Genomic DNA, 288358 nt, shown 5'->3' with positions numbered 1-288358 from the left:
CAGAATTATTGAGGCTGGAAAAGACCTCTGAGATCAAGTCCAGCCTATGGTCTAACACCACCACATCACTAAACCATGCCACCAAGTGCCACCACATCCAATCTTTTCTTGAAAGACCCCCAGTGATGGTGACTCCACCACCTCCCTGGGCAGTCAATTCCAGTGCCTAATCAGCCTTTCTGTGAGGAAGTGCTTCCTAATATCCAGCCTAAACCTCCCCTGGTGCAGCTTCATTCCATGCCCTCTTGTCCTGTCACTAGTTGCAGGGGAGAAGAGCCTGACCCCCACCTGACTACAACTTCCTTTAAGGTGTTTGTAGAGAGTGATAAGGTCCCCTCCAAGGTGAACAACCACAGCTCCCTCAGCCTTTCCTCATAAGACCTTCCCTCCAGTTCCCTCACCAGTCTTGTCACTCTCCTCTGGACCTGCTTCAGCACCTCAATATCCTTCCTGAAGTGAGTGACCCAGAACTGCAAGCAGCACTTGAGGTGAGGCCTCACCAGTGCCCAGTACAGGGGCAGAATTACATCCCTAGTCCTGCTGGTGAAGCCTGCATAAGGGCTGCATCACTCATTTTCTCCTGTGGAGTATGGGGAGCTCTGGCCTTGCTTCTGCCTTGGAGCAGCCCTCAGCTCACCATGCTGTGCTGCATCGCTGCTTTTGCCCTGGGTGCAGCGAGCAGACAGCTACCGCTTGCACATCTCACCCACAGACAGGCAAAGGCAAGACTAGCAGTGCCCACACCAGCAAATCTGCTCTCCCTGCTGAAGCTGGTCCAAGGGTGCCAGTGGTGTGGGTACACTCAGCCAGGGAGGGTTCAGCCTCCTGCTGCTTTTACTAGCAGCTGAGCAGCTGCCCTGGCCCAGGCCCTTTGGTATCTGCAGAGTCATTTCTACCCTGTGTGATAAGCAGGACACCTCTTGTCTCCTGCCTAACTGCTCATACCATGCTTTTTGCAGGCTGCTTCCTAAGACAGTAGTTCCTGTAGTTCATTGTGATAGAATGGGAATCACAGAATGTTAGGGGCTGGAAGGGACCTTGAGAGATCATCCAGCCCAACCACCCTGCCAGAGCAGGATCACCTATACCAGATCACACAGGAACTCATACAGGAAGAAGGCTGCAGGATACACACATGAACACAAGGACACATGGCAGTGAGCCCCCCCTAATTCCCCCTTGGTGGCCAGAGAGCCCATTAACCCCAGTAACAGGCATGTATGGCCACTGCACAGCAAACTTAAAACACAGCACTGTGAACACCTTTTGAAACAGCCTGTCTGCAATAAATGCACAACACACAATAGGTTATCAAAGCCAACAGCCCTCCCAGGGCTCACCAGAAAGTTTATTTACCTTTCCTCTGCATGACTAGATTGGTGCCACCTTCTCTCCACTGCATAGTGTCAACATTTGAGGCAGGTTTATCACTTACCTGTCTCCACTTAACTCAGCCACTTCTGTGAGGAGCCTGCTCCATAGCCAGGTGAGATATTCGGGGAGAATGCACCAGAAGCCCTGGTACTGGGAGGCTTGGCTGATATGCCTGAAGGCTGTGCAGCCATTCAAGTGGGACCTGGACAGACTGGAGACCTGGGCGGAGAGGAACCTAAGGAGGTTCAACGAGGATGAGTGCAGAGTCCTGCACCTGGGAAGGAATAATAAACTGCACCAGTACAGGTTAGGAGGTGATCTGCTAGAGAGCAGCCCTGTGGAGAAGGACCTGGGAATCCTGGTGGACAAGAAGTTATCTATGAGACAGCAATGTGCCCTTGTGGCCAAGAAGGGCAATGGGATGCTGGGGTGCATTAAGAGGAGCATGTCCACCAGATCGAGGAAGGTTCTCCTCCCCCTCTACTCTGCCCTGGTGAGGGCACACTTGGAATACTGCACCCAGTTCTGGGCTCCCCAGTTCAAGAGGGACAAGGATCTACTGGAGAGAGTCCAATGGAGAGCTACAAGGATAATTAAGGGTCTGGAGCACTGCCTTATGAGGAGAGTCTGAGAGCCCTGGGGCTGTTTAGTCTGGAGAAGACTGAAAAGGGATTTAATAAATGTCTATAAATGTCTGAGGGCTGAGTGTCAAGAGGGAGGGCACAGGCTCTGCTCACTTGCACCCTGTGATTGGACAAAGGGTGATGGATATAAAGTACAGCACAGGAGGTTCCACATCAACATGAGGAGGAATTTCCTCACTGTGAGGGCCACAGAGCACTGGAACAGGCTGCCCAGAGAGGTTGTGGAATCTCCTTCCCTGGAGACTTTCAAGCCCCATCTGGATGCATTCCTGTGTGACCTGTGCTAGATTCTATGGTCCTGCTCTGGCAAGGGGGTTGGATTCAATCATCAGAGGTCCCTTCCACCCCCTAACATCCTGTGACCCTATGATCCTACTCTTGGACTGAGGGCCTCAGAGGGCTGCAACAGCACTGCACTGTGATTTTCACTGTGTTATCACAGGACTTCCCCCTGCCTGACTAACACTTCTGAACGCCAAGTAAAAAGGAGCACTCCCTCATGCCAAACACCTGGTAAGAGATCTAAAAGGATAAATCTGTTGGCTGTCAAAGATGCTGGAAGATAGGAAAGGAGCCAAACATCAAATCAAGATCAGCCTTTACAGTAACATAATAATCAGCACACTAAACAGGTTAGAACGGTAAGCATTTACTGATGACCTGAAAGATTTGTTAAATGAACTTCTCATGCCTTCCTCAGCAGGTTATGGCAATGTATTCAGTGCATAATCAAGCCCAGCTCAGTTAAAGGATTAGGCTGCAAGCACAGCAAGAGAACTTAGTAAAACCTGTTAATAAGAAAAACAACAAACTGATCCAGAACAATCCTCACTATCAATGCAGGCTGGGGGAGGAGATGATAGAAAGCAGCCCTGAGGAAAACAGCTTGGGGGTGCTGGTGGATGAGAAGCTGGACATGGGCAGACAGTGTGCACTTGCAGCCCAGAAGGCAAATCACCTCCTGGGCTGCATCAAAAGCAGCGTTGCCAGCAGATCCAGAGAGGTGATTCTGCCACTTTGCTCTGCTCTGGTGAGACCTCACTTGGAGTAGTGTGTACAGGTCTGGAGCCCTCAGTATAGGAAGGACATGGACCTGATGGAGAGGGTCCAGAGGAAGGCAAATAAAATGATCAGAGGGTTGGAGCATCTCTGCTACTTAGACAGGCTGAGGGAGCTGGGGTTGTTCAGCCTGGAGAAAAGGAGGCTCCAGGGAGATCTAATAGCAGCCTTCCAGTACCTGAAGGGGGCCTACAGGAAGGATGAGAGAGACTGTTTACAAAGGCCTGCAGTGATAGGAAAAGGGGCAATGGTTTTAAATTAGAGAAGAGCAGATTTAGATTGGATGTTAGTAACAAGTTCTTCACTATGAGGGTGGTTGAGCACTGGAACAGGTTGCCCAGAGAGGTGCCCCATCCCTGGAGATATTCAAAGTGAGTCTCAACAGGGCTCTGGGCAACCTGATCTAGTTGAGGATGTCATTGCTCATTGCAAGAGGGTTGGACTAGATGACCTTTAGAGGTCCCTTCCAACCTGGATGCTTCTATGATTCTATAATTATGGTTGAGTCCTCCTTCAAGCTAACATTACAGTACAAATAGCCACAAACACATCTTTCACCCATGCCCTCTGCTAGCAAAGGAAAGGGGCATAAGAAGGTCTCCAGTGCTCCTTCTAATAGCTGTGTGAGTAAAAGCTTCCTCACACGGTGCAGTGCACCTGAATAGCATGATTTGGACCACTAAGAATGGATGTGTCATGGGTAAATGGCAAAGAAGCCCAAGAAGTCCAAACATGGAGTGCATGAAACCCTGGCCTGGTAAGAAACTTCCTTCCAGGGTGCACTGCAGAGCAGCCACTGGGGCTGGGAGCTGTCCTGGGAGCAACCAGTGCAGCTAACAGCAGCCATCTGCCACACTGCTTTCTCCAAGCCCCAGCCAAGTTCATTTGCAAGGGGGACAGATCCTGAAGCTAGAGAGTTACACAGTTACTCAAACACCTGACATATGCAGAGGTTTTGCACCAGTATAAGATGATTAAAGCTAATAGCTTGGGAGTGGAAGGGGAGCAGCTACTGCTGATACTGCTGAAGATAAGCACACATTTACAGAGGCATATTCTGCTTCCTCCTTGTTCCCTACCTGTGATTTTATGGGCTGCTTACACCTCTTCCCCTATACAAACTCTGGGCATCCCCAAAAAAGCCCCCATGGCCATGCTACAGGCAAATACCCCACACTGGGGTGTATTTATGGATCACAGAAGCCTTGCACTTCTGCTCATGCAAAAGGCTTTGTTTCCTGCCAGCTGCGGGAGACCACAGTACCTGAGGGAGAAGGGGCACAACAGCTTTTTCTGAGACTTCAAATCAACAGCAACAGAGGAAATAAATCCTCTGCAGCAGAGCAAATGGCATGCTCTTGGACAGGACTGGTGCTGAGTCCCAAGCCCAGTCCCAACTGTGAAGAGAAAAGCTCTGCTCCTGCTAGTCTGACAGCCTGCAAATCACTTGGCCTTTTCTAGGGATGCTGTGGAGGTTGCGTGGGGGTCACAGGAGCCTGCAGACAGGTAGGGAAAAACTCTCTTTGCACTGGCCAGAAAAGCTCTGCCACAAGAGCTGAGCTTTAGCAACAAGTGTGTTGCAACAAGTTGTTTGAGCTACCATGGTCGAGCTGAATTCTAAGAGAGCTGAGAACATCCACTCTCTGTGTGTGGTGGGAAAGAGAAAATAACACCATACAGGAGGTAGAGGGTGAGAGACGCTGCAGAAGTGCATTGACCAAGCCAAGCTGTGGGCAATGTGGAGGACTAGACATTCAGCATTAAAAATAAACACCACCAGGGCTCTGCAAGACACCACAGCCCTCAAACCCCCCCTGCCTTCTACCTAGAATTTCTCACTGTGGTTATTATTTCCGTTTGATTGAGGCAGTGCTTTCAGGCTTCTCCTTTGAGACTCACCAGGTTGTGCTGAAGGGACACATTTGGTTCATGAGAGTGTGGGATAGGGAAGGGGCAGCATGCCTGGTCACACAGGGCTGCTTCTCCCTTCATCCCATTGCCTGGATGCCAAGGTCTTTCTCCATGGAGCTGATTTCCAGCAGGGCAGCCCCTAACCTGTACTGGTGCCTGTTTGATCCAGCAAGGTATTTTAAGAGGCTTGAGGCTTAAGCATCAACTGAGGGAGATCTAAACACTGCTTTTATTCAAGCATTGAACATGCCTGCCTTTCCATTAAAAAAACCTGCTTGGAATTTGCCTTCCCTCTGTCATGCCTGTGCATGACCAATCAGCCCAGTCCAAATACACTCCATCAGGTGTCGCTGGGGCACCGCTCCCAGACCTTCCACTCCTCCACCTTATTTGATGTACAGAGCCCAGCCCTGCAGCTTGCTCTACAAGGAGGGCGCAGCTCCCCTGGCAAGCGCTCTGACCTCTGTCCCCAGGCAAGGCAGAGGAAGGAGGGCATTTGCCACCACTGCCCTGGGAGCGTGCAGGGACAAACTGTGCTCTGTGGCACACAGCTACAGTTAGCACAAGCAACATCACCCAAGGCTTTTGAGCATTCACCTGACAACCTAAGTTTTCTGCTTTCTACCATATGGGCAGAGCCAGTTCCATGCTACCCTATCCCCTAGCAACAGAAGCAATGGGCCAGCATGGATCTCAAAGGCACTATCCCCACCTCCTGTCCAGACCACGACACTGTGCAGCAAAATGAATCACACCAGCAGGCTTCTGTCTGGCGGAAACACTGCAAGCAGACCAGGATTTGCAAACACATCCGGGGGGGGTGGTGGAGGGGGAAGCATTGCCTTCTGTTTCCTGGACAGCTTCTGCATTTTGCACTGAACCAACCTGTAGATAAAGTGCAGAAGACCAGATCCCAAGAAAATTCCCCCATCTACAGTGAAAGCCCTCACAGATAGCCCTCCCTACTGCAACTCCTTTTCAAGGACACTCCGCCCTGGCCCTGTGCCTGACACACACTCATGCAGATAAAAAAATACAAGGCCCAGAGACTTTGGGCACAGCGGAGCAGAAGCTGTAAAGGTCAAAGTTTTGCATTGTAATTAATTTTGGAGTAGCTTTTTGGTGTGTTTCCTCTCTCCCAGACACATGGGAAGTCCACAGTGGAAAGGGGGAGGGAACCAGCTCTCCAGGAGGCCCCTTGGTGTTACCAGACCCCTGCCTTGACTACAGGACAGCCTGGTTTCCTGTATTTCCCATCCCTGAAATGGGAAATGGCAAGATTTTGAACAGATCTGACATGAGGCAAGAAAGCTTGACTGGGGCTTAGAAGAGCACTAATTATCAAATGGAAAATTAGCAAGTAATTTGGCTCTAATGTGAGCTAATCATTTCTAGAGGAGGAATTAACTAAATGGGGTAATTAAATCACCAAGAATTTGCAGAGTAGCCAGTTCTGATGGGATTCAGTTAATGACCTATCTGATAATCAAGTCAGTTTCATTTTCTTCTCTTCTGGATACAAGAAGAGGAGACAAGAGCTGATTAGTGCGTGCCTTCCCCTCCCAGGCTGCAGCCTGAGTTTACCTTACTTAGCCTCAGCCCTTTTTTTGTTGACAAAACTTGAGTGAATGAAAAGCAAAAGCCAAAAGTAGACCACTGACAAAATGTAGTTGTTTACAAAAATAATAAAATAAATCAAAACTTCCTAGGTGAGAGAGAAGGCTTTACAGAAATAGCTCACAGGGCCATGACGTACCCTCCTGCCCAAGCTCAGTGCCAAACAGGCAAAGTCCAGTGCCAGCAAAGAATGGTTGTAAAAGGTGAGTGTCTTTCCCTTGGACACAGGCAAGGCATGTGGAAAAAGGGGGTGGGTGTATAATTTTGCTTGTGATTTTAGCTGTGTTCAAACTTTTACTCAGTCCTGAGCAACGGATGGGAGGGTGAGGGTCTTCCGTGGCCATTAACAAAACCCAGCCTGCATGACCTGTGGGTGCAGGCACACAGCCTCATTTCTAATTAGCCAGAGCAGTGTTTATGTCAGTATCATACTTTCACGACAGCTCCATGCCAGCTGCAGGAAGAGAAATGATCCCCAGCCCTGTAGGAATGCAGAACTGCATGGGCAGACATCACCTGATCGCTCATAAAGCCTGCCAGCACAAAAATAACTTCTCAGAAACACTTGAACATGTCTGCACAGGCAGAGCAGAGACAATATGGGATCAGCACTTTGCATCAAAGGGCTGCAGCATTTTCAGTCCAGCCTTCAAAGCCCTAAATTTGGATTTGCTCGGATTTGCTACATCTTCAAACCAACGCCTGAGATCACTTGCTTTCAGCTCTGCCATCTCCTTACAACATTATGTGCCATTATGTACCCTCCTGGATGGAAAAACAAGCATTTACACTCCAGGGTAGTGACTAATTTGTGGCACCTGTGGGTGAGGCTCTGCGAGTGAAAAGAGTATGGCCAGATGTGGGTGGAACTGAGGTGGATAGTTATGTTACCTCCCTCGTACACAGGCTGTGGTTTTCTACATATGACCAGAGAGTGAAGGAGGCAAACTAAAATCTTACAGCTTTCTCAGGAAATGAAATGCACTGTTGCTGATTTGCCCAATGACTCTCTGAGTGCTAGGATTTTCCCTTACACTGCAGGCACACAGCCTGACAGCACTGAGACATTTTGCAGTTTATTCCTGAACGACAGTAATAAAAAAGCAAAACATGAGAGCTGTCAGAGTCTGTTAGTGAGTTCACATTACAGAACAAAATATTCTCTCCTGGAACATGCTGGGTCTTATGCAGATTCTACTTTTCTGGGTGACGCAAATGCTGCAAAAACAACTCTGAGTCACAGAATAAAATCACATAAATCCCTGAAGCCAAGTAAGGACAGAACTCAGCCCACGCAGCTATGACTTCCTAGCTCCTTGGTAGTAACAATTTCATCTTCTCTTCTAAACTATACCATTTGCCTCGCTTTCGCTGCAAGTCTTGCGTTTCCTATCACCCAAGCCCATAGCTGGTGTAAATACTGGTACTGTAAAAGACAAAGCCTTGTCCCAGCAGGGCTCAGCATCAAGCCTGTTCTCTGGGGCTAGCTTTGCCAGTTGGTATGAAGCCTTGACAAGGAACCTGGAAGGCATTGTCTCAGGCTGTCTGTAGTTTCATCTATTTCTCAAGATGAGTTTATTTACAGCCCATCAGAGCCAGACTGGGTATTTAATGAATGTAACTCAGCAGCATGCAAAAAGCACTTAATGCCTTAAGTCTTGAGCTGTGTTACAAAATTACAAAGCGTTCTAAATTGTTTCATCACCAGATTTCCCATGCACCAAATTGAGCAAAGGCTTGTGCAAACAGCCTTGCAGCATGTGAATAAAGCCTTCAGATTTGATCTGTGGGTGGTGTAAATCATCACCCTGCTGCTGTCATTTTTGCATCAGAAACTGCTGAGCTTTCCACTTCGAAATCATAAGGACATTTTATCAATAGGGAGGAGCTGCCTAAGAAGAGATGTATGTAATAAGCAAGCTGTGATATACTTGCAGTACATGCAAGTGTACTGCTTGATTTATTTTTGGCATTGTTGATTTTCCTTCTCCATGGCTTGACAGCATGAGAGCTGAGTGACTGTGCTGGAAATACAGGTCACAACGTTTGCATGGTAATGCAGCATAAGCTTCATCTAACTGTAAAGCAAGTAAGAGCTATTTGTGTCCTGACTGGTTACTAATGCCTCTAGGGCCCAGTTCAGAATATAACCCTGGCTTTACATTTTGCAAAGCAAAAGCCCCTTCAGGTGCTGAGAAGGCAGCAGCGTGTTTGCATATTGTTGCTGTCTGATGACTTAGACAATATCCTGATGCCTGGTTAAGATACACACACACTGTGAGGCCATTAACACAATGAAGCAAAAACATATTCAAAGCGTGGGATTCATAAAGAAGAAAGAACAAACTGTGCTGTGACCTACCAGAGCTTTAACTCAGAATCACACTCACCCCTCAACTGCTGCACCACAGCTTCAGCCAGCCAATGCACGCTTGCAAAGCTGCATCCTCTAGTCAGGTTGATGTTTTGCCACCCGCTCCTTCTCTTCCATGCACTGAAGTGTCTTCCAAGTTACCACTAGTAACTGAACATATTTACCAAATACAACTGAGGTCTCCAAGAACAGAAGACACTTCATGCACATTTGACGTTTGTGTGTTTAGTAGCAACATTTATGTATTCGAGGCGTGTTTTCCCACTGCGCCTTTTTAAACACAGTAAATTCAATCTGGTTTTAATCTGTTATTTCCTGAAAAGTCTACAAGATCTCTCACAGAGGCTCTATCACCAGTGTGTCACTTGAGGAAAAGCAAATGATTTATTCATCCCCTGTAAAACTCCTGTATTGCTAATTCCAATGTTGCTCAAATGTTTGAGAACTGTTGAGAAGGAAATATGTCTCTATTAAAGCTCCAAGACTCTTGTCTGTCTTATTAAGGAAAAGCAATTTTATACTCTTGAGACCTCCCACACCATACTCTTAAGAGAGGAAAGGCAGGAAATAGTCCATCTGACATTCCACATTTGGAGAGGAAAAGAATCACTTCAGAGTTTCTTTATATACCATAAGCTAGCTAAAAAGAAATGACTGGGGTTTGGCTTTCTTGCCAAATTTAATCCACTGATAAGCCTAGAAACCACAATGCTTTCACCTGGGACATACATGTCCAAATGAAAGGATAAGTGAACCTTGCAGGTAGACATCTCTAAAGAAGAGGAGAGACATCATTAGTACCCAATCATCCTGGCACACTATTTGCAGTGCTGTACATGAGCCTAAACTGGAGGCACAGCAGAGACTTCCTCCTGGACAAATGATACAGCTAATTCTACAGCACAGTATTGTCTACAGTAACCAGCAAGAAGCTTACAGAAGTTTCCTCCAAACACCTATTATTCATGTGACTAACTTCTACTGTCATAGATACACTATCATGTGATTTGTTCTAAGTGCTGGCCTTTCTCTTCCATCAAAAGGAATGTCTTGCTTTGAGATTTATACAAATGGGCTGCATGGCTGGAGACTTTCAAGACCCATCTGGACACACTTCTGTGTCACCTGTGCTAGATTCTATGGCAGGGGGGTTGGACTAGATGATTTTAAGAGGTCCCTTCCAACCTGTAATATCCTGTGATCCTATGAACTACTTGGTTCTTTACTGTAAGTAGACACCACGATGAAATACGAAGTTTACAGCCTAAGAAGGTCACTGGAGCACTCTGCCCCTATACAGCTACGCACAGACATATCCTATTTCAGCCTTGCACATAGAAGATTGTAATGCAAACCCCAGTGCATTCCCAGGCTGCTGATGGCTTTTATGACCTTTGGTTTTTTGCCTTGCATCTCCTGCTTCTCTAACTCATGGCAAAAGCTGTACCTCCACCTCTCAGCTGTGAAAGGAGAGGGGCAATGTGCTCACACAGCTGCAGGGCTGGAGGTGTCAGGGCTGAGGCAAGCATTGGCTGTGTCACTCTGCAGAGGGCACTTCTGACTTGTTCGGTCAATCATCAGACCACAGGGTGCACAGTTTCACAGCTGTCACACTGAATGTTTTAAACAGTTGGGGGTTTTGCCAAGTCAGAACACATTCACAAACTGAGAGATCATCTCAGGACAAAGCCTGTCCAGGAAAAAGCCTGTTTCTATTTTGGCACTGCAGCTTAGAGCAAGAGGGTACCGATCCCAGGACTCTCACAGCTGGAGTCCATTTAGGGAGGGGGTTTAAAACACAGCCTTAGCTAATCTCTGAATTTCCTAAAACAAAACATACAACACTGCTTGTTTATCCCCCTCAGACAGCAATTTCATCAGATGAGGTCTCTAACATCTGACTACAGTTTGCCAACCATACTCTCAAAGCCCATAAGTTGGCTCTCTTTAAGGAGATCAGAAGAAAAGTAGACCTAAGAGACTGCTACAAGGCATCCTCCCTGAGAAGCTTTCATTAGCATCAATATGTGTGAATTATGGAGTTAATCCTCTCTGCTCTCATGAGTAATCCTATGTATTTGCACAGCAATTCAGAAGAGACATTGCTCTGTTAGAAGCTGTACAAACGTGGAACAAAAGGCTGCAGGACATCACAGATGGGATCTGTGTTCCCACGCAGGTTTTCTGTTATCCCACAAGTCCATTGCTAGAGGTGGCTGGCATGTGCACTGCCATACTGTGCCACCCCCTGGAGGAATGATCCCATTTGGATAAAGGAAATAAACAATGGAGTCATACCCTACAAGTAACAAGGTGGGACAAGGTGTAAATCATGGTCCAGAAAGAGTTCAGGCAGGAGTTGTGCGCTGTTAAATCAAAGCAGAACAAAGCAAGTGAAAGAAGATGAAACAGATGGAAGAAGTTTGGAGCCTGACCTGTGCAGTCCTGTGTCTTACATCTCTGTGTTCAGAGGCCTCAGATTTCCTCTGACCTTGCTTCAGTCCATTAAACACATGAGCAGCTGTAAAAGACATGACACAGGACTACATGCTCAAAACATGAAAGCTGGAACAGAAGTGCAAAAGGTTGTATCTGAACATATAAAATCCTTGTCCAAGGTAAATTGAATTATCACCAGTTAAAAAAGAAAACCTCCTATACTGTTTATGTACCAAGTTTCAAAACTAACAGCATAGGCAGTCTCTCATCCACAGGTTGTCAAGATGGAACAGGATCAGTTCTCCAAGAGTATGCTGAACAGCAGCCCCAACCACAGTCAGGGGTTCTGCAGAGAAGTTTTTGTGACCAGCAGCAGGTGCTGCCCAAGGGACTAGACTGCATCTGTAAGCCAAGTGCCTAAAAGGGAGAGCAGGTAAATGCTTCCCAAACACCCTGTACACATTCCCTGCCTTTAAAAGGAAAAAGGGCTGCTTACAGCAAGTCTCTTTACTAGCAGGCCTGCTCATGTAAATAAGCACAAGTCTGTATCTGGGACTGCTACACTAGATTGTGGGGCAGGGAGCTTTACAGCACTTGAAGACCAGCATCTTTGGTCAAACCAGCAGAGTCAAGGGATATGGAGCTCTCTGAGCTAGATGAGGAGGCATTGAGATAAATTAATGTTAGAACTTGAAGTATAAATTCATCTCACTATTGGCTATACTGGGTTAGAAATTGACTTACTTTTTCATCACATAAAAGGGGTTTGAACACTATCTCTGGGACTCTTAGTGTTCCCCACTAAATGACAGTAGTTTTACATTATTTAAGCCAGCTAAGCTAGGCCTGGCTCTTTCCTGTCCTGGTTTACTGGCACTGCACAATGCAAACATGCATCACATACCTGTTAGGCTACAGAAACTTGAAGCAACATGGGATGGAAATATTCTGACATTAATGTATTCCATTTTAGCCAACAAACAATTGCCATGCTAAGCCTGACAGCCTTCTCTACTGCACTGAAATCACTATTTCCTTACTACTTACCTGATTCTTTTCCAGTTTGATCTGGAAAAATCTGAATATTTTTCCCTTCCTCCCTGCTCCTTTATTAATACTCTATTACACTGCAGGCAAGCTGCCCAACACACTTGAAAATGTGCTGTGGAAGTCATTGGTGACACAATATACAAACCCAACAGAAATCAAACCATCAACACCTTCATTTTAGCTGGTGCTTTGCTTGTTCTCCCACGCCCAATACCATTCCAGGACTGCACTTCAAGGACCTCTCAGCATTCCCTATGGAACAGTGACTTGGTGGGAGCTTCATACTGGAAGAAAGAGAAAAGCACAGCCTGCTCCAGATGTGTTACCACAGGTTAAATCCAGCTGGGTGGGAGGCGTCACCTCACAGCCACAAGCCTTCCCTTGTCTCCCAGTGGAAGGGAACACAAATCTGACATTTAGCAGGGACAACAGGAATGAAGGGTAGCACAAGTGACCCACAAGTTAAACAGCTAAATAACCCCCTTAATGGAAAGCAAACATATCTCTGTAGCGAGAGAGGATCTATTCAGTGATATATAAACATGTTCAAAGGAAAAATGTAGTATGCAGCTTGTGAGTGGTGAGGACTCTGGGAACCTCTGCATGGAAAGCCTAGGACAGATTCACATCCACCACTCCAGCCTCACAGTATTTTCCTCACTTTGGCTCTTGCCAGCACTACCTAATCCAAGCCATTTTGTCTACCCACAATGATGATGAAGCATATCCTGCAGCCAGCCTGCGAGCGTCAGCAGCCAGTTTGCACTGGTGCCAACACACAGAGTTGCCATCTCTCCTACCTCCCTCACAAGCCACTGTCTCCTCTGTTCCCAGCCTCACCCCCTAACACCACACAGTCTCACAGATTCAGGATGCAGACTGTGATCTGTTATGCTTCTTCCACATCTTTAAAGCATGAAGATCCAAAGCTTTGATCCCATTTGCACTTTGCTATTGACCTCAGAGGACAAAGCCTATGACACAGCTTACTGCAGCAAGGCTGAGTTTCTCTGTTTTTCAGTCAATGAAACATAGTCCCCTCCCTAACTGGTGGTAGACCCATTAAAGGCCTCATTTACAGTAGCAAGTAACAAGACTACTACTAACTACCTGCTACCTTCAAGGCTTGAAAGAGACCCACCCTTCAGCTAAGGAAGGACTGTCCTCAACTGCCCAACAGGAACACCAAATCAGAAGTGGTAAGAGCTGCTGACCTAACTTTCTTCCCACTTAGCATCAGCAGGAAACTTTCCTTTCAATAAAACAGCAGTAAAATACGCCAAGAGCCAGGATGCTTTGGAAATACTGCTTCAACTGTCTCCTCTGTGCTTGGAAAAGTGTTTTGCAAGAGTATTAATCAAGATGATGTAACTCTGGTGTAGGCCTCAACAGAATTAGCCCTGCATAGTACACAAGAGGAGACAAACCAGCCTTGAGTTTAAATGTCCAGTTTTGTTCTCAAAAATTCAATAGGTATTTTCTCTACATTTCTGAGAGCATTACAGCACTATTAATTAGATATAAATTAGACATAGAACACAAAGGCTGCTGGGATACTTTGTAAATTGTGCCAACCTCATCAAGTGAACATACACAATAGCAGAGTAAATCACAAGGCAAAACCACTGGCAGCCCAGGTGCCCCTGCTGCTTTCTGGAATGAAGCAGCTCAGCCCCAAGTTTTTGTTGTCAGATGACACCCACACACATGCCCCAAATCTACAGCACCCAAGGCTGAATTGGTGACACAAGGTACAAATCCTGAGTCATGCTACAACAAAGAAAATGGTGTCACACGCCAATAGGAAATGACAACAGAGCCGGTCAGGAACACTGCAACAAACTGGTTTGCAGCTACAGAGAATACTGATACTTCAAAAAATGGTTGTAAGGTGGGACCATTGTGAGTAGTGGTTCACTCTTGGGCATTTTAGGAACAAGCTCTTTACTATGAGGGTGGTGGAACACTGGAACAGGCTGTCCAGGGAGGTGGTTGAGGCCCCTTCCCTGGAGATATTCAAGGTGAGCCTTGATGAAGTCCTGGGCAACCTGATCTAGGTGGGGATGTCCCTGCTGTCTGCAGAGAGGTCAGACTGGATGGCCTTTGGAGCTCCCTTCCAGCCTGGGCCATTCTATGATTCCTGCAAAACAGATTTTGAGAACTGGATTTACAAATGAAAGCCATTTTAATGTTCCTTTAAATAAAAGGAACAATACAACAAGTGATCAAAGTGATCAAACAATGCAGAGTTAATGTTGCATGAAAGACAATGCTGGCTTGATTGTATGCTCTGTATTGGTATGGAGGAAAAAATTGTAAAGTTTTAAGATTCCTTGGAAAAGGAGAAAAAAAAAGTCCTATCCAGGTCTAATTTTCATAATGCAGCATGCTCCAGCAAAAACAATTCAACATAATGTGAAAATATCAACTAGCTTCTTTCTCATTTTGGAGGTTCTTCAGTCACTGCATTCTGGTGACTTGAAAAATACCACTGAAAAAAGAAGTTAAAAAAAAAAAGCCTTCTCAACATATAGCTACATCAATCATCTCCTGAACTGATGAGAAATCAGATAATGAGTAGTTCATAAAGCAGTCTTTGAGGCCTTACATGCAAATTTGACAGCCATATCCATTTACAGTTCCACCAGCTACTGTTCTGGGTTAAAAGAGTTCAACAACCTGAAGGAGCTATGTTTAAATAGCCTACAGTAATAATTCTGCTGAGAAAAACCTTGAACAGCCATCTTTCTGCAGCTCAGACAGGAGCTATTACTTATAAGGTCCTGCCTGAGCAGCCCTGCAAATTCTTCATCTGGAGGCATGGATTTGCCATCCTGAAGAGCACTGCAGCCATAGTCAAACCCAGCCCTACAGGAAAGCATCACAATATGAAAAGTCTACTCCAGGCAAGAGTTACACAGTAGAAACAGGCCCCTGGGAGCAGGGACATCAAAGCAAACAACAGCAGGAATCTTCTGACTTTGGGGAAAACGGCCAAGCCAATTAGGGGTTGCACATGGTGCCCAAAGAGCTCGGGGGACAAAGGAAGAATGAGGGCAGGTCTTTGGGACTCAGAGGAAGATAAACACTTCTGGGCTTAGCAGAAAGAGTAAGGGAAGAGAGAAGAAACAGGATGGTTTTAAGTCAGTGGAACAAATGGCACAAACACAAGGCAATGGTCACCAGCCCCATGGCTGGCAATTTAACACCTTGCTTAAACACTGAGGGATGCAAAACCTAGCACAGAAATGACCTGTACTCACAAAGCACCTGGTGCAGAAGGACAACCACTTAACAGCCAGGGTAACTAGGAAACTCTGCACCACCAAAAAAAAGGATTCCAAATTGAATCATCCATGTGGAAACTTATTCCTTGTCCCTAAGCACTGACTATGATATTAATGCAATTCTTGACAAGTCTTCATCTAACCTGCTCTCAACCATTACCATTGCTGCAAGTTCCACTTCTGGTTCAATGCCTTCAGCTGATGAACTGAAACTGAGGAAGCAATGAACCTGTATGTGACATCTACAGCCTGCCTATTTGGGCTTGAATTAAGAAATCATCTGATTTCTAAACCAAAGCTGTACTCTAAATATTAAAATAATTGGTCAAAGCAGTATGATCCTTTGCATATGTGGGAGTGAGACTCTGGTATCAGAACTAAAAGCATTATATGACCCCTAGTGTATCCTAGGGAGGGTGTTCACTTAGTAAAAGCCCTAAGAGTGACTGGTGCTGTGATTATCGGGTAGACATTCTTTGTGTACATTTGCTCAAGCAGACACAAGCAAAGACCCACAGATGTCCTGACACTCCCATGTTGTTAATACATTCATAATCCATGGCACAGCCCATGCCAGAAAGGGCAGCAGTGCACTGCAGGATTCCTCGTTAACAGGAATGCTGTGTTGCACTGCAGTACACACTGAAACTTCCCTTCATTCCCTGAGTGGTTCCTGTCAAGCATATTCCAAAATCATGATTAACTCCTTGAAGAATACCTGTTTAACAGCAAGAAAAGCAAGGGTGCATCATCTCCAGTGCTAAACTGAAGACCAGAACAGTAGTAGCAGCAAACACTTCCTAAAAACCCTGATGACCACTTGCATGGAGAACTTTGATTCCCAGGGAGCTATTAGAGTAATGACTTCCAAGGCAAGTGCAATGGCTGCGAGCCAAGTGTTAGTTCCCACATCACTCCCAGCTTCCCAGCTTATCAGGAAAGGAAGTTGAAGTTTGCACTACAAGAGCAACATGGGATCAACTCTCTTAGAGGAGAGCTGGGCTTCTGGATTCCTAGTTGGCCACTGGCCTCTTGCTTGACTGCTTTGTATTCTCAGTTTCCCTATAAGGCTGACCTTAAAGCATGCTGAGCCTTACTCATGAGAAATACTGCAGCAGAAGCACCAGCAGTTGCAGGGGGCCTATCATATTGATTTCTCCACATAAAATAGGCAAGTACTTGAGTACCTCTGAGAATTAATCAATTTTGCCCATAAAGTACATTGTGATTCAACAGTGATCTAATTATCAGGTTCCTTGGCTATTTCAGGAGCAGAGAGGAGAAGATGTATCCTTCTTCAGATCAGCTGATAATTCAGGCAAGCTTTCAATTACACAATCTCATTATATTCTTGGACCAACCCACACACTTAAATAGCAGAATCATCTGCATGTAGAGTCTTTTCACCCAGAGAGTCCTTAGTGTATATTCTCCTTACAGAGATGAAGGAGTTGGTCAAGATCAACAAGGCACTCTGCTTCCGTAAGTCAGTTCTCAGCTTTCAGGTGGTTTTAGATTTCTTCAGAAAATACTTCCCAGAACCTGAATGTAATCTCTGACTAAGCTCAGCACACAAGTGGTATTTAGCAAACAGCTTCCCTTATGACTCCTGGTCCAGTTAATTTCTGTCTGTTCCTTGTTTGCATATAGCCTTGTTTGTATATAGTTTGTATCTGTTTCCCTTGCTTCACAAAAGATGCTTTCAATCACATGTACCTCTGAGATCTGAAGCACCATCAGAAGCAATGTTTGACTGCAAGAACAAGCATGTACCAAAAAAAAAAAAAAAGAGAAAGAACACTGTGATCAATGCAAGCTGGATTAGAAAACAAAAGTCACTATTTAAGAAACGCTATCAGAAGTCTCATTTACTGGTCTCATTATAGCAGAATCATCCAGGACTACGAAAAGGTGTCCCATGCTCCTATTGGGCAGCAAATGTTTTTAAAAAGAGAGTCTACCTGCAAATTATTGGTTTTGAGCAGAAACTAGAAGTCCCAGGTGACAACAGATTAGATAGGACAGGGCACTATGGTCCTTGCTTGAAAACTTGACATCTTCTACTAGCAGAATGAACGTCAAGACTCAAGGACAGTTGCAGCATGATAATGTGACTGGCCCCATTTAACCCAGATCAGCAGCACAGCTGCAAACAGATGCCTCCTGTCTTTGCTAAGCCTATTTCCTCTTCAAATTAACTTCTACTTCTTTCTCACTGAGTCATTGACTGAAGATGAGATAAATTCCTTGGCTACTTAAAGAACTCTGATACTAAAGTCCCTCCTTGAAGCAACACCACTGCACTTTCTGCACTGAATCATCTAAGTACATAATACCAACAGATTTCTATGCATTTACTCCAGACTCTACTTCAGCCTTCCCTGCAAAGCTCAAGCCCTATCCTGTCAGAGAATGCCCCTTGATGATAAACACTGGACCTGAGAAATCCAGTTTGTATGAAACATCAGCAGGAACAAAGTTTTCATCACACTAAGTATGTTATTTAGCCCTATCACATTCCTTTAGCAGCCTTATTTTTCACTAACAAGCCAGATGACACACACAGCTAACTTCCCCTGAAGTGGCAGGATTAAGAGTGAACCTACTGACAAAATGCCATTTGGAGCAGGATTACAGTTGTTTACAGAAGCCCTTTGCAGATAAGGACTAAACACACTAGAATTTTCTTCCACCCTTATCCTAAATAGACTTAAGAGGTCCATAGCACTAGCAGCCTTTCCAGACCTCCATAAATAATGCCTAGGAAAAACTAAGGGTAGCAGTACAGGACATTATGGTGGAGCAGTGAGTGAACTAAGGCCCTACCTCCACTCAGGCTTTTCCTACTCTTGGCTCAGGTCCAGGCCTGCTTTGCTAAGTTACTTTAGCTCAGTAAGTAATGTGAACGAGGTATAATTAACCAGACCACTTTCCAGGAACTACTTAGGCAAGTGCTACGTATAAGCAATTCTGCGCACAAGGCAAATGATTCAACAAAGTAACCAGTCACCTAGCAGGCCATCAGAACCACAGACAGTATCTGCACTGGTTAAATTTTCTGACAGAAAGTGGCAACCATGCAGTATCTTATGTCAGCTCTGGAGGCTTGGCAATCCTCTTCTCCTCAAAAATAATCCAGTTACAACTGTGGTGTGAGGTTGACTTGCGCGCTAGTGCAACAAATCTAGCCAAGTTCACTCAAGTAGAAGAGCTGAGAACAAAGTAGGAGTGAAAACTACAACTTCTCCTTTGCTCCCCTTCTCCAAAGCATGAGAGTTAACAGCTTTCTAATCAGAGAGTCACAGAATTATCAGGATTGGAAGGGACATCAAAGATCATCGTTCCAACTCCCCTGCCGTGGGCAGGAACATCTCACACTACATCAGGTTGCCCAGAGCCACATCCAGCCTGGCCTTAAAAAATTTCAGGGATGGGGCTTCTACCACCTCCCTGAGCAACCTGTTCATGTCTCACCACCCTCATAATGAGAGCTTTTTCCCAATATTCAATCTGAATCTAGCCACTTGTAGTTCTGAATCTACACACTTCTAGCTTTGCTCCATTCCCCCTAGTCCTATCATTACCTGGCACTCTAAGAAGTCCCTCCCTGGCTTCCTTGTAGGCCTCCTTAAGATACTGGAAGGCCACAATAAGGTCTGAGCCTTCACTTCTCCAGACTGAACAACCCCAACTCTCATCTCCACAGGACAGGTGCTCCAGTCCATATTGGAGATCTTAACCACAGGTTACTTTCATGAAGATGTTAAATAATACAAGCAACAGTAAACACCACACTTGATGAAGATCCACAAACTCAGGCGGCTACAGACACACAGTTTTAATGAGTGCAACTCAAGCTTGATTGCCATGGTGAAAGTCTCAGCAGTATCCTAGTTGTCCAAGTTATCTTTCCTGCAAGATTTCATGCTTGCATCTAAGCAAAACAGCAGCCACATCCCTCTGGTAACCCCACTAGTCTCAACATTTATGAAAGTCCCCAAATAGGACATAGTTTAAATTCTCTCACCCTGTATCACCAAAGGGATGTGGTTTCAAGACCACTGCTTATCTGTACAGGTCACGGTGATCTCACTGGTAGAAACAAAAGGAGGTTTTAGTACAGCCCTTTTACTGTAACCTCTGCCACTACTGGCACATGCAGCCACTTACTGCATCAGGGCTAACTTTGCTGCAGGTTTTGAAGGCTTCACACAAGACAGCTTCACAAAGAAATCAAAGTAATTTTCACCATTTAACTTCACATCCCCTTTCTTTACCTTACCATTTATGATTAGTTTTTTCCGCCCACTCCCAAGTCTTCTCCCATTTATCATGGGAAAAAATTATGCTGCCCAGTACACCAAAAGCTAAGTACAAACTCTCACCAACACGCTGTGCTTACCACTGTACATTAGGTATCCCAACACTCCTTGTACCCCCAGCTTCCCCAGTAGCCTGCTGTCTATCTCGTACCGCCAGAGGCAAACCGCTTCCTCCAGCCTCCTTTTCCTCAATGAATCTCCTTGAGCGTATCTGCCATGCATTAGCAGACTACCTCCTTCAGTTGGAGCTCTCCTGGCTTCACACTAACCACTCCACTACTTTCACAACCCCTAGTATGGAAAGAACTACTTACAAGTCCAGCTGCTTCACTGTGCTCCTGTTGTCCCAGTTGCCCAATGACTTCTGCTATGCCTGCATTACCTTCACCAGGAACAAGCGTCACACTCAAGGCTTGACTTTCAGATTCTACAGGCCACCCTCACAGCACACACTTCATGAGTTTATGTGCAACTGTGGTTCTGTAATTTCTATTACTTCAGCTACAGCATATATACACAGGGTTAAAACCACCAACTTGGAAGATACTTAAGTGCATGCTACACATCCAGGAACATAGCATGACAACACAAAGCCCTGCATGATGAGGCTGATAATCAGTGCAGATCTAAAGCAGGTATATTTAGTGTGGTCCAGCGTGTTCAAAGCAGATCCTCCAGCAAGCTATCCTAGCAAGCATGCTAATTCCAGTTTTTCAAATCCCATACATATCAAGTGGTAGTATACCAAGCAGGGAAGATTCCAAAGATGTGCACTACATGGATCCACATCACACCTTTACTGTCTTCAACCCATACCATGCATATGCAGCACTTCTGTGGATGAGAGCTCCCAGAACAGAACTTTAAACCCAGGCTCCTCTTAATTCATGTTGTTCTAAATGAAACATGACTTTCATCTAGCTTCAGAGATAGACTGGAAACATCTGAACATTCCTTCAACTTTTCCTCTGTGGATATTCCAATACTTCATTCCAGCTCAAGTCCCATAGTTTTCCAAGTTGAACTGGAGTGCAAGTACACATTTTCTAACTGGGGAGGGGGATGCACATATTGTAATGCACTTTTCCCACACATCTACACATGCTTGTTCTCTCACAGGCTGCCCAGCCCCAATCAACAGGGAAGATGTTAAAATTAAAGCTGTCTACTATAAGGGACTTCTGCCAAGTTTGGAAACAGCTGTGAGATGAGGTCCTTCACATTATTACAAGGATGAGAAATGAAGTGCAAATGCAGTGAATTTTGATTATACTGTTAGTCAAACTTGGTACCCCTATTGGGATTGAAATGCATTAAAAAAAAAAAAAGAGTCTTCCTCCTCTGTCCCACATCTGTTAGCTTCTCTAGAAGACCTTCACAGATTTCCAAGACTGTGGGGCACAAGTTACAGTTTAAGTCCTAAGCCTAGCTGATAAGCATGCTGCTGTGTACACCACACTAGATGGACCTGCTTCCAGAGCTGCATGCAGATGAGGCCGTTTGTGCTAACAATCTTGTGTAAACCAGAAGAGTGACGCTTCACAAATGAGCAGACCATGCAGTTCCAACTTTATTATTTTAATAAAATCAAGAATATGCACAGCACATGCAGTGCTAGCATCTAAACTAATACAATAAGCAATTCTAAACCTACAGTGACTTGAAATTTGTATTTCACATTCAGCAAGTTTAAGTCCATTCTTGCATATTGTTTTGAATCCTTGTATCTGAACTGAAAATATTGCTGGCTGAAAAAACTTGCTAAAATGCACAAGTCACTGATTATGCCAATACAACAAAGATAACCACATGTTTGAGGATTGCAATGTGCCAGACATTCACTGAAAAAAAAACAAAAACCAAACCAAAAAACCACACAACTAAACAAAACTCACGCAACAAACATCTGAGAATCTGGACACTTCACATCAGTGTTTAGAAGTGTTTCATTAATATCTTAAGACAAGTGTATCAAAACCTTGGCATGTTTTAATTTTAAGTTGCCAATTTTTGTTTCACTATCAGAAAGTTATGGCTACACTGCCAATGCCGGGTCTGCTTAATTTGACTTAAGAGTTTAATATGACTTAAACATTAAAAGCTCACACTACCCCGAAATATATAATTTCACGCATACGGTGACATTCAACATTCAAGTGCCAGTGTTTTTGTACTGTCTTTTGGTCAAGTTTCTTTAAACTTTCAAAGAATCACTTTTAGGCTTACAAAAATAAATATTTGTCAAAAATGTTCAATAAATATTACACAAAACTAGCAGCAAAAAGTATCTAGAAATCTGTCGTGTGCAAATAGTTTTCTTCCCAGCTATCATTCCCGTGGTCCCAAGTTAAGTTTTAGAATCTATTTCCTTCTCCTTAAACAAGCTGCGTTCAATCTCCAAGAGACAAAATAAGATTGGAAGTTAAGGACACGCACACAAGACATATATAAAATTCTCTGAATGTGCAATAAAAGAAGTATTTTGTAAAAAGTTATGGGCAAAATGTACAAGGGCCTAAACCTAGACTTGAAATAGCACCATAACAAATGACCTCAATACTGTCAAGTGCACCTACTTAATAAAAGTTTTAGAACAAGGCACAATACACTTGAAAAAATCTATTGCACTTTAGGAGATTTTTGCCGTTTCCCAATGCCACTGTAGACTAGCTGTTAACTGCTCTGGCCGCAAAGTTAGCGCAGAAATTCCAAGTGGCAGAGGCATTTTTCTGGTGGACAATACTTATCTTTGGCCAGATTTAGCATAAACAGACTATAAATACAATGGAAACCTATGCAACTAAAACTGACTAAAACTGCACTTTAATAGCAGAATTGAAACCTTGTGCAGTTTATGTACATTTCCAACCTCTGTGATCTCAGGTTTGTTTGTTACTCTTCTGGAGCCATTTTACAAAGTCTACAGTAAGCCAGTTTAACATCTCCACGCAGCTTGAACAGAGTAATGTGAATCTGCATTAAAATAAAGCCTGCTGCATAATTCTTCCTGTTCATACCCTCTTGACCAAAAAACATCAACACTAGCATGCGTTATTAGACCAAAAATTCAGTCAGGCCCTTAAGGAGGACCAATCACTGCCATGGTCAGCCATTCTACCATTTCAATTTTATATGGCAGGCATTTTAAAAAGTCTAAATAGATGAATTCTCCTAAAATCTATTTCAAGTTATCAGACCTTTAAACGTTCCCTGTAATGTTCTGCCCACATTTGGCTAGCTCACATTAATGATCTGCCTAAATATTGAAAAAGGAATTGCTGTATTTACTTGCATTAACTTCAAAAACAGTGCTTTTAATGTATGCATGTATCCATACATCATCTCATCATGACTGGAATGGCTTATTAAAGGCTATCAGGTTCTAAGTACCTATCCAGGATAGAGTGAGCAAATCAGAACTTTAACTTAGTACAGTTTTGCCACATTAGAAACTAATTGCATTGATATGCTTCAAGATGTTTTGTTTTTCAAATCTGTAGATACCAAAAGCCCTAATGCAGGCTACCGCATAAGTTTTTCTTTGTAGTATTATGGATGAATCAGTGATTCCTGTTTAAGTTGTATCACACCTGTGTGCCAAGGTTTGATTTTAGCCCAAGTTCAGTAATTTTTATTTTGTCAAAACAATTGATATCTTGAGCATTACTGAGCCAACAGGACATCAAAATAAAAGTTGTCTAAAGTTAAAGGCACAGTACATTAACAAACAAATGATCCTCAGTCACAAAATCATAAATGCAGTTTCTGGGAAGGGATGGGTGGGAGGGGAGTTAATCCTGACTACAGCAATAGAGTCTTCAAAACCACCTTCAAGATAGGGCTACTTGTTCCTTTATTTCCATCTTGTGACCTTGAGCTCCCTTAAAAAAAATTTCAGTGGAGAATCACAGCTGGTAATGTACTGCGAGTTCTTGAAGCTACACAAGGTATAGTCTGGCTAAGTTACATGTGGTTTCCATATTAGCTTGTTTGGTAAGATATCTGCTGCAAGCAGATTCAGTTGCCCCACCAGTCAACCCCCTGGGAGTTATAGTTTCCTCCATATCCATCACTGTTGTAGAAGCCTCCATAACCACCACCTATGAAAGGCAAGAGAAAACGTTGCTTAATTAACCCGCCACAGACTGCACCTTCAAAACAAGACAACAGCCCAGGGCACAGACAAGGTATCAGTTATCTGTTAAAAGGAAACCCACCCAGGAGTAGTGTCAAATGCATACATTATGATGCTGGAAAGACAGGCAGCAATAAATTAAACCTAAGAACTTGCACTAGCCTAAACCCAGGAAGGATGCTGAGACCTTGCCTAACAAGCATCAGCTGACCTCCTACTTAAACTTTGCCTCCAGAAGTTTTTTCCACAAGACAACAAAATTCTGAGTGTGCCGTGAAAGGAGTGTTTTGTAAAAGGTTGTGGGCAACAATATGTGAGGACATAAATCCACACACTTCTATCTGCCTGCCTAGCTTTTCTTACCTCCAAATCCTCTGCTGCCACTTCCTCCAGTGCGGCTGATGGCTGATCGACTGCCACTGAAGTTATTGCTGGCAGAACCGCTACTTGTTCGGTAGTCTCTGGCACCAAATCCTCCACTGAATCTATTGCTGTGTAAAGGAAGAAAATAAAACACTTCTGTAAAGTTGTGGATACTGTAAGCACCACAGAAACAGACTGAAACACCACGTTTCTACAGCTCTAGCTACTAACTTTAGCTGGCCAGAAAGTTCAGTATACTTTATAAGCATCCTTATACTATTTGGAAAGGGCATTCAAGATGGTAAAGGAAAATGCACTGTTTGAACAAGGTCCTGCTGAACTTGGTATGTTACAACAAGAACTGCTTTCTTAGGTCCTGCTAAGACTCGATTCAGTGGCACCTATGCTCCACAGAATTTCCAAATGTATCTCAGTGTTTTAAGCGATGCATTTATGATCACTGTTCATACTGTAGAAAGGACAATTACTTTGTAAGTATATTTCTGAAGGGAAAAAAGGCAACTAGAATTCATGTGGCTGTACAACGTTAACTACATTAAGAAGGACGAGTGGTTTCTCCTCCCACACTGCTAAAACATCGAACAGAACTCTGTATTACCAGCTTACAAAGCATGTTATGTTTCCACAGCAGAAATATTTTACAATTAGCCTCACACTTGCAGTCTAACTCATACCTTTCCCAAATTTATGTCAGGGGGCAGGCATTGCCTTTTCCTAAACACCAGAACAGCTGCTTAAGGTACATCCCTGGCACATGCAGGTATGCATTTCTACTAAGCATTTTGCAAGTGCTCCTCAGTTCTGAAGACAGTTTTGCTAGACCTCATTCTACCTCACCTGTATCTAGCTGTCTGCTTAGGAGGAGAAAAGTCATATGGGTTAACTGCCTTACAATAGCACAGGATAAAAACAGACATCACACCTTCTCATATGCTTAAATCATCGTTCAACTCACTCCTATCTCTTCCTCTGTTTTTTGGTTTGTTTTTTTAATGAAAGCAAGTCACAGAACTGCATGCCTCTCAGGATGGATTAAGCATACTTTTACCCAAAGCTGTGACCATTACCTCTTAGATCGCCCACGGCTACCACCTCCTTTGTGATGCTGTTCATAAGCCATGTTTTCCAGCCAAGATGGTACTTCTTGCTTAGCCTCAACAAGAAGATCAAGCAAGTCCTTGGTGATGTTTACGTTCCTCTCATTGAAGAACGATGTGGCAAGACCTAAAGTAGACATTTGCGATTAGTCTTACACAAACCAAGTACACTACCACACTCCACTTGCAGCTCTGACAAATACCATATCAGATTCCTTCTGGACAAGCTGGAGAACGCTGGAATTACCTGAAGAGAAAGCTGTTTAAGACTGCTATACTGGCACAGCAAGTCACAAAACCCCTGGCTACTTACTGACAGCAGATGTCAAGCTTCCATGTGGTATCACCACAAGCTTTTTAGTAGTTACAAAAGTACTAGCTAAAGGAACTGGTTAGTTTCCACACTGGACAGACAGCAGCAACCAGTTTCTGATCACAGAAGGCAGCACACAGGCTCTTAAGTATTTAGCTGGAATCTGCTACACAATGAATGCTACATCTATCAACTCAGGTATTAAGTGCTATGAAAATGCTACATCATACTTACCAAGGTTTCCTACACGTCCTGTACGGCCAATACGATGTACATATTCCTCAATGTCACTCGGCAAGTCAAAGTTTATGACATGCTTTACATTTGAGATATCCAGTCCTCTTGCTGCTACCTAGGGGTTGAAGGATTACATAAATTCTAAGTAAAATTCTACAGACCAAGTAACATGCTTATTGGCTCAGGCTTCAGAGATTTCACTTACCGCTGTAGCAACAAGAATTGGGCTCTTGCCCGAACGGAACTGGTGCAGTGCTTCCTCTCTGTCTCTTTGAGAGCGATCTCCATGTATACTTGTACAGGCATATCCTTCATGGAACAAGAAGTCCTCAAGAGCATCTGCCCCCTTTTTAGTTTCCACAAACACCAGAGTCAAGGAATCTTTGCCTAAAGAGAATTAAAACACAAGTCAGCAGAAAAGCAGCACAGAACAATAGTTGGTTCCCACGCCTGGTAAAAGGCAGTTTCAGTTCTCTGCTCCTCTTTAGACACTGTAGACCTCCCTCCCCAGAAGAGTTTACATAACAAACCTGACATTTAGCCACTGCAATACATTCACTGCATGTTAAGGAAGTAATTCTCTCATTCACCTACTCCAAGTTCTTATTACTCAAGTCATTTGCCTTATTTATCTGAAACTGGCCTTTTACCTGTGGCACTTAGCAGGTCAAGCAGAAATGATCGTTTGTCTACCTCTTCCACCCATACTACTTTCTGTGTGATATTCTCAGATGTAGAACCTACTCTGCCAACAGCCAGAAAGATATATTCATCAAGGAAGTCACGAGCAAGCATCTAAAAAAACAAACAAACAGAAAAGGAAGAAAGAGACATCACTGTTTTACTCCTTTCAGAAATTCTATTTGGCCTTATGAGCTGTTAAAATATTTGTACTTTTGTAAAGTACCTGGATTTCCTTGGGGAAAGTAGCACTGAACATCATGGTATGGCGAACCCCCTTTGGTGGCATAGTATCTTGTTCAACAATTCGACGAATTTGAGGTTCAAACCCCATATCAAGCATTCTGTCAGCTTCATCAAGCACCAGGTACCTACACAGTAACAGACAAGGTTACTCTTCAGGCATGCAAGATGTGGTCCAGTGCCTGCAGTGGGTTACAAGCTCCCAACTAGATGCTTACACCGTTTGAAAACTTGGAACTTGAAGTGAGATCAGAGAGTTAATGGCACTTAAGAAGTTAGTTTCTAGTTGTCCAGTCATTCACATATGAACAGGAACATTTTACTTACTTGCAGAAATCCAGTCCAATCTTTCCCCTCTCCATCATATCAACCAGTCGTCCTGGAGTTGCTACAAGCAAGTGACATCCACGTTCCAAGTCACGTATCTGCTGACCAATGTCTGCCCCACCGTATACAACACAAGGACGAACTCTGGAACGGTATGCAAACTACAAAGCAAAGTAAGTTAACAACAAGGAAAAAAAAAATTATTTAAGCTATTTTATGTCAATGAACTCCTAGATATACCTTTCTGGCTTCCTCATAGATTTGCACAGCCAGTTCTCTAGTGGGAGCCAAGACCAGTGAGATTGGATATTGTTTACGGCGCCCATATCTTCCATTCTCCTGAAGGAAGAAAAAATAAACAGTTAGAGTAACCATCCCCTGTCAAGAACAAGGGAAATAGAAACAGCTACTGTAAGCTAAATTTTGAAGACAGGTCACCAAATTTACCTTAGTAAGAAATCAAGCTAACCTGAGAGCCAACCTGTTTTAAGCATTGCATCTGAAGACTGCCCAACTACAGTACCAAACATTCAGCTGTTGGTTAGTATGTTCAGAAGTTGCCAAGTAGCTTTATAGCAAGGAAAGGGTCTTTATGACTTATGCAGCAAACAAATATTCAAATAATCTTTTCTCTAAGCTTAGCAACCTTTTGGATAGGACAAAGAAAAGAGATTGTTCCACAGCCTGCATTTTTCAAATTAATGAGAAGTTTGCCTACCAAACCCAAAATAATGACAATGTTAAGCCCAGCTATTGTGTTCAATAACAGATACCAGCATATAGGACAAAAATATGCATTGGTCATAGCTTTTTCAAGACTGGGTATTTAAACACTTGCCTTCATAGCTCTCAAGGCATCACCAGGGCCATCTGCATAGATTTGGCTCAATATTGGTAGAAGAAACGCAGCTGTTTTCCCAGATCCTATTAGGACACAATTTGGTATTATTAATAGTTAATACTGCAGTAGCTGCAAAAATAACTACCATATGTGTATCACTAGCATATTCCCTTTAACATCTGCACTAGAATATGAATACTACCAGCAGGGGTTATCTATAGAAGACCTGCCACTCAGCACCACAAAACTCAGGTGAGAAGTATTTAAGCATTTTTGTCAGAAAGAATATAGTAAACCCAATCAAGTCACACTTAGAGCAGTTGCAAGACACTGCAAGTATTTCAACATACTTTAAACAGAAAGTTGTCCACAAATTGACAAATACAAAACCCTCATCCTACTGAAACAAAGCAGTAAAAAAAAAAAAAGTGTTACTAACTTACCTGTCTGAGCACAGGCCATCAAGTCTCTCTTTTCTTTAATAATAGGTATTGCATGTTTCTGGACTGGAGTAGGACGGGTGTAGCGTGTAAGCTCAATGTTTCCCATAATAATTTCCCCCATGTCAACATCACTGAACTGCAAGATATTTAAAATGAGTAAGATGGGGATCCTTCTCTTCAGCCACAAGGGAACAACATCATTCAATTTAAGTCATGTGTAAATAGCTTTTGTTTCATCTCTTACGTAACTTGAAGCTCGGGAGCAGCTAATTAGAGAGTCTGGCAACTACTTAGTCCAGTCATGTCAGTGAACCTTTTAAGCTAGCCAAGCCTGAAGCACATGCTACACTAGCATCCAACACAATGCCTATGCTTAAGCAACAAACCAGCACCCCTAAGCACCTCTACTTCTGTGTAGGTTTATTGTTTAAGGACAAGTGATACAAAGCGAGCTACCAAGTATTAGCTGAGCAAGCACAAACAACTTCTCACATTTTAGTACACCATATGCAACCTTCCTCTGCAAAACAGTTCAGCTGCAGAAAACCAAAACAGAATTTCCTTTTCTCCCTGAACTTCAAGGCAGCATGGCATGAAGTTTCATGTGCAAAATAGTCACTCAAAAAAAGAAAACCACCACCACCCACACAACAATAAAAACCACCAGAAAACAAAACTTACACTTTCAATATGTGGAGGACAGTTGCTGCCTGTTGCTTCAACAGGAATGTCATCATATTTCTCAAAGTTAATGCCAGTATTGCTTCCTGAAAAGAGCTCTCTAAAAAACAGAGAGAGGTATTTAGTTGCTACACATTATCAGTCGATCAGGTCATGTGAATTTATGCTATTCCATTACTTACTGTTCCAGGCGTTCACTTGGGGGAAGAGGCTTTGACCAGTCATCTTCATCTGATTTGTCAGACCAGCGGCTACCCCCACCACGGTCAAATCTACCAAAGCCACTCCGATCGTAGTCACCACCTCTTCCACGCTCTTCATACCTAAACACAGTAAGGGTATCAGGCCACCATTCCTCAGCAACGGGGTTTTTAGGCATAGAAACACATGCCCAGTGTATTTTATATACACTGTAAACCAATTTGAAATTAGAGTGTATGTACTTGCTTCTTGACCTATGCACTGAAATTAGTCCCATCCATCAGACTAGGTCTTATCATTCCATGTAATAGGTAACTTGTCATGATTTCACAGCTCATGTTTAGCTTGCCCCATTGAACATCATACCAGAATTTTTATCTGGTTAAGTGAAACAAGTGTAAAGTAATCAGTCATCTGCCAGTAAAGCTGCATTTCAAGATGCTTATGCTTTACCATTTTTTATAAGGCAATCCACTTAAAGCTCTTGGAGACCTTGTTCAGTACTTCCCCCCCTTTCTCTGTGCCTCACTTTACATAGGTCTCCCACCAACAAGACAAAACCCTCAAGTGCTGCAGTATGTTCCTTTATTCCCCCACCACCTGACAAAACTGAGTATCTCAATTACATGTCACATTATTTTATAAAGAGGGAGCTCACCTGTATTACTGACTTGGAAAGAAGGTGGAAGAAGTCCTTACCTCAACTGTTTAGTTTTTGGTCTGGTAAATCATGTTTGAGAAAAGTCTGGATACAGGACTAGCGTCAGCTTTACTAGTCGATAAAGGTGACTCTCACCACACTTGTGCATACAACGCATGATGTGTGTAAGACTGATCAAGTAAGGTAGAGAACCTGCAAGAGTCTCACCCAGTTTTATTAACTACACTTTTTAAACAAGGAAAAAAATACTGAAATTAAAAAAAAAAAATTTAAGGAAAAAAAATCCGTTTTGATGTATTCTGTGCTCCCAACAGCTCTTAATGATTGTTCTGAAAGTAGCCATCCTTCTAGCAGTCTTTTTGATGGCTGGTGCTGGCCTACATAGCACGGTTTTTTGAACACATGCAACATTCCCATCCTTGAACTCATGTAGCTTTAAATGCAAGGCATTCTAACACTCTCCTCCCCTCCCAGGTTCCTCCTACCTTATCCTGTTGTTCAGGCTTAGAACTCCAAATTTAACATCAAAATTACAGGTGCACTACTAGAATCAAGACAAACTTTGTATGTACCACCCAGACAAATGAGTACTTGCCTTCCTCCTCTTGATCCATTTCCACGGTCAAAGAAGCTTGGTTTTGCTCCACGGTCAGATCGTGCTCCAAAGCTGATGTAGGCATCCTTGTCCCTACTGGCACTCCAGCCACCACTATCAAAACCTAATAGAGAAAGGCATTTCAGCCATACATTGCATAGTCTAGGCTTTTACAAGAACAACAAAAATATCTGGCCACTACAACTTCACTAGTTTGAAAGGCAGGAAGCCCTCCAAGAATGGAAGATGTACAAGTGTGAAGATTTATTCATCAAGGGACTAAGCATGTCTCATTGTTTATTAGAACTTTCTGAAACCACTCCACTCATGTCCAAGGCATACACTTAATTTTTTAATATTCTGCACCTGCCTCTGCACTAATATGAAAGTTGCCTATTCTGGAAATAGACCTATCACCAGAAACGTTCAGACAGTAAGCCTTGCCAAGCCTAATATACATTCTTAAACTTCCATCACAAATCTTTGATGATGCATTTGAATTTACTTTGAGGTTAACAATGCTTCTGGAGGAGATCAATAAATGGTATTAGTCCTAACACTAGAAATCCTTATAAATGCTAGAATGCTTTGTCATACTGCCAAGTACACAGAGCAAATCTACAGAGACACTAAAACAAATTAACAGCAAGATGCAAAAATAAGGAATACAGGGTTAACAATGAATTACATCCCCAGCACTCTCGCACTCAGCTATAGTAGATACCTACTGAAGTATGTTAAAGAAAAGGACCACGTAGCATACAGGAAGTACATCAGCTTGCCAACACAACAAAGTAGGAAATCTTGGTTTTCCTGATTTTTCAAGGGTTGTGATATAAGCAGGAACACAGAATATAAAGCAGTATTTAACTAAGAACTTAAGAATTCTGATCCAGAGTTCTAACCTTCACAGGTCTGAAAACATGACCCCCAGTCTCAGCTATTGAATTCTGACAGAGAAAGTGAAATAAACAGATAACCAGTGTCACTCCAATTAGTAAACAAGCTTTTGCCAATTCCACAGCACAAACTCAACTCAAGGTCTATGTACTAGATAATAAAAAGGGTTGCTGTAAGCCCTATCGCTCAGAAAAAAACTCCGCTACAATTACCCAGCCTTATTAATATGTTCTCTGCAAGGCATCATTTCCCTTGCTCCACACTTTTATTCAGAAAGAAATTCTACTCCCCAGAATCCAGACATGTGTTAGTCACGAGGGAACTTCAAAAACAAGTGTGACAGCTGTAACTGAAGCAGACAGCAAAAAATTATTCACACATGAAGTTTATTAGCACACAGCATCATGGAATGTTTCAAGATCTCCAAAGTACTTTAAAAAGTATCAGATTTATTTCTCTGACATGAACAGAATGATCATAAGACCACACGAGAATTATCACAAAATTCCTTAAAACATTTTGGCTGGGTTTGGTTTTGGTTGCTTTTGGTTCAGGTTGTTCTTATTTTCCTCTTTCCTTAAGGGAAAGCCCATATAGACTCCATTCAGCATGTGTTTTTCACCAAGGGGTTAAATATGAAGAGTGGTAGAATTATCAGTGCTTTGCCTCAATCTGAATTTGCATTTTATAATGCTCTAACATCAATCATTGTCAGCTTACAGCAAGTTAAGACTCACAGAATTCTGTAAGCTGAAAAAGGCTCCAACATCTACTGCTTCATCTACTACAGATTAAATATCCGGAAGCTGCTTTCAGGAAGTTTGACAACAAAATTACATGGCAACAAGCTTTAGTGTTATCAAGATCATGGAAGCAGAACACTTCAGACCAGGGAGTTCTGCACACTGAGTTCCATACACTGTAGCTTCAAGAGTTGAAAAACAGAACTGCCATTAAGCAACCCTAAGGACCTATTTTTAGGCATGCTTCCGTACTTCGACCAGTTCTGTAATGTCCAGTATACAGGCTAAGATATTAACACTACAATAAGGACAGACCTGCAGGTGTATAGAAAGAATAAGCTGAACGAAGCACTGCAGAGTTTAAGCAGAAACAGTCTAGATCCCTTAGCAGGCTTCCCATCAATACCTACTGGAATCAAGATGCTCAGGCCTTCAGGGAACTAAGAGACTAGCTGTTTTTTTTAAGCGTCAAGCACAATGCCTTAAGCAATTTCTTACTTAGATGCAAATAAGCCTATTGTGCAACTTTAATATGCCTGATACACCATCATCAGCTTCAGAAGAAAGTTGAGAGCCCCAAGCTAAAAACCATAAACCATTCTTTTTCTAAAGAAACAGAAGAGGGAAGTAATTATTTTTCCAAGTTTTTAAATGCAGTTATAGTTCATTAGCACTTTCACAGAAGTCCTTACGGTTTTGACATGTGAACAAGACAATTCTACTGGATTACTGAAATAGTTGTACCAAGTACAGTTTAACTGATGTTTACATAAATAAAAACTATTGGGTTACTACACTTGCAAGTCTGCATGAAGAGTTTTGTTACATGGTCAAATGTCACTACTATCTATTTTGCCAGTTCTGTGATAATGTCTACACTTTGAAACATCTATCTGTTGCTAAAGACTGCAAGGACTGTCAATATACAGTACAGCTTCAACACAGCCAAAGAAGCAATCCTTAATTAACAGAAGCAAACACTACTGTTGTGAAATTACAACTGTACAGGCTTCAAATCAAATCCTATAAAAATAGTGCATCTTGTTACAAGAAGCCATAGGGAGTCTAGCTGTACAGCACTTGAGCATCTTTAGAGCTCTGAAGTTCTGAAATGTTACATCTACCAAGGGAAATCAGCAAACTGTATTCATTCAACAAGCCATGCATAAAACTTCAGTTTCATGATTTGTTTACCTTTTTGCAAGGCAAAGCCTGAAGGCCCAGAAGAACTAGACATGACCACATGTACACTGCAATGTTTGAACTCGGGTCTTGCACAGAAGAAAAAGTGACAGTTCTAGCTATACATAACAGATCATGTAAACTCAAGGTTAGCACTGAAGTACCCCTTTGGTTTAGTATCTTCAAAAATTAAGCTGGAGTTCGGTACAAAAACCCATGTAGAGAAAAAGAAATCTACGAAGAGCAAACATCCACCAGCCAGCTCTGTTTCCCGCTTTTTTGAAACCTGCACATTCCTCGTAGGGCCAGTCAGTCAATTTATTGAAAGAGTGCTCCCATCTGAGGTTAAAGTGATCTGAAACCTCAAGAGCACCCAGTTGCCAAACAGACTTCTACTTTCTCCAAGACATTCAGCTCTGGCAATAGGCTGATCATTTGGTGCTTCAGGGCATGATTTTTTAGGTTAAAAAACAGAACAAAGACCAACCAACCCACACCACACTAGCTTGGACATATGCAAAGGCAAGACAGATTGATCTGTTTCTTCAAATATCATAAACCTGCAGTGGAGCATTTCTGATCCAGACAAATTTAAAAATCACACAGCTCCAGAAGTACTATGAGATCTATCAGCATATACTTCAATATTCTCCTCCCACCCACTCCTAATGGAAAATTCCTTGCAGTATTGAGAAGAAAACCTGTCCAAGTCCACTGCTTTAGAAACATTAAAAAAAACCACAACTTCTCTAAGTTGTAGTTTATCAGAAATTATTTCAGTTCCTTCATTCCAGTAGGTGTGAGAAGTGTTTCTCTATTTACACAAGTCACTAGATATGATAATGCACGCTTAGTATCTGCCATCTCTACAGCTTACAAATTAAACTCAAGATTTACTTCACTGAACTCCACAAATAACAGTTTTCACCATGTCTCACTTAGAAATTTGAGTACAAGATATGAAGGCAATTCCTCAGCACCTGGTCATGTGTTTCATGCACCAGCAGCATCCCACAATTTCCTTCTGCAAGTACTCTTGTGGACTTCCACAAAAACTCCTAAGAAACTAAGTTTTACCTCTTTTATCATGCTCCCTAGTTAACAAAAAGTTGGGTAAAACATCCATTTGCAGTGAAACTGTTCTGTGTGTTCATATAGAAGAGCTGGATACTACAATTCAGTCACTAGCAGAAAAACTGGTACTCCCAAAATGTATTATAATTGATTACAATGCTACTCAAAATGGAAGAGTCCACTTTGCTTCAGTTACATAATGAGATACAGCAAGTATTTTACCAGATTCTGAACTTAAGAGCTTACAAACATAACCTGGTGAAGGAACTAAGAATACCACACTGCAAATGGAAGATTAAGTTGCAGTGCTTTGCACACAACAGTCTTGTATAATCACCTTTTACAATACTGTCAAAGCCTCTGAAACATGATCCTAGAGGTGCAAAAGTAGACCAAAACAAGCATTGCCAGAATCTCCCATACATACCCTGTTTTGAAGCTTCCCTGTTCCGCAAGTGAGGAGGAATGTATCGGCCTTCTGTAGGACACAGAAATGTCACAAGGTTAGTGTCAGCATCTGTTCAAATACTAGTCTTTCCAACAACAGCTTTTCCTCACAGAAAAAAAATATCTGCCTGCCTCACTCTTTAAGGCCTCTTCAAATATGAGTCCTTCACTACAGCATTTAGTATCCTCTCAGAGGACCAACACAGTGAAAATTAAGCTCTTACATGCTCATTTAAGCGTACGTCTTGCTACTTCTTTGACCAAGTCATGCATGCCCTTTATGGATATTACATTGTCTGTGAAAAGAAACTGTCTTCCTAGAATTCACTAACCTTGTGCCAGGTGTTCGAGCAGCGTAAGATTTTCACTGTCATTCAAGCACTGCCACTCATAGCCAGTTGCCTTTCCCCTTGAATTCAACCATTCCTATCAGTTCAGCTCAGATCTAACCAGAAGCCACATACAATTGCCTCTGAATATCATTCTTCATTTACAATCCAGAAGCATCTGTCTCCTACACAACATGAATCATAACGTACCAGGCAAGCTGAATCTGAATTCCTCATATTCCCCCTTCTTGAGGTATATAAGCCTTATGTGTTGAGTTTTATTTAACGAGTTCAACTGTAGCTGGATGTTTGAGAAGACATCAGATTACTACCACCATCAACAGCCTCAGTTGTTTTGACTACAGGCAACAGAAAACCAGACAGTACTGCAACACTAAGGTACCCGAATTTACACAGGCCATACCAACTTAAGTACTCCTATCCTGAAAATACAATGTTTTCAGAGCAGACATAACAAGCAGCCTTTTTCATTTCCACACTGTATACATGTTGGATTCAATTAAGACTTTTCAAAGCATGTACTTACTGTTTGAAGAGCTTCCTTCACCCTGAGAGTCTGAAGAATTCAAGTCTAGACCAGAGAACTAGATAAAAATAAAAGTAACATGTTACAGTGCGAATTTATGACACAGTACAAAAACCCCTATTTAATACCCAGCGCCAAGGGACATGGTTTAGTATCAGTCTTAGTAGAGTTAAGCAATGGTTGGATTCATGACCTTACGTATCTTTTCCAACTGAAACAATTCTAAGAGCAAGCAGTGTTCCCAGAAATTCTGATGCCATGAAGTCTGTTTATAATGCTCACTCTATTTGTTGTGAAGAGAACCAAACCGATAGCTAGCATTCAAGGCTATACCATCTTCAAGCAGTTTTTACACATCAATAAACATGCACCACACAGGCAGTGAGATCAAAAGAGTATCCTACAGGAACCAAATCAAGTATCACAGACTTCTGGTTTGCACACTATATGCAGGCTGAACAGCCATTTAAAACTGCCTTTCAAGTCCACTCGAGTACATTTTGATTGAATTCAATGGATTGAATTCAATTTAATTTCTCTTTCAAGTCTACAGAGACTAGATACAGCCCAAGTAATACCAATTAAATTAGACGCTACCAATATATGACCCAAATGTTTTAGGTCTAACACAACACGGACTCATTTCAGCAGGAAGTCAGTGGCAATTCACAAATCTTAAGCACAACTCATTTCAGGTGTTTGTGTGGCAAAATTCAAAACCGATTTGGCGAAATTATGTTACCTTTAAATATAATTAAATTTCTATGTGAGACCAATTGCATAGAAGTGTATTCCAAGATGACCTAGGTCAACCCAAAGCAAAGATCCCAAGCACTATCCTTGTAGATGTGCTGTCACTTAGAATACTTGAATTCTTGAAAAACTCTCCCATGGCAACCTTCATATCATCCTTTTTAAGGGTACTGCACAAAATACGGTATGTTTTTAGTTAATCCGAGCAGCAACATGGGGCTAAAGGAGGATTTTGATTTGAACTGTCAACATAACCGAAAACCCTATACAAGGTAAGAGTGGCTCTCCAAAGGCAGTCAACAGCAGCGCTGCACAGGTCTCGCACTATACGCCCCCCACTGACTCCACCGTGGCGGCAACAGTTGCCAAAATCTGATCTGGGATGTGGCGCAGCAACGAAGCCCGGCGCGGCCGCCATCTCAGTGCGGCGGTGCAGCCAGCACTGCGGGTTGGGATTTTCGGCGCAGCAGGGAGCAGCCGCAGCCTTCCAGCTAATCCGGCAGCCGGCACCCGTCACGTGCTACCTCGGGGGAGGGGGGGAAGTGGGGGAGGTGGGGTGTGGGTGAGAAAGCTGAGAAGCAGCAGGGGGGTAGGGGAGGACCGGCTCCCTGACCTACTTTGCCTAAGACTCCAAAGCAGTGCCCACTCGAAGCCTAGAAGCTGCTGAAGACTATCACTACGCTGCCACGCCAGCTGCCCGCCGCGGCCTCGCTACAACGGAGAAGCTTCTTCCCGCCTCCCCAGCCCCCTTTTCCAGGGATTAGATAACCATCTATCCCCCCCCCCCACATTGGGCAGCGGCATGCGCCCGACTCCGCCCAGAGGTGGCCAAGGGGAAGGGGGGGGGGGGGCGGGGTGGAAGACGTAGGTAGCAGGAAGAAAGACGAAAAATATAACATGGAGGAACCAAAAAAAAAAAAAAAATCCACCAGAAAAACAAACAACAACCCACAAACAGCCAAAAAAACACCCACAAACTGGGGAGGTAGGGGAAAGGTAACAACATCGCGGGCCCGTCCGCCGCCCGGACAGATGCCGTCTAAGGCGCTGCTCGCCCAGGCCCAACTGCGTCACGGGGGCCCACTTGCACATTGCAGGAAAGAGCGGGAAAGGCTGCGGCCGGGCCCTGCTGACGCAGCTCGAACAAAGGCAGCCGCCAGCGCCCCCTTCCCCGGGGATGGGGGCGCCAACACAAAGCGCTGTCCTTCCCCACCCCCTGCCTCGCCCCATCACAGGCACAATGGCCGCCATTATCGTGTCTTTCTCCCCGTCCCCCCTCCTCCACACACCCCCACTCCCCCCCCACCCCGCGCGCTGCCGTTCCTAGCCGCCGCCGCCAGGGGTCCTAGCGGCCAACACTACCATCGCCGCTCGACGCCACACAAAAGCCGGGCCTGGAGCGTGGCGAGGAGGCCGTGGGGGCAGGCGCAAATTCCGGCTTGGGCGCCTGGGCGGCAGTTGGTTTTCCCGTTCTTCCCCGTGCCCCTCACCCCCCTCCCTGCCACGGCAGTAGGAAGCCCCCGCGAGAGGAAACCGGACGCAAGACCATCGCACATTGTAAACTGCGCAACAACTGCATACGCCACAAACGGGACGCGTCGGGGGACGGAGAGGGACCACAAAGCTGTGCGAAGGGTGGAGTTGCTGCGGGGGAAAAAAAAGAAAACACGCGGGGGGAGGGGGGGGGGAAGAGGAAGGAGGTGGTAGAAGTCATGGGGCAACAGCCGAGAACTGAGAAGCGAAGCAAGTCCTACACCAGGAACCTCGACCGTTCATCCCGCAATCTCTACCCGACGCACTCAGGAGACTACTCGGCGCCCCTCCCCACCCGCCGCTACACTCCGATTAACGGAGCGGCCTATTCTCTCCCCTCCCCCCCGCCCGCATTCCAGAGCTAGCTCCTCACCTGCTGGTCTAGACTGAGGGCATTTTCTACCGCCACATGACTCATAACGAGAGATCGTATCGGGCTGTCCCGCTCTGCCTCGAGAAATTCGGATTCGCTTGGTTGGGACCTTGCCGCTACTGCCGCCTGTCCACCGCAAATCGCTTTCCTGACTGAGCACCCCCCGCCTCGGCCCCGGCCTTTATATAGTCCCCGCCCCCCGCCTGCCCGGCGGCGCACGCTGACTTCAGCGCGCACGCTACCGCCCTTGCCCGAGTGTTCCCTTCCCCCCGCCTCCTGCTGCCAGGCGCTATCGCGAGAAGAACCGACTGCGCTGTGCCGTCGAGGAAGGACTATCGCGAGACTGGTACTGGCTTCCGCAGCTCAACCCGCGGTGAAGGACGGTCTGGAGGTGTCGCGAGACTTCGTACGCCTGCCCCACGCAGCACCCACTAGGCCTCCCGGGCTTTGCTGGCAGTACCGCGAGGTTTCCCCTTTTCCAGCGGCCTGCTTTCTGCCGGGAAAAAGGGGCCTCAAGGTCTCGCGAGATTACGCCCCCACCGCCCTCACCTATTGTTCGGCGTGCTCGCGAGAGTGCCCGATCTGGCGCGCGACTGAGGGGTCTCTAGAAGGAGTCGGATTCTAGGTCACGTGGGCGGATCGGCCGGTGCCTGCCGCCATCTTGTGCGCTTCCGCCAGCACAGTGGCGTAGGTTCTAATGGAGGTGCGGCGAGCCCCGCAGTGCGGGTCTACAGCTCAGCGAGGGAATCGGGGGGATGCTAGTAGTGGGGCGCTCTGTGAGCCGCCCGGCTTCGGTGTCATCTGGAGTGGAAACTGGAACTATGGTCAACGAGGGAGGTGCTGGGGGCCGCTTCAGCCACAAATAAGCTTCCTGCTTGGGCACACCCCCACCCCGTCACTCCAAAGTTCCCTTCACGGTGCTTTTGCAGGGAAGGGACTCGGGCTTCTTCCCTTTACAGGCCCCACTTTATCCTAGTACAAGTTCTACATGCTTCCTGAGAGCTGCTGTCATCCAGTTTGGACCACCACAGCTCAGCTGCTCTCAACATAGATGGTTCTGGATGGATTTAGGGGGCTATTAAATGGTACACTGTGCCTACTGTCCATTGGCACATCACTGTGGGCCACTCATTGCAACATAACTGGAACTGATGGTCAACACTAGACACTTACTGCAGATACTCATCATCTTATTCCCAAAGCCATCTTTAGCCATGAAATTTCAGATGCCAAAGGTCATCCCTATTTTCCCTGACAGTTTTACAAAGCTATTACATCCACAAAAAGCCTCACCTTGGACTCATTTAAGAACTTATGTTTACTACTGGACTGGGAAATACCCATCAAATAATATGCATTAAGCTACCTGTCACTTGTCAAAAAAGAGAACCACCTTCATACCCTTACATCACATCACAGCCTGCTGACACAGAAAATACTAGAGCCATTTCCTTGAATTTGGGTCAGTAAAAGTACTGACAACCTACAGGATCAGGATACCTCCAAGACTATTAAGCCACAAAAAAAGGATATGGGGTTTAGTGGTCCTTGATGGACACATTCCTTCATTTCCCTCCTTGGGTTCCTGCCTCTTCCAACAAGTATAAGGAAGATTTGTACTCCAGAAGGAGGGGTAGATTGTGTGATTCAAAAGCACAACAAATCTTTGTTACAGTAGTCACACATAAAGCCGTAATGCTTCCATAATGCTCCTTCAGACAGCTGCAGCTCTGGAGTCAAAGGTTTATACTTGTATTTCTTCCCCAGGTGCACCTATTTATATTAAATGCATGCAGGTATTTCCAGTAAGGCTGCCTGGACAGACATTTTGGGGTTTTGAAAGCAAATTTCAAATAAATCTTTTAATTCCTTTTCTTCTTAAAACTTTGTGGATAATTCTAAGTTGTAAACAATTCTGCAATGTTTAGATCCCTACAATGTCTACAACGCTTTTGTAAAGAAGAGCATTGTTTGGTATAATTCATATGCTCTAGGAAATTACATTAATGACTGCTTTTTCACTCTACAGCATTTAAAAGTATCACAGTCATTTATTTCCTTGTCCTACAGTTAGGAAAGCCAGTGGGCCCTCATGCCTCCCTGGCAGATGAGTAGGGAGTCATACTGTGTCACACTGGCAGCATGCTTCAGGGTAGTGCACCCATGGGAGAGCAAATTACAAAGTTGGAGTCTTCTGCTGCAGGCACAGAAGTAGTCTCATTGTTTGGGGAACTCAGTTTTCCCTTTGTTATTAAGTTGCCATTTGCATTAGCAGAACTATGTATTCTCAGTTTCACTTTTTATTCTGTTGACTCAGAGACAATTTGCTGGAGGAAGTTGGGAAGCTAATGAGTACTTGAGTCAAGCATTAACTAACACTGGAGTCCTGTGGCAGCTCAGGCTGGGTGCCTCCTGTTCCTCCCACATCAGTTACACCTCCAGTGTCCCGAGTGCCCAACCCAGCACGGTGGACACAGGAAACAGAGTATTTCATACCCATAAATCCTGCTCCCTATAAATCCATCTGCAAAGTCATTCTCTTCCTCTTCCTTCCCCCTCTGCTCCCGAGGGAGATGCTCCCTATTGGGTAAGGGTGGGGGAGTATCTCAAGGCCTCTTAGGCCTGGCTGGGCCTAATGCCAGGAGGAGAAGTGGGGGGGAGGAGGGGGAGGGAAGAAAGATCCTGGGGGGGTTTGGGTATACCCTCAGGTGGGGAGAAGGGAAGTGTTGGGAGGCTTTTGGGTGTGCTACAGGGGACTCTGTATGCTTTGGGATTCTTTTGTCACTGTGCTTGTAGCTTCTGTAAAACACTTAACTGCTTTCCATGTAAACTTTCCATCACTTTTCAATCCATTTGTATCATTCTTTTGCCCCTCTCAGGGGCAAGAGAGGATCTGCCTGTCCCCAAACCAGGACAAGTCCTCACAAATCCTGGTCATGGTCACAGTCAGTAAGTTTTTACTGATGGACTCAAAATCTGACACTTCTGGGTGCTTGGATGCTCAGTTCTTAAATCCTATCACAATTACCAAATTTGACTCATCTGGTAGGCTTTCTGAAAGGCTGCGATCTTAGCCTCAAAATAGCTAGAGACACAGCATTCTGAGTATTGACAAGAGAGCTGCTGTGCATTAGGAAACTGCCAGCAAGCAGTAAAATTCAACACTGTTTAGGAAGTTGTAGCTGCCTTTTAGAATACTTTTATCCAAAGCTGATAGATGCTGGCCTTGTGTATTCAAGTTTCCTTATCTGTTTTGAACCTATCAACAGGTCATACGATACTAGCCATCTTAACAAGCACAACTATGGGCTTACTTCTAAGGGAAAGGAAGTAAGGCAACTCTGACTTGGGCCCTGAAATCCAAAGTGTGATAAAAAAATAAATCCTAGCAGGGATGGAATTCTCAGGTTGTAGTAGTGAAAACTACAGAGCTAGCTATGAGACTTGATACCATATTTTCGTGATCCTTTCATATTGCAAGCTGGCAAGACAATTAGAAAAAAAAAATACAAAGCTAATGTCCAGCCACAAATTAGACTTGAAAAAGTGGTGGTGTTTATCTCTCAGTAAAATTGGATATCTGCCTTTAACAGCAGAAATTTTAAATGCTGCATCTAATCAGTTCCCAAATTTCTGGGGATATTTTTAGGCATCAAAAGGCAGAGCCTTGCTGATCAGGATGAATAACATGAAAAGAACAACCATCTGCAAACATTGATATACTGTTACTGAAGCCTGAGCTACAAGGTCTGCATTTCCTTACAGCAGCACTCTTTGGACCAATGAATAACATTTTATTAATGTAAATTAAAGCAATTTATGTGGCAGGGTAAATTTATTTTTTTTAAAGGGCATTTTTAATGCTGGCACCCTGCTTTCAACTTCCAAACAAAACCAAGCTTGTTGCATTGGATTGTCTTCCCAGGTTCCTCACAGCTGGGAGGCTGTCGTTCTTCAGACCTTTCTCTCAGCAGCCGTACTGGTGTAGTCATTTCCCAGAACTTGTCATTTGTTCCTGTCCTCAAGGTGTCCCCTTGGCTGTCACAGTCTAGCTGTTAGTGATGCCAGTCCATGCAGTGAATGAAGGAACTGCTCTGAGTTTAAAATAACTCTCTCTGTTTGTAGGGATAAGGGGAAACAAACAACCAACAAAAAAACAAACCCCTGCCTAAGTGAACTCTCTGCCCAGGCTGTCTGTGGGATACTGGTTCATAGTCAATGAGGTTCTTCAATTTAGTGAGTATTTCCCACCATACATGCCTTAGTGTGCAGGGGTGAAGCCAGTGCACTTAAACCAGGCATTTCTTTCACTGGCATGGCCAGGTTACATAGTACCTACCTCACACTGCATCCCCTACTCATTTCAGCCTCTCAAATAAACTGGTGGGGAGAGGATGTTTTTCACCTGGATAAGCCCTTCAGTCTGGTTTGGGTGGCTACTGAAATGACTGTGCCAGTCCAACAAGGGCTGAGCAGCTGGCCCCAGGCAAGGGAGACAGAGCCTGCAGCTGCTGCAGCCAGCATTGCTGTTGAAAGAGCTTCTACAGAGCTGCAGGCCTCCTTTTCCAGGTGGACAGGGGCAGAAGAGGAGAGCAGAGGATGCACACCCACATTTTCTCAGGGCAGCAGTGCGCTGGGGTGCTCATTACAGAAATGCTGGAACTCAATGAGGAATCTCAGGAAAATCTGGGCAAAGTTTTCTGCCACCTGTAGAATCACATTAGTTATTTTAGCTAAAACATGCACATGTCTCTGTTCTGGTACTAAATCTTAATCTAAGGATTAAATTGTACCTAGACAACATTTGAAAGAATATTTACAGAATTTTCCACTATGCTGCAACATGTTGTTCTATTACTGCCTATACTGACTACACCTCTACCCTAAGTCTTAGAGAGGACGTTATGCCTTTAACTTACATGAAGAATTAAAAGGCAATCTTCTTAAGAGCTCCTCTGTTCTTTGTCTAGGGTATTGCCACCCAAGACTTGCTGGCTCCCCTTCCCTTATCTCTGCATGCTCCCAGACTGGTAGAGGTTGTGTGCTTGAAATCTGCAGCTAAATTTTAAAGGCATAGCCTGAAACTACCACAGGCTGCTAGAAGGTACATCATTGATTGTGGGGGTCTTGATGAAGAGCAGATTCATGACGATTCTCTGAAAAGGTGTCTGGAGCATGTTTGAAGACTTCAAAGACATTCACAGCTTGTCCTGAAAAGCCACAAAAGACTGTTTACAGAAAGCAGAGACTCTTTACAGAAAGGGGAGACAGAATCAGAAACATTTATAAGCTGTGACTCTGGAATAGGGATACACAGAGAGGATTTGACCATTTCAAACATGTTCACTCAAGTCCTTCTCTTTTTTGTTTTTCTTTTTTTCTTGTCTCTTTTCTTTTTTAATTAAATTTAGGCTTGGGTTTTGTTTTGTTTTGTTTTTTCTCTGTAATGATTTAGTGACAACAGCAAGTAGTCACCTGCTTCTGTGGAAACTGAGGAAGAGCAAACATATTTTTGTCCTTTTTCTATTAAACTAGGATCAGACCCAGGGAAGAGTGAGACAATGAATTTTACATAGGAGATAATTGTTAAGCTGGGGTCAGGGCCCAGAAGCTAGTGACCTGAGTGCCACCCAAAGGTGACACTGAAATGGCAGCAGAGGGGAGCAAGAATATGGGTAAAGGGGTGAGAGACAAACAAAAGGAAGTTCCCTTTTGAGGTAAGAGTAAGCAGACTAGCAAAGATACACCCATGCTGCTTGCTGTGAGCCTACAATGTTATGTGCTTGACCCAAGAAAGGACTGGCTTAGTGTCTTATAAAGGCTGCCTCGCTCACCTGGGTCCAGAGCAACTGTAGTACTGCAGCCTTACCTGCCCTCTCTCCTAGCTCAGCCCCTGTATGTACAGCTGCTGAAGTCACTGACCTGTGGTCTGAAGAGAGCTATGCTGAGTCCAGTCTAGCAGGGACTGCTGCTGCTACTAGATAATACCCAGACCAGATCCAGATGAAATATTCACCCCTTCACTTCCAGCTTCTGGACCATGTCAGAGCTAAACATCCCTGCTATGCCACTCTACTGTTCACCTCTCTTGGCTGTGGAGGATTTTCCCTGGACACACTGCAGATATGGGATGGGGCAGATAGGTCCTGTGGTTTCAAGGAATGGCCTTGGCAGCCCTCTACCCTCTTGTGTCAATGGGTTTGACTTCTGCTGTCAGGTGTGGACACCTGGCAAGCTTTGACTTTTGCAGACCATGGTTGTGCAATGTGGTATGGCTGCCAGGAGTGTTTGGGTTAAGCAGCAGTGGCCTCAGCTATCTGAGGAATGCCCATGGTTGCTAGTACCCCTTACTAAGTGAGAGAGATATTTTTAAGTATTAAATATTGTTACTGAGAAGCAGCACTAACTGAGTGCTCCAGCTTGCGCACTGTCAGACCATATTGTTTTTTTTTCTTTGGCTTGGATTTGTGGAGGATAAAAGGAGAGCAGGTTTTGAACAAAATGGCAAGGGTTGTTGTCCTGAGTGGAAGAACAAACAGAAAAAAAGATGGAAGTTCTTTGAACATTGAAAAGTTCTGAGTTGGGCTCTTTTTTTTTTCTTTTCCCCCCATCCTTAGATTCCTTACTAGCTTGTATTAGAAAAACCTTAGTCACTTTTCTCTCTCTGCATTCAGATCTCTCCTTCATCGCCGCTGGACTCCAAATTACACTGCCTCCTTCTCTCACTCTCCCAGTTTATGCACTGCCTCTGTCTTCCCAAATACTCTTTTCTATGTTTGAATTAGATTAAGGGCTTGCCTGCACAGGAAAGTTGCACTACAATTAATTTGCAGTTTGCTTTAAAGAAATTGTGTTAAAGCTGGGCAGAAGGTGATGTGGATACCCTGGTATTCCTCTGCAGGAATACAAATGGCTTCTTTCAGGTTAGAGCAGGTCAATCAGGAAAAGGAAGAACTTACAAAGTAATTAATTTCCTACAGCAGAACAAAGAGCGGCCAGCAGCTTCTACATATTGTGTTCTCCAAATGGGAAGAAAGGTTGGGGGGTATGGTCTTGACCTCAGCAGAAGCCACAATCTGCAGGACAGAGGTAACAAAGCACGAGCTAGCTAGTCCCACTTCTGCCACCATTACTTTCTGGCAAGTGCTGCGAAGCAGGCTGTTGCATGCTGTAGCAGCTGCCTTTTTCTTACGCAAAGCAGCCTGGGTCCACACACTCACAGAGCAGGAGTAGAGACTGCTGCCTCTCTGCATGGTATTGGCTTCCACTGCATTCCTACAGGTATTAAAAATTAGCCCTTTGTCAAAAAGTTACAGTATGACCTAGCTCGATAGGGAAAAGTCATGTCTGTCTGTCTGCTGCCCCTCGTTGGACACTGCATGCATGCCCGGCACTAACTGCATTGGTTTACAAGCAGATTGTCATTTGATGAGTGTGCATTTCTCTTGTAGGCAAGCTCAGGGTAACAAAAAGTGAAGACAGAAGAATAGAGACGTATAGCAGCAAGAAGAAATCTTGGGTGCTGTGCATTCTGGTTGCGAACTGGTTTGAACTGGTAAGCTCGTAATTACGTAAATCCAAAGAGGCACCCAGACAAGATGGCTCCTATATTAAGCAGCATTAGTATTAGACTTTGAAGAAGGCACTAATGCATCTTACTTTGTTCTGTAAACCTTTTGCAGTTACCATTTCTAAACACCAAATGTCACTTTCATGTCACGTTAGAATCTGTTCTGAAAAACCTCTTTAGATAGTTACTGACCAAACACTAGGGAGATGACAGCTCAAAAATGCCTGTGGGATTGTCAGGGTCCTGAAGGCACCACCATCCCTGAATGCCCCATGTCAGCCCCACAGCCCAGGTGTGGGAATGCCAGTTATGAACGGTGTGAGCAATCTGGCAGTTCAGGCCTAAGAGCCTGACATGGTGGTAGGCCATGCTCAGCACAAGGGCAGAGCCAGCTACCAGTATGCCAAAACAGTGCTGTGCCTGCAGCACTGTGACTAAAACAAGAGGCTCGTAGCTAGAAACATAGTGAGTTATCTCGGGACAACAGGACATGCACCTGCATCAGCAAACCTCATGTGTCATCCATAGTTGGACCAATAATCTACAATAGTGTGATGTGTGGTCACTCATAGGGGACCAATGAGTCCATGCCAACAAGGCACACCAAGGTTATATCAATTGTAGCAGTTTCCTTGCTACGCACTTCTTTTTCTGCCTGTCCTGTCTCCTCTCCTTCCATGCTTTACTGTGCCATGCTTTCACCACAGGCCTGAGCCATAGGCCTGCAATACTGGAACAATGAAGGATCAGTACCAATCATATTGGTCAGCTGTATTGATTCCAAGAACCTCCGTCATAGCCATATCTGGCTAAACCCAGGACCCTGTATCACCTCCCTGCAGCTATCAGCCCCTGCCCCAGTGATGCCACAGCAGAGCTCATCTCCAGCTCCCTGCAGCTCTGCCTTGCCTGGCCATGGGCCCTGCTCAGCCTTGGCTGTCCCCAAGCTGAGGAGGTGTCTGGTGCCCAGTGCTTGGGACTGAGGTCTTGTACCCCCAGCTGTTCCTGCCTGGGGAATGAGACAAGCCTAGGCTCCCAGGCTCTGCTCTGATGTCCTGGAACAAAGGAATGGAAGCAGTGTAGAGACTTGTAATACAAAGGTTCATATAGTTGTGAATGGAGGAAGGGGAAGCCCTGTGTGTGGAGGCACCAGCCAGGAGCATTAGACTGAGGAAAGACTCTCTGAATAGCCTGTGTTAAAGACACCCAGATTAGCAGGTCATCAAGACAACAGGGCATCTACTTGCTGTTTTACAAGAGGTGACTCTCAGAGTTGGGAGAGGATGGAGATACTGCCAGTTCCAAAAAGATATCCAAGCCCTGTGCATGGTCACCATTCCAAGAGACATGAGGAGGATTTGATAGTTGGCATCCCTTGTTCTCCATGGCATCTCAACAGATTCTGGACCTGTTATCTGAGTATAATCTTCATGTTGATTTTGAATGGATGGCTCCAATATACTGACCTGGTGCCTGGTGGTTGCACTTTTGAGTGTGAGAGTGTGGCTAAGTGAAACCTGGTTTATTTTAAATGCAACCACTGTATCTCTGATACAGTGTTAGAACAGGGTTTCCTACAGAGGAACAAGGAGTAGTAAATAGGAGCACCTAGCTGCCTAATCTTCCAGTCATATCTGGAAACACCAAACAAACAAAGAAGTCAGAAGAAAAGAGAATTTTTTGTCTAGATGGATTCTTCAAAGACCATCCTGTCCCTTTTGCTCATTTTGGTCAGCAATGTAGCTGGAGCTCTGGCTCACTTCGTTGTAAAAGGGTTAGCTCAGTTTCAGTTGGCACATTGCAACCTTTCCACTTAACAAATCATAAAAGGTAAAGGGGTTTTGAGGCATCTAGTCCATCACACTGCTCTAAGGCTAAATATACTCTTGGGGGATGATCATCAGACTGGATCTGCAGCACACTGACTGCATCCCAAAACTGAGGAAGTGCTCCCAACTTAGGTGGCAACTGGCCTCTCCTATGAGGCAGAGCACCAAGTTCTCTTCCTGTCACCACAGCCACTGCTCCTCAGCTGTGAGGGAGGAACCCCTGCTTCCCGCTGAGACTGAGAATCTGCTTATCAAGGCAAGTGCTCCCAGCTCCTTTCAGACAACCAAGGACACAGTGAGGTTGTAACCCTCCCAGCCCTTTCAGAGGCAGCTGGCTGAGTGCCTGCAAGGAAGCAGGTTCTCTGTGAGACAGCATGTCCTGCTGACATCCCTGTTGTCTAAAAGACGTCATGCTGCTGCTGTTTGGCTCCCAAGTGGCTGCATGGCTTGTAGCTGCATGCCACCTCACTTTGGAGTAACTTAAGTCACCTTGTATTTTAAGCTCATTGCTTTTTAGGCTATTCATAATAAGCAGGAAAAGTAGTTGATTTCCTTCCTCTTTGCACTTGTTTTTTGTATATTTATGTGCTGCTATTTTGCCTCTCCTCAGACTTCACTTCTTGAGACTAATTATTTTTCATTATGCCTTATAGTTCAACATATAACATTAAATGAATAGAGTTCATGACATGATCTGGACTAACAGGCATGAAAATGGAGACTTCTGTCTTCACAGATTAAATACCACAGTGGTAGGAGCAGTGAGAACTCCATACCTAACTTGTGATCTGGAACATCTCTAGAGGCAAGAAGATAATGGCATGATGAAATTTAGCTAAGTGTTTCAGATTTCCTCTTCTATCAGTAGCCTCTCAGCTGTTTCAGGCTGCTAGAATTCACTTGTGCCAGTGTACACTTGTGTAGTGTTTTTGTGATACAAACAAAACACTGCAATAACAACCAACTCATTTCACATAAATTACCAGCCTTGTGGAGGCAGAGCATTCAGGTAGGTTTCCTCTGATCAGCTGTAGATGGTTACATGGAAGGCTCCCCAGCTAAGCTCATCACCTCAGGCCTCTGCTGCAGAGGAGAAAAAGATGTTCTGAGGTCATGAATCATCACATCCTAAGGTAAATATTTTAGAAAGATCAGATAAGACATATCTTTAAAGTGCCTATGGGGTAACAGGCTTAGACAAAGAGAAGCTGTAGACATCTAAAATTAGGCGATCTGAATCTCGCCTGTGGAGTCCATCAAGCTGGTCATGCACAGGTCAAAAGCCCTACTTCCTGTGGCACGTTTTCAAAGGACACTTGCTGCCTTTTTGAATGTACAGCCACCTCAAAACAGCCAGATGTGATGGCTGCAGAGTGTCATATGAGGGTCTTCCACCAAATGGCTAAATAGCATTAATGCTTTTCAAAATAATAAAAAAAGAGAATTCCTTCTTTTTTAGTTTAGTGTTTATTTTTTTTTCCCCCAGAACAGGAATAGTTGTTTTTCTAATTCTGCTTATACCAGCATCTGGAGTTGGAAAAGCAAATGCTTGGCTTAGGAAGCACTGATGTCCATCTTGGCCAAAATAATTACATTCTGCAGAGGGGCAATTTTAGGTTGATTCATCTGGTACAGATGATCTGTAAAGATTTACCTTGCAGAATCTTTGGAAAATACTTACTTCAAAAATACTACTACCATAGAATTTTCTACTCCTCTCCTCCTCCACTCATTCTTTAGCTAATAGTTTGTAATTAAGGAAGAAGGTTCTCTTGATACCACAGCCCATCTCTGACCCACTTCAGTGCAAATGCATACATAACCACTTGTTTGTTTGTACTTCTACAGGTGTTGGTGCTGGGCTGTGGTTAAAGTTTCATAATGGAAAAGCTGACAGGCAGTTAATTAATCCATGAGTCATATTTCGTAATAGCCTAAAGGTCTCTGATGTTCAACCTTCATTTGATACCCTTGCCATCAGGGAGTTATGCATAACCCATCTTAAGAACATTCTTTATATAGATGACTGCATGCTGCCCTTTTATACCTGCAAGAATGGGCATTGCATTTCCTGAACCAGCAAAGTTTTCTGTTGCCATTTCCACCCCTCTCTCACTGTGAGTCTTTTTGCAGGGCTGCAGAGGTGCACCGCAGGAAACTCACCCAAGGAATGAGAACAGTGCAAATCTCTTTGCTTAGTTTAAGTCCCCTGAAGGGCCTAGCTGAAAGGTGCAGTGGTGGGCAGCTTCTTTTTTGATTCTACTCACCCTAAACCTTCTAAAGAGATTACTGATTTCAGTTCCAGGAATAAAAATACTAGTGGAACTACCAGTACTAACAGAGCTCTGCTGATTTCACCTGTGCATGGCTCACTTCTGCTTAAGGCAAGCCAGACACACAGAGTAAGACATCCTTTTGTCAGACCATCCCAATCAGAAATCACAGCATTGCTGACACCAGCAGAGTTGAGGCAGCATTAGCAATGCCAAGGAGGACTTTACATGGAGAGTGTTCATCTCGAGTATCTACTCTAGCCAAAGGATGAAAAATCAACACACTGCTTATCGGGATGTCATAACATTGTTGTCTTTTGGGAGTTTTCCTCCCTCAGAGGCAGCAAAGGATGTTGGCATTGCTGCTGTTTCCAAAGCAAAAATAGGGCAGATGAGTGACTTCAGTGACTGCATGTGAAGTTTACATACCATGACTCATAAAGAAACCTAAACAAAATCCCAGCATGTCATTAAAGCTGGAATATGTTTTCCATAACAAACTCTTCTAGGTTTAGTTTGGCTTCTTTTTCACAGCTGTAGAGTATCTCGGGGATATGAACTCTTTGACATTATGGGTTAGAAAGTTCTGGTATTCATGAGGGGGCTGAGTGTAAAACACAGCAGAATGTTATCTTGAACTAGAACTAGGTGATCCTTGAGGTCCTTTCCAAACCTCACAATTCTATGATTCTATGATCTTATTTTTTGAACACACTGTGGCACAACTTTTACAGCAGTGCCAAATGCTAAAGAACGATGAGAGCAGCTGAGGAGACGAAAGAAGAAACTTGAGAAGAGTTGTTTCCCAAACTTTAGGCTGTCTTTTTAAGAAACTCTGCCATTGCCAAATTACTATTTTATAACTGTGTCTTAAGATCCCAGCAGACACCATGAGTAATGTACATGTAGCATGTGAGTTGCCTGCTGTATATGGGAAAATGCACAGTGAGAGTCTGGCACAGCAGGAGAGAGAAGATGCCCAGTCTGACTGTAGGCACCAGTGAGGAGGTTAGTCATCCTGCTGAGTCAACAGGACATACATGCACCTCCAAAAGGTTCTTCTGCCTACTTGTCATCTAACTTTAGACAGCTAGTTATGTGGTATGAGCCTCTAATGATAGGTTCATATGCATGCTCACTTATATTTATGCATGAAATTCATCTTGCAGGGCTGATCTGGATTACTGATCCAAGTCTCATCTGGAGTAAATTTGGTGTTATACTGGGTTGGTTTTTAGGGCTCTCCTTGCAGCCCTTCTCAAGCAAATGCAGAAGGTGAGAAAAGGCCAAACAAAGGTCTCAACCAGATTGATGTTTGTAAAAATCTAGCATCAGAAGCAAGGCAGAAGTGTGTGAATTCTGGAAAGGAGGTTCCTGAAAAGGGTCTGGGAGAAGGAAAAGGATTATGAAGCAGATGTATCCACCCCTCTGTCAGCAGTTCTACCTCTTCACTCACCTCTGACTTCCACTCACATAGGAGCTGATTCTTTGGTGGTAGTTTAATAGTGATAGTTAATGCTCCTGTATTTATACAGGTCTGTCTCTAAAATTTTCTATCTAGTCACTCACAAATTTCCATGCATCTAGATAGTTCCAATGAACAGGAAGAGCTAGAGTTTTTCCACCTTCATAACCAGCTTTCCAAAAAGCCATCACCCAAAGTTGGATAAACATGCAGCTATCATTCTCACACTCCAGGCAAAATGACAATATAGCTAGAATCAGAAATTTCATCAGAGCGTTTGTTCTGATGTGGTACTAATTATATGACTAGTACTGAGGTAAGCCTGTCAGCGTAGCTTAGACTCTAGCAGCTTTAGCTTTGGAGGACTTTTCAATTGTTCAACTGCTACTTTGCTCCACCATTTCAAGCCACAACCTTGTAGTGTCATCTTCACTAAAAGATTTTTGTGGCCGTCATTTAGGGTCCCTGAAAGAAGGGCTCAGCTACCCAAATCCTACTGGCAGAGTAAGGCTGTTCAAATAAATGTGAGATAATAAAATGTGTTACAGAAATATACAATTCTTGTCTGATGATCTGAGGCATTATTGTCTGTAATTAAATGTTAAATTACAGGGATATCATTACCTGACATGTTTCTCTCTTTCCCACAGAATGGCTGGAACTGAAAATGAATAAAAGAAGATAGACTTTTCCAGTTCTTTGTTTAGTTCCCCTGACTTATTTTCAGCTTTGACAGTGCTTCTCACGCTCTCAGTTTCACTGCTTCCTCTCTCTTTTCTGGTTCCTTAAATTTGCACAGAGCCTTTGATGCTTCATCAGGGCAAGGTAGAGCACAGGGAAGAAACCCTGAAGAGCTGTGACAAAAGGGCAGGCGTTGCCCCAGGGATTCATGTACTGAAACATCTTTAAAATTCTTCTGCAAAACTGACTAGTTGGGAGTTGACATTATCCTTTTAAGAACAGTTTATGTTAAGAAATCCTGGTTAGTCTCATGAGCAAGTTTTGGCTAAGCACAAGTGCTAATGACTTCTTTGAAATGAAAAACAACTCTAAAGACAAAAATAGCTAGTACTGAAATCTCTCACAGTCAGTATTTACAATTTCTGTGATCTCTTATCCAGAATTACAATGATTACTGCTATGCCAGCAGAACTTACCACTTTGTGGGTTTGTCTTTAATGCTGTAATTAAACCCAAGATGATTTTCATGGGCCCAGAATGATTTGTAATTCTTGTGACATTGCTGTCTTTTAAGTGGCCTTACATAAGTTGTAATCTTCACTGACCTAAGTTTGCAGACACTTTTTATATCATAGAGTCATACAATGGCTTAGGTTGGAAGGGACGTTAGAGATCATCCACTCCAACCTCCTCACCATGGGCAGGGATGCATCACTAGATTGGGCTGCTCGAGGCCTCATCCAATCTGTCCTTGAACACCCCCAGGAAGAAGGGATCCACAACCTCTCTGGGCAGCCTATTCCAGAGTTTTACCACCCTCATACTGAAAAACTTAGTCCTAAGATCCAGTCTAAACCTACTCTCCCTCAGCTGAAAACTATTCCCCCTTGTCCTATTGCTAGACACCCTTATGAAAAGTAGCTTTCCACCCTGCTTATAGGATCCCTTCAGGTATTGAAAGCAGCTTGATTACTCACTAATGTTTTCATCAAGTAACATGTACCTCTGGGATTATTTCAACCTGATGTGTATAGGTAAAAGTACAATTTTCCCAGCCTTTCTCAAGATTTTATAATGTGTTTAAGTAATTTTTAAGTAAAACACTATTTTTTCTTCTTGCCAGTATGCTTCCCAATAGCTTGCCTCTGTTAGCCCTCCTAGAAGTCTTAAAGACATGCCCTTTAACAGTCCTTTTGTACTCTTTCCTCCAGCATGACATTTTCATCTCAGATGACACAGGCCAGGCACTCTGCAGTGACTCCCTAGCATTCCCAGAGCTGAACAGTCTAAATACCAAACCCTTTTTGTTCTTCTTAATGGGTCATTATGTAGTGCAACCCTCAAGATCTAATCTCCTACTAGTTCTCCATAGTTTTTGGAGGGGTAGATGTTCCTTGCTATGCAATAAGACCAGACTGGCATCACTAATATATTCAACAGGGCAGACAATGTGTTACAGCAGTAGTCAGTGAGGGGTGGTTAAATGGGGATGGGCAGAGTATTATATCCTCAGTTGTGAATTTCTTCATGTTGGAAACTCAGCTATTTTTGAAGGCTGAAGTTTCATTAACACGATTCCTCTGTGGAAAAGTTTCTGCACTGCAGAAACATTTCACTTGTCCTTAAAAGTTTTGTTCTGGGAATATTTCACATAAGGTGTTTGAATCTTGAACCTGCCTGTGCCTAGCAGTATTAATGACCTGGGGCAGGGAATGTTTATATAGGACTAAGCACCATGGCAGCACTTAGTAAATAATGAAATAAATGACAGGCTTTCTTTCTGTTTAAATACTGTGTTTGTCTTCTGTGGGTACAGATCTCTTGTGTCATGCTCAGCAACATCATGTGGGTGAAACTGGATATTGCACAGGTTTTATTCCACATCCTTGAATATACTGCACCAGCACAGACAATGCACTGGCTAATAAAAAGGTCAGAGTCCTTCATATAAACCCATAAGAAAAAGACAAAGTCCTTGGAACCTGCACCAAAAAACAAACAAACAAAAACCCCCAAAACAACCAACCAAACCAAAACCCAACAAACATATGTACCCACCAGGGTTCTTAGGTTTTATACAAATGCACAATTCAGGTAGAAAAGGAAAGAAGTTAATACATCCAACTCAACAACTGCAAGCACGCAGGATCCATTACAGTCCAAATTTTCTGCTCCTTTTCAGACTTCTGAGAGTACACCAAAAATACTAGGGCTGGGAAGTTACTCTGGCTGCTGTGGAGGTGAAGCCCAAGCATATGAGAGCCAACACAGAATTAGCAATGTGAAGAAAAACCATGCTAGTTAACTGTTTTAAAGCACTGAACAGAGAGGAATTGAGAAGATAGAAGAGTTACTGCATTCTACAAACTTGGCCTTGCAGGCCCACACACAGGTGCAGAAGCTGGCAGGGGGGCGGGGGGGGAGCACATCTACTGTAGTGTGTTTCCCCTCAGAACAGCCTGAAAGCTTCTCAAGACTCTCAGCACTTGTGTCTCAGAGACATCACACTGCAGTTGACTGTGCCTAACTCACATATGTTTTCAATAGAAACATTGAAAATCACTTCAAGATTGAGGCACATAGATGTTAAACTTTGAGCATAAGCTGAAGAACAAATAGAGCTATGCTAAATTGGTTTCTGCTACAGCCTGATGAAATACTCAAGGCGCCACCTAATCCCAAGTGGTCCCATAAGAACCACCAGTATCTGTATGATCTACTACTACTAAATCAGTCTTAGTTTGTAGGTGAAGTTACTACAGTCTCAATCTGATTTAATACTGAAATACTCCACGGCTGAATTCAGTGTATTTTATGGCTTTGTGATATCTGTACTTGTGAATTTTAATGATAAAATATAAGTAAAAATAATTCCTATTAATGTGTGAAGTAATTGTGCACTTATCACAGAATAATAATGGTGATATTAGATAGAAGATTTGTAACATTTGTCTACAACTATATTGCTGCAGAATGAGCTGCACTAAAGGGCCTTGAGCTGGTCCAGAAGACAAAAAAAAGTGAAAAATTCAACTCCAACAACCAGCAAATGGGGAGTTAAGGTGTTGTGAATTGAAGCCTCTGCAAAACCAGACAAAACAAGATTGAAGTTAAAAACTTTTGCCAGTTCTGGAAGAGATACTAAAATCTGCTTCTACCACTATGAAATGATATCAACCAGAGAAAACTGGGAAGGGATCAAGAAATAGTGGAATGAGAGACAAAAGGTAAAGACCATCAGGATGAAAGGTGAATTTGCCATCACAGGCATCACCAAATGAAGGCTGCACGCCCTGTGAGTTTTGATAGTCTTCTTGATCGTCCACCATACGGTCCAGCAGTGGGTTTCTTGGTCACAGTTATGCAGAAGGCCAAGCTAGACAATCTGGATGGTTTAGGATGTGCAGTTGGAGTTTCAGCACTGTCTGCTGCTTGCTTTATGACAGTAGTTGTAGCAGTAATGAATGGCAAATGAATGAGTAGCAGCATGCTGGCAGCACTGCAGTTGCAGCAGGACAAGGTTCCATGCATCATAGTGGTTCAAACATGTCCCCCATGTCAGCAGTGAATTCTGCTGTTTCTGCTTGCTGTGGGGTTGACCAGCAGAATGGTAGTTGTGGGAACACAGAATTGAGGAGCTTGAGGTATTGTCTGAAAAGAAATCTCTCTGGAAGGGAAAAAAGGGAGATACCATTCTGCATGTCTGGGCTAGTGTGAATTCATCAGGCTCTGTGTTTGAATGGGAGCCAGGTACAGTGTACAAGTAACTCCTGTTTGCTGTGCCTGACCTAAATCCAAGTGCTGCTTTGTCAGGTTTTGTCCAACACATGTGCTGTTTCCCTACTGTGTGGTAACGCTGCTGGAGACATTGGAAACCTGATGATTCAGACACAGAAGTATGAAGGCTGCATTGCAGCAATGTGGAGGAAGCAGGGACATGTAAACCTTGTCATGCATTTTATGGTGGTCAGATGTTTCAGTTCATGTTGAAAGAATTCTTATTTGGGAAATTTCAAAGGATTAAATATCGAGCATCTCTTCACATGCTAGATGGCAGTGAGGTTCTGCAAGCATTTCTCTGTGTTTGTGGGGACATAATGTCTTGTTTGTTTGTTAATAAATAGCAATTTTTGGGGGGATCAACATATAAGAGAGCCCAGCTGTGCAGCTCCACTGCTGCCATTCTTTGGCAACAGTGAGAATGCTGAATCCTTCCTCATCTTCAGTCTCACTGGTTTTGAGGAAGACAGGAGTATTACACAAGAGGCATTAGGGTGGCAAGAAAAGCATTACAGAAGACTTCTACTCAATGGGAAGACTCACAGCTCTTCTGTGATACCTGCCTCTGGCTAGGGCATGAGAAAAGTCCCCCTGGGTGTATGAACACCGAATCCCACTCACCCCTGATACTTATGACATCTCTCTACAGCTGACACCAAGGTCCTTTCCTCAGTATAGGTGCAGCAGGTGAACTCAGTGTTGAAGGTGGAGAGGATGATGGATATCATCACTAAGAGATGATAAGACAACAGGCAATTGAGATTGTTGCAGCATAGGTCCACTAGGGCCCCAACCCTGGAATGTGGTATTAAGTATCTACTATTTCAAAGATCTGTGTGTAAAGCCTAAACAAACAATTAAATAAAAAGTAATAAGTAGGCAGCAATTAGATGAAAAGAAAACCCACAAGCCCAAAAAGGGATGCCAGCAGGTAGCAGGGAGGGGAGATAAACAACTTTTGGTCTACTTGGGTGGCAAATGAATAATGTTGCTAGGAAGCAGTGGTTTTGCTGCAGCGAGAAACTCCATCTCAAAGCAAGAAGCAGTGGAGCTGAACTGCACTGAACTTTGTGAACATGCCACCTCATGCTGTTAGCACCAAGATTATGCTTTTAGTACCATATGCATACAGTCAGCCAAGCTCACACACCTGGAGTACACGTCACTCAAAGGAGAACAGGGAAATGCACATAAAATAACCTTTTTGGAGGAAGGAGGGAGGTAGGAAGAAGAGAAGGTGGGTGTAACTTGACAACTCAACCCCCAACTCAAATGACTGATTGTTTGGACTGTCAAAATTACTGCCTTGCTCACAGGACATTTCATGACCAATATGAATTTGCAGAATAGTCTAAACCAAGAAGCCGGCTTTGGCTTTAATGAGGACCATACTACTATCCTGCTATGGAGTCATCAGTACCCTGAGTGCACTAATATTCCTGAGTCATCCTGAGGAGTCCAACCTGGGCCTCCTACTCTGGCACCCACTAGCCTGGGAGCACCATGCCTGTGTCTGCACCACGGTGGTGAGGGCACTGCCTACCTTGGGGCTACCCAGGGCTTCCAGCTTATCCCAACTGTGTGGAGCATCCCACTCTTGCTGCTCCCCAGGATACACCTGAAAGAATTAAACCAAAACCATCTTAAAAGCAGAGACTCTTGTTTATGAATGCTAGTATCCTTGCAAAGCAAAATTACAGTTAGTGCAATTGCAGGATGACAGATGTGGAGTAAGTCAAAAACAGATCTTAAAAGAAGGAAAAGATAGTAAGTACAGTACCCAAATCAAAATCTCAGTGTACAATGTACCAGGCTGAGAGGCTGTACAAAATCTTTAGATATTTAACTACTTGTGTGTCTTCCTGTGGGGAGAGAAATGTCAGATTAGTTTTCCCTGTGGAGGATTCATTAGTATTCTGTCATTGACGAGTCAGTATTTTTAGCTTAGTGAGCTCAAGATGTATTGTGGTTTAGGCCTCAGAACTTACCAGCTCTGGGAAGTGAATTAGAAAAAAAAAGGAGTGCTTTAGGAACTGCAGAGTGATTTTCCAAGTTCTTTTATAAACCATCCTCCTCACTTGCCGGTTAGCATTAAGCACCTATTAACTCCATTTCAGGAAGGTGGTGATTAAACTGGGTCAAATGGAAGTGATTAGGCTGGATTATCCCTGTCATGGAAAAATTTACTGGAAGATCTAAGAGGGAGGAAATTGCCACGCAGTTTCCAGCAAGTTCTGCTGGAGGTTATATGATTTTCCTTTTCTCTCTGCAAAAGAGCTTTGGCCTACCCTGGATCCCTGTAGATGCTTACACTCACTTTGAATTGAATTGGTTTTCATCTTGGCAATTCCTCAGGACTGGTAAGGAAAGCAGTCGCCCCAGCATCACTCCCACATGTATCACTTACCCCAGGTCTGCCTGTACTGGATTTTGGAAGCATCCCTGAAGACACTGAAGCTACCTTTCCTCAGGCCTCTTTAATGAAAAACTAACCCTCTCTTTTAATTTCTGGTGCTAAAAAGTTACTAAGGAAGTGTTTGGATAGACAAGGAAGAATAGTATCATGCCTGTTGTGAGGTCAGACTCTGGAAGGCCAGCAACATGGCCCAAAATGGAGGAAACAAATCTTGTACTTCAGACTGGATTAAAATGGCGGGAGGCACAAGGTGCTATTGGTGTGCTCGAGCACACCTGCAGTGGTTTGGATATGCTCAACCCTGAGAGCAGTCCTCTCCCAGAGACCATGAGATGGGTCTGTGTGAGGCCCATGAAGCGATTTCAGATTCAGCAGTGTGACCCTCAAACTTGTTATGTGCTAGCAACAGCCTCCTGAGAGCCCAAGTCAGGCAGAAGGCCCTGGAGGCCCAGATGTTATCCTTGAAATTAGCCCCATATGAGCATCTAACCTACACAGGCAATCTATGCATGATTTGTGTAACAGTCCTTAGCTCTGGGGTAGAGCAGAGTAGACCCTGGCAAGCCTTTCTCTCAGCACAGCCTCAATTTAGTAGAGCTTGGCAAGCCTTTTTCTCTCAGCACAGCCTCAATTTAAGGCCTGTGTGATCCTGCCAGAGAGAAGCAAATATTTTGGGACTTTGATGATTACTAAGAAATAAGTGGTATTTTATTGCAGAGACTGGTAGATGCAGTTTCCTGTTGGCCAGCAGCCAAGGGGGTTGCTTCCTCCTGGTAACATCCCTGAGTGTTTTTTCAGAGCTTGACTCTGTTACTCTGTTTTACTGAGATTTTCAGCAGACACTACGTCACTGACCCCTTTGTCATAACCCTTCTTCCTCTTGTGCCGTTAGAGAACTGCCCAGGGGAAATGGGGCCGAGATGCGTGCCTGTGTACAAGCATGTCGACGTGCATGAGCCTGTGCGCACAGCTGTGTTTATTTTATGTTGCACACAGAGGAAAGGAGGATTATTTATGTTCAGTCATTATGTGTTCCCCAAGCAAAATATTTTCTGCTCTGATTTATTGCTCTCTGCAGGCTTGCCCTCGAGCATTGTTCTTATATTTGGAGTCAGTCACACTTTTTTCATTTGGAAATGGAAAACTTACCTTTGATGGCATGTTTAATTTAGAAAAGAATAAAAATAAATACAACAGTTACTTAGTGGGTGGAGGAGTCTCAGAAACTTCTCTGTTTTCCTATTTTATGTTCCTTTTCATTCCTCCATATTTTGTTTGCTTTAAAAGGAAGGGAAAACAGTACCTGGATAAAAGGCAGGAGCAAAATTCTTTTTTGTCATTTTTGGTTAAGAAATGAGAAAGGATCAAAAGGTTTTACCCAGAAAAAGTCAACGTGAAAAGTACCTGCCATTTTCTGATTAGCACTGTTGTGCTATTGATCAAAAGCATCCAGCCAACAAACCTTTGTAAACTAAAAACTGCTTGCACACTATATGGAGCCAGCATTTCTTGGTAACTACAAAAGAAATGCCCTTTTTTTTTTTAACAGTTCATAGTGCTTTACAAAGATTATGCAAGTGACTTTAGAGCTTGGTTTTCTTCTTATCTCACAAATATCAAATATGGGAGGCTCCCTCCACCCCCAGCCTTCTTTTGATAGAAGACTTCTCAGAGAACCAATGAAATCAAATCAGTTTGGTAGGCTGCACTTAGAACAAACAGGAGAATGCAGATCTTTAACAAATTGAGCTTTTCTCCCATGTGTTTCTGATGAGGTTTGATTCAAACAATCTCAGATGAGTTTTTACACAGTCTCAATAAAAATTCTTTTAAGATCCTATTTTAGATCTTTCTTCCTTACTCCATTTTTAACTCCCCTCAGTACTTCAGGATTCCTTTCTGTTTTGAGATACAAAGTCCCTTCAGCTCTATTGCCTACGTGGCAAAAAGAGCAAGAACAAAGTGAGAGATCATTTAAAACCAAAACCAAAACAAAACATAATTAAAATGTCTGTTAAGACAAAGTCATCCATCATTATGGCATCAGAAGAGAAAAAATACCAAAACATACACTTTTTCTCCCCTTCTTGTGAGCCACATCTATCAAACAAGAGAAAATCTTGTGCTATTCTATTTGTTTTCTAAGCTGGATGCACAAACTAGCTTGGCTATAGCCTCCAGGGATATTGTCACCAAACAACTGCTGCCATTAAAGTGTTGGAGGTAGGAGGTCCATGAGGAAATGCAAGAAGAAAAACAAAATTATATTTTTTTAGGGGGGGTGGGAGAGAAAAGCATCTAATAACTAGATCTGGAAGTGCAGCTGGGTGCTCTCAAATTAGAAATCTTTAGGAGGTCTCCCACACATCACTGTAGGATTGTGAGTTTGCTGAGGAGTTTTTTGAGCTGTGCATTGCTGCAGATATGCTTCACCTCCTCCAGCTTTGCTATCTTTTTCTTGCTAAGTCTCCCTATAGATGTAAGCCTCTCTCAGTTAACTTCCAAGTGCCTCTTTGGGCAGTGTCTCACTGCTTTTCCATCCCTCCTTTCAGTTCTCTTTTCTCCATACAGTTTCAATCCCGTATCTCAGCTACTCAAGAGAAAAGATCAGCTCAATGGATTTCTCTCCTTCCCAACCAGCTGCCCCTATTATTTATGTGTTTAAGGAAAAAAAAAAAAAGCTTAACCAGATGTATACTAAAACAATACTTTTTTTTCCCCTCAGGCATTTTCACAGAATCACTCTTCTCTGCAGGTAATTCTATGGTTGTTTTACAGTACAGATACAAGGCCACTTCCCCACATACAGTGTTGTGTGGCCCTGAATCTGGTAGGCTGTCAACTTTCCCCTGCTTCCAGCTGAAAATCATTTTTCAGCACACATGGTTATACTCCAACCTGACAGGACTAGCACAGTGCTTGAGCACTCCCCTGCAAGGACTGGTCCACAAAGGCTGTGTTCTGCAAAGATACCTTAATGCATGTGTAACGTCTGTATCTAAAGCATGCATCATTTACATGCATGTGAGCAACCAGGTTACCTCACCAGATACTATTTTCCAGGATCAGTGAATAGCTGAACAGATTATCAGAGATAAGGAAGGAAGAGAAGCAGCTACTCTCTCGCTTCACAATGCACAAAGCACATTTCTTGCAAAACAAGAATCTCCAGAATACCTACAACAGTTAACTGTGCAGACTTTGAGGGAATTATTATTACCACGTTTCGTGGGAGGCAAAGAATAACCATCAATTACTATTCCCCAATAGCTGCCCCATTAAGGCTAAAATTAGTCTTGGTTTGAAACTGAAGTACAGCAGGAAGGTTGTTGTGCTCCTTGTTGCTCTGCAAGAGGAAAGAGCCTCAGGAACCAGGTGCTTTGGGGTAAAGGCCTCTAGAGGTCACCAGAACCTTATTAATAAGCATTGCTAAACGCATCTGTGAAGTGTAAATTGCTTTGTTTGGATCGGGGGTTTCCACCTCTGCAGCTGAACCTCCCCTCTCACAAGCAATCCAGACTGTCATTAGATGGCAACATGAAATGTTTGCAAACCCCCACCCTCCTGGAGAGGCTTGGCTATGCAGGAGTCAGCACCCTCTAGGGTAAAAGAGCAGTCATCCAACTGGCATCTTTTCCTCTGCATACAGTTCCAACCTTACCTGCGTATTTCTGTGATAAAACCTGATCTGGCACAGCTGGAGTCTCATGTGTCCCATGGGAAACATCCTTGCCACACCTTTGTAAATCCAGAAGATGCCACATCACACTAGTGTGAGAAGGGTGCCACTTTCAGAGAAGGGCCAGGAGGATGATGAAAGGACTGGAGCATCTGCCCTTTGAGGACAGGGTGAAAGAGTTTGGGCTGTTCAGTTTGGAGAAAAGACAGCTCCAAAGGAGACCTTATTGTGGCCTTCCAATACCTTAAGGGGGCCTACAAGAAAGCTGGGGAGGGACTTTTGAGGGTGTCAGGTAATGATAGGACTAGGGGGAACGGAACAAAACTAGAAATGGGTAGATTCAGATTGGGTGTTAGGAAGAAGTTCACCATGAGGGTGGTGAGACACTGAAACAGGTTGCCCAGGGAGGTGGTAGAAGCCTCATCCCTGGAGGTTTTTAAGGCCAGGCTGGATGTGGCTCTGAGCACCCTGCTCTAGTGTGAGGTGTCCCTGCCCATGGCACGGGGGTTGGAACTTCCAACCCTGACAATTCTGTGATTCGTTGATTCTTCTCATGCTGACACATGAAAGCAACAATTCAAAGGGGAGCACAGGCTGAGTGTGCAGATGAGGCAATTGGCAAGGATTTCTCTGCATTTTTGCTTGTCAAATTATGACCTGCAAATATGGGAAACTGTATAGAGTGAGGGTTCCTTCCAGGTCACCCAGCCCTGTCTTTACAGAGAAAGTTTAGAGAAGAGCTACAATTTAGTGATGATTAAGTGGTTGTAGTGAGGTCAGAGACCTCATCTGCTTCACTCAAGAGCAAAAAGGAAAGTTTAAGTAATTTTCCTGGAGCTTTCTCAAGGGTTTAGGAATGAGACAGCCTGGGGAAGAGGGAGCTGGGTACAGCTGACAGAGAATATTTCTTTCAAGACAGGAAACAGAAGCTGGTCCGTTCAGGAGTAGTTCCTCTGAAGAGAGGAAAGGTATTTATTTTGGGAGCAGTCAGTGGAATGAAGGCCTGTGGTGTGTCAGCAGGGGGATTTTTGTCTCCTCTGAAAAGCCAGAAGTGAATAGTGTGCACCTCACCAGGATGCTGAGTGTGGTATGGGGGTGGTTGTTGTGAAGTGACCTTCACAAAGGGTTCCTTTGCTTTTAGACACAGGATAGTGCAGGCCTAGGACATTTCCTCAGAGTTCAGTGAGATTTTCTGGGTGCACAGCAGATGAGGCTTTGTGCCCTCAACAACTCGTGCAGCAGCTCCTTTTTGTGGCCCTTCCTTTGCCTCAGTGGCAGCAGGTGACTTCCACTCCTTGTGCTCTGCTCTGGGAGCAGCAGCCTGCCTGTAATACGATTGCACTGAACGTGTTTGCTGGGGATTAGCAGGTATGTTATTTTTGCAGCCTAGAACTATGATGCTGCAGCCTGGCCAGAATCCATGTGTTTGTTCCTAATCCCATGCAAAGCCCCAGACAGGTCAGCAAGACCATAAACAGAGGCATGTGCCCACTTGAAGTAGGTTAGGATTGTTTTGGTTGCAGCATACCACTGCTTGGGAAAAAAATAAAATCATATGAATCTCATAGGCATCCTTTATTTCCTCCCCTTTTAAAAGATGCACAGAGATAGGGGCTTCCTTTCTTCTGAGTTCCCTTCCCAGGCAGGCTTCTAGAGAAAGCTTATTGCTTCTTCCCCCTTTCCAAACAGCAATCTCATCAAAATTTCTCAGTGGCTGCCATCTGTTGCAAGCAGAACACCACCCCTTTTGCTATTTACAGTGCAATTAACCTTTAGCAAATTAGCCTGTGACTGTCATGAAAGGATTAATTAAGGCAACACACCCTTGTTCCCACCTTGCAAGTAGCATGTTGCATTTCCAGCAGCATAGCCATGACACTGCTAAAAGCCTTCTAGAATTGGGGTGGGGGGGGGGTGTACTTTTTATCCCTTCTGCATTATCCCAGGAAACTTGCCAGCCATGAGGAGATCTGTGAAGAAGGGCTCTGACTGACATAGTCCTGTGGAAGTAGCTATGGTGATAGAAGACCTGTCCTTCCCCAGCAGTGTGGCTGTTTCCCCACTGCTGAATGTTACTGCCCTGGTATCAAGGATGTGGGGCCACTCCTCAGCCACTTCAGCTGAGTGTTGTAGTTTAAGCAGCCAAAGAAAGGGAGTTGCTGCCAAAATACCAGGCTGCTTTGGAAACACACCCTGATTTGCCTAGCACCATCAGACCTATTATCCAGATCTCTGTGCACATGGCTAGGAGGCGTAATCCATGCACACTGAGGCCAAGGCTTCCAAGAGCCTTAGACTTCAGCCCTTACACAGTGGAGCTGCTCTCTACAGATCTGCAAGGTGTGCCTGGGTTATCTGGACATCCCTGTGCTCGCTGCCAGGCCTCAGAGAATGCTCAGGCAGATGAGCCAGTTCCTCCAGCTCCAGCACAGCCCAAGTTCTGCTAGGAAAAGAGGCCTTGGTTTGGGAAATCCAGTACACTGGCCCTGCCTTCATTCCTCTCCCATGCAGATGCAACCCCTGGCAGAGTGAAACGGGGTGGCCAGCAGAAGTAGTAATATCTTAAGCCAAAGCATCTGCAGTCACCAGAGATGTCTGGAAGGCCAAAACCTCAAAACCTGAAGCTGCACAGTAGTGCTGTTGGTAGGCAGTGCCAGGCAATACCTGTATTGGTGGGTGATGCTTTTGCTGTACTGTCAATAGCTCCATGTCTTGTGCTGTGTTGTCCATCACAGGCTTGTCCTGCTGTACCTCTGCCACCTTCTCCTCACTCAGCAAAATCTCCTGTGGATGGGCTCTGGAGAGACAACATCAGCCCAGGGAATGGGGCCTTAGTAAGGAAGGAAACAGAATCACAGAACTGTCAGGGTTGGAAAGGACTCCCAAGGATCATCTAGTTCCAATCCCTCTGCCATGGGCAAGGACACCTCACACTACATCAGGTTGCTCAGAGCCACATCCAGCCTGGCCTTAAAAACCTCCAGGGATGAGGCTTCCACCTCCCTGGGAAACCCCTTTCAGTGTCTCACCACCCTCATGGGGAAGAATTTCTTCCTAACATCCAACCTGAATCTACCCATTTCTACTTTTGCTCCATTCTCCCTAGTCCTATCATTACCTGACATCCTAAAAAGTCCCTCTCCAGCTTTCTTGTAGGCCCCCTTCAGATACTGGAAGGCCACAATTTTCAAACCATAGGACCGCTCCTAAAAATTTAACAGAATACTGATCACTGGTAGTGCTTAGCACTCACATTTCTTCAGCACCACGATGTGAAGGGTGTGATGACCTGTAGGAACACTATTCTGACAAACCCGGGACGTATTTCTCAACTGAAATCAGGTGTAAACTACTTCCTTATGTTTCTTTGGATCCTTGAAATTTTGAAGACATAGCTAAACAAAATACTTAGCTTTGTTGCGAGTTCAGGCTGTGCTTGGTGGGGCCAGGTAGTACAACGTTATTATTCTTAAATGATGAAAGTGTTTAGCTGATTTTTGTCTCTTGTATCAGGAAAAGTTAATTACAAAGTTACATCATCATTGATGTAGTTCTGTCAGCTATTTGCATGTCTTCTCTGATTCCAAACTCTGTCAGGGCTAGAAAACTTGGGAGGCTTGCAGACTTTTGCGTCCAAGTGTGTATGTAAGGAAATTATGAGTGTGAATAGAGACCTAGATGCATATCATTCCAAGCCTTCTCCTCCTGTTTTTCTCTGATGGAAAAACACTTAAGAGCCAGCTTGGATGAATGCAGCACTGGAACTCTTGGCACACAGCATGCTCCAATCCAGAGGTACACATAAACACAGCCTGAGGTGATACAGCTGGGTAATAACCATTCAGCATTACTGGAAGGAAAGGCTGAAACAGCCCGCATCTATTGCAGAACACTCCACAATTATGGTATGGACATTTCTAATCATGTTCAGAACACCCAAAAAGCTGGCAGAGGGGAGCAAGGGATCATTCCTGTTTCAGCCTTACCCTTCCTTTTGCAGCAACACTTCAGCAGCAAGACAGCTGGCTAAACACACAACTGAAAGGCTGCAGCTACACAGTTGGTGACAGCAGTATGCAAGGCAGCACCAAGGCCAATTGAACAATAACATGAATACAAAATGTAGTTGATAGAGGATAATAAAAAGAACAAGTGTTATAAATTATTATGCAGCTACTTAACTTCTTATATAATTGATTACTAAGTCCCTACTAAGAACATGAAAGAGGAGTGACCAATGTAATTTGCTGATTACATGGACATTATTTCAAACCTTAAGACTGATTCTTCTCAGATATAGTAGCATAAACTGACCACACTCCTGCCCCTGCAACTGAAGCCAACAGGAGCCATAAATCAAAACCTCCACTCAGTGTATGAATGTAAACCAAAGTAAGTGGCAGTTTGTTGTAATACCTCTTGACCTGTACTATGTCAAACAGGGCTCAGGCTAAGAAGCTGACACACTGGCTGTTTGTTGGAGGCAGCAGATGGGTAGAGTGGACAACTGCCTGTGCTAATCTCTTTACCTGTGGTGGATGAATCTGACAAGGATCTTAAGTCAGAAGCCTTCGTATTAAGATCTTTTACATGTAATGAGGGGAATGACTTCCATTCGCCCTCAGAGGCTTGGTAAGCTTTCCCACATCAGTGGTGGATTCTTGGGTTCCTCTCAGTTTAAGGCAAAGAGAAAAATTGCATATATGGGCATATGATGAACTTTTCCTAACCTCAATGAGTCAGTCTAAAGTCAAATAGCCTGTCTCTAGTGAATTGGGTCATCATCAGTGAGCTCTTTGGAGAGCAGGGCCTCTAATGCTGAAAACCTAGTAAACTATTTACGTTAAGACACTTCATTTTGCCTTCCAGGGTGCACCACAAGTTGCTTAGGAACGCTAAGACGATTACCTCTGCTTTGCAGTATCTCTCAATTATGTTCCAATTAATATTGATAACAATCTGGCAAAGGCAGCTTAAAGTAGCTGTAGTCACTTCAGTTACCTCCTTGCCTGAAATCCACAGCCTTTGAGCTGCACAATACAGTAACCTTTAAAAAAAAAATAAATTAAAACCATAAAAGGAGCCTCTTCCTGCAAACAGCATCTTTGGCCTGGCTAATTAGGTAAGGCTTTGGCATGATGGCTTAGTTTAGGAATGGCTTTTGGCTCGGGGAACTTGGCTGTTTATGCGAGGTCTCCTGGCAACTGGCTCTGTCAGCTCTCCGACGGTAATTGCTTCAAAAAACAAACCAAAAAAACACCCAAAGAAGTGGAGCAATAAACTTTGATACCCTTGACCAGAGTGCGGGGGCAGTTACTCCCCAGCGCGTCAGAGCTGCGTCAAACAGCGTTACAAGCTGCCGAGAAGCTGCCCCGGCTCTGCGCCGGCCTCCCACCTCCACTGAGGCCCGCGGCGGGGCCTCAGGGCCGCTCTGCTGCGGCCGAGACGACGGCCCCCAGGCGGAGCAAACGGCCATGCAACCTCACCCAGTGTCAGTTACCGCGACCGCCCGAGGCTGGGCTACCTCACGCCCGATGCAAACGGGTGAATCGGAGAGACCTGGGTGGGAGTGAAGCACAACTCCCCAGCTGGCGCCAACGGCCGGGCCGGAGGGACCTGGACAGCCCCATAGGACGTCTTCACTTGATCAGCAGCCCCGCTCTGCCACCATGGGCGGGCTGGGGCTGCTCCGCTGGGGCTGCTCCCCCGGCTCTGTCCTACCCCCTCCCCCCCCGCAGCAAGCGCGTGAGCTCGGTTACCCGGCAGCGGCGCTGCGTGACGTACCGTGACACAAACTTAGCGCGTCTGCCGCCCGCCCTCCTCGCGCCGGAAGGGCTTTGGCGCCGCGGTGACGTCGGCGCTTCCTTCTTTCCCAGCGCGGCCGGAGCGGAGGTAGGGTTGCTGCGGTCGGATCTCTCATCCGCTGCCATCCGTCCCTTACTGGCGGCACGACCTCCGCTGCTGTCCGTCATGGCTGTGTCCCGGTTCTGCCCCGCACTTTCCCCCGTGCCGGGAGGGACTGGGTTGCTGCGCGGCGGCGGGGTGCTCGGACTGCGGCCTGGTGCGGCAGGGCCGGGCACTAGTGGCAGTGGCGATAGGGGGAAGGGAAGGGGAAGGGAAAAGGGGCCCTCACTGACAGCAGCGCTACCGTTAAGTGTCTGCCGTAGGACACCATGGGCCGTGTGATCCGGGGCCAGAGAAAAGGTGCGGGTTCCGTTTTCCGCGCCCACGTGAAACACAGAAAGGGTCCGGCCAAGCTCCGCGCCGTCGACTTCGCTGAGAGACATGGGTACATCAAGGGCATCGTCAAGGTAGGGGCAGACCCATCGCAGCGGGTGTCCTGGGGGTCTGCGGCGGGTGCCCGTCCCGAGATGCTTTGGGATGCGCCTCGGGGGATGCGCGGGTAGAAGGGCCTTTACCAATCTTTCTCTGTCGCTGAGGGCCCTGCACTTGGTTTGTGTGAGGACTCTGAAGTTCTGTCGGCTGACCTGGAAGCCGTTTGGCTGTTCCTTATTCGGGCTTCTTATGTTTTGTTAAATAAGTCACGTTCTTTGTGACTGCTTCTTGTTTATGACAGTATTTAGACTACAGAAGCTAGCAGCACGTATACAGCAGTGTGGTTTTCTGTTAAAGCTTTAGAAATGCAGGAATTTGAGTCTGCTTTTAGATTATCAAAGAGTTGCCTGTACCTCCTGAAATGTGTCGGAGAGTTGTCCACGTAGTTGATTCTGTCTTTAAAAACACTAGCGATTGCAGACACTAAATAGCATCCAACATCCTCATCCTGAGCAGTAAGGGTAAGGCAGTACTTTTGTTTGGAGTGTTTTAGGTGTGCTGTAGGTTAGGTTTCTTGTCAGTGACTTCGACTGCAAATAGTGCTACTGGGTGCCTAGGTGCTCTGAACAGCTTCCTGTCTCTTCAGGCCTTAAGAGCAAGGTCATCATCAGGCTGTACGTAGAATGAACTTTCTTCACACACTAATTGAATTTGATGATGAAAAGTAGATAGGTAGGTTTGATTTCAACACATGTAACACTCATGTGGGGGGCTTTGACCAACAGGGTTGAAAACAGCAGGAAAAATGTTACCAGTGGACACAAACAACAGCTTGAGTTTTCATAGAAAATAGACACATCTTGAAGAGGTTTAGTTGCTTGCCTGCCATCTAAGGAGGTAGCTGTGTGCTGGAATCTCAGCATGTTTCAGGGACAGAACTGACATGTTTTTCCAAGAGAAAAAAGAAGAGTAAGTCTGTTGTTCCCCATTTAGGGACTTACATAACTTCACAATACTTTATATCACAAAGTTAGAAATCAGAGTGCTGGGAACACTTCCATTCTAAGAAAACACCTCAGAGAAATTGCTGCTAGCATCCAGCTTTATTTCTGCCAAAAGGTGAATAGACAATGAGTGAAAGTGAATGTCCAGATGTTGAGAGATCTGTGTCTGCAGAATGTCAGGAATAAAACAGTTCAGACATGGCTAATTTCAAGCAGCACACCTAACCAGACTCAAAATTTCCTGATATGGATACTTGAGGTGGTATTCTTACAGACATGAACCTTCAACTCATTTGCTCTGAGAAAGGATTCCAGTAAGAGTGATCTCACTAGTGACCATTTCCATTTTTTCCTAGCTCTTTGGTCTCTGACGAGCCATGATAAATGCTGTAGGCTGTTCTAAAAGCACATCTGCTTTTCAACAGGACATCATCCATGACCCTGGCCGAGGCGCTCCGCTTGCCAAGATTGCCTTCCGTGACCCATACAGGTTTAAGAAGAGGACTGAGCTGTTCATTGCAGCTGAAGGGATTCACACTGGTCAGTTCGTTTACTGCGGCAAGAAAGGTGAGTTGAGGTGGAGAGTGTGTTGCTTGGGCAGTTTTGGAAGGCTGCAGTAGATGCCCTCTGAAGCTCAAAATGTTTAAGTGCAGTTGGGAGCCATCACAAAGTGGTAGCTTCCACTAACTTCAAGCAAACCTAGATCTCCTTTTAGGAAATTGCAGTCTCCTCATGCAGCCTCTTTTGGTTTGCAGGCCCAACTGCAGTTCTTTCTCAAGTGTTTGGATTGTTCCATCTGGAGTCAAACACTAAAGAATGCCCTTGCCTGCAGCTGAACTACTTACGTGGTGCCCTTCTGTGCACAGAGGCCCACATTGAACAGAACTGTAATTCAGGTGCCGGAGTCTGGATGAAACTGTTAATGCTCCGATTGCTCTTTGCAGCTCAGCTGAACATCGGCAATGTGCTGCCTGTTGGCACCATGCCGGAAGGCACCATCGTGTGCTGCCTCGAGGAGAAACCTGGTGACCGTGGAAAGCTGGCCCGTGCGTCTGGCAACTACGCCACTGTTATCTCTCACAACCCTGAAACAAAGAAAACCAGAGTGAAGCTGCCTTCTGGCTCCAAGAAAGTGATTTCTTCTGCAAACAGAGCTGTTGTGGGTAAGGAGTGACAGCTGTGGACTTCTCACTGAGTTTACGTGCTGCTGAGCAAGCTTTCAGACAGGGCTCCAGTTTTTATTAGTGTGAAAATAGCAATTTTACAGGCTGGACCCAGGGCTGTGCATTCTGCACAGGTGTCTAAGTTTTATGCCTGCATGACTTCAGCTTAATGGTGATGTAAATCTGGAGGTGGTCTGGCTAGTGAGAGGGCAGAAAAGTAGGGGCTTCTTGTGCTCAAGCTGTGGTGGCGCTGCTCAGTACTTGGGGAAGAAGCTCTGCAGGTTCTTGATGGTGTTGATGGTTTCCTGCTTTTAATACAGCTACTGAGCCTGTAGGGCTAGTGCTGGAGGTGTTTGCTGTCAGTTGGGTGAAGTATTATGGAAGGTCTGAAAGTACCAAGAAGCAGAGGTTTCACCAGGTTTGTTGTGTGCTTGACTGGCAGTTGAGGTGGCTGCTGTACTCACTTGCCTGCCTCTAATTAGAAGACACCAAACTGAGTAGTCTGTGGTCTGTTTAGTAAAATAGACTAAATAAATAAGTGGGTATTAAACCTTGGAAGTTCCCTGAGCTCTTTGAATTCATACTTCAGCTGAAAAACTGTTACCCAAGAAATAACGCTGGTAATGCTTTAGAAAGTGTTAAACTCAATCCTACATGAAAACCAGTAAAAAAGGCAGAACAGTTCCTGTGTGGCTGGTAGCTCAAGTCTAATCTCAGTGCTAGTGTTAGGAGGAAAATACTCACCTGAATACACAGCTGGTGGGATTGTTTGAGATTAGTCTTTGGGATCTTATCCTTAGAACTTTGCATATTGCTAGGAATTACAGAATCATAGAATTGTTAAAGTTGGAAGGGACCGCAAGGATCACCTAGTTCCAACCCCTGTGCCATGGGCAGGGACACCTCACACTAGATCAGGCTGCTCAGAGCCACATCCAGCCTGGCCTTAAAAACCTCCAGGGGTGAGGCTTCTACCGCCTCCCTGGGCAACTTGTTCCAGTGTCTCACCACCCTCACAGGGAAGAACCTCTTCTGAACATCCAATCTGAATATACCCATTTCTGTAAGTGCTTAAACACTTTGGTTTGCACTTCTGTCTATTTCATGCTGTCATTCCTGCAATTTCCCCCCCCCCAGGAATTGTTGCTGGTGGAGGTCGTATTGACAAGCCCATCCTGAAGGCTGGCCGTGCCTATCACAAGTACAAGGCAAAGAGAAACTGCTGGCCGCGTGTCCGTGGTGTGGCCATGAACGTGAGTGGAGTTTTCACTTTGCTTTTATATGGGCAGGAGCCTTATGTGCATCTGCAAATGAAGCTTTGCAGGCCACCCTGTAACTGCACCTTTAATTAGGGCAGTTAGCAGCACCTGATCATTATTTTGCTATATGAAAAATGAAGGAGCTATGTTGTTTTGCTCCCTTAAATCAGTTTATTGCTGTTTAAATGTAATTACTAATTTCTGTTGTTAATTCTACTGCTGACTTGCTTTCCTTTTCAACAGCCTGTAGAACATCCCTTCGGTGGTGGTAACCATCAGCACATTGGCAAGCCTTCAACCATCAGGAGAGATGCTCCTGCTGGGCGCAAAGTTGGTCTCATTGCTGCCCGTCGTACGGGTAGGCTGCGTGGAACAAAGACTGTGCAAGAAAAGGAGAACTAAAGACCCACCATGGAGTTCACAGAATAAACTTCTAAAACAGAGCTTGTGTGAAGTCCCAAGTTCTCTGTTGTTGACCTGTGGCTAAAAAAGGGGGGTAATACTCAGCCTTCAAGTGGGGAAGCTGTGCCTGGAGATAAGGTTCTTCCCCCTCCCCACCTCAGAGCATGGTTTCCTTCAGGTGGTGCTGCAGGCTGGAGGCAGGCTTTGTGAGGCACTCCAGTGCCCAGGCATCATCTTAACACTGGCCTAGTTGTGTGGTCATTTGGGCTTCACAAAGCATTACAGACTGGTCCCATAACCCCTTGGTTACCTGGTTTAACCATGGTCTAGCTGAAATGGTTCCAGGGTGCTTGGTTTCCTAAGCTCACAAGCTCTAACACAATTGTTTTCCCCTTGTATCTTCTATGTTTCTTGGGAGGAAAAGCTTGTGAGAGGAGTAGAACTCTTACAGAGGAAACAGTTGTCACATTCTTTCTGAACCACCAAGCTTCATCTGAAACAAAAATACCTTGTTCTGAGCACAAATTCTGAAGTATTGCAAAACTTGCCACATTTACTTGTGGGCAAACAGCATCTAAATCCTTCCCTTTGCAGACTGTTCCTTGTGGCGGGGAGGGTACCCAATCTGCAGGGGCTCCCTGGCACATGTGTACCCACTGCAAAAAACCAGCCAGGGATGAGTGTGTTCCTGGCCTGCTGCAGCTCCAAGGCAGTGCCTTCAGCCAGTACCAGAGAAGCAGGCAGATACAGGTTCTCAGTGCTGTCTTACAGACTTGTCAGCTTGCTGTGATTCACTCCCTTGTAGCTGGAAGCATTTCTGGAATAGGCCTGGATTCCTCTATAGCCTAGATGGTGCCAAACAGTACAGCAGCAATCCTTTGGAGAACATAAGGAATGCAAAAGCCTGTTTTCACAGCAACAGCTTCTTTTCCCTGAAGGTGTGGTTGTTCACATGCCCCCTGTAGTGATGGGAGTCCAGTGCACTGCAAGGCAAGAAAAAAAGTTACTTTCTATAATGCTGTAGCTGGCCACATGTGTCAAGAGAGGGATAGGTGATTAAAAGCATGCACCCTGAAGAAAGACCAGATGACATATTGGAGAAAATCTAAAAGGCAGTGACAAGTTTGTTGGTTTTTTTTTTTCCTGCTTCTGAAGTTCATGTCTTGTTTGTGCTGGGAGGCAAGAAGCCCTTGCTTCTCTGCCCATATTCTCCTGACCATCTAAATTTAACACTTCTCTCAAACAATATCAGATGCCACCCCCCAGCAGGATGAGGGAGGTGGCTCTCCCCCTCTACTCTCAGTGAGGTCCCATCTGGAGTACTGCAGCGAGTTCTGGTGCCCTCAGCATAAGAGGCTGAACTGCTGGAGTGGGTCCAGAGCAGGGCCACGAACATGATCAGAGGGCTGGAGCACCTCTATAGAGACAGGCTTTGAGAGCTGGAGTTGTTCAGCATGAAGAAGGCTCTGAGGAGACGTTTCAGCAGCCTTCCAGTACATGAAGGGGGCCTACAAAAAAAACAGGAAGGGTTTTTTTTCCAAGAGCTTGTGATAGGATGAGAGGAAATGGGCTGAAGCTTGAGGATAGATTTAGACTATATGCTAAGAAGAAATTTTTTTACAGTGAGGGTGGTGAGACACTGGAACAGGCTGCCTGTGGAGGTCATGGATTCTCCCTCACTGGAGGTGTTAAAGGCCAGGTTGGATGAGGCCTTAGCAACCTTATCTAGTGGAAGGTGTCCCCCAGCATGGCAGGGAGGTTGGAACTAGATTAATGTCCTTTCCCAACCCAAACTATGAGTCTGTGAATAGTATTAATGCTACTATTAGTAGATTCAGATTGGATGTTATGAAGAAATCCTTCACCGTGAGGGTGGTGAGACAAGGAAAGGTGTTCCCTAGGGAGTTGGTGGATCCCTGGAGGTTTTTAAGGCCAGGCTGGATGTGGCTCTGGGCAACCTGATTTAGCCTATGACAGGGAATTGGATGATCCTTGAGGTCCCTTACAACCCTAACAATTCAATGATTCTATGATTATGGTGTCATTCCACCAAACAGGAACAATTGCTTCTGTTGCAAGTAACTGCTAGTAAGTGAAGAGCACTCCTTACATGAACGTTTGCATCCTACAGGCCCTAATGCACACAATGCATTGTAGCTGCTCCTTTGGAAAGTCTGCTTGGAAACGAAAGCCAGAGTTCCAAAAAATCCCAGAGCATATTCAAAACATTGCCCCACAGTTCTGCTGAACAAGGAGCTGATGGCAGCTGGCTAAGGATGTCCATTTGTCCTCAGAGGAAACCTTTAAGTGCATGAATAGGTTGTGAAGTGGTCCCTGGGGCCTTGCACATTTCAGAGCAGTAGGACAGGACTGCTTGGACAAACTGAACCAGAGGAGCAGCTGAAGTCAGAGGTAGAATTTTATGCAGCTTGAAAAATTTGCAGGGAGCTCTCCTGTGTGTACACACAGAGCAGGAATTATAATTACAAGCATTGGGCTGCAGAAACCCTCTGGCTCTGGTGGAACTGCACCATGAGGATGCTGAAGGTGGCACAAAAGCCACCCACACCCGCTGGAGCCCTCAGCCTCCATAGCACAGAGCCAAGTCCCTCAGAGCACCTTGGAGAGGCATGAAAGAAGCAGCTTCTCAGTGAAACTGTGGGTGGTACCTACAGCCACAGCTGCCAAACAATCTAACCAGACAAAATACAGAACAACAATATCAGAGCTTAATTCTTTCAGAGGGGAAATTACTTTGGAGACTTTAAGGCCAGTAACATGTAACTTAAATTAAAAAAGCCACAGTGATATTAGCCAACAACCACCACAGCACAAAACACATTCTCCAGGGGCAAAATGGGTACTAAAAATTTATGAAAAGAAATGGGAGGAAGAGGGAATTAAATAAAGGGAAAGACTGAAAAAAAAATCAGAGGCTCTAAAGAAACCAATCTAAAAGGAAGAAAATATCAATAAATTGAAATTTGTTTTCCAAACTGAAGGTCTAACTTAAAAGTAGAGGGTAGACTCCAGCAGATTTCACAACAGGGAAAATTAACTAACAATGTGATACAGAAAGAAGAATAAGAAAAGCCAAAGCACTCCATAAAATACGGCATCATGAACAAACTTACCTCAGCCTGGGAAGATCTGTGAAAGCACTGAATAGAAAATGAAAATGGGACTGAAGTTAACATCAGCTGCTGGCTTCTGTCAACTGCATGGACTCAGCCACCTGTGGCAAGCAGGAGGTTCAGCTTTGAATTTACACTGCAGAGAAGCAGGATACCTTAGCTGGAAACGTCCTCAGTGTAAGGTTGCTCCTTGCAAACAATAGAAACATGGTGCCAAGAAGTGGGACAGTATTCAGAGAATCAACAAATCAAGAGCCTTTTGTCACTGGGACCTGGTGTATTTTACTACTATCTATGGCTGGTGCTGGGATTCATGGTGAGAATCTTACCAGACAGTGAAGTAAACTGATTTGAAATAGCCCTGCTTTGTTTCCAGCCTTCAATGGTATTGCCTCTGTCCTGCAGCACGCCGATGTCTGCTGCACTCCCGCATTACACAGCTCGGGTACCATTGATGCCATAACATGCCAATAGAAAGAATTAAATTACAAGCATCCCCATTCTGTTGCCTTTCCCTACACCTGCAGGAACCACCAGTTTCCCCCCACGCCCCAGCAAGGTCGTCCCTCCACCCTCAGTTCTAAACCCCACTCACTGTTGAGAAGTTGCTGACAGCAGGAGACAGAACCACTAACCTGGTGGTGAAGGAAATGGACTTCCGAGCTCCCAGCTGTACTGAAGCAGCTTTAATACCAAAATCCCTCTGAACCCAAGTTAGCAAAATAAATGCAAACCATGTTCAATAGAAAACACAGGGCACCCTCGCATGCTTTTGTGCTTCTCTTACCCCACTCACTCCTAGCAGTATTATTCTAAATGTGTATCATATTCAGCAACCTTTCATCCAAAACAGCTGTTGGTATCAGCATGACAGACTACAGAGTTATTTGCTCATATACTTTGTGTCCAGGGTATTTACTTCATGGACGAGTTTCTCAGTGCCCAGCTGTAATGCTGCATAGGGCAGGGGACACGAGTTACTACACATGCAGCCAAACTTCAAGACCTACAGCCATGCTTATTATTGAAATACTAACAAAAATCTCCCCTAAAGATTAGGATGGCTACAAGGGCATCAGGAATCTTGAAATAAAAACTCTTTCTTTAGACTTTCTTAACAGTGTATGGAGAACCACCAAATTCTACCTAACCATCAATGTACATTCCCCCACACTAGGCAGTTTCAAGGCTCAGCTTGACAGGGTGCCAGGCATCTTGTTTAAACTGTATCCTTACCCTGAAAGGCTGGACTAGATGATCATGTCTGGGTCCACACACATCACCTGCTCCCCCTCCCCACAGTCAACAGGGGCATCCCCAACTAGATCAGGTTGCCCAAAGCCCTATCAAACCTCACTTTGAGTATCTCCAGGGATGGGGCCCCAACCACCTCCCTGGGCAACCTGTTCCAGTGTTCCACCACCCTCATAGTAAAGAACCTGTTCCTAACATCCAAGAATCCTTGAGGTTCCTTCCAACCTGGTATTCCATGAATCTATCACAAATTTTTGATCATAACACCCTCATTAACATTATTGTCCCCTTCCAATCTACTGCTCCATTGATAGCTGTTGCACAGACAGCACACAACTCTAGCTTGAGCTGAGGCACACATGGCAGGAACATGACTTTATTCATAGATGGGCAAGGATCTCCTCTCTAGTGCTTTCTCTACCACCTCCCAGTTCTGCTGGGACACCCACAAACTAACTGCCCACCTTTGATAAATCAGAAGAGGACAGGGGGTGCATTTCTGGAGGATCCACAGCTTACTACACTCCAGTGCAGGGAGGGAGGGAAGAAATACAAATGGAGAAGCAAGGAAACAGTCAAAGGTAGGAAAAGGTCACAGAAAATGCATCCAGAGAACTTTCTAGGGGAGAAAAAAAGAATAAGAAAAAAAAAAAGGGGGAAACAAGCTTCAGCACTACAGTTGTAATGCTGACTTCATATTAAAGTCAGCAGGTGAGTATCAAAACCAAGAGAAATGCTTCGGGCTCTATTTTCAGCTAATGTAAAAACCACAGGAGTCCAAATTCTAAAAAGCGTTAGGTAGTTGGGTAATCAATAAATCATAACATTGTTTCACAGTGCCCACAGAAGTTGCACTAAAAAGTTGCTTTTTTTTTTTGGCCTATGGTGTGAATGAATTCTGAGGGAAATGTGAGAAGGGAACGTATCCGTGGGAGTTGCTTTACGTTCCTCCTGCCTTCATCAAAATCTTTCTTCTCCTACTTTATAGCAAACCCCCCCCCCCCCCCCAAACTGGTAATCATATATTGAGAAACACCCAAAATTTACCTTGAATTCCTGGTTTTGCCAACATGCTGATATCCAGAGAATTCTCATCCACATCCACTCAGGTTACATCAGCTCAACAGGGCTATGATAAACTGCTTTCACAGATGTCTTGTCTTTTTTTATTTAATGTTAATACTACAAATTCCCAGCAATTTGCCATTGCTTTTTTATTGTCATTTACATGTCTTCAAAGCCAGTGCCAAGAGCAAACATAGTAAACCAGAGGTTTCCATTAGCTCTTTGTTACAGCCATTTCAAGTTTCTTTACTTCGCTCTGGTAGAGCAAAGCCAACAGGCAATTGGCACATTGGGAAACTTGGGTAACAGCAGCTCTCCAGCAGCCTGCATTGGCTTTGGACAGCCTGAAATGGGAAAGGACACCTGCCCCTGGAACAACCACTTCGTATCCAGGAGAAGTGCAATTTACAGAAGCCTTTGGCCCTCAGCATGAAGGTGGAGTGACCTCCAGGAACATCTGCACGCAGCCAACTCTTCTCCAGTGACTACAGCAAAATTGAGTCGGTCCTTATGTGCTACAAGAGATTCAAAGGCAACAGTGAACCTGGCTACTTTCCTGAGTTAAGGACACTCCAGCTTTATTTCCCTGTCCATCACAGCAAGTCTCTTCCATCAAGAGCTTTGTTATATTTCAACAAATTCAACACAAGAGTCCTCTACTAGCCCATTCTTCAGTTAAGTCCACATTTTATTTATGGTTTGCTGTTGGTACTTCAATCAGATTTATATATACACAATCTAAAACCTCCATCAAAATCATGTTGACTGCTCTGAAGACTGAGAGAAGCGACACGATCGAAGTTTTCTTCCACAGCTCTATGGTTAAGTCTACATTCCCCCAGCAGTTTTTTTGGTTCAGGTAGCAGAATTGTTCAGAAAGCCAATGCCAGGCCTCTCTCAGACTCAGAGCGGAAGGGTTACACAGTTCTGTTCCAGCATGTCAATCTTACACACAACCACGGTACCAATCAGAAACATTTCCTCCTAGGTAGTATCTTTGCAGCATGCTGGGTTTTCACAGTCTGACATCACTCTCTTTCTAAAGGCTCACATCATCAACATGGCAAGAAATTGAGATGCCTTCCTGCAGCTGCATCATTTGAACAGCATCAGCTGCGAGAGGATGGCATGCTGCTTCACGTGGGTAAAGAGGCAGCATGAGAGGCTGAGTAGAAGTGCTTGAGATCATGTGGTGCCACCTGAAAAAATGCCAGTTTCTTCATCTTGATGCAAACAGCCTTCCCTGCTCTTGGAGTCATGTTTCAAATTATTTCACACATCCCTAGGGGGAGGCAAGGACTGCCCTGGGCCTGCATTGCAGACAGTCTGACCAGGTACTCCTGCACCCACATTGGCCTGACCCAGAAGAAACTGTCGTGCTGCTAAGGCCACTTGCTGGCCTATCAGCCTGCAGCAGCTCGGCAAGGAATGTCAAGAGGTAGAAAGTATTAACAGAAAAGGTTGTGAAGCCTCTTGCTCAGCACTCTCCCTGTCTTTATTAACTCAGAGGATTCAACTCAGTACAGATCTTAGAGAAGAAAAACAACAGAAAATGCTTTATATGCTACTTAGCTTCCTGCTAGACATCAGGCCTTCAGTGCCTGGGGAAGCCTGCCGTTCAGAATTCACAATGGGAAGGCTCCCACTCAGCTGCTACTAGTGGTGTGTGAGCCCAGGCAAAGCATGCTCAACACCTTGTTCCCAAGGGATTTCATGTAGCATGACCTCTTCTCCCTTCAGTGGCCTAAAACTTCCATTTCTACCATTTCACCTGTTCTTAATCATGCAGGACAGAATTTGTGAGCATCATGAAACCTGAAAGACCCAGTCTTCATGTTCTCAAGCTTTTGAATTGGCTTCCAGAAGACTTTCTAAGGACTCTAGAGCACCTATCAGATATTTAAATACAATAAAGTATATTAAGAAGCGTCAAAGTTTTCAACCAGCTGTTTATTCCAAAGTAGATTCCAGCAAGACCTACCATTTCTATTCGTCTGTTGAAACTGTTCAAGCTAGAAAATACAGGAAAAGCCTCCAACCAACCAAGCAACTCCACACAAAACTCAAGCTACAAGGTGTTTGAATTCAAGACTGCCATCATCAGCATGAAGCTTTCGTACCTCACAAATTCTGAGATGCTTTAAGAGATGACAAAGCCCACCTGGGTCAAGGCTGTGGCTGCTGCTACTGCACTATAAAAGACTCCAGTTTGGAAAGCCAGGCTGCCTGGTGAATGTGGCTATTTTGTAGCAGCTAACAGCAGGTGTAGGTAGAAAAGGAGGTAAAAACCCATCATGGCAAGTGAAGTGATTTGATTCCAAGGAAATACAAAAATATTAAATAGAATATGATCCTCAGAGTGAGAAACTGTAAGAAAGAATCCCAAGAAACGATGGACAGGAATTTAGAGAGTGATGGACAAGAACTGAGCAGCATTTCAACAAATAAAACTACAAAAAAGGCCAATACCCTTAAAACCTCTCGCCACAGAGGTGTAACGACAGAAAAATGTCACTGCTTGCTTAACGGCTCAGGTGAAACCACACTTGGAAAGCATTCATCTAGTCCTGGTCATTGCACAAAACCACAAACAGCATGTGAGGAAAATGAAAATGGAACTGGCTTACATGGGGGAAACAAACACTGAAGATTTTGCTCTGGCAAGGGCTAATGGCGACTTAACTGCAAGTGTAGTTGCAAGCTGCAAACTGTGCAGCTGACATTGCTTAGGGCAACATAAACAAAGTCACTGTAAGAGCAGTTATCAATTAACAATAAAAATTAGCAGACATTTGAAATAGTAGAGAGGCAGAGAATGATCTTACTTTCCTGCACTGATTAGATTTTGGATGAATTCACAGAACCCCCTTATTTATTTATTCCCCCACCACAACCCCCCACTTCTGTTTTCTTCATTCACAGTTAGTTCATTGTTAGAAACTAGCAGACATTCCTTTGACCACTGAAGAATGTCAACTGTCATGTCAGAATTGTGCTGATGTAATTAAGGCTATTCCAAATTCTCCTACAGAAACAGCCTGTAGGTCAGTTTTGTTACCAAAAAGTGGCTTTAAGGAATTCTTGAGCTAAAAAATAGCGTTGGGTGTTTAAAATCTGACAAAAAATTAGCCCTTATTCAGGAGTGTTTTTCTCCTTCAGAAACTGGATGTCTGTGCTTTTTAATTTCATTGTCTGCAAATAACTGTAAATAAGGTAAGTAAGACAGCTGTCTTCTGTGCCACCCCCTGACTTATCTGGCTTGAGCCATGCCACACATCACCAACTCTTATGGTGATGAAGTCAACAGGATTCATATAAATGCTGTTGAAATTCATGGATCCACCACAGCTAGCACTGGTAAATCAAATTACCAGTGGATGAGGGTCTCTGAATTTAGGTGCTGGAATCTATGCCAACACACTTCTGTGAACAGCCCACCATAATAGACACCACAGGAGCAGAACTGAACACCTGAAGGACAAAAAAGAACGGATGCTTGGCAACTTGAACCAGTTGCTCTAAGGGAAATTTTTCTACCTTAAAATCAAAAAGACTTTCATAGAATGAACCTTAAGAAGTTACATAGCGTAAAAACTGACAGTGCTCAGATTAGGTTAAAGCCCTTTTAGTGCAGTAGAGCTGTCTAGTCTGTAACAGAGGACAAGCCTCAGCATAAATAAAAGTATTTACATGACAAACCCCAAAGAGCAATAGGAAGAGGATAAAATAAACAGCCTAACACAGCATGGAGGGTATATATAGGGTGCGCTGCTTGGGCTGCTGCACAGAGATCTTTACTACGTTGGTGTAAACTGATTCTAGCTGCAAGCCAGAAAGAAAAAGCACTGAGCTTTAAATAGCTGTTTGCTGTCGTCTTCCTCATGAGACCACTTGGCAAGAGGGATGAAAAATCACATAGACAGGTGTAGCTGGGTTTCTTTCACCTTGCTGTCTACTGTAGTACCACTCTGCAGCATACAGTATTTACTAGGCAGTTCCCTGCCTCTTGCACAGAAAGTTTCTATCTTGCTCTAGGCAGAAGACAGGTTCATATTTTATTCCCAAACCCACTGAGTAAAGTGCTACCACGAACATGACAGAGAGCAAGAGGAGTAAGAAGATAGGGAACCAAAATTATTGTTGTCCTGATGACATTGTGCTGGCCCAGGGCCACAAACAAGAAACTCTCACATCTGTTTTTAAAAATGCCAGGTCAGCATCAGCATCTCTGCCTCCCAAAAATTAAGGTGTGTGTCTTTCACCAGAGGGGCGAGTGTGCTTTCAGCATGGATTTGCAAGTATGGACCAACAAGGTTTAACTAAGCTATTTAAACACTTAATCAGTTACTCTGCAAGTTTCTTAACGCACCACTTCTCCCTCTCACTTACACAGTCTTTAACTTCAAATTGCAGTTAAACTTGCTGCATTGAAAGCCTCACTGCAATGCCCAGTAACTGAAACACACAGCAACAAAAACATTGAGCCACTTTGCCTTGACACAGCTTATCACTCTGTTCATTTCTGGCAAAAGGCTTGGAGGTAGACGAAATTATTGAAACCAAAAAAACCCAAAGTAAATTGCTACAGCAGCCAACTTTTGCCCATTCTAGCTTTGGCAGGGTGGTTAATATAATTTTTCTCCTGGAACTTTGGAAATACATAGCAAGTTTTAGGATCTCAAATGCTTTTCCATGACGCATATGCTAAAACACACAAGCTAGGCACAACAAAGTGGCTGAGAAGGTGTAACAGCAATTAACTAACACAATTTTCTCATGCTGTCTGAAGTAAAAATCACCCTCTGAAGAGGGGGGGAAAAAAAATAGTGTGGAATTAATTTTTTTTTTTCTGGCTCAATTTTACCTAGATATAGTAGCTTTAAAAAGAGAGAACTTAGCATTTTCAGAGCTGGCAGATCGAAGGGGAAGTACTATGAAAAATTCCAAATCAAACCCAAGTCCTTCTCTGTTTGTGCATCATGGTAAAAGCAAGTTCTGCAAGGCAAACAAGCTTGTACCCAACCCTGTGCAAGCTCATTGTTGTCTATCGGCTCAACACAGCTGTAGGGGACCAACTTTGTGATCAAAACTTAGTACACCTACACAAATAGTAACTGATTTTGTCTATAGCTGTACAAGCCAATTCTACAAGAAGGGAGAAATTCTGCGTAGTAAGGTTATGGATTTCCCCCCAGGTTGAACTGCACATTAACCACCACCACACAGCATCACCTCTGAATGTTCAGTTTCTGTGCACTGGATGTTAGATTGTCAGAAAACGTGAGGAACCGCTCTGCGATTTATTGGCTCATTTTATGGAAGACCAGAGATTCCCTAGTAAGTGTTCTAAACAGAAAACAGGACTAAAATTAGTGATGGGAGAATCAACTCTTCAGGCACTTTGAGGACTGCTGTTTTAGTGTGTGCCACCATCAATGAGGTACTGTGTGTCGCCTGCAAAGGGCACCTGCCCAAAGGGTGTGACAGCAACATGCGTTATCAAACTTCCTGCCTGCAAAAGATTTGTTAAGGACAATTGAAAACTGTTTTGCCCAGAGTGAAGAAAACATTGCACCTTTTGCTGTAGCTACCTGTTTATGAGCAGCAGCTGCCACAAACAACACAGGCTGTCCTCCTTCAAAGTCACAAAGATGCACAATATTCTCCATTTGCCGCCTGAAGGGCAACTGCCCCTGCAGTCATTCTCAATGCAGGAGGGATAGTGGTGTGCATGAGTGAAGAGTCGTCACTGGTTGACATGTCTCTACAATCACTGCACTATTAAAAGCAAACATAGTTGTCAAGGCTGAAATGAGCACATTATATATTTTACCTCTATAGTAAAAAATACCTAAGAATCCCCTCAGAGATAGCTTGTTTAACAAATGACTGGTCCAGATGAATATGAACGATTTCAACTTGAGTACTCTGGGTAGAATTTTTGAGTTGCAACCTCCAGCAAGCATTCCCAAACATAAACAGGAACGCCTCATCCAAATCGACTAAGCCCAGGTAAAATGGTGTTACTAAAAAACTGTGGAAAAAAATCTGCATTAATTTGAGCATGAGGGAAAACAGGGCAGCATAAAAGAGATCATGGCTACACAGCATATTCAAAAATCTTCTCTCTTCCCTATTATACAAAATGCATTAAGAATGCACTTGTGACTGAATTTTCCTGTGTTCAGTTCAAAACTACAGACCTTTAATCTGAGAAGCAGCTTTGTTTCGATCATCTCATTTATAAAAAAACCACCATCAAGCTTGTGCTCAATTAAATATACATATGTATATATAAAAAACATACAAAAAGTACAAGATAAATCACATTAAGAAACTTTTACAGTGTAGTAGTCCTGATTATTTTATTCTTAAGGGCCAACTGATTCCTTTTTCTTTCCTTCTTTTTGTTGTGTGCACAGAACCTCAACGTGACCTGTTCCAGAACTCAGCGTAGTGCCGCTGCACATAATTCACTTTTCTGTGCAGTTTGTTAAAAAAGAAAAAAACCCACAACAACAACAACAAAAAAAACCCAACCCCCACACAAAAGCAAAAACCAAAAAAAAAAAACCAAAAAACCCACACACACCACAGGACGAAACATTCTTCTTAAATCAAATTCTATTTGTGAATTCAGCAAAATAATTTCTATAAAATAAAACAGCAAAATATTTAAATAGTATAGGGTGGGCTGTATCTGTTTTGCAGGGGTATTTGGTTTTTAGACAGGTTCCAAAAAAAAAAAAAAAAAAGAAAAAAAGAAAAAAAGAAAAATTACACACATTCAAGTTACCAATTTTCATTTAAATACAGTATTTACTGATGCATTTCTTGAAGTCTTTAAACAAATGTTTATTCTGGAATAGAAGATACCTCAGAATTGTATTTGACTAACCAGTAGTTTCTTTTATAATCCAACCCTGCTTCTAATGTTAAGATTTCCTGTATAATGGATAAAGAGCTAAGACAATTCTCGCTTTCAAGTAGAACTGTGAACGAGCAGAAAACCAGCAAGTTAACTTGGTGCAGTGGCACTCACAAGTACTGTGTGATTTTGTTGACTTCCACTTCACTGGGATGCAGTAGAAGGAAAGTGTTAGAAGTTTATCTAATAAGCTCTACCAAAGAAACAAAACAAGCACACCAAATACAGTCTATTATGCTCCAGGCATCCTGGCATAGCAAATTTTTGCATATTTGTTTTAAATCTTTTAAATTCCTATTACTGAAAACTAAGTGTTCTTTATCCCACCCAGAGACAGAACTGCCAAACATCAGATGTGAGGAACATATGTGAAACTGAAAACCACTTGTTTGTCACATTTTCCCCTCCCCACTTTATAGTCTAGGTGTAAGAAGAAAAAGTTCTGAGCAATACAGTTGTCGCACTGGGACAACTGCTGTAGCTTTTTCTGTCTTTTCTTCCCCCCACCCCCCCACCCCTCCCTCATTGGCTACACTAACTTGGTGTGAAGCCATGCTAAATGTTACAGCATAACTATAGCTTCAAAGTGATTAACCTAATACCAGAATGAAAAAGGCAATGGGAAAAAAAAAAAAAAAAAAAAAAAAAAAAAAGAGATCTAGAAACAATGTTACATCACCAATTTTCCACATCAACCAAATAATTAAAAGGTTACCAGCCATTACGTTGCTCATAGTAAAATCGACTCCAGTGGCAAAGAATTAACATGAAACTATTTTGTGGTTGACATGGATAGGCTTTTTTTTTTTTTTGTTTTTTTTTTTCTTTTTTTTTTTTTTTTTTTTTTAAAGGAGTTGATCTGACTGCCATGAGGCAGGCAACACTGGTTGCAGAGCGCAGCAGATGTATCAAGAAATTATTTTTTTTGTTGGTTTTTGTTTTGGTTTTTTTTTTTTTTGTGTTTTTGTTTGTTTTTTTTTTTTTTTTTTTTTTAGATCTGTGAGTCTCATCAAGACCAAAAAAAAAAAAAATGTTTCTTGCTCAAGAATTAACAGTCAAACATTAATATACTATATACACCTTTGCCATTTACACATTAGCATCAGGCCATTTATTACAAAACACTATACACTTTCCACTGCAGGCGGGTTATATATTGACAGCAATTTTCTGCAGATAAGACAGTGAATAGACTCTCCACTCCAGGTTGATTAGGAATAGTTTGGGTTTTGTTTGTGGGTTTTGTTTTTTTTTTTTTCTTTTTCTAGTTTTAAATATTAGCCAGACACAGAGAAAGGTTGGACTGTAAGGCCTGGGTGCACAGTCTTGATGGAGCAAGTTAATTGATTATGTGCATTTCACTAATCTTTCGTCTGAGGCGGGGAAACTTCTTCACTGCCTTCATAGTTTTCTTGTGCTCGTTGGCCAGTTCGCTGAGGGTTGTTCATATGATGTGCTGCCGGGCCTGTATATGGCTGTCCATGCACGTGGTTATTCTGGAATAAAGCACAAACATTTCAAAGGGCCGTGAAACTTGGGGGGCTGTTTCCCAAGACTACTGACTGACTCTTCCCCTCTACAATCCGACTATCAAAAAATTCCCTCAACCACACCGAAATTCCGGTGCAGTTGCAGCTACATGAGCACACGTCGCAGTTTATTCACTCCTCTGAATCACATCTTTCACTTACCCTTTTTAATTGACACAAAGTAAACACACTTTCAGCTTGTGGAGATGAGAGGATTAGGTAAAACAGTAATCCAAGCTTTTGAGTAACAGTTACATGCAAAGCAAAAGCAGCAAGGAACGAACAGGAAAAAAAAAAAAGAGGCTACCTATGTGCTGCAGACTTTGAACTATGCACGATTTTATCAAGAGATTCAAACAGCCTGATTTTTTTCTTAAGACAAGGCAAAAAAAGGGTACTTTCACTTTGAAGGGAGAAAACTCTGCTGCTACAGAACTGAATGAAATCCAGACCAGTAGTAGTTTTCTGCAGATGCTCTGCCCCATTTTCAAAAGTCATACACACATCTGGTGAATGAAAACACCTCATCTATCTACTGTTTTGCAGAGTTTAACCAGCTGTGGAGAAACCAGGAATATGAGGATTGTGTGTGTTAGTGAGAAATGCCATCTCTTGCAAGAAAGTGAACACATCACAAGGGGAATGGTGAGGTTACAGTATGTGCCTGAACTCAGGAGGAGCTCAGAAAGGAGTGGGAAAATCTGCATGACTTACCAACTGCTCTGCTGAGAACACCAAGTAAGGAAAGCAAGATCAAGGGAAAATGGGTTTGGGCAGGAAAGGAAATTAAATTAGCAGACTTGGAATACATAAAATGAATTGGAACAAAAAATGGCAGCTAACAGGGGATCTAGTAATTTAGTAAATTAAATGAAAAACTGGTTATGATTTCTTTCAGGTCTGGCTTTACACTGAAAAACACTAACAAAGCAGCCATTTAACATAAAGAGATCAACATTTTGTTTGTATTTAAGATGTAGAGTTCAGTGTTGATAGCACAAGTTATATGTGAGAAAGCCATCTGCATTTTTCTGAAAGGCTTTTGAGATCTGATTTTGTATTTTAAAACAAGAATGCAAAACAAGCAAATACGACAGAGGCAAATTTAATATGCCCTAGGCTGTGAAAACTTCTGTTCCCCTGTTCTTTCCATCACTCCCTGATCTGATAAGACTAAAATTCTCACCTGAAACTCTGATGGTGAAACTGTTCCTGGCAAACTGGAGGGGTAATTTCTAATTCCCCTACATAGCATATTTGATAACAACACACTTTTGACTAAAAGCCTGTAATTTAAGTTACCCTAAATGCTAAAAAAAGCTAATGTGGAACTCTGAATAAATGGTTGAACTCTGGGCTTTTACCTGTTGATATTGGGAACCAGGTGAATGGGGATACAGTGGGGCATCTTCAGGTGGAGAAGACTCATGTTCATCTGGGGCATCAGGATCATCTGGTTCCTAAAAGTTTGAAAAACATTTATTTAGGTAAAACATTACAGTTGTTCTATCTAGAACCAATCTCACACACAAGTGATTATTTCAGATATGCTTGGAGAAAAATTCCATCCTACTGTGTCACCTACAGCTTGGACTGCACGACATAAAGTGGAAAGAATGCACAGGAATGTAACTGAAACCAACAAAAAGATAAATCCATAGTCACAGAAATAAATCTGTATTTATAGAACGTGTTACTTCTGCATCGACCAGAGACTGCTGCTAAGGTTCTATTATTTCACAGAACCACTTCACTCATTGTTTCAAAGGAAGACAAGTTAATTCTTTACCTCCTCTGGGCAGAGTTCACAGGCTTTTGCAAGAGTCACCCTAGCACTGTGCGACCTCTCTAGGAAGTAGCCGTTTGATGTTTCATTGCTTTGTATTGGTGGAGACCAATTGTTATAGGTGTACTGGGGATTGCCAGTGTATGGCCTACGCTCGAGCTCGTCTCCAAGCCATTCTACTGCCCAGGTCCATTTTCTTTTCAAATCGCCATTGCTCTGCAGATGGAAAACAAATGACTCAGAGTTATTTCCTGTATTCTGCAAAAGACAAGTATTTTTCCCTTCCTATACACAGAATAGCTGAATGGCCTGAGCCAGACTGGAGCTCCAAAGGTCATCTAGTCTGACCTCCCCACAGTCAGCAGGGACATCCTCAACTAGATCAGGCTGTCCAGGGCCTCATCAAGCCTCACCGTGAATATCTCCAGGGAAGGGGCCTCAACCACCTCCCTGGGCAACCTGTTCCAGTGTTCTACCACCCTCACAGTAAACAACTTGTTCCTACAGAAGCTGTTAGAGAACAGACCACAAACACATATAGTGTTGTTCAACAGATCCCTGAAAAATCCTTTTTGCACAAGGAAAACTTCGAATTAGAAAACGATTCTGTAGATTTGTAGCTGTTTCACTGAAAAATGAGTGTAAATGTAATCAAACTGCAATCCCACATATTGACCATCTGATACAGGAAGCTTTGAATGAGTTGTACTTAGAAGTTGTAATTTCATCTAAGTGATGATAACTGAACAACTGGTGTTTGGGCTTGGTTTTTTCCCTTTTTTTTTTTTTTTTTTTTTTTTTTTTTTTTTTTTTTTAAACAGAACTGGAAAAAAACATCTGAAAAAAAAAGCATCAAGAAATAGAACAGAAGGTATCACCTGAAGAATCTGGTAGGCTACAGCACAGTTGGTGAAGAGAGCTACCATGCACTTTATACACTGGTAAGCTCTTTTCTGATAATGATTCTTAGAGCGTTGAATGGTGTCGAATAGTCCATCCCTGTCATCTGGGATTCCCTTAAGTGCATTGTGAATCCTACAAAAAACCAAACAACCCAGAACTTCAGCTGTTAAGAATTGTAGTGTTTGAATAAAACTTTCAACTTACAATGTAATTATAGAAAGGACAGCTCACATTCTGACTTCTGGTTTTAGCAAAGAGGTTTGTTAAAAATCAGAAAACTAACTTGATGTCACTTGGGTAACTTATGCCTTTAGCACAGTTGCTAATATTTAAACACTTTCTATTAGATATATATATATAAAAAAACATGCAAGTATGACTAATTCTAGTTACAGCAATCAAGTTTAACTAGTTCATTTTTATCACTTGTTTTTCACATTGACCTAATTTATAAAACAGACCTGTTAACCCAAGAGGCCCTTACAGAACTGCAATAGTTGAATCCTCAACCTAACAGTTAGTGCTTCTCAAAGATACTCTCCTTTAGATGCAGTTGGTCTGAAAAGGGATGAAGGATATGGACTTGTGCATGAGAAAAGGGATTTGGGCACTCCCTGGAACTAAGCCCACTTTTCATGCCTTCTGCTCCTGAACAAGGGGTGGATGAATCAACTGCCACCCTGAAACTGGGAAAGAATTTTTGTCTTTGAGAAAATCAGCCAGGAGGGCATGGAACCTACATGGATGTCTCAAAGAGCTACACTCCCTCTTTCTTTACAGCCCTGGTAACAGCCAGCAAACAGAGTCCATGCAGCCAGCAACCCAGGCTCCATATGTAAAGCATCAATGAGCTGATTTTTAAATGAATGGAACCTGTAACACTATTATCCCAAACTTGGCAGCTGAACTTGTCAAATCAAGAGAAAGCTATGAGAATGGGTCTGATGCCAAGGAACAGCAGCAGCCATCTCACAGTACAACAGCAGAACAAGCACATCATCAAAAGATCAGATGATGTTTGTTTTCTAATAGTCAGAAGATACTAACTACCATTTGGGGCTTTTTCTTTGGAAGAGAAGACAAAGATCATTAAAACTCTACAATTATCATAGCAAAACCCAAGAACAGGACAGACACTAGTCCTTCAGGTTAGTGGCAGAAGTGACAGCAATAACTCAGAGGGTGACTGAAGCTGGCTACTTTATACCCCTCTGCTGAAGCCTCACACAATTCCAGTCAACACTGTTATTCCTGAGACTGCAGCCTTGAACAAGAAGTGATATACATCTTCAAGTTTAGTGAAAGCCACACTACAACATTCAACCTCCTTTATAAAACACAGCACTATCCCTAACAACCACTTCCACGATTTCACAGCTGTATTTCCACCCCTGAATATATATTATTACACTTTGCATCTACTGAACTACGCTCAGCCTCCTGCATTCTGGGGATTTAAAGACAACTTCTGAAGTCCTTTTCAGGAAGAAACTATGCACGAACTGCATTATATTACAAACAACTATATAAAAAACTGCAACGCCTATGGATAAAGGGTATTCCCATCCCTTACCTAAGCTGCAGTTCTTATAAAGAACAAAGAAATCCCTCCAACTCAGTCTTCATGTTTCGGAGTGGAGTAAGCTAGATCACTATCTCTTCCTAGAGCATCTTCTAAAGCAAGGCTAGACAACTGATAAAATCCTAAGAATGCAGTCTGCTTCTCCAGATTAAGTACATGAGTTCATTCCAACACCCTTATTGCCACAGCTCTTACACAAAGTATTTTAAATGTCATGTGACATGGCTGAGAATTATTTTGTAAATCCAGTACTACCTACATTCACTTCTTATGACAAAAAATTATGTTCTGAAATATTGACAGCTGTCATGCTGATGACTTCTGTTTTGTGTTTCCACATCTACTGCTACTTCTGTATAAAACACCTGAAAAATTTACTATTCTCTTAACTGGTCAGTATTTGCAATAATTGCATTTTTATATCTCAAATTTCAAATGCCCTATTCTGTAGGGAGACAAAAATTATGTTTGAAATTGGATGAATATTTAATATACCAAAGTTGAAATTAACTTGAAATGTGATCACACAGAAAATACTGGTATATCAATCATGCTTCTCTCTTCAATTCATGCAACTGACATGCTTCTTAGTAAGACCAGGCTATGAATGGACCCTGAATCTTGAATGAGATGCTTCAAAAAAAAAAAAAAGAAATCAATCTAAGCATCTCACAGTAAATGACAGTGAGTTCAGCCTAAACGGCACATTCTCTTCTATGTGAAAAATATTGGGTTTATAGGACTAAGTAGCAAACTTCTCAACAGTAAGGAAAAGTGAGAAGGTGAAAAATTGTAATTTAACATAAAATTTGAGATAAATTGGAAAAAAAAATGCTTTGTCCTTTTATTTTGATGTGATGTATGTTTAAAGTCAAATTCATGAAAGGATTAGCACCAGAACCATGGGAAAACAAGCTGTACAAAACATCACAATCCTGAGTTATAAAACATCAGGTAAATACTAACCTGTGAGTTTGCCAAGAGTCCTCAATTAATAGGATTTGCAGAAGCAGATCCAAGTAAGGTCGAAGCTCGTATGTATATGAGTATGCAACCTGAAAAAGTAAAAATGCAGAGGATGTAAGAAAGCACTCCTTGAAGCCTGCAGACTGCACTGTGTAACACAAGAACACAATCCACATGGATTTTACCAAATTAAAAGGATACTTCAAGATATAATGTACACTTTTAAAAAAGATTCTGTCAAGAGTTTTTTGGAGGTTGTAGGGGTTTTGGTTTATGTGTTGTTTTTTCTTCTTTCCTTTTATTTTGTTTCTTGGCTGGGGGGTGGTGGTGGTGTTTGTGTGAGGGTTTTTCTGAGGTGCAGGTGTTTACTGGTTGGTTGGTGACTTTTTGGTGGTTCTTTTTAATATAGTAAGCTTTGTAAAGGACAAAGTGTTTCCTCATCGGTTTTAAACATAACTGATCTGAAGCACCAAGTACAAGATGCTGAAAAAGCTACCTTAAAAAAATACAAACGGGTGTTTTTCACTGATACTGCTACCTTTAAACAGTATATTCAAAGGTTGTCCCAAAATGTAAAATATTTGGCTAGTAAAGTGATTATTATGATTCTTTCAAGTGCCAAACAAAAGATCATAGAAAAATCTCATATTTACATGGGGGGGGGGGGGGGGGGGGAAATGAGTGAATATAAAGACGAGCTAACAGAAGTAAAAAAAAAAAGAATTATTATTTGGAGTGCAAAATTGTGAGTAACCTTACAGAGATTACAAAGGAAAACCAAGACAGTCCCAAAGATTCTTTTCCGAGTCTAAAGCCAAATATGTTCTGCAGACTTGTAATAAAAAAAAACTTACGAACATACTCAAAATAATGATGAAGGAGATCCTAAGAAATAACTCTAAGTGGCCACACAGCGTAAGACGCTCTTTTATTGGTAACGACAGAAAAGCTTTAGGAAATGTTCCTGCAACACATTCCTCAGTCACCTTACTTCCCATCCTTAACATCTTAACTCATAAAAGCTCCACTGCTTTCCTAAACTCATAAAAAGACATCTCAGCACTCCAATATGATGTAAGACTTAAGAGTGTAACTCCTGATGGAAGATGCCATCTTAAGTAAAGCTTATTTATCAAGCACCTGCTCAGTATTTAATGCAACATTCCTATATATAAATACACAGCTATTTTTCCATTTTTACCTGCCAAAGAAGTTCACTGAGGACAGTGGAAGAAAACTGAGGATTCTCCCAACAGCAGAATCGAAGCAGCTTAATGGTCTCTTCAGAGTTGCTGCAATCTTCAATAATTTTCTTCACGTAACTAGTTCTCACAAACAAAATGTCTGCTACGTTCTGCTGAAGTGCCATTATAGGTTGAGATAAATTAGGATCACCGTAAGGGTTGCCAAGTGGGGGATTACCTAGAACAAATGGTTATTACAGATGAAAACGTACTGAAGTACTTTCTGTGTAGACACAACAAAATACAAGCTGGTGTAACTCACCAAAAAACAACAGCTGCAGGGAAACCTCAAGCCTGCCTTAACAGTTAGTGTTCTTTAAAAATAACTACGGTATGAAATAACTAAGTTTGCTGATTGTGAAGCTTGACATCTGCTGCCTGAGAGAGCTGCTTTTCCCTCCCAGGTAAGATGATGCAGTGTCAATGAAAGCAGAACAGCTGGAGACATGTTCATATACAAGAAGAGAAATTTGTTAGTTTCCTCAGTGAAATCCTCTTATCTGCTTCACTGCTTGTGTAACAGCCCATATCTATCATATTTTTAGGACACAAGGTTTATTTACCTACTCACTAGGCAATGGGAAAGAGTTCAGCGGAATACCTGTCAGAACAAACCCATCTGAATCACTGAAGCATAGAAAAAAGTAATACAGTCTTGAAAGAATAAAAACTACTGCATTTTATTCAGCAGCCTTCGTTTTATCTAAGGAAAGACTGCTGGATTTGCTCCTGATGTTTCTAAACTTAGTAGGATTTAGCATTATTGTTTGAAGATGCCTAGAAGCCCAAGGGAGAACTCTTCTAGCCTAACATTCTGAAGCAAAAAATAACTTTACTCTGCAAAGAGTAATTATAATTAGTAGTCAGAATAATGTTCCTACATCTTCTGTTAATTTATTTTTTTTAGTAGAACATTATGAACATTGTGAATATACAATTATTTTTCACAAGCAGAAATCTCTTTTTAGTGTAAGCCTCAAATAATGCACTGGAAATAAAACCAAATAAAAACTGCCAAATTGTTCTGAAGCTTATTATAGCACAGTAAAATTCTCAGTTCATTAATCTTACTATAGCACATTCTGGCTTATTGACTTCACAGCCCAACACATCAGGCTGTAATGAGTTTGCCATTAAATAGATTCTCAACAAATCCCTAATTAGGTTTTCTAAATTATACTTAACAGAACATGTACATATACAGGCTATAAAGTCCATGCAGCCCAACATTCTGTCACCATTTCTCAAAAATAACTGCACTCTGTTCAGCTACCAGAGATATTAACGATTTATAACATGGCCGAGCAATTTCTAGCTGATTATCTTTTATAAATCAAAGTGCTGGCTTCTGTTTCATGTCTTCAATGTGAACAAGCACCAAATGATTTTCAAGAGCTATCCACAATGCAAGGCCTCTTCACTGATAAGCAGCATGAGGCATTTCAGAGCCTGCTATAGTGTTTTCCCCGCACAGATTTACTTTTATACTGGTCATATGAAAGTAATCTATTATATTATTGCCTATTCAGAGTCAAAAGACCTTTATGCAACTCTTCAAAACAAGATTAAACTATTCTAAAATCATTGCTATTTTGTAATCAACAAGCTACTACTTTACTACTCAGATTTTAGCTTTAAGGAATAAGCCAGTAGGGCAGAGCAGCTTTGTTTACAACAAAGAGATTTCTGTCTTTAAATAAAAGCAGTTACTAAACATAAAAGGCAAACATGTTCCAGTTAATCCATTTTACACATAACAGGTAAATATGCACAAAATAAATTTACTGATATATTCAATTAGTGTAAGGAGTATTTGAAATTTACTATACCATTAATAGAAGACTGCATCCGGGATGACACATTGCAGCAACGGATCAGCTGTGACACAACAGTGTATAGTTTCCCCAGTTCAGCATACTGATATTTAATTGGAGGACCTGGACCCTCATCCAGAGCCACAAGCATGAAAGTTGCAGGAACATTTAGTTTCAGAAGTTGTGTCTTCTCTGCTACACCTTTATGGGGGGGAAGGGGTAAAGATGCATTTTGTTTCTGGTACTGCCAATACTTTCTTTAAGAAAAGAAAAATAACTACTGTTTACATGATTCATAACTTTTCACCTGCTGGGTTTTATTATAACCATCATTTATGTTTCCTGAGGAAAAAAGATGGTCCAGTCAGTAAAGATGCACAAGACAATAATGTTCAGCTGAAAAATCACACTGAAGGGCAGCTGAAAATGACTACAATTTCGTAACAGTACTCATTAACACTTAAATAACTATCATCTGTGTTAACAGCAAGTCATCAAACAAGTCTTAGACAAATGAATCTTTTTATGGTGAGGGCCATGATAGGATGAATACCTCCAACAGTATGCTTGGCTATTCTTCCATCATGTCCTAGATACACAATACAAATTTAAGTCATTTCAAAATGTGTCATACCAAACAGTTAAGTGTAAATAAGTGGCAAACTCAAGAAAACAAACCAAAGTGATCAAAACCAAACAAATTGAGAAAAACCTTCAAACCAAACCAAAACCCCAACCAAAAGCTCCCACACATACAGCTAGTTTAATTGCAAGAATACTTTGTACATACTACACAAATACTTACCAGTAAATTCATGTCCCTTCTGATCTTGTATTCTGTTTCTCAGCTTGGTTAGAAGTCAGAATTTTTTGTATGTATTTAAGGTCTTTTTAAAATTTATTTTGAAATACAACTGGACCTTACCTATCATCTCTCTGACAAGAAGGAATCCAGACAGCACCTTATTAATTTATGGTATTTTTAAAAATCATGCAGGTAGTTCTCTAGTTACATCCTCTGTAGAGCTGATTTCTCACTTGCTTTGATGTGAAGAATGTATTACTTGGTTTCTCAAGTGTCAGACAGTTTAATCTTTCCCATAAAACTTTGGGTGCTGCAGAGATTAGCTATTGTGGCTTCTCAACACTAAACATCCATACAGCAGCCTTCAGTTAACAGCATTAAAACAACCACAGCTGCTTAATATTTTTGTGTTTATCTTTGCAGGGTAGACTGTGGTAATGACCAGACCCATAAATAAAATTGTTATGCTTTTCTGTCTGGCTTCTGAGCGTTTTCCTAGTCAGAGGCTTCAACTGCACTATGAAAAGCTAGCAACAAAGTAAGTTAGAGGAGAACTGAATTTCTCTTTTCAGTCATGACATGAAGTCTGCTCTGAGAGTCAGAGTGCAGACAATCCTGCCTGACAAGAGAATCCTTTGGTAGGCAAAAGTGACACACATTATAGATGAAATTAAGGTAACACAATTGCCTAAATTAATTGTACAGATAGCAAACTAAATGCCATTAAAATTGTTTACCTGTTTGAAAGAGCTTCCAGAACTTTGTGTGTGTCAATTCTATGTCGAAACGCCAAAATAACTCCATTTGGACTGATGTATTTGCCTAGCAATTTAGCCACCAAGTCATCTATCAGAAACTCACATTTTAATCTGCTTGCATGAGCAGATAACCAGCAATGGTCAAGCTACTCACTACTGTAGGTGTTCTGTAAAACTTCCAAGGGCACTTGATCTCTCAGCTTTATACCACTTTACATAAAACAATGAAAATATCTTGTATTGGAGTGAGGAGAGTGACAAACTATCACTATGGCACAGTGTTGTATCTTGTTTAGAACCTGCTGTAGAGAGATGCCTTGTCACTTAGGCTACCACAGATGACACAGAAATGCTATAAGACCCGAGTAACTTGGGAAAGCCAAGAATGAAGAGCTCTCTGACAATTCATTAGATGTGAAACTTTGACTATCCTCAACTTCAGAGTGTAAAAGTAATCCTTTATTCATTTGACTTGCATTTCATTACTTTTAATTGCTCTTCCTCAGGGCAAATATATGAAGTAGCAACAGATTAACCCACCTGAGAAACAGTTCATTCAATCAATCACCAATTGATTTTCATCATGCTGGTAATGCTAACAGAAAGCATGATTACAGCTGTTCATTTGAATGCCAATAGGACTGATACCAGCTTACCACTCTTCTGGGAACAGTTACCACTAGTATTATTTTATTCTATTCCTAGTATACAGCCTAGTGACTCTATATGCACAGAGCCTACATAATCCAGAACTTAATACAAATTTTTGTATACTTCTAAATCTATACCTATTTTTATTTTCATAATGCTAGACAGAATTAAGATCCTGAAGAAAAATGGGTGATGCTAGAAATGCCACAGTCAGTATTTCATGCCCATTACAAAACTGACAACCACCTCATCTCAGATGCTAAAAATACATATTCCTATGTGATCAAACTCCCTCATTCCATTTTTCATCAGAAAACTCAGAAAATCTCTTGTCTCAAGCATGGGGAAGCTTTATTTAGGCCTTGCAGAAACCCTGCTTTTTCTTGCCCATTTATCTTGAAGGAAAAACACCATCTGATAAATTTACCTGATGCATTCTTTTACCTCTTATGTCTATGGTGAAAGCATTCTGGCAAGAAATGATGTCTGAAAAACAGACAGATAGATCTATTTCCTGTCTGCCACAGAGTCTTTAAAGGGAAGACAGATACAGAATCAGTGTTTTGCATTCATATCTGTGAACTTCAAAGATGAACTAAAGAAATTAATACTGAAAGGGCACAATTGGAACATACAAAGCATGATCATCTATGCTGATGTTTCCACAAGGGAGAGTCATGCCTCTCTTCTCTCTTTTCAACTTTTATCTTCCTCAACTTCTTCAGGCTCAAACCAGCTGACCGACCCACATGCTCCATGGGTCTCATGACTTCTCTGCAAATGAGCCCTGAACAAAGCATTACCTCCCTTGCCATTTTCTCACACCCTCTCAAGACAGACAAGTCATGGATAATCTTCCAAGGATGGCAGGAAAACTAAAGCCCCAAACTCCAAACTGGAAGAAGACAGATGGTCTAGAGAACATTTGTATGCTAACATATGTGTGTTGCCACAGCAACCCCAGGCAGTGCTACAGGCTGGGGTCAGAGTGGCTGGAGAGTAGCCAAGCAGAGAGGGACCAAGGCGTACTGGTTGATGGTAGGCTGAACATGAGCCTGCAGTGTGCCCAGGCAGCCAAGAGGGCCAATGGCATCCTGGACTGTATCAGAAAGTGTGGCCAGCAGGATCAGGGAGGTCATTCTGCCCCTGTACACTGCACTGGTTAGGCCACACCTTGAGTCCTGTGTCCAGTTCTGGGCCCCTCAGTTTAGGAAAGATGTTGACTTGCTGGAACATGTCCAAAGAAGGGCAAGAAAGTTGGTGAGGGGCTTGGAACACAAGCCTTGTGAAGAGAGGCTGAGGGAGCTGGGGTTGCTTAGCCTGGAGAAGAGGAGGCTCAGGGCAGACCTTGTTGCTCTCTACAGCTACCTAAAGGGAGGTTGTAGCCAGGTGGGGGTTGGTCTCTTCTCCCAGGCAGCCAGCACCAGAACAAGAGGACACAGTCTCAAGCTGCACCAGGGGAGGTTTAGACTGGATATTAGGAAGAAATTCTTCCCAGAGAGAGTGATTGCCCATTGGAATGGGCTGCCCGGGGAGGTGGTGGAGTCGCCATCATTGGAGGTGTTTAGGAGGAGACTTGATGGGATGCATGGTTTAGTTGATTAGGTGGTGTTGGATGATAGGTTGGATGTGATGATCTTGAAGGTCACTTCCAACCTGGTTTATTCTATTCTAATGACAACAATCCACCTGAGGCTGAAAAACTGGGTTTTCCTGCTGATACCTGTGTAACTGGATCATTAATAAAAGTTTAATTCAGTGTCATCAGCATAAGGGTGTGTAATTTGCTTACCTAGATTGGCATACATCACAAACAGATTGAAATACTGTTGCAAATGGCGCCCATGTTCAGATACTTCCCTTCGTAGAAGATTTAGTACCGCTCTCAGTAAGTGATCACTTAAACTTAAGTTATCATAAGTCTATTAAAAAAAAAACCAAACAAACCAATAATTAGTGGTTCAATCTATGAGATTCATACAAGCTCCAAAATACTAGCACTGGTTGGTCTTCTGTATCTCACAAAAAAGCAGATAGAGAATAAGACTCTCATCACTGAAGACCATGTAAGTTCAAGAAATTATGCTCTTATAGAACCTTTCAGTTGAACTTTTTCACCAATAGCAGCTAGGCTTAAACAGTCAGAAAAGCACCTGCAGTTCCACTGTGAACATTATAGACTCAGACAACCACATCACCTCTACAGGTGCATTTCAAACATCTCAAGAAACAAAACGCTGTCAAACAGCATGTGGCCTGAACTTAACATGAATTACTTTCCTGGATACGGCAGTGGAAGTAAGTGGGACAATATGAATAAAAAATGTCATGCTGTAGACATTAAAACCATGACAAAGCAAAGCTTCTAAAAGGTTTATCTTTTTAAATTTCCATAGAATCATAGTATCAGTCAGGGTTGGAAGGGACCACAAGGACCATCTAGTTCCAACCCCCCTGCCATGGGCAGGGACACCCCACACTAGATCAGGCTGGCCAGAGCCTCATCCAGCCTGGTCTTAAACATTTTAATACAGTCCAAGCAACAATATTGTATGACAATTATTACATTAAGACTTCATCTTGTTTTGATTTTGTTTCTTTTGTCAGTTCCAGGTGTATAAAATTAGGCAATTCACTGCCTACTCCTAGTCAAAGCTAAGATTTTTGGCAATTTCAATTTTGCAAGATAGAGGAGAAAAACCTGGGAAACTAAACTCCTGCATGTTTTTCTGGGTTTTGTTTGGATTTTTTTGGTTTCTTTGTTCTTGGTTGATTGTTCATTTTTTAAATTCTAAATAAAAAACAAGGATTCATTCCTCCCCCACCCCCTTAAATTGCTATAACCCAGGACTGACTTTGCTGATTTCACACCTGCAACTCAACTCGAAGTTCTCACCACTTAGCCTTCACAGAGGTTTACAAACAAGGGAAAAATGGAATGCCGCTGACAGCAATTCTCACACAAACTGGCTGAATTACATCATGTTATGTAGTGCAAAATGGGACTGTACAGCTTTCTCACCAATACTGATGCATCTGCTCCAGAATTTACTTTACATTAAATGCTCATCATGAAGAAATAAGACTAAGTTTCAGAACCTTTTCATTAGTATCAAACTTATTTAGTATTTACCTGACTGGAAGGTCCAGGAGAGGCAAAAGGTGAAGGACACGGTCCATCTTGCAATGAAAAATGTGCAATAAATACTATAAGTTTTGCAAATGCACCTCTCACTTCTGCACTAGGGCATTCCAAAAGGTACTCAGAGAAGCGGTTTGAAACATTAAAAAGGACGTTGTGTGCAAACCAAAAGCGTACATTCTTGCTGTGACGAAGGAGGATGCATAATGCATCATACCTGAAATAGAAGATGACACAGCTGAGAGATTATGCCCAAATACAGACATAAATGAATTTTAGCAGATATACTCTTTGAAGAAAGTTTAAGTTAAGGGCAATCCCCAAATATTTGGCTCACAAAATGCCTACAATCAGAGAAATTGTAGTCCCTATAGTGAGGCTCTGTTACTAGTAAGCACATATTTAAAAGTCACTTTTGATTAGAAATCTTAGCACTCAACTGTGACATTTTCTACTATCACCCACAAGAACTATGAGATGATTACATCCCCTAAATCTGCTCAAAGCAGGTCCTAAATTGGCAGCCATAATGGCTGAGAGAGAGGTGGGGGAACTGGGGAAGAAGATGAAGAGCAGAAAATATGAGGTGGATTTTGTGAGCCATGTATGAGACATAACTAAATATGTAACCTATCAGAAATTTATATTCTCATTTACACATGTAAATAAAAACCCCTCAGAGAAAAATTATCTGTTGCAGAGAGGGTCATGTGTGACTTAAGCCTCTTGAAGCAATTATTTGAGCCCCACTTAAAACAAGAGGAGTAACTTAGTTACTCTAAAAGCTGGTATTGGAAAAAATCTTCATGGGTTTTCCATGTGTTAGACAACTGCTTACTAGTAGCTCATAAACCCCTGGTCATCATGAATGCTAGATTTTTCTCCCGAGTTCTATTCACACTCCTCTTCCTAACGCAGAATAATTTACCTTAACAACTCAAAAGCTGTGATGCTATGAGTAAGATTGCACTGTTTGTTATACTACAGATTTGAATAACAGGCCCCATAGCCATGCACATAAAGCACTCTCCTAAGACAGCCTGAAGACTAGGTACGTATTTCAGAAACAGAATACATATGAACTGCAAAAATGGGCTGAAAAAAAGGGATTTCTTTAAAAACACTCAAACCATGAACACACCATTCTGGGAACTGGTCAGAATACATAACCTGTTAGTTTTGCCTTAGCTGTAGATTCTACTCCTTTATCCTTTTTTAAAATAAGAGAGAGACAAACCACATTTAAGCTCTATTTGAAAATTAATTTTGAAGATGTTCAGCTCAGCAGCTTATTTCAAAGCTATCCCCTCCCCACCCCACCCCCCCCAGTATTTTCTGTTCAAAATTTCCCTCCTTTTCATGTGCACCTTGATCATGTATTCAGGGGAGAGGGGGAAAATGGGACTGGCCACTAACATCTTTTATTGCAATATGTATCTAAGTGGGATCTTTTAACAAACACCAAACTTCCAAAACTGTTAAAAGACAAGATACCAATCACTAGCAGGGCCACGGACTATTTTCTTCGTATGAAATCCTGTGGTGAAGAGAAATCTAGCAGCAAGCTGAATACTAATCATCGTTATTTCTTCTGCATCAGGCAACAGATGATCTTGTCCTAAAGAAAAATCAGAATACTCACATGTAGACAAAGTAAAAGCAATTAACTTTTAGTAATTTACATTCCAGATTGCTATTTTCATCTTGATACTGTGTTCCAATTTACCAAGAAACTTGATCAAACCAGCCTCTAGCTTCTGTAACATACCATTTGAAAATGCAAGCTTTAGACAGGTACCTGGAGGCTAAAATATGTCAGTTTTAAAAATTCCCTCACCTTTGAGAACTGCCTTCAGCAGAACAGCACACAAACAGAAGTATTTTAACATGGCCTGTACATAAGCTGAATAATAGTTGAAAGTTTATAAAAAGCATTTTTTGTTAAATATTCTGGCACTTTATCGCTTAGGTGATAACAGGTGTTCAACTGCAGAGGTCCATAATGAGAGTATTCATAGAATCATAAAATGGCTTGAGTTGGAAGGAACCTCATCTAGTTATCTAGTTCCAACACCCCTGCCACAAGCAGCAACACTTCTCACTTGACCAGGTTTCTCAAAGCCTCATCCAGCCTGGTGTTAAAACACTTCCAGGGATAAGGCATCCACAATTCCCCTAGGTAACCTGTTCCAGCGTCTCACCACCCTCACAGTAAAGAGTTTCCTCCTGATGTCTAATCTAAATCTGCCTTGCTCTAGCTTAAAACCACTGCCCTTTGTGCTATCATTACATGCCCTTAGAATCAGTCCATCAACAGTTTTCCTGTTGGCCCCCTTAAGGCACTGGAAGGCCGCTCTCAAATTTCCCCAAAGCCTCCTCTTCTCTAGGCTGAACAGGCTGAATTCCCTCAGCATGTCCTTACAGAAGATGTGCTTCAACCTTCCAACCATCTCCTCTGGACTCTCTCCAACAAGTCCATTCAAAGGAGAACACACAAAATCTTCACCGGCTATACGAATACTCCACAACACAAATCAAAACTCTTCTTGCAAGAAATTAATCCACAATTATTGCATTAATGTACTAACCTGGAGGAGGGTTTAAGTAGACACTATTACAAGTAAGCAATTTCTTTATGAACTGGAAATATTCTAGGCTGTACTGCATACGATTATGCATGAACTGCACGTTCTGCTTCCGTACGCTTCGTTCGATGGCTGATGGCATTTTAATCTGATGGGGTTTAGTGGTGATGGCAAGTTCTGAAATGTATTTTATTAGTTCATTGTCTTTGTCTATCGTGTCCATACGCTCGTAAAAAAGAATGTAAGCGTTCCACCACCTCTTCTGGCGTCTGTAGGACATACGCTTCATCATGTGATCAAACACCTCTCCCATGTACTCTCCACCAAAACACTGGTTCTTCATCTCTTCGTCATCGTCCATTTTACACTCAGTCACATCACCATCATCGAATTTATACCATCGATTCTTCTCACCATCTCCCCCATTCCTCTGGATGATGTAAGAGTAATAATGTCCTCCGCTGGCCTGGCCACTGTGCACGAGCACACCGACAAGCCTGTATTTTGTGCTCCCAGAGTGCTCGTTTTCAGACTGTTCGTTTTGTATAATCTGATTTTCAGGGTTTACATCATCTCCTTCCAATTTCGCTACACCTGCCACTGTGTAAGGCTCCATGTCCAGCTCTCGTGGAAACTCAAAATAATCATTGAATTTGATTGCACATTCCCTTTCCCAGTCATAATCAAATCGTTTCAACTGGATTGCAAGAACCGGAGGCAACTTCTTAATCAACAAGCGTTTCACTGTATCAACCTAAAAAAGGACATCAACAGTTACCAGCGCTTCAGTTTCCATTCACATACTCTTATCAACAACCAAATTCAGTAATTACAGGGTAATTTTTTTTCCCCTCAAGATGAACTAAGTATGGAGTATAGTATGGAGGTAACAGCCCAGTTACACACAAATTTACTATGTAAGGCAATGTTACCTTTTTGTTGCATTTTTCACAATGATATGCATTTGCACCTTCCAATAAATCTCCCTTGACGTACTGTTCCAAAGAATCCAAAAGGTTTTGGTGATTTCTTATATCTACATTCAGAGTTGTGAAGGATTCCTCGCATTCGTACCTACCAAAGAACAGACAGATGTATGAGATAGGCAGAAACACCTTCGATTTCCACCTTTTATCCATGTCAAATCCTGGCAAAAGGAGTTAAGCAGTTGAAAAAGAACTGAATTCTTTTACTGCAGTCTTCCTACAATTACATTACAGTACTTGCACTAACTATAGCTACTTTATGAAGACCACAGAAATTACTTGTAGGCCTCTAGTCCACTGAAACCCCCCCCGGAAGTTAAATGTTTCAGCATATCTTGTTTTTAAAGCAGCTGAAGGAGCGTCACAGACTTGGATAACCTAAGTGAGTAGACAAGCACAGACAGCAAAGTAGAGTACTTTTCCCATTACTGACTTTTGCAGTCATACATTAAACTGAAAAATGTTGTATAGTATCTAAAGACAACAGTTCAAAACAGCTTCCAATTAAAAAATTTAAAAACTAAAAGCCTTTTAATTTTTCTAGCTGAAAAATCCTGAATAGCTGTCTTCATAAAAATCACTTTGCATATTTATGACTTGCTTTTTCTTACTGTGTGCTGATACAACCTTCAAACACATTACTAGCAGCAATACTTGAGAGACAACCAGTTAAAATACCTTGGAAACAAATTGGGTTTTGTTTATTTTCTTTAAAGATAAAGCAGTGATGAATAAATGAAAAAAAGTTGCATCTAATCTAACATAACCCTGCAGGGCTTGTTTCTCTGCTATGCAATCAAGCAAGATATTATAACGCTGAATAAATTAGTACTTAGAAACACTTCAACCAAAACAGTACATTCATTAATTAAATAACTTACAAATTTGGAAAGGCTGTTAAATCTGTCACACCCCAATCCAGTAGTTTAGGGGAGGATAAAATGGATGACAAACTAAACTACAACCAGGGTAACATTTGTATTAAGAAGCGTAACAATGCAAATCCAGTAGAGTTCCAAAGAGACGGGTAATACTTCAAGAGTGAATGGTAACTCACATTGCCTCACATCTGTGTGTTCCATTTAATTACTCATTGCATATAAAATAACATCAGTGCTTTCATTTTATCTTCAAATTTACTTCCAGCTACATATTTTAACCCATGAAACAGAACTTAAGTGGAAGACCTTAAAATTCACACATGAGCTCAACTGAAGTTGAAAGTTTACCATAATTAAATCAGTTTACATCTTTTTTCCCCCTGTATTTTGATTGCTAACTGTAGAACAGTAAATAGCCAACATTCATAACAAAGAGAATTTGCAGAGATCTATACTGTGAATCATATGAGATCTGAAAGATACAGCGAACAGTTAAAAAGGCCAACTCTTTGTGACAAAAACTTCAACAATTTAAAAAAGTCAACTGCTGAACAAGTCCATCATTATGGCCACCTTAAATCTTGCACACAATTTTAATCATCCACTTCACTAGGCATATGGAAGAAAAGTCTAGAGAAGTGTAACTGTAAAATGCCTAATTCTATTCCCTCACTATTTGACATTGATACCATCAACAAGATAGGAAGCTACAGACTGAAGTCTGATGTGGTATGGGTGTTTGTTTGTTAACACACCCTCTATGCTGAAATTCAGCATTCATATTTTACATTAATTAAAAACATGGCACAAATCTTAAGAGAAAAGCATTCTACACCGTTCTCCTTAATTACAGCTTAAACAGTGAGTATCAACTAAGTTTCACCCACTGGAGTTTAAGATTCACACTGGGGTCAGCTCTATCCACACACTACAGAGCACAGAATCAGTTGTTGGCCATGCCATAAATCTTGAACACTGCATTTAGTCCTTAAATTGTTTCCACTTTTAACAAGGTAAAGCTTTTGCTCTATCTTTTCCTCCCCCAATCAATATAAAATGTTTCACATATAATGTGCTGCGTAGAAGCAATATAAAGTATTTCAAGGCACCTGAAGACACACTAATATTAAAGCTGCAAAAAAAACCCCAAGATATCAAAATCTACTAGCTTTCAAAAAAAAAAATCCAAAAGGGGGGAAAAAACAAAACCAAAAAGGAAAACCCAAAAAAACCCACCACCAAAGCAAAGCAAACAAACAACAACAAAACCAAACCCCTCCAAAGTGACTCTTCAGTCACTCTTATAAGGATACAAACACAAGTTGCTTTTCTGTAAGAGGGAGGAATCTTAGACACATACCGATGTGGGCATCCTTGACAAATCTTCTGATCAGCAAAGGACCCTCCTAAAACTTTACTCAGCATTGCTGGATGGCCCAAAGCTTTTAAAGCTTCATCTAAACTGTCCACCAAGGAATTGAAAAATTCTAAAGCATCGTGTTGTTCACGTAGATTTACAGGTTCACCCCAAAGTCTGAAAACAAGAGCACATTCTTGTCAGACATATTTTGCAATTTATTTTCTAGGAGAAAAAAAAAGAGTATTCAAGCTATTAGTTCCTCTTTCTTACTGAGCAAAACTATTTATTGTTTGATGTACTTTACCACCTTGTATCAGTTTATATCAGCTTTTTTTCCTGTATTTTGATTGCTAACTGAAGAACAACAGTAAAGGGCCAATATTCACAACAAAGAGCATTTGCCATGGTAAGGTCTAGAGAGATCTACATTGTGAATCACATGAGATCTGAAAGATGTAGTGAACAATAAAAAGGCCAACTATTAGTGACACAAAATATAACGCAATAATAAAAAACATGTCCCTGACACACACTTACTGGTAAATAAAACCAAGTTTTTTTGTGTAACCTCACACAATTCAAAGTCCCAATACCAATGTTAAGAATTGCCAGAATTCAAAACAATCATATTGCAGTAAACTACAGTAGTCTGTTAACAGACCACAGAATAGTGAAAAGGTAAGACAAAAAGAAATGCTGATTTGCACTTAACATCTTTTCTACTATGATCAGTTTTGTTGCATTTCAGTGGTCCAGTGAACAGACATTAATACTAAATTTTCTATTTACCTAAATTGTTTCCAAAACCCTCTTGGTACATAGTACTGTAGCCTGGAAGCTGCTAGATGACCAAAAATTACTTGGAGGTGCCTCAGAACTCCAATATTGTACTCTTTTCTGTCTTCTGTTTTACTCAGTACTGGTTTGTCTTCATACTGATGTGGGTAACCAAACACATCGTCCCGTGGGTCAACGTTGCTCTGAAAGGCAGAAGAAAATGTGTGCATTAACTTTGATAATTAGCTGTCTCAGCTAGTTATCGCCCTTGTTTAATTCAGTAATTTTAATCTGAAGAAATAATTGTCTTGTATGCACTAAGGTAGTCGTGGTAGCAAAATGGTGTATGGTGCACTTTCAGGTACAAATTCATGAAAAGGAAGTCTGCATACCCTGATACTTACATCTTTCGAACTGCTTCTCTGGCAGCAAGCCCATTCAAGCAAGAAACATGATGCTATTTTCTCCACTGCTAGCAGTGGAAAGCAGAAGGGTTAGCGACTTCCATTTGGTATAACTTTCCCATAAAACAGAGTTCTGTTTTAAAAATAAACAAGCTCCACGTAATTCAATTTACCTCATTGTCCTGCTTTTCATCCCCAGACATGTCATCATCTACATCACTGCCTGTGCCTTCAATTGCAAGAATCCCATTCCTGATGGCTGGAATCATGTACAGCTGCTGAATGACAGAATTCATGTAACAAGTGGCACCAGCATTTTTCAGTCCTACAAATCCCTTTGGTGGTCGAGGCCCAACAGGTGGTAGATATTCCCATTCTGTAAGCGCTTCACAAGCTGAAAGAAAACAGGAAAGTATTTTGTTATAAAAGATTTAGAGCATCAATGCAGCACAAAAGGGAGTTGCATAAAATTAGCATTCAGCCTGCATCACACTGTGATTTAATAATTTAACTGCTAGGATTAACAGAACTTCTAGGAAGAGTAGTTCTATCTGCAATCTTCACATTAAACCATTTTTCCTAAGACATAACTAAAAAGGTGGCCAGACAAAAAAAAATCAGTCTATTAATGTATGAAACAGAAATCTTCTCTCAGTAGCAGCAAGTTCTTTAGCTGAAGAATTCAGATGAATGACTCTAGAATATTTATATAGCCTTTCACAAATTTATGATTCTTTCAAAATTACAATATTTCACTTACTCCTCACTTGCTAGGATGGGCAAGTTTCAGATAATGCTATCTATATGCCTTGTGACAGGTTTTTTTTTTGCTCCTGAGCTTTCTCCCTCAGACCTCTCACATCTCTTCAGAGTACATTTACAATCACGTTTCCTATGCTAGCCTGTTGCTCTGTGATTTTAACACAAAAATTCTGAAGCAAGAGAAATAGCAAGCATGCATGTTCTCAAGCAAGCTTTACTTGGTATATGAAACACACAGCATGCGCAGCTCATACGTGTTCTCTCTTCTGTCTGACATAGGATGGAGATCTGGTGTTCCATGGTGCTTATCAAGTACTTCAGTGGAATGAAATGCCAGAAAATCTTTCTCATGGTGAGGTGATAAGAAATACACTATTTCCCAGTAGAAAAGGATCAATAAAAAGCATAAGATGGGCTGAATCAAGAGTGTGGCCAGCAGGCCAAGAGAGGTGATTCTTACCCTTTACACTGCTCTTGAGAGACCCCACCTCAAATACTGCTTCCAGTTCTGGTGTCCCCATCATAAGAAGGGCACAGAGCTGTTGGAGGAGGGCCACAAAAATGATCCAAGGGCTGGAACGCCTCTGCTATGAGGACAGGCTGAAGGAGCAGGGATTGTTCAGCCTACAGAAGATTCTGGGGGGGCCTCAGAACTGCCTTCCAATACATGAAGGAATCTTACAGGAAGGCTGGAAAGAGACTTTTTAAAAAGGGTGTCTAGGAGGAATGACTTTAAGATGAGGGAAAGTAGGTTTAGACTGGATCTTAGGAAGAAGTTCTTCAGTGTGGTGGGACTCTGAAATAGGTAGCCCAGGGAGGTTCTGGATGCTGTTCAAGCCCTGGATGCGGCCTTGAGCAGCTGAGACTAGTTGTCTATGGCAAAGAGGTTGGAGTAGATGATGTCTAAGGTCCCTTCCAACCTAAGCCATTCTGTGATCCATTTGTTCACTTGAGATGGAACTGAACAGGAAGAGATTAAAAACTCCACTCACTGATACCACCAGTTAAGCAAGTAGCACTGCCATTATCAGAGGCAGTGCTATGAAATAGTACCCCACTAGAAACAGGATCCCACTATGCGGTACTATTTCTAGATGCTTAGTTCTACTACACTCTGCAATTTTAAACGTTTTTAAATCATACAGTGGTTTGGGTTGGAAGGGACCTTTAAAGATATCTAATCCAAACCCCTGTCCATAGGCAGGGATGTCTTTCATCCAGACCCTGAACATTTCCAATAATGAGGCATCCACAGCTTCTCTGGGGTAACCTGTTCCAGTGCCTCAACACTCTCATCATTAAGAATTTCTTCCTTATGTCCAATATAAATCTACCCTCTTTCAGTTTAAAATCATTTCCCCTTGTCCTGTCACTACAGGCTCCAGTAAAATGTTTCTCCATCTTTCTTACAAGCCCTGTGTAAGTACTGGCAGTCTTCCCAGAGACCATTTTTCCAGGCTGAACAAGCCCAACTCTCCTTGCTTTGGAGTCACAGAATTGGTTCACAATTGTCAAGTCCAACAATCAACCTAACACTGCAATGTCCATTAAGCTACATTGCAAAGCATCATGTCTACACTTCTTTTGAACACCTTCAGGGAAGGTGACTACACCACCTCCCTGAGTAACCTATTCCAATGCCTGACTACTCTTTCAGTAAAGAAATTGTTCCTAATATCCAATCTAATCCTCCTCTGGCACAATCTGAGGCCATTTCCTCTTGTTCTATCACTTGATACTAGGGAGAAGTGATTGACTGCCTTGCCTCACTACAACCTTCTATCAGGTAGCTGTAGAGAGCAATGATGTCTCCACTCATATTCCTCTTCCCCGGACTAAACAATCCCGGTTCCCTCAGCTGCTCCCAAGACTTGCTCTCCAAGCCCTTCACCAGCTTCACTGCCCTTCTCTGGACATGCTGCAGCACCTCAATGTCCTTCTTATAGTAAGTGGCCCAAAACCAAAGATTGTATTCAAGGTATGGCCTCACCAGTGCCGGATACAGGAGCACCATCATTACCCTACTCCTGCTGGCCACGCTATTCCTGATAGGCGCCAGGATGCTGTTGACTTCCTTGGCCACTTGAGCACATTGCTGGCTCATGTCCAGCAGACTGTAAACCAGCACCCCCAGGTCCTTTTCTCATACAACTGACCTCAGCCCATCAATCCAACCTGTCCAGCTCCTTCTGCAGCCTTCCTACCTTTTAGTAGATGAACACTCCTCACAATGTGGTGTCACCTGCAAGCTTACTGAGGGTGTACTCAATCCCCTCATGCAGATCATTGAAAAAGATATTAAGCAGAACTGGCCCCAAAATTGAGTCGGGGGGAACACCACTTGTGACCAGCCACCAGCTGGATTTAACTCCATTCACCACCACTCTTTGTGCCTGGCCATCCAGCCAGTTTTTAACCGAGCAAAGTGTTCACCCACCCAAGCCATGAGCAGCCAGTTTCTCCAGGAGGATGCTGTGGTAAAGTGTCAAAAACTACTGAAGTCCAGGTAAATACACTAAGTGGGTCACCTTAGATCATAGATCAGGTTTGTCAAGCAGGACCTGCCCCTCACTAACTCATGCCAACTAGGACTGATTACTTGGTTGCCCTGCACATGCAGTCACACCTCCTAAGTTAGCAAGGACTGCAGGTAAATGATGGGAAGTAGCTTGGTGAACACTTCTGCCAGTTCTCCCAGCACCCTCAGGTATGTATGCCATCTGGCCCTGTAAACTTCCATGTTTAAGTGGTGAAGCAGGTCACTAACCATCTCCTCTTGGATCATAGCTTCATTTGGCTCCCTATCCCTATCTTCCATATCAGGGGTATCCAGTAAACAACTGATTTAACTACTAAAGACTGAGACAAAGGTGGTGTTGAATACCCCAGCCTTTTCCTCACCATTTAGCACTATCTTACCCCCTGCACCTTAGCTGTCTCCCTGTTACTAGTGTATTTCTAGAAAGAATCTTCTTCCCATGTAAGCTTGGGTTTGCTTGGTTTGGGATTCTTTTTGTTGTTTTCTTTCTTTGGTAGGTTTTGTTGTTATTGTTTTGGGGTTTTTTGTTTATTTGGTTGAGTTTTTCCCCGCCATCCTTTTCGCTACTAACACTACAGCCAAAATAGTATAGCTACCCTATTCAGGGCTGCAGAAAATCTGCTCCTCTTTGTTCAATTTTAAGAAAGTCTTACATGCTTTTTATTGGTAACAAAAGCTACGTAAGCATGAGCCTTCTGCCATCCTTCTTGAAAATCAGCCCAAGTTTCACCTATTGACTCCTGAAATACCAACATTTAAAGTTTCTGTACATACTGCAACTGCTATAATTTTTCTCCAGTGAGAAGGAGACAAGTCCTTCAAGTGCAGAGCTGTGCTGAGACAAGGCCCAAACTGAGAGAACAAACATCTGAAAAAGGACTATGACAAGCAGAGAATGAATACCAAACTAAAAAGGGCAACAGAACAGTGGACCTGTGTCTGTGTGTAGACAATGATGACAAATTAGGTGATCAAGAGACTGGAACTAAAACTAAGTCAAAGATACCTGATGAGGTTCTGGAATTGGTTAGGCAGAGCCTGAAACAATGAGACAAAAGTAGAAGATACAGACAGAATGAGGTTCCTGGGAGCTGGTGTGGACAAGAAGGAGTAGCCAGAGATTGGGGTAGGAAGGGTCAGGACCATGTAAGTGACTGGGGCTGGAACTTGGATGCAACCATGTAATGCAAGTCAGTAAATTTACTGCAAAAAGAAACACAAATAAAGGCTACACTGACAAACTGCTAGATTTTGGCAGCCTGATTTCACAGCATTAAAAGCAGCTGCAAACAAACCCCAAACTAAAAAAACTCAGCGTCTAGTTCAGTTAGTAATACAAACAAAAGCCACACATAATATCTACATTAGAAAGTAGAAAATAGGTAACAAAAATAGTACATACTAGTGATTGCTGTACCTATGTAATACATTTCAGTCAAGGTGTCTACTATCTGTTTGAGATTTCGCACACATCCAACTGCTAGTGCAACTAGAAGCTCAAAGCCAGCATTAATAGTAGCCGGTGAACTACAGACTGGTATGGCCTGCTCAGCAGGCAATTCTCCATTTCTCATGTATTGTAGATAAACATTGGAAGCTGGAAAGATGAAATCATCTATCAACTCCTGAGGAGAAAGAAAAGGGGGAGAAATGAAAAAATAATCAAGTTACCATAGAAAGACACACAATTTTATAACAGAGTTAAGAGTTATTACTTGAATGAATGTCTGATAACCAGGTGTCCCTAAAAATCCTAAGAGTTAAAATTAAGTCCAGTACCATAACAAGCTTTTAAATTTGGAACAGAGTAACTGTTCTAAAGTGGTTCTCTGCAAATCCACTCTCTCACTGCAAGTTAAAAATAAATCTGTATTATTCTTGGTGGAAATTTTCTTCTGTCAAACCTATCTACAAAGCTCTTTATCAATAAATGCTGAAACCACCCCCCGCCCGCCCTGAATAGTCCTACTGCATAACATCAGAGGTACAAGAAAAAAAATGTCTGGTTAGAGATTCTCAGATGTCATGCATTTATTCAAACCTATCATAAACTTTAACAGCAGTAATTAAAATATGTGGAGAAGAGACAATACAGTGATACCAAAAGAAAGCAATCCTGTATCTAGCTCACTCTCCTCATGAGGACATGAGGCCACAGCAGCTCCAAACACAGTGGTTCCAAAGGATGAGAACATTAAGTACTCTTATGAATGAAACATGTAAATTTTTAAATGGTTTTTATTGTTCAAAATACATTAAACTCCAATTGGAAGCCCTTCCCAAGCAGTTAAATTGAGAAATTTCAGGGTTACAAACCACAAGATGCAAAGGTTTTGGGGTGTTTTTTAACCTATTTATAGTAAAAAAATCATAATAGTGATTAGAAAAAACAAACAAAAACAACAAATCCAACCAACAAAAACCCCAAACCAACCCACAATGTCTTCCATTAGTCAAAACACTTACTTTAATGAGATTAGCACCTCCTTTTTCACAACCAATATGGTATTTCTTCTCAGGTGCCTGGAATGCTAACAACTCTTTTGTGACTCCAAGGTGACCCTCTAAGATAGTTTCTTCAACACCTGTTTCCCCTGTTCTTTTTACTTCATCCTGCCATTTAAGAGACAATTAGGATACTCTGGAAAACTTACATTTACCAAGCCTAAAGCTGAACTTTACAAAGCAGCAGAAAGCAGATAATCAGATAGAAACTGATCCCAAAACTTACCCTAATCCTCTTAAGCCAGTCAATTTCATTATTGAGAAGAACTTCAGCATTTGGAACATTAATGCTACTGTTGTAAGCATAGTTAAGAAGATGCCTTAAGAGAGTGAAGTAGTCTCCAGAATGCTTAGCTCTCTCTCTTGCAGTACTCTAGGCAAGCCAAAAACAAAGGATAAAGAATTCATATGTGCTTCTACTTGTATTGGTATTTCCCCCAAAACTGGCAGCAAATAATAAAGAAAATAAGTGCAATTTCAAACCTTTTATAAGCTTACAATTGTGTTTAACTATCAATAAAATCACTTCTGGATTATTTTAGTAGCAATTTCTATACCGGAATGGGAAACAAACAGTGAAGTGATCAAATATGCCATAAGAATGCAGAAGTGAAAAGTCTTGGTAGGTCCAGTAAAAGAGCACACGAACTGTAGGGAGCTACCTAATTTGTTAATGATTTTTACTTGGAGATTAGCATCATAGCACACACATATTAAAGCTTATTGTTCATGCTCTTATCATAAAGTGAAAAAAAGTCCCCTTTCTCCTCACCTAATTTAAATGGAAACCAACTGTGCTGCTTGCCTGAATGTCAAAATCTGTATTTTAGTGATTGTTAGTAGCTATTTGCCTTTTCTTGCATATATATTGTCTCATTACTTTTTACAGAAACTCACACTTTACTGAAGCCTTCACCTCTACAAACTTACCCCTAGAACAGTAAACAGCAGGGTAATGAAGAAAAGAAGAGGTCTCTGTCCCATGCAGCACCTGGTAGCCATCAAAAAGAATTGCTCCTGTGCCATCTGACGAACAGTTCTGAAAGATCATTTAATAGAAACATTAAATTCAATCTCCTTATCCAAACAGGACATTAAAACCCCTTCAAACAATCAAATTTGTGCTTATCTGCTTAATACCATTTTCTAAAACTGCATGTAATGGAAGAAATAGGAATACTTTAATTATACACTACCCATCATATTGTTTCTCCTTGCAATGAAATGTTGGACACATGAATTACTATTGCAAAACCTGTTCCACAATTTATTATTTGAAGGTAAAAGAAAAGGAGACTTATCAGCACCTGACTACTAAACCTTCCCAAAAGCCAGCAACTGTTGCATAACACAGTTTTCAACACTTGTAAGTTTTTGGCTTTTTTCTTATCTATCACTAGCTATGCCTGAAAGACACAAGCATCCTTGTAAAAATCACTCTTATGTATCACTACAAGCAGTCTGCTGAAGAACTATGCAGCGATCAAAATTTATCATCAGTAAAAAACGTGAAAAGATGACACCCTTGAACGTTCAAGTGGCTAGAATTAAAGGAATTTTCCACTTAAGAACTTAATCTAACCATTGTATCTTATAAAAACCCAACTCTGCTTGGCTGGGGAGAGAATACAAATGAATGCTGTGCTTTATGGAAGTATCTCAACACGTAAGAAAGTGAATTTTGCTGTGGCTGTTATTGGTTTCTGCCCATGAGATCACTGCAGAAAGCATATGAAAGAATCCTACTTCCTTCAGAAGTCTTTCTGTGAAACTGTGCTTCAAAGATGTGCAAGAATGACCACAAGGTCAAAGCAAAGATGCACCTAGATGAGCACCCCATCCCTGGCATACACCTAGGGACATTTCTCCAGAATGTTCCCTTGACTTCTAACAATTTGTGGTTCAGGAAGACTATCAGAAGGCACTATTTCATAGTCCTCACCAGACAATTCATGAAACCCCTCAAACTATTTCCATACTACAGGTTTATACTGCTTAAAGGTTATGCTCAAGAATTTCTTATACAAAGAAATACTGTTCTCTATTCTCCCTCAGCTACTTCTGATTTTAAAGGTCTCTCTGTAGCTTTCCTCCCACCATTCGTCTCTTCTCCAATATGAAGTGCCCCAAGCTATTCAGCTGTTCTTCAGATGGAAGTAATTTCAGAGCTTTGATCTTCCCTGTCACTCTTCTCTGATCATTGCAAGTTCTACTACATTACTCCGAGTTGCAGAAGATTGTGGGGTGGGGAGGGTTTGTTTTATTCTTAATAATAACTGACATTTTATGGGATCTGATTGCTGATCAGATCATTTCATTAAATGTCTTACAGCAACACTTCAACTGCTTAGGACACACCACATAGAGAGGTGACAGTGCTATTTTCTCCAAACAAGAAACACGACTAAGGAAATACATACTTCACACTTATGTCTCCAAGTAATATTTGAACACAAGTATTATATTTTTGTGAGGCTGTAACAATCTCAGAGCTCTCAAAGAACTATGAGAAAGGTACAGCTTCCCAAATGCAAGCATCTAGTGTCATGTTAGACACAACAACAACAACAGTGTAGAGCTCAGTTGCATGATGAACTTGGACTCAAGCAGTGAAACAGCTGGAGACCAAATGACAACCAAAATCCCCTCCTACTGATAGCTCCAGGACACAGACTTCTGGTTAGTTAACAGAAGCCAGTCTCACAATTTTTACTCATATGGGCTATGTATATGCAACCTCCAAATACTCTGCAGGCAAAAGTGGAACACTTGGGTTCCAGGATACTTAGTGTTCAGCTATCTGCTGTCAACTAAGCCAGTCCTGCATTCAGAAGGCACTACTATAAAATAAATTACTATGGAGAGTAAGAGCTGCTCTAGTATTTAAACAATTCCCATTTTGTTTCTCAGTTTATAGGTAGCACAGCTACATTATGATGAAACAGCAGAAGTTCCATATAGCTTCAACCTCTAAAAGGATCCAACAAAATCCACCAATCCACCTGATCTTTTCCAGAAAGTTCGCATTAGAGAGAGCTAAACCAGATCATCCTCCTTGGCTTTTATGGTGCACTGAAAACATCTACTCACGTGCATATTTTTGCTCACATTGTTCTCTAACTAAGGGTAGGAGATCAGAGAGCAATAGTTGAAAATGGAAGGATATTCAGAATTCTCTGGTATTTTATAAATTTTATCTGCACTGCAAACTAATTTGTTTCCACATTAAGTCAGAAAAGGATCTTTTCTTTCAGCTAGTTCAGCTTTATCATCTTCATTTTCCAAGCAGTCTTCCATTTCTGCTCATGTTTATGCTAGTAAAGCTATCATGTAATGACAAGCAATTTCATTCTAAGTGAGATTATCATCTACCTCAGAAGTTTTACAAGTATATGAGAGAGAACAGCTCAATGGTGAATTTCTTGTACAGACAGTATCTGGTAGAGAAATAAAGCAGAGATAAGGAGCTGAGCAATGGTCCAGTTGGGTAAGAGAAGCCCTTAGAAATTTTATCCCCCCTGACAAAAAAGAAATCCCAAACATGCCCCATCCATTAAATTTACTCTTATTTTTACAGGGCAAAAAGTTTACACACCTGGGGAATTAAGCCACTGCTGCTCAAACATACCAACAAAACATGTAGAAATAGAAGCCCAGCCCCAGCTTGGGGACACATCTACTTACAGTATTTTAGGAAAAGTACAACACTGAACTGTTCACTAGGCAGAACAACTCAGTCAATAAAAATCCTATCAGCAAGAAGAGTAACCACTGGAAGAGACTAGAAAAACCATGACAAGTACTCCCACCTGCACATCAGGACTGCAGGTTTTCCTAAAAGACATTCTACCTCCATCACAAACTGTGTTAGATGGAACCTGAACAATGAAATTCAGAAACTAAACTGTTTAAGGTTTGCAGATTTATTAACTCCCAATATGAACCAACAGTTCACTTCCTTAAAGGAAGAATGACCAGAACAGAAAAATCCTCACAAAAAGCACCTGCAGTTTGCAAAGACTGAAAGTGGGGCAAAATATTAATACTGAAGACTAACAGAAACAAATAAATGCTGGTGAACACTTCAAGAAGTATCACTTCAAATCCAAATCCAAATCCAATGCCAGAAAGTCAGATAACTACACTGAAATTTATTGTAAAAAATAGAACCTATTACTTAACACTTGTACAATTTAGATCATGTATAAGAGCCACATATCTGATAATCTTTGGACACATCAAAAATCCAAGTATGGGGCAGCACTGACACCTGCCCATGATACCAAGTTGCACTGGGACTCTTAAATCTGAGGAGTGTCTGACATACAGTTACTGTCAAAATAGTAACTTGGTATCAACTGTTGACAGTTTTAAAAATAAGATCCAAGATTTTTTACTCATCAGCCTTGAAAGCTACAGAAAATGAGAGACAGGTAGGGTTTTTTAAATGTGTAAAATGACAACATGTATTTGTCAACACATTTTGTTAAACTTAGCTCTAACTTAAGTGATAATAACAAGGTTCAGTGAAGCTGAAAATGCAACATCCTATCCTATATCACACTTTGCAAAATAATAAAGCCAGTGGGATTCTTGTAATTTGGGCTCTGAGCAGCCTGACCTAGGGTGAGGTGTCCCTGCCTATGACAGGGAGGCTGGAACTGGATGGTTTTTGAGGTCCCTTCCAACCGTGACAACTCTGTGCTAATACTTTGTAATTTCAGCAGTGTTTGTGAATAGTTCATTGTAAAGAAATACTTTTGTTATGGTTAATATTCCTGAACATAGCTTGTTCTATCTGGAAGAGTAAAAAACCCAAAACATGGTGCTGAAATTGTGACTCCATTCATAGGAGATAATTAGGATCCATTTAAAGGTACTGAAAGGCTTTGACAACTTCACACATGTCTGATTTGGCATTTCTCAAAGGAAAAAAAGTATTCATGGAACAACAGCAAAGACCTTACAAAGCTAGAAGTACATTTTTCAGTAAGAGTTCAAAGCACTGGTAGCTAAGTTTAATAACACAAAAATTTCCACCTGGATGGCTTCTTAAAAGACACACCTCAATACTTCCATTGTAATTTCAGAAGGGCAAACAGTCACAAGAAAATGCACACATGCAGATGCTGGCTAAAGATATCTGTGAGAATAGCTTGGAGATAGCAACAGATCCTTAAACTGTGGCAGGGCTGCAAGGCAACTGAACCACACTGCTCTTGGCAGCTCCTACTGGTTTTCCCCATCTCTCAACAGTGCTAAGAGGTACCTTCAAAATCCTGTTCTTGCAACAGGTGACAGCTCCAGTTTGACAGCTCTACATAAAACATGAGTCACATGAAGAATCACAAGCATACTGATCTAATGCAAGAAACCCACAAGACTGAATCTTAACTTCCTCCTCTCCTCAAACTTCTAGTACTGTGTCTTATCTTTACTTACCAGAAAAAGGATAGGGAATTTCTTCTGAACCTAAGTTATTTGAATATTCTAACTTCTGACAAATGAAATAGCTATTATTTTTGAGTAAGTTGCTGCTATAAAGCCATCAGTAGCACATAATCAGGCATCCACCTGACTTCACAATATCCTTCTTGTGAGTACAAAGTAGATGGGCCTGATAGAGCTACCACTTTAAGACAGGTACCCAAATTGCAGATTTAAATTGCTCAACAAGAAATTAAGACAACTGCAGGACAAAAATGAAAACAAACAAACAACCCTCAACCACTTAAATGAGAAGTCACTGCTCTGTACTGAGCCTTTACATTGATTTTGAAATTTAACAGATATGATTAAAAAAGACCCCCAACATCACCAAAACTTACTTGCTGTGACAGTGCAGTAGCAAATCAATGATAAATGTCTGCCATGCCTTTTCTTTACTGAGTGCATCCAGTGCTGTTGGAATCAAAGCAAAACACAGGGTCATCACCTCCAATGCTTCACAGCAAACTTGTTCATCTTCCATGTCTGGTTCATTTCCTGCATTTGTCTGTAAAAACAAACAAAAGAGCACAAAGTGGGTATAGAAAAAAATCTTGAGAAATCCAACTGGCTCCAAGGTGTATACACTAAATACAAGCATGAACCACACATTTGTATACTAAGTGATTATCAGTGCCAAGCATTTTATGCACTCCGATCAGATGTGATTCAAAGAGCTACACAGGATGACCTCAGCCTCCAATACTGTGCTTCATAAAGGAGGATTCCAAGCGTGACCCTAAGCAGCCAGGAGTTAAACAGGAAAAAAGCTTGTAGACAAACATTACATGAAGTTAGTACTGATGGGTTTTTTACTGGCTTGTATTTGGGTTCTGTTTGTTTTACTTCAAATACGTTTTTCTTCACAACTCACATCTTGAGAGTTTAAAGCTTTGAAACCAGTTACTACTTAAAAAGAGAAAGGCTATAGTGCTGTGCAACTCACCAAGAAGTCTAGTTTAACAAAGTTGTGATACTCTCAACTTATTTGAGCAAAAGCTTCTTAATGCTGCTCAAATTTATTCATCAATTCACTATTTTTCAGAAATGGGAAATGGGTGAATTGAATTTCAAACTCAGTTGATGTGGTGAGGAGAAAAGGACAGTACTTTATTCTTGCAATTAAACATTTGTGCCAAATGAGTTCATTTTGGTACATTTTTCCAAAATAAATACTTCAAGAATAAAATCTCCTCCATCTAAACCAAAATTCATTAGCCTGAAGAAGTTCTGAAGAAACTGAAGGTACGCAGGTTTCAATCTTAACTCATTAGTAATCCCAGCTGTAGTTTCGCAGCATTAACTACAGGTATAAAGTATTTGTTTCATTAATAGAAAAATATTAAGATTGAATAAGCAGAAAGAAGGCATTACAATACATAGAAAGTAACTAATTGCAAACAGCAACAAAAGAGGACAAAGTATGTCTCATTCTGGCAACAAACACTATTTTGTCTTTGCACAACAGCTACAAATCAGAGACAGTCACTACCATTGCAGTGGAAGGATTTTGACAGTTCTGACATCTCAAGATACAAAAGCAAAAGTAGAAAGCTTTTCAACAAGTTCAGGACCGCGCCTGCTCTGCACTGAAGCCCTGTTTTGAAAAGAAAATTATTTCTGCATGGGTGCAGGAATCCAGGAGAAAGGTAAAATGCATTTTATACTTGATGGAAGTACAAACAGCATACTTGCACTATTTCACATATGTGCCCTCTCTGATGTCCCTGCTTACTGCAGTGGAGATTGGACTAGACGACCTTTAGAGGTCCTTTCCAACCGAAACCATTCAATGATAATATGGCAGTGAAGACTTGGCACCATGGAAAGTTGCAGAGTTTTCTTCAACTATAGAGAGGACTCCTGCATCAGATTTTTCTGAGGCAGAAACGACTCCATAGGAAGTTGTGCTCTCAAAATATTTCTCTTTGAAGTTCAACCAAGCTTAACTTCAGCAGTTCCGTTCAGAACCTTCTCAAAGTGATCACAGTGATGCAAGTATTCCAAAATGCCTCTTCAAAACACATTTACCATAGTTGCTTTGATGTTTTTAGGAATCTTGACATGTTGTTCCTGATTTCACAAAAAACCCAGATTCACAGATTGCATTGAGTTGGAAAAGCCCCCTGCAGTCAGCATGGATACCTCCAACTACATCAGGCTGTCCTGGGCCACCTGAAGTTTGATCTTGCATGTCTCCAAGGACAGGGCTTCAAACACATCCCTGGGCAACCTGTTCCAGTATCAGGCTGCTTTAACTCTTAAGCTAGTATTTAATGATAAATATTTAACCCCCAGACTTTGCCAAATACTCCTGCAACCTATGACTTAAAAGCCCAAGGTTAAGTGGTCAACTTAGAAAACAGAAAGCTTTTCTTTACTTTCTCCTCTAAGCCAGTGTTTGCCAGTCACCACTATAGTCTGTCTTTATGAAACTACCACACAAGTTACTTCCACATTAGAAAAGTATCATTTCTTGTATTATATCCCTCTATTTGTGCAATACTTTCCTCTCTTGTAAGTTGTTTTAATAAACTGTATTTTTTCCCCCTTATTACTTCTGCAAGTTTTTCCTCCTTTTAGTTTCCAATTTTCCACTTCAAATTTTACTTCCTTTCACCAAGCATACACCAAATGCATCTGCTATTACAAATATCTGTACAAGTGACAATAATTTAAAGGGGAAAAAAATAATTCACAAAAAACCTTACCATGTTCTATACACAAGTTTGTGACCTCAAAAAAGTAAATTTTCTTCCTCTAATTGATCATTTAAGCACAACAGCTAATACACAGCAAGAATAAAACCTCTCGATATATTCCTTTCCCTTTTGCTCTCAGGCACAAATTAATGAGTACTAAACTTGATTTTGTAAGATGAACAAGAGAATATCTTAGATAACACAAAAAATTTTATCAAACCACTGTCGAAATAGATTACTACTCCCTGAAACTTAAGAAGTCTTTGTTAAACACAAGTTGTGCAATAATATACTAACACACAACTCCAAATTATTTGCATAAGTCACACATGAAACCTTGAAAATGTTCTGCATATCAATGTAAAAGGAAAAAAGCCATACTGGATTAGCAATTATTTTATCAGTGCTTCAGCTCTTATTTTGGATCAATAGCTCTTGTTTATCATTCTAGACTGAATAAATGCTTTAAATCAACTGCTGTAGAACAGATCTTTAAAGTCTGAAGACTAGAAAAACTAGCATAGCAAGAAATGCTCATTCCTTATTCAGAAAAGGAATCTAACTGGGATGAAGGCATGTTCCAGCAGCTTACACAACTAGTGCACTTTTGAACCAAAATCACATTCAGTTACAATCAAATAGTTACTGAGAAAAGGAATCTAGAATAGAAAATTAAACTGTGGTATGACAACTGACATATACTAGAATCCAAAATACATCATCATCAAGATACCTATCTAAAAGGTGATCATTTTGTAAGCCTGACCTGGTTGACTCTTCCTTTTATAAACAAAGGAACAAGTACATAGAAAATAAGTTTCTTAGGAATCCTTACCTTTTCATAGATTTTACTGATTTCCTCATTTGAGCTGAAAACCAGCTGAACTGACCCACAACCTGATGCCCAAACGATTTTCTGTACTGCCCTAATAACGCAGATATCAGGGATGTATTTTGAAGCCTGAAAAAGAGAGAAATAAACCAAAGCAATGTTAAAATGACGTTGAAAACAACATTACCATGGATACTACATTTTCACAAATGCATTTTACAGAAACTTTAAAAAACCCTGTATGATTCTGAGTATGCTTTAGCAGAAACTACCAACTCCAATGCTAAAACACTCTTATTTCAGAAAAGACTCAAGAAACAACCAAGCCTGGATCTGAAAGTCAGCTAGCCTCTTTGCTAGAAACTGGTTAAGGTTTTGTCCTCACCATGGTAGTTACTGTGCTGGCTGATAGCTAGCCAGACAAACTAATGCTTATGATGTGATCTATACATAAAGGGATTGTTCTATATTCAAGTTGAATAGGGTTTTAAAAACACAGACCATGTGTTTCTACAACATCACCATCACTCCTCAGCATTTTGGGCATGGTCTGAGTTATCATCCAATAGTTTCAACTGAGAGAAGAACATTACAAAACATACTACAACTGCCACTATTTGTAGTTGGCATCAACTTTCAAAACAACCCTGAAACTATTTGGAGTCTACATTCAAAGTAGAACTGTCCAAAAATTAGGTAGTCTTTAAAAGCAGACAGTTCTCAAAAATTAATGTAAATTTCCGAATGCTCAGACTTAAAAAACAAAGGAGACACTCAGAAGCTTATCTACCTGAAAAATGTGTACTCTTGATACTCATATGGACATTAACATGCTACAAGAATACGTATTTAACTTTAAGGTTGCTCTGCTTGTGGACAATGTAACAGCATCACAAGAAAAATCAGTTGCACAGAAAAAGAATATTAAAACAATAATCATCTTATTGCAGTTTTAAATTCCTGAACTATCAACACTTGTTAAAAAGGTGAAAGATTTTTATCAAGTCTCCTGTCTGTCCTATGGAAACCATGCCAGACTATTTTTTTCAGCAAGTTGTGAGGTCAGCTGACAAAAGTCAAAACAAACCCACAATGGCAAACAAACAACAACCCCCAACCCCCAACAAAAAGGCAAAGCCAATTTTAAAAAGCAAGCTACGCTACATATGAAATTGTGATCAGCAGTTTTCATAATTTCAGGAATTTATAAGCCCCACTTTAACAGCAGTATTGGTAAAGAAATTCAGATTTTATTTCCTTCAGTGTGAAAGCCTGGTGAAAGAAGAGCTATTTTTTTATTTATTAGAAGTCTTCCAAAAGGGACAAAGGCACAATTGAAAACCTTTCCTTGTATGTCACCTCAAAAGACATTTTTCCTGTGGAAGGAATTTAGTTAAATCAGAGTTCAGCTGGTTGATTTTAGACATACTACCACCTACTGAACGCAATACCACCACTAATGGAAGGCAGAAAATTCAGTCTTGCAGCCTTTGTGCTTTCTTTAGACACTGCTCTTAGTTCAGAAGTAGTAGTTTACTTTACAGCTATGTATTTTCAAGATGAAAATGTAAGACTACTTTTATTCAGATAGGTCAGAAATGTTTTGAAGATAGCTCTGCAGATACTTTACATAGTATAGAACAATAATATCCACTGCTTGCACGCTGGAAACTGAGGGATCCCAATTCACTGTGGAAGAGGAAGTCGCAGCAGTTCTGACTTTAGCTTCTGCTGAATTCAGCAGAATTCACTAACGTGGTTCACTGACAGAACTCCATTTCAAATACAAATGGACTTTGGTCATATCATACAGTGCCACAGAGAGAAGTTACTATAGTGCAAAGCACACGGAGCTCCACAATCCCAATTTTTCACTGGTATCATTAATGCATTTTCCATACATGAAGATACACTGGTAGCGATTTGAGACTTTTCTCTTTCAGAATTTAGAAATCACACTCAACATTCAAAAACTCCCTCCCCTTTTTTGTGTTTCTTGTCTAGCAAGAGAATGTTACTCAGAAACCAAAACATAAAACACTGACAAAGGAAGAAAATATCACAGAAATGTTTCAAAATACCCATTAACTTCTTTTAATACATTACACCAATTTTATAGACTTCTGATCCAAGTGTAGTAATACAATCCATTAAAGGGCTTGTACAGAACCTGTCTAGCTCACTATGCTATCAGGCGCTGAATTTCCTAATTGCATATGGAAACAATTCATTAAATATGTTTAATTAACAGCTGATGAACCATATGAATATTGCCTAAAATGTTTCATGAGAAAAGACAGGAACAGGCCACCCAGGGAGGTGGTTGAATCACCATCCTTGGAGGTGTTTAAATGTGGTGCTAAGGGATGTGGTTTGGCACCAGACTTGGTAGAAATAGATAAGGGTTGGACTTGGTTTCAAAGGTCTTTTCCAACCAATTCTATGACTCTATTCTATACTACAGGAAAAAAAAAAGTGACACAGAAAGGAATTCACTAACCTCGTCAGATATTTGCTGTGCAAGACGTATTGCTACATTTCTTAGCATGCATTCTGAAGTTGGATTAGGAATGTTTTGTAGGGCATTTTGTAGCACCACTGCCTGGTCATGTGTAGCCTGGTTTATCTGGAAGAAAGTATTATACTTATTTTTAGGTAGAATAAAGAAAGCAAGAAGATAGAAAAAAATCTAAAGCTACTTGGAAAGGTTTGGTACAAGTAGGCAAGATCTTGGAAGAAAAACTACTTACAGAAACGGCAAACACCAAGAAAAATAAGACTCCTCATTTTCAAATAGATACCATCACATCTTAAGACAATGTATGTGACTGACCACACGCAGGAAAGGCATTTGCTCAAAACCATTAAAGGTTTGGGGGTTTCTTCACTGAAATAGTATTTCAAGTTAACAAAATGTTTAGAATTACAGTTTTCCTTCCCTTTCAGTTGATGTAGGAAAGAAAGGTTTGCTACAACAATGGGTCTCTCTCTGTATTATCTAATAGTGTCCAGAAGAACATGGTTGCAGTTTTCATTACATTTATATACATTCTAAGCTCAAGTAAAAGCACTGCTGAAGAATTCTGTTTTGAATTATCCTTCCTGTTGAAAACGAATGAATGAATCTGGTATCTTCCAACAGATGCAGCTAACTAGAGCAGATACTTGTTTTTCAAATTAAAGTTAAGGGAAATGTACTTTTCTGTTTCAGAGAAGGATCTTGTTAAACAACCTGGAACAAAGTGCTCTGAAGAGGAGCCTTCTATGTATTCTTGAGTAGAGGTTATAGCTCAAGCAACTAGTTGGGATTGAACGTCACCCAAAAAACCCCACAAAACCAAACAAAAAGGCTGGAATACCCTACAACATGCCCAAGAAGTACAGCAGCAAATTTTAGGGTTTGGGACCAATGCTGTACACCTACTGTGCGAGACCAGAAATAAAAGTCTTGACCCACAAGCTATTTGTCCAAATGTACAAAAACTAACTAGCAATATTCATGTGCATAAAATCTACTACTATGGACATGTGAGATCACAGTTCAGAACACCTGTACTACACTTACTAACTCTAAGAAATCTTGGGGTAGGACACCTTTCAGCTATCAACACTTAACGTTGCAATATAGCTAGATGTTCTCTGCAAGAGTATTTCCATGAGCAATGGACAGAATAGGAACCTGGTAAACCAAGAACTTTTTATTTGTAGGAAAAGAGTTGGCACGGCTCAGCATAGATTCTGTTGCTTTATGCTCTAACCATAAACAGCAGATATAAGAAATTCAGAAGAATATCCTTCAGTAGACTCAACACCTCAAAAGAATCCAAATTGTAATTCAAAGGATAGATATACTTGAAAATGGAAAGTTATCTGCACTGACAACCGTGCAAAGCATTAAAAATCAGAGACAGAGCAAGTGGATCTCACACCTAACTTTATAGTCAGAAAGTGTGTCTTTTTTAAAATTATCAGACAATATTATCTGAAGTTATCTTGACATGTAACTCACTCAAAGGGACTACACCAAAGGAGTAGAAGATAGGCACTGCAGAAAACAAACACACTGCTATCTGCGGCAAGGAAGATTTATATTACCGGTGAAATGGAACTTGTGCCTTCCACAACTGGCTGACAAGCTTCTGCCACAGCTCGAACATGGCCATATCCAATTGCTGTTAGCAATAATTTGGCTATTTTTAGAGCATTAAGGTAGGCACCCCTTCGAGTTTCCATATCTGCATTTGGCAGGAAGTTATTTCTAGTCAGCATGCTCAATACAAGAGGCAAACCACCACTTTTTAAGAAGTTGTATTGAAAGTCACTGGCATCTTCTCCCAGAGGTGCACTGGCAGGCATTAACAAGGCATAAACTACCTGCAAAACAAAATGAAGAGTTAACTAACAGAAAAACACTGGCCTGAATACAGATGATTGAACTCCAGACTACACTGGAATGCTACTTATGCAATGCTTTGACAGCATTGGCCGTGTATCAGTTTATTCCAGTAAACTGTTAAGTACTTTCAATTGTTAATTTCAAACCAGAATTCGACCTTAGGCTTCCATAATGTTACAGAAAAGACTGCCAAAAGAAGAGCTGGAGATTTTTAAAGAACAGGCAAAGCTTTACAAACCTCTGTTAGATACAGCACTTGTGAGGCAGAAGGACCAAAGAACAGAGAATCAAGAGATGGACTAAGGCTGCTTTCCCCGAGTTTTGCATGATCTAAACAAATAGCTCTTAATTTCTCAACCGTAGTGTTATCTGAAATAAAAACACAACTTATAAACATTCTGTAACAGAACTGCTCCAGAACAAGCCAGTAGTAGCTGTAAGTTTGGGGGAAAAAATTTTTAAAATCAAGAGACATTGCAAAAAGTGTAACTGACAGACAAGAACAGGCTTTGAAGTGTTCTGCAATGATTATTTCTGTCAGTACAGAAGTGCTCCTGTGGCATAAACCCACTTCGAAATACAATGCTCATCCCCATTTTCACAGCACATAACTGCACTGTGGCACTTAACCCCAGCACCAAATGCAAACTACACAATTATACAACAGCAAGAGATAACTATGTGGAATACATTTACAATTCTTATTAAGACAGCAGTCATGAATTACCGTATCAATAAATTACTACAAAGTGGAAAACGCTTCCCTAACTTCAGATGAGACATTATTACACAGGATATTACAAGGTACATCAGGATAAAATTAAGTTTTACCTGGTGGCATGAGCTTCATAAGAACACGTGCTCCGTCTCTAAGAGGTGGCATATTTAGGCTACTGCCCAAGTCTGCAACTTGCCAAAGAAAGGAGATGTATCGAGGATGCAGTGACATGATCTTAAAATAAGCAAATAACCCCCCCACACCAAATAATTAGTTAAATATGAAGTACAGGGAAAAAATGGGTTTAAACTGTTCAATTCAGAATATGCTTACCACTCCAGGCAAACAGCTTTCAACTTCTGGATTTGGCCCATCACTGTAATGATTGCCATGGTTGCCTGGAGAACCAGTTGAAGAATCAGAAGAACTATCTGGACTTGAGGGCATATTAGAATTTATCTGTGTAAGTTTAGCCGTAATTAGCTGAAAAACACAATCATAGTATTAATAGAATGTAGAAAAGTGAAGGTTTCTTTACTAAGTAAGAATCTGATAAAACACTAATGGCGTAAGACAAGGAGGAGGAATGGAACCATTTCCTAAGAACAGGCGATCCCATGCACAGTGTTTCTCAAGCACTTACAAAAAGGGAAGCAATATCTGAATTGACACAATCGACTTGCAATGCAACACTTACCGTTTTATCTTTGAGATTCAACTGCCCAATTAACTTTCTGTCATCTGCAGGGTCCACCAGCTCGCCACCAATGAACAGCTCTACTTTTGTGTGCGCGCTATTGGCTTTAATACGATTGAGAATACAACGCCGCACTTGGCCAATCGTGTCGTTTGTGTGTGACCAAATATCCAGGTCCTCCACCTGTCGGCCTTGGTTGGGAAAACGAACTACCAGTGTGATATGTTTACCACGGAAAGCTCTGAAAAATACAGCAGATAAAGTTATTTTGGCCTCATGAATTAACTTCTTCCTGTTGTACTTTGTGCTGCAGATATTTCAACATCAAATCTTTGCATCAGGCGATATGCTCCAGCACAAGGACTTATGAAAGCCCCAGCAACTGTGCAAATGTAACATACACGGAAACTTCAGGAAGCTACACTCAGCACAACTTCATTAAATGCGTGGTCAGCTTCACAGTCAGGTTAGGAACATGACAGAACTTTAAAGTTTTGTATGAAGTTTTAAATCTTTTCTCTGGCTCCTAGATTCCTGATCAAAATGTGAAAACAAAGCTCACTCAGACTGGGAACTATATTTTCCTCTTCCAGCAAGCCAACTCAGTTTTAAACACACCAAGATCAGAAAAAGCCATCAGATGAGCAAGTCTCAATATGTTGTCAAAAGCTGTTACAAGTTTTCCATTTGAATTCCATTTCTAAAAATCAGAATTCTTTAAAAGCACCTCACATTAAAGAAGTCAAAAAATGGAGAAATATTTTCACATTAGCAGTGATCACACTTTGCACCATGACAGGGAACTCCTTAGGAAAGATGTGCCCAGATAAGCCCAAACTAATCCCATGCAACAAAAGGCAAAAATTCCTCATGAGGGCTCCCTGCTAATAAGACCTGTGGAAAAAGTTAGTCTAATCAAATAAGCAGCGCAGATAAGAAACAGGCACCTGCAATCAACAGGAGAGCTCAGTTAGGACTAATAAATCAATGTATACAATAAAAATGCTGAAGAGCACTGCAAATATGAGAAATGGAAATCTCTTAGATTTCTTTGACAAAAAAGGCATTTAAAATGAGGGGATAGTAAACCCCCACCACATCTAAAAATACGTGATGCATCATAAAACCACAGCAATCTCAGTGAATTTTGGAGACTTTCTTCCCACAGAAAGCAGCTACCAATGCTGGAACATTTAAACAATCACACCTGGCTTGCCTTCCCCTCTCAAGAAATAAAAGTATCATGTTTGTGAAAGCATCTACACAACATTAGATGTGTTTGTTTCCTTTTAATTTGTACCAATGAGCAGAGTTAAAGGAGCCAGCTCTGTAAACAACTCTGGAAGATGAAGATATACACTAACATGTTTTTGTATGACAGAACTATGGAAACAAAGCTTTAGCCATGCTAACTTAAAGAATGGTGGTTCTTTTAAATAATTATCTGAAAACAAAAAATACATCTGTAATACCTGAGCCACAAGGTACACAGTGCTACTTATAGAAGAAACCACCAGAAACAGGTTTATTCTCAGGTCTTCTCTCCCCTTTACATATGCCTGTATTTCCCTGGTTTTTCAATTATTCCCCCCCCGCCCCCCAGATCAGACTTTCAGGTATTAGCAAATAAACTGGACATTTCCCTGAAAAGAAACCCTTCAGTATAAAAATGAAAGATAGTTAATGGAAATCAAAGTCATCATAGTCCATTTTCACACATACCTTGACATAGGTAGAATAGTTCTCTCTTCATGGTAGTCACTGTCACATTCATTTATATACTCTCTTAAAACAGTCAATACTCTCACCATTCGTATTGCTTCTTGTCTTGCACAATTGATACTGTCTTTGTCTCCATCCAACACACATAATGTATCATAAGAGGCTTTTAGACGATCAAAACAGGACTGAATGAAGTCTTCATGAATCACTACCTAATTACATTTAAAAATTGATACAGTTACAAGAAATGTTTTTTTTTTTGTTTTGTTTTGTTTGTTTGTTTTAATAGGATAATCCAATAGTAAAAGTGAAAAATAAAGCTCCAAAACAAACCCAGGGAAGTTACTGTACAAAGTTGGTTTACTTTGTTTTAGAATAAAATCCCTACACAGCTCTAACTTACTACACACTTCAAAAATGTTACATGTCATCAGTAGCTGCAACTGTACAGTGCAAATTTCCACTTACATAGAAAAAATGTTTGCACAGAGAACACTAAATTGGACTTTCTCTTACTCATTTCCTCATACTATGTTAAAGAATCTCTAGCTGATAACACTGTAAACTTACTTAACCATAGTGACCACAGAACATTTACAGATCAGCAGAACAACTATCCCTTCCCACTCCACAGTCACAGAACTCAGTTATAGATACACTCTGTTCCTGCACAAACTCAGAAATGGATTTTGAGTGAAATTCACTACAGTGACAGCTGTAGCCAGTTTCTTCCTTCTGCCCAATATCTAACATCTCCTTGCTCCTGGTCTACAATGACATATAATCCACAGCACCACTGTGAAGAGTTTGCAGTGTCTCCAGGTAGGGACCTGTGACAGAAAACCACAGTCCAGTAGCTACTTCTCTTAGAGGCAGCTCAGGAGCAGATAAATTAGAAGCACCAAAAGAAAATATTTGTGTGCATGTTAAGTAATTCCAATACTTCCTGGAAGTGCCAAATCCAAACATGTGCAGATTAAGAGATCTATTGCATGCTTAGTAAGACCAGACCTATAGCAGGAAAGAGGCGTACAGCCTATCTTCCACTACAGTAAGACACAGCTGAATGGCTGGAAATGCACCACCTAGAGCAGCTATGCTGTATCTAGCAGACTGGCAGCTCTGAAGACTGTAAAAATGTTTTTGAGTACAAGTATGAAAATTGGAGAAATAAGACTAGCAAGCTACCAATTGGAGATTGGAGGACAATATTCCCCCACCCCAAATGTGTGAAATACCAAGTTCACTTCCCCTGACCTTTCAGAAACTCTTCTCTGTCCACTGAAATGCACCTCCCAGCAAGTATTTATGTAGGGACATAACATCTGATTTACCAGGGCCCAGCTTTACCATTGTATGAAAACTCTGTGACCCTTTGCAAGGGACATGGCTTAAGAAAAGACTATATTAGCTTGTGAAAACACTCCAGCAACAGCTGGAATTTCAACCAAAGGCTTACCAAAGCATATATGGAAGTATTTTCTCAGTATAAAGAGTAAACCATGCAGTTCCAACTTAATTATGAAAAATATCAAACAGTTCAGCCCACAACTATCAAAAAATAACTCTCACTTAGGCATCTGATCAGAACCTGATGGCTGGAGTCAGAAGTATACTCTCCAAAACATGAAAATTGTTCTCCGTTTTCAAAGATTTCAAGCACCAAAGTATCAGCAATCTGGATTTCATTACTGTTTCTCTATCATCTTAAAGTCCAGTTTTCTTGTTACTTTTGTTACTTTTTTTTTTTACCTGATTAACTTGTAACCTTGGGCCAAGATTTGTGTAGATCTCCTTAAGAAGATCTATTGCTCTGTTTGCGATGTCATCATTTCCCTGAATTACAACCTAGGCATAACAAAAGTAAACAAACAAAACAAAGGTATTAGAACTTCTTAAAACTTTCTGGTATAACATTAAAACAAAAAAATCCACGTAAGTATCCCAACACAACAGCATGACTATTTTACGAGGTCATAGTGACTGAAATGATTAGTTACTACACGCAACACAACTTACTTGTGTAAGAGTCAAAATTAACTAAAGGAGTTTGGAGGTAGCAAAAGAAGTCAATGCTTTATAAACAGAAGTAGTATTTATATACTCATCTTCACATTACATTTCCATTTTCACTAGCTGCAGAGAATATGCCAATTATTTTTTCAGATACTGGAATGACCTACATCACCAAAGATGTTAAAATTCTGTTTTAAAATATTTAAATGACTGTGAGTGGGTGGAAGATGGACAGACAAATGAGTGCAGCTTCCAAACAGATAATCTAAATTTTAATTACCAGCCAGCAGGTCTGAAAGCAGGCTGTACAGATAACCCCTGCAGGATACTGACATGAAGCTTCACGCGCTCTGTCATGCTGCCAAATGGCAGGGCAGATCTGTCAGTTCCCACAAATAAGACATGCTAGCATTATGTGGGCACTCTGTACACAAACACCATGTGAAAATTAATTTGTATAAAAATTGTGATATATTTTTGTTTTTACTATTATCATCATGATTAACATACTTGAACTTTCAACCAAATCTGGTTGTGAGGACATCTCCGTCCAAGGCAGGGAGATTGGAGTAGATGATCTCTAAGGTCCCTTCCAACCTAAGCCATTCCATGTTTCAGTAAGCTAAAACCAAAATTACTGCTGCTTTATATACAGCACGTTTTGCACAACACTGCCACAGGGCACTACTGTGGGTTCTAATGTGTCTCCTGAAATAATGTGTCTCCTAGAAATACTCTGAAAAAACAAAGTATTAAATTAGAAACTGATGGCTTTTAACCGATAGATCTAGCAAGCTTCAGAAAGCTACACTATTCCTGTAACCGTACTTCCACCACCTTTTGCCTAAACAAGAGAAAGAACAGACCAGTGATGAGTTGGTTTATCATACTAGTCAACGACATTACCTAGCTTATGAAAGGCATATAAGGAACTTTAATTTCTGTGCATCTACAGGTAATTCATCTAGAACGATCCTTCAACAGCATAGGCAAATTTTTAGTAACATGCACGCACAAACACGTTTGATGTTTCAACTAACTGTCCATTAAACATCAGTCTGCAAAGTTACCAAGTTGCACACTTGCTGGGAAGACAGCACAGTAAATATCCAGGCATTAAACTGGAAAAAAAATACCTTTCTGTAATTTCAATCTACAACTAAATAAATTACACATTACTAAATATATGAAAGGAGACTGAGAGAGATTTAGCAGTTAACCATTCTGATGCTTCCTCCAATTAACTCACCCTCCAAAGGTAGTCTAATCCTATTAATTCCAGATCATCCATCATATAGGCTCGTCTCTTTGCTATTAGCTTTCCTTCTCGACAGTTCACAGCTTTGAAGAAACGTTCAAAACATTTCATTCCATTTTCTGTTAATAGGGAAGGATCCAGCTGAAGTACATTATTTTCAAAGAAGTCCTTATTAATGTCAGGGTCTAAGTCTGGTTCATCCCCCATTAGTTTGGAATACCATTTAAAACAGGCTTCGCGATCACAAAGATAAACCGCATTTTCAGCTAAACACTTCCATATTTGCTTCGCCTGAGGGGCACAGAGCCACAGCTGACCATCCTTCAATAAAAATCTTGAGTAAAACAAAGAGACAATTAACAGCACTGTCTAATAGACATCTAGAGTTACAATTCAGTAAAAAGTACAGGCAAAAGATATATATATAAATATTATACATATATACCCTAAGTATGATCCACAAAACTTTATTTACATCATCAGTTCACTCATATTTAGCTCCATGATTTCTTAGATTAGAAAGGATCAAGACCTTATGGTCTGCACACAGAAAGGAACAAAATTTGGCAAAAAAAAATATTTTACACAACAGTAGTACTAACATTTGCTTACACAGGTACAAAGAAATGCACAGCATCTAATGCAAACTACTTAGTTTAGAAGTCTGGTCACAATGTAAGAGATCAAATTACTTCTGCTATTATTCACTATGTTTAAGCACTCATTTCTACCAAAAATCACAAAATAAGGTATCACTTTGATGGAATAGAGTCAGAAGCAGAAGTCAATGAAGTGGAAATGTTTCCCTCTAAGTAAATTTCTCATTTATGTGGAATTATTGTTAAAGAATTATTAAGAACTTAAATTCTGAAAGCTTACACTAAAAATGGGTCAGGAGGAACAAACGATAAAGTTCCTCAGAAACATTTTTCTGATTCAAAATATTTTCTATGTAAATCAGGGACTAAGTCATGGCACTGCTTTTCAGAATAACTACCTACATATTCTAATTGTGACTGCCATCTGATGTAATGCAAAGGAGTTTAACAACTAGTGAACTTAAAGTTTAATCAAGTTACAAATTGTAACATGCAGGAATGGTAAATTAAGTCTGCTATCCACATGCTACTGTATCATTTCATTAAACAACAGCAGTTTAATTCACAAAAGTTCTTGGTATAATTAAAAAAAGTTTAAAAAGCTCCTTTCAAATCCAAGTAGAAATACTTCAGAACCTGAGAGTTTGGCAGTTCATGTGTTTTCACTTGTCTAAAAATGGGTTAAATCCATGTAAGACAGATCCAAGAGAGACAGAGCCTAAAAAGCATATGTACTGCAGCCCTGTGATGAGTAGAGACCCTCTGTTTTCCTATTTCACTCAAACAGTATCTGGTGACAGGTAATCCAAATAAATTTTTAATCCCAATTTAGTTCCTAAGGTTCAGTTGCTGACAACACAATATCAGTGTCTGACAAAAGTATATGTCAGTTTATGATTATAGTTTTAAATCTGGTGTTGTACAACAAGGACACATCCCTACATAGACTACTTTAAATTTTCAGTTAAATTACCCCAGTATGTATGCAATTGTATCCACATACACATTTTATTCAGCTCAGCAAAGTTCTGAACTCAGGAAAAAAAAACACACAAACACAAAAACACTCAGCCTATTTTTGTATTTGACTTTTGAAACAAGTTAACACAGCAATTTAAAGCTAGATTAAGAGACACCAGGAGTTGTGCTGGTTTGGGTTTTTGTAAGTATTCTGACAGATGCTAAACAAATGATCAAGTTAAAACTAACCGCAAGAAGTTAAGTCGCTCCTGTACTTCCTGCACGTGACTGTATCTGCTTCCTGGTCTTACAGTTTGAGGATCATATTCGCCATGCTCTGCAAACAAAATATTTTATTAGACAACATATTCAGAAAAGACATGTTGACTCTAAAACCCATGACAGGTCTGAAGACTTGTTAGTCTGAATATAATTAAAATTACTGAAAAGCCAGTAATTTTTCAGTAAGGTATATGAAAATAGTTTCAGCAGCCTGATACCAGTTTAATGGTTCCTCCTAAACTAAGACGGGCATTGGCAAGCACTACTGAGGTATCAACAAAGCAATTTTTTGTTGATTATTATAGTTATGTGCAGATAACACTCAGTATAATGAAAGTATTACAGAACAATTAGAATCTGTATGCTACTTCTTCATATGAATCTTCCCTTATTTCAGGTAGTCACTTGGAAGTCAGAAATTATTTAGAGTAACAGTACACCAGGATTTCAGTTTTCCATTTTTAGGGTTTTTCTTCTCCAGAGGAAACAGACTCCAGTTCTTTAACATCTTTGTAAGTAGCTACACACATGATATCACTTTGAGAAGAAAGGCAAAGTTGTTGTATATTTACTGCAAGTTTCCAAGTACAAAGCCCAAATGTTTGTAACCCTGACAAGTTTGAAACAGAAGTAATTTAAAAGGCAAGAAAGCCAAGCTTCTGAGTACATTTTACTGTATCTCAGCATAATGTTTTGCTTAAACAGCTGTTTGCTGCACAGAAACTTGGGTTTGGTGTGGTTTTGCTTGTTGGCTTGTGGGGGAGTTTTCTGGTTGTGTTTCTGGTGTGTTTTGTTTGCTGTTGGTTTTGGTTTCTTTTAATTAAAGAGATAAAAATCTACATCTGTACTTGCACTGCCTTCATACATACTAGTAATATTTCATCATAACACATGCCCATTATGACAACTCTATCATAGACTAACCAATGCTATAGTTCTGCATTTAACTGAAATGGCCCAGCTGTGGGAGCCTCTATCATGACAAAATCCAGAATCATAATAAAATTTACTTTCAGAACTGAAAATCAGCATCTCCTATTACACCAAGGGAGTAACAAACAAAACAAACAAAAAGCCCCAACAAAACAAGTCTAGCAGCTGAAGTGAATCACCAGTGTTTCAAAAGCAGAAGACAAATAAATACTGTTCTCTATACAGAAGTGCAAAAGGTGTATTAGCTTTAAAAAAAATTGAAGAGAAGGAAAACCAGAAGACTAGTAGTTAACTGATGTCTACAAAACTGGAAATGGCACGACCAGCAGAAACCCTTCAAAAACTTAAATTATAATCCTAGTAAGTGAGCACAAATGGGAAATCATCAAGAGGGAGTAAAAATTCTGAAGAATATAGGAGTAACACAATAAAAACGAGTTAAGTATTAGAGAACCTGAAAAATAAGCTGTTAAGTCTGACAATTACATCCCATTGCAGAGAGACTGTAACTAATTACTCCAAGTGTGGGGTAGATTTTTTGTTTGTTTTATTTGGGAGAAGGTGGTGACAGAGTTACTTTGTTTTAACTATGGGGAATATCTGGGCTTTTTTCCCCCCTGAATCAAGTCACAAACACAACCACCAATAGTGGCAATGACAGAGTAATTCAAGTACTAAAGGCCAGTCAGTTGCCCAAAGGCACACTATGTAACTATGTAAGAATTCTGAAAAGTTCTAAACTATGAAAAAATCCCAGTTTTTCTAGACATTCTCCATCTTAGCATCTTTATTTATTTGCCCAACTTGTTTTCTCCACTGTGCATCCCACAGCAAGCCCAAGCATGATCTCCTTAACAGTTCTTTCTACATCCAGGAACAGAAGAATAAACAGAGAAGCTACAGATAAAAAAAAAAGACCGGTTGAGAATGTATTAATTATGATGATTATATAGTTCAATTTCTACACATAACTGATTAACACTTGAGATTTTATTTATTTATTTCAGAAGAACAAAACACAAAGGAGAACTAACATGTTCAAAAAGTCTTGGATAAATAGTCATAAAGATGAAACTGTGACCTCCTTCAGGACTACACAGTGCAATAGCAGTACTCTCATCTCATGGAGAACTTTGCAGAGATGGAGAAAAGGGTGATTTCAGAAGAATAGGCAAACAATTAAAAATAAATGATTGAAAATAATATCCACCAGTGGGTAACAGAATAACAGGAACACTGTTCTCCATTATAGAATAGAAATATGGAAGCCTTCAAAGAAAATAAAAGTATGGTAAATTCAAAATGACCATTAATCAGAAATTGCCAACTACAGTAATTGCAGCATTAACTGTGTCAGAGAGATCTGTGGGTAACCAGATTTGTGGTTTTCTCCCCCTATGATCTCTATATTCTAGTCTGTTTAGTATTGTGTATTACAGTCTTGCGACAGTATTTGGAATATAAGTACATTTTTTTTTTTGCTGGCTGCCCTTAAATCCCATAAAGCACCTAGTAAAAAAATCCACACTATTGTACACCTACACTCTGATGCAAACAAGTACAAGTATTGCAGCAATTCAACTGCTTTGTAATTAGATCGCATTTTAACTCCTTGCACATCTTAACTCCTGTCCTGCTGAAAATGTTTGTATTACTGCTTTAAGGAGTAATTATAGCTAGGGAGGGACAGGGCAATGGGAGTGTGTTTTGGGCACATTAAAAGAATCGTGCAGGTTATCAGCCTAATTTTCTGCCAAAGTCATCAACAATTTGATAAGTAAACAGTATTGTCAAACATGACCTTTCAGCTTCAGAGTTCAAGAATAATCGAACTTAGTGAAAATCAGTTCATACATTAATAGTATGTGTAGGTTATTTTTGGACAAAGACAATACTGCATTAGAATGTAATTGCTGATTAGGTTTCCCTTCTAACTCTGAGTCCAAAGCCTAGATTTCATAAGTGGACAAAGTCAAAGAGAAAAAGAACATCTTAGAATCCTAGATTCTAAGCTATCCACATAGCTGAGAAATTTGTCATACATTAAACTGCATTTTTGTGTCACTTCAACAAAGTAAAAGAGCTGTTTAACTTGTTACATGTCATTCTCATTGACCTACTGAAGTCACTGAAGCTCTCATCTTCATATAGCACCACTATTCTAAGACATCTTCAAGGATGTATTTTGGATATATTAAGTTCTTCAGAATTAAACTAATTCCAAAAATAAAGGAGTCCTAGCAACTTACCCTGAAAATGGAAGACACACACATGCTTTATAATATCCAAATAGCCTATCCTCTCTGAACATCTACACTGAATTTCAATGTAACCTATTGTCTCATATTTGAGACAATTTAAAGGCCTGTAGGATGATATGCTGCCAGGGGAGAATGGTCTCTAGCTCCATGCAATAAAGTAGCAGAAGAGCATAGATCTCCCTCTCTCACTTCTGTTGGCTTAAACCAATATATTAAAATACTATGGTTCAGTGTAACAAGGACATTCCTAGTCCACAAGTCTCCTTCACTTCCCCTTTTCTTCTTCTGTAGCTAGAAAGCTAACTCAGCATTAAATGTAAGTTCTTTAGCGAAGGCAAAGGGTTGAGTTTAGCCTCAAGTATGTGAATATTAACATGATATGCTGACAAAGTATTGCTGATAACAAATGCAGTGAAAAAAGCAACTAAACAGAAATGGGAATCGCATGGTAAAAAGAAATAGTGGTTTAAAGTACTTCTTCCTAACAAATTCCAAACCCTGTCCTTCCATTAGAGGTGATTAAAAACAATCTCAAAAGAGCCTACAAAATTTCAAAACTAGAAGTAGGACAAAATCTAACATCATTATTGGGACTTTCACAAAAATAACTACTATAGTGGCAAGTTGATGTTTATTAATTCACAGATACACAACAGCTGCCACTTCCTCATATTCTGCTGGAAAACACATTTACAATTATGAAATAAAATGTCAACATTTTATGCTTGCCCAATCAGACACCACAAGGCTATCCGCCCCACCTCAATAGTCACTTCATTATAAAGATTTAAACACCATTTTCACCTCATGTTTTCATACACTCTATTTATGAGGCAATTTTTATTTTAAAACTTACCTTTAGCATACTGCCTCATGCTTTCCATATAGGCAGAGAGATTTTCTGCAACCAATGTAACTAGGGCATGATTGTGCTGAAGCTGATTGATTAAGTCATGTCGGTAAAACACATGGGGACTTCGCTGAGTTTGACTGAAATTAAAATACAAATGTTACAAGAAAAGCAAGGAAGTCTTGCACCTAACTGTTCAGAAATCCATTTAAGAAGCTCATCTTTGATGCAAGATCCAAGTTTTCCTAGATGATCTCTAATAGAAAGCATTCTGGTATTCTTTCTTTTTCTTCTGACACTAACATTTCTTACCAGTTCCTAAAACCAGTCAATTTATGAGGATTATACAGTTACAGTATGCATGAAAAACATCAAAGGAATCTGAGTAGCTAAGTGCTGGAGGGGGAGTATCTGCAGGAAGACAGGAACAGAAATACTTGCCCACAAACTGTATACAGTAAAGGTAATAGACCTTCAACTGTAGTATGACTACAATAAGCATAAGCACAGTTTCTTCTCTATCCAATATTATTTTCTAAATCTAATATTAAAACAGTAAGTTAAACCAGTCCATTTTCAAAATGAAAGGTCATGGTCTTAAAATTAATGTAAAACATCATTAGCTAATAATCACATCAATTATTTCAATAACTCAAAACAAGTTGCACAACTCTGCATTGTTTTGGGAGGTTTTTCTGGTTGGTTGGTTGGTTTTGGTTCTGCTTTGGTTTTTGTTTGTCTGTTTGTCTTCCTAACAATATCCATCAGAAGAATGTTGGCACAAACATAAAAAAGCATAGTTACACAGGGCATGTAGTCTAAGAATAAAATAGAAAATAAATGCTCCAGATAATTAGATGATGATTTAAGTCTACTATCAAGATCTCACCAAAAATGCTTTTCTTGAACAACAGTAGACATACTTACATTACACGAGTTAACCACAAGAGAAAATAGGGAACCATGAACACTATCAAATTCTAGAACTCAGGGACTAATCATCTCTGCAGAAGAGTCTCAAAAGGCCATCATTTCTGTAGATCAGAACACCAATCTTGGCTGCATAAACAATGCAAACCTGTGCTGCTCTTCCATGGTAAAGATAGGAAAACGAAAGAAAACAAACCCCCCAACCAATCCAAACAAAAGAAAACCCAACAAAACAAAAACAAAACAAAACAAAACCAAAACCCCACACCAAACCATCAAACAAAGAAAGAATCACAAAGCCCACAAAAAAACAGGGCATGAGGCGGGAAGAGAGGCATTCCTCATTTGCCACCCTGACAATCCAATAGCCTGCCCGGTAGAAATACAGATGTGATTTCAAAGCTGTTATCCTTTTACTCAGCACTTAAGAAATTAAGACTCCACAATTAGCTGGATGTATTACATATAGAAATTCCTTCCTTGGAAACAGGTTCTCCATACTACATGACCTACAGCACTCTACAGTATTGCCACACATTTTGAGAACAGTAGGGAAGACAAGAAATTCCAGTTCCAGCATCAGCTGGTAACAATCTTGCAGCCGATAACCACATTTCACTGTAGATGTAACAACTGCAGATAAACTGATTCATTGGGCCAAAGACCACTGACATGCTGGGTTTCAAAGACCGAAGTCATGAATGCCCTTCCATAATTTTATCTGCAACTAACAGAATTTGGCCTGCTAAGCACAAGATTAACTTTCACATTATGCAGAGCTTTCCAAAACAGCTTGAAAGAGGTACTTAACGCAAATTGTGTTTTAAAAGGACTACTTGCTTGAAAGAAAGCAAAGATAGAAGCATAAAGGAAGAAAACATACATAACATCATATACCCAGAGAGAACATCCTGTTTTCACTTTGAGAAATCTTCCAATTACATTTCATTCCATCTCCACTAACCCTCCTTGCTCAGCATAAACAGGAAAAGATTGGATGCCTCTCTTTTAGCAGCTACCCAAGATGCTACCTCTAGATAGAGGCATGCATTTACAAAGGACAGCAGTAAGAAAGAACACTGACTATATGCAAAACATAGAATGAAACAAGTAAATGAAAAAGCAGAAGCAAGATGGAGTGTTTTGCAGAATCAAGGTATTAGAACTGCATATTTATATGCTCTTAATGTTATGCATTTGTATCAGTCTTACTAAGGGTATCAGCAAAAGACTAAATAAATCTGCACTAGATATTGTGTATTTTTCCCCTTACACACATGCACACAGTAAATTTGGATACAAGGATTCACCTTGGATAGCAACTACTTCTAAAAGTTGAATAGTTGTAGTAGCTGGAGTTATATGAGCTGTTAAATAGTATTTATGAGGAAGATTTGAGATGTTATCTCGATAATTTGCCAGCATGGAGTCAAAAGACAAAATACTTGTCTTTAGGGATAGAAAATGCTGACCTGACAAGACTTTCTAGCATGCTTTCTAAAATTAAAGGAAACTCTACATGCAACTATAGAATTATTCCTTAAGCATCAGAACAGGCTATATGATGATGTTACCATTGGGACATATTCCTTTAATAATAACCAAGGAGCATGAAAAATTGAAGTTAACAACAAAACTCTTGTGTTTTTACTCAATGGCTGTAAAAAGCCAATGAAAAGTCAGTGTTTTGAAATGGATACCAAAGCACTTTGGAAATAGCGCAAAGGACACTTCATAGTTAGAATGCATGTTTATTTGATAGAAAAGTATTGGCAATGGTAACGTTCCATACATCTCAATTTCGACTCATTTGAAAACAAATTACTTATCTGCTCCTACACCTTGCCCAACATAATACTGCACATTCTCAGCTTCTGAGTTGAGAGTTACAGGTGAACAAATGCTATGCACCACTACAAGCAGACATTGTGGGTCCAGAAAGCAGTGACCAAAACCATCAAATTCTACTAGTAAGGCTAAGAAGTGACCTGAAGCTAGCATCATTTTTGCCTTAAAGCACTAACAAAAGCACTAGACTCTGAAGAGAAGGTACACTAACTGTTTAGTTAATTCTTCTGGGCAAGTAATTTAGGAGACCAATCTTATACTGCTTGAGTAGATAGATAAAGGTCAAACTTAAGCGCTTGAAATAGGTTAACTGGAAGCTCTACACAGAAAATTAAAATGATTAATTATCTATACACTAAAGGCCAGTATGTTGAGTAATAAAGCTTAATTCCTTAATAAGTACCTAAATAAAAATTATTTTGTTATGCTGCTGCAATTCTGGTTAAACTAAGTTTCACACAACATGCAGCATTTCTTTGTGGTAAAGGAATTAAGTTTTGCAAAAGCAATTGTATGACCAATCTGTCACTTTGCTCAATTGCAACAAAAAGACTTCCTCAAAAGAATTTCTGCAGTGCCTATGACATAAGATAATTTATACTTTTTGCCAAGAATCCACAGCCTTAGTTGGTCTGGACAGAACTTCCAACTGCCAGTGACAATCAACTGAACCACCCCAAAAGAGTAACAAATAGATTACGGGATTGTCGTACACAAAGCTCTGTGAAATGGTTTTGAGACAGTTGTCACAAACTCCTGATCTATATTTGACTCAAATTCTATAAGGCCATTAGAGACTAAAGTTTTAAGTCAGACAAGGCAAACTGAAAGGAACAAGGTATTGGATGCATATGTTACAATTTCCAAACTGTATCCATGTTAAGAATTACTTGAAAACTCAGAGGACTGACTAGAAAGTCACTGATTCCTTCAAAATGATGTTTTCACTCACTAGGTTTCCCAGTCATCTAGGCAGCAATACTATCTAAGGAAAAAACCTCTCTCAATAGCATCTTGCTGTCAAAGGGTTTTTCACTGAAGAGGTCTTTACAAGTAAAGGTTTTAATCAAGGGACTTTTACGTTTACTTTCAAATTCTCTAAAACATGCTAAAGAGATTCAAGCCATCTAACTGTACATATGCCATACAAAGAACCTTCATTTCCACAATCAAAAGCACTTAGGTTCCTCCCAAGGTTAATTCAGAGCACAAACTTCATCAGTGCCTTGAATGGGCTCTGCTTCAGTAACTCCTCAAAGCAAAGCCTCTTTGTCAAGGCACTGTGTTAAAAAGCATTCAACTTGAACAAGTACCATGAATAACTAGGTAGCTACCTACACCCAGAAACTTACAGTGTATAAAAGGTTAAGGATTCTAAGTCACAGACTTACCTGCTAAAAAGCAGGCAGTACTGTGACCTTGTTGGAAAAAACTTAAACAAGCATTAATGTGAAAATGTAAAGGATAAAATGTCATGAAAATTGAGAATGATGTTGCAAAATAAACAAATAAAGAAACCTCCAAAAGCCAGGAATGCAATTACTATCACAGCTCCTTATACTGGTAGTAAGAATATGGAATGTCAACTGAAGGCCTATTTTCTTTACCTTTCCCTATCCTGAGCCTTCCTGTAAGCAGACTGTAATAGTAACATTGATTTCAATAGTCTGTCCGCTTACAAGAATTAAAGCAATTCCACAACACTGATAAGCAAACATTTCTCAGGAGTTGGTAAAAATACTGATGTGGGTAATACTAAAAACAACTGTCAGAGGCACAGAATCTCAGATATTTCTGTAGTGAAAAGACAATGAAAATAATGAAAACAATCACAGGACTCCAAAGAGACAAAGGCTCTTCCTTTTCTCCTTCCTTTCAAAAACAAACAAACAAACAAACCCAAACCTCACAAAACTGAAAAATCCCCAACCAAACCAACCAAACCAACAAAGCAAACCCAAAGCATTTTTAACCTCTTCTATTCAGGACAGAGAATCAGTATTTTTCCCAGACAACAAAAGTTACATTTGTTGTCAAGTATATAAACTAGCTGATGGATGGGTATGTGTATGCATACGTACATGTATGCACCTAAAATGCCTGTATGTTTCATCATCTAATACCATTGTCATGCAGGAAGGTCCATGGATAATAGAAAAATAAACCCAGCTATTCCACAGACTACTGTTCTAAGAATTAGTAAAAGTACATTCAAGGAAATAGTTAATGCTCTGTCTGATTTTTTAAGAGGCTATTTACACACACTGAAGGTCTTCTTCAGGTTTTTTTAAACACAGGTTATGATCTTACTTGAGCATTAAAATTTGCCTCGTTCCAACCCATTTAACTTTTAACAGACAAAATGCTATTTGCAGTCTGTTCTTACCTTAAGTTTTGTGGTGCCTCACCAAACAAGCTGCAAATTTCTCTAATTTGTTTCAGAGCAGGAATGACCCATTTGTCATTTGTGCGAAGCTCTTCTATAAAACGATCTATCCACTGGATCTTTTGTGTATCTCGATCCTTGAAGAATAAGCATTTATCATCAGAATAAAGCCCATTGCAGAAACTATCATCATTCCCTTCCTTCTTCCCAACAGAACATACAAAGCCCCACAAATACTAGAAAAATGAGTTCTGAAGCATAAGTGCACATGAAAAGTGTCTGAGCAGCATGGTATGTTGGGAGAAGCTGTAGGTGTGTTAAAAAACTCTGCCTTGAGGCATTCAACAGCTACTCAAAAGAGCCTGTAGCTAGCTGGGATCATCAGTTTAAATAATTTGATCTTTCCCTTTCATTTATTTCTGCTCACTGGTACTCAGAGTAAACTGAATGAGAAACTGTTTCTTAACAACTAAGAAACAAAACCTTGCCAGTGTTTGCCTAGACAGATAATGCATTAATTTTGAACCACAACAGAAGTTTGGGTGGGTAAGGAGAATGGGTAACAGTTCTCACTGTCCTTTGCTAGGTCCTTTCTAATGAAAGCAGCGAAACATAAGGACTTACTGTAACAAAGGCAAAAAAAATTAGCATAATTGAGTTCAGAACAAAATAAACACAGGACAGGGTCTGGGGTAGAGTTCTTTTCCAATTCCCAGACGTGTTCATTACAGTATGTTGCCAACTGCAACAAGACAATTAAACCACAAACCTTCTTATTTAAAACATGTCCTGTAATATTTTTTAAGTACCTGGATGTTGGTACAATAATACGAATCCATGACAAAGAACACAACTGTTAAATTACCAAATGCCTCAAATTTTTCATAGGGGACGGGAGGAAACTGTCAGCGACTGATTTTGCCATAGAACATACCAGATGACTCACCTGTGAACAGCTGTAATCTAAGATTTTAATATGAGCACTAAGAGCCTGGTCCATGATATCAACTGGTACGTCATCACTATGAGCCAAATTCCACAAAAGGTTCAGCACTTTGTGTGCCATTACACCATCCTTGTCATCCTCTGCAAGACGACGAATTAACTCAAGCAGTTTCTCACGCTGTTTCTTGCTCGCATTTGTCCAACTTGCCTAAGAAAATATTTTGATGCAACTATGAAGCAAAGCAACTATATAAAGAACTTTCACATATCTTTCATTAAAAATAAACAGCAATAACAAGTCATACACAACTAAATAGCTCTTCTAGTGTTCAGAACTGTCAGACAAAAGAGAGAAGCATCTTCAAATAAAAAAAGCTAACACTACTACTGACAACCTCACCAACAGTCAAAATAATGTGGACTCTGATGTTTCTCACAAATGCCTTCTCTAAAGTCCTATACTTAAAAGACTTCTTCAGTAACTTATAAGCACTAAATGAGTACAATTCCAACATCACTATGCCTCTAAAACCGACTGAAACAAACATACTCTGCATTACATTAACCTTCTCCCGAGTAAGCTTCCAACAAAACATTAATTTACATTCAGGTCAAACAAAATTTGTGATACTTAACACACAGAATTTTTGAGCATTTAGTTCAGTATCTGGGTTGTGGAACATTAGACCCACATTCACCCAACTAGAGAACTCCCATTAATCAGAGCACAAACTGCATGTAAGCCGAAACATGACTATAATGCATTTATCTAAAACCAGAAAACAGGGTCCACAAAGCTGATTTGCATTTTCTAACTACAGCAAATCATCTCCTAGAAGCGAAACAGAAACACAGAACAGAAACAGAAACAGCACCACTACTGGAAGCTACGAATGTTGCTAGCATACATGAAGAGCCAGGAACAAGTTGTTTGGGGATTTCAATCAAATTCTATGTTTATATACATTCAACATGGTATTCCTGTGATGGCTTCATTCTGTATCTATGCCAATTAGAGAAAAATTATTACATGATGAAGTTGGGGAAGTGGGGAACAGAATTCCTCGATGTCCTCTACTTGAAGATCAAAAGTAGTATTTACTAAGTCACCAACACTTCATAATTTGGAACAATTACAAAAAGGTATTTAAGATAAAGAACTTCATTTTAGTTATAAAATTCAGTATTCCAAAAACTGCTAAATATTATTTTAATAATACAGGCCTCAACAAATGTGCATTACCCAAAAGCATTCAAAGCAGAAAACAAAACTGTCAATTAAACTAGCATAACTAATCCTTGGTTTAGACAGGAAGAAAATCTCACACAGAATGCTCATTAAAGAATCTAGCACAACCCAGCATTTCTAATAATAATTACAGGCTGGCACTACCCATTAAGAAGTCTTTCAACACAAGGAAATTGTCCGTATCTAAAATAATTAGAAAGTAGATGTTGAGTCACAAATCTGCATCCACCATCACAACCCATTTCCTGACCACAGCCAAGACACAGTTACCTTAAAACAATCAAAGAGGTGATCAAGCTGTTCAGGTGAGAAATCCCAAGCTAATTTTGCAAGGAGATCATGTACATTTTTCACGATGGCTTCATGTTTTCCTGCCTGTCAAAGAGAGAAAAGGAATCAACTTTTGTGGCAATCCATAATTAAGTCAAGCAGCAAGACACTACATCATTTATTACAAAAAGACTGAGGTGGTCAGCAAGAAAAGTTGATGCTGTGGGAGCAGTGTGGCAAGCTGGGTACTCACTTCACTGGAAAATCACATTATTTAGATTTCCCTTGCATGGGCAAGTATTTCAGTGTGCTCTGCATGCACACAAGTAGCACTTACTTAGAATACAAATACTGCAGCGTCACATTATATACTGTTTTATCAAAATCATGCTGGGAAAGCAGACAATAAAACCTGCAAGGGCATTTTACCTTACAAATCAGCATTTAAATTGTATGTAGTTTTGTTTTTCTTTCTAAAAAAGACAAGACTCAAAATCCACTTCCTCAATGAAAGTCACTGAAGTGTTTTAAGCTGTAAAATAATTTTTAGTATTTCCACAGTTTCTCAGGCTGAAGTACTTCCTTTGTACCAGTGGATTTGTTGGCAACTGAAGCTATTACAAACAACTTTTTATCAGATAGCATTTTTAAGTCCAGCAGCTAATAAACTTCCACAAAGTCTAACAATCAAACTAATGGCTAGACGTTGAGTTATATACTAGACAGTTTTAAATGAGTTTGGTATATGTCACAATTTTGACATTTAAGGAGGAAAATAATAAGGGAAAACCAGCTACCACAATGCGAACTCTTGGTGAGAAGTAAATTCTCTTCCTACATGCCCAGACTGGAAAATGCATCCTGTATTTAAATCTGCACTCAAAACCAATGATTTTGGACTATGTGAATCAATAGCTGCTTTACTGTACAAATGTTTCCTGTAAGTGCAGAGTAAAAATTGTAAACCAAATACCTAGAAAACAAACTCTGATGCCATTAATCTTGTACAGTATTAAAAATGCATGCATAAGTTTTGAAATTCATTTCCTTCTAAAAGCCTGCATCAGTAGTTCACTCAAAACCAAAAAAAGAGACTAATAGCTTTGCAACATGTTGCACCATAAATTCTTTATAAGGTGACAAAATTTGTTCTTTACTAAAAGCAAACTAAGTAGGAACGTTAGTTTTCATGTCATGGGTCAGGTTACGATAGAGGGAATTACTGAACCACTTACTCCATTTTGCAAAACATTTGTTTTCCTCATATCAGATTATTTTCTAGATAGAAAGAAAATAGAGGATACAGGGCAGAAAGAGTATCCACAATACAACGAACAGAAGTATGCACAGCTGCTTAGGACAGGAGGCAAGAAGAGTAAGAACAATCTTGTCTCAGGTTTTTAACAGGCCTGAGGATGATCTTAACAGAAAAGGATGGGGAAGCAGCACAAGACAGTAGGAGGAGGTAAGGAACCTGGTGTGTGAACGGTCAGCTTGCTGTGCAGAAACAGGGAAGTGCCTGTAAAGTTCTAGTTAATGCTCCAAAATGAGACCCCAACACTAATCTCTGCAGTTTTATTTCTTGTCCAGCTGGACACTTCCCTACAACTCAACAGGCTGCAACTTAATTCTTGCCTTTAGAAACTCAGATTTCTTGAATTAAATACACTTCTACTTTGCGAGCACTCACTTTATAAGACATTAAACCACTGCAATTAATCTTATGTTGCCTTCTACAGGCACAAACAGCATGACCTTTATTACTTTTCATAAACTACTTATTTTTTTCCTAGCTCTATACTGAGATTCTGAATGCACTCCTACAATACCAACTGTAAATTCGTGCATGCTCGCCCTCTAAACCCAGGCAGCAACACAATGGCTCTCATCTGAAAGCAAGACCACTTTGTTGTTGCATTGAGCCAGAGCTAAAATAATCTGCCTGTTATATAAAGCTTCACAGTAAGTCAACTCCTCGCTACTGAATTTCATGCTCCAGCTGCTCTTAGAAGCAGTCCTTTAATAAGAACTTTTAAAAACTATTAAACACAGGAAGTAGTGAAGCTGGAAAGAATCATTCTCTATTAGCAAATTTTAGTATTCCTACATTTTAGTCTCTTTTAATTCCATGGCCAAAGCCACAGTGAAATAATCTACCTGAATAAGGCTTACTGAATTCAGCTTTCACATAAAAAAATTACAGGACAAAACTGCAGCAAGTGCACTGTGGCAATTACAGAACTGTAGGCAAAAGAAGAGGAAGATTTGTGTCCTTCCCCCCAGCCCCTAACTCCTGGGGTGGACTATCCCTACCTTTTAAAAGGTTGCAATACTTTTCACACTTTTTTGGAAGGGTAAAGACTTTTGTTTACATTAGTTTATCCTCATGTCCCATTTGCAGGCACTATGAGTAATACAACTGCTTGGAAGACTTGTTCACAAATTTCAGAATTTTCCTTATAAAAGGTGAGGCTCTAATATAGCTAAAACAAGACTACTAGCAGCAAAAGAATGTAAGCTGCCTTGTCCCTACAGACTTCTTACAAGGATGAAAACACTATGATGACAGAATCCAATTCAAGTGATCTGTGTACTGCTCTGTTACATAATGTAATTTTTCAAAGAGTATTTAGGGATAATGAGAAAATAATAAAGAGTTTCCTGAATTTCAGCCAGTGCAATTACTATCAAGCTGGAATTTAAGTCAAGAGGTTCTGCAGTTAGTTGAAAGACCACCGATCTCAAAGTCAATCCTACACTACCATAGTTAGTTCCAAGTGCTTTAAATATAACTTGGTATGAGCGCACCTGAAAATAGGGACATCTGCACAAGCCCACATCAGCCAAATTGTTAGTTTCAGGACAGTGTTAACACAGGTGAACTAAAGATGTAATACTGCCCAATTCCTGTATTAGTCCTTGCTGTGGTATGACCCCAGTTGGCAAGTAAGCACCACACAGCCACTCACTCACATTCTCCATTAGAAGTGAATAGGGATTGGATCAGAAGAGTGTGAGAAAACGTAAGGTTTGAGATGGAGAGTTTAAAAGGAAAATCTTTTGCTTCACCTACACAGCCCCATATCTGCTATTGTGAAGACATTTAACTCTACCTGTGCCAAAACCAGTACAGCCCTCTATCCTGGAAACCTGGTTGAGCCTTCCCACACTTGAAAGACTGGCTCAAGGGCTTACTTGTACTAGTGAATTATTAGAGTTTCACTACCAATTACTTATGAGCAAGGACATATGTACGCATGCTTGTTTCTATTCTTGAATGACCTCTTATTTCATGTCCACTCAGTAAGTAATAATGAACTTGTCTTTTCAGCTGCAAGTGAATTTTGTATGGTGCTAAACTTCACACAGGCCACAGCTAGGAAGCTCAGCTTCACAGAATCATCTGAGAACAAGTCTATATTGCAAAATTTGTAATTTTTCAAAAATGATCATTACAACATAAAGGAAAGAATTTGCTGTTAAATAATTTCTACAACAGTCATTTTTGTAACTCTTATTAATAGTGCTCTGTCCAGAAGAATGCATACAACTGTGGTGACCTCAAGAGATTAGCAACACGTTCTTACATGCATTTTAAACTATTAAGTCATAATGCATCATGCTCTTTCAGAAGCTAGACTTTGCTCAACACTGAGGGCCCTTAACACTTAGAAAAATATAATCTTTGTACCATGGTCTAAACTGCTCCTCTAGACTTTACATAAATGTGTAGCTGATCCCTTCTACTGAAGAGATTTGAAAAGACAATTTTGAGATTCACGACCCCAGAAAAAAAACATCATTTGGTTTCAAATTTTTCTTTTGTCTAACTCCAAGCTTGAGAAGCACAAGTCATCTTCTCAATGCATGACATACAAGAGCCCTTCTAAGCATCAGCAGACTAGCAGTTCAATTACCTGTGCAGCCCAAATGTTGTCAAGATCCTGCAAAGTGAGGGCTTTCTCTTTGATGACAAAACGAAGAATCTTCTCTAACTTCTCTACGTATTGAGGTTGATGAAGACTGTCTCTCAGTACAATTGATAAAATATTATTCTGCTGGATCCATTCCTGAATATAAAGAGAAAGTAGTGTATCTCAAATTACTGAAGTGCTGTCACTGATATTTAAGCTAAAAAGAAAAAAAATAAATATAAAAATCAACCTGTTATATATTAATGACTTTATATGCCATCTTCTAATTGGGAGAAGTGAGAAAAATGAAACACAGAAGGAAAGTACTTATCTGTAATTGCAATTTCCTCTCAGGAAAAAAAAAAAGAAAAAAAAGACAAAACCAAAACCAAACCACATTTTAAATACTCCACTATGCTAGTCACTGTGATATCTTAAGAAGGCTTATTACAATCATGAACTCAAAGCATAAAAGATATTCAAACATCTTCAAACACAAAAAGCCAGTGAAAACAACAGTTAACTCTTCTATTCAAGGAATAATTTTTTAGTTCATCCAATTCAAAATCATTAAATAACAAACCTGAATAGTTTAAAGACTTCTAGCTCTACTGGTGTGCCTACAGCATATTGCGTAAATACAGTGAAAGCCAGGAGTGAATAATAAAACAGCCACATTATTTAACTACTGCCACTTAGTGATTGATTTTTTTTTAATGCTGCAAATAGAATTAGAGGAAAATATTCCAGTTCTATTTAAGAAAATGCAGTTATTTTCAGTGGTGCCATTGACACAGTCATATTAGGGGCATGCATTTTTTTGTTCTGACTAAAGCAGATCACCGTTGGTTTTTAGCATTGAAAAGTAAATGAAGTTACACAGCATCAAACCTTCCAGTAGTATCTCCTTCACTGCAGATGTACAACAATCAAGCTAGTCGTTAAATATTCAAATCTATCTTGTCTAAGATGCCAAACTATAGTGAGTATGTAAAAAAGAGGCCTATTTCCTCCTACTGCATTTTTAAGTCAAACTACAGCAACTCTTTTTTTTGTCCGGTGTCCTTTTACAGACTGTAAGCCTCATGACAGGTAGCTAGTCATAAAGACGGGACAGAACAGTGCAAAAATCACTTAATACAATTTAACTTCAACAAAAGGAAGATAAAATTGTCATTACTTTAAAAATGCTAATTTTAACAGTTCCTTCTATATGCACTCAAGCATGAAACAACAGTCCAAGTATACAAATATTAAACCAAAATGTGAGCTACATAACTTTTTGTACCAAAGAATCCAGCCCCTGAAATGTGAAAAGCAGAGTAGTCACTTAGACCTCTAATGAGGAAAACTAACTTGAAGCACAAAACCCAGACTAGATCCTTATTTAAATGAACATTCTTGTTTTAATTTACAGTGGCACTAAACTTTCAAATGAATCACACCTCTTTATCTGAGTTTGGTTTGGGATTTAAAAAAAAATCCAAAACCACTAAGTAAGAACCATACTACTCAAGCAGCACTGAAAATAATTCTCCATAGCAGTTTTGAAACAAATGCTACAATTTTTCACAGAAAGGCTACTATTAAAATTACTTATTACAATGACATGGTATCTACTGTTTATAACACTAGATAAGACAATCAGCAGTGTATGCAGGATCTGTAATACACAGCTACTTTGACAACTGAAGACATACAAGAGGAGGAAAAATACATTCAATGAATTTTGATGAGAAGAACTTACTGCCATTCTTTCAGCTGTAAGCCATTCCTCCTCTTCAGGATTACCATGACGATGAGTATAATATGACACACTGGATATTACTTTGTTTACTTCATTTAGTGCATTCATTTTACCATTGAAAGAAGAAATTTGTAACAACCTGTAACAGAAATCCATGTAAGAAGTGTGGGAAAACAACACCTCAAGAGTGGAGTATCATATAAGGAGCAGTATCTTACCTAAGTATCATTTTTAACCTAAATATTTCTAAGTTTTTTACAGTTTCTTCTTGTCCTGGAACTCTTGAAGCTAAGTTCTTCAAAGATTTGATTATCATTGACAGAGCATCATTTTTGGCTTCGTTCTTTGCTTCTTTTTTCAGTTCATCATCAGTTAAATTTTCTAAAAATTGTGGAACCATTTCTATAATTGGAAGGAAATATTTCTTCACTGTATGTAATGTTAGAAATTCGTAACATTGTCCAAATGGCCTAAAAAGAAAAACAACAGACAAAAGAGACAACAATGGGATCAAAGTGCCATAACTGGTAGTTGTGTAGCATCAGCATAGTAAGGAGTAATTCATTCAAGGACCTCAAAGTCTGTTGACAAGAACATGACAAGCTGAAGGGAAACACACTAATTAAGGGATAGAGTGAGGGGAGGTGGCTCAAGAAGGACTAAGCTTGGTGCTAACCAAATATTTCAATTAGCCCAACTTTTAAAAATATTTCATTTTAAAAAACTTACTTAATAAGAGCTGCAATTATCTGAACATTCAATGCTGATCCACTCATGAAGCGATCATGCAAGATCTGAAATCCATTTAATGTGCCGAATTTGTTGATGAGATCTACTAGCCAACCCTGCAATAAAATAAACAGTTATTTTCTGATATTTACAAACTATCATCTAGAAACCTCTTCCAAGAGCCTCTTAGTAGCAAAACTTGCTCTACAAAAAAGTCCTTACATAATCAACTGTTAGAAAGTAAAACAATTCAGAGTGAACTTGCCTGCAGACCCAAGAACCAGACCAGATTACTAACCCACCACTGCTAGTTCAAAAGTAACCCAATCAACCAAACATCCCCACTACAAACCAACAAAACCCACTAACCTAAAAAGCTCCACCAAACCCCAAAAAATCCAAACCAAACTCCCAAAACCACATGGACACAAGCATGCCATGTCCAATTACAACTATTTCTCTTATCACTGGTAACTGTGAGAAAAGTGAAAGAATGTTATTTCATCACAGAATCTCCTCCTCAAAATGTCACCCACAAAATCACGTTGACTTAGAAGGTAAATCCATCAACTGTCAAATGCAAGCATGCTAGTTAACACAGCAGGAATGTCATTCCAATAGAGTTGTGCCAGCTTACCATGGAAACACATGACACACTTTGATAGGTATTTAAAAGATGCAAAGACGTGGTGCTTAGGGACATGGTTTAGTGGTGGACTTGGCAGTGTTGGGTTAATGGTTGGACTACATAATCTTAAGGGTCCTTTCCAACCTAAACAATTCTATGGCTCTATGACTGTGAATCAAAGCTGGAAAGATTTAGAAGGGGAAATTTAACTCATCATGATTTAATTTACAAGTCAAAAGCAGCAAATCATCTTAGTGATATAAAAAATGAAGGGGCTGTTTCCCCCTCTCTCCCCCCACCGTCCCAGCTAAAACCACTTTTTTATGGCTACTGTGTAATTATGTAACACCGCATGAAATTTAAAGTACAGGTCTGAAAGTGCTCTCATACCTTTGGTGATCGTGGGTCAGGAGGACGGGCATAAAGTTCATCCTCAGCAAGCTGGACTCCTGCAGGAACTGTTTCTGAGGGCCGAGTACCATTGTATAGATGGAATTTGCAATGAGGATTTAAGGCCATGGCAAGAAGTTCAAGAAGGGGAAACCAATCTTGGGACAGCTTGGCCACACAGAGTTCCACTAGTCGATGGGTGTTGTTTATAATACATCTCTATTAACAAAAAACCACCAAGAATACATCTGGTGACCATATAATGGCTATGAACTAGAAACTCTGAACCATTTTTAACTAGCATGCAGAGTTGCATAAAAGGGTTTTACAACACTGTATTTTAATCTGTACTCTCTCAGTAAAGACTTTAAACAAACTTTACATTTCCAGCTAAAAATTAAAGTTTGAAAAAAAGATGCAAATAGTTTTTCATATTGGAGATATTCACTAATCATAAACTATTAACTGCTTCTTCAAGCTTATTCCTCTCAGATTTGACTCAGTTTCTCAAATGGCACATGACTAGCCATCCGACCAGTAGGATTTATATTCAGACAGCTGCTACAAACATTCAGAAATTAGGCTGATAAAAGCTTTTACTAAAGAGCAAGTTTTCATGTCCTAGCATGCACATAAAAACAAGCAAGTCTCTAGACATCTGCCCAGAGACTGCTTAATAATACCTGCACCACTGAACATATGAAGTTCAGTTGCTTCCCATATCATCTTTTTTTTATTTCCTTCCAAAGAAACACCAGAGGTGGTAAGATGCAACAATGCTAGAAGGGTAACTTCCCCCCTTCCCAAGAGCAGCATATACAACAGTTCTGCAAGTTCTCTGTTGATACCAGTTTCAAAAAGGAGACTCAGATTCTGCAGTCTCCTGACAGTCACAAAGCAGTCTCCTTCCTCATTTTCATTACCATGCTTTTCAGAAACACAATTTTAAAAACTCACATGAATCTCAAACTTCCAGCCACTCACTGCTTCATCTGTAAGGATTTTTGTGAAAGATATTGTTAACCCATCTCGAAAAAATCGCTGGCATGCTTCACTTTTGACATCAAGGCCTATTTTAAAATAGAAAAGAAAGAGGGGGAAAAAAAGGTATGCAAATTCATTAGTTTACATGGACTTCTAAATATTGAAAGATGTGATTTGTACTTCAAAGATTTGGTGTTTGAAGTTTTAGAAGTGTCTTTTAAAAAGAAGCCTATAAAAAACACCCAAACCCTAAAAACACCCATTTTGTTAACATTTAAATTCACTATGACGTTCATTTCTGGAGCAAATCTCATGAACTGAAACACTTCCTAACTATTCTACAATGACTGTAAAGATAAAACACATCACTCTTGCTATTAAACACTATTCTTCAAATAGGTTTTCTTCCATTAGCCAGTAACTCCAGATTATCATTTGATAGTCCCATGGCTTGCTTAACAAAGCAATAATACATTGATGCCTACACATAAAAAGATAATATTCCATAAATAAATGCATCTGCCTGTCTCAGTCTAGACAGGATTTGCACTGTTCTTGTCCAATTTGCTCCTTGCACTGGCAGGTGGTAACGATGACATCTAACTCTTACAAGTACTTTCAATTCAGTTCAGTTATGTCCCTTTCAATTTCAGTTCCTGAAAAGATTTAGAGATGATACAAATGTAACTATTATTTTATAGACAGTCACAAATGCAAGAGTTGTCCACAATGCCAATGCCCACTGGCAATGTCAGAAATTAAAATAAGCTATTTAAGCCCCCTAACCACTAGAAATTCAATCACAGAATGATTTGGGTTGGAAGGGACCTCAAATATTGCCTAGTTCAAATCCCCTTGCCATGCACAGGGACACCTTCTACTACATCAGGCTGCACAAGCACCATCCAACCCAGCCTCGAACACCTTCAGGGATGGAGGAGTCCACTGCTGTGGCAAACTGTCCCAGTGTATCAGCACCCTCAGAGTATTACCCCTCACCGCATCACTACAATCCCTGATGAAGAGTCCCTCTCCTTTTTCCTGTAGGCCTCCTTTAAGTATCTGAAGGCCACAAGGTCTTTCTGGGGCCTTTTCTTCTCCATGACAAACAATCCCAACAATCTTAAGCTTGTCCTCACAGGGGAGGTGGCTGTAGAGCCCTGAAATGATGCTTCATATAAATTAACTGATCATAGAATCATAAAATCAGTAAGGTTGGAAAAGACCTGAGAGATCAAGTCCAACCTGTCACCCAAGGCCTCATGACTACTAAACCATGGCACCGACTGCCACATCCAATCCCCTCTTGAACACCTCCAGAGATGGCGACTCCACCACCTCCTGTGGCAGCCCATTCCAACAGCTAACAACTGTCTCTGTGAAGAATTTTCTCCTCGCCTCGAGCCTAAACCTCTCCTGGCACAGTTTGAGACTGTGTCCTCTTGATCTTCTTGGGGAAAAGAGAGCAACCCCTCCTGGCTACAACCTCCCTTCAGGTAGTTGTAGGCAGCAATAAGGTCTCCCTTGAGCCTCCTCTTCTCCAGGCTAAACAATCCCAGCTCCCTCAGCCTCTCCTTGTAGGGCTTGTGCTTGAGGCCTCTCATCAGCCTCGTTGCCCTTCTCTGGACACATTCAAGAGTCTCAATCTCTTTTTTAGGTTTTGTTCTTTCACAATGTAAATGATTACAAAATAAAATTTATGTAATTCTTGGTTATTTTTCAATTTCTCATTTAATTTCTTCCCTTTTGAAACAGAATTGCCCAGATTAAGAAAACTGAGATAATGGACACATTTCTGATCTGTTAAGAAATGTACACAAGAGAGCAATTTATATTACCTCTCTCTATATACACAGCTCTGTAATGGCGTTCGCCAAGTTTTGAGCTATCAAAACAGTGTCAGTTACACCAAGTGAACACCCTATCATATTCCTTGAGCACTGGAAGTTATTTAAAAAAGAACCATCTTAGCCATCATGTACTTCAAGTAGTGGGGGGGGGAGGAAGTAAGTAAAAAAATCCAGGATCTAATTGTAAAGATAATAAAGTTAACAAAACCCACTCCTGACAACTTTCCTTGTTCTTCTCCTTATCAGATAATCCGTGCATACATACACACAGAGGAATTCATGTAGAGGTCAAGAGGAAGAACAAAGAGATAGCAATGCAGAAACCCTCTGCAGAACTGGACATTGACAACTTAGTAAAAATCAAAGAACATAAAACACATGAGTAGATTTCCACCATTCTTCACAACCTCAAGAGGTAAAAGTGAAACCTTTTGGGGAACTTTCCACTAGTTCTCATGCTCTGGAGATGTCTGCTAGAGTTAGCAGCCAGAAATCTCCTTCTGTTCTTATTATTTCATTACATTTGACAGTTTTCTGGTTGTGTTTTTTTTTGTGGGGTTTAGTTGTTTGTTGTTGATTTAAAAAAAAAGCCAAACACCAAAAACGTGACTTAACAGCTGGCACTATACAGAATCATAGAATCAATAAGGTTGGAAAAGACCTCAGAGATCATCAATTCCAACCTGTCACGCAACACCTTATGACCAACTATGCCATGGCTTCAAGTGCCATATCCAATCCTCTCTTCACAAGCATGACAATGTCTTTCTACTGCACTGTTCCAACAGCCTGGACACACAGAGGGTTGCATTTTCTTGCCATAAGCCAGCATTTCTTATGTCCCTGAAAAAGGGAACAATCACTTGAAAATTCTACACTCACCACAGGATTCTCACCAGACCTAGCTACATTTGAAGAAGCCAATTCCAAGTGCAACTACAGCTGACAAATCAGTGTTTGCAACAACATGTCATCCTGCGTTGGATGACAAGAGCTCACCATAACTTTTGTTTCTCCAGAGAGTGCTCCAAAGCAGAGAAGATTTACAGAAAATAATCAAGAAAATCCAGAATATCTTGACCACACATTTTATTCTTAAAACTGCCTAAGAATAATCTTTATTAACATGGAAATGAAGCCATCCTTGTCCAACTCTGCAAAAATAAGTCACTTTGAAATGTCATTGTATTTAAAACAGAACTAGCTGGTAAGAGTAGATATCCTAGGAAAAATATTTTTATCTGACTCCTGGTATTACTCAAATACTGTGGTGACAAACATTGACTGGAACAGGAGATCAACTTTCTAGGAGAACAAAACTTTCCATAACACATGACGAACTCTTCAGTCTGACTAGTACCATTTAGCAAATGTACACACAGATACAGAATCCTCCTGATTTCAAGCAAGTCAGACACAGCAAGCAGTAAGCTAGAATTATTAGTCATGCTGTTTAAAATTCTAACTTTTTTCTAATATTCTCAGAAGTATGTATGTGCCAAACTTGAACAAAAAAAAATTATGGCAAGCTATTTGGAAAGCTACGTTAAAGAACTCGGATTATTTGAGTTTATTATCTGTTATAAAGACCAAACCCACTAGATGTTATATTAATGTGAATTCAGGAAACAGGGAGGACAGGAATGACAAGATTTTTATTGCTGTGAGTTTATTCAACTTCCCTACTTATGCTATAGCAACTAACTTCTAACTACATTGATTGCTTTCTAAAATTTCTGATCTATGAAGGTTCTGCATACCACTCTGACAACCTTCACCATCAGGCCTGTAACAAGTAATTCAGAATTTTTAAGATTCCACCAAGGATTTAAGTTACAAGAAAAGTCTTTGCACACTGTCCCAATAATCATTGATTGTCTTTCCAGCTTACCTTTTTTACTCAGGTCAATAGCAGCTTCTAGAAGAACTTCTAATTCCCCTTTCGGCAATACTGGAACAACCCATCGAGGCCTATATTGAAAAACAAAACACTAAGCCCCACTGTATTTCAATTGGGCTTCTTAAAAATTAAGAATCTTTGCCCCCTTATAATGCTTTTATTATATAGCAAGAACAGATTCAATGTTCCTGATAAGCACAGCATTTAAAAGGAACAACCAACCTACGATTTGAGCCTCTTTCTCTTTGCAACCCAATAGAATGAAGTATTTCAACAAATCCAGTGAAACAAAGGTGTAAGAATCCTGAATCCACTATCAAGGTATTTGCTAAAATAATCTACACCCTCTGCAAAAAAGTATGAAAGTACCTGTTGATCATGTCATCCAACTTTGCCAGGTCTGTGTGTGGAAATGCAGGCTCCTCATCTTCGAGCTGGGGTGGAGCATCTCCTTGGCCCTGCTCATCAGGCGGGGTAGCTGGAGAGTTCTCATTGGAAGAATCAGGTGAAGAAGTCTAAAATAGGTATGGAAAATACTTTAAATGCTGTCTGCATTTATGTGCCGTTTATGGGTAAGTCCCTTTTCATATAAAGTGTGTGTGTGTATATATATGTGTCTACTAAAAGTACCTTATAATAATTTTACTTCAGGTTTACTAACCAAACACAACAGAGCATTAGTTGTACTACACGCTCTCTACTTCAACAGTTTAAAAATTCAGCTGTTTTCCCCATGAAGAAAGTGGGGCTTTTGTAACAGACTTCTACCTTCTGCAGACCACCTATCTAGAAGGTGAAAATAAAGGTTAAATGGATACTCAAGTTTTTGCAGTTCTGAAGAAAAGATCACTATTTTAGGCAGAATAAACTTCAAAAGCACAGAAAAAAACAATCATGAAAACTATTTTCTAAAAGGAGTCTGCTAAAAATGAGTAACACACTACTACAGCTAGCTACTAAGCAACCTCCAAGACTATGAAGACGTAAGCCAATTTTGATGGACCATGCAAAATATATCACAGTTTGTAGATGCACTTTTATTCATATATAGAAATACTACGAATTGACAACAGTAAAGATTCCGATCAGAATTTTCCCAGGGTAGATGTTGCTTGGGCCTAGCTGGGCATCCATCAGTTAGTGGCATTTGCATCAATTGTATTCCCCCCCTACCTCTTCACTAATTAAACTGCTTTTAAGTCGAGCCATACAATTTCTCACTTCCATCCCACTAAGGTGAAGGGAGGGAGCGACAGAGTGCTTACCGAGCAGCCGGGGTCAGCCCACTACACTTATTCCAAAACACAATTCATTCAAGAAGTAACAACCATCGACACTTGCTGTGCCAAGTGAGGAATTAAATGACAAAGTATAGCTTCTCTCTTGAACGGGTTTGGCTGCACTGTTTAAAAGCATCTTTTCTGGTACTTTTTCCCCCTTACATAAAAGAATCATCACATCATGATGTATTTGAAAGCAGGATAACCGGTTCAACCGAAACATGCCAAGTTGTTCGCGAAGCCTAACACAATGCACAAAGACTTAAAGAGCTGATGTCCGCTTGTAAACTGTTTTATCCGAAAGGACTTTTGCAGAACTGAGTACAAACTGAACTCACAGAGAGCACTTCTACAAATTTGTGGCAGGTAAGTCTACACCATGGTCCTGAGGAAGCTTCTGATATTATTCCAAAAAGGCTTCTAATCCAAAATACACATGCTTGAAAGAACTATGCCACTGCATAAAAAGGAAGCATCTTTTGCAGTGGTCCTGAGCTGTATCTACTTAGCACTGCCTTCATCCCTTCAAATCATTTTGTGCTTCCATGCACAAAAAAAAATTATTTCACTTCACTAGACACACTCTAGCAATATACATACTCCAACAAATGAGAATAACCATTTCTAAAGAACTAACCCCTTTATTGTTAGACAACTTGATCGTTAATACCATACCTGATTCTGCTGGAGGGGAGGCTGGGACTGTCCATCAGGAGCCTGGCCCTGGCTATCATTCCCTCCTACCGGAGAGCCACGAGTCGTGGCTGTCATACTCGACACAGGGCAGATCTTTGCAATTTTGTCTGCTTATGTAGTTGTTGTGAGAGAAGAAATTATAGTCCACTTAGTAAAGCTGAGGTACCAGCATATGCTTGTCTTAAAAAGCTCCAACTCAAGAACACGCCATCTTGCAGAGACCATTGCATAACCTGAAAAAAAAACAAAACAAAACACCACAATATTGCTATATTGACACATGCATGGAAAAATAATACATAGCTGGAGAAGAACACTACAAAAATCCCCACAGTGCTATAAGGAATCTTTTCTTTCAGACTCAGTATCTTTTATTAAGTATAACTGACATCAGAAGAAGGTAACATTTCATTACCTCTACACCACTGAGAAACTCTCTTGCTTCAACTGCTACAGTAGGTTTAAGTTCAAGGTGCTGACCAAGGCCGACGTAGAAATGACCTGGTTGAGCATGAACAGCCAAATTTGTCACCTTTTCCAATACTTTTCTCCTGACACTAACTGCATGTGTCTGAGAGGAGTTAGAGATCGATATTACCTCAGCTAAGACTAACAGAGACCCTACAGCCAAACTTCTCTTAGCAGACCAGCACGCCCAGGGCATTTGACCTGTATTCCCTTTTTTCCTAAAGGGAAATGAAAGGGCCTATGAAAGCCTGAGTCCACTGGCCTTTCAAGTCTACTACAAAGCCCATCACATCCTCAGCAAGTATTTTAATGGATTATACAAGGAAATTCTGACACTGGATTTGTTATCTTGTAATCATCATATACCAACAGTTCAATAATCACTGTGCACTTCAACTTCACTGTGTTAAGAAAAAAGTTGCATTAAGTTGAAACAGCAATTCTACTCTACCACAGGGTATAACCACAGAAGACAAAATGTAATTTGTCAGAGCAGCTCAGACTTCCAAGCACCACATAAACCAACACCACTTGGGAAGTTCAAAAGCCAAGTAGGGTGCTAGAAAGAGCCGTATGAGCTTTCAGCAAGACCCACTCAGCAGTGCCAAGTTCCTGATTCAAAGTCTCCAAGTTAACAAGTTGGAGTGAAATTTATACAGAAAGACGATGCATATTTGTGTTTTATTATGTTGCCTCATCTCAAATTAACTTGGCAATGCTGTTACCTTTCTCCAAGACACTTTAAAATCCTTTCTTAAATTATGCAAATCTGCGAGCCATTACATATCCAGTAAAATTTGTGACTGAATGCACTATTCCTGCCCTGCCCAGTCTCCAATATTAACAGCATCAACAAATTTAGAGATAGTGTCACCAAACTAATGTTAACTTTTGAACATAACTGTATACTTTTAGTACTGCAATCCACCCCCACCCTTCAAAATTCATACATGCATAGGGCTTAGGAAACCTGCTAAGTACAGAACAAAAGGCATTATCAACTCAAATTTTCTCTAGGAAGAAACAGATCTTTTAAATGCAATTAGAAAAACTGACTTATTTTAACTAGTGATATTTTTTAAATGCCATCCTGAAAATTTGTTTTTTAATGACGCTTAGAACAATCACTAGGTAGGACAGTATTAGCAAGACTAAGCTTCCTTTCCTATATACACACACTCATATATATACACACACACACACACATACATGGTCTGCAGCCTGCCACAGTTCAATGCAACCAGTTCTCCTGCACTGCCTGATTGAGGCTACTAGGTTCTGGCACAAAGTAATGAAACCCAAAAATTTCCAATTGGCACTGTACTTTTCAACAACCCTTAGTCAACTACCACCACAATAAACCTTCCCTAACCACCACCGTTCTTCCTTAATAGGTCTGGTTCATAAAACATACATCATAAAAACTCGTGTGCACAGAGTGACTGAGCTAACAAAGAATCAGGAAAAGGGAAAAACAGCTCCTTTCAGCAGCAATCCTGCTCTAGATTGGCTTAAACTGCAGAATAACTCACAATAACTCCCATGAAGTGCAAGCTCCTTCAACCTCATCATTATTCTAACACTTTTGGGTGAGTTACCGTGAACTGAGCCACTTCAGAGAACCAAAGAAAGTAACAACCAAACAAAAACTTACAAAGATTGACTGTACTGAAAGGCCAGAGAGTACTCATCATAATGCCAGCCAGGGAGCCAGGGTAAAACTGCAGCTCTCCTGCTAAACCGAGTTGCACTAATGTGGATTTACCCTCAGATTTTGCCTCCGTGCTTAGTTGAAGGCTCTGGGCAGATCATTCTTCCAAATTCCATTCTGCTCCAGGAGATTAACATAAGTTAACTATGACATACCAGAAAACTAGTACTTCAGTAACTTTTTTTTGGGTGTAACAAAAAATACAGTTTTGTAGACACTACCAAATACAGATCATTTATGAGAAGAATTAATCTCTTATTTAGTAATTGCTTAACATTCATAATAGCCTATGCATATTAAACATTCCCAAAAAATTGTATTTTAGGGCCTCTAGAGAAGCTCACTTGGCTTAGCTGTGTGTGTAAGGCCAAGTTCTTAAATCAGTTCATCACCTCTTCCCCCTATTTGTGTGATGTCCTCAGAGATAAAATAGTAACTTCAAGTTATGCTTCAGTTATCTAAAACACTACAATAAATGGTCCAATTGCTTCTGTAGGATGTGCTCATAGTTCAGGCAGCTTCCTTCTAATTACAGAGTATACATGGGTTTATAAGCACAGATCATCATCCAATGTATGCATTTTAAACATTATTAGAAGGGAGTAGTTCACCAGTCTTGTTTTCAGCCACTGACTTAACTATTTATGTTTTAGAAAAATCACCAACTTGCATACCCAGAGAACATGCTTCAAGGCCTAATTAACCATGAAATCTCAAGTTTCTGACACTTCTTTAACTCAATATGACTTTTTTTTTTTTTTAGTTAAAATTCACAAAGGCACAGTTTGACTTGGCTCAAGCTTAGCCTTTACATCTGTTTCTAAATCAAATTAAACTGATGCAGAGATACCTTAGAGTACACAGAAAGCTCAACTGAAACAATTCCAACTGCTTGTACCCATCTGAATTCTAGTGAGGATTCTACATTAATTTTTATATACATCTCATTTCTACTGTATTCAATTTTGGATTCAGCACACTAAGCCATGTCAAAAAACCCCAATAAATTATCACCTTTACCCAAAGCTTTGAATGGATGTTTCGATAGTGTCAAGATGAAGACAGACATCTATTAAATGACAAATTCACTACTCCATTGTTAATCAAGTGACATATGAGGCTATGAAGATTGAGTCAAATCCCACTGACATCTGCTTTTGATTGCCAACTGACCAAAATGATTTGCCACACTGTTGCCATCTCCTTATGTCACCCTAATCCACGCTAAATTTTAAGTGAAGGTGAGCTTTTGCTTCATCTGTAATTTTACTAACACCAGGAAAAGACAACTACAGTTTTTTGACTCTGCATGCTCCACCATCTACCGCAAGTGACATTCCAACACAGCCCCAGTGGACTGCAGAGAGGGTGCTGGGAAGAGCTGCCCTCCAGAAGGGACCTCTGCTTCCAGGCTCAAGCAGTCAGTACAGCTGTAAGCCTCACCTCATCTTTCACAAGCAGCAACCTTGTGTCTTTGTGGAGGAATGGGTTAATTTTGCTTGAGGAAGAAAAGAAACTGAGCATCTTTTCAAGAGCCAAGGAAAAAATATCAGACGGGTTCCTGGGTAAGTACTAAATTAGAAGCAAGTATGTACATATTACTCTGTGACAGAGTAACATGCAACAGGAAATACAACGGATGGCACTTTAGCATATAATGATCAAGGAACACACATTTTTTTTTTCTAATACAGTTGACTTTTAGAACAGCTTTCATCTGAGTTTCTCAAAGACATTTCAGAACCAACTGAAATACTCTAATACATACACAGCCTTTCTCCTACATTAGCTACCTATAATGAGTCTCAGAAAAAAGCAAATGCAAGGTGACAGATGACAGTAGTAGACCTCAAAAGACAATTTATTATTCATGCACATTACCTAAGCCATATCTAGGGACACAGACCTGTTTTTCCTTTATTTAAAATGTTCAGGTTATATACAAGTGAAGATATATGCCAAAAGATCTATTTTGCATTGTGGTAACAATGTATGCCAGGATACTAGTCTGCTGAACATATAACCACAGAGCTTTCTAAAAGCCACACAAGTATGTTAAGGAAAAAAAAAAAAAAATCTCCAGTATTATGTATAGAACAACGTATCTCTCTTAAAAGGATCTCACAGAAGATGTGCTGTACTGCATAAGCTCAGCTGCAGCAATACAAATTTTAGGTCAAAAAGTATCACAGATTTAGTTCACATAGGATTCTGGGAACTGCTTTCTTAGAATTCTAATAAACACTTACTCATCACAAAGATTATGATGTGATCCTAGTCTAAAAATGCTACACTTAGCAATCTAACCTTCTTCTACTCTATTCTTTTATTTCAATCAAAACACCTTCTCATGTAGAAACACTTCCCTCAAAACTGTAACACTGACCTAATTCAGTAGTTAGAATCTACACACACCTACACACATTTATCATTTTCTTTCTTCTCTGTGCCTTGTCTCTTTCCAGAAGGATGAAATTATAATCAGAAAATGAAACTGGTGGTCACAGCACTTTGCTCATTAACACTCAAATGCACTAAAACTGAAATGCATTCAACAATTAATGAAAGCCTTGTCATTAAGTTACTACTCAGTACAGCAAGAATTGTCCAACTCTCAACATTTAAAAAATACCTGCAGAGAAATCTACAGAATATTTTCTCCACCGATCTACAGATCAGCAGAGAAAATATTATTTCATATAATTTATACTACAAAAGACAATTAGATTCCTTCTCCTAGTACAGAAGTCAGTGTACTTAGAACTTAGTCAACTACATCAGGCTCCAACAGGTTATTGCAAAGCAATAAATTCCGAAGTGATACAGTAAAAGACACTACTATTGTTATGAACTAAAAATGGTTGTATTAAAAAACAAGTTACTTCAAGCAACTTTTTTTCACTGATTTTTTTTTCATAAGATACACCTGAAATTAAGACACTTAACAGTCTAAGTTTCTAGATCAATGCAAAAGTGTAATTCTACCTGCCATAAGTATCTTATGACAAAGGGGTCGTAAGAGAGGGGTGTCTTGGAATATACTTCTGTTCTTTCAGGGTTGTTTGGTTGAGCTTCTTTAGCCTCAAAGCTCAGTGTTGACACAAAGTGTAGCTAACTTACACCTACTTAATTGTGTGCAACTTCAGTTTGTACAAGATGCTCCTACACCTACTATTCACACAAATTTAAACAAGCAGTAAAAGCACAGAATGTGAGCTTCCAAAAGAAAGCATTACCACTTATTTTCAGGTGAAGGGCAAAACAGATGAACCACAACTCTCAACCTCTTAGTCTCAAAGGAGTCATCTAAATGTATTAGGATCATAAAGCACCAGCTAAGCAGCATTCTGTGCTGAAGAGACTATAGAGGAATGTTGCAGAAAATGCTAGTTTTAAGCAATGATGTTTCCTCCTCTTTGAACAACAAACATGAGTATTATCTGTATCACAGATTTATGGATGTGACAGTCTAAATCTACTGTCTTCTGTCCGTACTTTGGAGCACTAGGGAACTTCCATAGATGTATGGTTAAAGACTTGAATTTGCGAGGACATTCTAAGATTGAAGACTTAATGTGAATGAGATTTGGGGACAAAACAGTTCAACAAACTCCAAAAAATGAAAATACCATTATTTACACTCTGTGTTAACGAAAACATTCATATATGTGGCATAATTCAATAATAGGGATAACACTTTTTTTTTTTTTTAATAATGATGGGGGAAACACTAAAACAACAACAAACCGAAAGCAGCAAACAAAATCAACCAACTACACAGAGAAGGCTTAATGATGCATAGGGATGTTTGGGGTTTTTTTAAAGTTTGCTAAAGAAAAACCACATAGATTAGTCTCTAAATAAATATTTCCAACCAGAAAACTAGACAACGGTACTGGTTTCTCATGTACGTGGACTTGAGACGTACTGCTGCAGAGCAGAATCTGCCCACATTACTTGTTTCAGGTGTAACAGGTAGCCTAAGCTTATAGTTCTCAAGATTCCCTTTTCAAGTGATTAAAAGTCTTTCCTCAGGCTCCTCTGAATAAAGTTTTTCAGTCCTGATATGAAATTCTCACTGAAATGCCAAACTCTAAGCCCCAGAAATTCTAACCAAACTGCAGACTGCATTCCATTTGGCCCTGAATGACAAGGCAACAAAATTGAACCATTCAAAACATATTAACCTGTTGCTTCCACAAGTAGTAATTTCCCCAAAAGGCTAAAAAAACCCCCAACAACAAATAATAAAACACCACCAAACCACCAAGAAAATCCTTTACACTACTTCAAGGAAACAATCACAGTACCACAGTATCACCAAGGTTGGAAGAGACCTCAAAGATCATCAAGCCCAACCTGTCACCACAGACCTCATGACTAGACCATGGCACCCAGTGCCACATCCAACCCCCTCTTGAACACCTCCAGGGATGGTGACTCCACCACCTCCCTGGGCAGCCCATTCCAATGACAAACAACTCTCTCAGTGAAGAACTTTCTCTTCACCTGTTCCAGCTCTACAAGTTATACAGTAAAGTTCACTGTCCAGAATGCTTTAAGAACCTTGTTTGTTCCACAAAGCATTAATCCAAGTGTTAGCAAGTGCAAGATGTTACACCATTAGGCTTTTTTCCTAAAGATCTAACCTTGAAGGCTTTTCTCAGGCATTATTTTCACAGCAGAGCAATAGGGAACAGGAAATTTTTAATTTTTTTGAGCACTGAAGTATCAATGGCTTCCTAGTAGTTTCTGAAGCACACTACAAAAAGAGAATGAAAAGCATTGTGAATGTACAGAATGGAATAATAAAGTCCAAAAGAGACAACACAGTGTTACTTAAGTTTTCACAGTAGTGCTCATCTCTGTTTTCACTGCATGAGGATGCACACAGTACAACCTACATGAGGATGCACACAATACCACCTACAATTCCTGCCAATTTATATTCTTCATAAGAGCAAACAGACATAAACTGTATTTCTGTACTGGCATTGACAGCTTTCTTTTTCAGTAGTCATAATAACATCTAGCAGTGGTGCAGGTGCAGATAGCAGCAAGTTCAGTTTCCTAGCAGAATGAGTCTTCAAAGCTGTTTCAGGAGAACACATAGGTTTGCATACTAATACAGGTGGAAAACACATCATATCTCTTGCATTTAGTTTCAAATAAACATACCACAATATACTAACAAAACAGAATGATACTTCCCAAAATGTTTTTTTTCATCCAATTCATTTTATACATGGTCTCCAAATTTATTGATTATCCTTTTTTAGCTAATACATATCTCCTAGTACACATTTATAATTAACACATTTTAAATACCCTAACAATCAACATATGATTCATCAAATAGATATTAAACATCTCAGCCTCTTCTGCTGTGATATTAAGTAGTATCTCTGCTCTGAATCTAAACACAAAAGATGTATCAATGTCATCACCAAAAAAATAAATACATCAGTTTCTATTATTTACAAGGTAATATGTTAAAACAACTTATATCCACCACAAACATGTAGGGAAAAAAGTAACAACGATACTCTCCACATTGATTAAGCTGCTCCAACAAGATGAGAGGGCAACACGCTGAATCAAATTTCTGAACCCGTTACTAGATTGGCCACAGGGCAGAACACCAGAGATCTTCCACTTCCAAGGCAGTCTAGCTGTTCTAGGATTTCCAACTGATATTTATCTTACTCCCTTGCAGTAAGGGGCCATGAGGACCTGCTTTTTCCCTGTAATTTTTGAGAACAGGTACACAATTTTCTATTCATTGGCATAACATTTCCTTTTCAGTTCTGAAGCCCAAAGTTATAAATGTAGTAAGACATTACTTCATGCTAAGGGCTTTTAATGAAGAGAATAGAATATTTAAGAAAATAATTATTTTTCAGCTGAAACAAACCTACAATGATCATCTAGTTCTACTACCTAAGGACTAATACTGTGACTGTAGACAAAAAAATAATCTTTAAATGAAGAAAAAAAGTTTAAAACAAAAAGCTTCCTTTGATCTGTAGTATTAGAGCAGTATCACACTACAACTTAAATTCTTCCTGGGGAACAGACCAAAGAAGGAAGTAACACTTCAGCATTCCATTCTTAAAAGATCCCATCAAACTGTACAAATGTCCAAACCATCATTTCTCATGTTCAGGCACCTCCCTAGCCTTGGTTTTCCCCTGACATACAGAAACACATTGTGGCTTCTGTTACTTCTGATGAGGTTTACACATGCTACTAGGCTGCTGGTAGGTGATGAATAGCTTTTACTACCATCAATCTTTCTCAACTATTTGAAGGGAAGCATAATGGCATCTTACAGGTTCATTCCACCTGTGGCTTTAAAACATTCATTTATTTTCAGTACACTGCTCTTACGGCTTTACAAAACTCAGCCCTATAAATATTTTAAATGTTGTCTAAAGCCATTCAGCTAATGAATTACAGATACTACTACAATGTTGTATCTCTATATTACTCATGTGCTATTCTTTGTTACACACAGCACCTGACATACCACCACAGTGTGCAGTAGTACCCCATACCACTACCTCAATTACACCATAAAGCCTCTTTTAGAAAAGTGAACTTTAAAGTTAACCTGCAAAAATCAGGCTAGCCCCTCCTGACTCCCTTCCTGTTTTCTAAGGAGAATTCAAGGGTGTCTTCAAACTATATTAAACATTACACTATTAACTAATGATCCTTATTCTATACTCCTAAAATCTTGCGAGATTAACACATTACATACATTTTCCCTCATAGTATACACAAACTAACACATCTTACTGCTTGGTTAACTGCAAATAACAGTATCTAAACCAGATATTAAGTTGGAAGCATTTTACGTTATTGTATCATAACAAAATTACCTTTGTGAAATACCTAGATACCTTGAAATGCTTCACATTCACATAGTATAAATATTCCCACTACTACAGTAGCTCTAATTTCACTTTTTCCAAAGCTCTGCATTTCATGTAACATTTGATCAGAAAGCACAAACTAAGAAAAGGAACTTAAGCACCACCATCATCAACAACCACAATTTGAAATGTCTCAAGCACAGAAGAAAGTCTTACCAGCACTAAAATTAATGTTTCAATAAGCATCTCCGTAACTTCTCAAACTCAGCCCAAACTTCCAACTATTTTTTAATCCACCAACTGCCTAACTCAGCCTGCAGATTCTTGTACAGTTCCATGCTAGCAAACTGCAAGTAAACATTTTGCCATTTCCTGCTGCCTTACAGCCATTTCAGTCAGAAGATACTTCCTTTGAAGAAAATCACGCTTGCACACACTCACTGGAGGTGTTATAAGCCCAGACCCAATTTTTTTTAAGACTGTCTGCCTTAAATGTGTTTCATTCTAACTCAAGTCATACAAGCCATCTGCCTAAGGAAACTGAACTTTCAAGAAATCACTGAAAACAATCTATCTGCTCTAGGGAACTTGCATAACAACTCCTCTCAAAAATCCTGGCCTCTGCAGGGAAATCAGAAGTAACTGAAACAGCAGTTTTGTCTTTTGTCTTGATGCTCCTTCTGCCAACACAATGAAGCATGTCATTTGATATAAATGCCAAAAGGTAAATAATAGCAGAGGAAGGTGGGTATGAACAAGAAGCACCTAGAAAGTGTATTAAGAACAAAGCACAAGCTGTAAACTCGAGAATTATTTCCCCTACACTCACTCCTCCATAGAATCAGAATGTGACTCCACTGTCCCAGAAACTTAATATACGTGTATCTATCAAGAAGCATGTCGTAATCTTCTTTATTGAGAAATGAAAGAGATAATGAAAAACTACTATGACAACAGGGTTTTTACATTGTTGCAGCTGTCTGAAAACTAGAAAATCATTAAAAAATAAGAAACACAAACCACTACACCAAAAAAAAAGTCCAGACCACACATTACTAGTAATCCCCCTGCACTGAAAATGCTTAACTGTTAAATCACAGAAACCTCCCTGCTAAAGAGCTCCTCCCTTCAGTACACAAAATAGACTACAAAAACTCCAGTTTTCAGCTGAATCCACCAACAGGCCAAGAGAGGCAAGAGGAATGTTTTAACTGCTTTTAAGGACAGTGCTTGAACTAGTAGAAAGTGACAGAAACTTAACTCTCAGACAGTTTAGCCATCACAGTGTGTACATCGATCTTTCGTGCTTCCTTTGCCATTATCGTTATTGAGAAAGTGCAATCTCATTCTCCAGTAAGAGTATTATAGTCACATAAATTTTAGAACAGAAGTTCCTTTTTATTTCTGCATGTGGACAAGCTATAGCTGAAGATACAACTCCACAGTCTGTTTGAAGCCAGGTTAAGTCTCCACTGTTAAAAGAAGGAAGGCAACCTTGTTCACTTTCATCCTAACCATCTTCTCGTTGCTTGTGTCACCACATCCTGAGACAAATCAAGTCAATCTGGCTGAAAGGGAACTAGGGGGAAAGGGTTTAAATTATTTCAGTTTTCAGCTGCATCACATGCTTTTTGAACACTAATAATGGCACAAGAAACAGGAACAGTACATAATCATGGATAGAATCCACTCTTAGCATCAGTGCGAATCCATCATGAAATACACCCTGAAAGAATCAATCATGAAAGAAATATATATGGAACAGATAAGGCTAAGTGCGAGAAGTCTCAGCAGGTGAAAGCAAAAAACTGCCTTTGCACTGAAAATTATGATAAATCCAGGGAAAACCTCAACAGAAAAATCAGTCAGAAAAATCAATTTAGTACTAACACTTTGAATAATCTGACCACAAGTATGTAAACCAGCAACAAAGCTACAGCAGGTAACACAGATGATGTAAAACACGGAAGCTGGCAAAAATTTTACTTCTGCTGACAAAAAGGAAGCCAGAGTTATGAAACTGTAAACAAAACTGCACAATTCAAATATTATCTGGAAATTCAGGTCAAAAACCCCCCTGTAATTAGGGATGACAGAGTATGAGTAACCAAGTACAATAGCTGTATTCACTGTGACAGCCAGTATCTTCCTACTTTTTAGCAAAAGAAATTTTCACGTAACAAAATTTGGTGTCTGTGTGAGAGACAGAGACAGACAGAACATGCTCTCTAAATTTATCAAAGGCTCAATTTGTCATTTTTCTCCTACATAATTTGGGATTCTCAGAGTAATCTGTTTTCCACTGTAATTTCATTTCCATCAAATTAAAGTTTGTTTCCATCAAGCTAAGTCCCCTGGGTAAACAGTAATTGACTGAGGCACCAGGAAGAAAAACTGCCCATACCTTCTTTGTTGCAGAAGTTAAATGATGTTTCACAAGAAAAGAACCAGAACTTTGACTGCAGAAGTCAAAGGGAAATCTCTGGATTATAAGGCAACTATACAGAACCCTCGAGTTAATTCTGTGTCTTGTTCATATACACTGATGAAGAAATCAAAAACATTTCAAATTTATCTTTTCATCCTATTGTTTTTCTGGGTATTGAGATAAAGGCAAAACTGAGGAAGAGTGAGGAGGCCCAACAAGCAACATCACACAACGTAAGCTGTGTCCATAACATCTGAATGTCTAACAGGAATCTGTGGAAAAGTTATGGCAGAAAGTTTTGAAGTTTACAGCCTCTGTGCCTCAATTCTTCATCAATAAAACAAAACACCAGCTTTTTATTTACTGACGTGAGAAATAATACACTCATGTCTGGAAAATGTACAGTCTGAGAGTGAAAAGCACCTAGCAAGTTTATTAACAGAGTAATAAATCTACTCAGTACAGGACTTACACCAATGTAACACATGCATTTACAGAGTGAATTCCAAAGACAATTCAATCCATCATCCAGACTGCATAAGTCAAGGATCCAATGGGAAGTAGAGTTTATCATTAAGTGGGGGAAAAAAAAATCCATTGGTTTAATGATGTTTTATTCTCATATTTCCTCATTTACTTCTACATAGAGTTAGATAAATCTTCTTAAATTACCCATGGCTCACATGAAAACATCCCCCTTAAAAAGGGAAATGCTTAAGCAGAGCACAACTCGGGCAATTTTTCCAAAGCTCATAACATCATTTGTTTTTCACTGCACATGATTTTTTAAGTAATATCACTAAGCCATATGATAGTTCACCTGAAAAATAAATAATGGAAGCAATTTTTAAAATAGAACTTCAAGTTAATCTGAGGAATCCATTCTGAAATACTGCAAGCTTCAAGTCCTGAAGTAATAGGTACCATCACTGTGAAAAAAGGTAATACTCTTATCCAAATTCTACTTATGCTTTAACTTGGGGGAGGTGGCAAATATAGAATAGCATAGACCAGACCAGGTTGGAAAAGACTTTTGAGTTCAACTTATCACCCAACACCAGCTAATCAACTAAACTATGGCACTAAGTGCCCTCTTCTTAAACACCTCCAGTAATGGTGACTCCACCACCTCCCTGGCAAATTGCCAATCCAATGGCAAATCACTCTGTGAAGAATTTCTTCCTAACATCCAGCCTAAACCTCCCCTGGCGCAGCCTGAGGCTGTACCTTCTTGTTCTGGTGCTGGTTGCCTGGGAAGAGAGACCAACCCCCACCTTGCTACAACTTCCCTTCAGGTAGCTGTAGACAGCAATAAGGTCTCCCCTAAGCCTCCTCTTCTCCAGGCTAAGCAACCCCAGCTCTTTCAGCCTCTCCTCATAGGGCTTGTGCTTCAAAGCCCTCATTAGCCTTGTTGCCCTTCTCAGGACACATTCCAGCAACTCAACATCTTTCCTAAACTGAGGAGCCCAGAACTGGACACAGTATTCACGGTGTGGCCTAACCAGTGCTGAGTACAGGAGCACAATGACTTCCCTGCTCCTGCTGGCCACACTATTCCTGATGAAGGCCAGGATGCCATTGGCCTTCTTGGCCACCTGGGCACACTGCTGGCTCATGTTCACCCTACTATCAAACAGAAGTTTACCTGAAAATAATTGTAATTTCTATAGATAAAAAAAACCACTGCAACTGAACTGTTGAAGCATCAACATGGTTAAGCCTTCTCCCAACCCATGCCCTCCCATTTCTGTCACAGAAGTTTTGAAATAAAAATTACTAACTTAAGTCATCAAACATGCCAGGGAATGTGATTGTTAAAGAGACATGGAACGAAGAATTCTAGTGGACAACCATCATGTAGAAGCTAAACTGCATACATAATAAACTCACATTTAAAGTAAAATTTGCTGTTAGAACAATCAAAAGCATAACTGAAGGGTTAGTCTTCACTGTGTGAACTGCATAGTGTGAACTACAACTGTTGATCGTATTTTCAGACCCATGAACCACGGTGGCTCCTCAGCACTGAAAAATCAAACTCTATTTTAGGCACAGTATAGTGTAAACACACACTTAAAAGCGTGAAGTAGCTCTCATGGGAGTGATTTTGATTCTCTGCTCTCAACTGTTGGTTACTTGTGCTGGTCTACATAATGTATTTAACTTGTACAATATCTCAATCTTCCCATGTGATACATATAAACAAACAACACATCAAGTATTGAGCACAATTTCAGCTTTAGAAAAAGAGGACCTTCCCATGTGTCAACTAAGGATCAGTCAACACTCTGCATTTGAATCGTAAATCAAATTCTCATTTTAACTACTACTCGCCAACAAGAAAGCTAAACAAACATGTTGGTCATTTGCTACCTTCATCCAACTGCCTCCAGGCACCACGTCCAGAGCTGCTGCTGGTTCTAAATAGTCTTTCCATTATCAGAAAAGTGATATGAAGAAAAAAGAAAAATTCAAGACAGGACGCATTACTAAACCCTCCTTCATCTGGTCAAAAAAAATCTTAGGATGGTGCAGATAAACGAAAACTTTCAGTCATACATCTGCTAACCAGAGGATGATAACTGATCACATGGGGGTTTTTCCATGCCTGAAGACACATTAGTTGACAGCAAGGCTTCATTACCTCTATGCTAACTGCATCTATTGCCATTGATGACAATGAAGCTTTTAATTTCGTTTCAACTTTTTCATTTTATTAAAAAACCCCAAACCCTGTTTTCCCCATCCTAAAAAACAGAAAGAAAAGGAAAAGAATTAATGGTTTCTCAAATGCCATAAGGAGAATTCACATTTCAAGTTACATCTTCACTAGACACGTTACAAACTGTCAACCACAGCAATCTGGTTCAACTGCTACAAGAATAAGAACAGTAGGGATTTTCAGGCAATCTGGAGGTTATCTTCTTGTCAAATTACCAGATCTATCATGAAGAAACTCCAACACAGCAAAAGGGCTATAAAGCACTTCAGAAATCTGAAATTACCTAGGGAAAAGAGTGATTACATCATCTTAAAAAAAAGTCTCATTGCATATGTGTGTGTACACAGTTACAAGCAGTCACAAGAAGCACCCAGGATTTTAAGGTCCCACTGTGACTACACTGTCTCAATGACAGGTCAAAGCCTATGGAGGGCTGTGCAAAACTGGAGCCTGAAACTGTCGAACAAGGCACTGGAGTTTGCACTTTCAAGCACCACAGAATGTATGCAACAACTTAAAAAAAGTTGTTAAAAAAAAATTGAAATCCTGACAGATAAAGGATTCAGGGAGATGCAGTAGAAGGAAACATCAGAAATCAACAAAGCAATTAACACTTTATTTCTAAACCAGAAATATATGAAGTCTAATATAAAATATTTAAGCTTTTAGTTTATCAAAATCTTCTTTCACCAACTTACCTAGAAGTTAAGCTAAGCAGATCCACCTTTCTTATTTAACTTTCAAATTCATGGACAAGAAGTCTGAAGTTCCACCCACAGCCAGTAAATACAGGCCTGCCCACACCACTGCTAACAAGGACACTCCCCTCCAACCACAAAAACCTGTCTGATAACAGAAGCATCCTACCTGGCACATATTAGTGCCATTTTCTCCTTTTCTGAACACATTTCTAAACAATCTTTTATTCCTTCTTTCACTATTTCAGAACATTACAGCAAAGACCACCCTGAGACAAAATATACCTTTTCATCTTCCCACATCCAGTCCCACTGAAGCCAGAGAAAAGGTTAAGCAGCTATTAAGTGACTTAGGGATTGAAGCCTATGGAATTTATAATCATAGAGTCAATAAGGTTGGAAAAGACCTGAGAGATCATCAAGTCCAACCTGTCACCCAAGACCTCATGACTACTAAACCATGGCACCAAGTGCCACATCCAATTCCCTCTTGAACACCTCCAGGGATGGTGAATCCACCACCTCCCTGGGCAGCACATTCCAACAGCTAGGGCCCAGAACTGGACACAGTACTCAAGGTGTGGCCTAACCAGCACTGAGTACAGGGGCACAATGACTTCCCTGCTCGTGCTGGCCACACTATTTCTGATGAAGGCCATGATGCCACGGGCCTTCTTGGCCACCTGGGCACACTGCTGGCTCATGTTCAGACAGCTGTCAATGTAGACTTTTGTGTCACTCCATGTTGCCATTTAGCTGTTATGATAAGTGTTGCTTGCCTTAAAGGCTCTTCTAAGAACATTTTTTTATTACTTGAGTTTTGAAGAACTCATTTCAGTAACATTTCAAACAAAGAGAGGTCTTTTACAGTACACAGCAGAGAGGGGGACATGAGCAAACATTAAGAAGTCACAATATTTGTGTCTTGCCTTCAACATAATCTTGAATCTAAACAAAAATAAATAGGGGAAAGAGAAGTTTCTTCTGTTAGTTATCCATTCAGATATACATCTTTAAGGAATGATGTAATTTATGAGTGAATTCATGGCTAAAAACTAACTACCAAGCTGTATGATTTGCTAAGATGCCCATGCAAGGATCAGTATGCAAGAAAACTACATTCTTCTATTGGCAGTTACATGTGCAAGGGAAACTACATCACAAAGCAGAGTTACATGCTTTTCTTTGAGGATACTACAAATAAAAGCTTCCCAGAGCAACATTTCTGAGTGCTATGCATTACATTTAAAGACGTATTCCCTTTAACTCAATGAAAAAAGAAGTTTAAAATACTAGCATTTGCAACATGACTAGTTTTTAAATCTACATCTCACGGATCTCTTTTGGAAGTGTACTAATGCAAAGAAGTTAACCAAAAGCAAGTAATAATTCACACAGTTAATACTAAGTAATCTCTGAAGAAAATCATACATTGATAATGTAAGCAAGTAGACAGCAAGCCTGTGAACATACATGTATCCAAAGGGGTTTATTCCCAGCATCCTAATTTTTATTTGAAAGCACATCAATATCAGGCAACCACAAAACTGTACCAATCAAGCAGACTAAATTCAACTCTCAAATGAGTAATAGCTTCTTATAAAGTCAAACAAGCATCAGAAAATACAGAGCTGGCTGTGCTTTCAAGCTCCCTTAAGGAAAAAAAAAAATCAAACAAAAAGAAGCAAAATGATTTTATACTAAGTTACAACTGGCTACCTTAAGAACTTATTTACTCCCCTGCTCTCCGTTATTATGGGAAAAGTTATTAATAGCTCTCCTGTAACCTTACCAACTCTCAATATTTTAAAGCATTTTAGCAAATCAGATCTACAGAAAGTACTCAAAACACCAACGGGTTCAAGTGGACACTGTAATGTCTCAGAAGTGCAGTAACTGACATTGAGCATGCAGTCATTACAGAACATCTTTTTGCCACTATCTGTTCAAGACTAAACAAGATCCAAGTCAAAACATAGTTCTATCATGAACTGCAGAGGAAGCCTCTTTTAATCATATTCTCAAATGCCCCTTAAGCATAACACAGACAGCGAATACAATATAAGTGTTTTAGAAAGACATCTCACTACAAAACTGTACTTTGTTATAGCACTGTGAGAACTTCTAGATGTTCTTACATTAATAAGAGAACAAAATCTAGGTTTTACATATGAAAAATGCCACTCACTGTTATAACATGAATGTAAAGCAGTTCAAATTTCCCATGTAGAAAAATCCAAATCTCACTGCATGTGAGTATGTATTTATAAAAGACTTTCTTGCCATCCCTTGCCTCTGCTATGCAAAAACTTTAACTACCATTCTGCAATACAAAGTTTTACCAAACTGCTCTTCCTAAACATAACCAACTACTGGGCAAGACAGCTATGTATCTGACACTGATCATTACTGGATACTGCAGAATAACAACCTCTTGTGAAAAAAGGAACAAAATTTAAATTGCACTGATGTTCTACACTGATGGTAAAGGGCAAGTATAGCAATAGAGGTTAATTTTTAATTGTTTTTTGTCATTAGGTTAACATAACACACCTTATGTAAAAAAAAAAGACATCTATTTTATAACACAAACATCGTGTATGATAGTTACAGCAACAGCACATGGCATTGCTAACTTTGCAAAACTCAAGGTACTGCAACAAAAGCTAGACATTATCAAGCTATGTTCCCAAAACATACCCTCAAGCACAGCTTTACGTTTTGGAACTGCGGTTTTAAACAAGGGCGATAAGGATAATAAAGCTGGATGCTGCTATCCTGAGTTTCAAGAGGAGACACACTGATGTTCTAAGGAAAAACTTAAGATACCTGAACAAAAGAAACTATGCCCACATGTTGAGATTAGTAACACTAACACATCCAGGAAACTATTTTCTGAAGGACACAAAAGCCTTCACATGTACAGCTCTTCAAGTGAAGAGAAAACTCAGCAAAGTTTCTTGTATCTTCAGACAACTTCACACTCAGCCCTGCAACTACTGGATAAGCGAGACTCTTGCTTCAACTACATGTTTGTGATTACAGGAAAAAAATTAAAACTTAAAAGCTTTTGTGATTTTGTGGGGGTTTGGCTCGTTTTGTTTGTTTAATAAACAAATCATGCCTTAAGTGAAAAACAGTAAGGGACACTTCTGATTCATTTACTTCAAAAATGAAGCTATCCTGCTCAGGATGTTTTCAGGATATACCTAGTTTTTAGACCTCTCAGAATAGAGAAAAGCAGTATTTCTGAGAGGCGATAAATAAATACACTCAGGGTACTGTGCAACACAAAAGTGCTAGCCATTCAAATACCTAAAATGTGTTCTCAACTTCTTTCTAAACCAGAGCAGGAAGGTCAGAAATATTTCCCATGGAACTTAAGATATTTCCAATACACATTTGACAGAAACACAACTTTAAAGACATTAAAGACATAAAAAAAAGTTATTTGTTTGAACTAATAAAAAACTGAATTCCTATCAATTTTTATGCAAAGCCCTCAATTGGAAATGTATGATAGTTTGGGACAAAGATATTAAAGGTGCTTCTACTCTCTAAAGTCTATTGGATTCTGCAGAATAGACACTAATCCACTACTTTTGCTTAGCCTGAGTCTCGGTTTGCAAAAATTCCAGAATATTAATAAAATTCATAAACCTAAAAGCATCCATTTAGAACACAGAGTAGTTGCACTGGTCCATTTTGGAGTACAAATGCTCCACAATGTGGGAAATAAAATGTTTATGTAAGGGTGACAGTGTTCCACAAATACAGAAGAGTAAACAGCTTTGCTACCACTAGCTTTATTGATTACCATCTCTAGATGTAGTCCTTCTGTCAATTCAATGGGCAGAAGTGTCACCACAAGGGCAAATTCTGCAAGACATGAAGTAGCAGCCTGGAAAGACTAAGGCACAGGCTACTCAAAAAAAAAAAAAATACCATTAAGGAAACCTCGATGAAAGAAAAATACAAAAAGACAGTGGACAGAGAGGAAAAAGTTACTATGACACAATCTGACATTTATTTTTAGCTAGATTAATCCCTGTCCCATCCCCCTCCCCAAATAAACAAAAAGCATGCTTCCAGTGCAACTTTATGTTAATGTTTTTTAAAGTTACCTTGATACTAGCTACTGTACCTTGTTGGTTCAAAGAATAAACATTACTTCAACTCAAAGAATCAAAGGTGTTATTTGGAAAAAAACCTAACCCGAAGCAAAGCCCTACCAACACTCTCATGTATGACTTAGGTTCTGCTGCAATAAAGATGTTGCTTCATAGCAGTGTAGGGAATTCTAACAATTTCTCAAACAATTTCTAACAGTTTTATCGAAATATCAAGAATAAAGTTATCTGCCTACAGCTTTGAGTCACCCTTAAATCTTTCTTATTGGAGGCACCATTTCAATTTTATAATCAATACAGTTCAATCCTCCAGATACCCATCAACAGTCCCTTCCTAAACACAATTTTAATATCCATTTGCCAGGCATTTGAGAAGTCTGCTAAAAAAACACAAGTTACCTAGTCAGCCTGTCACAACAAGCACTGCCACTAGTATACTTTCACTACATATTAATACCTACATTCAACAATTTTTTTAAAATACAGGCCCTAGTTCTGCAACTAGGTCAGCAAAAGTGGGCCTTGTGCTACCTTTGAGCCTGTTGACTTCAGAAGGCCTTCAAGCAGATACAAACGTCCAGTGATACGAATACAACTGTGTAACTATGAATATAAATCAAGTTGTACAGCCAGCATGAAGACAGCCCAGACAGACACGATATGTCTACAGTGAGCCTGGGAGTCCTTGTAACACTTAAATAGAACAATTCTTTTCTGGAAGAATTTTTCTCCCTACGTAGTCATATGTTACTGTACATCTTCAAAATACTTCACTGGCCTTCTGAGGGAGTAACCTGAAAAATAAGCATGGCATCTTAAAAGCCACCTCAACACTTCTGGATGTTTCTATAAGAAAAAAAATCACTTAAGAACAAATATATTACTCTCAAACACTACTCCCTCTGCACCCAATGCCAAACGAAGTGGGCCAGGACACGCTAATAGAGTGATTACCAACACAAAAACCCTCAGCAACCCATTCAACTGGTGAAATCTTCCGTTTTCTTGAGGACAATAATAGCGAATAACTGTGGCCAAACTGCAAGCAACTACCCCTGCAGCACATCTCGGACAAGGGGAGAGGTTTATATTGCCTAAAATAAGTCGCAAGACACAAGCCTTTAAGACGTAACTTCGAAGAGAAACAGCAGAGTGAACGAGAGGAAGAAGATGCAAAAAGCCACAAACGTTTTTTATGCATCGGAATAGGGTTGCTGCAAACCGAGGCTAGAGGAGTGGCCTACGTCTTAATAATGTTTACAGCGGGCGTGAACGAGCTGGTGCTGGTGGTTTTCATTGAGACTGTAGGAAAAGCGTCTCGGTAGGGCCTTATTTCCAGGCGTCGCCCAGGCCTACATGGCTCCAATCACTCCACCTCAGTAATGGCGTTCGGTGCGAAGGGAAGCGAGAACCAGGGGAGGCAAAGAAGGGTGCAGCGCTGCGGGGAGCCACCGAGCCCTCCTCGGCCGGCGGCACAGGGGAGGGAACAGCAGGAGAGGCCGCCCGGCAGCTGGCAGAGCCCGCCGAGGGGCGCGGAGAACCTCCACCCGCCGGCAGCCGGGGAGAGGATGAGGAGCCGTCAGCCATTTTCCCTTGCCCTCCAAAACACCAGCGATGCAGGGCCACACTCCGGGGGCTGCGAGGGAGGCGCTGCCGCCACCCGCCGTTCGTTATCCCCACCCCCCCCCCTCCACCTCCGCTCCACGCCCCGCGGGGCCCGGTTCGCCCCCTTCTCTCCGCCGCACCCCGCTGTCCCGCACCCCGACCCGGGAAGTCCCATCCCTGGGGATCGTCTCGCTCCGCGGCGGCCGGCTGCAGCACAAACAGCTGTCCCCGCGCAGCCGCTTCGCCTCATAGCGTCCCGGCCCCGGCCTCGGCTCCGGCTCCGGCCCCGCCCGGGCAGTGCTCGGCCACTCACCCCCGCACGGCTTCCCCTTGTCCCGCGGCTGCTGCTGCGACGGCCCGTTGCCTTCCTAGCTGCTGCCGAAGAAGCGCGGCCGAGGACTGCCTCATCCCAAATAGCCAGCAGGGCAGAGTCTCATGCCAGGCCCCGGGATCCCGAGCGTGCAGCCGGCTGACTGAGGGGGCGGCTCCGCTTCAGTTCCCGGTTCCCCCCGGGCGGGCGCCGTACACTGCGACGGGAAGAGGGAGGGCGAAACTGCCGCCGCTACCCGCGCTTCAGGATCCTGGCCCTGGCCGCTCCGCTTTCTCCGGCGCCGACGGCACCGCCGGGGCGTTTTTCCTGCGTCACCAGCTTCTGCCCGGCGGCCCTGGGCTTCGTCTCCGACTGGGGCTTGGCTGGGGCCTGCGCGCTCCGCTCCGCCCCGTCCGGGGATCGGCCGCACGCGGGGGAGGGGGCGCACAAGCACCCTGCGCCTCTCTCTAGGGTCCGGGGCTCGGTTGGGCGGCAGCAGCCGCTGCGCGCGGGGGCAGGCAAAAAGGAAGCAAGGTGGCAGCGGAGGGGCCGGCACGGGCGACTGGAGTGCTCTGCGCTGACGGCTCCGTGCGTGCGGCTGGGGGAGGGGAGAGCGGATAAGGGGGTAGGGAGGGAGCAAGGCGAGACGCGGCGACGGCTCCTCGCGCTCCCGGCGGCGCACCTCCGTCCGGCGGGGCTCTGGGCAAGATGGCGGCCCCGTCAGAGCCTTCCGCGCCACAGGCCCCAACCCAACGCAGCAGCGGCGGCGGAGGTTCCGCCACCCGAACGGCGTGACGCGCTCCCCGCCCCCGTACCCTCGGGCTGTCACTCAAGCTACAGCGACGAGGCTCAGGCCGCGGCCCGTCTGCCCCCACCCCTGGGTGTGCAGCGAGGGAGCGCGCGAGAGGAAGGGGGAGGGGAGGCGGTGTCGCGTGCGCGCGCTCGCGGCAAATTCACGTCGGTTGGACTCGAGCGGGTTCCATTGTGACCCACGGGGCGGGCCGTAAGGGAGCCCGGAACATGACGTCAGCGCGGCCGCTGCCTTTTGGGGTTGGGCCTGCTCGCCGCGGCTGCCGCGCTGGGCCCCGTCGGGGTGGGGGTGGCTGCTGGGACCGCGCTGCCGGTGCAACTTTCTGGACCTCGCGACGGCGGCAACGGACAATGCCGTTTGGGTCGCCGCGCGGTGGTTCGGGGGGGGCAAAAGTTGGGGGAACTGGGGTAGGAGGGTCCTGGCTGCCCTCAAGTGGCCCGAAGCGAACGGACGGGCGGCGCTGTCGGTTACGGCATGCCCGCTCACCGTTTGGGGCCAGGAACGCTCTGAGCAAGTAAGGGGAAAGGCGGAGCTCATTGGTGCGTTTGCGGCGGTTGCCACTTTGGCACCGGTCAGCTTGGCTACGGCCGGGCAGTTCCTTGGGCACTGATCCCCTGTAGGCATCGGGCCGGGCTCGCCGTCTAACAACGGGCTTGGGACTGTACTTCGAAGCTGATAGGGATGCACGTGGGGCTGACTTCATGCTTCACAAAATCCCTCCCTCAGAACTGATAACCTGGTTAGAGGACGCCAGCATTTAATAAAGCCAAGTGGCTGTTACCTTGTTTCTTCCTTCGTGTGCGTTTCGGTACATGTATGAAGTCAGTAGAACCCAAGTCTCCGTAGGTGCTTTGTAAAACAATTGAGGAGAGTTTAAATGTGGTTTTAAAACCTGAGAAAAAATGCCCTGTGAAAGGTCATAAAGTTTGGCAGACATGGAGAACTTGTTCTTGGAGAGTACATGAAATGGTGCTTAATGTTTTGGTTTGTTAGTCTGTATTGAAAGGTCAAAGTCTCATTTTTACAACATCATTAAAGAATTTCTGAGCAGGAAGTGAAAAATACAGTATCCAGCTGAAAACACATGAGGAATTTAGGTTACATGGTTTGGAATTTGCTCAAGAGGCTAGGGCTAACAGCCTTAACTCTTGAGCAAAATGTTTATCTTTTGCACTGAGCAGTGACAAAGACTAAAATGCCAGCTGGTCATTGCAGGAGCTGCAGGCAGGTGTATTTCTGTAAAAAGCCAGAGCTCAAAACCACTTTTACATTTAACATTAACAAAGTTACACCTTTGGGGTTTTTTGCTAACCACTAGGTTGTATTTGGGAAGGCAATATCAAGTATCCCTCAAGCACTCAGTAAACAAAGGATGCAGTTGCCATTCACATGCAAGTTTGTTTACTAAAAGAGTGGTTTCTTAGCATTTTCTTCACCAGCAATAAAAACAAGCCATAACAACAGTGAAAATCTAAGTGAAAGACTATTCATGTTTGGATTAGAAATAGGTATAATCATAGAACAGCCCTTTTATCTCAGATTTTCATGTCTTTGAGCATGTTACTGTGGCCTCTGTTTTTGTCTCTCATCAATCAGTTGGGGCTTTCCCTGCCATTTCCAATTGATCCAGTTTGTTCTGGGAAAGCATTTAAAACCCCTGCACCTGTAATGCATTTAACTTTTCTTGCCTGCTGCAGTGTTCTCCCTCGAGCTCTTCACTGTTTATGATGCTTTGCACAGGCACGGTGGCACCTCAAACAATTGTCATTTATTTTTTGATGCTTATCCTTAAAAATAAACTGCTGTGTTTATTGATGGTCATTTCTTTTTATTGTTAAATAGATTCCATTTTTATGACAGGCCAAATACCATCTTCCTTCTAACTACTATGGCTTTTTTTTTTTTTTTTTTTTGGCAGAGCCAAACACATCAGTGGATTTTTTTTAATATAGGCAATTCTAAGAAATTGACAGCTCAAGTCAACAAAAAAAAACCCAACCACCCAAAACAAAACCACAAACAAACATACCAGCTCTTCCCCACCCCCAACATAGGAACAATACTTGTGGAAACAATACTAGCACAGCTTACTTCTTTTGAGGCTAAGATAAGAGCAGAAGCTCAGATTGATTGCAACCTTAGGTTTGGAACATACTAAGAACCAATTCCCCTGCAGCTTTCCAGGACCTTTGATGGTATTTTTACGATTTTAGATTCTACTTCATGTACAGTTTGCAGAAGTGTGAGAGGACTTGGACTTCTATGGAAAAAACAACCAACCAACCAACCATAACTTCATGTTTATTCTCTTATTTTTATATTTGACCTCCTTTTTGATTTAAAAGTGGATTTTGATGTTGTTTGACATAAAGGCGGTTGATTGTAGCCTGTTAATCAAAGGTCACTCTAGGCTGAAGTAGGCAGCTATTTATGGCACCAAATAAAAGAAGATACTGGGATGGCAACAGCACTTTGTGGTTACTGAACAAGCAAGCTGCACACCACACTTCTGACTGGGGAGTTCTTCCTGTTCCCCCCAAACAAAATTCTATACTTGCGCCTGTTTGCTTGGGCTTCAAGAGTTCTCTGGGGCCATTGCTGTGGTTCACCTTGTGCAAAGCTGCTTTGCTTTTGGAAAAGATTGACACTTCTCCCTCCTTCCCCAGTACTGCAAATAAATGTTACTGGTTTATCTTCATGCAGCAACTATAGAAATAAAAGAATATGAGTGAGATAAATTGCTGGTTAAAGAGTATCTGATACAAAGAGAAATCAGCAGGCACTCAAAAAACTCCCTGCTAGTTCTAAAGTAAGCATACACAGACAACTACGAGAAATGTATTCCTCCGTAGTTCTGGTTAATTGCCCTCTGCACACAACCCTTGGTATGATTAGAACATTTGCAACATTTTTAATTGAATGCAAAACTGAGGGGAAATGGAAGTGTTTCCCTATGGGCTTCCAGCTCAGGCACTGCAGTCAGCCCATCAAACAAAAAGTGAAACTATTTACAAATCAGCCGGTTATGTTATTCATTGACTAACCCAAAATAAGTGAAAAGGGAATTGTGATGAAGGAATAATTCAGAATATAGAAAATATGTTAAAAAAATGCATTTGTCAACAGTTCTTAAACTCTTGATTAATAGACAAAAAGTAAACTTCTAACATTGCTGATACAGAGCAGTGCTATTGAACTTTGCAATTGGGTAGCATAAAAGAGCAGTCACAGGAGAGAGAGTTTAACCACAGACTTGCAAAGATAATTCTTTTTCTTCTGGCTCAGCCCCTTAGACACTGCATTACATAGCACCTACCAACTCTCAGTGAACAAAATACACAGCATAGCAGATAAGGAAAATTTCTGTTAGAAAACAAAACCCTGCTTGAAAAGCAGACAAGCTACTGCCTGATCGTTAAGGTTTGCTTTAAGGGATCATGTCAGGGATCGGTCTTAACAACATTTCCAGTATTTTTGGGCCTGATCCAGTGAATCACTTAAGCACATGAGTAGTGCTCTTGGTTTACATAATTTTTCATTGAGTTATTTAAGCCTATGTGTAAGAGCCAGTAAGTAGAAAAGTACTTCTCACTTGCCCAAGCCTTTGGTTTATGCAGTGTATGTTTTGGATAGTATTTTGGCAATAACGATGTCATTCTGTACTACACCGAATCATAGGACTGTCATCCTTTTCAGAAAGGAACTATTTTTCACTATCATACTTTTCAATGTAAAGTGTAATTCAATCCTAGTGGTCACAGAACATTACACAGATGATGAAACGGTATTTTAATTCTTTGAATAATAACAGCACCCAAATACAACATGCAAGTGCTAAACAGCACCAGTGCTCAGAACATGTGTTGTTGTCTACCATTGGTTGAATAAAGCATGACAAAAGTGAAAGACGATTCCAGAGACGTGCAGAGATGTTCCCTACTGGAAATGGCTTTCATCAGGGTACTCCAGGGATGAATTTTTACTCAGGGACTAGGAGCATCAGGGGCTCTTCAGGGTGCCTGAGCAGGCCCTGGGATCTTTCCTCTGCCCCAGCCTGGAGCAGTAACAGCCACTGGGGCAGCCCCAGGCTGAAGTAAGGCATCTCCTTACTTGGCTGGGCTGAAATAAGGTCCTTGGCAAGAGTGCAGAGATGCCCAGGGGAGGCTGCCAAGGGGTCCTGTTAGTGCCCTCAGAAGCCTGGTACTTCTATATTATCTGGCCAGCACAGCCAGCAATTGGTGTATCCCATGGCAACGTGCCAAGCAGCTCTGTGTGACCTTTACCCTCTGTATCCCTTAAATTGAGAAGTAAAACCCAGCAAATTTATTCCAATAACAAATAATTAAGATGAGTTTAAAGAGTTTAGCATATATTTACTATATCTAGACACCATATATTTAGGCTTTACTATGTGGAATGAAGCCAGACTCCAAATGCAAGAGAAAAAAAAGTAGCTCTTGTGTATGTATTCCAAAACTTAGATGTAATCTCTGTCTTCCATACTACCCTGAGTTTAATAAACTTGGGGCAGGGCAGGGGAAGTATCACCTTGAGGTATCAGTACTCACTATACATATAAATTAACATTTAAAATCAGGGGAGAAAATTCCCATAAAATTGATGTATCAAGAAGTTGCAAAAACTGTTATGGAGCAATGCTGTATCTCTTTTCTATTACATGTAAAGGTCTGGTAAAGGCACTTCATTGCAGTTTTTCCTGTGATGGCTACTTTACCATTCCTCACATCAGTATAAGACTTCTCTTCACAGTCATAACTTTCCATCTTTCCACTTTTGATTTCTGGCTCTTTGAGGTATTAACAATGATGCTGGAGTGGGCATGTCACTCTTGAAAGACTCAGAAGCAGTTAAACCCAATTTATGCGCCATACTTAACAGGAACAAAAGAATGCTTGCTTAGGTAGAAATCACAGAAATCTGATAAGAAAAAAGGTTTTGAAGGGACCTGTGCTCCCTTGTGTTGAAGAAAGAATGGTGTCTGATTAGAAACAATTCTTATGATAAAAATATGGTGTGTCATTTTCCTGTTATACATTTAGTTGTTCAAATAAGGGTTAAAGTGAACATAAACAGAAATGATTAGAGGATATCACAGAGACCAGTTGTGAAAAATTCTGTTTACAGGCTCCAAATTGTATCTCATCCATCTTTTGGAAAGGGAGCAATTCAGAATATTTTCTTTTTTCCTGTCTAGTTGGTTCCTTGCCGAACTGTCCTTGGATAAACCATGTGGTGTCCATGTGAAAAGCGTCCGTCACATAGGATTTGGAGAAAGTTCAAGAAATTGATTTGACAACCATATGGTCCTCTTCATCCACATGAACTTTGAAGAAGTCTGACTTCCTTCCAGGCCCAGGAGTAGGGTGAGGGAAGAAGAGAATAGCTCTTAAAACTTGTCAGTGTTATTCCTAAGTATGTCAAAAATATAGCAAGAAATTCTGTAGATTCATGAGCTACTGCCATCTCAGTTTTTCTGAGTGCATCGCTGCACACAGTGTCTGTCACTGCACCAATATAAATTTGGAGGAGACTATTGCTCACAACATTTTATCCCTTACAATATTATGTGATTGCCTTTTTCACTTACATAGGGTTTCTAAACACAAGAATTTCTATGTTCACAGTAGAACTGAAACATTGTTTTCCTGAGCATCTTATACCCTTCCAACCCTGTTCTCCCTCCAAAGATTCCTACTTGATGTTAAATGTGCTGAACTAGACAGGGGATTAATTAGCTAATAGTAAGCAGGAGGTATAATAACTGAATTGCACTTGCCTTTCCAGCTGGGGACTCCTCTGACATTTCTTCCTCTTCTTGCAATGGTCCTCCTAAAATTTGTTGGAATTAATATTTCTCTGATAGCTCTTAGCCCTTATTTAAAATTTAGTGAGACTGGCTGAAAGGCTCAAGGAGAACTGGTAGGCAGAGGAACAGCTGTGCTACAGCACCATGTGAAACTATGAAACGTTTCAAAGCAGGGTAGTCTGATAGGAGAAAGGTTACTGCTACAGTTTTGGAATAGAATAAACAAAGACAGAAGTGTGACCAGAAAGAAAACAAGCAAACAAACAAACAAAATATTTAAGAATAAACCACAAAATTTGAAACAAAAATGCTAACATGATTTGAACCAAAGCAGAGATCCATTTCAGCTCTTGTATCAATAATTTTATCTGAGCTTTGTGAAACAGCTTGTCAGAAAAGCTTAAATCTAAAAATACATACAGGAAAGAAGTTTGGGTTTTTGTAAAGCAATATTTTGGAGCCTTTAGGTGCAGGTTTGTCACTCCATTCTTTTTTGCCAGAAGTTTTACTGCCAGTTACCTGCCGAAAGAATTCCCATAGTCAGAAACTTCTCTACAAAGATAATAATTTCTCTGTGCATAAAATATCATAGTAAGCATGTGTCAGTTTACACTGCTGATTTATAAAGACTGAATTTTGGTTAAGTGCCATTGCCTTGCTGTTACCTCACTGTGATGAGTCACCTCAGAGCATAATTCAGATTAACTTTATGCCATGTTGTATTTTAAGTAGCCCTGTAATCTTTCTGAGAGATTGCACACATTAGAAATATGCTTGATAAATATGAATTAACTCATACTAAGAGTGTTATTTTAGCTGGGAGGTGTGTAGTAATAATAATGCTTGAGCCATAGCACTCTTCCTAACCAGAAAGGTATAAGGCAATAAGCAAGCCAGAACTTGTGAAGAGAGACCGTATCTTTTATTAGGTCTGAAAACAGGCTTGTATGCATCAAAGCTTGTGGGTTTTTATTAGACACATCGGTCGGTCTATTGAAACAATATATATGTAGATCCTTTATCATCCAGAGGCAATCTGCTTTTTCTCAGCACACTAACTCTTTTCTATTCATTTTTTTTTTTTAAATTCCATTATTTGGGGAAAGTAAATATCATTCAGGATCTAAATTTATGGAAATAGCATCAGGGTACAAAAGCTAAAGTTTATGCTGTAAACAAAAAAATTATTTCTGTGTTTTGCCTTTTAAAGCAACTTTAAAAGTCCGATTGACTCGTCACTGCTGTCTTTTGCACAGCTCTCTGTTACAAATTGAGACCAAATGGACCTACAAATTACATATATTTTTTTAAAATCTTAACTACTAGAATTCTGTAGCTGTTCTGCTTTTAAACTTATTACCAGTTATTTCCTAGTTAAAATTGGAGTCAGATTTCAGATTGTAATGTCTTTTTAATTGCTTGCCTGTCCTTGTGTTTGTTCTTTTACATGCACACATTGACATATTTTTAAATCTTTAACAGAAAATCTTAACATTGATAGTTCATCACATTGCAACATTAACAATACAAAACAAAATGTGAATGAACAGAACAACGTATTTTAACTTCCCAGAGACTCCTTTATTTTCTGAAATGACAAAAAAATAATATATCATCCATGTTTTGTTCTGGGCTGTTTGTTTTGGATTGGTTTGTTTTGGTTTTGGTTTGGTTTGGTTTTGTTTTGTTTTGTCTGAACAGGATTTTTAGTAAATTAATCAAAATGCCAGCAGTTCTTAAGGATTTTAATTTGTGACTATACATCATTACAGAAGACTACTTCCTTATTCTTAGTTGGAGAGTCCAACTACAGTCCATGGATTAATGCCATTAGTAGTATTCATTTCACTGAGCAATAGTAGACTTTGAAGTTTTCCTTGAATCCTAATTCAAGGAATGTTACAAGTATTAAAAACACATGGCTGAAAGCATAGCCTCTATTTAGTGAGCTAAATACATCATAAGTCTGTCTCTATTTCAAAGGAGAGTGAGGCTCCAAACATGTCAAACACACCAGGTTGTAACCACCTACAAATGGGTGACCTTGTCAGATGTGGCTGCCTGGTATCCCTAGGCAGTCATAAGGAAAAGCCTCACTCCACTGTCCTGTGGGGCTGCTTTCCTTTCTCCCATTGCTGCAGAGAAAGCTTGAATAGCTAAATAACTTTCAGCCTGCCAGTGTTAGGTGATATGAAATTTGGGTTCTCAAGAAGTGGAGGTATCTGACCAAAAGAGAGCATTGCAGCTGTAAGCAAGCTGATCAAGGAGCCCTGTGGTCAGGGATAGGAGGAACCCTGTAAACCATGTTTCCCATCGCACACAGACTGGAGGGGTATTACAAACTTACCAGTCTAGAGGGAGAGAAATGTGCTGTTCAGGGCATCTGAAGTACTCTGAGAGCAGACATAATGAGTAATTCATGTAGTGGGGTAGATGACAACCACTTATCTGTTTTACCAGACATAGATAAGGTGCCATGGCAGCTAATGGGAGAGAAAGATAGGGTGAGAAAAGAGATATGATAAGGAGAGTCTGAGCAGAAACACTACTTTCCAGAGAACAGTTTCTTTAATTTATCCTAAACAATGAGATTCACTCTGCAAATATTACCTATGTAGTACTTGAGAACACTCATTCTAATAGCAAACAGCTGTTTGATTCAACTGTTTATGCCCTTTGGTTAGTCTTCATGGACATTTGTATGACTGGAGTTATAGTCAGCTGTTCCGGAAATGGTTGATATTCTAAGTGTCTCAACTACACATGAAGATATTCACTGACTTCATTCAAGCAGTATTCCTCATTTCCCTCCTTCAAAGGCTTCATTCGCTGTATCACAGAGTGGAAAGTACAAAGTGGCTATTGTTTCATATGTAGATTGAAAATTTGGGGTCCAAACTGTACTTGGGAGCCACAAAAATTGACTGAAGGACAGTTTTCAGGTTGCAAAGTGGGCTCGGGTGACGTGGGGCTCATCAGGCTGCACACGTTTTTCAGGTGTAACATCTTGGAGATGACTTCAGGGTGCTGAATTTAGTTACTAATGGTGCTTTCAAGAATCACTACATGACAGACTAGCCCAGTCTGATATATATGAAGAATTCATCATGATTATACTTGTGGCTGATACTTTTTTGTTCACTTACTTTTAATGGTGATCAAAGGTAATCCTTAAAAGACACAGAGATGCCCTCAATGGCAAAATTTAGTATCATGCATTTGAAGTCATAGTAATACTTCTTACTGTCTGGGATAAGTACCTGATTAATTCAAAACCATCTGGAAAAGACTTTTCTCAAAATCTGATTCTTAATTTTCTGGGAGGAATATTGTTCTCTAGCTCTATAATCTCCTAGTTAAAGACCAAAAAGATGGCTCAGAAATTGAGGATTACTATTGTAACAACACCGAATATAACCTGGGGCACATTTACAGACTTCAAACTGTCTTCATATTATACAGAGTAACAGAAACAGAGAAATGACAGGAAATGCATTGTTGGCTTTCTCATCTTTCATGTATTCATGAATAGCCATCTAAGTTTCTTATTGATAATATTCACTCTCATATTGGCTGGATAAAAAAAAATATATATAAAGGAAGAATAAGTTGCCTATTTTCAATAAATATTGCTTGGAAAGATGTTATTCTTGCTAAATCCCTCTCTTTATTTGTATTAAAGAAAAATACAAGCTAAAAGTTTGGGCTTTTATAAAGGCTTAAGCTTAATAAATATTACAACTGCCTGCCTAACTGGAGTACACCAGCTTGCCATACACTCTATAGCTGTAGTACACCAGTACCTTTTCTGTTGTTCTGGCACATATCTTTTAAGGAAGTTTCTCCCACTAAAACCTACTGTAGAATAAAGGGACAAAAAAATTACTGTCAGGGATTAGGGCTGGGCTGGCTACTAAATAAGTGACAACGCTCTCTACGAGGCCCTTTCCCTCCCCAAAGGGAAGTGAAAGGAAATCTATTAAAGAGACTTCTCAATTAGAAAAGAAAACTAAATCTACTTTAATTAAAATAATAACAATAACATATATACAGATATATACAAAACCACTATGGAACCCATCCTCAGTCCTGATGGAAATTACTCACTGTCACCACTGATGCTGTGGCAGAAGTCCAGACTCAGGAGCTGGATTTTGGAACTGGATTCAGGAACTCCTGGACTGAGATTGAGCAGAGAAAGGACAGAGTCCTCCTCAGATGCCAGCCATTGAAGAAGAGAGCAAAGAAGAAACTGACCCTTGAATATGACATATATGAAAATGAATACCTTGTTGGTCACTTTAGGGTCATCTGCCCTGTCCAGTCCTGTCTGCGGGTGAGGCATTTTATTTACTGCGCCCTGCAATGTGGTGCACAGGATTTAGCAGTGATCTTGCTCTGCATAACAATCCTTGGTACTAACTAGAAACACTGTTATCACTACTAGAAGCAGACAGTGTCTTCAAAAACATGCAGTTAACTTTAGAAAGTGCAGTTACTTAGAAGAGATTGAGCTGAAAAGTAAAATCCCTGAACAGTAGAATCACTGAACAGAATTTCACAGTATCACAGTATCACAGTATCACTAAGGTTGGAAGAGACCTCAAAGATCATCGAGTCCAACCTGTCACCACAGACCTCATGACTAGACCATGGCACCAAGTGCCACGTCCAATCCCCTCTTGAACACCTCCAGGGATGGCGACTCCACCACCTCCCTGGGCAGCACATTCCAATGATGAATGACTCTCTTGGTGAAGAACTTTCTCCTCACCTCGAGTCTAAACTTCCCCTGGCACAGCTTGAGACTGTGTCCCCTTGTTCTGGTGCTGGTTGCCTGGGAGAAGAGACCAACCCCTTTCTGGCTACAACCACCTTTCAGGTAGTTGAAGAGAGCAATGAGGTCACCCCTGAGCCTCCTCTTTTCCAGGCTAAACAATCCCAGCTCCCTCAGCCTCTCCTCATAGGGCTCGTGCTCAAGGCCTCTCACCAGCCTTGTTGCTTTCTGTTGTAACTCCAACTGGGACAGTAACTTACCATTGAGGGCATTACTCAGCTTCTATGAATGTGAAATTTTTTTATCCAACTGTCTTGTAAACTAAGGAAAAGTAGCATTATTTCTAAGTAAGCACTAGCCATTCACTTATGAGACTACTGTGCATTAATAGGAAAATATTCTTTAAAAGAACTAGAAAGCAAAAGCGTACCATCAGCCTTGCAGCTTGTCACGAAGCACTTACTGCTTGATCAGCTCACCCAAGATGTGAAAAATTTCAAAGACGGTAAGCAAATCCTCTTCCCAGATTCTCACCACTCTAATTAGCTCTGGCTTGATATTCCTTCTGTGTAAACAGAGAAATTTCTTTGACTTCACAGACATCCCTAGCACTGCAAGATGAAATAATCTATAAAGCCTGTTATTTGGTATGGTAAAACTGGGTGATGTATTTGACACAGCCAAATGACGGGTGAAAGGTCTGTCCCATGGTAATCAGAAGATGAGTTATCAGTGCCAGTTTTCTTAGAAGTATTAAATAAATATTTTAAAAGTGTATAATGCAATGGTACAACTACACAGCTGTTCACATAGGAGGAAATGCAAACAAAATACACAGCCTTAAGTCATTCCCTGTCATACACGTGTGTGCAGTGTATTGGTGAGTGATTACATACTGTGCATGCTTAACTAGAAACTAAGAAATAATTACAAAGTCTGGCTTTCCTAGCACCTTAATGATACAGATATATAGATTATGGAACATTGGATAAAGATGATAGACTATTTTGCTGCAGCTATGAGGCTCATAGTAGAAGGAGGTGTTTTTTTAACATGCCAACTGTTGTAACTGAAGAATTCAGACAAGCTTTCAAAGAGATAAAGCCATTCTTCAGGACTGAAACAAAAGCAGCAGATTTCAGAGATCTGGAATTTGCACTGGATTGTCTTTAAAGGTCTCTTCCAACCCAAACTGTTCCATAGTTCTGAGTCTATAAGATAAATATGAACTGAGAGTTCAGAGTTTAGCAAATTATTTACCAATTGGATCATTGCTTAAAAATAAAGATGATTGGTACCTGCAAAGTATGGAGCATACTGTGGGAGAGGAGAAAATGCATAAGAGATGGGAGAAATTACAGGCATGTTATCTACTGGGGGGAAAAAGAGAGACTCATACTTTCTAACCTGTGGAGCACAAAGAGGTTAGCAGTGGAGAAGAGAGCTTATAAAACATCAAAAATACATCTCTCTTAATTCTCTGGCTTCTGGGATTGTGCAGAGTTATAAAGGAGCCCACAGTTGCCAGCTTTATCTTTAAGAGGGTTCTCTTGAGAGTCAGGATTGAAGGATTAAGACAAAAAGACCCTTTTGTGAGAAGCATTCACCCACTGGCAAGTATGTGTTTCTTCCTCTAGAAGTATTTAGTCTGAATTCTTCCTAGGTCTAGACATGATACTTCAGACTGCAAAGAGTTTGCTTCTAGTCATATGCTTGGTGGGACTGGTTTGAAGGCTAGGATGGACAGCTCTGTCCGTTTTTCCAAGTAAAATATTCTCCTGGATGGAATGTAAGAACTTAATGATTTTCTGTGCAGATTGCAAGGCAGAATGGTCTGTGACAGTCAGAAGTGTATCACCAAAGGGAACTCCCCACAGAGTGCTTGAGCATCTCTGAAAAACAATGCTTATTACTTTAAAAACTCATTCCTACATAAGGATGAGAGAAAACAAAAATGTTTTTAAAAAAATAAAAATCCCCCCAGCTGAAATCCTGATGTATTTTTGCCAGTGATAGAACACAAAGACGAGAAACAGTATTTAATATGAAAAAAATAAACAAATGTACATTTCTAATAAGAACTGAGATAGTGCAGGAGAAAAGCTTATAATAAATGAGAAATGCAAAGGGTAAATACTGATAATGCAGCCAGCAAGGGGTTTTGACCTGGAGAATTCACTCCAACACCATAAAAGGAAACGTATCAGGTTTTGCCTTTTTATTAAGGAAAGCATTCATGTGATGGACTTGTAGATGACAAGCTTACCTCACCTAAAACATAAAAGCTCAAAACATAGGATGCTAGGAAGGAATCGAATAACAAACAAGGAAACAAATAAGGAGTCATTTGTTCTAAAATCTCCTTGACTCTCATTAACACAGGAAAAGCTACAAGCAAGAAAAGTATGAGGGAAAAAAGCATTAAGGACATCCTAATAAGATTTTCATTAAGTTGCTATTTTACTTTGTGAGAAGGAGCACTTCAAAACAGTTGACAGGTCTTGTATTTTTCTCCTTTAGGACATCAGGATGACAAAGTTGATTTCCACTTTTTTGGGGGCCTTAATTTTATTTAACTTTTCTGAGCATCTCAGAAATGTGCAATCGCTCTATAAGTCCCCCAGATATGCTTGAAACTTGTGGTCCACTGAGGTCAGGAAGATATCTTGTTCCTGCAGATACTATGAATGACTGGGTAGAACGATAAGCTCAGCATTCTGATAGGGGAGGGAGGCAGGTTGTCATGCCTGGCCTGAACAATGGTTGGTGATGGCTTGCATCCAGGTCCACTGCAGGGTTTCTCTTGCTCAGCCAAAAATCAGGTGGCTGGTTTTTTAGAGTGAAGCAATGAGCTAGTGGTGCATCAATATTTTAAATTTTCATAGATAAGCACTTGAACACAGTTTGGCTTTGTTGGATACTTGTATCAGTGATGTTTTATATTCTCTTTTTTAATATTAAAAAAGTGTTGGTTTTTTTCCCAATAATCCCAGTCAGCATGTGTTAGAAATGGGGTGACAAGTTAGAATAAGAACCAGAAAGTCTCAGCTTCTGCATGCAGTGAAATAACTTCCAACAAGTGTCTGCTTTTAGCTTACTTTTGTCTGCTTACACTGAACTTTACTTGCCAAGACTTCTAGATACCTACTCTTCAAGTGGAAAGAATAGCTGCCCTCTTGTCTACCACAGGGAGGGCTGAGAATTAAAAAGATCTTTTAGAGAACCTAAGAATGGCTTTAGCTCCTTCAGCAGCTGAATATGGATTTATAATAAAAGTACAAATGAACAAGCTACAACTCTCAGTGAAAAGCTGTCATGATACCACAGCACCTGCACAGTACCTGCAATCTAAATAGCAGCTTTTTCAGGCAACCTTCTGCACTTTATGAATGCTTTTGATGTACAAATGATTTCTGCCATAGCTCTTGATAATTCTTGACAAACATTTTAAAATTATAATCCCCTGTTATGAATATGAAGTAAATGTGTGCCCTAGAAGCTTTCTTTTCAGTGCATAGCATGGGCAGAGGCTGTCTCAAATGAGCTACAAAATTGTTAGCAATGAACATTATGTGCCATAGGCAGGTTTGCACCTGGCTGCCTCAACTCTATCAAGCTCCTTGTGAGCTCAGGTAGTGTTGATGATAGGGACCTTTATAAATGCACACAGTAACAAGTAGTGCCAGTGCCAAATTCCTCAGTATGAAGAGTAGCAATTGTCCAGAAGAAATAATGGCTACTTGGAGACATTGGTCTGTACTTCTAAGGCAGTTTCAGCCATGGGGTGGAAGTGCAAATCATAGAACTGTAAATCAAACTTTCCTACCCAGAATACTGTGAAAGCAAATACTCCAACACCACTCATCTTTGCAAGATCTCATTGTCCAATTCTTTCTGCTTGCTCTCCCACTCCCCCAGTCCTGTTGGCTTCTTTTAGCACTTGCCCTTTTCTTCTCAGATCATTAATGACACAGTTGGCATCTCTGATGCAAATCATCATAACTTTATCTCCCTTTCTACTATCTGCCCCATCCCTTGCACGCTTCTGCTTCCACTGTGCATGGTTCACTGAGGGGAATCCCTTTTTTCCTTTTGTTTTCCCTTTCTGCACTCCAGCTGCTCTGGGACTTTAGTGACTCGTGTCCTTCCTCTTTCTAAGCAAGGGCCTTTGCTGAAAAAGTCTGATTGACAAGAAAAGGGATAATAGCTGTTCTGACTCCTGCCTTAGAGCATGCTTTTAAAATATTCTTAGGACTGAGGCATTTAAAACATATGTATTGTGTATAGTTGGGAGTATGCCTAACCCTATTACATGTTCATACCTTGTCTTCTGTTCTGTTACTTTGACATGGGCAAAATTTCCTTTTATCCACATTGTCTCATCCCATATGTTCTCTGCCTGTTCTAGCTGCAGTCTCTCTCGAAGCATGTGTTACATACAGCTAGAAGTTGTGGGAGCATAGTCCAGTTTCCTGCTGTCCACCCCAGGGATAAGAGAGGTGAAGCTGTGACCAGTGCAACTGCACAGAAGATTCAGGGAATTTCCAGCCTCACGCCTTCCCACTCCTCTCATGTTCCAGGGACTCTCCAACTGTCTCTGTGTTGACTCCTTCCTTGCCTGTGGCATCTTCTTACAGTCTCTGTTCCTCTTTTGCTTGTCAGTAAGCATGTTATCTGCAGCCCTCTCCTTTTTGTTTCTGTTGCACTGAGCATGCTTAGGCCCCTTCACAGCTCTTGTCCTGCTGAGTCTATAAAAGACTGCGCATTCCGTGCTTCTCATTTGCACCACCCCTATTAACAACAACAACAACAAAAATCCTTTCCTTTCCAACCTTATTCCTCTGTGCAGTTTTCAGCTCATTTTTAGTAGTTGTGTGCTTGTCATTTGTGAGATTGGCTGTGCAAAAACTGTAGATGTAAATTTAGTAAAAAGACATCTGCAAACATTACTGAAGCCACCATGTTTGTTTGTTTATTAAACCTGAAGTTGGCTGACCATATCACAGGGTTTGGGTAGTACCTAGGAAGGCTTTAATTTTAAGGATAGATTCCTAGATCTTTGTCCAGGCAAGACACTGAGGACAAATACCTCCCTAAGCTTCTTTCTGGAAGGGAAAGAAGAGGCTTCTCAGATTGATGTGCAGTCCCACTGCAATACTCAAAAAGGATTTTTCAGAGCCAGATGAAAGCATGATAAATTGGTGAGGGGAAGGGTCAGTCATTTGCAGGGTAAAAAAAAAAACCACAGAATTTGCCCTCCTGACTACTTTTATGGACTGACTGACACTTTTGCTGCATGACAAATGTGTGGGCATCACCTTCAGAACCTTCAGGGAGGTGAAACAGCAAGAACATAGGAGAAATTAGATTAAACCAAGAGCACAATTGAGAGATTAGGAAATAAACTCTTCCTTCATGGAAGTATCTAGGTTACTAATAGATATCCATAAGGGAAATGGTAGTGAGGGAACTAAAGATGCTACACTAGGCAGGAAACATCAGGCATGCTAAGAGGAGACAGAACAGCAAGACATGGTATGTGTGACCCATGAAAAATACTTGCGTAAGACATTGCTTTTCTAGAAGGGCTTATATGATCTCTTACAATCCTTCAATGCAGCTATTACCAAATCCTCATTGGACAAATCTCCATACTTGTGGTTTTGTCCCCTTTCTACCTTTTCTGGACTGTCTATGATGCTTCGGTGTTAGAGAAGGAGAGCAGCCCAGGCTATGACTTCTACTTTGCAGTATTGATGCTCAATGTGTTTAATCTGCTACCAGTGCTGACTGTTAGTCCTGTCAAAGTGCCAGACATGGCACTATAATGGTGAACAACTGTGGCAGTGGAGCAAAAAGTGGGGTTCCTGGAGTCTTTCTTCCATGCAGCCTTGAAAGTCTCTGCATGGTCTCTTGACCAGCTACCTGCACATCCTTGACAGAGTGCAGGTGAGTCATGGGGAACAGCCACCAGGGTTAAAGACCACATATGGTAAAATAAAGTATCCCAGCTGCCCAAAAGTAGAAGCTAAGGAGGGGTGTACAGCAGAAAGATTTGTGCTGAATATATCTATAATGGATAAGTGGGAAGGCAGGTTGCATCAGGGATGCAGTCATCATTAAAGCAAAGCTTGCAAGTTCAGCTTGTGTTCATATTTATACAAGACAGGGCAGCAGCTTTTTTGATAGCTAAAGTCAACTGTTTTACAAATCATTGTCTCCTCCCTTCTCTGACTCCTCTATTCTGAGAAAGACAGAGCTGCACACATCCAGAGAAGGCTAGGAAAGGACAGAGGTTGATCATTAATCTTTCTAGATCCTTTATTGCCAGGCTCTCAGGTATCTGTCTTGATGGTCCCTCCTGAGTAGCCTTTCTCCAAGAAGTCATAGAAAAGCTTTAGGTATGGATGGCAAGCAGCTATGAATGGCAAACAGCTATGCCTACACTGCAAGTTGAACAAACAGATCTTTCAGGTTGCAAATTCAGATGCTCAAGGGTTGGGAAATATCAGAATCATGGCTGCTCTTGGCAATGCAAGACTTGGAAAATATCATTGGTTTTGTGTATGTCCTTGCTGAGAGGCTCAGCTCTTTGTGGCAGGTCCAGTGTGTGATGTTGTGTGTGGCTCTGAATGACTTCAGTCATGACTGAATGACTGTGATGCTGTGATACTGTGACTCCATCATGCACATGCAAAAGACATGTAAAAGATCTAGGAGTCTGCCAAGACTGTGAATGAGTTTTCTTATAGAAAGCAAAAAAGCTATTTCTGTTATGTTCTCAGCTGCCAATTATCTTTAGAAATGTCTAAACAACATAAATTTAGAGAGGGAAATGATCAATATTTGAGTGCTTGTGTTTCAGCATTTTGAAATGGCTGAGCTGCTTGCAGGTTTATTTGTTTGGCTTTGTCAGGGTTGCTTTTGCTTTGAAAATGGACTGCTCTTAATCTGAAGTAAACCTGGCAAATGTTTACCTAAGTCATAGGCAAGTGAAAATGAAGTTGTAACGGACAAAGTTTTAGACAATTATAATATAAATGTTTATGCTTCTTGGCATATCTCTTCAAATACATTTATTTACATTGTAAGCTAAACGAATCAAAGTGGCTACTGGGAAAAAAAGGCTTGTAAAAATGCAAGCAGCCCATGAGATCTGCAGCAAGCTAGACCAGTGGAACAGCAGAAGGTTTTCTTAAACTTATTGGCAATTGGCCCTGAAATAAGGAGCTGCAATCAATAGATTTTAGCAGTTTACGCACCACAACAGAAACACAAACAAAGCCTTGCATGGCTATGTGTTCAATTTCCTTGTTTACCACAAGGCTGTATCTTGAACAGTCACATTTCAGCTCTATTTTTAGGCAACATTTATGGAGAGGAACTGAGATATCAGAGCTCCTATGAGCTGTGCATTTCCCAGAGAGAGCTCAGAGAGCAGCTGATTTCTTGTTTGCTCTTCCAAAGAGTGTAGCTCTGAGCCTCCTCTTTCCTGCAACGCCTTCTGAGAAAGGCAAAGGAGGGGTTTCTTCCTGACACCACTTGGGATGTGGCAGGGGCATCCTCGATGGTGGACAGCACTGACAGCACTAACTGCATGCCACACAACCCTATGAGCTGACTGCTGAGAACTGCTGCATGAAGCAGAAATTGCATTTTGCAAAGTAAGCCCCAACTTTAATCATAATTGAGGTAATGTACATAAGAAGGAAATTAAACTCCTCTCTAGAAGAGTGATGCATTTGCCAAACAGTGTGAAAAGGGAAATGGGGTCTATAAAGTGTTGCATCAGTTTGTTGTGCATCTCAGAATACAAACCTGACTTTTACTAAATACAGGTGTAGTGATAGAAAGCATTCCTTGGTGCAAGACTTAAAACTGAATGTAAAAGTAAAGAGTTGATGTGATTATACCATAAAATCCAGTCACACTGAAAATGAAAGCAAAACCCATGAATCCTTCAAGTGACATTAACCTCATGAAAAATCTGCTTTGCTATCATGTGCAAGCATTTCATAAGCAGGGGCACTTAGTGCTCAGGAAGCACACAGTTTATTTAAACTTCCCTTCCAGCAGCTGTAGATAGATTTGAAACCTCCCCACATTCCCTCAGGAGCTCTTGGCTGAAGGTGATGATTTTGGTTGGGGACCTCAGGGGATGTGCACTCTCCACCCTGTTAAGAGAGGCAATCTGACTGCTGGGACTTTTATATGGCACAGCTAACACAAATAAATCAATTTAACAAACACTGTTTTTCCCATTTCCCCTTAATATGTTCACAGACGTCTGTGGCAGCACTTAACAGAGGTCATGGAAAGCAGCTGTCACCATCATACTTTCCTATTTTCCCTTACACTTGACAAAAGAGTGGAGTTTTCTCCTCTTGGAAAGACCAATGTCTGATCCTGAGTCAAATTAACTAAGTAAAGAAAACGCTGAGTGGTGTCCATTTGGACATTTAGGAGTGTAAAAAGTGGCAAAGTCGGTTCATTTGAGCTGCTATAGGCTGAGGGCAATCCTTCCCGTGCCACCCTGTCTGTGCTGCCTAAAGGCAGCCCAAAGGCCTCTCTCTGAAAGCAGAGCATATTTTACCATCTACATTTGGGCAGATGACTTTTTATCCCTTATATCTTTTTTCGGTCTTGATGATGAAGTGCATTTAGATACATTTATAGATGCCTCTGCTTGGACAAGGCTCTTTGGGTGTTTTGTTGGGTTTTTTCCCTGTTTGAAATAGTAACACATTTCTGTTTGTACCTCTTACCTCCACACTGAGTAAGTGTAAGATGGATGCCCATGAAATTTTGGGAATTACCTGATGGCCAAAATTCAGTGATTAGAGAGCTGTATATGTTAAACTCTTTTTGCATCGTGGTTGATCACTTAATGATGAATTCCTGGCCATCCTGAAATCACTGACAGCTTATTAGTGGCTTTAGTGGGGCTAGGACATCAGTGCAGATACATCCCAGGTAGAGGAAGGAAAAGACCCCTCAGTTAAATATGACAATTACTTTCCTACTAGAAAAATGCTATCAACTAAACTTAGTATGCTATATGTAGAGGTAATATCTGGAGAAATAATAATAATAAAAGAAGAGCTTCTAGCTATTTTTATACTTATTTGGTTGTAACAACATCTTGATAACCAGTATAGAGTCACAGCCACAGCTTCCTCTTCTTAAAAGTGCTGTAGTTCAACAAGTCTCTGCTTTTGTACCTGCCTAGCCAAAGGCATATACATTCTAATCTTGTCCAAAAAGAAGATTGTACTGATTTATCTCAATCTTTTCTAAATTGAAGTAGTTAAATTAGTAAGCACATGTTTGTGTGCAGCTGATGGTGTTCATCTACACTTCTTTTTCAATTAATCTCCCTGGCAGCTGCAGCACGTCCTGCCTACCAACCTGTCCTTGTGTGGGCTTCAGAGAAGTTCAAAGACTGTAACTAGAAAAGGATTGGGCTGCAAACTGAAACTGAAGTCCCCGTATGTTTTTCCTATTGCTCAGACCTCCTTTGCAGTACGACATCTCACTGTGCCCCAAATTAGGAGGCTTGCCAGCAGGAACTATTTGAAGCCTGTTGGATTGGCTGGTTTTTCTAATGCCCTTTCTAGAGGTGCAGTGCAGAAATAAGTAACATGTACCAAATTCTAGCAACAAGTGGTCTTCATAGGACTCAAGCTTAACAACTACCTTTAAATTCTGCTCACAGTCATTCTCTTCTTTCTTCTGCAGACCTGACCAACATTTAAGAAAACAGATATTGGCACTCCCATTACACTAAATGTTTCTGCTCATCCTCAGCATCTTGTCTCTATCCCTGGAGTCCCTATTTCTTCATGCTGTTGTGAATATGTGTGAAGTAGTTCAAGAAACTGATATAGCTGGGAGAATAAAAAAAGAAAGGAAAGAAAGAAAGAAAGAATGTTGCTTTCAATCATATCAGTCTCCTGATGCTACTTTGCCATGTGGTTACAGAATCAATTTTGCTCATGGAGAGCTCATGTATGGCCGAGTATGATGGGTGGAGGCAAAGGAAGAGGAGAACAACATCTTTCAGTGGCTGTGCTGACTCGGAGTATTTGTCAAACAGCGTATCCTTCTGTTCAACCTTTTCTTTCATGTGACACTAACTCCTGAGGAAAAGCCCTGATATTTGTCACATTGACCAAGTGCATCTATTGGCATCTCACCCTGGAAGTTAACATGCCTCACCCTAGGGCTGACTTACTGCTTGGGATGCCACATAGGAGTCCTGATCACTAAACTCACAGTTAGCATCAAATATTCAGTGATAACAAATGGGCAGAAAGACTTTGTTGTGGTCTATCTGAAGGACACAAGGAACTCAAAAGCCCATTTGTGCTTACATGTCTGTAATTAAACCACTAGCACACTGAAATCTTAATCCAATTGAAAGTTCTTTGATTACAGCATTTTAAATTGTGCCTTCATTACAAACTCAGTAGGCCCACTTAATTTGTAATTATAAACATTAATAAGTGATACAGGAGAATCAGGGCAGCCTGGAGGATTTGGGGATAGTAACTGCACCTAAAAAGGATACAGATGTGTTGCTCAGGAGTGGAGTTCATTAGAAGCTGCTACCAGGCAACTTGAGGAAAGCCTCCTGGGATATGGGGCAGGATCTATCTCATCTCATTTTCTTCCAGAGGAAGGAAAGCCTTGTGAGGGCCTCCCCACCACTGTCTGCTCTGAGCACAGAGCGAGCAGCCGCACAGGAATCACAGAATGTGGGGCCATGGGCCTCTTTTCCTAAGGGCTGCCAAAGAATCAAGTATTTGCAAATGACTTCCACAGCAAATTTAGTTAGAAGATTTTCAGACTGTCTTTATCACATGCATAAATACAAGAGAAATTCTTAAGGGGGCCTACAAGAAAGCTGGTGAGGGTCTTTTCAGGGTGTCAAGTAATAGTAGGACTAGTGGGAATGGGTAGATTCAGATTAGATGTTAGGACAAAGTTCTTCCCCATGAGGGTGGTGAGACACTGGAACAGGTTGCCCAGGGAGGTGGTGAAGGCCTCATCCCTGGAGGTTTTTGAGGCCAGGCTGGATGTGGCTGTGAGCAACCTGATCTAGTGTGAGGTGTCCCTGCCCATGGTAGGGGGGTTGGAACTAGATGATCCTTGAGGTCCCTTCCAACTTTAACAATTCTATGATTCTATCTCATTTAACAAAAAAAAAAATAAAAATCCAAAACAAAACAAAAAAAGCAGCTCCAGACCCTGGCTTTGTGTTGGTGCTGTTTGGATCAGGGCAAAGAAGTGGTGGTCATGAAGACAGATGTGACAACAGAAGCATCTCTGACTCTGTATGGTCTTTGTTCCCATACCTGCCTTTCTGTTGGGCACTTATTTGAGGTCCCTGGTATAGGACTTGGGTTTGACTCAACTAAGCTCTGGCTCTTACTTGCAGTTTTCTCACCAGCTCTTTTGCTGATTCATTGCTAGTTGCAGATACCAAAGTAACAGTGCAGGAAAAAGGTCCACAACCTGGTAACCATTTCACATTACACAAAGTAATCGAAAAAAGTAATTCTTTTATAATACCAAGAATGAAAAAGTGGAGGTAAAGCAACAGTTACTTGAAAATATTATAGATAAATTGTAAATTAGTATTAAGGGCACTCATTAAACTCAAATTCATTTTGGTAGAAGAAAATTCTAGTGACCACTGCTGGCTTTTTGTTCACCTGCTAGGTCTACTAAATTGCCATTTTTAAGGCTGTGGGAATATGGGACAGTGGCCCAAGCAGGGCTTATAGACATCCATCTCCTGTCAGTGCAAGCCCTGAAGCAGAAAAGGCAGCAGATAAGTACATAATAGTCTCAGGGTTTTGAACTCACAGAATATATCTGGTTGGAAGAGACCTCAAAGATCATTCTCCAACCCTCAACCCAGCACTGAAGGGTCGACACTAAATCATGTCCCTAAGAGCCAGGTCCACATGCTGCTTGAACACCCTCAGGTACAGCAGCTCCACCACTGCCCTGGGCAGACTACTCCAATGTTCAATAACTCTTTCAGTGAAGAAAGAGATATTTCCTAATATCTAGCCTACACTCTACCTGTTATTCCTGTCTTAGAGAAGAAGGCTTCCCATGCTTGGTGGGAGCTCATCTAGCACATTAAAGGCCAGCACTGGCCTTCTTCAGAGGAAATTTTAGGAGTCTGGAAAGCAGAAGTTCAAGGTAAGAAATAAAGCTAACTGTGGTTGAACAAGTTAATCCCCATCACCCGAGATAAGGGAACTCGTTCTGAGCATGTGTGGTAGTTTCAGGTTATGCCTTAAAATTTTTTTTTCACAGGTCTTGAACAGAAAGTAGTAAAATGTAAATAAATCACTATTGGGTGTGAAAAGGAAAATAAAGATAATTCTAACAGTCCCATTGGAAAGAGATAAGGGACTAAAACTGGTTATCCCAAAACAATTTCCTCTCTTCTCACTTCTTCTCTCTGGGAGAGATACTAACTCGCTTCTGCTTGACCCTAGCTGCATTGTTTTGGTATTAACTTCCCCTCTTCTGTCTCTTCTCCCTTTTGTACAGGGGGTAAGCAGGAGGCAGAGAGGGAGAGCTAGTAGCTTCTTGTCCTGTTTATTGTGTGGGTTCTTGTGCTGTTTATTATTTGTAAATACCTGTAAATATTGTAAATCCTGTATATTTTGTACACATCCATTGCATTCCATTGTAGATTGTAGTTTTGCTTGTAAATACAGCTTTCATTGGCTCCCGGCTGAGCTGGTCTAGCAAATTTAATGTTGGGGGGGAGAAATTTCAACCCACCACAGCATACTTCAACAGAAAGTTATTGTGCCTTGATAGAAAAGCTCTCCCTGGAGCTTTGGTCAAGGCAGTCCCTGCCTTTTCCCATCCTTATGGTCTACACTGTGCCTTCCTTCCATCCCTATCAGTGCTCCCTTGACATTGATGTGAGCCAGACCTGGGAGCTAAAATGGCAAAAAGAAAACCCTTTCTTCTGAAGGGTGAGTTTTAGCTGACTCCCAGCAGCACTGGAGGAGCCTCAGCATCAGTGAGGAGGAGGAGGAAGAGGAAGGGTGGGAAGAGAAGCTGGGCACAACAGAAGGGGAGCAGGACTGCCTTTTCAGCTGCACTGAGTTGTTAGACAGGCTTTGTTGTAATGTCAAACCACACCTTGAGTTACAGCATGCCACTCATGAGTCTGGCTATGTGAGTGTGTGGGAAGTGTTACCAGTAGCTACCTGACAGGTGGTAACATGGCCTTATGCCATTACTCCACTTTATTGTCATGCTATTAGTGCAATTGCCTTCTCATTCAAGGTTAGAAGCATTACCCACTGCCTTAAAGGATGTGTTCCCATTACCAGGGGGTAGACTTGAAAAGCTTAGACCTCTGTGTGCAGGCCATCCTGCAGGTGGCTTCTCAACAAATGCTAAACATTTATAGAAATATAAAGCACAGGCTAAGTATGCATGCCTGTGCAAGTGGTATTACAGATGAAGCTGAGCCAGAAGGGCAATTTGAGGCAAGAATGGTCTCTTATTACTTTAGACCTCTACAGCATAGACAGCTCCACTGGTGTAGCTGGCAAGGCTCCCTTTGGAGTTAACTTGAGAGAAGCAAGCCTTTTTGGGATGCAGTTCATCCCATCCTGATGTAGACATACACATCTAAAGATGATATATACTCCTCTAAAATTGTAAAGGGGCTAAATTCTCCATAGGCAACTATTTTTAAGTAAGAGTTGTGCCCTTTGAGGACCTGTTTGTTTCCATCTGACACAGATTTCCAGCTGGTTTAGTGGTAGTAGCTTAACAGTAGAGGTGGGTTTGCGAGCTTTAGGAGAGCAGCTGGACTTGATGATTTCAAAAGTCTCTTCCAACCTCAACAGTTCTACGATTTTGTGAGTCTATGATTCTATGACACTGCAGAGAGCCTTCAGTGACTTGCTGGAGTGCACATGTGGCCAGAGGAATCCCACTATTTCTCTCCCAGGACTCAAAGGATGAGGTAATGTAAGTGACATATTTCTCCATGTTTGCAGAATCATAAACACATTCTCATCTCAAAGCAGTGACTAAAAATTGCATCAGACTTGGAGGGAAAGGTAGTGATGAAAGAAGGAACCACATTCCATTCTCCAAAAGACAAAGAATAAAAAGCCTTTGAAAGAAGAAGAAAATTCAGCTTTGCTCTAGACTGACATAGATATTTCTCTGCAGTGCAATGTTGACCACACCACTGCTGCTTTGCAGCTAAGCCTTGACACCCGTAATGAGGTTTGTTGTGGTTTGTTTTGCCACTAGCACCTTAAGATGCCTTTTATTTATGTATCTATTGGAATGGGCTGCCCAGGGTGGTGGTGGGGTCAATGTCCCTGGAGGTGTTTAAGAAAAGATTGGATGAGGCCTTTAGTGCTATGGTCTAGTTGATTAGTTAGGGTTGGGTGATCAGTTGGATTTGATGCATCTTGGAGGTCTCTTCCAACCTGACTGATTCTGTGATTCTGTATATATTTATTTATTTAGGAAAGTGATATTTGACTCCCTTTAAAGTCAAAGGTAGATGTTATGCCATTTTTTACTCTGAATGTTAATCTACATTTAGGGCTGTGTAAACCCTCAATGTGATAACAATTCAGAACTAGCACTGTACTGTTCAGTGTGGAAGCCCAGGACTCTGTTACAGTGTTTTGCTAGCTATAAGAAACTGCCAACACACCTGCATCTCCTGAGGGTACGACGAGGCAAAGTATTCTCTGCTGCCAGAAGAAACCCCTTGTGCAGACACTGTTACATCAGGAACATAGGCCCTTCTGTTTCCTTCACGGGGTGGTGGTTCTGTCATAGCAGGGAGAAACGAAGGTTTATCAGTTTAGTAGTGTGCACAGGAGGGATGCTTTGTCAACAGAGTGCACAGGTTACACTTCTGTACAGCTGCAGTGCCAGAAGTGGTACCCATTGTGCTTAACCTTGATGTCTGTACAGTTTATTTCTTTTGGCAAAGGTTTGGACTGCTGATTTTGACGCAGTCATTCTGGGGCTGTTGGTGATGAGCTGCTTAGCATATTAATGGCAATAAACACTCTTCAGAGAGTTTTTGAAATAGTCACACTTCATCACAGACTGCTAATCTTCCCTTGCATTATTTTATGAAACAGTATGCAGTCTATCCAAATTATGTTTATTCTTCATATGCCTGAGATGCTTATGTAAGTGTAAAATATATGTTTAAGTTCTCCTCCCTCCTTAAATCTGGGCTTCATCCACTGTTTCATTCCAGTGAAAGGGCACAATTGGCCTAGACACAATAATATTTATCTGGGTTTGCAAAACAACATGCATTCATTCCTGTAGCATTTTTGAAAGGAAGTAAGCACACACTCTGACAGCTTCTTTCTCCTTGTGGGGGTTGAAATTACCCCTCAACTAATTTGGAGAAAGTACCCCCAAAATAAAATTGCCAGACTGGCTCAGTTTGCGATGGAAGCAAATGAAGCTGTATCCACAAGCAAACTAAAACCTAGAAATATGAAATGCAGTGAATATGTACAAAATATACTATACATATTTTTTATATATATATATATATACATATATATATATATATATATATATATACACACAATTTATAAACAACACAGAAACTCCTCAGAACCCCCCTGGACAGCTCCAGGGGACCAGTTCACCTCTTCTCCCACTCCCTCTCTCTCCTCCTCATTACCTCACACAGTAGTCAAAACAGAGATAGCACTGGCAAGGCCACAGGAGAGGAAAGTTGTAAGCAGAAATGACAGGAGAAGAAAAGAGAGAAAGAACTGTTTATGCCTCTGCTCTATATTCCCATTAGCAATCCAATGAATTACATAGACCTTATAATTATTTTCCTTTTACATCCAATGGTAATTTATTTTCAGTCTTTGCAGTCAGGGACTAGGCTAAAGTTCTGCCTTCAAACTGTAACACTCCTTAAGAGGAGTGCATACCCCCTGCTGCTGCTTCTGCTTGGGACAAGAGAACAGGCAAAACAATACTATCATTTAAGCCAGGGTGCTAGTATTTGGTCCTCTAAGGGTTAAAAAGTGTCATTGCACAGTTCCACTTCCTCTCCCTTGGAGACAGAACTACACTGTATGAAAGAATTTGTTTATATTCCTTTCCCATTCTAGACCAACTTACAGAGCACATTAACATGAGTACTGCATTCCTCTAGCACAAAGTAATTGAAAATTAAATTTTTGGAGCATTTGGGATTTTTTTTTTTTTTTGACCTCTTCTCTAAATGGAAGTGATCCTCAGGAAATTTTGCATTAGACAAGTAATTGGCCTGGTTATAAGTCTTTGCCCTGTAGAAGCATTTTCAAATGCTTGGAGTGATAAACTGTCTCTAGAGACCAGTAATCCAGCCAGATTGCTATGATTCTGCCAGTGGCATATGTGATAGATGCCTAACTCTGGGTGTTCAGTCCAAGAGAGTAAATTTAGGCTACTATTAAACAATCACTTTGGATAATGTAAAAGAAAATGCTTTAAAATAAGTTTTATGAAGTCTATATGCCTGTCAGATCATAGATAAATGCCTGCTGGAAGAAAAGCTCCCTGACAGCTCTCAGCAGTACTGTGTGAGGCCACGCTATGGATACATTCAGTCTGAAGCACCTGAATGGGGACAAAGTGGGGACAATAAAGGAAATCAGAGATGTACAAATCTAATTCCTGACTGTGCTGTAAAATGCTCAGCATTCATGCCCAGGCTGTGTCTCTGCTGGGTTATGCAGGAAATAATGACAGGATTGGTGACAAACCACAAGAACTTCTATGGAGTTACTCTGCCAAAGAATGAAAGCAGGACAGAAGAGTCAAGGGAAAGGTATGGGAAGGGAAAAGAGATGCTGAGGGAAAGGGAGCAGAATGAAGAATTTCAGCTACTAGACTAACTTTCCTCTCCTCTCTTCTGCAGTCTTTGGGCAGTCTAGTTATTTCCTCTAGCCTACCTTATTTTCTCTAGCCAAAACAAGCAGGAAACATGCCAAACTTATATAGGTATTTATGTGCAGATGATGACCCTGTGTAGAAAATGGCCTTGCTTCTTGACTCCACTGCTCCACTCTTCTGCCACTGCAGGTCATTTCCATTTGCTGTTTCAATACTGCTCCTCTCCTACAGCATAGGACTGAGAGCCCTGAGAAGAGAAGACTGAGAGGAGATCTGATCAATGTCTATAGATATCTGAGGGGTGGGTCTCAGGTGGAGGGGGCCAAGCTCTTTTTGGTGGTGCACAGTAACAAGATAAGGAACAACAGGTTGAAGCTTGAACATAGAAGATTTTACCTCAACATGAGGAGAAACTTCTTTACAGTGAGGGTGACAGAGCCCTGGAACAGGCTGCCCAGAGAGGTTGTGGAATCTCCTTCTCTGGAGACTTTCAAAACCCACCTGGATGTATTCCTGTGCAGACTACCCTGGGTGATCCTGCTTTGGCAGGGTCATTGGACTTGATGATCTCTGGAAGTCCCTTCCAACCTCTAATGTACTGTGATATTGTGAACTCATCTTCCCTCTTCCTGCCTTGAAACGAAGACAGGCAAGCTCCGCAGCCCAGGATGGCAGGCTGCCATTCAGGTTTTGTCAGCGGCAATTCCAAAGGAAAGTGGGGTATTGGTTGCATGGCAGGACTAGAAAAGGCTCTTCAGCTAGAACGGAGGTGTTGCAATAACATTTTTTTGCAGTGGAGAAATAGTTGAATGTTCTTCATTTCAGAGAAACTGTTGGTAGTTTTTGTAGGTTGCTTGCCAAAGATTTAATATGCATGTGTATTCAAATAAAGGCCCTGATATCTGCTTAGCAGCAAGAGAGTATTAATTAGTGTGTGACAATGCTGTCTTGCATCCATTCCCCGGGATCTGACCTAAGCAACCTTTCCATGCACTGTATGAAAAAAGTCCAAAGCTAACATCTCTTAAAGATGACAATTCAAAACATTCTTCCTCTAATGCTGTTAGCTATCTTCATACTCATTTTCTTCACAGTATCACAGTACATTAGAGGTTGGAATGGACCTCCAGAGATCATCAGGTCCAACCCCCCTGCCAAAGCAGGATCACTTAGGGTAGTACACAGGAATGCATCCAGGTGGGTTTTGAAAGTTTCAAGAGAAGGAGACTCCACAACCTCTCTGGGCAGCCTGTTCCAGTGCTCTGTCACCCTCACTGTAAAGAAGTTTCTCCTCATGTTGAGGTGAAACCTTCTATGTTCAAGCTTGTACCTGTTGTTTCTTATCTTATTAGTGCACACCACTTAAAAGAGCTTGGCCCCCTCCACTTGACACCCACCCCTCAGATATTTGCAGACATTGATCAGATCCCCTCTCAGTCTTCTCAAGACTAAACAGCCCCAGCGCTCTCAGTCTCTCTTCATAGGGGAGATGCCTAAGTCCCCTAATCATCCTCATAGCTCTCTGTTGGACTCTCTCCAGCAGGTCTCTGTCTCTCTTGAACTGCGGAGCCCAAAACTGGATGCAGTATTCCAGGTGTGGTCTCACCTCATTTGCTACAACCTGCCTTTCACACACATGATCTCAGCCTCTTAGTGGTGCAGAGTTTACAGACAGATAGAAATTAGCTCTGTTTCCCCACCCTGGGAACATGACTTCAATTCAGACCATGCTCAATATGCACAGATTAAAACTCCTGAAGGAAGGAAAAGGTTGCTTAATGCTGAATGGTGGCTAAAAAGTAAAGTACATACCACATGATAATTCAATGAATGAGAGAAACCCTGAGAGCTTACAGAGACTCTGCAGAGGGAAAAACAAAGACATGAAAGGCTGATGATTGACACTTAGCATTCAAAAGATATATAAACAAATCCTAGTTAAGTCTCTCTGCTAGGTGAATCACTGCCACTAGTATTAAACTGTCAAAAGATACTAATGTTCAAAATGACTGCTGAGGTGGCAGCTCTTTTCTAAAGCCTTGTTTTCTGTTGCTCCATATCTTACCTCTGGAAGTGAAATTTCTCCATTAGCCTTGACTTGGAAAAGAAGAATTGGAGACTTTAGAAACTCAATTTTAAACAATATTGCCCAGCGTGAAATAGACTCTGTTGTGCCTCTGAAAAATGTGCAGCTGCCTGACATTTTCCAGCAAAGCTGCAAGCTTGATAATTTTTCAGTTTTATGATTTTGACAAGTTGGGAAAAAATGTGCAAGGAGGCTAATATTATACAGGTATTAGGGCCTAGGAAAAATTGCTCTGTATTTGGCAGAAGTATAATTTCATTTTTCATATTCAGAAAAAAAAATGTATTCTTGGTGACACAGACACTCTCAAAGAGTTTTTAAACTATTCTTTCTCTACAAACAACTATCTGATTTTATTAAAAGTGTTATTTGTGGGCATCGTAGAGCTCCTGTGTAGGCATCACAATACAAGACCTATATTCTGAGCTAGTGCTGCTCGGTTGTGCCTGCCTCAAAGCCCAAAGCCTACCTAACTCACCAGCTGGTTACCTGGGTTTGGGTCTGTAGTACTGGAGACAGGGGAAAGCAAACAGAGTGTGGCAGAGACAGGATTGCAGCCTGAGCAGAATCAGTTACAAGCCTTCTGGTGATCAGAGCTTCAAAGAATGTGCTCACCATGGCCTGGATAAAATGGCTCCAAATGGAATTTCCAAAGTTAAGGAATTTTAAGCTCCATGAAGGTTTGGGTGGTGGAGGGGATGCAGTGGAAATGGCTGCTCTTGAATGATGACTCCATCAACTGAAATTTTTTGCCTGGAAATGTAGTTATAGGGCTGCAGCTGAACTGTTATTACCAGAAGAGCAGAATTCCCACTTCTGGAGCAGGGGATTTCTATCCATGACCTTCAGGCTTGCTGAGCCCTGGAAGGTGAGGGTGAGCAATTGCTCCCTGCTCTGCTGATTGAAGTGTTTCCAGTTTACAGCTCAGTAGTAACAGGGGCCTGGCAGACACTGCAAAGGCTGACAGCAGTCCACTTTTTAAATGTCTTTAGGAGTCACTGCTCTCATAGCAGAGGTGTGTCTTTCAATTACATTTTAAATTAATCCATTTCATGAACAGTTAAGGACATGCTATTAAGCAGCTGACCAGCTCTCCACCTAAGCAGTAACCTCTCACTGGCACAGACACATTTCATTTCAGCAAAGTACTTAACAACTTTAACCACCTGAACTCTCCCACTGGAGCCACAGAGATGACTCATGAACTAAAGTTAGGCCCCTGCTTGCATATCTTGCTGACTGTGGGCTTCTGCAGCATCTACTGCCAGATGTTTGGGAGAGGAAATGAAAGAAACTCTGTAGTGGACAGTTAAGGGAGTAATTTACTATCAGAGGAAACTTTGTATTCCTTCCAAATACCTGAAATGTGATCTGACATAACTGTAGATATTTTGGTAGTCCAGACATAGGTTTAAATCATTTTTAGTCCAACTCAGGTCTTGATCTTTTATGATTATTCCCTTGGTTTCTTCTTTGATGATCCAGACTGTCTACACTGGGCTTTATCAACTTTAGGCTTTTGTCCTAATTGTTGTATGCATTAATATTCACAATGCACTTATAATTAAATGCAAAATTGTTGAGTAAGGACATATAATAACAGAAAGAAAAGTGGATGTAACCCTTCATTGTAGAAAGTCTAGAGTAAAAGACATGTGGGTTTCCAGTACACTTTTACTTTTGCAATCTACATACTGTTTTTCTTTTCTTTCCTTTCCAATGTAATAATCTTTCATTTGGATTGCCTTTCAGTATCTCCTTAAGGGAATACCACACAAGCTCTGCACAAATAGCATAGTGTTGGGATAGTGTTAACAGGAGACTTCAGACTGAAAATCTCACAACAATTTTCTATGCCATAAGTGGCACCCATTACAATAAGGTCTTTCATTCAGATTACACAACCCTGCACAATACCCCTCACTGGTCAGCTAACACTGTCAGAGCCCAGTTGTAAATGCAACCCTTCCCACAGATCAACACACAAGCAGGATACCTCTGATGTATTCTCTATAGGATGAAGGAGACAATTGTCGCTTGCTGGGACCTCGTGCCCTTTGTGGCAGCGCTGTTTGTTTGTCTAGTTCTGGGTTACATGGAGTTTTAGAGAGAACTATTGCAGACTTGTGGCAGGCTGACACTCTCAGAAAGTGAAAGGTTTATTAGGGGAATTTCCTTCTCCTTGAACACCCTTATGGGTGCAAGCTGGAGCACAGGAGGTTCCATGTGAACCTAAGGAAAACTTTTGCACTGAGGGTGACAAAACACTGGAACAGGCTTCCTAGAGAGGTTGTGGAGTCTCCTTCTCTGGAGACATTCAAAACCCACCTGGACACGTGTGATCTGCTCTAGGTGATCCTGCCCTGGCAGTAGGGTTGGACTAGATGATCTTTCAAGGTCCTTTCCAAGCCCTAATGTTCTATGATTCTGTGAACACAGCTTTCTCTGAGGCATGACACTTTGTTTCTTCTTGGTGCCATCTATAAGGGTTTTAATTCCCCATGTAACAGTGATAAAATAAAACTCAGCATCTCCTGTCTTTGTAACCAGTGTGGACTTAGTCCAATGTCTCCTGAAATCACCTTGGACTGGTTGTACCTATGTCACCATCTCAGATCTTAGGTGAGTTACTTCCACTGGGCCAAATAGTCAAAGCTGCTGTTCCATTTGCTGGTAATTTCTGCAGACAGGTCAAGCACTGACTGGGTCTAACACTCACTTCAAAAGCAGACAGCTCCAGCAAAGGCCTCAGCCAACCCAGAAGGGGCTATTGCATGTCCAGGGGATTTTCTGCAGGGGAATAGAGGCCTGTAAACACCAGCTTCATTTTGAAAAGCACTGCAGAAATAGTACCCTCAAAATATGACTAACTGCTTTAAATTCCTTCTGTATGATTTCTGCCTTTCCGTGACATCTATGGGAACTCTTCCAGGAATTGCCCTTGTCCTACAGTTTCACCCTTCACATTAAACTCCAGCAAAGCCCAGTCTCCAGATTAACTCAGAATATGGAACAGCACTGATTTCTATTCTGAAACAGCCAAAAAAGGTATTGTGAATATGTACCTTATTCTCAACCTTACTTGCATCTTATATGACAGCTAATTTAGTTATGTTATATGCTATATGGCAGACCTCTCTTATTTGCTGACATTAGAAGGGAAACAAAGGCTTGTTGTTTCTCTGAAATAGTAAGGTTACTCTTAGTTTCTATCCAGAAAAGCCCTCCCCACCATTTATTCTGTCCAGAGAAAGTTCACAGATGGCAGAGGATGAAACACTGACTGATACTTCAGAAAGCTCCTCCACTGCTGTTGGAGCAGAGGAGTCATGAAGAGAATAGCTGCAGTTCTTCAGTCCTTCTAGGTAGCCCTAACTAGTCCATAGGGTGTATCTTTCTTGTTGTTGTTGTTGTTGTTACTCAGCTTGCAGTCTTCTTAGATGACTACACAATATGCACAGCCACCATCAGTGTTGCTCTGTACTGTCTGGAACATAGTTGAGAACAAAAGTGAAATCCTCAGCTGGGCAAATGCTGTTTTCTTCTGGTGGAGAGGAAGGGTTTTGTAGTAGGTAGTTCATCTCTTTCATGGCTTTTGAGATAGGTTTGAGCAAGGAGTCATCCCTTCAGGGAATTCTCACTTCACTCCGGGCAGCTGCTGTCAAGCCCTGCAGCTCTTGCAGAGCGGCTTCTCAGCCTGGGTGGGCAGGGTGGCTGCTGATGCTACCAAGCTATCAGTCTCCTTGGAGCTTTGCAGCCTGGGCTCACACTCCTAGGCAGATGGGTCAATAATATTGAGAACTTCATAATAAGGAAGACCTAGGGTCATCAATATACACCAATATGAAACTGTTTAGGGGCACATGACCTTTTCACAGAATCATAGAATCAACCAGGTTGGAAAAGATCTCACAGATCATCAAGTCCAACCTATTACCTAACACCACCTGATGACTAAACCATGGCTCCAAGTGCCACATCCAATCTTTTTTTTTTAACACCTCCAGGGACAGTGATTCTACCACCTCCCTGGACAGCACATTCCAACGGCAAATTACTCTTTCTGTGAAGAACTTTCTCCTCACCTCAAGCCTAAACTTCCCCTGGCGCAGCTTGAGGCTGTGTCCTCTTGTTCTGTCACTGTCTGCCTACCTTCCAGTCTACTAAAATGCCTGTGACATGCAGAACCACCACTGGTGTGCTGGATTGGCAACCTCTCATCCTGCTGTGAATCAAGAAGGAAAGGGAAAGGACACAAAATCTTCTTGCCTCCTTGTGCAAAGAGCAGCTGCAGTCCAGCTCCTGACACTTAGGATTGGCTCCCTGTCTCTCCCCTCACAAGGTCTTGACCATTAAGGTTTAGTATGTAAGGTTTGCAGGAGACTTCTTACTCTGACCTGTCTTACTGCTTGGTAAGAAGCAAGAATGCCTTCATGCATAAAAGCTGCAGCTTTCTAAATAATGTTACAGTTTCTATTCTGGATTACATCCTAAACCTTGTTTGGAGATGGGACCAGAGCAGCCACTGCCCCTGTACCAGGTCCTGATGCTATCTGGGTCCTTGGCATAGAGGTCTTAAGGCACTTTCCCAGCCCTGGGAGGTCCTGTACCAGAGGAGTTGTTGGTATCATTTCAGAGAGACCTCCCCTTTATGACAAACTCAGCTAAAGAGAAAAAAGAGCTTTGTCCCTCCAGGGAGTTTAATTAACATTTGCATGCTGTGGTTTGACCAACAATATTGAAACGTTTCAAGTGGCTCCTCACCTGTAAGGAGGATTGGAAGAGTGATGTATGGAGTCTGGGTTGCAGTGAGCCCCTTTGGTCCTGCTCAGTCATCTTTTAAAAAGCAAAAGTTGATTCTGGGTTTGGATGGGGAATATTTGACTTGCTGGTAGGCTTAACCACAGGAGCCTCCCAGCTCCCAGGTTCCATGCTGTAGGCATTGGATATATGACTTTGTCACTTTTTTCAGGCTCACTCTGTTGTATTTTTTTAGTATTACTATGCACATTCATAGGTGAATTGATTCACCTTCTGAGAGGGAAATTAGCTTTTCTAAAGGCATGGATGCATATAACAAATTAAACAGGTATAGTAAAAATAGCAACAGCAAAAGAGCTCTTACCCAAGTAAAGAGACTACACTACAAACTGGCTTTATTGAAAAAGCATCTTGTAATGCTCACTTAATTCTTGCAAACAATGCATCTTGTTAAATGTGGACTGCAAACATTACACACAACACTTTGGTTCAGGAATCTGCTGGCTGATTTTCTGAATCACTGTTTTTAATATAGGGGCTGTGGGTGTCTAAAATAATTCTGAAGAGGCATCTCATTCAGTTGCCTCAACTTACTTTACCAGTTTCTCCTGTTTCTTCTTTTTTTCTGAATGCTGAGCATTTTGAGAGTACAGACTGAGCAAAACATATTCTATACAGATCATTATAGTCTGCAGCTCCGTGACTTCCCAAGAGGTTATTATATCTCAAGCAGTGAGAAACAACTCTCACTGAGTAAGGAATTACACCATTGTGAAGTATTATTCAAGCAATTAGAAATCATACTGTGTACAAAATACCACATCTCTAGGCAGCAATTTCGAGTGCTGTATCATGCCTGCTTAAGTGTGTGGCTACAGTAAAAGAAGTACTATGTTAACAATACAATCATTTTTAAACCAACAGCCTAAGGGCTTCAGAAAGACAACAATCCATTGTAACTGCAATGTGTTTTTCTGTTGGCTTTAGGCATCTCAGTTACCCATTCCAGAATCTCCTGGATTCTTAATGTCCCAGCCATCCGCAAACTCTCCACCAGGTCAAAGAGTATGAGGTCTATTTCTCTGAAACCGGTCACAGCAATATTTGATAGACATGGAGAAGTCCATGAGAAGCAGGAGGCAACATGCACTTTCATCCACAGCACTCTTGACTCTGCTCCAACATGCCCCAAAACCCTGCTTTGCATTTTTCTTGGCCAGTACAACAGACAGCTAAGCAGAGCATTTCTGAATATTTCCTTCTGAAGGCCTGCAGTCAGCCTTTTTCTTTAGAAAATGAGGTCGTATCAAGGTAGTAACCTGAAGCATTGTAGAAAACTCAGCTTTGCAAATTTTATAGACATGGGTTGAGGGTGCTGAAGCTTAACAATTACCCAACTCTTAGGGTGGATCTTGTTTACAGGCAGAAGAAGAAATAAACTAATTTCTTTTTAAAGTCAGTTAGGATGCTTTCATTGTTATAAGCTTCATTCAATAAACTCCCAGGCACACTAGAGTGATATTAATGAAAATGTGTCACAACATGCTGGTGAGGTATGGAGGTGCAAAAGCCTGGTTAACACCTATCTAAAATTCACATGGTCAGAAACAGATATGACTGCAGGAAGAGGCGCTCCTATCTTGATTGATTCTGGGACGTGGCTGCTCAACAAGAAAATGTTTTCTCTAAAGCAGCAGGAAATCCATGATGCAGTACTGGTCCAGAGTTTGAAATCCACACTCAGCTGTGTGGAAGAGGGCACGTGCATGTTCTAAACCATTTTAAGACCCAGAGAGCTGCCCAGTTTTACCTCAGTGTTTCCTCACAGTAGAGGAGTGAGGATATGACTCTTGCACTCATCACTTTGTAACTCCATTCATCTGGCAGATAGCAAATCACCAAACTCTGAGGCTGGTACAACCTGCCCCGTGACTGCTGTGTCTCATGTCTCTGGGGAGGTACAAAACACTCTATGAGTTAAGCCTTGGTGATACTTCTCCACAGCCTTGCCCTTCAGATATTACTGAGGAACTTCTTGCCATACACTGAAACATCCAGGCACAGTGAGAGTCTCGGGAGTACCTGTGACAGGTGGATGGCTATAGGATCCAGTGATGAGACACTGGAACAGGTTGCCCAAAGAGGTGGTAGAAGCCCCATCCCTGGAGGTTTTTAAGGCCAGGCTGGATGTGGCTCTGGGCAACCTGATCTAGTGCAAGAAGTCCCTGCCCATGGTAGGGGGGTTAGAATTAGATGATCCTTGAGGTGCCTTCCAACCCTAACAATTCTACAGTTCTATGAGGGGCACAGAGCAGAGAGCAGCAGACCCATCTGGGACAGGAATCTCAAAAGTTTTTGGCATCAGTGTAAGTCACACTCATGACACTGGGCCTCCTCACTATAAAAGCACCCATAAAAGCCCCAGTGTTGGGGGGGAAGGAGGCAGTGTGAGAGAGGTAGGAAAGCACAAACATTCCTGTACATAATGGCTACATTTCATAAGGTTTTCTGTTACCATGGCAATGAGCATGGTATAAATACCTAGGCAGATCTCCCTTGTGGCAGTGCATTCTGCTGCTCCTATGCTGCAGGGCCAGTCTGTGTGCAGACATTTTGATGGCCTTCTTCAAACGCTCTACAGTAAATTATTACATTCAAGGTCAAGCCAGTACTCCAGCAGGTAGAAGTGCTCTTTCAGTTTCATTCACCACAACTTATTTTCTGGCTCCTCCAAAAAAGCAAATATTAAAACCAAAACCAAAACAAAAGAAACAAAAAAAAACCCCACAAACCCAAAACATAAAGATGAAGGATTACATCTTTATTCATTTGTATTCAGGCTAAATAATCAATAGGAAGAGCTACATTCTGGTTGCTTTAGCTATACTTGAAGTCAGACTCAGCAGAAGCATCTCCAATAACAATTGAGTGCAATCAAAACTGCTTATGCTGTTGAACTCTGAGTTGTAAAAGAGTTTTAACAGGTCCAGGTTAGCCAGTCACAGAGAAGCACAGCCTCAAGCTATGTGCAATAATGAAAAACAAAATTTTTGCCTGTTTCATAACACAGAAACCCTTCAATTGATTTTTCCAGGATGTGTGCAGTCTTGCATGAGATGCAGAAAAAAAAACATAAGTACATTTTGTTTTAAAATATCAAGCATGATAGGATCTAAACATCTTATTTTAAAAGGCTCACTGCCTCCTTATTAGTTTGGCAGGTATGGTAATGGCAGTGACCAGATTTGCCTGGACATCTCTTTTCCATTCACCCCCTGCTTTTTGAATGCACAACTGAAAAGCGGAAAATGAAACAGCAGAAAGATGCATCTGTCCCCTTTTATTGTATCTGTGCAGCAAGACAAACTGCTTCAGACAGGGAAAAACAATGTCTTCACTTTGAAATGAGGTTTGTTCTTACACTGAAGGAGCTAGTTCAGACACAAACCCAAGCCAGGACAAGAGAGTTGGTATTTTCCACATAAATTAACTGGGCAAGTCACGTGTGGAAATCCTACACAGGTTAACCCAACCTGTAGTGTGGAAAACACAATAAAAATGTCAAGGTGCCTGATTTTATCTTATGATAGTTAACAGAAGATGAAGATGAAATGGGAATGACAGAAATGTGCCTTGAAAGAAATCCATACTAGGATGGATCTCTTCCTGTACTCTCCCAGTCCCTGGTAACAAGCGCATGATATGGAAACAGATAGGGCTGGGAGCAGGAGGCGAGTCATGGAAAAGCCATGGGATGAAAGAACCCTTCCTGCTACCAACACTGCGTCACTTCTGACAAGTTGAAATTTTCCAGAGCAGCACTTATTCTCCCTTCAGCTTCTGAATGATACAGGGATGAGGTCAGTGCAGCCCAAATGTGAGGGGGAAGGAAAAAAAAAAAAGGCAAATGCCCTTCTTTGCCTATTCGGGAAGAGTTTGCAGGTGATATCATGACGAGTAATATTTTATTAACTCCAACTCCTCAGTCCTCCTAAAATGGGTCTGAGCTTCTTCCTCCAGGAGAAAAAAAAATAAGAGAGAAAAAAAAATAGAAAAAGAAAAGTAATTTCTTTCATCTCTTCATTCTAAGGCAAACAATTAAAAGTGACATGGCAGAGTAAGAGAGAGCACCAAATGACTTCGGAAGTGAAAAGCCTGTGTCAGCAGTGAGTGAGAGCTAGTCAAGATGCATGTTTATCACCCTAAGCATATTTGAGACACAGTTCTGATAGAATTATACTGTAGGCACATGCTAAAACTGAGTAACAGCTTGCACAACTCTTCACACTAAATAATGTCCTTATCCTGCAGAACTTTTAAATTGAAAATTCATCCAAGTACTGAGAAACTGAATTGACCTTTCCTTGGACACAGGTGAAGTGATTCTTACAGAAGGGAGGGAAGGGAACATTGCAAGAGTCACTTCTGTTTGCTATATGACAAGTTCCTTCTCCTTATTGGTTGCTTTATCAACTTTACATCTGCTGCCCTTTCACCATGCAGAGCATGTGATCCACAGTATGTGGCTTATAATTGCTTCTTAAAGGTGAAATAGATTATGAAGGCTATTCAGTGGAGTCATACCACTTGAAAAAAAGGAACAGAAAATACCTACTGGTGCTGCCAAAACACTTGTCAGTCATTGGCTTGATTCTGATCTGAGATCTATCATCTCAGCTGAAGCCAACAGAGATGCAAAAATGCATGAAAAAAGTGTTTTCCTGATCACCTCATTCTTACAGGCATTAACCATTGCTAATAATGAGTATCTCACTGAGTAAGACCTTAAGTCTACCTAGCCCATCACCCCTTTCTACAACAATGGTCAAACTTGGATGCTTGGAAAAGTTTAGAAAAAGAGGGCTAGCATAGTCCCAACATTTTCCTCTATGGACTCTAGCAGTCTATAGCTTAAGCATTTGCCTGTTCTTATACTCCTGGGAAAGATTTCCCATACCCTGAGGATATTCTTTTTACGGGGACAAGTATCTGCCTGCAAACTACAAGGACTACAGTTGCTCATTGCTTTGGCCCTGAAAGCAAAACACCCTTTCACTTGTTCTGAAGATCACAGCTTTTTCCAAAGAAGGTGAACCCTGCTCTGTTAGCTCTAAATGTTTAAGGAGTGCTCCTAAGAGACTTGGCTTGTGTGGGGCCTTTCCCTAGCTGTTTGGCTAATGGCAGAAAAAGGGTTGTCCCAAAGAGCTGACTGCTGCTTTCATGAATGGAGCATGGACATGTACACATGCTGATAATAGCTCCACCGTCCCAGATGACGCTTGTCAAATTTGGGCATAGCACACCAGAGCGAAACAAAGTTTGTTTGCAAACTGGGATATGCCAATGAAAAAAACCCACATACAAACAAAAAAACCCACAGCCAAAACAAGCAAACAAACAAACCCAAACAAACAACACTTTAGAAACCATCTAAAAACCATGCTACACTTCAGCAAGCATTACAATTTAAAATGTGCACATTTGGTGAATCACAAATAAAAAATACTTGGAAAGAGCTGAAGATGTTTTTAACATTTCCCTTCCACGCAAGCATAATGTTCATTGTGTCTCTGATGTGCCAGTATTAGTTACACACAGAGAATTTCCCTAAGAAGCATTTTTTAACTCTCAAGCCAAAACAGATACACCAAGGTGAACATCTTTTGAGGTAAGAACACTGCCACGTCCCTAAGAGTGTCACTGCTGTCTTTTGGTGATACATTCTGTAAACAGACAGAAGGCTTTCTTCCACAAAGCCTTCCCAATAACTTTGGGAAGGTGCAGGCAGGATAGCCTCTGATGTCACATATTCTGATGTGCCAATATCAAGAGTATAAACCCCAGATATGTACCTGTGTGAGCTTGGAAGGCAAAGTTACCTTTCTAAGGCTTCCGCATGTCTACCAGAAACAGAACATGGAGCCCTGGACAATTTTACAAACATCAAGAGAAGGAAACAAATTCAAGTCTTTCCTTTTTCTTCATTTGATTTCAGGATTATGAGTGAGTTGGGCATGCCTTGCCATGGTCTTTACAGTATCACAGTGTCGTAGTATCAGTCAGGGTTGGAAGGGACCACAAGGATCATCTAGTTCCAACCCCCCTGCATGGGCAGGGACACCCCACACTAGATCAGGCTGGCCAGAGCCTTGTCCAGCCTGGTCTTAAACACCTCCCTGGACAACCCATTCCAGGGCTTCACCACTCTCATGGGGAAGATTGATCATCCTCGTAGCCCTTCTCTGGACATGTTCCAGCACATCCATATCCCTCTTGTAATAGGGGCTCCAGATCTGGATGCAGTACTCTAGGTGGGGTCTCACCAGAGCTGAGTAGAGGGGGAGAATCACCTCCCTTGACCTGCTGGCCACACTTCTCTTGATGCAGCCCAGGATCTGATTGGCTGTCCGGGCTGCAAGTGCACACTGAGAGCTCCTGTTGAGCTTCTCGTCCACCAGCACCCCCAAGTCTCTCTCCTCAGGGCTGCTTTCCAGCCAGTCACTGCCCAGTGAGTAAAGGCATTTTCTCATCTGCTATTATCACCAAGAGGTGATATTCATGGTAGTGCTCTGCATTCAGCTGGCACCTTTGACAGCATTCTTGCCTGCATTCTGTCTACCAGCACTTGGAAGTGGCCTGTAACCTCAGAATAAAGGGATTACTCTAAAGTGCCTGTCCATGCTGCTGCCCAACAGCTAGCTGCTCGATTGAGTCTGGCCTGTAGGAAGGTTGTAGTAGCCTAAGAGAGTGCTCCTGCAGGTAGATAAGCACATTCAGAATATGAGGTTTTGATGATTTGGGGGGGAAAGCCAGGACACCCAGCAAAGAATCTACAGCAAACTAGGACTATACCTATGGGGATTAATGCAGGAAATATTTTTCCTAATGTCAGAGGAGATTCTGAAATGCACAGAGGGGGAGGAAATATTTTTGCACTATTATAAACCCTAAAAAAAAAAAAATTAGCAATGATCCTTTTGCAATAGGAGCTATAAAAATATATTCCACAATCCAGGGAAAATTGCTGTGGTTCTCTGCTTACTGTACTGTTACATCCCTTGATGTTAACTATAAAGGAAGCAGTGTATGTACACATATAAGTGTGTGTGACAGCACTTAGGAGGATAAAAATGGAGCTTCTTTCTTTCTGACTGCCTTTCAATTAATGAAAAATGAAAATTCAAAGCCTTGCTGTGTGATTCTGATCTCCACATTTCGTATCTGGGATTGATTCTGCAAGCCTGCTGTGTGTGGATCTCCCTCCATATCTCTGCCAGAGCTGCAGGCACTGGGAGTGCAGCATCCAGCCCCAGGTGCTGCTGTGATCCTGCTTCCTGGGGATATCATCTCATGATAGCTAGGAGGGACAATAAAACAAAAATCCAATAGGGCACCTGAGAAATTGGCTTATAGAGTTAAAATTTGGAACAGATTACAGCAATGCCTGACTACCTAACTATTGCATTTGCTAAATATTTAAGCAGATAATGCAAATAATTGCAGCTAAAACCAATTCTTTCTGAGACAAGAATACAGAGTGACAGGACAGGCTAGTGTTTGGCTTATGCTAGGCATATTAAATGAATCTTAGCCAGTGTTGATAAGTCTGTCAATCCACAAGGGGGGGGCGGGGGGGGGGGTGGGGAGAATAAAATCCTTAAAGGAAATAAGCTTACCAGGAAAAGAGAAAATCTGTATTCAGGATGGTGCTCTGGGTACTGGATTGCAGCACTGATGCAGAGAGTGGAGGTGAAAGGGAGAAGCACACACTCTTCCATATTGCTGTCCTGATGATCAAGCACAGTAGCTGAGGCAGTGTGAATTATTTAACTTCAAGTAGGTGCGTAGATAACAATTAAATGTTATCTCTGATTCTTTTGAGCTTTTAAAATTCTCTTGGCTTGTGGGTTTTGTCTGGTTGGTTGCTGGGGTTTTTTTAGATTTAAGAACTGAGAAACACACAAGAAATCTGACAACGATATACCTGGAAAAAAAAAGAGCAGAGCAGCTACCTCTGTTGTTTCCTATGGACGCTGTATTCAACACAGTGACATGAACACAATCCTTGCCTGAAGGAGTGGAAGACACTGACAGGGTGGTGTGCTAACTCCACTTCTTTTGTTCTAGATGAATAAGGGAGCATTTTAAACAGAATTCAAGTGCAGTTCTGGTTGAGAAGTCACATGTCTGAGTTAGCTCCATGTGCTGCCAGACTTAATAACCCCTGCTGAGAGGCAGGGCCACGCTCGCATGACTGTACAGGCTTCTGGACTGGAGCTAGACAGCAAATCTTATTTTCAAAGTTGCTAAGGGCCATTCAAAAAGAAATATTTAGACATCTACACTTAGAAATGCACACTTGATAGGCTTATAAAAGTGCTTATGCAGTTAGGCACCTGTGAACCTGAAGTAATTAAATCCATCTAGAAAGCCCAATAAGCATCATGTTTGGTCTTACACCTAAATATTCTACAAGATCCAGCCCACTGACTGTCGATGAGGCCTTAAGTACCTGTATGGCTCAGTTCTCTCAGGAAATGGCATGGAGGCCTGTGTCATGCAAATACTTCCACTATTTCTGTTGTTTTCAGCCAAGTGAAAAAGAGGTCAAATCAAAGATTACACATACAATCTCTAAGAAGGCAGCAGCTTTACTGCTGTCCATATCAGCCTGTATCTCTTCCTCTTCCATTGCCTCAAGACATTATGCTGTGAGCGTGAAAAGAATATGACCAGAACAGAAAGGTGTTGGCACATCTAGGGCAGCAAGGAGTACACCTTCTGCATCAGAATGTTTTGTAGACCTATAGAATGCTTTAGGTTGGAAGTGACCTTTAAAGGTTATCTTGTTCAGCCCCCCTGTAGTGATCAGGGTCACAGAATCACAGAACATTAGATGTTGGAAGGGACCTCCACAGATCATCACGTCCAACCCCCCCTGTCAAAGCAGGATCACTTAGGGTAGTCCACACAGGAATGCATCCAGGTGGGTTTTGAAAGTCTCCAACTAGGTCGTCCTCATCTAGATCAGGTTGCTCAGAGCCTAACCTGTTTCAGTGTTTTACCACCCTCACTGCAAAAATCCGTTCTTCCTTTTGTCTAATCACAATCTCCTGTCTTCTAGTTTAAAACCATCACACCTTGTCCTGTCGCAACAGGCCTTGCTTCTTACAGGCCCACTTCAAGTACTGCAAGGTCACCAAGGTCACCAATGTCCCTGTACAGCCTTCTCTTCTCCAGACTGAACTACCCCAACTCTCTCAGTGTGTTGTTGTAGGAGATGTGCTCCAGCCCTCAGAGCAGTTTTGTGGCCCTCCTCTGGACCTGCTGCAACAGCTTAATGTCCTTCTTGTGCTGTGAATTCCAGGCCTGGACACAGTACTCCATGTGAAGTCTCACTAGAGCAGAGTGGCAGAATCACCTCTCTCGGTCTGCTGGCCAGTCTTCTTTTGATGCAGCCCAGGAGGCAATTGGCCTTCTGGGCTGCAAGTGCACATTGTTGGCTCATGTCCAGCTTTTGGTCCACCAGTACCCCCATGTCCTTTTTTGTCAGGGCTGCTCTCTATCACATCCTCCCCCAGCCTGTATTGATACTGGGGACTGCCCCAACCCAGGTGCAGGACCTTGCACTTGGCCTTGTTGAACCTCATGAGGTTCACACAGGTCCACTTCTTGAGTTTGCCCAGGTCCCTCTGGATGACATCTTGTCCCTCTGGCACATTGACTGCACCACTCAGCTTGGTGTCATCTGCAAGCTTGCTGAGGGTGCTCTCAATCTCACTATGTCATTGCTGAAGATATTGAACAGCGCTGGTCACACTACAGACTCCTGAGGGAGACCCCAACCTACAGTCTCACAGCCCACAGTCACAGGTCCACAACCAGTTAGTAGGGCTGGCCATGCTGCTGCACAGCACTGGCACAAGATGTAATGTCATATGTAATGTGGCAGTGATGTTGATCCACTGGGTCCTATAGAAAGCAGCATTTTCTGCATGAATGGAGGGCAGTGTCCTTCAGCCCAGCAGGGATGTTCTGGAGGCCCTGGATTCACAATAATGACGTTTCTGATGCAGCTGCCCACATTTTCCTTTGAATTTTCTCCTCCTCCTTGCATTCACTTATGTTACCTTGGACTAACACACACATCTGCAACAAACTCTGGGCTCAGTCACTGGACTGGCTGTCAATAACAGTCAGATGACAGCCTGGCCTGCTTTGTATGTTGACAGCATCTCACAGCTGAATGAAGGGTTGATTAAGAGCAATCACTGTAGAGCAATCTGTAGAGACTGTTCTACCTGTGACTGATAGGCAGACTGTGCCCCTTTCTTACCATCTGAGGGATCAGCACTTGACCAGAGTTATACATTTACGAATTCCAAGCTTTATTACTGTAATTCCCTACTCCTGCATATACAATTGCCAAGTTGAAAGTGAAAATCAATTCAGAACATCACATCTTCTCAAAGGCACAGCCTGCAACCAACAATACCTCATCCTTTGTACCCTATTCTCTCCTCTGCTGCTACCCTGAGTACTGAAAGAAATTGAAAAATCCTATTTTCCTTCCCAGTGATAATCTACCCAGGGGCTGGCTTCACAGCATGTCATTTGGAGCTCCCACAACAGCTCCAATGGACAACTGTAAAGAGTAAGTTTGTGTCAGGGCAACAACTGGCTCTTTTTAGAAGTGAACAAGAATGAGCTATGCTTGTTTTGAACAGAAATCCAAGACAATATATTCAGCTCTATTCCTGCTATTTACCGTTTCTGAGGGATACTTAGACTGCTATGAAGAGTGCTATAGAGCCACATATTTAGAATAGGTGAGAGGAAATTGTATGCAGAGCCACAGAAATTATTTCTTTTGAGGAGAGACTGAGGGAGCTGGGGCTCTTTAGCTTGGAGAGGAGGAGACTAAGGGGTGACCTCATTCATGCTTATAAATATGTAAAGGGTGAGTCCCACGAGGATGGAGTCAGGCTCTTCTTGGTGATGCCCAGTGACAGTGGGTGGAAGTTGAGGCATAGGAAGTTCCATGAAAACATGAGGAAAAACTTTTTCACTGTGAGGGTGACAGAACACTGGAACAGGCTGCCCATGGGGGTTGTGGAGTCTCCCTCTCTGGAGATATTCAAGACCTGCCTGGATGCGTTCCTGTGTGATCTGCTCTAGGTGATCCTGCTCTGGCTGGATGATCTTTTGAGGTCCCTTCCCAACCCCTAACATTCTGTGATTCTGTGAAAATACACAGACAGGAAAACACATCTCCATGCATTCTTTAAAAAGCTGCTCAATTTACTAGGTACAATCATACACTCCTGCATTCTGGAAGTATCATACAAAGGTCTGGAGTCCTCCAGGGAAAAAAATTAAATGTAAAAAAAAAACAAAAAAAAGGACTGGTGCACTATGAGGGTTACTAAGTACTTAGCACAAACACCACTGATAATTAAACCACTTCCCCCCCCCCCCCCCCATATTTATCAATTCAGCAACTCAAATATCTTTCTGCAACCAGGTGAACTCCAGCTGGTACAGGCCACATCCTGAAGGGCAAAGCTGTCAGCACAGGAGGCTCTATGACACAGTGCAATGGGCACATTTCATCTCAGTGGCAAGATGCAGCAAATCCCAAGGGAGCATTGCACTGTGGACTTCACCTCATACTCTCATACAGAAAATGTCACAGAGTTTGGTGGCATGGCAAGGGGCCAGCGGTTCAGCAATTTGAGTAACATAATGGCTAGTGTCTTCCACGGCAAAAAAGTTGTACCTGAGAGGTTACAACCAATCCTGAGTCTCAAATTACACTTTCAGCCTTGCTCATGCAAGAGGGAAGTTTCTCGGATGTTGCATTATCTGAAAGCCAGAAACTTAGTCGAGCAGGCCTCTGAGGAGCCATTGATTATTTTAAAAAGCTTCATGAAAGGTAATTATGAAAAGATGTGTTACAGGGGGGAAATCCTAAGAAATCTATAACAAAACAAAACAAAAAAAGGCCTGAAAATCACAGGTCTAGACTGCTGCCCTCTTCTTCCTTTCTTCAAGCCTCTACTGGCAAGGTATGGAAATGCTTTCAATTCTCTCCTAAAAAGACAGAAAATGAAGGCATTCAGCACCCTGCACAATCAGATGCTTGATGTCCTTCCCCTCCCTGCAGCTCTGCCACCGATAACAAATGAACCGATAGCTCCTGCTGCTCCCACCAGCCTGGTCCTCTGTGTCATCCACCTACACACACTCACAGGTTTATTCTCTCCTTCATAATTTATTAATTCAATTTATTTATTTATGTAGGTCATTTTCAGTAGTAGTTTTACAAATAATGGCAGAAATGTAAAGAGCAAGAGAGAAACAAAGTTAAGGAGAGAGTTGGTCACGCACAGGCATGGCAGGGGAAACTGCCGACAAGATCTACTCAACATCAACACAAGGGAAAACTTCTTTACTGCAAGGAACAGGCTGTCAAAAGGTTGCAGAGTCTCTTTCTCTGGAGACTTTCAAGACCCATCTGGATGCATTCCTGTGTGACCTGCCCTAGGTGATGCTGTTTTGGCAGGGTGCTTGGACTCTCATCTCCAGAGGTCCCTTCCAACCCCTAACATTCTGTGATTCTGTGATTTTCTCTTCAGTCAGAGCCTGAGCAAATTCCAAGTGGCATCAGCTTCACCAGCCTCTGCTCAACAGTGACTTCATACAGCAAATACACCTGGTGCTCATCCTTTACTCCATGGATTTACATGGTCTTTCTGATTATACTCGAGGTGTTTCAGAGATGTCTGAAGACTGCTTCCTCATTTAGAGATCATTACTTTGGTATTCCAGACACTTAGCAATTTAGTTATTGTGTACTAAAGCTTTACTTTTTGCAGTAAAGAACAGGCATATTTACATTGCTTAACCTATGCATTTAAATTAGATTACTTCCCTCTATTTTTCAGTCACCCTCTAAAGAAATTTTTTTTTTCTACAGTGATTCCCCAGGAACTCTAAGGAAAATTGCCTTCCTAAAGATGTAATTAGACAAGGTGAGATCAGCTCATCTTAAGGCTTTTTGTTGTTCCTTCATCTTGTGTTCTTGTTTCTCTTCCTTCCCCAAATTCCATCCATGCTTCCTCATGTTACTTTTGACACTCACCTGACCCCTTGCTGAGTTGATTCAGCTCACTGAACTGGCAGAAAATAAATCCAGAGAAATATAAAAAAGGGACAGTTTTCTGATGGGTTAATGAGCTGGATAAGCTCAGTGAATATGAAAGACAGCCCAAGGGTGAGTCAGGATCATGTAGGAGGGAGTAAGAGGAGGAAGGACTGACCCTTCTCATAGCAGAAAGTGATCAAAAGAGCTCAGTTTATCTCCACTAACAGTATCCCTTCTTGAGAATATAGATGCCCAGAAACAGAGGGAATTTATCCTCTCTTCTAGCTATGCAGTAATGAATTGCTATGCCGTTTTCTTTACCTTTTGTGCTCAGTTGGCATATTTTACCACAATCCATAGACTGAGGGTGTTAAAGAGACCTCTTTCACAAGCACAGCATTTTACAGCAAATACGTGAAATGTTGAGAAGTATTAACTATGACCTGGCCTGTTATGGAGTCTAGTAGAGGAGTGCCTAAGTAGAACAAAGAGCAGCATGGTTACCAAACTGTGAAAGTGATTCCTCTCTGAAATAAAACTTTGTCTGCTCCATCTTTCTGTATCTTCAGACCAAGACTGGACACTTTCTTCAAGAAACATTAGGTCAAAGGCAAGGTATACTTCATGGAACATGTTATGCTCTGTAACAGGGTTAGTTTGGCGAAACAGAAGGGTCTGTAGCATATCGTGAAGTTCAAAGGAAATAATCTTACACTCCAAAAATCTGTAAAGTACAGATTACAAAGGACAAAACCAAAGCAAAGCAAAACAAAAGACCAAAGCAAGACTTTGTTTGGGTAATGAGCATAACCAATTTCTGCTAGTTCTTTCAAAACAAAGGGGACGTCTCACTGTGCCCTTCATCTTGGACTAGTAGTTCATCCCTACTGATACCACCATCTTTCTTTGTGTAATAGAGGAGAGTTCCCTCTTTTTTGATTTGTGGAGATGAGTACCAAACCAGCAACTGCAGAAATTGCAGCTCCTCTCTGTTTGGAAGACTTTTTAATTTTCAATGTACATGCAGCATCTCAGCATTCTCCTGGGAATGTACTGGAAATGCCTTTGTCATTTATGCTTCTTCCGTGACAGTAACAAAGGATGTGCTCTGCCCCAACCTCTCATGCTCAGGCTATGATGAACGCACATGTAGAGTGCACACTCCAAAGGGTGCAACATTACATACCTTCAAAATGTAATTGCTATTCTGATGCCAAAATTTGTGGAAGACACTTTATTTTGGCAAGGCTCTCAGCCTCTCTTCATGGGTTAAGCAGAAATATATTCAGCTCAGAAATACATTCAGCTTTACATATTCAGAATGCACACAGAAAAATACAGTCTGAACTACAGGTATTAAAGCAGTAGGTGGCTGCCCTAGCAATAGATTCAATACAAAGCACTTTTTTGCAATACTCATTTAACCAGAGTCCTCCAGTGGTCTAATCAGCATCCCAGGTAGCTCTCATTCCCATCAGTCATGACAAGTTATGTATCACATTTCTCCTGCCTCAATTCAAAAACATTCTGGCTTTCTCTGGCATTCTAAAACGTCTTCATTTCTTTAATTTTCTCCTTTTTTTCCCCCGTGACTAACATTTTTTTTTCTGAGTCAAAATTTGTCACAGGAGTACTGTAAATAGTGAGCCTCTTTCAGTAGCAAGTTGGTTTCCTGTTCCTGCATCACACACTGAGACAATCCACATCTGTTCAGTGATGGACCCATTTTAAGAACAGTTATTTGTGGGTTGTAGAAGATTATCATTCATTGAGAGAAAGGATTCAGATGACTCTGAAATAATTAGGAGAGTAGGGAAGGCCTTCTGACATACTGAGATGCTGGAGTCAGATGAGAGAAATACCATTGGCAGGTTGATAGTTAGAAAATGAAATGGTGCTCTGAAGAGGCAGGCTGTTAAACTGACTATTGAATGATTTTTTTTCTGGGCTGTAAGACAGGCTTTCCTACTTTTTGGAGGCAAGAGGGGTGGCAGGGAAGGATGACAGCCCTTATCTTCAATGCTCTTTGCTACTTCTCCTGCACTTTCTGGATATTGTGATTTATGACCCTTATCACTGGAGAGATGAATGGCTCTGGTTAGGTTCAGCCCTCCCTGCTGCTATGTACTGCGTACACAAGACACACACCTCCACTACCCCCATCTGTGCATGTGCACAGAAGCTGAATTCACATCAGCTCCTTCAGGCATCAAGATTAGGTGCAGTTCAGAGCGTGTGAAGAAACCAAGTTCTCCCATACTCAGGCATGCACGCAAAACACTTACAACTGGTAAACACTTGCCATGTCATTCAGTTGTCCTTTTGCCTCCCTCTCCAAGAGGTGTGTGTACAATTTACCAGCATAAAAACAATTTACTCATGTAATGGAATATTACAAACAAAGCAGTGATATAATACAAACATAAGCTGTGAATCTTTTTAACAGACTAACCTGGGGGTAAAATGGAGAGCTCCATGAGAAGGCTCACACTCAGCACTCTCTGGAGTTTTCATGGTTTTCTTGTTGCATTTTAGACTGATAAATACCTCTTATGCATACAGATTTGCTGCCTTTTTCTTTCTGACTGTATCAACCACAATTAATCTAGAACTTCTTTGCATAGAGAAATGGGTCTGAGCTCCTATTCTACAGCACATATTCTGTTCTAGAGGACCACGTGGTCTCTTCACTTTTCAGCAATGCATTAAGATAACTGCAAAGGGACACTGTACGAAATTAAAGGATCTATGGAGGGGAAGATGCAGAATACTCATGTTTTAAGTATGTGTATTTCATTGCATATATTCACAAGTATATGTATGAAGTAAATGTATTTTATAGTCACTGATTTCCTAGAAGTTTTTCCATATATACAAACCCATTCCTAGGAAATGTTTTCTTTTTATCTACCTTCTAGCAAGATGAAGGAAGAGGAATTTGTTTTGATTTGCACTCCTTGTTTTCCTTCAGCAAATGTTCAGTAGGGCATTACTGTTCCATGTTCTAAATTCTTACATCCTGCTGTACTGTATTTTATGTACTGTAGGTCTGACTAGTGCTCTACCAGACACTAAAGAGCTTTTGTGTATGTTTCTGTAAGTAAGGCCATCATAGATTTAGGAATAAAAATAATCAGAAAGACCTCTGTAAGATTTTCCCTGCTGCAGAGCAGCCTTAACATAAACTACCTGATAACTCTAGTTTGTATGCTTGTGAAGAGAGCAGGTTTCCAAAGACCTGTCCCTGACAGCCCTGATTAGCTGATACATAACAGAGAGAAACCATGGTTTAGACGACTTTGTTTTCATTTGCAGCTCATTAGAGGCAGCCCAAAGCTAACTTTAGCCTCCTGGCTGGGTGATACTGGATCAAGATAAAACCAGTCACAGACAAAATAGGACTGTTTATGCTTGATGCAGCTGTACTCTCAGTTCCCACATGACCACAAAATAATAAGCCACCGGAAGGAAGATGAGCTATCTTCAAAAGCCTCAAAGCCCATCCCTTTCAGTTGCTGCAATCCAGTACTTGCAGAGACACTTGCAATACAAAACTGGTCAAGGGACACTGCCCTTTGGCAAAAAGGCCTAAATCTAGGAAGGTGACCTTAACCTCCCAAAGTGTCAGTCTGTGAGAGGTTCAACTAGAGCAGGTCCAGAGAGGTGATTCTACCACTCTGCTTTGGTGAGACCTCACCTGGAGTACTGTGTACAGGTCTGGAGCCCTCAGTATAGGAAGGACATGGACCTGATGGAGCGGGTCCAGAGGAGGGCCAAGAAAATGGTCAGGGGGTTGGAGCACCTCTGCCACAAGGACAGGATGAGGGAGCTGGGGTTGTTCAGCCTAGAGAAGAGGAGGCTCCAGGGAGACCTAATAATGACCTTCCAGGACCTGAAGGTGGCCTACAAGAAGGATGGAGAGAGACTGTTTACAAGGGCTTGTGGTGACAGGACAAGGGGCAATGGCTTCAAAACAGAAAAGGGCAGATTTAGATTGCATATCAGAAAGAAGTTCTTCACTGTGAGGGTGGTGGCACACTGGAACAGGCTGCCCAGGGAGGTGGTTGAGGCCCCTCCCCTGGAGATATTCAAGGTGAGGCTCAACGAGGCCCTGAGCAGCCTGAGCTAGTTGGGGATGTCCCTGATGACTGAGAGAAGGTCAGACAGGATGACCTTTGGAGGTCCCTTCTGACCTTGACCATTCTATGATTCTAAACTCTCCTCTCACTGCAGAGGATCAGATCCATGGGATGAATGCAGACCTTTACCAGTTTTACCCATACTATAACTCTTCAGCCAAATCAAGGCCACAGCAGGAGGGGGAGAGGGAAGAGGGTGGATGTTTAAATAATTCCATTTCTAAATTAATTTAGTTAAATCAGTATAACATTTGTGTGAGAGCAAGGCTTATTGTTGGAAAGCTAATCTAAAATAAAATGAGAAATAGAGTGGTGTCAACCATTATAAAGGAGACATGGACTCAAAGTCCTGCTGAATTGCAAGATAGCTTCTAAAAATACCAGAATGCAAGGATTAAGTACAAGTGACTTAATAAGGTGCTACACTGCATTCTGAAGGCTGCTTAAAATTATCTGTCAATGCACTTTTGCTTGCCCTAAATACTGCAGAAAGACACTTTTGGAGGGTTTTTCTGCATCTTTCAGTCTGTCTCTGAGCTGTCATACTGCTAAAAGTCTGGCTCTGTAGGCACTAGAGGGAGAGAGATAGCTTCACTACTGCTCTTCTTTCCAACCATGCTCTCAAGCCTGAAGGAATCAATTCTAGTAAGTGACGTATGGAGGTGAAACTCACTCATTTCCCCATATGATTTATTTCATGTGTGCTACAGGGCCATCATAGAGTGCAGTTTTCTGTTCAGAGGGCATTTCCACAAGAAATGCCCATCTTCAGGATCAGATCATTTTCTAAATAATAAACAAGCAAAAGACAGAAGGGGCTACAGCTCCCAGGCTGCACCTCAATTTAAAGCATTGCTTGGATTTACTGAGTTCCTACTGCATTTTGCAGACTCACAGAGCACTGTAGCATGCTAGAGGTTGTCAATTGCTTTCACGATCAGTGGGGCAGGGAACCCTTTCTTCCAAGCTAAAATGGAAGTTGCATGAATTGTGAACCACATGCAGACCTCAGGACATGGTCTGGGCCCCATAAAAATCTCTAAACAAGTGCTCAGCCAGGGGCTGCCTAACCCCACACAAAGCACCGCATATGCCTCTGGTACAATAGGCTGTATTTAGTCAGGTGTGAGAAGCTTGTGTTTCCAGAACTAGGATCCTTGCACAGAGGTGATTCTACCATCAACCTACATTGTCTGATCTTCCAAATCTGGCACTGGCTGGAATTGCTGCCTGCACGCATGAATCTGTGGCATCTGAGAGCAATCTGCTCCTGTTACCCATAAGTAAAATATCCTATAACTCACCAGAGGACTAGTATTCCTGCGCTGCAACAGATGCAACATTCTGCCTTTTCACTGTACTTCCCCCTCACCCCCCCCCTCCAAAGTTTTTTAATGGACAGTGAGTAGTTGCTGGAGTTCACTTAGTCAACCAAGTCTGCAGTCATAGAGCTAAACATGCAATCAGCTCTTCAGTCCCCAAACCCATTCTGGCATCCCCTTTTGTCAAAGCTGACCTCTTCAAGCTTTGTGACAAAGGCAGCTGAGATGAGTTTCTTGTAACTGCCACACAAAGTGCTGGATTAGCCTTTCTGGAAGGAGAAAAAAATAATAATAAAAAGTTCCCATTCCAGAAACTGTGTAAGAAGGAAACTTCTTGGAGAACATGTTCATCCAGAAACTTCCTTCACATCCAAAGTCTGGGTGGAGAACGGCACCTCAGGCGTAATTCTAGGTGTCCTTCTGAAAGTGAGGGTCAGCATTTAAACATTATGACCACAGCTGCAGATCTACAAAGCATCTGCAATTAAGCATGTTCTGGTACCCACACTTGTCTGTAGAAGAGCGTGAGAGCTTGCACTGTCTGAACGTTTTAGCCAGCAGCAGTTAAACACAATCGAGCTGTCTACTTCTAAGTTTAGGACAGAACACTTCACAGCTGCAGTTCTTCTCCCACTGGGTATGACTAATCAGATCTACTTCCCTGATATTCTCTCCATCTCTTTAGATGTTTGCAGAGATAAATCCTCTGGGCCAAAAGTACATTCATGTTGAAATAAGTGTTCACTTCGTCTTTTTCCAGCATATGTGTATTTTCTAAAAGTCTGTGAGTAACACTTGTTAGGCAGGGAGAAACCACAGGTTATGGATGGCATTGTCAAGTTGTTCAAGTCAATGACTGAACAGTGCCATTCATCACTTCACTGCCACGTGCTAGATCAGGGGTTCTTTCTCCTTTGTTAGCTTTTCAAAGATGTGGGGTTCAGAAAGGATGTTACTGGTTTGCTCCTACTTCACAATTACTTATGAACAAAGGTGGGGGTTTTTTTAACCCATAGGAAAAAAAAATGCAGCTGGTAGAGCTGAAATAGTAAATTGAGTTGTAATTAACTTAAATTACAATAATAATGAAAATGCTCTCTTTTGAGGATAAGCAAGGCTTTTAGCTAGCTTTAGTTCCACTCTGACAAGAGACAAGCCAATTTAAAACTTACAGTCGATATCAACATGTTGGTAAGGAAGGCCAAAAAGAAGCTCAGACTAATAGGACTATGCTCAGCATTTGAAAAAAAAATGCCCCATTTCACATTATTTTAAGAAAGGGGACTTCTGTAAATTCAAATATAATCAAAGATTCCATTTTATGACTTGGAGAATGTTTCTTTTCTTAGGTTGTTCGCAGCGTATAATTAGAACTGCAGTGTGCTTTACTACAGGCTGCTGCACAAGATTCTCTGCCTCACAGTGGCACACTGTCTCACAAACCACGAGTGACTGACAGAAAACTTCCAGTCTGATGCTCTAAGTTTCCTACCATTAAAAGAAAAAACAGTTGCCAAGCTTAGTTCTATTAAAGGAGTAGATTGGGGGGGTGGGGGTGGAAAGAGAGATGTAAGTGACAATTCTAAAGCTTAGAGGTTGTTTGGGGGTTGTTTCCCTTTGTAGCCCTTTTCACAGACAGGAAAAAAGCAGAGCACTTGTGGAGCTACAACCTCCCTTCTTTCAATACACACATGTACACTGTGGTGGGTTGAAGTTTCCCTCCAACATTAACTTTGCCAGACTAACTCAGCTGGAAGCAAATGGAAGCTGAGCAGAGAATCCTCTACTGTGGGTACAATAGCCCTGCACAATAGGCAAGCCAGCGACTTCTGTCGTGAAGTACTGCACTGTGAACAAATAAGGTTATCACTAACAAAAGATACAGCCCATAAAATAGTTTCATAGGCCATAAACCAGTTTGTGATGAAAAGGCCATACATATTTGTTCAACTGGACTTTTATCATAACATCATAGAAGTGTTATGTTCATCCAAGGGCTACAATGGAAAAGTCTGAATACTTTTTGGCTGTTGGTGTGTGTTTGATGTGTAGTGATGTATGAGATCTCATTAGAACTTAAACACATATCTTAACTTTCATTGTCAAGCTTTTTTTGTTCATAACATCAGTTACTGCAATGCTGCATGTTATGTGTGGGAGCGCTCCCACACCATATCTGATTCTCTGATTATCTTCTGACAAGGATGAAAGAGAGCAAGCTGCTATTAGTCACAATTTATCTAGGCATTTGGATATAACATTGCTGAATGTCTCAACACTTTGTAACTCAAGTAATTCGACAAGAAATCTTTGCACTACATACAATAATAACAACAACAATAATATGCTTAAATGTGAGGTTCAGGAGATGCCTAGGTGATTAAACAGTTCTCTGATTAAAAAGCTGATGAAGAAATGGAATGATCAAGCTCTGAAACAGCCAGGAGGCTGTCTCGTATGTCTCATGATATGGTCTACCTCCCCTCCCACTTAACATTTGTCCCATGGCCCCAAAGAACAGTAAATGTTTAACTTCCCTGGAAATATAAAGTCATCTGCCGTGCTTCCCATTAGCTCTATAATGTTGTTAGCTCCACAGCTAAATATCAACAGGTTTAATCAACCAACAAACCCCTATTTGAAGTTAAGCTTCTAGGCTCAACATTATGGTAACAAAGAACCATAGAATTGTTAGGGTTGGAAGGGACATCAAGGATCATCTAGTTCCAACTCCCCCACCATGGGCAGGGACACCTCACAATAGATCAGGTTGCTCAGAGCCACATCCAGCCTGGCCTTAAAAACCTCCATCACCTCCCTGGGCAACCTGTTTCAGTGTCTCACCACACTCATGAGGAAGAACTTCTTCCTAACCTCCAATCTGAATCTACCCATTTCTAGTTTTGTTCAATTCCCCCTAGTCCTATCACTCCCTGACACCCTAAAAAGTCCCTCCCCAGCTTTCTTATTGGCTCCCTTCAGATACTGGAAGGCCACAATAAGGTCTCCTTGGAGCCTTCTCTTGTCCAAACTGAACAACCCCAATTCCCTCAGTCTGTCCTCACTGGAGAGGAGCTCCAGCCCTCTGATCATCCTCATGGCTCTTCTCTGGACATGTTCCAGCACATCCATATCCCTCTTGTAATAGGGGCTCCAGAACTGGACGCAGTACAGTGGGGTCTCACCAGAGCTGAGTAGAGGGGGAGAATCATCTCCCTCAACCTGCTGGCTATGCTTCTCTTGATGCAGCCCAGGATACAATTGACTTTCTGGGCTGCAAGTCCACACTGCTGGCTCATGTTGAGTTTATCCACCAGCAGCCCCAATCCCTTTTCTTCAGGGCTGCTCTCAAGCCAGTCACTGCTCAGTCTATATCAGTGATTGGGATTGCCCCAACCCAGATGCAGGACCTTCCACTTGGTCTTGTTGAACTTCATGACGCTGGCTTGGGCCCTGTCAGGGCCCCTCTGGATGGCAGCCCTTCCCTCCAGCATGTCTGCTGCACCACACAGCTTGGTACATTTCATGTACAGAGGGGTGCAATGACAACTGTAGCTCTTTCACAAGTGGGGAAGCTGAAACATGGAGAAGAAATGGCTTCCCTAGGAGTCACAAAGCACATTAACAATGATGTTGGAAGGGGCAGTCAATGTTCTGATTCCTCAGCACAGGGGAGCTCTGGCAGTAGCCTTTGGCTGGGAATGCCCAAGCCTTTCTTGAGCGCAAATATCACAGAATCACCCAGTATTAGAGGTTGGAAGTGACCTCAAAAGATCATCGAGTCCAACCCCACTACCAGAGCAGGATCACCCAGAGTATGTCACACAAGAACACATTCAGGCAGATTTTGAATGCCTCCAGAGAAAGAGGAAGACTAAGCAGTGCATCATGACAGCAGCACAGTCCTAATGTCGTAGACTACCGTGCTGCCCATGCAACCTGACAGACATCTATCACACAGCAAAGCATGTGATGCACACAGCAGGAACTGGCCAGGCTGATGTCTGGAGAAAGGCTGCAATGCTGGGCAGTTCCTTGGAGGTCCATCACCCCAGTTTCCCAGTGTGCCTACAAGATCCTCCTGCCAGGCACTTCCCCAGTTCCTCTGTGGCTCCAGGGCCTTGTTCCATGATGAGATGAGTCAGGTAGAGATGATCACCAAGATAAATCTATGGGATCAGGCAGGCCTGGCATATGATATATATGGGCATATAATATATGGGGTGCTGGGTGCTATGGTTTAGTTGTTTAGGTGGGTTGGATTGGTTGAGGGGTTGGATGCGATGATCTTGAAGGTCTCTTCCAACCTGGTTTATTCTATGTATAAGGTGGTTCAGCTGGATAGAGGTCCCAATGCTGTGCTACACGTGTGTGTGATGTGTTGCCTGTCTACGAGAAAGCCTGAGGAGAGAGCCAACTGCACGCAAGAGCCTCACCAGGCCTGTTACTGGCTTTACATGGCGTAAGATTGAAACCTGCTGAATTAAGAGAATGAACACAAATGAAAGTACAGTAGAAACCTGTATGTAAATAGCCTGAAAACCCCACATGAACATAGCCATCCCTCTCTGCCCCCCAAACAGGCACTGCCTACCTCTTAGCAATGAGCCAGAAGAAAGCAGAACACAAATCTCAAGGTTGATAAAATATCACTGCTTTTATAAAGTGCTCCACAGCAGATTCAGAAGTTTTGATAAAATAGCATAATCCCAGTAATTAGGCAGTATAGAAACAGATCAACTAGAGCTGATCAACTATAAGCAGCAAAAGAAAACATACCTACCAAATAAAATCAGATTATATGTTATGATGAATTATCCTTTTACCCTTGCAAGCTGCAGAGATCTGTAGCTCAAAATGAATCTCCCAGGGCATACAATTTAGTGACACGCACTACTGTATGAAAGAACACAATTTGGATTAAGCTTCAGCATGATTCATTGCTTCTGCTTGACTACTCTCCTGAAATGCACCATTGTATTGTACCTGCAATCTGTTTTGTTGTTTGGAGAATTGCATCTAGAGAGTGCTATTTATTCTGAAGTATTAATTTCAGACATTTTGTTATCTATGAAGACATTTCGTTATCTAACAAGTTTTCCTATATAACAACAGGCCTGACCTGCAGTCCACAATCAGATATCACAGAGTCACAGAACATTAGGAGTTGGAAGGGACCTTGAAAGATCATCTAGCCCAACCCTGCTGCCAGAGCAGGAACACCTAGAGTAGTCGCCCAGGAATGTGCCCAGGTGGGTTTGGAATGTCCCCTGAGAAGACAACTCCACAACCTCTCTGGGCAGCCCCTTCCAGTGTTTTGTCACCCTCACAGTGACAAAGTTTTTCTTTATGTTCATGTGGAACCTCCCATGCTCCAGCTTGCACCCATTGCCCCTACCATTGGACATCACTGAGAAGAGCCTGGCTCCACCCTCCGACACTTGCCCTTGACACATTTATGAACATTAATGAGATCACCTTTCAGTCTCCTCCAAGCTAAAGAGACCCAGCTTCATCAGCCTTTCCTCACAAGGGAGATGTTCCACTCCCTCAAATACCTAATTTTTCATCAGTGTACTTAAACAGTAAGAAATCAAGGATCTGTATGATTGCAGGACTCAACAGCCCCAATCAGAACTGAAGCTTCATCATTCTTTTTAATATCCTGAAAGATCCAACTCTGTTAATCACCCTCAGGGAGAAGGATACATCATACAGGGGCTATCATCTACCTTACAACAGTGCAATTCATCAGTCCACGTGAAAGCACTGTGCAGCAAGCCCTCTCTCCCCTACATGTCCTGTTACTCTTTCCAGTAAACCCACTGCCCCAGCTTTTTCCCTCCCTGCGTTTTGCCTTTGCAATCCCTGCCTTCTGAAACCTATTTCCAGTTCCCGCAAGCTGGAGTTTTGAGTTCAAACACCACTCATCCTTCTTAAAAGCAACTGTATCAACAGAGAGTGGTACCACTGCCAACCTCAGAAAGGCACCAAGAAGCATTAAACATATCTACACTTCATTTTACACAAGTATTACGTAGGCCAGTCACCTGATTTCTGAACAGCTTATTATCTGATCTTGCCAAGTCTCCCAGCAGCATGATTGTTGTGTGCACACAAGGATAAGCCTTGAGCTTCTGAAATTCCTCTGCAGCTGCTCCTCCTTTGAAAACACCATCAAGAGCTTCTTCCCTGTGCAGTCTCGTGAGAGAGACGTTCAGCAAGCACGATCCCTGCTGCAGATCTAATAAACCCCTCCTCTCCAGAGCTGGAAAAAGGCACCCAAGCTGAAGAAATATTACCCCTCTCCGGTAAGGCTGAAAAACTCACCAGGACCAGAGATTCCCCAAGCAAGAACGGCTCTAACAAGGACAAACTTAAACTGCATCCCAACAATTTCCCACCTGCCTTTTGATCAAAAAGGTCTGGGCCTGTGCTGCTGAAATCAATGAGAATTTTATTATGGAATAAATTAGAAGAGATGGGAAGAAGGGAAAAGAACAACAAAGAAAGCCTGCATGTCTAAGTCATAGTTCTCATACATAGCCTAATCACATCCCAGGGCACATAAGTCAGTGTTTCCTTCAACTGTGCAACTAGTTGGCCATAAAATAGGCACACTGCATTTATTCATGCATATAAAGTGGGGGGGAAATAAATACACTTGGAAAAATGCATCCTTGCAGTAAGGAGGCAAGAACTTAACATACACTTGGCAAATAACTCTTTTGTAACAAAACATGATCCAGATACTAGTTGTCATTCTAGCCTTTTCAGACTTTTATCAATAGCATAAAGTAGATATCTCTTTCACCCCCACTGAAAAAAAACAACCAACAACAAACAAAACCAATCAACCAAACCCCAAACACCACACCTCCTTTAAGATAAGCAAGAAAACAATGCAAACCTTATGTCTAAACACATTTCAGTGATTTTAGGACTACAAAACTCCCAAACATCAGCAGCCACCTCCCACCCTAAGACACCCAAGGTTCATCTCCCTACCAGTGAAGCAGCCCACAAAACTACAGGCCAGCAACGCTCTCCAGAAGCTCTTCCAACCCAGGTGAATTAGGTACTGCACTCCTCTACAGGTGATATGTCTTTGCTGCTTAGAGATGTGGCCCCAGCTAGCAGCTTGCACAGCAACACAGGAGCTGATTTGCCAGCCTGGAGTTAACCTTCTTCAACACACCATTTTATGCTCCACTATGGGAGAGCTTGGCTGCCAGCTCTTAGCTGGTATCTGGCTCATAACCTGGAGCAAGAAACACACTCCCTGTAGGCATGTAACTGACCATTCTTGTCACAAACATTTTTAATTATTATTAAATTGTCAATTACACACTTCACAGTTTGAAAAATGCTTCCTTCTAGTTTTCACTTTCCCATTTGAAACAGATGAGAGAGGTTTTTGAAATCTGGATTTAACAGAACCCAAGTAGGACCTTTTCTTCTTTTTATTAAACTTTTGAGAAGTTTGGATAGTTCTAGTCTACGATGTGCCTATTTCAGGCACTTCTTTGTAATCCTAACCCATGAATTTAACACTTGAGTGACTTGTGCTACGAAACACAGGGGATTTATGTCGTTCCTTTCCTTACACAGCCTACTTTGGTAACCAGTACATTAAAAAATAAATCCATGTTCGGCTGTTCAGAGACCTTCCCTCTCCCTTCAGAAGGGTCAGCTAATCTGGAAGACAGAAATACGCAGAAGTGCCCATAGTTTTGTGTTTATCACCAGATCTCAGCCACCACTCCGCTGCTCACTGCTCCTTTTCCTAGCTTTAAGGGCGACTTTAAAGGGAGAATGTATAGCTCACTACCCCTGGTCCCCATAACCCCGCAACGCTTTGCGCCCTTTACAAATGCTTCACATTTCCCAAGTCATTAGAAAGGGATTAGCCAACCCTGCGCCTAACACGGACCGTTGTTTCCTTGACAGCCTAAAGAACCGCATCAAAGGCTCTTTGAGGCGCTTAGTCTGTAATCTGGTCCTCCTTCACCCCCTATTTCATTAACACGACTAAATACAATGGCAGAGCCATCCCTAGTTTTGCCCCCATTATCTTCTACAATGTTTCAATCGGGCGCTGCCGGGAAGCACTTCAAGGCAGGCAGCCGGCTCCAGCCTTCGTTCTGAGCGCACCCTTCCCAGAGCGGCGCCATTTCCCCAGCCTCCCGCGCCTCCACCACGCTGTGCCCCACGACGAGGCAGCCAGACTCGGCTCCCCAGCTTCCCCGCCCACCAGACCGCCGACCGACGCGCAAACCCGCCCCCCAGGCGCGGGCCACCAGCTCGCTTCACCCCGCCCAGGGCCTCAGCAGAGGTGTGCTGGGAGGGGCGGCGCACCAGCCCGCCGCCCGGCCCCGCGTTCTGACCCTCAGGCAGCAGCCACACCGCCCCGCCCCAGCGGCTCCGCGGATGGGGAGCGCCCCGGCGCCGCCGCCGCCGCCCGCTGGCGCCGCCCGGCCCCCCCCGCCAAGTTAGGCTTGCCCGGAAAGGTTCTCTTTCCGGTCCGGCACAGCTGTTCGCTTCCGGTTCCGTGCCCCCAACATGGCGGCGGCCCCTGCACCAAGCGGGCTCTGATCGCTGCGGAGCCCCCTCGGTGGTGCCGCCGCCGCCCGCCCCAGCGCCGGGGCCCACGCCTGTCTACGCCGCTGGGCTCTCACGCTTCCTCTGTGCGGGGCGAGACGGGCTGGGTGCTGGTGCCGCTGTGAGCGCGGCCACCCCGGGCTGCCAAGCGGTTCCTGCCCGGGGTTGAGGCGCTGCTGCCGCCGCCGCCATGGCGCCGGTGCAGCTGGAGAGCAACCAGCTGGTGCCGGCCGGCGGGGGCCTCGCGTCAGCCCCGGCCCCGCCGGCCCCCGGGGCAGTGACAGCTGCCGCCAGCCCCGGCTACCGGCTCAGCACCCTTATCGACTTTCTCCTGCACCGGACCTACGCCGAGCTTACCGTACTGGCTGACCTGTGAGTGACCCACATTCCCCCCGGCTTGCTCCCGCGCCTCTCCCAGCCCTGCTGCCAGGGCTACCAGTGCCACCTTCTAGCATCCCGAGAGGATGAGGAGGCCTCTCTGGGGATCTGTTCTGAACCCTCGCCAGGGATGGAGCGGGGGGAACGTGGTTTCTTCTTCCCCTTCTCCCACCATGGGAACATGCGGGCTTGGCTTAACATCGGGCTCTATTCAGGGGCCGAGTGAAAGCTGCTGAGTGATCTGTCATACACAGAGAAAATGACGTGATAAATGCAGAGCAGCTGGATGCAGATCAGACAATCTTAAATATTAATTTTCCCCCCCAAGTTACTATGAAAAAAACTTAACTAGCGTTTGTACTGATATCAAAACACACAGAAATAAAATGTGTGAAACTGGTGTGTTATATTTCAAACGCTGCAACTCCTGGAGTGTCTTTTAAAATACCATTTTATTATTTGGGGAACATAAAAGTAGTTATTTACATTCACCTTATGAGCTGCTGTGTGCTGATGTTGTGTTTGAAGTGGCAAAACAAAGGGATGCTTTGGGGCCAAGAAAAACTTTCCTGAATGCGTTCGGACTCTGAATAAACCTGTTCCCCTTTCACTTTAACTTGAGAGGTTCTTGTGGGGAACCAGGATGTTGTAAAACATGACATACAGAACAAATGGGGATGGGGGGGCAATGACCTAGTTCTTGTAAAATACAAGATAAAAAATAAATAAGCTGGTAAGTATGCAAGCAGTTTTGCTTGACTAGGGGTTAGGAGCATTCAAACTCTAGACAGGATGAGGAGTTTGAAAATTTGAGTTTGCTTTGGAAGAATATCTTAAGTGTCAGTTGAGAAGTTTCTCCTGTATGTCTATGGTGTGTGTAAACAATTGGTACTGTATGCATTTTTGTAGGAGCATCTGCCTGTGATGTCTTCTAGTCTTGTTTTAAGGTGTAGAACAGGTCCCTTAGACTTAAATGTGTAATTAAGGTACAAAATAAAATGGGTGGTGTGAATGCTTTGGGAACTTTGACTCACCAAGTAGTTTATAAGCTATGGCTTTTTCCACTGTGTTTCTCCATAAAGTATGGTTTGGGCTAGTAGAAAGACCAGCTAGGAAATATCTTTGTCTTTCCCTCAAAGAAAATAAATTTTCTCCTTCTTTCACAAGCACCAGTTTAGTCCTAGAAGACCAAAACCCCCCACTTAGTGAGATGCCTATGATACATGTAGAACATAACAAAAATACGTTCCCCTCTCTGCAGTAGTATCTATCTGATCTAGTTGAGGATGTCTCTGCTTACTGCAGAGGGGGTTGGACTAGATGACCCTTAGAGGTCCCTTCCAACCCAAACCGTGCTATAATTCTATGCTCTGTCACACAGGGTGTTATTAAAATTCGTGTGTTGCATTTCTCCACTTTTAGATTGATTTTAAAAGGAAGAGAAACTTATTTAAGGCATGTCAGGAAAGAGCCAATTCTAACACCTGCTGCAGATTTTCTAGGATAGCTACTATTAATTCATTAACTCTAGTGATGGATGCTTAGTGAGAGTTGCCAATGACAAAGCACAGACAGTGATACTGTGTGGCTCACTAGCAGAAGTCTTGAGATGTCAGCACCCTTGAGATGTCACCACCTTTTAAATTAATTTGACCAGTTCCATCTTACCTGGCACAGAGTAGTGCTATTATACACCTGATTTTATCCCCCCATCTCCCCCTGTAAGTCTGCTTTACAGACCTGTCAAGCCACTTCCTTCAGCAAGCATATCATTTCATTGTATTGAAGAAACATTTATAATTGTAGACATGTTGAAGTGCTTTTTTTATAGGTATGTAGAAGTTTTTCTTGTATTTAGTTAAAGGTTACCAACTAAATTTCTAGCCATCTGAAATGTAATAGAACATTAAGTAATATGCATTTATTTTTCTCCCCCCCTTTTTTTTTTTGTAATATAGATTACCAAGAAAGACTGATATGGAAAGGTGAGTTACAGTAAGACAAACTGTAATGCATGTTAAAATAGAGGACTTTATTTAAGATGTTAAGATTCATATAGCACTGTTTCAAGAAATATTTTTCTCCTGATTTTCGATGTGGTTTGGTTGTTGCAAGAAAATTAGCAGTTTCTGTCTTGCTGTCACTACACAGTTTCAAGATTCTTCTCAGCATCAATGGTGTTAGTAGTTTTTGGTGTTTGGGGTTGGGGTTTTTTGTTTGTTTTGTATGTATGTGTGTAGTTTCTTTGGGTTGTGGTGGTGTTTGTGCAACAGAGCCAGAAAGCCCTGTTCAGTGACATAGTGTTGCTGTTGTAGTAGGTAAACTCTTAAGGGCATTTTTCTCTTCATGAATCTTGAAGCAATGAAGTGACAGTAAAGCTGATGTGAGAGGAAACTGGGAAACCTAAATAGATACTAGTTAGTGTGATAAAGAAACTTTTTGTTCAGAAGCAGCAGCTCAGCAGTGAAAACGAGGTGAAAACCCCTGCTTCCCATGTTACTTGATCTTTCTTATCATGAGCATTGTTATCTGCTGCTGTTCTATGTGGTTTGAAGTGTTCTGTTCTTCCTGCTGCCACACCCCTCAAGATGAGAGAGGCTGATTTATTTTTTTTCTTTCTTTGAAGAAATGTTATGGAGCTTGTCAGAAAATAATTTCCTGTATTTCTGCTAACATGCTACTCAACCTGATTTTCTTTAGAGATTTACAGCAGCTGTGGTACTCCTAAGAATGTTAATAAACAATTCTATGTGCTAGATGATCATTAATTCAGTTATCTCAAGTATTTCAAAGCTGTCATAAGATGTGGTGAAATTAATCCCATTTTCAGGGAATCGTAACCTGGGATCATTCCTGGTTCCCCTTTTCCTTATACATATTTTTATGAAGAGAAATGCTGTTGGGTAGTGATAGGACTAGAGGGAATGGAACAAAACTAGATGTGGGTAGAATCAAATTAGATGTTAGGAAGAAGTTCTTCCCCATGAGGATGGTGAGACACTGGAACAGGTTGCCCAGGGAGGTGGTTGAAGCCTCATCCCCAGAGGTTTTTAAGGCCAGGCTGGATGTGGCTCTTAGCAACCTGATCTAGTGTGAGGTGCCCCTGCCCATGGCAGGGGGTTTGGAGCTAGATGATCTTTGAGGTGTCCTCCAACCCTGACAGTCTGTGATTCTGTAATGTGGGGGGTTTGTTTGTTTGTTTTGGTGGGCACTTTTTTGTGTTTGCTCATGTATGTGTTGTTGCTTTTTGGTTTGGGTTGGGGGGGGTGGGGAGTGGAGTGGTGGGGGTTTTTTTGGGGGGTGTGGTTGGTTTTTTTTCCTTTGTTGTTGGTTTTAAATTATCACTCTCTTTGCTAAGGAAATTGCATTCAACTTAGGTTGAGAGCTCACTCATACTGGTGCAGGGGGACTTCTTTCATCTAGCTGGTTAGCATTTCTCGGTAAAGCTGGAATCTACTTTGTGGGGCACACAGGTCTGGAGTAACAACTTAAATCCTAATGGATTACAGATAAAAGAAAATAAAATGGCCATCAGTGGTTACTGTCCTGCAGTTGAAGTTGCCTTGAAATTAAATGTTTCCATTGTTGTTACTTTTGACTTAAAACTCTTCCTGGTGAAGGGACTTACCAGCTCTTGGCTGCTCATAGCTTGGATGCTAGTCTGGATAAAAAGCTTACTGGATGACCAGGCCTAAAGTGTGGTGAATGGAGTTAAACCATTTGGTGTCTGGTCACAAGTGGAGTTCCCCCAAGGCTCAGTACTGGGGCTTGTTCTCTTTAATATATTTATCAGTGATTTGGACAAAGGGATTGTGTGCACCCTCAGATTGCACATGGCACCAAATTGGGCAGTAATGTTGATCTGTTTGTGGGTAGGAAGACTTTACAAAGGGACCTGGGCAGGGCGGATCAATGGGCCAAGGCCAACTGTATAAGGTTCAATAAAGCCAAGTGCCTGGAACTGCACTTCAGTCACAACAACCCCATACAACATTAGAGGCCTGGGGAAAAGTGGTTGGAAAGCTGCCTGGCAAAAAAGCACTTGGGAGTATTGGTTGACAGCTGGCTAAGAGCCAGCAGTGTGCTCAGGTGACGAGAAGGCCAACAGCATCCTGGCTTCTGTCAGGAATAGCGTGGCCTGCAGGAGTGATTGCCTGTGTTCAGCACTGACAGGGCATCTCGAATACTGTGTTCGGTTTTGAACCCATCACTACAAGGACATTGAGGTGCTGGAACATGTCCAAAGAAGGGCAACAAAGGTGGCTGAGGAGTCTAGAACACAAGTCTTCTGGGAAGCAGTTGAGAGAACCAGGGTTGTTGAGCCTGAAGAAAACAAATCTGAGGGGAGACCTTATGCTCTCTGTAACTACCTGAAAGGAGGTTGTGGTGAGATGGGGATCAGTCTCTTCTCCCCAAGTTATAAGCAGTAGGACAAAAGGGAACAGCCTCAAATTGTGCCAGAGGAGGTTTAGGTTAGACATCAGGGAAAAGTTCTTCACCAAAAGCATTGTCAAGCACTGGAACAGGCTGCCTGGGGAAATAGTGGAGTTGTCATCCCTGGAGGTTTTAAGAGACATGTAGATGTGGTGCACAACGACATGGTTTAGTGGTGACTTGGAAATGCTAGGTTAACAGTTTGACTCTTTTGCAACCGAACAATCCTATAATCCTATGAATTCTCTAAGGAATGTAGTTTAATTATCCAGATTATTCTAATCTTCCTAACTTTGAGAGCTGTAAAGGCAGCAGTAGTCAGGCTTCAAGCTGTGTTTCTTGAAGTTAGCCTGGTGACACTGCATGCGTACTTTGGTGAAAACGTGGTGGTGTTATCCGTTAATAAAGTTCACATCAAATCTACATTCATTACTACAGTGCCTAGCTAAAAGATGCTGTCATAAGAAAATCCAATAGGAAATTCCTTATTGTAGCATAAAATGGCTTGTCTTTGTAAAGGGTCATTTATTTAGTTATCAATGATAGGAAGAAATAGCTTTTGGTACAAGAAAGAAGTGATTGGATTGAAAAAAGCCTTTAGTATTGTGGTGTAAAATTAGCGGTGTTGAGTTCTGGGGGAAATCCAGGGGTTTGCTGCTTGATAATGGAGACCCTTTTTTGCTCTGTATTCTTAATCTTCTCCTTTTTATCCTCCAATAAAGTGCAGTATGTGGGAAACTTTTATCTAAATACAGTAATGGATGTATAGGATCTAGCTGGAACTTGGATTATAGTAATTTTGCAAGGCCCTGTCTTCTGTTGTGGGGAAATGGAAGGTAAAATCTTACACCTGTATTCCTGCCTGAGCAGTTCCTGCTGAGAAGTTATTTTTAAAAGAATTATTGTTAAATTGCTATGTAAGTACTATATAAAAACTATACATGCTGGTCTCCTAAAAACAGGCAGTTCTTCCACTAGTTTTGCAATAGTGATCAAAGTTGAAGCAGACTCTACATCTCCACAAAATGGGAAAAAAACCCAACAACATCAAAAAACCCCAAACCCCCAAACAACAAACCCAGAACATTCATAACTCTTATAAAAACATGTTATTTGTGGCTTCAGCAACACTGCAATTACACACCTAATTTTTGTCAAATGCTGAGTTCCATTATCTTCAAATGACAAAATTACTCACTTCACTCTTTTCTTAGACAGAGATAATAATTTTGTTTCAAGTGGTGCTTTGGAGATACCTAGTCCAATCCTCTGCTTAAAGTAAAAGACAAAGTTAGCTCAGGTTGCTGAGGGTCATACCCAGTTGTGTTCTAAATAACTTCAAGGATGGAAATACTGCAACCTGCTTCAGTGTATAACTGTCTCGCTGTGTGTCTCTGTTTTCCTAATGTTTAACTTTTCACTGTTTGTGGCTATTGTCCCTCAGCCTTTTGCCTTTTTGAGAATAGTCTGGTTGCTGCTTCTTGTTAACACCCTATAGCCTTCTCATGCAGAAGCAAACACAGCTTCCTCAGCCTCTCATTGTATGTTGTGTGCCCCAGCACCTAACCCACTTCTGTACAGCAGTCTCTTTCTTGGCTAGGGAGTGTAAAATTGGATGTAGTGCTTCAGATGTAGCCTCACAAATGCTGACTCAAGGTGAGTAATTGTCTGTCTTGACCTAACTTGCACTGGTGCTAATGCAGTCTGTCATTGTTGCAAGGGTATGTTGCTGATGCCTGTCCACCAAGACCCCCCTGAGGGTCCATTTCTGCAGAGCTGCTTTCCAGCAGCTGCTTAGTACGCAGCCTGTGTGGTTCCAGATGCACATGGTTTTCCTGTACTTCATGAGGTTCCTGTCAGCCAGTTCCTCTTGCCAGTTGAAGTCACTCTGCTCACACCAGTTTGGCATCACCTACAAACTCCTAAAGAGTGCATTCTTTCATACCATGCAGGTTAAATTGTATTTGGCCCAGTACTGACCCTTAAGGAACACTATTAGTAACCATCATTAAAGAAATCCAGCTGGTAGCCAGTCACAGCCTTTTGTTCCTGGCAGTTCAACCAATTTTTCATCCACTTTGAGTTCCACTTACCCATGCTATGTCTCACCAGTTTGGCTACAAGGATACCATGAGAGGTCTTGTGAAAAGCTGTTCAGAAGTCAATGTAAGTGCCTCTTCTGTTGTCCTCCTGATCACAGAGCTGTTCACCCTTTAGAAGGCAATTGTGCTAATCAAGGATGGCCCACATCTTGGCAAATCTTTGCTGCCCATTCCCAGGCTACTTTAATGGTTTTTATCTGTACTTAGCTTCTGCAGATAACTTGTTTTGTGAATTTTCATCTTAACTGAGCTTAGGTCAACTGACCTATAGATCCTTCCTGGCCTTCTTGAAGAGCATGATGTTTGCCACTTCCCAGTCAGCAAGAACTTTGATTACTGTGGCCTTTGGAAAATGCTTGAGAGCAGCTTTACAGTGGTACATATCAGCTCCTCCAGAGCCCTTGGATGCATCCTTTCCACTCCAATGGACTTTGTATCCCAGGCTTGCTTCAGTGGCTCTGAACTTGATATTCTTCTTCTGTAGCTAATGCATCACTCCTTCAGACTCGGGTACTAATCTGAAAGATCTGAAACCTCTCAACTAGAACTTGCCAGTAAAGGACACACCAAGAACCATGCCCATTAGAAAGGTTTTTAATGTGCTTTGCTTTGCTTTTGTAGGCCTTGTAAATGTCCTCTTTCCTTAAGTTTCATCTTCCTTGAATAAATTTGTTTTGTGCAACCAAGCATAAGGTATCTATAATGAGGGGCAAAAGAATGCCACAAAATTGGATGACTTTGGCTTCTTAGTAGAGAACTAGGTAGATGTGAGTTCTCAGTGGCAGTTGTCATTCAGGGATGATTACAGTGGTTCTGCAAACAGACTTCATACTTGTATTACTAATAGACAAGGGGAAAACTAGAGAAGGACATATTCAGTTTGGATGTAGGAACAGATTCTTTACTATGAGGGTGGTGGAATCCTGGAACAGATTGCCCAAGGGAGGTGACTGGGGCCTCATCCCTGGAGATACTCAGTGGGGCTCACTAGGGTGCTGGGCCAACCTGATCGAGTTGAGGATGCCCTTGCTGACTGCAGAGGGGGTTGGACTAGATAACCTTGGGAGATCCCTTCCAACCTGTGATTCTATGATTCTATGTCTTATCTACCGCATCTACAATGCAGATCTGTAATGAATGGGGAAAATCTGGGTGTGCCCCTATTATGTTTTCTTTTAGGAAAAATTACTCTTAAGACAGGCAAAAATACACTGTCTCATTTTGACTATCTCACAAAATGTATAGAAGGAGAAATATTGACTATCAGTAATTTCTCCTTACTCCATTTTCTTTACAAGACAGAAAGGAATGGAGAGGAAAGTAAGAGTATGGGAATTTTTTGGTGGTCTTCTCCACCACTACCCCTTTTCTTGGCAAAATGGTAGAGTATTGTAGCATACTATGTAAATACACCTTAAAATTACTAGACTGATACTTTGTTTAGTTTATTTTCTTTTAATTACAATGTTTTTGGTGAATGTCACTGTCATGTTACTGCCAGCCTGTGTAACCCTTAGGTGAATTGTCTAATTATAAACCCTGGGGAAGTCTTGTGAAAACATCAAAATAATTCAGCTGAGTTCTCCATGGAATTGGTTCTTTTAAAATTAATTCTCCTGAGTATTGTTTTTGTTTGCCCAGATACTCTTGTCTGGTTAGAATCCATTTAGGTATTTACAACAGTGAGCTTTTTATTTATATTTTCTCCCCCCTGTATTCTAATCAAATAAATGGCAACAATGCCGGTGAGGGGTCTGGAGCACAAACCCTGTGAGGAGAGGCTGAGGGAGCTGGGGTTGCTTAGCCTGGAGAAGAGGAGGCTCAGGGGAGACCTTATTGCTGCCTACAACTACCTGAAGGGAGGTTGTAGACAGGCAGGGGCTGGTCTCTTCTCCCAGGCAACCAGTACCAGAACAAGAGGACACAGTCTCAAGCTCTGCCAGGGGAAGTTTAGACTGGATGTTAGGAAGAAATTCTTCATAGAGAGAGTGATTGCTCATTGGAATGGGCTGCATGGGGAGGTGGTGGAGTCGCCATCATTGGAGGTGTTTAGGAGGAGGCTTAATGGGGTGCTTGGTGCCATGGTTGATTAGGTGGTGTTGGATGATAGGTTGGACGTGATGATCTTGAAGGTGTATTCCAACCTGGTTTATTCTAGTCTAGTGATGCCTGCTTTAACAGAATTAGATGTTATCGTTACATCTTCTATTATTTGCACAAATTTAAACTGCAGCTTTATATTACATATCTGAGCCTTGGCTTAATGTACTTTTGGGGTTTTGTTTTTTCCAGAAAAATAGAAATCGTGCAGTTCGCAAGTCGCACTCGGCAACTGTTTGTTCGTTTGTTAGCCTTGGTCAAGTGGGCCAATAATGCTGGAAAGGTGGAGAAATGTGCGGTAAGTTAGCAGCAGTTTGGTCTGAAATAAGCTCTTAAGCAATGCAGGATTTGGTACACCTTCTTACAGTAGAGGTTTTGGGGGGTTTTAAGCCTATTTCATAGGCAAATGAATATTCAATTATATTCAGTTTGTTCCCATTTGGAAATTATCTAATCTTTTAGCAGTTCATGTTGCCAAAATAATCATCAGTGGCAAAAAAAAATGGAAGGATTAGTCTGCACATGGCTTCAGAAGTGCTTTGGGGGTAAGGGAGAATGGTGAGCTTGGTGTGTCAGTTCTTACTATCACTTTAATCCTGCACTAGGTTAAATAAGAATAAAGTCCAGAATGTTGCAGAAAATAAACCCTGGGTGATTACAAACAAACACAGTTTCATTCCATTAATAGTTATCAGATAAAGAGCTGTGAGGCTTCACAGATCCTCCACAGCATCAGAAGTGGCATGCAGATTTAAGATGTCCTTGCACACAAATGTAACAAATGGGCAGAATATTTGTGCTTTCTTTGTTTTGTAGATACGATTACTTGAATTGGAAGTGGCAGGTAAAGTCCATCTCAGTCATATGCACTGGATGAACTGAATACAAAGGGGTATTGATATGTGCATTTTACGTTGCTTTTCTCCCCTCCTCTCTTCTTGCCCTTTGCAGATGATATCAAGTTTTTTAGATCAGCAAGCCATTCTTTTTGTGGACACTGCTGACCGCCTGGCGTCACTTGCTAGAGATGCTTTGGTTCATGCTCGTCTACCTAGTTTTGCTATCCCATATGCTATTGATGTCCTGACAACTGGATCATATCCACGTCTGCCCACCTGCATTAGGGTAAGTAATGCTGCCATATATCAAGGTAGGGGGGAAATCCCCTGTGCAATGTCAAATGCACATTCATAGAACCAATTGTCTGTGTGCAAGTGGAACTGTAGTTTAATACAGGTGCAGTCTCTGTAGTGTCAGTTCCTCATGCAGAGGACTTCCTGCTTGAACTAGCTATGCTTTCCCAGTAAAACATTCTCTCCATTTAAACCAGTTTTGCTCTAGGATGCACATAGTAGCAACTCCTCTTCCTTATTTCTTTAAGTCTTTGCACATGCTAAGCCACCATCATAGAAGGATGAAGGAGATACTGACATCCATCCCTAGAGGTCTTGCATGTCTTTGGAAATATACTGAAATACTCAACAACTGCTGCCTTTTCTTACTGTTAAAATGCAGAGTAACAGTATTCTGTGAAGTAACTGAAAAGTAGTACCTGTGACTTTGACTTGTAGCTACAGATAAGGATTGGCCTTTGAATCTTAGTATTTAAAACCAAGTTTAGAATGATGTAAGGCCCTGAATTTATTTAACAGATCCAAGCTGAGCAGTTTTATTCTGTGGTCAGTCTTGGGTAAAATGTAACCAACTAGAAAACAAATCATAATGGAAGTTGTAAAACTCAACTGATGTAGGAGCCTGTAGTATTTAGATTTTCTAGTCTGGTCAGTTTTCACCACTGCTACTGACTTAGAGCTTTGAGATATGTAGATTTGTTTGTGTTGATTTTAACAGGATAAAATAATCCCTCCTGACCCAATAACAAAGAGTGAGAAGCAAACCACACTTCATCAGCTCAACCAGATTCTTCGACATCGACTAGTGACTACAGATCTCCCTCCACAGCTGGCAAATCTTACAGTTGGTAAGTACTGGAGTTATGTTTTGAAGAATACATTATTGTTGCTTTAGTGCTAAAATAAAGCTAAAAGATAGCTTAATCAAGACCATTAGGCATGATTTAATCTATTAAGACTGTGATCCTGTCTCGGTATGTACATCAAAATACGTATTTTCTCATTCCTGAAAAATGAGGGCACTGGTAATACTGATGAACTATTATTTGCCTTCAAGAAGAAATCCCATGCAGGTAAGATGAAAAAGTTGTAGACATCGTGGTGCTCTTTCAGCAGAGGTGTTATGAAGGAGTCTTAGGCCTTAGTTATATTAACAATGTAATGGCTTTGAAAATGCCATTTGATTAACCTGTTACGTCTTTCTGTAGAAACTCTGTGAACTGTAGCTTAAACAAGTCACTCTAATGTTGTCTTTTTAATCTGTTTTAATAGTCATCTTCATGCACAGAATATCTTTATACTTATCTCCATTTTTGTTCCCTGGCTCTACAGCACTTTCAGATCTGTTAATCTTTTTTCAGATCTCTGTTTTCATCTAGCCCAGGTAGTGGTGGAAATTTAAGATGATGGTTTCTTGCAGGAAGGGTGGCTCTGTACTGCACAAGGTTATTGCAGAATCACAGAGAATAGGGCTGGACTGGACCTAGTCAATGTTTTTAATGAAGACAAGGTTAGCCATGTGTAAACCATACTCCACAGATCTAAAAGATTCTCTTTCTCACATGAGAATGGAATTATGTTAAATAAATAGTCTGTAGTGTGATGTGTTTCCATGGCTAGACTTCTGGCTAGATTTCAGTCTGGGCTGAAATCATGTTCTGAACCTCTTTTGAATATTACTTAAAGTAGACATTGTTGATACAGCACAGAATGGGAGCATAACCTGTCAGCCTGGTAGTCAGCTCAGTGTGAATCTATAGCACAGAACAAATTATTGTGGCTCAAGTACTGCTCTTCAGGACAGCTTGGTATCATAGTATCAGTCAGGGTTGGAAGGGACCACAAGGATCATCTAGTTCCAACCCCCCTGCATGGGCAGGGACACCTCACACTAGATCATGCTGGCCAGAACCTCGTCCAGCCTGGTCTTAAACACCTCCAGGGATGGCGCCCCAACCACCTCTCTGGACAACCCATTCCAGGGCTTCACCACTCTCATGGTGAAGAACTTCCTCCTCGCATCCAGCCTGAATCTCCCCACCTCCAGCTTCATTCCATTCCCCCTAGTCCTATCACTACCTGATATCCTGAGAAGTCCCTCCCCAGCCTTCTTGTAGGCCCTCTTCAGATACTGGAAGGCCACAATTAGGTCACCTTGGAGCCTTCTCTTCTCCAGATTGAACAGCCCCAACTCCTTCAGTCTGTCCTCATAGGAGAGGAGCTCCAGCCCTCTAATCATCCTCGTGGCCCTTCTCTGGACACATTCCAGCACCTCCAGATCCCTCTTGTAATAGGGGCTCCAGAACTGGACGCAGTACTCCAGGTGGGGTCTCACCAGAGCTGAGTAGAGTATCGATGTTGTGAAGTCTTACAAGTTGCACAGAAACGTGCAGCAGAGCAGAAACTGTAGTGAAGTAGTACAGTGAAGAACTGTAGTGAATGCCAGGAGCTACCACACTAATATTTTGAGGCATCTTATAAATAAATAAACTTTCTTTATTTGTTTATTTTCTGTAATTCCTTAGCCAACGGCCGTGTGAAGTTCCGAGTTGAGGGTGAGTTTGAGGCCACATTGACAGTGATGGGTGATGACCCTGACATCCCCTGGCGCCTTCTCAAACTGGAAATCTTGGTTGAAGACAAGGAAACTGGTGGTAAGAAAAAGAATAAAATCAAACCTTTACACTTCCTTTTTAACATGTTGTTCATCACCAGTGCTACATAAGTCCTGTTTATACTGGGTCTTTTGCAGATCACATGTTAAGATAATGAAGCTGTAGATACTTTTTGGCACCTTGCTCTGTGTCCTTTTAACACCTTAACAGTGGTAGACTGAGCAGTGCTGTAGACTGAAATTTCCAGAATAAACCAAAAGTTTTGTTATTTTGTTAGAAATTATTGTAGGGAAATTGCTCAGTGCAGTTGTATTTGGTTTTATTTTAAGTTATTAACCATTTAAAAAGCCCAGTTTCCTGATGTCTAATTCTTTTTAATTCATGAAAGATGGTCGAGCCTTGGTTCACAGCATGCAGATCAACTTCATCCATCAGCTGGTCCAGTCACGGCTGTTTGCTGATGAAAAGCCACTTCAGGACATGTACAGCTGTCTGCGTATCCTTCTGAAAGTTGCTTCCAAATAAGTTGTTTAATGTAGTCTTGCTCATCCTGGTAGCTGGAGGTCAAGAAAGATGGATCCATTGTTAAACTGGAGGGATGTGTCTGCACATGGAGTAACACTGATTGCCTTGGGAAAGATTATTCTCAGGTGCTAGCATGTAAATTCTGATTTTACACACTTAATCAGCAGAAGTAAAGGTGGGGTACTCCAGACAGCAAGTTGTGTTTTAAGCCAGTGCAATAGCAGCTGGCTACCTGTGCTAATTTCAGAGACAGATGCAGTGCTCACTTGGAAGGTAAGGGAGCTGATAGCTGTTGCTACCAAGAACTGCACTAAGGTGATGATGGTGTGTTAACTGTATTACACCTGTGTGAATAATATAATGAGATACAGCACATGCAGGAAGTAGTGTGGTGATTTTCCTGTGTGCAAAGGGGGAAATGCCTGACAATGTGAAACAGTTTTGAGTTTCCACAGCAACAAACAAAGTTATTTTAGGGTGATCATGGGAGATGGGCTTAGTGGTCACTGTAGGATGAATATAGTTTTAATCAATGGGCTGAGGTCAGCGGAATAAAGATTAACAAGACCAAGTGCTGGGTCCTTGCACTTTGGTCACAACAACCCTAAGCAATACTACAGGCTTGGGGAGGAGTGGCTGGAAAGAAGCCCAGTGGAAAAGGATCTGAGGTTGCTGGTGGACAGCTGGCTGAACATGAGCCAGCAGAGTGCCCAGGTGGCAAAGAAGGCCAACAGCATCCTGGCCAGGATCAAGAACAGTGTGTCCAGTAGGAGTAGGGAAGTGATTGTGCCCCTGTACTTGGTCCTGGTGAGACCACAGTTTGAGTGAAGTGTTCAGTTCTGGGTACCACAGTATAGGAAAGACACTGAGCTCCTGCAGCATGTCCAAAGAGCAACAAAGCTGGTGAGGGTTTTGGAGGTCATGTCATGAGGAATGGCTGAGGGACCTGGGATTGTTTAGTCTGGAGAAGAGAGGGCTAAGGGGAGATCTTTCTGCTGTCTACAACTACTTGAAAGGAGGTTGTAGTGAGACTGGTATTGAGTTCTTCACAGAATCAAAGAACATTAGGGTTTGGAAGGGACCTTGAAAGATACCTAGCCCAACCACACTGCCAGGGCAGAGTCATCTAGAGTAGGTCACACAGGAACGTGTCCAGGCAGGTGTTGAATGTCTGCAGAGGAGAAGACTGCACAACCTCTCTGGGCAGCCTGTTCCAGTGTTTCCTTGTCTTTGCCCAAGTAACTAGCAATAGGATAAGAGGAAATGGGTTTAAGTTGTGCCAGGGGAGGTTTAGACTGGACATAGGAAAAACTTCACTGAGAGAGTGGTGAGGCATTGAACAGGCTGCCAGGGAGGTGGTGAAGTTGCCATCCCTGGAGGTGTTCAAGAACTGTGTAGATGTGGTGCTGCAGAATATAGTTTAGTGGTCATGGTAGTTGGGTTAGAGTTGGACTTGATGATCTTAAAGGTCTTTTCCAGCCTTAGTGATTCTATGAATCTCTTTGTTAGTAATGGTATTGTGACATTCTTGTCTAACACCATGACCTAGATAAGACTGAAAAAAACAAAGGCGCAGAAACACTTTGAGAAGTCTTTGGTGCTGTTTATCGGTCTTTATGTCTGGATTAGTACATCGGTGTGCTTTCAGATGGCATTTTGTTCTGACTTCTGTGAGGAATGGATTTATGCACTGGTCAGAAACACGTATCGTACAGACTTTTTGAAGGCCTTGTGTTTTCTTAACTCTGTTCATTAAGACTCCTTCTGCCTAGCACTTCAGTTGGAAGTCCTGCATTCACAAACACTAATGCTGATTCGAGAGCGCTGGGGTGATCTCGTGCAAGTGGAGCGGTATCATGCAGGGAAATGTCTCTCGCTCTCTGTTTGGAAGTAAGTTAATTTTTAAAGGACTGTTAACAAATAATGAAGGAAATAATAGGAGGGTTCTCATTTACTAAGCCAGAGTTTTCAGAATTGTGCTTTCTTTTTGGTGTGAGACTCCTGAATTCTTGTCATTAAGCACTGAAACATGATGCTTGACTTGCAAGGAAATGAGGGGTGTACATTAAGGTACAGGAGAAAATGGATGCAGTTATCAATCAGCTCATATTTATGCAGACATCTACATTAATTAGTTCATTGTCAGTCTTCTACTGTATTTATTGCATGACTTGTACTCGATAAAATTTTAAAAGCAGTGCATTTCTGATTGTATTGAATTTGCAGCCATCTAAAACTTCTTTACATAGTTACAGTTTTCCAGCAGTTCTGAATTAAAATGGAAATTAAAAACAAATTATTTTTTTCAAAATTAATTTTAACCAGCACTCTCTAGACTAATCTTTCAGTAGGCAATCAAGAATTAGCTACTGAAAAGCATATTTTCAGCTACTCCAGTTACATGGTTTAATTATTCTCTTTATTTTAAGTCAACAGGTGCTTGGCAGGAAGACTGGGACTGCATCTGTTCATAAGGTCACTATTAAGATTGATGAGGCTGATGTCTCAAAACCCTTACAAATATCTCATGAGCCACCACTGCCAGCCTGTGATTCCAAACTGATGGAAAGAGCCATGAAGGTAAAGGTTTACTTTGCAGTAGGCACTTAGTTTTATAAATCAAAAACTTAAAAATTATTTGGGTTGGAAGGGACTTCCAGAGGTCATCTAGTCCAAACCCCTGCAGTAAGCAGGGACATCCTCAACTACATCAGGTTGCTCACAGCCTTTTTCAGCCTGACCTTGAATATCTCTAGGGCTAGAGCCTCAACTACCTCACTGAGCAACCTGTTCTGGTGTTCCACCACCCTCATGGTAAAGAACTTGTTCCTAACATACTATCTAAATCTGTTCTTCCCTGATTTAAAATTATTTGTCCTATCATCCTATCACTACAGGCCTTTGTAAACAGTCCGTCTCCAGCCTTCTTGTAGGCCCCCTTCAGGTACTGGAAGGCTGCTATTCGGTATCACTGGAGCCTTCTCTTGTCCAGGCTGAACAGCTACCAATGAATGTGGGAAACTTAGTGGAGCATAGTAGTCATCTATTCCTAGAGTAGGAATGCTGGAATTATTGTAACAATGCTAGAATTATTATATACCAAATATACTCATTTAACAGCCTAAATTCTCATATTTAGGCTACTAAATATATAGTTAATTTAGTGAAAATACTGTATTTATGCCTAAATCCAGGAACATGTGCTTTATCTAGAACATCTGCTGGAGTTCCTTTGGAGCTGATGCAACTAAGCTCACTGAATCAGGTCTACAGACTGTAGATTAAGAGAGGAGGCCACTGTAAAGTTGAGAATTATTAAAGTGTTAACATGGACTCCCTTTATAACTGCATGCTCTCAGCTTAAAATATCAGTGGTGGTATATGCACTGCTGTCGTTGTGTTTGATAACAGTCTCAGCTGCAATGACGTAGGTAGCACACTGTTTCTGTTTGTTCAAGATACTACATAAAACAGTGTTGTGAACAAATATGTTTGTCTGAGCAGGTTATTGTACATTAATCTACCGAAAACTGGATGCAACTATGGAAGCTGTAGTTACTTATTTGTGAGGAAGATTTAATTGGCAGCAGCTGCTAGCTGAAAAGCTCTTGTGGATGGATGAACACTTGATTTGTAAGGCCTTGTCTTGGAAAGCTAGTCTTTAGGGGAAAGTCATTTTGGTGTATATATGAAGGCATGCACTGAAATTTTCTGTAATTTTATTCTGTTATGAACCTCTTCTTTGTTTATCTCTTATGCTGAAATATAATTTGAGTTTAATTCACCTTGAAGGTTTTCAAAGCAATGTGAAGTTAAAAAAAAAAGGTTTTGCAGTAGTTTGCAGCTTTGCTTATGCAAAATGTGTAAAGAATGTGACTGCAATGTTCATAGATATAAAAGCAAATGCTTCAGTTCAGGTTGCACAAGCAGGTTACACTGAATATAAGTAGTGGCATAAGCTTCAGCACTGGCAGTGCAACAGCCTCCAGCTCTCTAGATCAAGCTTCTAGATGCTCCTAGATTCAGTGGGGTTGCTCCTATTCAGTGTCTGCTACTGCATCTTCACTACATTGTTAAACCATTAGCAAAACTAAAACTAATGTGTTGTATTTCCTGCTACAGCTGCATGTGTGTTTATGTAGAGGCAACCATATTCTAATTGTGTTGTTTGGGGGGGATTTTGTGGTTGTGTTTTAGGTTTTTTTTTTAACGATCTTAAGTTAGTTTTAAACAGAGACATGCTAAGCTGGAAAATATTCCAGACTTTATCCACATGTAGAGCATGCTTTTCTGAGGAAAGATTGGACCAGATGATCCTCAAGGTACCTTCCAACCTGATATTCTATGTTTCCATGATTCACAACAAGTAGGTTTGCACAAGGAGTGGATACAGTATAGTTTAGAAAATGTCTTTCTTCTATGTCTTCTCCTTGTCTTCTCCCAAAAAAACTCTTCCACTGCCTGCTCCACAGACAGAATCTTACATTAGTTTATTGTATTTATAGTGATCCAAATTAATAGTTTGTTTATTATTATTTATTAATACATTAATAGTTTCTTTGGTTCTTCACAGTTCTAAGCTAATTCTTTCTGAAGTGATTGTTAAGTGGCTTTGTTCCAGTGGGCTGTTGCAGAAATTCTACACATTAAATTTGAACTTACTCAAGTACATTCCTATTCTTTTTTTTTTTTTTTTGTCCCCACAGATTGACCACCTATCAATAGAAAAACTCCTAATAGACAGTGTGCATGCAAGATCTCATCAAAAACTCCAGGAGCTGAAAGCCATTCTTAAGAGCTACAATGTTAATGATAATTGTACGTGTTCTCTACTGACATTTGTTTCAAGTTAATTGCCATTTGTGCCTAGGAATGATTTCCTATTTCCTTGGTCTTTCTTGCTTTCATTAATTCTTCACAGAGAGAGTGATTGCCCATTGTAATGGGCTGCCCGGGGAGGTGGTGGAGTCACCATCACTGGAGGTGTTTAGGAGGAGACTTGATGGAGTGCTTGGTGCCATGGTTTAGTTGATTAGATGGTGTTGGATGATGGGTTGGACGCGATGATCGTGAATGTCTCTTCCAACCTGGTTTATTCTATTCTAATTTAAATTTTAAAATACGAAAAAAATAAAGGGAGGTGTGTTCTGCATTAACAAGACTTAGCTTACTCCATGCTGTTAGTTGTAAAATACTGATACCTCTGAAGGCAGTACAATAGATGAAGCTGGCAGTACATTACAGTTAAAAGTTGTCACCTGTAAAACTTGTGTGCGTTGAGAATTGAAAGTAAATTCTTCTCTGTCTTGAGGTAGTGTGAGGTGAGACTTGCTTTAAACTGTCATAGAAACTATTGGGATTTGAATTGAGTTTATAATTGTGAAGCAGTGGGTTAAAAGGTATTCAAGGATTAATAATCTCCTCCACATTTGGTCTGTCTTTTCATGTTGTTTTGATACTGTTGCTATTTTCACGATTCTCAATTTTTGTTAACGGTCTAATAATGTGCTAGTGAAGATTGCTTCTAGAAAAACAAACGGGTTTTGTGGCTATAATGGGATGAGGTTTTAATGTGATGCACTTGAGTTTTGTGTCAAATTATTAACGCTAATTTTTGTTCAGCATTCATCGAGACGGCTCTTCCAACTCTTGTCATTCCAATTTTGGAACCATGTGGTCGATCAGAGTGCCTGCATGTATTTGTTGATCTCCATTCTGGAATGTTTCAACTGATGCTGTATGGTGTTGGTAAGTGGGTGCAAAACAAGGCTGTATTTAATACTTTGCAATAATCCTGTATTATGAGGTAGTTTTGTGTGAACAGTTCTGTCAAATCTGTAAATTTCTGTGAGCAAATAATGGTAATGCTAATGAACACTGCATTTGTGTCATCTTCTAGGTATCTGAGTTTAGGGAATGGAGAAGCAGATCTCTGTGCCTAAGAATCATAGTTCAGTTTGGTAGATTTTAAGGGAACAATAAATATTGCTAGGCATCGTTGCAACGCATGGTCTTTATAACTTGTGATTCCTGGCTTGTGGTGTTAATGGATGGGGTCATTTTGTATGGACCTGATTGAGAGCTGTGTTATATGACCTAATATGCTTTGAGTTACTGCTCAAGTCTTCAGGTTTCAGACCTTAAGAAAAGAAGGAAAGTGAGTTCTTTTAGAGTATTTGTTCCTAATTATATACTGCTGTAGCTTTACAAGTGTTACAGATCATTTGTTATGTATCATACTCTCTTCACAATGAGCTATGCAGAGAAGAAAAGGGGCAACAATTACAAGTTGCACCAGGAGAGGTTTCATCTTAATATAAGAAAGAAGTCTTTTACAGTGAAAACAATGTCACTGAACAAGCCAAGGGATGCAGTGAAGTCCCCATCACTGGAGGTTTTCAAGATGCCACTGAACAGGGTGTTAGCTCCTTTTCCCATGGAAGGTTGGGCCAGATGATTGGGTTTTTTAAGGTCTCTTCCACCTGGACTGCTCTGATTCAGTGTTTGTTAAATTAGATAATACATTTTCATTAGAAGGTCAACGTTTTGTTTGAAGAGTAGGTCTTGAGACCATTCACTCACCTAATGTTCTTGCAGATCAACTGACACTTGATGATGTAGAGAAGTCTGTTAATGATGATATGAAGCGTATCATTCCTTGGCTCCAGCAGCTTAAGTAAGTGACTTGGATGATTCACTTAATTTGCATAGAATAAATCACCCTATTTGTTGTTTGGATGATCACACTTAGGTGGCTATGTGTTTTACCCCAGTAGGGGATAGACTTTCTCATGATTCTAAGCAATCTTGAATATTTGCTATACCCTCTAAATGGGTGGAGGAAATTCTGCTTTTGCTTGGAGCTGATTCCATAATCCTCCTTGAGTCTTCCCCCGTGCACATAGCCTCATGCATTTCTGTGCATGCACTCTGCATGAAGTCTTTTTCACTTTAAGTCAGTAGCAGTCCACTTGAGGGTATCATAGTGTGATCATCCCTCATTTTCTATCTCCTTTACTCCACTCTGTTTCTACAGCTGAACTCTGCTTGTTTCTCAGCAAGAGCAATCTTCCCCTCTTAGAATATAGAGGAAAAGCAAGGAAATGGCCTAGGGTGATTTAAATAATAGCTATTTATCTTCTTACACTTCAGACCTCTAATCTTCCTTCCATAAAGCCCTGAGATTTAAGCACAAGATACACTTGGCTCCTGTAAGAGGTTGTAGCAAATAATACAAATACCATTTGCATCTGCATGAAAAAAGTTCCACCTGCTCTGTCATTTTGGAATTTCCCAGTACTCTGAGCTAATTGCAGGGTGAAACCTCTATTTGAGGAATCTTGCTTCTAAAAGGAGCATTATGACGCATGAAGCACTGGCACCCCAGAGAAATAAATCAACCTCCCTTTGTTATTAATAATGCACTTGAGATAATGGCTTGGGTAGTGCTGTGGCTTTTGAGGAAGCCAGGCAGTCCCATGAAAAGTCCTTCAGGACAGCTATATCTAGCATTTATCTACAAGAATAAACCTGGTGTGTTGTGATGGAGGGATGCTGAGCACCCGCTACTGCTGGGTTTGGGGGGAATTTTGTCTGAGAAACCAAGCCACACGTTTCTGACCCCTTTTCAAGCCTAGCTAGCTTTTCAAGTCTTTCTGGCCTTGCTACTATAGCACTATAGCCAAAATCAGTCAGAGGAGGAGGACAAAACTGAATTCCAAACATTAGAATGAATGTGGTGTCTTGTATGTGGTTGAGTTTGTTTATAACATAATCCAGAGTGACAGCCAGCTTTGCCTGCCAGCATATGGAAGCAAACATTTTCTTTCCTACACCAAAAAATAATCAAAGATTCCAAATTGTAAAATAACTCTGATGTGTGTGGGGTTTAATTTGTCGCTTCTGGGTGTTTTTATTGTCATTTCATGTTGTGGTGTATAAAAATTCATTTATGTATTCCTTCAGTGAATAGTTTCAGGGCTTTTCTTTTAACATTTCTTTGTTAATCAAACTGAAGACTATGTAAAGACAGCAATATAAACTCCTGTGATTTTCTGTATGTAACTTGTGCAGCAATGATAGATGTTGACTTAGAATATGACTGACTCTCAATTTGACACTAGTGTTCTAAACAGCAGTAAACTAGAATAACGTCGAACAGTCTCATGATACTAACACTGTTATTTCAATGCAAGGTTCTGGCTTGGACAGCAACGTTGCAAACAGTCTATAAAACATCTGCCTACAGTGAGCAGTGAAACTCTTCAACTAGCTAATTATGCTAGCCATCCAGTGGGAGGCCTTTCCAAACACAAACTGTTTATCAAACTCACTCGCCTTCCACAGTACTACATCGTAAGTAACTGAAAAATGCTTCAGTCTTTTGCTCCCAGTCATGGATCTACCAGACAGTTTGTCTTTTGGACTGTTAACTCTAAGGTTAAGAACCAAGTGATTGATGTAATCCTCAACTCTCCCTTCTTCCTCCTGTCTCTCATTAAGTGGGTTTGTTAAGCAGTCAGGCTTAGAGAGGAAGGGGTATAAAGATATATTACTTAGCAACCTGCCCATTCTATCTGTTTTCTGAAAGTTTAAGTCTCCTTTCTCTTCTTGGGGTTCCTTTCCTAGCCACAGTATTAATGTCTTGAAATATTCTCCTCACTTCTTTGAAGGGGAGGGGGTAAGGAACTGATGCAGACATTCTTAGCTTGAGGGTCTTCTCAATTTATTGTTTTGTTTAAATATAGGTTGTAGAGATGTTTGATGTTCCTGGCAACCCCACTGAGCTAGAGTACAAGTATCATTTTCTCTCTGTGAGCTATGCTGAAGGAGATGACAGCCCTGCTACTGCACTTTTACTACAGCAGTTCAAACCAAACATTGAAGAGTTGGTACTAGACACAAAAAGTGGGAAACAAGTGAAAAGCGGTGTCAAGCGCAAGGTATGTGCTTCAAAAGCCATTGGGTTAGTTACAGAGCTGAACACGGGTTTCTGAGCATCAGTACCAGCTTTACCAGTGTTCTTTCAAAAGTTTGTAGTGCTGGCATCTTTCTTGTATTGCAGCTTGGTTCTCTGGACTGCTTCTTTAGGAAAATGTTGGGAAAGTATTTTGCAACAATTATCTTCTAATTCATGCCAGGCCTGTAAGCTATTCCAGAGAGCCAAGGCAGAACACAGTGCTGAGAAAGCTAGAGCTCTGTATATGCACAGCACTGGTATCTTAGTGATAGGCTTTGTTCCATGTAGGTGTAGTCTTTGAAAGACTTGCAGGGGCTGATAAGAGTTGCTTCTTGGGGTCAGAATAACATGGCTTGGCAATATAGTAAATACTGGTTTAAGGAGGCAGATGATTATAAAATTACTTCCATGGAATTGCTTTAGGCCTGAAGTGGACCAGATCCTTTTAGGAGCTTGTGCTCAGGGCGTCATTCATTTGAAACTTGGATGAATGAGATTGTTCTCTGACATCTTTTCAAATACATGCTCCAAATGTGCAAGTACCTTTGTCTTTATTTTTATTCCAGTTATCTGGAGATCCGTGTTCCATAGAGCCTAAGAAACCAAAACGGTCGGGAGAAATGTGTGCCTTCAATAAAGTGCTAGCTCATATTGTAGCCATGTGTGACACAAATATGCCATTTATAGGGCTTCGTGTGGAGGTATGTATTTAAAAACAAGTTGTTTTCTTCTTCCCCTCTGCTACTCTTGATTCTCCTGTCTAGATGCAACTATTCAGTAAACTTGAGGTCGTGTGTTCGCTTTGGAGTTCCCCCACTAGCTGGTCCTGAGCGACTGATCTTCTGCACTGGCTTGCTCCAGTGTTGTTAGAGCTGGTTCTCTAATACCAAGCACTGCAAAAAGCTGAAGTAAAAGGGGAAAATGAGAGGGTGAAAGACATGCTTGTGGGAGACAACTTTATGCCAGTTTTACACAGACTGCTCTTTTGGCTTTCCAGTGCTTGACGATGTGAAGCAGCTGTCACCCTTATGGGGGAAAAAAATCCTGGAAACATTTGCAAGTATTTTGCTTGTCTTTTGCTTGGGATAACATCTTTCTTGTTTATTCCTAGTTATCTAATATGGACATTCCTCACCAAGGAGTACAAGTAGAAGGAGATGGCTTTAGCCATGCAATACGTCTACTAAAGTAAGAGGATATGCTCCTTTGTTTCATTTTATTAATGTGTATGTAAACTTGAGAGGGAAAAAAGGATTGTTTGGCAAGTAGCACTAAAAATGTCAGGACAGGGGAGGATTTTTGGTTTTGAAGGGTTTTGTTTGGTTGTTTTAATTACTGTCTTGCACTGTCAGTGCTGAAGAGAGAGGAAAATAAAAGTAGACACATTTCTTTTGTTAGCCTAGACAGGGGGGGCTCTGAAAACAGCCTGACAGTCTGCAATCCTAAAATCCAGACAATACTGAAGAGATACAGTGATGATTCATCAACATGTAATTGCAATTTTAGATCAGGTCAGAGGCCTACATATTCCATATGTTACTTGACAATTACCAGTGTGTGACACGGCAAGGGGAAATGCAGGGAGTCCCGGAAAAGACATTGCATGGCAAAAAATCTAGAGGAAACATCTGAGAATTTTAATTTAAGAGTGGAAGAGACCTGTGGATGTTGTCTGGTCCATCCTCGTGCTCTAAGCAGGGCTGGCCAGCTGCATTTTTCAATCTCCCTAGGCTTTGCATACATCACTCTCAAATGCTGAGTAGAGGGGAGTAGTCATTTGATTGCCAGGCTAGTACAGCCCAGGATGCAGCAATCTGTCATTGCTGCAAGGGCATGCTGCTGACTCCTGTTCCATCTGTCTCCCAGGCCCTCAAGATCTCTTTCTGCAGAGCCACTCCCCAGCCACTCAGTCCCCACTCTGTGCTGTTGCTTGAGGTTGTTTAGGCCCATGTGCAGTATTTGGCATTTGCTTTCGTTGAACTTTGTGAGCTTCCTGTAACTTACTCCTCCAGCCATCTGAGGTCTCTTTGAACGGCAGTGCCAAGCGCTCCCTTCAGTTTGGTGTCATCTGCAAACTTGCTATTCCTTTGCATTACATAGACTCTTGAAAAACTGTTCAAATGTATTGGCCTCTGTGTTAATCCTAAGGACTGCCAGCCACTAACTGGACCTGCAACTATTGACCACAGTGCAGTCCAGCCAGTTTTTCACACTTCCTGGAGCCCACTTCAAGCCACACCTATTAAACTTTGCATTTTTAGGAAGTAAAACAGATTTCTTTTATGCTACAGAAATCTACAGTGACACAAAGACATCAGTCTCTAAATGCATCAGACCTTTCCTTTTTAACTCTTCACAGGAGCAGACAAGTGCTGATGAAACTGAGCTAAAGTTAAGGCTTGTATGTGAAAATTCCGTGTAGACTTTTAAGGGATTTGGAGAAGTGTCTGGCATGTTTTTACTTCAGCTTTATTTAGTCTGTCCCCAGAGTTCCATTCTCATGTTGGGATATGAATTAATTAGTGTGTTCTAAGATAACTGCCAGGTTGCACATTGCTTTTAGAATGAGGTTGTTCTGGAAGGCTGATTCATGAATTCAGGTTGCCACAAAACTTATTTCTTCCTTTTTTTTCCCCCTTGTTTCTCTGTATTAAAGTTTTGTCTCAGTGTGCCATTGCTTCACCAGGAAATGGGGGAAATTCAATATATCCCTTAACAGTCTCTAATTTCTAGGCATTGAATCCATATAAAATTGGTTTTAACTCTGACTACTTCTGGAACACTTAACTTATTACTGAGCTCAAAGAGGAACAGGATATCTCACTGTGCAGTCCAGCTGTCTTGGCTGTTGATTTGTCAATTCTTTCATGGTCAGACTTGAAAGACCTTCAGCAAATGTTATAAAGTAGTATTTTTACTTTTGGAACTCCACTGTGTATAATTGAGTTGGGTTTTTTGGTTTGTTTTTATCATGAATAGAATTCCTCCCTGTAAAGGTGTAAATGAGGAAACTCAGAAGGCTCTGGACCGATCTCTTCTTGATTGCACTTTCCGATTACAAGGTAGAAATAATCGCACGTGGGTTGCTGAGCTAGTGTTTGCAAACTGTCCACTTAATAGCACTTCATCCAGAGAGCAAGGTAAGTTTTATTTAGGAATACTGGTACCTTTTGTTTCTTTGTGGTATACCTTGCCTGCTCCAGTAGTTCTAATGTTTTGTTATTACTGGACAACTGTTTGATCTTAAGATTTCTAATAAATGGCAATGTAGAATCATAGAATGGAAGGGGCATCCAAAGGTCATCTAGTCTGACCTCCCCACAGTCAGCAGGGACATCCCCAACTAGATCGAGTTGCCCAGGGCCTTGTCAAGCCTCACCTTGAATATCTCCAGGGATGGGACCTCAAACACCTCCCTGGGCAACCTGTTCCAGTCTTGCACCATGCTCACGGTGAAGAACCTCTTCCTGATATCTGAATCTAAATCTGCCCTTCTCTAGTTTGAAGCCATTGCCCTTCACCCTGTCACTGCAGGCCCTTGTGTCTTTCTCTATCCTTCCTGTAGGCCCCCTTCAAGTACTGGAAGGCTGCTATTAGGTCTCCCTGGAGCCTTCTCTTCTCTGGGCTGAACAACTCCAGCTCCCTCAGCCTGTCCTCATAGCAGAGGTGCTCCAACCCCCTGATCATTTTCTTGTCCCTCCTCTGGACCCTCTCCCTCAGGTCCATGTCCTTCCTCTACTGAGGGCTCCAGACCTGTACACCGTACTCCAGATGAGGTCTCACCAGAACAGAGTAAGGTGGCAGAATCGCCTCTCTTTTTCTGCTGGCCATGCATCTTTTGATGCAGTCCAGGATGTGATTTGTCTTCTGGGCTGCAAGCTCACACTGCCTGTTCATGTCCAGCTTCTTGTACATTATTACCCCAAAATCCTTTTCCACAGGGCTGCTTTCTAACCCCTCATCCCCAGTCTGTATTGATAGTGAGGATTGTTCCAGCCCAGGTGCAGAACCTTGCACTTGCTCTTGAATTGGGATGTTGATCGCTGAGTCAATGTACTTCTATTATTTACCTGTGTTTCCCGATCACTTGCTACAATTCATTCACAGTCTGTAAAGCACAGTTCAGGAGCCACTAGTGAATCAGGTTTTACCATCTCCTAACACTGCAGGGCCAACCCGTCATGTTTACCTGACGTATGAAAACCAATTGTCCGAACCAGTCGGAGGTCGCAAAGTTGTTGAGATGTTCCTGAACGACTGGAACAGTATTGCTCGGCTGTATGAATGTGTCCTGGAGTTCGCACGATACTTGCCAGGTACCGAAATCCCCTCATTTTCATTACAGTGGTGCGTTTGCAGGCTGCTATGGTCTTCTGACCCTGAGTCTTTTCCCTCCTCTCTCCAAAGACATACCCAACCACTTGAACATTTTTTCAGAAGTTCGTATCTACAATTACCGAAAGCTTATCCTCTGTTACGGAACTACCAAGGGGAGCTCGGTAAGTGACTCCTAAGTGCACTTGGTGTTTGAAAACAGAACAAGTGGGCTTTGAGTTCTCAGAACTGTGCTACGAAATGTGCCCTTGTAGTATGTTATTGTGGAATTATTTTTGATCCATGTAGAAAAGACAGAAATAGAGTGTGCCACATTGTAAACGTGCTAGGTTACTAGATGCTGACATACGTTGAGGACTTGTGTAAGGTGCTGTAAAATGTGGGAAGGACAGTTGTGTGTTCCTGATTGGTGAAAGCTGGTGTGGCAACCTTTCTCTGACAAACTTACAGTGAGCATATCTACTGGTCCCTGCTGTAATGGGATATCTGGATATAGAACTCAGTTGGAAAAGGCCTGTAAGATCATTGAGTCCTACCATTACCTGACTCTGCCAAGTCTGCTGATAATGTATGTCCCATAGCACCACATCTATGTGTCTTTTAAATAACCTTCGGGGACAGTGATGTACATTTTTATATAATGGATTTCCTAATTGTTATGTTTACAAGCAAAGTCTGCTTCATGAAATGGAAGGCCTGGTAACTGAATGGAAGGCATAGGTTCACGTGCAAGCTGAATGCCTGATTCTGCCTTAGAAGCAATGCTGTTCCCTTGTCCAGACCTCTAACTTACTCTGTAGTATTCGAATTTACAGCTTATTACTTGCTTTGACTGTTTGCTAACATCTTTGCCTTAACTGCAAGGTAGAGGAGGAAGTAAGTGCACATTTATTATAGACTAAGAATATATTTTTGTGTGCAACTGATGCAAAGTAGCTTGAATTTGCTTCATGGGAGGTTTTTGTATTCATAATCTAAACTGAAATTTTAAGAGTATTTCTATGTGCATCTTATTGGGACAGTTAATAAGTTGCAGCAGTGTGGATTTTGCATGTCACTTCCTTACAAATTAGCATGTCCAGAACAGCATGAATCTCTTGAGTTTTCTCTCTCTCACCTGTGGCAGAAAAAGCTTTTTTCAGGTTGACTTGCTAAAAGAATTCCCCAGTTTTGTGACTGCCAACAATCCAGCTAGTTAAATGGCTGTTAAAGCTAACAGCACTTTTGTTTTTTCTTTTTTCCCCTCTCACAACCTCAGCAACCTTTGGGGAAGGTGAGTTAGGAATCAGATGTTTGATGAAAAATGGAGGGGGGGGAAATCAAAGCAGATCAGCTTTCTTGTAACTTCATAGTTGTTCTAGCTTCCAAGATAATTTTATGGTTTTGACATTGCAGATCAGCATTCAGTGGAACTCCATACTCCAGAAGTTCCACATTTCACTGGGGACTGTTGGCCCAAACTCAGGTTGCAGTAACTGTCACAACACAATTCTGCACCAGCTCCAGGAGATGTTTAATAAAACACCAAATGTGGTGCAGTTGTTACAGGTAATGTTTTTAAAACTTCACTCAAGGAAAGTGCAAGAAAATGAAGAGCTCAATTCTGGTTAAACTGCTCTCTCCAAAATTACATATATCATAGAGCAGTACATCAGGGGGTGGAAGGGACCTCAAAAGTTCATGTAGTCCAACCCCCCTACCAGGGCAGGATCACCTAGAGTAGGTCACACAGGTATGTGTCCAGGTGACCATCTCCAGAGGAGGAGACTCCACAACCTCTCTGGGCAGCCTGTTCCAGTTCTCTGTCACCCTCACAGTGAAAAAGTTTTTCCTTATGTTCACATGGAACCTCCTGTGCACCAGCTTGCACCCATTGCCCTTCTGCTATCATTGGACATCACTGAGAAGAGCCTGCCTGTGTCCACCTGATACTGCCCTTCACATATTTATAAACATTAATGAGGTCACCCTTTGGTCTTCTCCAAGCTAAAGAGCCCCAGCTCCCTCAGTCTCTCTTCTAAGGAAGATGTTCCACTCCCTTAACCATTTTTGAGGCTCTGCACTGGACTCTTTCAAGCAGTTCCCTAAGGTCTTTCTTGAACTGAGGGACCCAGAACTGGACTCAATATTTCTGATGCAGCTTCACCAGGGCAGAGTAGTCGGGGGGAGAACCTCTCTTGGACCTACTAACCACACCCCTTCTATACACCCTGGGATGCCATTGGCCACCTTGGCTGTAAGGGCACATTGCTGGCTCATATGTCATGACTGTTTATGTATCTCATTGGCAGAAGGTGGCTTGGGGAAGGAAAATTGTATCGTTTACTTAAAGGTATGCTTCCTGATCTCTCAATATCTGTTCTCTCTCTCAGGTTTTGTTTGACACTCAGGCTCCCTTAAATGCCATCAACAAACTTCCAACTGTGCCCATGCTGGGGCTGACTCAGCGCACCAACACTGCCTATCAGTGCTTCTCCATTCTGCCACAGTCTCCCACGCACATCAGACTGGCTTTCAGGAACATGTACTGCATTGACATCTACTGCCGGAGCCGCGGCGTTGTGGCGATACGCGACGGGGCCTACAGCCTCTTTGACAACAGCAAAATAGTGGAAGGCTTTTACCCTGCACCTGGATTAAAGGTGACTCTTTCTGTGGGGTTTGGCACGTTGCGAATAAAGCAGCTTTGAACTTGGAAGTGCATGAATCTGTCGTTAAGAGTTTGTGAAGGGCTTGTTGTGCAGGCCTGCAGTCTTGGAAAGATTCTGTTTCGTCAGTAGATTTGTTAACTAACATGAATGAAAACACTGCCCTTAAGAAAACTAGCATTGTGGAGGGTTGAGATTTCCCCCCAGCATTAACTTTGCCTGACTAACTCAGTTGGAAGCAAATGGAAGCTGCGTTTACAATCTCCAATGGAATGCAATAAATATATACAAAATATACAGGATTTACAATATTTACAGGTATTTACAATTAACAAACAACACGAGAACGCCCCGGTCAAGAAGACCAAGGAAGCTGTCCCTCTGCCCCACCCCCTGCCACCCGCTGTCCAAAAGGGTGAAAGGAGCAGAGAAAAAGTATCTCTTAGACTTTACCAAAACAATGCAGCCAAGGTCAAGCAGAAGCAGATTAGTATCCCTTCAGAACATGAAACAAGCAGAGAAGAGAAGCCTCCAGAATGTTTTGGTACAAGCAGTCTTACGGTAGCAGTCTTATGGTAGATATCTCTCCATTGGAATCCTTTAGAATTACCTTTATTTTCCTTTTCACATCCAGTAGTGATTTATTTTTTTTTCTGCTTGAAATCTGTAACAAAACTTTAAAGGCATAGCCTAAAACTACAACAAGCATCAAGTGTCAGGTTTTGAGGTGATTTTTTTAGCTATCTAATAAAATAACATAGAGGCTGCTTTCAGGTGTCTTTTTGTTTACAAATGGGTGAAGCATTGTGACTATCCTAGAAGTGTTGTCCAGTGTTTTCACATTGCAGATGAGGAAATGCTCCATGTCAGATGATTCTTGACAGAAACTTCTTTTGAAATAGTTTCCATCAGTGTGTGACAGGAGTCTGTGACTTTGCTTCTGAATACAGTGCTGGTTTGCTCTGAGAAGTGAATCTGTGCATGCCGACAGAGTGCTGTCACTTAGGGCAGCATTTACCAGTGCTAGTACTGGAAAGTGGCACCCATTATGTAACAGGATAATTTGCTCTTTTTTTTCCCCTTCTGATAGCTGCAACTGAACACTAATTTTCTGATACTACATTTAGCTGGTTCTGAATATCTACCTCTTTCATGATTTTCAAATGGAAAGCTAATGGGAAGAGGAAGGGAATTTTAGATACCGGTGGAAAGTACAAGAGGAGGAAAGTGGGAAGGTAAAGGAGGAAGTGTAAGACAAGAGGACTGGCAAATTCCCCTGGGTACAAGAGGATGTTATGGAGGAGATGACCCGGGCATTCTTGCCAAACAGGGCAGTTGTGGGTGTGATACAACAGCCCAGTAGGTTCTGGATACCTGTGAGCTATTCTCAAACAGCCGTTTTCAGGTGTAGGCTTTTCCTTATTTTTAAGGAAAAAAGAAGAATGTCAGTATTTCAATTAACTAGAGATATTTAATGTTAATGAGCAAGGTTTCTTGTTTGATGGCGATCCATAACCCCTTGTTATAAAAGCAAAAGAAAATTAAGCTTAACTATCTACTGAGAAGCTCTGCTATGAACTGATGTATTGTGCAAACCATTCATACTGTATATAGTGAATGCCCACTGACAGTAAGTTCTAGAGACCTGCCTGTTTTGTCCGTCCTGTAGCTGATTGAGTTTGTGTTCAAGCTCAGCAAATACTGTTGCTCAGTTATGTAATAGCAATTTTTCTGTTTGAATTCTAATGGAATTGATTTTTCCACAGACATTCCTGAACATGTTTGTTGACAGCAATCAGGACGCACGAAGAAGATCTGTAAATGAAGATGATAACCCACCTTCTCCTATTGGAGGAGACATGATGGATTCTTTGATATCACAGCTTCAACCCCAGCAGCCACCACAGCAACCACAACAGCAGGTACCCTGCAGGCAAAATAAAGACATTTCTATTGTCTTCCACAGCTCTATGTTTCTAAGAACTTGCATTCTAAAAGGATCGGCAGGGAAAAAATGGAAAGGGAGACTGTAAAACTGCTCTGCTGTGGAACTCCCCTTGGGGCAAAACGTATTAATTTATTTTGCCATTTCTCCTGCCAGTGTAAACAGCTCACAGCATATGAAGAGCAGCTTTGGAAGGTCACATGAGACTTGCTGCCTTAGAAGAGAAGGACTGGGGGAGGGAAAAAAAATGTTTAAGATAAAAGATGGGGAAGGCAGTGGAGGAGTTTACTTGGCTGTTACAGGGGGGCACATAAAAAGGAATGAGGTGCAGAGGTTAATAGCTCTGTCTTGAGGAGAAACAGCCAAAAGTCTCTGAAAGGAATAGTGAGCGCTGATAAGGTGATATAGATAAGCAAGCAACTATTGTGATGAACCTGTAGGATTCATGGGTGAGGACCAAACTTTCATTTGTGTTCTCCTGCTCATACTTAACTTTAGTTTTAGTACAAAATTGTCTAAAACATTCATTGTCTTTTTGTTGACAATTTCAGCCATTTGCAAAACAGGCAGGAGCATCAGGAGCATATCCTCTTACTTCACCACCCACCTCCTATCACAACACAGTGACCCCATCTCCCTCTATGATGCACACACAGTCACCAGGTAAGGAGGTGCTAATGGTGTGCTGGAAATACACACCTGTAGCTCTTTATTCATGCGTGATTTTTCTATTGTTTGGGCTGCATTTAGCCGCAGGTTCACCAAGAGAATGTACCTTATATTGTGGAAAAAATAGCACAGCAAAGTCCTGCCAAGCATGGTTTGGAAAGTACATTTTGAAGCTAAAAAAGCCCCATGCAGTGAAACTTCTCTTTAGCTGTGTAATGCTTGGGACTGTCTCATTCTTGTGGCTTATAACTTGCTCAGATCAAAATCCGTTAATTCTAAATACCTGCTTCTTCAGAAAAGCTTTTCATCACCAAAGCTCTGCCTTCTGCTTCCAGCTGTTACAGTGCAACAGCTAAAAGTATTTAAATTTGGGGAATGGCTGGGCAGAGGGGAAATGCCATTCTTCAAGCCAAATATCTTGGGAAGCTTCCTTTGGGTGAATCAATCTGGAAAATATAACATTTGTGAATGTACAAAACAAAGCCTTTAAGTGCAAAAATAAATTCTCATGAGTCTTGTTTGCTCTCTCCCTAAAAAGGAGATAGCTGTTGCAGTTGATAGAAAAAACTTGTAACAGGAACCCAGGAAATGTGTATGTTGAGTGATGTGATGTCTTTGATTAGGAAATTTGCATGCTGCAAGTTCACCTAGTGGAGCTTTAAGAGCGCCATCACCAGCATCCTTTGGTCCAACTCCTTCACCTTCCTCTCTTGGAATCACAATGGGACAAACAGCTAACTTTGCCAGCCCACATGGTGAGTTCTTTACTGGCAGGTGTACACATAGTGACAGGGAAGGTTTATTTGCTTCTTCAAGTTAAGTCTGTCAGAGCAGACCTAAGTTAATTGAGAAAGATTTGTGGTTTGTAATTGGCTTAAGTAGCTGTTTTCATACATATGAGTGTAATTTTCAAGGGTAGTCAAAGGCAGCTGCATGGGATGTTGAGGTGTTCCTCGTGTTTTTAAAATGCACCATCAGTTACTCTTTTCAGATTACTAACATGGGGAAATCACACCTGGTCTTGTAACAGAACAATGGCTGCAGCTTTTCGTGAGCATTGTCTGTTGTTAGATTAGTGTATTTTCACTGCTTATGTTTCCTGCACCTAGAGCAGGTTAGAAATTGAGGTACTTGGCAATTTCAAGCCATTGTCCAAGTCTTTCTGGCTTGACGTGCCTGTATGAAAACAACATGCCCTTTTGGTCCTTTATTAAGATTTTTGGAAAGCTGCCAAACAATGGTTTGCTGTAATCACAGTGCATAGGAAACCATTTCATCGATCACATTGAATGAACAGTTCAGATTTGTAATTGTAGCACACCAATTTAACTGTCAACATGAACAAAGTGAAGCAGATATTTGCAGATTTTACTAAGCCTTGTTTACATTTCTAGATTGGAAAAGGTCATGCTTTAAAAATAACAACAACAATCTTGTAACATCTGCAGGTACCATAGACCCAAGCTCACCATACACTATGATGTCACCCAGTCAGCGTGCAGGGAACTGGCCGGGATCTCCCCAGGTCTCTGGTCCATCACCAGCAGCACGGATGCCTGGAATGTCACCAGCCAACCCTTCCCTTCATTCACCCGTCCCAGATGCCTCCCATTCCCCACGAGCTGGAACAAGTAGGCTTCTTTATCAGTGTTATGACTGTAAAACATTCCATGTTTAACTTCCCTAATTCTGTTCTGTTTTGGTGGGTTTGTGTGTCAGCCTAACAGTCCTGTCTGCTCTTCTTCAGGGAAATATCTAAGGAAATAAATCCTTTATTCTGTCCTAGTTCAGATCTGTCACAACTTGGAAAACTATTAAATCATACAGCATAAACTTGAGCAGGATTGATACCTCTTGTTGCACTACAGAAATGAGTCTTAAAACTATTGACTGAGAAAAATTCTTCAAAGTGAAGTCAATCATAGGCATATTTACCTACTCAAATACCAACTTTTCACATGGTAGAGTTGTAATGCTGCTCTTGCACGACTGATTTAGCCATCTTTACGTCTCATTGAGTTTGTTCTACAGACCTGCTACCTGCTGGCATGCTGCAGAAAGAGGAAAAGGGAGCAGGATTTTAATGTTACTGAGACTCTTCTTTGACTTTGTTTTACCTGTTGCCTATCACCAGGCAGATAAATTCTTAAATAAGAAGGATTAAGGTTTAACCCAGAGAACTCATTGCTGCATAGTTACAACAAATACAGTGAACACGTATCTTAAGTTCCAGCTTAAAGGCTTCCTCCTGCAAGTACTCTTTCTGTATCAACAGGTTCCCAAGCAATGCCGACTAGCATGCCTCCACCTCGTAAACTACCTCAGCGCTCTTGGGCTGCATCCATACCTACAATCCTTACCCACAGTGCCTTGAATATTCTGCTGTTGCCCTCTCCTACCCCTGGGCTTGTGCCAGGACTAGCTGGCAGCTATCTTTGCTCCCCTCTTGAGCGATTCCTTGGATCGGTTATTATGAGAAGACATCTTCAGAGGATTATACAACAGGAAACGGTATGGTTTAGGGTAAAGATGACCAAGAATGACTTCACAGCTGTGCTTTTTCATGCTATCAAATCAGGCACAAACCAAAATGCTTCACATCTAGTAAAAATTTGTGTTGGACTTGTGCTGTACTTCTGACTCTTGTTGTTTAAAGTGTCAAAATGTAGGAAAAAACATTTAGTTCTGCTTCTTTTCCACACAAACTAGAAGTGGAAAGCCTGTTTGGTCAAGTGAGGTTTGATAACCAACACAATAGCAAGACTATGACAAGGATTTCATCTGTGGTGGCTTCTGTGAGTTTAGCAACGGCTGTTGAAAGCTAAGTAGAACAGCCACAGGGTTACTAAGGATACCACACTTGGCGGAAGTGCCCAAGAAATTAACTACCCATTGACACTAACTGAACTAATCAGTCATGAATGCTGCTTCAGGATTTGGGACAGACAATGTGTGCCTCTTCTTCTTTGGCACTGAATCATTGACAGAGAAAGAATCAGAATCTTGTATAAGCTTCATTCTCAAGGCAATTTTACCTATATACAAATATACATTTCTTTCTAGATCAAGGGCAGACTGACCATAAGCATCTTAGAACTGAATCTGTATGTCTGTGTTCACAGAGTTTAATAAATGATTATTTGAATGTGATACTTGTTTTTATGCAGCTACAGTTAATAAACTCCAATGAACCAGGTGTGATTATGTTTAAGACGGAGGCATTGAAATGCAGGGTTGCTCTCAATCCCAAGACCAACCAGACTTTGCAACTGAAAGTAACACCTGAAAATACAGGACAATGGAAATCTGAGGAGTTACAAGTTCTGGAGAAGTTCTTTGAAACAAGGGTATGTATTCAAATCCTTAATGTTTAGGGTTTTGTGCATTCCTTTTAATCTCTAGTGGTGTTTTGAGTGGTACTGATGACTTTACTGGCATATATAAGGACTGCAAAATCACAGAATGATTGTCAGGAACGATCATCCAGTTCCAAACCCCTTGCCATGGGCAGGGACACCTCACACTACATCAGGTTGCTCAGAGCCACATCCAGCCTGGTGTTTAAAACCCTCAGGGATGGGGCTTCCATTACCATCCTGGGCAATGTGTTCCACGGTCTCACCACCCTCATGGGGAAGAACTTTTTCCTAATATCCGATCTGAATCTACCCATTTATAGTTTTGTTCCATTCCTGCTAGTCCTGTCACTACCCAACCTCCTAAAAAGTCCCTCCTTCAGATACCTGAAGGCCACAATAAGGTCTCCTTGGAGCCTTCTCTTCTCCAGACTGAATAACCCCAACTCTCTCAGTCTGTCTCCATAGGAGAGGAGCTCCAGCCCTCTGATCATCCTCCTGGCCCTTCTCTGAAATGTAAAACGTAAAATTAAGAGCTGTGCATGCTACTTACCATACTACTAAATTGCATACCTCATTATCTCAATGGTCAGTACTAAATGATGTCTTTTTTTAGGTTGCAGGACCACCTTTTAAAGCAAACACACTAATAGCCTTCACAAAATTACTAGGGGCTCCAACGCATATCCTCAGGGACTGCGTACACATCATGAAACTTGAGCTGGTGAGTTAACTGTTCTATTTAGTTCACCCAACATCAGTTGTTGTATTAAAAATGAAAAAAAAAGGGTGCTGTATCATTTTCTTTACCTATAAACACATAAATTGCTCTATATTTATCACAGAATTACAGAATCACTCAGGTTGGAAGGGATCTTTAAAGATCATCTAGTCCAACCCCCCTGCAGTGAACTGGGTCATGCTCAACTAGATCAGGTGGCCTAGAGCCCTGTCAAGCCTCACTCACCTTCACTATCTCCAGGGATGGGGCCTCAACCACCTGGATATATAGGTGTAGATACATAAATGTCATTTAGTGTTAACAAGTTTTCATTTTACTGCTAGCTGTCCTAGAAACTTCCAGCATTTCTCTTTTAAACTGATGATTCCAAGAAACTGCAGATGTATTCCTGCACAATAGGCCTATGTATAGGCTGGCTGGAATCTTTCTGATGGTGTTCTGGTTTACCCTGTGCTCAATTCTTGCAGAGTCATTCTGACTTGTGCTAAACCTGGCAACATCTGCAAGTTTAGCTAGAGAGACACATTCTACTTTCTAATGCATCCCTAGTTGACAGCTGTGCATGTCACTGACATGGGACCTTTGCTGTTCTTTCTCTGTGCTGCTCTTTCTAAACAGTTCCCTGATCAGGCGAGTCAGCTGAAATGGAATGTGCAGTTTTGTTTAACAATTCCTCCCAGCGCACCGCCAATTGCGCCCCCAGGGACACCTGCTGTTGTGCTGAAATCCAAAATGTTGTTTTTTGTAAGTAGAGAGATCTGTTTTGAAATTTTGTGGGCTGCATGTCTTTGAAACCATCATGGGTTAGTAGCAAATCATAACTATGCTCTATCTGTCAACTGCAAGAGCAAAAAATGTTCTGCCATTTGGAAGCTGAGATTTGCATGCATCTCTCTTGTAATTAGTTCAGTTAGTGTTCATACTCTCCTTCCTATAATAGCACAGCAACTTCTTGTGTTTTGTCTTCTTGGAGAATTCTTGATTATATAAAGTTCAGTTCCCTCAGGGCTGCAGGTATCTTAGAATGCTCAACTTCAGGGTGTGTTCCTCTTCTCTGAGGTGCTAACCACCTAGATTAAAATGGTGTGCTCAGTGGTGCTGGAGAAGGATTGCAGGAGTGAGGTGTTTAGAACAAATCTATATTAGTATTGTCTCTGAGGCAATGCTCCCTGTAGGGTGCTTTTGAGAAGAAAAGAGTCTATACCTGATTGATAAATACTCTGTTGCAGAATTGAAAAGCACGGAGGTGGAAGTGCATGCTGGCTGTAGACCTAGAGTGTTCAACTGTGTCACAAATTATGCTGTGAAGTATGTGGTCATTCAATTTAACACACTTTGTGGTTTGTTTTTTTCCCCCACAGCTCCAGCTAACACAGAAAGCAACAGTCCCACAGGAAGCTGTTAGTATTATTGTCCCAATTATTTATGATATGGCTTCAGGTACAACGCAACAGGCTGACATTCCCAGGCAGCAGAACTCCTCTGTTGCTGCTCCAATGATGGTTAGCAATATTCTAAAGAGGTTTGCTGAACTGAATTCACCACGACCAGGTACTGTACATGTCCAGTAGATATATTCTCTTCACCCAGACATCAGTGACAAATCTCCAGTGTAAAATTAAATGTCTCTTAAGTCTGAATTCCTCTTGGTTTCTCACCATACATACTTTAGTGATTACAGACTCCTGATGTGACAGGCAATACATAACTTAGCAAGTACTGGCAACACAGTGGAAGGTTACATGGATTTTGCTGTTCTGCCCAAGTGACAGAATGAACCTCTTGTTGGCCCAACAGTAGATGATATTTAACAAATGGGCCCAGAACGAGCCACAAGATGTCAGGGCTTTTTTGGGTAATTATGGAGTTGTTGAGCTTAGCAGTAGCATATAAAGGAATGTTTAAATAGTTATCAGAACTTATGCATGTGCTGTGAATGATTGAAAAGTCATTGGAGTGATAGCATACACATGGACAAAGGAGTATATGAATTGAGGAGCATACTGTTCTGTCCACCAGACACGCTGTGAAGTGCTTGAGATAAATAGGTTGTTACGAACGTTCATTGGCGCGTACGTCGCGCACTGAGAGTAGCATTGTGCTTTATTTTCCCTCTTGTTTATCATGCTTTTTATTATTTTTAATCCAAAATATTGAACAGCATTAGCAGGTTCTTTGAGCAACATGTTGTCTGGAAGCAGTGGTTTTGAAGTCCTAATATACAGATGGCTCATAAGAGCAGTAATTATTTTGGTTCTGCTGTAGTTACACACTAAAGAGCAAAGCCTTTTTTTTTCCATTAACTGAACAGTTTGAAGTTGTGAATCCAGAGGCTGAATTCTGCTTCTGTTCTGTGTAGTTACTCATCTCGTTGTTATGAGGTAATTTTAACGGTGCTTGGTGGTTTGATTACTGGAACATGAGCAATGTTTATCTTAAATCGGTGTGGCTATGCATACCCTTCTGAAAATTGTGATGAGGTTGAAATTAATAGGCATTTTCAGTTCAACATATGGTGTAATGGTGTAGGTTAATAGGAGAGATAATAGCCTTGAGGGCATGTGGGCTTACATGTAAGAGTTCTGTATGTGGTACAGAACTGTGGTTTGTGTAGCATATTTTGTGTAGCAGTTTATTTCAAGAGAAGGTTAACTGAACTTCAGGTGTTTCTTTTAGAATGTGCTTCCCCACTGAGCTCCCCTAGTGTGGGGAAGGGTAGGTACTTGTTGTGCTGTTTGTTATTGCACTAAACTATGTTTTAAGGCAAACCCTCCACAAAGTGCCACAGCATAGGGAGTAACTGTCAAAGCTGTTCTTGAGTATCCCAGGTGGGATGTCTTAGATCAGGATAGACCATTTTTGCTTGTCACACAAGGTTTGAAGTAGTTTGTGAACGTGGTACAGGGAGCAGAGTATAGACAAGCCAGAAAAATGCATATAAAAAGCGTTTGTGGCCCCAGGTAGGACCTTATCCAGGCAAAGAAGGAGGTAGCTAGCTGAGCAGATGGTATTTCTAGTAGTATTTCTTCTGACTTCTAAGAGAAAGAATGAGTCTGTATGGATGGGTTGATTTATTTGTTTATTTCCACCACCCAGCTAAAGTAGGATCTTCCCTGAGGACACTTGAAATGCAATTTCCTGTGTGCCTGCTGTCAAAACTTACACTATTATATCTGACAAAAGAGAAACTTCTTTTCTTTGCCATCAAAAGGTGAAGGAGAGCCAACAGATCAAAGTAGATAGTTGGGAAACTTCTTTTACAGCAGCAGTACATGGTGAGGGTATCTCAGGTACATATTCTTTCTTTTCTGATGCTGTTGTGCTGTACCCAGGATTTTCCAACCTGTGTTAGCTTTTCTGCTGCACTAATTGCAATTTGCTTGGTTAAGTGAATTTTTCACCATTTTAGTCAGAAAGGAGCAGGGCTTCCCACTGTGCACATATGATATCACTGGCACTTTCATTGTAACCCATAATCGGTGTTGCCTCATTTTGGCTGTATCATTTTTACCTTTCTCTCTGTGAGGAAGTATTTTGTATTCAGCTTAATTTTCCTCTTAATAAAATGGTAGTGCCTGAAAAGTAAGTTCTTTTGGAAGAGTTTTCTTTTCAGATCTGTGGGCAAACACAGTCTGCTGTGTTTAACAGTAAAATGTTGACTCATTGTGAGCATGCTGTCTTTCTGAGGTCACTTTACCTATTCCTCCATGGGGGAGAAAAATATTTTAATTGGGGCAGTAATTATACAAGCCAAGTCCCTTGGAATATTAGAGTTAAACGTGAGCTGTACGTCCACAGCCCGCATCATGTAGCAGACATCAAACTGGTGAGGAAATGAAAGTCCCTACAGATGCTGGAGGTGACCCTTAGAGGAACTCAAGGGTCTTCTGATATGTCTTAGAGCTCTTCACAACCAAGCACTTTTAGTGATGTAGTGGATAGTGTTTAGCCCCTGATTTTGAAGCTCTGGTACAATAATGCCTTTCCCAAAATAATACCAGGAGTCCCTAGTTTGGCAGTTAGGACTAATGCATCTCAGTAGGCTCTGCTTTTGCCTCTTTGCTTTTACACTGTTGCTCCTTCAGCAACAAAATTCAACATCTTCCAACTGATAGCTCTTGAAATATAGAGGAAAAATTCAGTCCAGAGTGACCAGGGAATGATAGTGGGTGTTAATTATATTCTCTTACCAGGACATTTTAGATGACATCTGCCTAATGCTCTTTTTTGTTGTTCTAATACCTCTTTTGTTACTGTAACGAAACCCTTTAGATTCTAATAGTTTTAACTTATCAAAGCTATTTCAGAATGCCTGTGTAGGTTGATTTCTTTGGTCAAAAAATGGTGATATTCAAAACTGGAGACAGCTGGGGCTGTGGTTTTTCCACTCTCTATTAGATCTCAGCTGTTTGAAACAAAAGTCCGTTTGCTCTTTAATTTAGTGGGTTAGATGTCATGGGTAAGGCCAGAGCCAAATGGCTTCACATAAGCAGATTTCTGACTTTTGCCTGGTCATGGAGCTGGAAATGTTTCCAAAATGAGGTTTAGAACAGAAAACATCATCCAGCTCTTCCAGACTCGAGTCTTCTGGAATGTTTAATTTCTGAATTTCTGCTCTTAATCAATACAAATAGAACTTTGAAAAAGTTGGGGGGGGGAGGAGTGTGTATGTGTTTTTTTCTTTATAAGGCATAGTGCCTTTAATTAATAACATGCAGGAAAAAACCCAGATACATTCTAGTACGGGTTCAATCCAGCACGGGGAAAACAACTGCAAGTTAAGAGCTCCCTGCCATTTAACGCCCAACAAGAGCAGGGCCTGCCGGGCAGGCCAGAGCTACAGCGCTGAAACCAGCTGCCGAGGCCGTGGAGGCCTGCTGGGTCAGGCGGCGGCGGGGGCGCTGCGCGGGGTGCGGGGGCGCTGCGCGTCGAGAGGGGGCGCTGCGCGGCGCGTGTGCTAACCTGTCTCTTTTCCCTGTTCCAGGTGAATGCACAATATTCGCGGCCGTTCGTGATTTGATGGTTAATCTTACGCTGCCCCCTGGTGGGCGTCCCTAAGACACTTTTAAAAGAAGGCTGAGAGTGGAACAAAACAACCCTAAAAAAAAATTAAATATATATATATATATGTGAGATATATATATATACACACACACACAGATCAAAGCCTTCGGTTAAAAGAGGACATTTTCATTTCTTTTTAATACCCCTTGTAAGAACTAACTATAATAAACTGGCAAACTTTTCAGGGATGCACTTTCATCAAACTGAGTATCACCAGGACTTTTGTATAGTGCTGTTGTATAGTGTGTTTTAATGAGAGACACTTCAGACAAGGTAATAGATTGAAGTATCAGCTTGCTGGTAATAGATTTAATATTCTGTTTTATACTATAAAGATTATGAAAATGCCAAACTTGTTTGTTTGTTGTTTTGGTTTTTTTCCTGGTTTTTGGTTTGTCTGGGGTTTTTTTCTTACGTTTTTGGTGTAACAGTCCTTTTTTTAAGGCAGGTCTGTCATTTTTGAATACTGTAAAACTGTGACAAACTTTATATTGAAGCTGTATTTTAATATGACTGCTTTGAATCCTTAAACAATTTATTTGGGCTTGTTGTAAACATGTCCCCAAAAAGCAATATTTAATAAACTGGATTTAAAAAACTGTGTCATCTTAAACTTCATTCCTCCCTACTCCAACCACTGGCCAGACCTCTTGTATTCACACTTACCTGGCTGTCTCTGTATGTGGTCTTGTTTCCATACACACACACTAACTGAACAACAAAACCAAAGCGTACTGGTTTATTCTGTGGGTTTGATTTCTTTCCAGGCCATAGGAAAACAGGGTTTGTTAATTGTCCCAATTGTAAAAATAACCAGTAATTAGCTAACACAATGCTTCACTTCTTACAGTCACAAGAACCTACATCTTTTCTGTTCCATCAGCAAAGTTTTGTGGAAGGAAGCACCTTTTTTTTTCATCTGTCATGGAGTCCATAATTATAGACACCTTGATAACTGTAGACTCTTCTTGTTTTACAGCAAGGGCAGGTAAGGTAGATGCTTGAACTGTGTACCATGACACAGGAGAGGCTGATCTGAAAAAGAAACAACCTCACGTTCGATTCTTTGAGTTGGATGTTTCTAGATGATTTTTTTCAGTGATGACTGAAGACTCCTGTAATTGAATACAATTTCCATCTTTAGGAATCACTCTATCATTTAACCATTTGTCCTCATGGATCAGGTATTATTTTTATTGAGTTCAGGTTGGTTTTCCGACTTCCCGCAAGAGAATCTTTCTGCTCTACAGCCTCACTCCCTTCACAGAGCTCTGTCAGCTCCCTGCTCAGCAGATAGACAATTTAAACTAGTTTTAAAAACCTCTGGTGGATGTATTCCAGCCTGCCTTGCTGGCTCTAAGGCTGTCCAGTGCCCCTACAACTGTTGCAACACTTCTTTCCCTATGAATGAATTCATCTCTTGCACATTAATCTCTTTCAGAGCTCTTGCCATTAGAAATAATCTTTTGGTTGGTGTCCAATTCAGAGTTCAGCCTTCAACCTGTGTTTTTAGGCATTGGTACTGTATCAGTATTTCTCTTACCTGTGTGTATTTACCAGATGCAGCTTCTGCTTCTGAAATGTAAAACTCGTCCATTGGAGGGGAAAACCCTGTCAATCTTTAAATGTTGCTGCTGCTACTCAGTTGGGGAGAGCTAAATATTATGGCATTTTTTAAATTGAGGGGTGATACAAGTATACCTGAAGAAAAAATAGCTATTATGCTGACTACTACTCTAGATTTAAGGGCTGAGCATTGCCACACCTAAAAGCAGCTTTCTGATACACAGAGAAGTATCTCGGTTGGGGCTTGGATTGGGTGATCTTTGAGGTCTCTTCCAACCGGCTGTATTCTGTGATCTATAGTATAGTATCAGTCAGGGTTGGAAGGGACCACAAGGATCATCTAGTTCCAACTCCCCTGCCATGGGCAGGGACACCCCACACTAGATCAGGCTGGCCAGAGCCTTATCCAGCCTGGTGACACCTCCAGGGATGGGGCCTCAACCACTTCCCTGGACAACACACTCCAGGGCTTCACCACTCTCATGGGGAAGAACTTCCTCCTCATGTCCAGCCTGAATCTCCCCACCTCCAGATCTGCTGGCCTCTGTGGTAAGGGGCAGATGAGTGTGCTGGCACACAAAGGCCTTCACCCTTGAAAGCTTCAGCACCGCTTGAAAATAAAAGTGAGGGGAAGAGATCTCCCTACAGGGCAGAGAAAACAAAACATGTAAAGTAGTGACAGATGGTTATGAATTGACATTCCCAATCTGAGATTATGGGAAGATTAAATTTTATTTTATGCTATACTCACCACCCCTCTTAACACACACCAGTTTTAAGCTTTCCTCCTAAATACTTGATCAGGAAAATGCTACTGGTAAAAGGAAGCATTTCCTGCTGTCCAGTGGCACTTGTTCCTTTCGAAGAAACAACTGTGAGTAGTGTTAAGTTTCTTTCTACATGTGTTCAGCCTAGGTTTCTGGTAGCCAGATGCTATACCCACCTGCTGCATTGGGACTGTTTGTAGGTTTTCATCATTGCAGGAGATTTTGTTGTCCCTTGATTTCACTAGAAGTGCTTCAGTGACTCCAGATCCTGTGGTAGCTGTAGATTGTTTCTCATAAACCTGCCTGCAGAGCAAGCATGAGAGAAACTGAATTACGCTGATCCACAGATCTAGCCTAGCAATGTTAGCCAGTGTCACACAGGAAGACAACTTTTTAACTGTCTAAAAGTTATTCCAGGTGACAGCAATGGACTTTGTGGTTTTCCAGGTAAGAAATATTGATCATTTTCAAAGTTTTCTTAATACAGAAAAGATGAGAGAGACTTTTTTGAGCCCTGCAAACAGCCAGAGAAGTTGTTGAATCGGGGTGAGGTTTTGAGGGGGTTTTGTTGTTCTTCAAAACTAAGTTTAAATTACTTGCTGTTGCACTTCTGAATGTCTCTCAGGCTGCCTTTCAGACTGCAGATGTTGTAAGTGAGCTTACAAAGATTGCAGGAAACAAGTTCTGATAATAAGTAGCTGAAACAAACAGCTCCATAGAACTAAAAGTTGCCTTTTTTTTCCCCCAAGAGCTATAGTTCATCTCTATGTGCTCAGTTTCATTAGTTGAGAGCTGCTCCGGTCAGCTGGCATTTTAAAGGCAAACTTATGTATGAAAAATAACAGACTACTAGGAGAATACTTGAGTCATTCCAATCAGGTTTATGATTAAACTGTCAAAGTTGTCACTTCATAAGTTGTGCTATACTTCTGGGTTTAGATCAAGTGTTTATAATTGTTCCCCTGACCCAAATTTTCCATGTACCATGGAATTTCAGCTGCTTTGAAGGTATAATGGAGTGGGTTGAAAATTTCCCCCAAAATAAAATTGTCAGAGCAGCTCAGTTGAAAGCAAATGAAGCTGTGTTTATGAGCAAAACTACAATCTAAAATACGGAATGCAATGAATATGAACAAAATATACTACATTTACATACATGTGCAATCTATAAGCAGCACAAGAACCCCCCTGGACAACCCAGGGGGCTACTACTAGCTTCCCCACTCCCTGCTCCCTTCCCTCCCC

At 41.3% G+C, this 288358-nt stretch overlaps 4 protein-coding genes and 1 long non-coding RNA gene across 7 annotated transcripts; 2 read left to right on the top strand and 3 right to left on the bottom strand.

The window, feature by feature from the left end:
- Positions 1-21637: 21637 nt before the first annotated feature.
- DDX3X (DEAD-box helicase 3 X-linked) lies at positions 21638-38964 on the bottom strand. The gene is made up of 17 exons (XM_009904260.2): positions 38798-38964; positions 36139-36196; positions 35243-35293; positions 30917-31040; positions 29642-29782; positions 29460-29559; positions 28779-28914; positions 28333-28418; positions 27735-27833; positions 27495-27655; positions 27151-27295; positions 26894-27038; positions 26449-26630; positions 26241-26358; positions 25664-25820; positions 24576-24703; positions 21638-24177 (listed from the first exon to the last, which is right to left on the bottom strand). The coding sequence occupies exons 1-17, from the start codon at positions 38840-38842 to the stop codon at positions 24095-24097; spliced, it is 1959 nt and encodes a 652-aa protein (XP_009902562.1). The 5' UTR covers positions 38843-38964; the 3' UTR covers positions 21638-24094.
- Positions 38965-63580: 24616 nt separating this feature from the next.
- LOC128897620 (uncharacterized) lies at positions 63581-67518 on the bottom strand. Its single transcript, XR_008462494.1, has 3 exons — positions 67399-67518; positions 65155-65320; positions 63581-63815 (listed from the first exon to the last, which is right to left on the bottom strand). It is a non-coding gene; the product is annotated as an uncharacterized LOC128897620 (long non-coding RNA).
- Positions 67519-68641: 1123 nt separating this feature from the next.
- On the top strand, positions 68642-72635 carry RPL8 (ribosomal protein L8). The gene is made up of 5 exons (XM_009904247.2): positions 68642-68801; positions 70196-70337; positions 70715-70933; positions 72071-72186; positions 72436-72635. The coding sequence occupies exons 1-5, from the start codon at positions 68664-68666 to the stop codon at positions 72592-72594; spliced, it is 774 nt and encodes a 257-aa protein (XP_009902549.1). The 5' UTR covers positions 68642-68663; the 3' UTR covers positions 72595-72635.
- Positions 72636-86220: 13585 nt separating this feature from the next.
- On the bottom strand, positions 86221-182088 carry USP9X (ubiquitin specific peptidase 9 X-linked). 3 transcript variants are annotated; one of them, XM_054166087.1, is made up of 45 exons: positions 181367-182088; positions 160393-160646; positions 158807-158952; positions 158429-158508; positions 154661-154773; positions 153704-153922; positions 152686-152801; positions 152175-152426; positions 151957-152095; positions 150213-150365; positions 146296-146400; positions 144778-144984; positions 143832-143968; positions 138674-138807; positions 134591-134678; positions 132774-133116; positions 131261-131356; positions 129509-129720; positions 127787-128027; positions 127423-127572; positions 127203-127323; positions 126610-126740; positions 126071-126349; positions 124476-124601; positions 121979-122104; positions 118783-118949; positions 113885-113993; positions 113181-113327; positions 112916-113062; positions 111867-112074; positions 107322-107542; positions 106757-106947; positions 105968-106141; positions 103673-103814; positions 102744-103494; positions 101650-101773; positions 100147-100372; positions 98806-98935; positions 94815-95000; positions 92943-93163; positions 91742-91830; positions 89169-89325; positions 88294-88506; positions 87869-87964; positions 86221-86471 (listed from the first exon to the last, which is right to left on the bottom strand). In XM_054166087.1, the coding sequence occupies exons 2-45, from the start codon at positions 160486-160488 to the stop codon at positions 86337-86339; spliced, it is 7644 nt and encodes a 2547-aa protein (XP_054022062.1). In that variant the 5' UTR covers positions 160489-160646; positions 181367-182088; the 3' UTR covers positions 86221-86336. The 3 variants fall into 3 exon arrangements, with proteins under 3 accessions (XP_054022062.1, XP_054022061.1, XP_054022063.1); XM_054166086.1 differs by having other exon boundaries at positions 111852-112074; positions 181367-182087; XM_054166088.1 differs by lacking the exon at positions 124476-124601 and having other exon boundaries at positions 111852-112074.
- Positions 182089-243734: 61646 nt separating this feature from the next.
- On the top strand, positions 243735-284840 carry MED14 (mediator complex subunit 14). The gene is made up of 31 exons (XM_054165836.1): positions 243735-244147; positions 246112-246138; positions 252982-253087; positions 253741-253914; positions 254641-254770; positions 256448-256576; positions 256926-257033; positions 258820-258952; positions 259492-259642; positions 261769-261880; positions 262685-262810; positions 263660-263738; positions 265258-265417; positions 265810-266004; positions 266588-266722; positions 267133-267209; positions 269001-269161; positions 270191-270337; positions 270429-270520; positions 271752-271904; positions 272729-272998; positions 274771-274926; positions 275501-275612; positions 276242-276373; positions 277067-277249; positions 277894-278129; positions 278786-278965; positions 279591-279698; positions 280335-280460; positions 281078-281267; positions 284701-284840. Exons 1-31 carry the CDS (start codon positions 243966-243968, stop codon positions 284772-284774), a joined length of 4344 nt encoding a protein of 1447 aa, XP_054021811.1. The 5' UTR covers positions 243735-243965; the 3' UTR covers positions 284775-284840.
- Positions 284841-288358: the final 3518 nt, after the last annotated feature.

This window comes from Dryobates pubescens, chromosome 12 (assembly GCF_014839835.1).
Source record: "Dryobates pubescens isolate bDryPub1 chromosome 12, bDryPub1.pri, whole genome shotgun sequence".
Lineage (NCBI taxonomy): Eukaryota > Metazoa > Chordata > Aves > Piciformes > Picidae > Dryobates > Dryobates pubescens.
Note: the sequence above shows the minus strand (reverse complement) of the source record. Positions and strands in the feature narration are given on the sequence as shown.

What these genes read in the sequence shown, in the direction of transcription:
- USP9X (XM_054166086.1), bottom strand. Translation starts at nt 160,488, where the DNA reads ATGACAGCCACGACTCGTGGCTCTCCGGTAGGAGGGAATGATAGCCAG. An exon ending in TGAATCTCAAAGATAAAACG is followed by an intron (nt 127,573 to 127,786) that starts GTAAGTGTTGCA and finishes TGTGTTTTTCAG; the next exon opens with CTAATTACGGCTAAACTTAC. An exon ending in GATGCAGTCTTCTATTAATG is followed by an intron (nt 93,164 to 94,814) that starts GTATAGTAAATT and finishes CATTTGTTCTAG; the next exon opens with GTAATCCCCCACTTGGCAAC.
- RPL8 (XM_009904247.2), top strand. Translation starts at nt 68,664, where the DNA reads ATGGGCCGTGTGATCCGGGGCCAGAGAAAAGGTGCGGGTTCCGTTTTC. An exon ending in TGCAAACAGAGCTGTTGTGG is followed by an intron (nt 70,934 to 72,070) that starts GTAAGGAGTGAC and finishes CCCCCCCCCCAG; the next exon opens with GAATTGTTGCTGGTGGAGGT. An exon ending in TCCGTGGTGTGGCCATGAAC is followed by an intron (nt 72,187 to 72,435) that starts GTGAGTGGAGTT and finishes CCTTTTCAACAG; the next exon opens with CCTGTAGAACATCCCTTCGG.
- DDX3X (XM_009904260.2), bottom strand. Translation starts at nt 38,842, where the DNA reads ATGAGTCATGTGGCGGTAGAAAATGCCCTCAGTCTAGACCAGCAG. An exon ending in CAGGGAAGCTTCAAAACAGG is followed by an intron (nt 31,041 to 35,242) that starts GTATGTATGGGA and finishes TTTCTCTATTAG; the next exon opens with GTTTTGATAGTGGTGGCTGG. An exon ending in AATGGATCAAGAGGAGGAAG is followed by an intron (nt 29,783 to 30,916) that starts GCAAGTACTCAT and finishes TACTGTGTTTAG; the next exon opens with GTATGAAGAGCGTGGAAGAG.
- MED14 (XM_054165836.1), top strand. Translation starts at nt 243,966, where the DNA reads ATGGCGCCGGTGCAGCTGGAGAGCAACCAGCTGGTGCCGGCCGGCGGG. An exon ending in TGAAGACAAGGAAACTGGTG is followed by an intron (nt 256,577 to 256,925) that starts GTAAGAAAAAGA and finishes AATTCATGAAAG; the next exon opens with ATGGTCGAGCCTTGGTTCAC. An exon ending in ATGTGGTGCAGTTGTTACAG is followed by an intron (nt 271,905 to 272,728) that starts GTAATGTTTTTA and finishes TCTCTCTCTCAG; the next exon opens with GTTTTGTTTGACACTCAGGC.